General features: G+C 44.5%; 1 protein-coding gene across 5 annotated transcripts; it reads right to left on the bottom strand.

The window, feature by feature from the left end:
- Nucleotides 1-58,271: 58,271 nt before the first annotated feature.
- On the bottom strand, nucleotides 58,272-237,953 carry LOC119974035 (filamin-B). Of its 5 annotated transcripts, XM_038812855.1 has the most exons (48): nucleotides 237,788-237,943; nucleotides 185,406-185,843; nucleotides 146,486-146,734; nucleotides 140,530-140,627; nucleotides 138,858-139,005; nucleotides 138,558-138,676; nucleotides 138,083-138,160; nucleotides 137,501-137,663; nucleotides 136,604-136,801; nucleotides 134,899-135,036; nucleotides 131,091-131,223; nucleotides 130,195-130,331; nucleotides 128,817-129,010; nucleotides 125,979-126,092; nucleotides 125,452-125,595; nucleotides 124,799-124,922; nucleotides 123,693-123,853; nucleotides 123,499-123,589; nucleotides 121,555-121,724; nucleotides 119,577-119,694; nucleotides 118,071-118,333; nucleotides 116,965-117,562; nucleotides 114,326-114,499; nucleotides 113,293-113,455; nucleotides 112,541-112,701; nucleotides 111,704-111,871; nucleotides 111,299-111,391; nucleotides 109,837-109,960; nucleotides 108,785-108,941; nucleotides 105,943-106,132; nucleotides 105,082-105,329; nucleotides 97,729-97,818; nucleotides 95,717-95,819; nucleotides 91,837-91,977; nucleotides 90,593-90,721; nucleotides 90,028-90,201; nucleotides 89,189-89,347; nucleotides 88,464-88,667; nucleotides 87,688-87,840; nucleotides 84,797-84,919; nucleotides 81,611-81,877; nucleotides 80,262-80,399; nucleotides 77,566-77,681; nucleotides 74,473-74,605; nucleotides 73,802-73,978; nucleotides 66,471-66,689; nucleotides 64,662-64,865; nucleotides 58,272-59,798 (listed from the first exon to the last, which is right to left on the bottom strand). In XM_038812855.1, the coding sequence occupies exons 2-48, from the start codon at nucleotides 185,770-185,772 to the stop codon at nucleotides 59,611-59,613; spliced, it is 8,001 nt and encodes a 2,666-aa protein (XP_038668783.1). In that variant the 5' UTR covers nucleotides 185,773-185,843; nucleotides 237,788-237,943; the 3' UTR covers nucleotides 58,272-59,610. The 5 variants fall into 5 exon arrangements, with proteins under 5 accessions (XP_038668783.1, XP_038668784.1, XP_038668785.1 ...); XM_038812856.1 differs by lacking the exon at nucleotides 97,729-97,818; XM_038812857.1 differs by lacking the exon at nucleotides 111,299-111,391 and having other exon boundaries at nucleotides 237,788-237,942.
- Nucleotides 237,954-251,036: the final 13,083 nt, after the last annotated feature.

Below are 251,036 nucleotides of genomic sequence, written 5' to 3'. Positions count from 1 at the left end.
GATAAAGAACCTACCTCTGGCATCCCCCCCCCCCCCCCCTATATCTTCCACCATTCACCTTAAATTTATGTCCCTTGTAATGGTTTGTTCAACCCGGGGAAAAAGTCTCTGACTGTCTACTCTATCTATTCCCCAGATCATCTTATAAACCTCTATCAAGTCTCCCCTCATCCTTTTCCGTTCTAATGAGAAAAGGCCTAGCACCCTCAACCTTTCCTCATAAGACCTACTCTCCATTCCAGGCAACATCCTGGTAAATCTCCTTTGCACCTTTTCCAAAGCTTCCACATCCTTCCTAAAATGAGACGACCAGAACGGCACACAGTACTCCAAATGTAGCCTTACCAAGGTTTTGTACAGCTGCCTCATCACCTCACGGCTCTTAAATTCAATCCCTCTGCTAATGAACGCTAGCACACCATAGGCCTTCTTCACAGCTCTATCCACTTGAGTGGCAACTTTCAAAGATCTATGAACATAGACCCTAAGATCTCTCTGCTCCTCCATATTACCAAGAACCCTACCGTTAACCCTGTATTCCGCTTCATATTTGTCCTTCTAAAATGGACAACCTCACACTTTTCAAGGTTTTTAAAAAAATAAAATTTAGAGTACCCAATTATTTTTTCCAATTAAGGGGCAATTTAGCGTAGCCAATCCACCTATCCTGCACATCTTTGGGTTGTGGGGGTGAAACCCACGCAGTCACGGGGAGAATGTGCAAACTCCTCACGGACAGTGACCCAGGGCCGGGATACGAACCCGGGTTCTCAGCGCCGTAGGCAACAATGCTAACTACTGTGCCACCGTGCTGCCCCCACTTTCCAAGGTTAAACTCCTTCTGCCACTTCTCAGCCCAGCTCTGCATCCTATCTGTGTCTCTTTGAGCCATCAATAGCCCTCCTCACTACCCACAACTCCACAATCTTCGTATCGTCTGCAAATTTACTGACCCACACTTCAACTCCCTCATCCAAGTCATTAATGAAAATCACAAACAGCAGAGGACCCAGAACTGATCCCTGCGGTATGCCACTGGTAACTGGGATCCAGGTTGAATATTTGCCATCCACCACCACTCTCTGACTTCTATTGGTTAGCCAGTTCGTTATCCAACTGGCCAAATTTCCCACTATCCCATGCCTCCTTACGTTCTGTATGAGCCTACCATGGGGAACCTTATCAAATGCCTTACTATAATCCATGGACACTACATCCACTGCTTTACCTTCATCCACGTGTTTGGCCACCTCCTCAAAGAATTCAATAAGACTTGTGAGGCAAGACCTACCCCTCACAAATCCATGCTGACTATCCCTAATCAAGCAGTGTCTTTCCAGATGCTCAGAAATCCTATCCTTCAGTACCCTTTCCATTACTTTGCCTACCACCGAAGTAAGACTAACTGGCCTGTAATTCCCAGGGTTATCACTATTCCCTTTTTCAAAACAGGGGCAAGACATTCGCCACTCTCCAATCCCCTGGTACCATCCCTGTTGACAGTGAGGACGAAAAGATCATTGCCAACGGCTGTGCAATTTCATCTCTTGCTTCCAATAGAATCCTTGGATATATCCTGTCAGCCCCGGGGGACTTGTCTACCCTCAAGTTTTTCAACAAGTATCTCCTTGAGCTTACTAGTCTGTTTCACACTGTCCTCTACAACAATATGGCCCCTCTCATTCGTAAATACTGAAGCAAAGTACTCGTTCAAGACCACTCCTATGTCTTCAGACGTAATACACAATCTCCCGCTACTGTCCTTGATCGGACCTACCCTCGCTCTAGTCATTCTTATATTTCTCACATATGTGTAAAAGGCCTTGGGGTTTTCCTTAATCCAACCCGCCAAAGATTTTTCATGCCCTCTCTTAATCCCTTTCTTCAGTTTCCTCCTGGCTATCTTGTATCCCCCAGCATCCTGTCTGAACCTTGTTTCCTCAACCTGACATCATAAGTCTACTTCTTCCTCTTATCAGGATATTCAACCACTCTTGTCAACCATGGTTCCCTCACTCGACCATCTCTTCCCTGCCTGACAGGGATATACATATCAAGGACACGTAGTATCTGTTCCTTGAACAAGTTCCACATTTCAATTGTGTCCTTCCCTGACAGTCTATGTTCCCAATTTATGCACCAGTTCTTGTCTGACAGCATCGTATTTACCCTTCCCCCAATTGTAAATCTTGTCCTGTTGCACGCACCTATCCCTCTCCATTACTAAAGTGAAAGTCACAGAATTGTGGTCACTATCTCCAAAATGCTCCCCCACTAACAAATCTATCACTTGTCCTGGTTCATTACCAAGTACAAAATCCAATGTGGCCTCCCCTCTGGTCAGACAATCTACATACTGTGTTAGGAAAGTTTCCTGGACACACTGCACAAACACCACTCCATCCAAACTATTTGATCTAAAGAGTTTCCACTTAATATTTGGGAAGTTGAAGTCACCCATGACTCTACCCTGTGACTTCTCCACCTTTCCAAAATCTGTTTCCCAATTTGTTTCTCCACATCTCTGCTGCTATTGGGGGGCCTATAGAAAACTCCCAACAAGGTGACTGTTCCTTTCGTATTTCTGACTTCAGCCCATACTACCTCAGTAGGCAGATCCTCCTCGAACTGCCTTTCTGCAGCTATTATACTATCACTAATTAACAATGCCACCCTCCACCTCTTTTACCACCCTACCTAATCTTATTGAAACATCTATAACCAGGAACCTCCAACAACCATTTCTGCCCCTCTTCTATCCAAGTTTCTGTGATGGCCACAACATCGTCGTCCCAAGTACCAATCCATGCCTTAAGTTCAACCACCTTATTTACAAAATTACTTGTTCTGTAATCTCAAGTACAGTTTACCATGGTGAAGTGGTGACCCTACAGCACTGCACCTTTACAATATCATTTCAAAATTATTCATTTTTAACCAGCGGATTGGCAGTGGCATTGTTACTTAATTGACCAATCATGTTCTCAAGTTTTGTCATTTGCAAATCAAGACAATTTACCATTTGAGAATGCCCTTTTGGTACCAAACCTTGAGAACCTGCAGTCATTGAAGGATCAAACCATGTTTTATATAGGTTCCACAAGTAACTAATTTCACCATCATCTTCCCCATGAGAAATGTTTAAATTGATAATCTTACTGCTCAGGTTCAAGCACTGTAACCCATTAATGTTAAAATGGATTTAAACGTCATATTAATTACATTTTTTCCACAACAATAGCACAAGCCATCATTTCCATTCAGAGTGAAGGTTGCAATAGTGGTAAACTCAAGAGCATTAGGTAATATGGACAGAAATAATGCTTTTTAACCATTACTACATTTTTTTTAATGTCTGGGAAGGTCTTGTTGTTTAACACTAATTTGGACCAGTCCTCCAAAAACCAGTTCTTGAAGTGGCATGATTTAAGTAGAGGCACAAAGATAAAGCATAAAATGTTACCTTTTACTGATTAAAAATCCATCTCAACCTTGGACATACTTAACGACCCAGCCTCTATTGCCCTCTGTGGTAAAGAATTCCACAGATTCACTAATAATAATCTTTATTAGTGTCGTATGTAGGCTTACATTAACATTGCAATGAAGTTACTGTGAAAATCCCCTTGTCCTTTCAGAGAAGAAATTCCTCTTCATCTCTATCTTAAATGAACAAAGAAAAGTGCAGCACAGGAACAGGCCCTTCGGCCCTCCAAGCTTGCGCCGACCATGCTGCCCATCGAAACTAAAATCTTCTGCAATTCTGGGGTCCGTATCCCTCTATTCCCATCCTATTCATTTCATTTTTCATTTCATTCATGTATTTGTCAAGATGCCCCTTAAACGTCACTATCGTCCCTGCTTCTACCGCCTCCTCCAGCAGCGACTTCCAGGTACCCATTACCTTCTGCGTGAAAAAACGTGCCTCGTACATCTCCTCTAAGCCTTGCTCCTCGCGCCTTAAACCTATGTCCCCTAGTAATTGACCCCTCTACCCTGGGAAAAGTCTCTGACTATCCACCCTGTCTATGCCCTTCATAATTTTGTAGACCTCTATCAGGTCGCTCCTCAACCTCTGCTGTTCCAGTGAGAACAAACCGAGTTATTCAACCTCGCCTCATAGCTAATGCCCTCCTTACCAGGCAACATCTGGATAAATCTCTTCTGCACCTTTGCTAAAGCCGCCACAGCCTTCTGGGAGTATGGCGACCAGAATTGAACACTATACTCCAAGTGTAGCCTAACTAAGGTTCTATACAGCTGCAACATGACTTGCCAATTTTTATATTCAATGCCCCGGCCAATGAAGGCAAGCATGCCTTCTTGACTACCTTCTCCACCTGTGTTGCCCCTTTCAGTGACCTGTGGGCCTGTACACCTGGACCTCTCGGACTGTCAATACTCTTGAGGGTTCTACCATTCACTGTATATTCCCTACCTGTATTAGACCTTCCAAAATGCATTACCTCACATTTGTCCAGATTAAACTCCATCTGCAATCTATCCACCCAATCTCCTAACAATCTAAATCCTGCTGTATCCTCTGACAGTCCTCATCGCTATCCGCAATTCCACCAACCTTTGTGTCGTCCACAAACTTACTAATCAGACCAGTTATATTTTCCTCCAAATCATTTGTATATACTACAAACAGCAAAGGTCCCAGCACTGATCCCTGTGCAACACCACTAGTCACGGCCCTCCAATTAGAAAAGCACCCTTCCATTGCTACTCTCTGCCTTCTAAGACCTAGCCAGTTCTGTATCCATCTTGCCAACTCACCTCCGTTCCCGTGTGACTTCACCTTTTGTACCAGTCGGCCATGAGGGACCTTGTAAAAGGCCTTACTGAAGTCCATATAGACAACATCCACTGCCCTACCTGCATCAATACTTTTTGTGACCTCCTCGACAAACTCTATCAACTTAGTGAGACATGATCTCCCCTTCTCAAAACCATGCTGCCTCCCGCTAATGCGTCCACTTGCTTCCACATGAGAGTAGATCCTGTCTCAAAGAATTCTCTCCAGTAATTTCCTTACCATTGACATAAGGCTCACCAGCCTGTAGTTCCCTGGATTATCCTTGCTACCTTTCTTAAACAAAGGAACAACATTGGCTATTCTCCAGTCCTCCGGGACATCACCTGAAGACAGTGAGGATCCAAAGATTTCTGTCCAGGCCTCAGCAATTTCCTCTCTTGCCTTCTCCAGTATTCTGGGGTAGATCCCATCATGCCCTGGGGACTTACCTATCTTAATATTTTTCAAGACGCCCAACACCTCATCTTTTTGGATCTCAATGTGACCCAGGCTATATACACACCCTTCTCCAGACTCAACATCCACCAATTCCTTCTGTTTGGTGAGTACTGATGTAAAGTATTCATTTAGTACCTCACCCATTTCCTCTGGCTCCACGCATAGATTCCCTCCCCTGTCCTTCAGTGGGCCAATCCTTTCCCTGGCTACCCTCTTGCTTTTTATGCACGTGTAAAAAGCCAATCAGTGACCCCTTACTCTGAGATTATGTCCCCTGGTCCTAGACTCTCACACAAGAAGAAACAATCTTTCCGCATCTAACCTGTCAAGCCCCCTGAGAATTTTATACGTTTCAGTAAGGTTACATCTCATTCTTCTAAACTCCAATAGGACAGGCCCAACCTACGCAACCTCTCCTCAGAAGAAAATCTCTCCATACCTGGGCTCAATACAGTGAACCTTCTCTAGACTGCCTCCAATGCCAATATATCTTTCCTTAGATAAGGGTACCGAAACTGGTCACAGTATTCCAGATGTGGTCCAACAAGTGTCTTGCATAGTTTTAGCAAGACTTCCCTATTTTTGCACTGACTTTCCCTTTACCTGCTGAACTTGCATGCAATTTTGTGATTCATGCAAGAGGACCCCAAATCCCTCTGTGCTGCAACTTTCTGCAGATTTCTCCACTTGGGTCAGTGGTGGGCAACCTAGGCTGGTGAGTGGGCCACATGAGTGGTCCTCCTTCATCTCAGTGGGCTGCAAGATTGAAATTGGCCATTTTCACTAACCATGACCCCACTGAATAAAATTGAATACCTTTAAAACACGCTGAAGATTTCACAAGTTATAGAAATGCTTAATTATTCATATATTTATAGAACTATCAGCTTCAAATGGTAAAAACAAAGCAAATATTTCTGCTTTCATTGGGTGCAGAGGCGAACACAATTCTCACAGTGAATGGTGTGTACATTCACTTCCCTTTTTCTAGTCATTAATATATATTGTAAATTATTGTGGCACCAACACTGATCCCTGTGCCACTCACTCGTTACAGGTTTCCATCCTGAAAATGCCCCTCTTCTCCCAACTCTCTGTCTTCTATCAGTTCACCAATCCTCTAAATATGCTAATACACTACCTCCATCATGATGAGCTCTTATTGAACGCTTTTTGGAAATCCAAGTATATTACATCTACTGGTTCCCCTTTATTTATCCTGCTTATTACCACATGAAAGAATTCTAATAAATTTGTCAGGCATAATTTCCCATTCATGAATCCATGACCCTACTTGATTATATTCTGTATTTCTCAAACTGTGCTATTATGAACGTGATACTCCTGTTTGCAAACTAAGTGCTCCCACCCGCGGGAAAACTGGAGTGATTCCCACTGGCGCTAGGAGCGATGCTGACCTGCCATTCTAGCTTTATCCCCTCTGTTTACCCCACCTATTTTCCGCCCATCTAGAGTTGTCTCTCCTCCTGTCGGCAGGCATCCTCTCCCCATTGGGAGCAGTTTTGTGGTCCTCCCCTTGGCCATATTTCCTTGTGCTAGCTCACCCACTAGTGTAGAGCAACCTCCCCCCCCCACCCTGGGGCTGATCTATACCTCCCCCCGACCGATGGGTGTCTCTTCTCTCCTTTCCTGCATCCTACTACTCTCACCCCCTCCTTTCTGAGACTCAACGTCAGATTTGAAGACGAGGTGGTTCAGTCAAGTGCAAATGGTTTCTACATTTTTTTTGACCAATACAATTAAATGTCTGGTTCACTGCTGGTTTTGTTGCCATCCCAGCCCATGTTTGTGCATTAATTCATCTGCTTCCGCTGGTGCGGAGAAATAGTACAAAGCTTGGCAGGGTACAACATCCCAAACTGCTCATTGTTCTTATAAAGGGCCATCTTGGCTTTGTTAAGTTCCGCCCCACACTTGGCCAGGTCTGCCACAATGTCCTGGTACATCCTGATTGAGTGTGCCTCCCAATTGCAGGACCTTGTATGTCTTTCCCAGTTCAGGATCTTTTCCCAGTCTTGGTACCGGTGCACTTTCACGATGTTGGCCCACGGCTGCTCCCTGGCCTTGGGCTTTGGCCGGAGTAGCCTGTGGGCTCTGACCGCTTCTGGGGGTTTGGGGAAACTTTCCCCTCCAACCAGTTATTCCTACCCTCGGTGCCCTCCAGTAGGCCTACAATGCAGAGGTTTTGGCAGCACGATTGACTTTCTTGGTCCTTGACCTTCCCCCTTAGCGTACCTTGCTTCGCCACCAACCGTGTCATCTCTATCTCCAGTGAGGCGATCCGATCACTCTGGTCAGTAGTGGCCTTCTCCAGCTCTCTGATCAGCACCCCCTGCATCTCCAGATGCCACTCTGTATTTTCCAGCACTACTTACAGGGTGACCCGTGCCTTCACTATCACCACTTTTATCGTTGCCATTGTTTTAAGTTTGAGAGAGAGCTGACTGGTCCATGAGCACTTGGAGTTCCTGCATGTAGCACAGTATTTAGCACTGTTGCTTCACAGCGCCAGGGTCCTGGGTTCGATTCCCGGCTTGCGTCACTCTCTGTGCCGAGTCTGCACATTCTCCCCATGTCTGTGTGGGTTTCCTCCCACATGTCCTGAAAGGGCTGTTCGGTAATTTGGACATTCTGAATTCTCCCTCAGTGTACCCGAACAGGCGCCGGAATGTGACGACTCAGAGCTTTTCACAGTGACTGTATTGCAGTGTTAATGTAAGCCTACTTGTGACAATAAAGATTATTATTATTATGAGGAATTTCCTCCTTTCATTCATCGGAAGGTAGCCCGACACATGTTCTTGCACTCCATCCAGTTCAGGTGTGACCGGGCATTCGTCGCTCCGTGTGTTCGCCACCACCTCAGTCTTTCTCTTACGGCTTTTACTAATTTGCCACCTCTTCAGCTCCTCAGGTTGTTGTTGCCTGGCATGTTTTGTTCATTGTGGTGGTGTTAGAGGAGAGTTTTTAAAAAAAATCAGGTTTAGGAGGCTGTTTTGTGTTAAAAATAGGAGGAGAGCCACCTTGTGACCACTCAGCACATCCCCATCACCGGAGGTCCTCATTGCCCATGATTGACCTTACACCATGAGACCTAATGGGATCTGAAGTTGATGTTGAGGACTCCCAGGGCAACTCTCTTCTGACTGTATGGGCAGGATTCTCCGAACCCCCCCCCCCCCCTCCCCCTGCCGGGTCGGAGAATCGCGGGGGGGGGGGGGGGGGGGGGGGGAGGGGGGGGGGCGCCGTGAATCCCGCCCCTGCTGGCTGCCGAATTCTCCGGCGCCGGAGTTTTGGTGGGGGCGGAAATCGCAGCGTGCCGGTCGCCGGCGTCTCGCATCGGCCCTCCCAGTGATCCTCCGGCCTGCAATGGGCCGAGTGGCTGCTCGTATTCGGTGGGTCCCGCCGGTGTAAATCACAACAGAGACCTGGCTCCACGGGTGGCCTGCTGAGTCCTCGAGGGGGTGCAAGGAAATCTGGCCCCGGGGGTGCATCCACGGTGGCCTGGCCCGCGATCGGGGTCCACCGATCCCCGGGCGGGCATGTGCCGTGGGGGCACTCTTTCCCTCCGCACCGGCTGCTGTCAACCTCCGCCATGGCCGGTGCGGAGGAGAACCCGCCTGCGCATGCGCTGGGATGACGCCAGCACACGCTGACGCTCCCGCGCAGGCGCCAACTCGCGCTGGCTGGCGGAGACCCTTCGGCATTGGTTGGCGTGGCGCCAAACACTCTGGTGCCGGCCTAGCCCCTGAAGGTGTGGAAGATTCCGCACCTTTGGGGCGGCCTGAAGCCGGAATGGTTCACGCCACTCCTAGGCGCCGGAGTGGCACGCCCCGCCGGTTTGCGGAGAATCCCGCCCTCTATCTCTGTGCCACTACCTACGCTGACTCTGTACTGCCGGTGGGACATGACAATGTTTGCGGCATTGTCTGTAATGTATGATTCCGGGACTATGATTATTTCAGGCTGTTGCTTGCCTACTGTGAGACAGCTCTCCCAATATTGGCACAAACCCCCAGGAGGACTTTTCAGGGTTGACAGGGCTGGGTTTGCCGTTGCTTCTGGTGCCGAGATTGATGCCAAATGGTCCATTCAGTTTAATTTCTTCTTGACTTTTGTGGTTTGATAGAACGGAGTAGCTTGCTGGGCCATTTCTGAGGGCAATAAAGAGCCAGCCACATTTCTGTGGACCTGGAGTCACATGCAAGCCAAACCTGGTGAGGACTCCATATTTCCTTCTCTGAAGGACATTAGTGAACCAGGTGTTTTTCTTAACAACAACTGACAACGGAGTCATGGCTTTTAATTCCAGATATTCTCTGCATTCAGATTCCGCCTAAGTTGGCTAGCTCAGTTGGCTGGACAGCTGGTTCATGATGCGGACCAACAGAAGGAGTTCAATTCCTGTACAGGCTGAGGGTATTCGTGAAGGACCCACATTCTTAACCTTGCCCCTGGCCTGAGATGTGGTGATTCTCGGGTTAAATCACCACCAGTCAGCCCTCTCTCAACTGGGAAAGTATCTGGGACTGTGGTGACATTTCATTTCATATGCAGGACAGTCTTCTGCAAGCAGAAAGCGCATTGTCACAAAAATGTCCCCTGATTTTTGAAAAAACATTTTTTTAAACTTTGGGACTTTAAAACGGAGACAGCACCCTGCTTTAAAATGTGAGACCACCTTTCAAGGTGAAGGTGGGCAAAGCAGCAGGAAACCCCTCTGAAAGCAAGTGTGAAGAGGGAGACATTTCATGGGAAACCCGCAGACATAAAATCCCAGCACTATGACTAAGGAAGAGATTTCTGGGGTAGCACAGTAGCACAGTGGTTAGCACTGTGGCTTTACTGCACCACGGTCCCAGGTTTGATTCCCAGCTGGGTCACTGTCTGTGCGGAGTCTGCACGTTCTCCCCGTGTCGGAGTGGGTAATTTGGACATTCTGAATTCTCCCTTTGTGTACCTTTGCAGGCGCCAGAGTGTCTAGGGGCTTTTCACAGTAACTTAATTGCAATGTAAGCCTACTTGTGACAATAAGGATTATAAAATATAAAATTGCAAAGTGCTGAATTTCAAACACCAGTAAAGACAATGGGAACTGCTAATGAGACAGATACACCCAAGAGACACTCAAATCTTCCTGTGGAAGATTAAATGACCCCCATCTGCTGGTAATTTCTATTATCTTGAAATGTGCCAAAGGTTTCTGAGATAATGTGATCTGCAACAATGGCTTAATACCTTAATCAAATTTCTTTTTGGGAATATACTGACAGGATAAGTTTTGTTCTCAATTAAGGGGCAATTTAGCATGGCTAATCCACGTACCTGGCACACCTTTGGGTTGTGGGGGGTGAGACAGACACAGGGAGAATGTGCAAACTCCACAGAGAAGTAACCCGGGGCCGGGATCGAATCTGGATCCTCTGTGCCGTGAGGCAGCAGTGCTAAACATTGTGCCACCCTTCAACAGGAGGTTTGCCTGGCTGGTTTAGCACAGGGCTAAATCGCTGGCTTTTAAAGCAGACCAGGGCAGGCCAGCAGCACGGTTCGATTCCCGTACCAGCCTCCTCGAACAGGCGCCGGAATGTGACGACTAGGGGCTTTTCACAGTAACTTCATTTGAAGCCTACTTCTGACAATAAGCGATTTTCATTTCATTTCATTTTCAAGAACTGATTTTACCAAGCCAGACACAAGGGAAGTCATCAAAGTCTTTTGGAAAAACTACTGAAGGAATTTCTCTCACACAAGTTAAGACACACTTTACCTCTATAAAAATCCAAACCAAGAGATAGTGACTGCAATGTTCAACACTCTATGCCTCAAGGACAAGCAAAGGACTTAATTTTATATTCTTTAACTTTTATTTGGACTCCATCTTTTCTTACTTCTGATGTATATATGTGTGTGTGTGTCTTGCATCTTTTATTATTTTTCCTCGGGTTTAATGGCTAATAAACTTTCTCTTGACTCATGGTAACCTGGTTGGATTAGCTCCTTGTTTAAAAAGTCAATATATTCGTCCTTCCTCACCTGGTTGTAACAACATGTCCAGACATTGCGCCTGTTTTAATTAAACAAAAGCATAGCGAACAATAGCTCCATGGTGAATTCTCCATGGCAATGCCTGAACCAATCAGCTGACTGGCTAACCATCCAGTATCCTTTTCTCTTGCAGTATCAATTGTTGCTCCCTTTGAAATTGGACATTCTGGCCTGATGAGATCAAGACGAAAATCTTTGCTATGTCTCTATTTTCAGTAAAATGTTATTGTAGTTTGACAGCATTAAAGGTGCATGGAAATTAAGGAAAATACAGTAACTATTAACAATTCAAGCTGTAGTCTAAAGGTTGATAATCTGGGATCTAGAGAGCAGGGATTGGGAGAATCACATCATCAGTGACAGCTTCATTAGCGACCTCAGATGTGTAGACCATAAACAGTGCAGGTGCAGTGCATGAATCCTCCATTGCTGCTACAGGCTCCAAACTCCAACACAGTCATGGCTGGCTTCACCTTACGTAAGACAAGAGTAAAACCACTTCTCGGCCTCTTGGCTAAGATGAACGTGAGGCCAGGTGTAATGCCTGAATCTGGAATGTCTCTCTTGTGGGGACCATGATTTGGATTCAATTTGAATTAGTTTTTGGAGCAGGCAAGGAGCTGGATTAGGGGTTTTCCCCTGTCCACACTCTGAGCTCTGGCTTTGTAACTCTGATAAAGTAATTTTAAAAAGACAAGAGTAAAGAACATGACAGAGATCTAATATTCCAGTCACATAGACTTCATGGGGAGATGCCCTTAACCAATGGCGTTTATGGAATTGTAACCAGCTAACATTCATATCAACCTCGGTTCTCAGTCATCATGCCCAATGATAGGGATCACCCCTTAAAGCAATGAGCTCACAGTGAATATCATGACAAAGGTCCTTGGACTTGATGAAGAACTATCAAGGGGAATTAGAGTAAATTCTGTATCCTTTGTAACTCGCCAGTTGGCTAGATAGACATGCACTAGGACTATCCTTAATAATGTATATTCACAACTAAGACAGATTTCAAAAGTCAGATATGACTGCCAAATACATTAAATGCATAGGCAACTGCTGAGCGAAAACAAAGTTAAAACAAGTATATGTAAATAAGTTAGGCACTGTTACACCAAACAGTTTTTAAACAATACACCAATTAATATAGGGTTTCAAATATTACTTATTAAATAATTTAATAATTAGATTAACAGTTTAAGCAAATGAAGTGATTTGGATTCCTTCCAGAATTAGCATTGGAAATGCAACCAATTCTGATAGAGATTATTATTTCAGACAGTACAAGTGGCTTCACAGCGGCAGGGTCCCAGGTTCAATTCCCCGCTGGGTCACTGTATGTGTGGAGTCTGCATGTTCTCCCCGTGTCTGCGTGGGTTTCCTCCCGGTGCTCCGGTTTCCTCCCACAGTCTAAAAACGTGCAGGTTAGGTGGATTGGCCATGCTAAATTGCCCTTAGTGTGCAAAAAAAAAAGGTTGGATGGGGTTATTGCGTTAGGGGGATAGAGTGGAAGTGAGGGCTTAAGTGGGTCGGTGCAAACTCGATGGGCCGAATGGCCTCCTTCTGCACTATATGTTCTATGATCTCAGTTGAACCAACAACTGCAGTGCTTTATATAAAGTGAGATTTTAGTTGGCCAGCAGGTGGAGCTCTTACTACACAAAAGATGGCAGCTGTTAAGTGGTCATAAATGGCTGCAATGCCTTTATAGTTACTCTAATAACCATGAATCCAGGGTTGTTTGTTAGCCCTACCATTTTCATACTTTTCTCTCTATTAAACATTATCACTAAACTAGTTTGTTCATGAGTTCTTTAGAATTCCTTGCTGTGACTCGTGTTGATTGTGTCACAGAACAAATGCCATAACATAGGAAAGGTACAGTGCATAATGTGGCCGCTTTAATACAGGATCTGAACCTCCCTATTGTATTTGGTGCCTTATTCTAGCACTTACGTCACTGATAGCTGGGATTTGACATTGATACTACACCAATGTAAAATACCTGAGGTAATCATTTTGGTGAAAATGTAAATTTTTGTTGCTGCCTGATGTGTTGGGTATAGAACATAGAACAGTACAGCACAGAACAGGCCCTTCGGCCCTCAATGTTGTGCCGAGCCATGATCACCCTACTCAAACCCACGTATCCACCCTATACCCGTAACCCAACAACCCCCCCCTTAACCTTACTTTTATTAGGACACTACGGGCAATTTAGCATAGCCAATCCACCTAACCCGCACATCTTTGGACTGTGGGAGGAAACCGGAGCACCCGGAGGAAACCCACGCACACAGGGGGAGGACGTGCAGACTCCACACAGACAGTGACCCAGCCGGGAATCGAACCTGGGACCCTGGAGCTGTGAAGCATTTATGCTAACCACCATGCTACCCTGCTGGGTCTGCGAGGACTGCGTTTACTGCAGCAGTGAGAGAGACAGGCTTCCAACACTTGAAGAAAGCAACTCTATTTTATTGAACTCTTAACTATCATACATACTTTAACTGTGGGTTGACACTATGCTGAGTTGACTGGAGACCTGAGGCTAACCTGACCAGACTAGCTTACTACCATGTGGTGGATGTTTTAGTTGTTGCTCATGGGCTCTGAATGTCTCAGAGGCTGCATCCCAAGGGAGCGGGAAAACTAGTGCCCTTTGGCTTTATAGTGGCCGTGTCCTGTCTGGTGATTGGCTGCTGTGTTCTGTGTGTTCATTGGTCATCCTGTGTGTCAATCAATGCCTGTCTGTGCACCATCATATACTTGTGTGTATATTATGACACTTCCCAGCGGGGAATTGAACCCCCGTCTCTCGTGTGACAGGTGGGGATACTGACCACCATACTACCGAGGAACCGATCCCCTGAGGTAATCATAATGACCTGGATTGTCAGGGGCCGGATGGAAGATGTGCATCAAGACCAAACCATTCTGATGTGCAGATGTAGGTGAGAATTGCCTGGGAAGTTTAAACTTTCAAATGGCAATTCACGGTTGCTTTGAGCCAGACCCTTGGTGTGTGCGTGCCAAGGATCTACGCACAGGTTAATGAAGCCACACAAAAGGTGGCCATCAAAATTAGGGCCATGTTGAGCAGCACTTTTCCTCCCTTATCTTGAGGGAACTTCAAAGGAAGTTCATTTTTGACCCCGAGGTGAAGCCGAAAATGCCTTCGAGTAATCGCCACAGCACAGGAATGGGCCAGACCTGCACCACGTACAGCAACACAGAGTGCCTTGCACCTGATGACTAGATTCGTATTTGCAATGGAGAGGGACTGCCGCTCCCACATATGTGGGGCAGCAGGGTGGCACAGTGGTTAGCACTGCTGCCTCACAGCATCAAGGACCCAGGTTCAATTCCGGCCTTGGGTGACTGTAGAGTTTGCACCTTCTCCCTGTGTCTGCGTGGGTTTCCTCCGGGTGCTCCAGTTTCCTGCCACAGTGTGCAGATTAGGCAGATTGGCCATGATAAAATTGCTCCTTAAAATGTCCAAAGATGTGCAGGTTATGTGGGGTAACGGGGATAGGGCGTGGGGTAGGATGCTCTTTCAGAGGGTCGATGTGGACTCGATGGGCCGAATGGCCTCCTTCTGCACTGTAAGGATTCAATGATACAAATAAAAAGCAAGCATCATAGCTTAGGCTAAAGATACTGAGAACCCTTCTGGCTGACATTGGATAAGGCAATCGTTTGTGAGTTGAACCTATGAGCTCACTGGCTTATGACTCAGTTCCGCAGCATCATGTAAACTACATGTTAAAGTGGTTACACCTTTTGCTGACAGAAACATTATGATGTAAACAGATGGTTGGTTTGTATGGTTCTACATACCAATGGCAGATCCCCACCCCTACTCTCTTACAGATCCAGAGATAGCGGTAACCCCAGGTTAAAGAGGTGTGAATTGTCTCAAGCCAGGACAGTTGGTAGGATTTTGCAAGCCCAGGCCAGATGGTGGGGAATGAATGTAATGTGACATGAATCCCAGGTCCCGGTTGAGGCTGCATCATGTGTGCGGAACTTGGCTATAAGTTTCAGTTCGGCGATTCTGCGTTGTCGCGCGTCCTGAAGGCCGCCTTGGAGAATGCTTAGCCGGAGATCAGAGGCTGAATGCCCTTGACTGCTGAAGTGTTCCCCGACTGGAAGGGAACATTCCTGTTTGGTGATTGTCGCGCGATGTCCGTTCATTCGTTGTCACAGCGTCTGCATGGTCTCGCCAATGTACCACACTTCGGGACATCCTTTCCTTCAGCGTATGAGGTAGACTACGTTGGCCGAGTCACACGAGTATGTACCGCGTACCTGGTGGGTGGTGTTCTCATGTGTAATGGTGGTATCCATGTCGATGGTCTGGCACGTCTTGCAGAGATTACCCTGGCAGGGTTGTGTGGTGTCGTGGTCGCTGTGCTGAAGGCTGGGTAATTTGCTGCAAACAGTGGTTTGTTTGAAGTTGCCTGGTTGTTTGAAGGCAAGTCATGGGGGTATGGGGATGACCTTGCAAGATGTTCATCTTCATCGATGATGTGTTGAAGGCTGCGAAGAAGATGTCGTAGATTCTCCGCTCCAGGGAAAGTACTGGACGTCGAAGGGTACTCTGTCAGTTGTGTCCCGTGTTTGTCTCCTGAGGAGGTCGATGCGGTTTTTTGCCGTGGCGCGTTGGAACTGTCGATCGATGAGTCGAGCGCCATATCCTGTTCGTACGAGGGCATCGTTCAGCGTCTGTAGATGTCTGCTACACTCCTCCTTGTCTGAGCAGAGACTGTGTATACGGAGGGCTTGTCAGATCATCGACACGGATACCACCATGTCCAGAAGCATGGTACATTGGTGAAACCATGCAGATGCTGCGAGAATGAATGAACGGACATCGCGCGACAATCACCAAACAGGAATGTTCCCTTCCAGTCGGGGAACACTTCAGCAGTCAAGGGCATTCTGCCTCTGATCTCCGGGTAAGCGTTCTCCAAGGCAGCCTTCAGGACGCGCGACAACGCAGAATCGCCTAGCAGAAACGTATAGCCAAGTTCCGTACACGAGTGTGGTCTCAACTGGGACCTGGGATTCATGTCACATTACATTCATTCCCCACCATCTGGCCTGGGTCTGCGAAATCCTACCAACTGTCCTGGCTTGAGACAATTCACACCTCTTTAACCTGGGGTTACCCCTAGCTTTGGATCTGTAAAGATTTAATTACCTGCAAATGCTTGTATTCTAAGTATTGTCTGGCATCTTTGAATTTGTCTATATATATGTTTCTGGAACATACCTCTTTATTCACCTGAGGAAGGAGCAGTGCTCCGAAAGCTAGAGTTTGAAACAAATATGTTGGACTTTAAATTCAGTAAGAAGTCTTACAACACCAGGTTAAAGGTACAGAGTGCGCAGATTGTGTGAACATCTTGCTTATTTTCCTCTCATTCTCTTGCCTCAAACCTGAAGATAACAGAAGTACCTCTACAAAGACAAAATGATCAGCCCCCTCCAGTCATTACCTAATATAAGTGAAAGCAAAAAGGTTCAATTGAGGTTTAGAGGGACTAAGGGCTAATGTTACTCATTGACGGAGTGGCAGTAGAGTGCAGAGTTCTGGATAAACTGAGATTTAAAGGGAGCACATGGCAGGACGCTGCCCAGCAGATCAGAAAAAGATGATATCCCAGCAACAGATAGGTCAAATATTGTTACATGTTATGGGAGGGGTGTTTTCAGAACCCCAAAATGTATCGTGGAGTTCAACCAACCCCCACCTTTAATGGATTTTGCTTTTGAAGCACGCGGCTTGTTCCCCAGGTGTAGTATTACAATTATGGACACGTGGTTTTTAAAACAAAACAATGTTTATTCCATGAACTCAAATTAACCTTTTAATAAACATTGGATCTTTTAACACCCCTTACTTCAAAGATAACCCCGAAAATAAAACAACACTACCCAATCCTGCAAACTGTTCCTTTACACATCCAAAAGACTTAACAAATCCTTCAAACAGAAGCACATTAGATTTATATTCAATACTGAGACCTTTTTACAATTCCGATTTCACCAAAGGATTAAGAGATAGTCCTTCATGGCAGAGATCACCAGCAATGCAGCTCACAGCCACACCCAAGCTTTCTTCAAACTGAAAACTAAAACTCCCAAAAAGCAGAAGTGCAACCCCCCCCCCCCCCCCCCCCCCCCCCCCCCCCGTGACATCACTTCAGTAATATGATCAGCTTAATTTCTTAAAGGTACATTTCTTAAACATCCAATTCTTAAAGGCACTCTCACATGACATACAGTTGTGGAAGCAGGCAGCAGGTGTTGGAAAGGATATGTGGTTGGAAGGTCAAATAGGATAGCAAGGTTGCAAACTGCCCAATTCAGCCTGAGAGAGTGGCAGAGTTGGTGGTGAGAGGACTGAGGACCTTCCCAATGTTCAGGACTGAATTTCAGACATGACCTGGCCACTCAGGGACAATGAAGAGCGGTTTCATGTGGAAACTGTTTCCTTTTTCTTCATGACATTAAAATGGGGCAGCATGCAATGAAGAGCCATCCAGGATAGATACCTGGGGATCTCCAAGAAATTATGTAGAAAGGGAATGAATCAGTGCTTCTCCACTATGAACACCACTTGAAGGAAACACCGAGGGTGGCAAGGGCAGAGAATACACTCTGGGTGGGGGACTTTCCAAGAGTGGCTCAGTCATACCACCACAGACCGAGCTGGCCAGGCCCTAAAGGACATAACTGCAGTAACTGCAGGTGGCGAGGGAACCAAGAGGGAAAAACATACTTGACCTCATCCTCACCAACCAATTGGAGGTTCCCCTCCAAGTCACTCACAACCCTGAATTGGAAATATATCGCCGTTTCTTCACGGTCGCAGGAGCTGAATCCTGGAACTTCCTCCCTCACAGCACAGTGGGTGTACCTACACCTCAGGGACTGAAGCTGTTCAAGAAAGCAACTCATCACCACCTTCTGAAGAGCAACTAGAGATGGGCAATAAATGCATCACATCCTGTTAGTAAATGTTTTAAAAAGCTATCACACATGATTTGGCTACAAGTGGAAGACAAGAATGGCACTAAGTAAGGAAAGTCCCATCAAGCTAGGAGAATGAAGTAATCAAACATATTAGAGACTGCAGATAACTAAAGGAGCTACAGTCAAGCAGGCAGTCAGAAATTGGTGTTTACCATTTTTACATAGAATTTACAGTGCAGAAGGAGGCCATTTGGCCCATCGAGTCTGCACCAGCTCTTGGAAAGAGCACCCTACCCCCTATCCAAGGTCAACACCTCCACCCTATCCCCATAACTCAGTAACCCCACCCAACACTAAGGGCAATTTTGGACACTAAGGGCAATTTATCATGGCCAATCCACCTAACCCGCACATCTTTGGACTGTGGGAAGAAACCGGAGCACCCGGAGGAAACCCACGCACACACGGGGAGGATGTGCAGACTCCGCACAGACAGTGACCCAAGCCGGAATCGAACCTGGGACCCTGGAGCTGTGAACCGATTGTGCTATCCTCAATGCTACCGTGCTGCCCTTTGGATTAGGACTCAATTTGTTCCTGCATGAGCATCAGAAACATACTAGGATGGCAGCAAAGGCTGAGAGAAAGTTGATCACTGATCTGAGACACCACAATATATTGACACATTTTGGTAAGGAAAGGCAGGTTGGCGTAGAGAGCAGTAGTTTGCAATGATGAAGCAGGGGTTTGGAAGAGACATGTGATAATAGCAGCATTGAAAAAGAAAGAACAGTGCCAAAAGAGAGGGAAGTATTCACAATGACACCACAGGTACAGCAAAAGGAGACATCCAATATAGGATGGAGCAGAACTAAGAAGGAGATGTGATTTTACACCAGCAGTGAAAATATCTATATTAATATTCTTAAATTTGCATGTGTTTCCTACTAACAAAACACATTTTGTCAAACTTGTACATTAACGTTTTCTTCTCTAAATGGGTGCACCTACATTTGTAATGGAAACTGCATGTGTAAATATTACAGCTTCCCACTACCATGGTGCTACCTCAATCCAGTTTTATACCTTCCAGCTCGACAGCTAGGACTGCAGGGGAAACCTTATGCAGTCACCCAATCTGCTTCTCAAAACTGTCCCAAGTTTTGCTGTTTGACTATAAAATGGTAAAATCAGTTGATGTAAATATGACAGAATACATATGACTGTAGCATGCCCCTGTTCCAGAATTGGTTCCAAAAGCAAACTATCTTACATTTATCATTCATCATTGACCAGCTGTTGTTTTGTTCGGTTTTCCTTTTGTTCCTACTTGAGAGATGACCTCTCATCACATCACAATAAATAGACGACACAAGGGAAGCAGCTGTCGATGGTGTGTGATCTCCCAGGTGCTGCAACACAATAGGTGTCATATTACAGAGAATTCACTGTTAATCTTGAGGGAATGCGGCTGTCATTCGTTGGCGGGGGGGGGGGGGGGGGGGGAGAGTACCTTAACTTATAGTGCAGTAGGCTGCGTCATTGTATTTGCAATAGTACAATGCATCCAAAGTATTCTGAAATACAATGCAGTCGATTCTCTTTAGGTGTCTAAATAACTCACAGCAAGATACAAGCAGGTTCATGCAGATGGCGAACAGAATAAGTGCAAATGGAAGCTCCTGGCACTGACATTGGACCTGATTAAATATCAACCAATATATTATTCCACACCAGTGTTGTGGTAATTTGTGAAATCTTACAGACGCCCTCTGGGTTTGGGTGGAGGCGAATTGCATCACCATGGTGGGGAGCCATGGGAAGATGCAAAGATAGCCAACGAGCTTGCGGCTTGAGCAGAACTTGCCTTTGTTTGGTTCAGTGGTTGATGTCAGGAGACTGGAATGCTGCTGATGAAAGGTGGTTCACTGAATCAGACTCTTGTGTTCCCGAATGTGTGGCAGGCATGCTGTAGGTTGCTGTGCATTGACCCACACACTAGCACACATTCCTGCTGCTGGAAAAGTGCCACTTCCAAAAAAATAATTAGCACCAAGGAAGTTGCAATTGAAGACGCTTTCCTCGATAATACTGATCAGAATTCAGTTTCCTCTTTAACAAAGACCCCCATTTTCTCGTAAAAATGCCTTCATGAAACATGTAACATTGCTTGCAAAACAAACATAAGCATTTCCACCAGCAGAGTGCAGCACTGTTACACTCAGCTCAACTGTTTTTTCATAGAATCACAACAGTGCAGGTCATTCAGCCCGTCAAGTCTGCAGCGACCCTCTGAAAGGATAGGGTAAGGGCCTAATCCCCTTAACCCAGTCACCCACCTAACCTTTTGGTTAACACTAAGGAGGACACGGTAGCACAGTGGTTAGCACAGTTGCTTCACAGCTCCAGGGTCCCAGGTTCGATTCCCAGCTTGGATCACTGTCTGTGGGGAGTCTGCACGTTCTCCCTGTGTCTGCTTGGGTTTCCTCCGGGTGCTCCGGTTTCCTCCCACAGTCCAAAGATGTGCAGTTAGGCGGATTGTCCATGCTAAATTGCCCTTAGTGTTCAAAAAGGTTGGGTGGGGTTTCAGAAATAGAGTGGAGGTGTGGGCTTTGGTAGGGTGCTCTTTGCAAGGGCCGGTGCAGACTTGATGGGCCGAATGGCCTCTTTCTGCACTGTAAATGTTATGATTCTATGAACTAAGGGGCAATTGGTCGTGGCCAATCTACCTAACTTGCATATCTTTGGACTGTGGGAGGAAACCAGAGCACGCGGACGAAACCCACGCTTTGTGTGACCTTAAGCAGCAAGAGTACCTGCTGAGACATTTTGATGTCATTGTGAAGAACTTTCCCTGTACCTATCTGTGTGAATTATGTACATTCATTTTTGAAACACAAAATGAAAAATGTATTTGCCCCCATGACTTGAGATAAGCAATTAGAACTTTCACTCAATATGGACTCTGCTTTTAACTATTTCTAAAGACAAAAGCAACAGTTTATATTGATTTACTAAGAACAATCAAACTGTACCAGGCTGTCAACTGTTAAGATACTTAATGATAGAGATTTACCATTTTGTACTGTTAAAAATTAATTGTTACTGATAAGGAATTTCATTCCAAGCCATTGTTCTGAAATCAACTACGCAGCTCATTATCTCCAAATTGACACGTTAAAAACATTGAATATAAACAAGGTTTTGCCCCCTAAACATGCACCAATCTATTTACTTGTTATTGAGAAGAACATACACCATTTGTTTTTCTTTAAAATGTGTTTGGTTTGGAGTCTTTTTGTTGAAATTTCACTGAACATTTTCCCACTGTACATGAAACATTGAAAGCCCTTCTATTACTAGCCTCCCCAAATGATGAAATAATTAATATTGTATAGTGCCGTTAATTTTGTTTTGCAGCTCCAGTCATTTTTGTCCAGTATCTTGTGTTAATGATTCCAGCGCTTCGTTTTAAGTCATCAGAATGGGTTACGTAATTGGGAAAGGAATCAGTTTTATTCAAGAAACATATTAATCTTTCATTGCTAAAAGTCGAAGCTTTCCTCTTTCATGCTGAACACTTTCCGTCGATAGTTCTCAACTCATTTTTAATTTTTTTTTAGAATACCCAATTATTTTTTCCAATTAAGGGGAAATTTAGCATGGCCTAATCCACTTAACCTGCACATCTTTTGGGTTATGGGGGCGAAACTTATGCAAACACGGGGAGAATGTGCAAACTCCACACGGACAGTGACCGAGAAGCTGGATCAAACTTGGGATTTGGCGCCTGAGGCAGCAGTGCTAACCACTGTGCCACCGTGCTGCCCTCTCAACTCATTTTAATGGATGTCCCATCAAAACGACCTACATTTGTGAGAACACAACATCCAGTTTGAGGGCTTGGAGCCATTAGAAGTAAAGGCAAAATTTAATTTCAATACAGCTGTCCTGTATAAGTCAAATATTCCCACATTTTTGGAATAAAGCTGACCAGAAAGTTTAAAAGATTAATTAATTCCCAGTATACACCAGATGGTACGGTGCGGTATGGGATGGGATCTACCTCTGGAACACAACACATCTTGGAATCAGTGAAAATTTTGACAGGACTCCTGAAGATCTGGAATTAATTATTAATAATACAGCAGCACGGTAGCATTGTGGATAGCACAATTGCTTCACAGCTCCAGGGTCCCAGGTTCGATTCCTACTTGGGTCACTGTCTGTGCGGAGTCTGCACATCCTCCCCGTGTGTGCGTGGGTTTCCTCCGGGTGCTCCGGTTTCCTCCCACAGTCCAAAGATGTGCAGGTTAGGTGGATTGGCCATGATAAATTGCCCTTAGTGTCCAAAATTGCCCTTAGTGTTGGGTGGGGTTACTGGGTTATGGGATAGGGTGGAGGTGTTGACCTTGGGTAGGGTGCTCTTTCCAAGAGCTGGTGCAGACTCGATGGACCGAATGGCCTCCTTCTGCACTGTAAATTCTATGATAATCTATGATACTCATTTTTTTTTAAAAGGACATCTGGCAATTTTCTAATTTGCCTGGTCTTCTCTTAACTTACCTTATTGACATCTTTAACTAAGGAGCCTTGGCACTTCATTCTCTCAAAAACATTTGTTATTTTTATGTTTTTCCAATAGTAGCTCAACAACTTAGTAGTAGTTCTTGAAACAAATGAAGTTAGTGGACAACTTAATCAGTCACAAAATAGTCCTGTTCAGCATAACCCTCTATTCCGCTAGAGATGGAAACCACGGTTGTAATTGGAATCATTATGTGACAGTGACACAAACCTCTGAAGGTTGTGGCCACATATCCAAAGTACTCGGGTTTGCCATTGCACGTTGATACATTGCTTTCTGAAGGGTTCTTGCTGGCCAGGTACTCAAATTGTTTAGCTGCTTTTGGCAGCAGGTAAAAGCAAAAAGACTTTCTACTAAAATATGCCAATTCCATTCCTTCAACTTAAGGGTTTTTAAAACTAGAAGTCGGGTGAAAAATGAATAACTTTCTTTTAGTTCTGAAAGGAGAGACTGGCATCAACAAGGGGAGAAGTGCATTGGGCTCGAAAACAAAAACAGAAAATGCTGGACAATCCTAGCAGGTCTGACAGCATCCATGGAGAGAAGAGGGAGCAAACGTTTCGAGTCTGGATGACTCTTTGGCAAAGCATTGCTCATTGGGCAAATGCTCAAGTACAGCTTTCCCTGATGCTCCGGAGTCCTGTCAAAATGTTTTACAGATTCCAAGATGTGTGGTGTTCCAGAGGGAAATTCCACACGACACCACAAACACACACTCCACTCCCAACTGACGTATACAGTAGGGAATAAATTCAGCTACTCCCACAGCATTAATTATAAAAATGTGCAAACATTTGAATGATATAATCGCAGCCCTGTTAAAATCAAATTTTATCTTTACCTCTAATGATTCCAGTGCCTCAACTGCAGGCTATCCCAAGCACCTCCTTCACGGTAGCATAGTGGTTAGCACAATTGCTTTACAGCTCCAGGGTCTGAGGTTCGATTCCCGGCTTGGGTCACTGTCTGTGTGGAGTCTGCACGTTCTCCCGTGTGTGCGTGAGTTTCCTCCGGGTGCTCCAGTTTACTCCCACAGTCCAAAGATGTACAGATTAGGCGGATTGGCCATGATAAATTGCCCTTAGTGTCCAAAATTGCCCTTAGTGTTGGGTGGGGTTGCTGGGTAATGGGGATAGGGTGGGAGTGTGGGCTTGGGTAGGGTGCTCTTTTGAAGAGCCGGTGCAGACTCGATGGGTCGAATGGCCTCCTTCTGCACTGTAAATTCTATGATTCTATGATTCACCTCTTACCGTACCAGTCTACTATTTGTCCTGTTCTCTTCAACCCAGGCTGACCTCAAACATTGCTCCCAAAAGCCATCTCGCCTCCTGCTTTCCCTTTCAAAAACATTCTGAACATTTTCCCACTCGCCCTCACTGACCTGATCTTCGCTACCTCCTCGCTCACCCTTTCCAATGGCAAAGGGAGTTACTTAAAATATATATTGAGGGAACTGTTACAAACCAAGCTGGTAGGCATCAAAAGTATTACCCCAAATTCCTCCATTTGGAAATAAATGTTTGGAGCTTGTTCCCCCACAATTCTTTCCTGACTATAAAAATCTCATTCTGACACACCCACTCTCCCTGTGGTATCTTCACTCCGGCTCCACCTAATCCACTTATACAATAACTCCCAAATGTCAGCATCAACTGATCTCTCACCCACAATAAAGTTCAGTTGATATTATACATCAGCCCTGACGTTATATTCTATTAAGCAGGTTTGATTAATGTTTCCATCCTCGGTAGAAAATGAAAATATTTTACTGCTTTCCAATTCCATGCACTGCAGTTAACAATGTCCAAACTTGCAAGTTTGTGCCCTTTGCATTAAGCGCCATCCCTGATGGCAACCCCAACTTCAGCAATCTGGCAATGTATTAAAAGGCAGAACTACTACATCTGGAACAGAGATGTTTTCCCAGAATCTGCAGGGATAGACTGCACTGTAACAAGTAGTGATCACATGTGGGAGTGTGCTGCTCATCCACTGATCCATCTTTATCTATCCTACCTGTCACATCCTTAAAAAACGAATAAATGTGTCAAACACCTTTTACCATTTCTTTGTCTGATCACGCTATGATTTACCCAGTACATTATTAAGACTTCCTTATTCATGGATTTAACATTTTCCCAATCATTATAATAAGCCATTTGAGCACCAAAAGGTTATTGTCTAATTCAGACAGTACATTTCCCCTGTGTTTTCAGATGTGAGCAGATCTGTTTACTTTGAGTACTTTGAGTATATGGCGTTTTAACCCAAATACATGGTCTGTTTAAAGTAGCCAATTGAATTTATTTTTTAGAAAACATTTTATTGAGGCATTTATAATTTTTACATTTTTACATATTAACATTCTGAATAACAGAGCGGACTGACACACGCACAAAGCCCACAGTAACATACCAAACTTCACCCCGCCCTAACTCCTAGCTGCCCATATATTAGGTTCCCTGCCCTTATTTTCCACTTCCATGCGTCCTCCCCCCTCCCATCCCCCCCGACATTACCCTCCTCTTTTTCTGCTGACGGTCACTTTTCCTTAAAGAAGTCGCTGAACGGCTGCCACCTCCGAGCGAACCCCTGTATTGAACAGGGGTTCGTAAGGTGAACTTAATCTTCTCTAGCCTGAGAAACCTTGCCATGTCACTGACCCACACCCCCGACTTTGGAGGCTCCGAGTCCCTCCATCTCAGCAAAATCCATCTCCAGGCCAGGAGGGAGGCAAAGGCAAAAATGTCGGCCTTTCTCCCCCCCCCCCGGGCTCCCGGATCTTCCGACACTCCAAATATTGCCACTTCTGGACTCGGAGTCATCCTCCCTTCCAGGTCCTCTCACATGACATCTGAGAATCCATGCCAAAATCCCCTCAGCTTCGGACATGCCCAAAACATACGTACAGATTCGCCAGACTTCCCCCACACCTCCCACATCTGTCCTCCGCCTCCTCAAAAAAACTACTCATCCGGACTTAGCCAATTGAAATTAACCAGCCTGTTAGGTCAGACGATTTATCATAGACTGTTTCAATCCATATTGTACTTTGGATCACTGGGTCAGAACCAGAAACTAACTGGAATTAGTTACTCCGCCTCAGATTCAGTACAGCTTCTACAACTTCAAACTAAAAATGGTGAAAAACTGAGAAAAGAAATTGGTACAAAAATAGCTTGAAATTGTAACAAAATGTGTGGCTGATAACGTAAATGAAATATTTAATATTTACACAGTCACAAACACCACATTTGGTTTTCATGTTATAAATAAATAAATGCAGTTAATGCCTGGAAAAGTGGGAATTTTCCAGTGTTGCATTGCTCAGGTTCCAAATGAAACAGATAAAAACAGGTGTGCAACCTTTCTTTCCATGTGACCAGTGATCTCCATCTAGTAACCAAGACAAATACAGTGTTAAGTAACACTTTGGAAAGTACCTGGCAAGTGATTGTCAGATTAGAAACAGAAAATGCTGGGAATATTCAGCAGGTCTGACAGTACCCACAGAGTGAGAAAGAGTTGTTTCAGATCATTGAGCCAACGTCTAAAGTATTAGGTCCTGGTAATCGACTGATGCCCAATCAGAATTCCTCATGCAACACCAACAAAAGAAAAAGTTGACTTTACAAGTTGGAGCGCAGTTGAATATCATTAGTTCTCTCATGATACCAAGGAAGAAGAATGATGTAAAAACGTGCTAGGACATGTTTATAGTGCTTATTATATATTGTGCAATAGATTTGGCACATTTCAAGATTTCAAGATCTTCACTAGAATACCTTTCATTATCTTACACAGAGCTACATGAATCAAGCAACTGAAGAAATTCAAGAAAATGCTGCAAAAATAACGTGGAGAGTAAGTTGTCGCAAGTTACAGATGAGAGCAGCAATCAGGCTAGCGTGGAACCAACAAGTCAGCCCCACCATTGTTGCTAAGATGACAGGTGGGAATTGAGCCGTGGTAATTGCAGCTTGATGTACAACACTCTCAATGTTTGTTTTTCTCCAATACTTATATATTTACAATATCTCCTACTTTGGAGAGATGCGGGCAGGAGCTTCAATTCCAACAACCTGGGTTTATCAGCAAATTCCAACATGAACAAAACGCCTACACGGCGTATACCGCGGTATACCAGGAAAAGACTCCAAACCTCTCCAGTATTCCCATGATCCAACGCACGGCAGCACAGTCTGTGCGGAGTCTGCACGTCCTCCCCATGTCTGCGTGGGTTTCCTCCGGGTGCTCCGGTTTCCTCCCACAAGTCCCAAAAGACGTGCTGTTAGGTAATTTGGCCATTCTGAATTTTCCCTCTGTGTACCCGAACAGGTGCCAGAATGTGGCGACTAGGGGATTTTCGCAGTAACTTCATTGCAGTGTTAATGTAAGCCTACTTGTGACAATAATAAACATTATTATAAATTATTCAGACTTTTGGAATGCGAGTAACCTCACAAAGCATGTCAAATTAGAATCAGTTTTCTAAAATAAGATGGAAGTTTTGTTCAATTTCAAAAAGTGGCTGCTTGAGTCTGAAAAGTATCAGCTGCAAAACTATTTGACTAGGGAAATGGGTTGGTGGAGGAAGGAGGGAAATCTCAATCATGCTAAAAACTCACGTGCCAGAAGGTGGCCACTGTAGAGCAATCAGAAGCCGAAACCACCACCACCACCCCCCCCCCCCCCCCCTCTCCTTAGCCAGAGACTCAGCAATTTGTGATGTCCCAGCATTAGTTAACACAGCACAGGACTGGATTTCATAAATTGTGACCCGCCAACATTATACAGTGAACTTACTGAGCCTCCAGCATGTAACAACTTGTGCTTTTCTTTTGTAGGAGGGGACAATGAATGCACAGTGTCTCAAGTATTCTCTAACTCTCAATGTTGAAACACAGACAGTTTTGCTACAGAAATGTTGTTGCAGTACTCAACATGTTGTTAGATCAGAACATTGTGGTAAGACCAATTATTTGCATTTGCCAAGCATTTCTGACGTGAAATTGCATGGACCATTGCCAGTTAAACTTTCCATGCCGGTATTCATAGTCTGCCAAATACAAAATATATTTTATTGTAATGCCATTATTTACATTACATCACTTATCTGGCATTTCGGGCAATTTTTTTGAAAGTTGCGTGCTTTGAAAGAGATAATTTAATTTGTGTAATGTGGAATACTGTGTGTGGTCTAAACTCATTGCAGCTGTTGCACATTATTTCCTGTGCAACACTGCTTCAGTATTTTCAGTGATAGCAGTGCAGAAATGAATCCTAACGTGATTACTTTTGATACTTTTAATGGACAAGTATAACAGCTGTAGCAAAGCAGACTACCTCAATACTTTTATTCATGCTTGCTGCAAAAGTTAGCTTCCATGGGCAAGCACTTAACATGAACCAAACTTTGACCTTGTATGTCAGATATCTGGGATAGCATTGCCACAATATGAGCCTTTCCTCTGTTGAAATGTACTCATGTGGTCAAGAATATTTCCAAAGTCAACAGCACTAAGTGGACAAAGACTAGAGGTTAGGCTTAAAAGCTAATAACTATTCAAAGCAAAATATCATATAGTAGCGAGAATAGTCAGATTAAATCAAACACTTTCACCGTTTAAAACTTTTTCACAAACTGCGAACCAAATATCTTAGCTACACACCACTGCACTTATATCTTACTGCAAATGGACTTTTGCATGTACTGAATTGGGGGGGGGGGGGGAGAAGAAAACTAATACTCAAGTTGCCTGAATCACACAATGGTCAGTCAACAATCAGACTAAAATGCCTGATCAATGAGAGTGTAAAGTGGGACAAGGACAAAGAGGAGAAGGGGAGGGAAAATCTGCGGTGTTCTCTACTTAGAGCAGTTATCACTTTGAAATCACCCAAATGATCTGGAGACAGTCTTTAGATTTCAGAGAGATCCTTATACAGCTGCTTGCTTTTCCTTCAGCTATCCAGCTCTCAAAATGAAACTAAAACACACCCTGTAGCAGACAGCCCAAAGCGAAAGTAAAAGAGACAGACAGCCCAGCTCCACCCAAACTCTGACATCACTGATAAACACCCATTTCTTAAAGGTACACCCACTACAGCTATTTTATAAACATCCATTTCATAATGCTACTCTCACATGACACCTCCCCCAAGAAAAAAAAATGAACCATCAACTTCAAGATGGTTTCATTTTTCACCTTTTCACTTTCCTTTAAGAAATATTGACAGTGAATATACGTTTTTTTTTAACAAAACAAAACACGCAAACATTTATAATAACATAGTCCATTTCAGTTCTTCTTCCTCCAACTGAACGCCTCCTTGATTGACAGTCTCTTTGAACAAGAAGGTCTCTGCACGATCCATCCATTTCTCCACACCTCGGCATTTCTCTTTAAAGTCAATACTTTAAAGTTCAATCTGATCACATCACAGAGCCTCTTGGAATTCTCCAACACTGGAGCATTGGTTAACACAGCCTTCAGGCAGTCAAACACTCCACTATCCACTGGTATTTTCGACGTTTCTTCAGCAAGACCGTCAGTGGAGCAACCACACAGCTAAAATTTGGCACAAATATTCGATCAAATCCACTCATGCCAAGAAATCGCATTATTTCCCTTCGCGTCGAGGGTTTTGGAATCTCTCCAATAACTTTTGTTTTCACATCCCGTGGGACCATTCGACACTATCCGATTGTATGGCCCAAGAAAGTGACTTGGGCTTTTCCAAATTCACTTTTGGCTAGGTTTACCACCAAAGCCGCCTCCTGAAGTCGATCGAATAACTCCATCAGATGCTTTTAATGTTCTTTCTGTATCTGGCTGAAAATTACCAGATCGGCGATGTATACCACAAAATTGGGTAATCCTGAAACGAATTTGTTAGTTAACCGTTGAAATGTGGCTGGGGCGTTTTTCATGCCAAATGGTATAACTTTGAATTGGTATATACCATCTGGAGTCACAAAAGCTGAAATCTCCTTCACCCTTTCGGATAAAGGTACCTGCCAGTAACCTTGAAGTAAATCCAATTTGGAAATAAAAGCTGATTGTCCCACCTTCTCAATGCAATCCTCCAAGCGTGGGATAGGATAAGAGTCAATTCTTGAAACTGCATTAACCTTTCCATCACTATTGGCTGCAACCCACTTCAATTATGCCATTTTAAAGCATACTTTCAATTTCCTTTTTAACCTGTGCTAATTTTAAAGGGTTAACTCTATATGGATGTTGTTAATTGGGACAGCATTTCCCACATCCACATCATGTATAGCCATTTTAGTGCTTCCCAACTTATCTCCACAAACTTGCCCATGTGATATCAATAACTCTTTCAGGTGAGTTTATTTTTCCTCTGGAAGGTAACTCAACAATTTATCCCAATTTTTAAAAACGTCCTCATTTTTCAATTTAATTTGAGGTATGTCAAATTCAAAGTCATCTGGATTTGGTTTGTCACTTTGAGTTAGAATCATTAAAACCTCCTCCTTTTGCTCTCCGTACCTTTTAAGCATATTCAAATGACACACTCGGTGAGTTTTCCTTCTATCTGGTGTTTGTATCACATAATCCACCTCACTTAATTTCCTTTCAATCTGATAAAGTCCACAAAACCTATCTTTTAAAGGTTCACCTACCACTGGTAACAATACTAAAACTTTATCTCCACTGGCAAAACTACAAACTTTAGCTTTTTTGTCCGCTACCCGTTTTATCACATTTTGTGCAACTTTTAAATGTTGTCCAACCAATTCCCCTGTTCTATTTAATCATTCCCTAAAATTTTACACGTAATCCAATAATGTAAGTTCTGATTTCTCACTCACCAATTTTTCCTGAATCAATTTAAGTTTTTACCTCATGACCAAAAATCAGTTCAAAAGGACTGAATTTGGTTGACTGATTCGGTGCATCCTTAATTGCAAACAGTATGAATGGAATTCCTTTATCCCAATCCTCTGGATAATCATGACAATAAGCCCTCAACATTGTCTTTAGTGTCTGATGCCACCTTTCTAACACTCCTTGCGATTCTGGATGGTGCGCATTTGATTTAAATTGTTTTCTTCCTAAACTATCCATAACTTCTTTGAATAACTTTGAGGTAAAATTTGATCCTTGATCAGATTATATTTCTGTGGGTAGTCCATATCTGGTAAAGAATTTAAGTAACATCTCCACAATCTTTTTAGCTGTAATATTACGTACTGGAATGGCCTCTGGAAACCTAGTAGACACATCCATTATAGTCAAAAGATATTGATTCCCACTTTTTGTTTTAGGAAGCGGTCCAACGCAATCAATTTAGACACTTGTAAAAGGTTCCTCAAATGCTGGAATGGGTATTAAGGGCACTGATTTTATCATTGCTTGAGGTTTCCCTGTCACTTGACGTGTGACATGATCGATAAAATTTAACTAAATCTTTAAGTAGTCCAGGCCAATAAAAATGTTTTTGTATTTTAGGTTGAGTTTTACTTACACCCAAATGACCTCCCACTGGTACCTCATGTGCTACTCGCAACACCTCCTTTCTATACCCTACCGGCAATATCACTTGATGAACTTCTGCCCACTTTTTTTCTGCCTGCATATGTAAAGGTCTCCATTTTCTCATCAAGATATAATTTTCACGGTAATAACACTCTGATATACACGCAGATTCCTCTTCCGTGTATGCTTTCTGTTACATCCGTTTTATTTCTATATCTTTCTGTTGTAACTCAGTCAATTTTCCTGAACTAAAAATATCCGCCTCATCCTGTTGAACCTAAAATCCTGTCCTTGTTCTTTTTCAACCATCTGATCAAAAATCGTTTCTGATAATTGAACTTCAACTTTATCTTCACTCTTTGATTTCTCCTCTTGTCTTAACCCGTGACTTTGCGACCTTGCTACTACATAATCTGGAAACATCCAGGATATTAGTCCTTCAACACTTCAGTTGTCTGATTTTCCACTGGTAGGCATCACTCCCACCTGCGATCCAGCTATATCATTACCCAAGATAAACTGTATTCCTGGACAAGATAGTTTCTCTATTACTCCTTGTTGCCTTTTCTAAACCACAGTGTATTTTAAGTTGTATACGGCGGACAAATGACTATGAGACTCAGTTTATAAAACAGAACAATATTTATTCACACGCACACAATGGTTATGGTTATTCAATCACACACCCCCAATGGTTCCAAGATCTTAACTTAACTTGGCAGTGACTGACAAGTACAGAGCAGATGCAGGCCTGTTATCAGTAGTTCCAGTCTTCTGGTTCTTTGTTAGTTGGTTATCAATCTGGTTCTCTTCTGGCACTGGTCTTCCTTCTGTTGGTAGTGTGGATGATCTCCTTCATCAGTCGGTGGAAGTCACCATTGTTAGTTACTGCTGCTCAAGAGAAAGAATGAATCTGTGCAGTAACTTATGTTGTTTGAATTTCATGACTCTTTCGGTGGCCGGTCTCTGGGTCATTTGTCAATTGATCAGGGCTCAATAAGCCTGATCGATGAAATCCAATCAGGGGCTGCCACATCACTTGTGGGGTGGGTACTCAGTGGCCATACTTGAAAGTGTTGGAAACATGTAGACCCTTCCAAATGAGGAAGTTATGTGCCGCTGTGTCTGGTAAACAATTGTGATTAACAAGACAATTCTATTGATCCTGTTCGTGGCCTGGAGATAGCCCTTTACTTATGTTATTTGCACCAAACTGTGAATTTGTTTGAAGTCTGCAAAGCCTTTTCCTGTAGTTTTATTTGATCTGCCTGTAGCTTGCTTGTCCATACCCTTGACCACTTTTCCCAGCATCCCTTGCTGGACACCATTTTAGGTGAATTCTACTCCCACTTCACCAGACTTTCCAACCTTACCTTATATAATGGAACACTACTCTTCTCACTCTGAATTCCACATACCACCACCTTTTCTGGCAATATTCTTCCTAAACTACATAAATCCTCATCTCTTACCATTAAAGATTGACTAGTTCCTGTATCTCTTAAAATTGTGACTTCTTTACCTGCTCCTTCTGGTACACGAGTAAATTTTACCCATGCAAGTAAATTCTTTAAAGAGATCTGGCACCTTCTTATCAATCACCTCTTGATCAGGCTGTATAATCTTTGGCACCTCCTTCGCTTCACTTGGGCTTTCCTTTACCACTTTAACAAACCCCACTGTCTTATCCTGTTTTACCACATCAGCTTTCCCAGTGCTTTTCTTCAACCACCAGCAGTGTGACTTTACATGGCCTAGTTTATTTCAGTGAAAATATTTGAAACTTTTCATTTCTCTTCCACCCTTCTGGATTTCTTTTTTAATCTGAGGTACACTGTCCTTATTATGTCCCATCACATCTCCTTTATCTTTACCACTTGAGTATTTCTCTTTTCCCCAGTTTCTATCCCTCACAGGCTGAAACGGATGCCGGAAACCAAGCTTTGATTTATGAACTAATTCATAATCATCTGCCATTCCCGCTGCTAACCTCACAGTTTTAACCCTCTGCTCTTCTCACTACATAGGAATTGAATTTTTAAACTCCTCCAAAAGTATTTTTTCTCTGAGAACTTCATACGTTTGCTTTATTTTCAAAGCCCTTATCCACCTATCAAAATTACTCTGTTTGAGCCTTTCAAATTCCATGTATGTTTGACCATGTTCTTTCCTTAAATTTCTCAACCTTTGTCTGTAAGCTTCAGGCACAAGTTCATATGCACCTCAGCTGGATTTTTTCACCTCCTCATAAGTCCTAGATACCTCCACTGATAGTGATGCAAACACTTCACTAGCCCTACCTACCAGCTTTGTTTGAATCAGTAATACCCACATGTCCAGTGGCCATTTCATTTGATTAGCCACCTTCTCAAATGAAATGAAAAAGGCTTCTACCTCCTTCTCATCAAATCTGGGCAATGCTTGGACATATTTAAATAGATCCCCACCAAGCCTTTGACTATGGCGCTCTTTCTCTTTATCCTCATCACTATCCTCCAACTGTACGTTTCCCTTTACATCTGCCAATTTTAGCTGACTGTCATGTTTCATGGCCATTTTCTGAAGTTCAAACTCTCTCTCTTTTTCCCTTTATCATTCTTTTTATTCTGCTAGGGCTATTCTTTCTTTGTTTCTTTGTTCTCTCTCCTTTTCTTTTTCCCTGATCTGTATCTCCCTTTCTCTTTCCTCTCTCTCTTTTTCTTTGTCCCGCATTGCATATTCAAGCTGCTTTAATTCTTTCTCATGTTCCAGTTGTTTAATCTGTAACTGAATTTTTGCCAGTTCTAATGAATCAGATTGCATCCACTACAGCTATTTTATAAACACCCATTTCTTAAAGGTACTGTCACATGACAGTAGGTGCAAATTAAAAATATAGATATTCAAAAGGTAATAGTCTCTGGATTGTTAAATCAGCTACAACACCACTTAGCATATGGTACAGAGATTAGAAAATTAAGGAATGTGGAAAGTTTTAATACAGGCACCAGAACTGCACAAAGAGGGAACTTTTAATTAGAATCTTAATTTAACAATCTTTATTACATTAACACTGCAATGAAGTTACTATGAAAAGCCCCTAGTCACCACATTCTGCCTGTTCGGGTACACTGAGGGAGAATTCAGAATGTCCAATTCACCTAACAGCACGTCTTTCAGGACTTGTGGGAGGAAACCGGAGCACCGGGAGGAAACCCACGCAGACACGGGGAGAACGTGCAGACTGTGCACAGTGACTCAAGCTGGGAATCGAACCTGGGACCCTGGTGCTGTGAAGCAACAAGTGCTAACCATTGAGTATATATTGTGCTACTGTGTATATAACGGCTCCACTTAAACCAGGTTGAGGTAATTGTCCTGGTGAATTGCATAAGTAGAGCAATGGGGGTGGGGTTGGGGCAAGGGTGGGTGAAGGAGAGCAAGAACAGAAGGAATCAAATGAAGGGAGGTTTAGAAATCCAAGACTGAGGCAGTACAGCAGTGTAGTGACAAGCAGAGTGGGACAGGGCGAGATAGAGTTTAAACAGTAAAAATGCATCACTGAATCAAAAGTCCATGCAATGAATAGTTGCAAAAAAATTGAGTAAGTGAAGCATTCACAGTAAGATAGATGAACTAATCAGGTGGCACAGTGGTGCAGTGGTTAGCACTGCTGCCTATTGGCACTGTGTTCCCAGGTTCGATCCCGGCCCCGGGTCACTGTCCGCGTGGAGTTTCATCCCCATAACCCAAAGATCTGCTGGTAGGTGGATAGGCCACAGTAAATTTCCCCTTAATTGGGGAAAAAAAGAATTGGGCACTTTAAATTTAAAGAAAAGATAGATGAACTGGTGGCACAAAGAAATAAATGGTTTCTTTCTGTGGCAACCACAGAGTGAGTGATCACACTCCGCACAGGGCAGCTCCAGCTCGATGGCTTTAGCTTGGGAACTTTATACCCATTGGTCATGTAGCTCCGGCAGGAAGGTGGTGCTGACGGTGTAGTGGGAGAGGTTCTCCCAAGATTGATCTACTGGCTACCAGACCCGGCAAAAGACAGTCAAAGACCTGGCTAAGGAACTGGAGGGGACCTGTGGCGCTGTATAATTGTGAAAATGGAGGAGGGGGAAGGCCCAGATGGAACAGTTGATGGCCTTCATCAAAGATGAATTTCGACAGCAAAGGAAGAAGATGCACGGTGACTGGTCGAAGGCCATGGAGGGAGCAGTAGACCAGATGGGAGGGGTGGATCCATGGAGGTTTGCGAAGCCGAGGGCCAGGGAATTTTCATACTTCTCCCATGTGCATAAGGCCTATTCCTGGATCGACTTCTTTGTTTTGAGTAGGGCGTTGATTGCGAGGGTGGAGGATGCTGAGTTTTCGGCGATAGCCATTTCCGACCATGCCCCGCACTGGGTGGACCTCGAGCTGGGGGAGGAGAGAGACCAGCGCCCGCTTTGGCGCTTGGAGGTGGGGCTGCTGGTGGACGAGGAGGTGGGGGGAAGGGTTCAAGGATGTATTGAGAAGTACCTGAGGCCAATGACAATGGGGAGGTCCGAGTGGAGACGGTCTGGGAGGCGCTGAAGGCGGTGGTTAGGGGGGAGTTGATCTCCATTTGAGCCCACAGGGAGAGAAGGCAGCAGAGAGAGAGGGAGAGATTGGTAGGGGAGATGGTGAGGGTGGACAGGAGATACGCGGAGGCCCCGGAGGAGGTATTGCTGAGGGAGTGGCGCAGCCTCCAGGCTGAGTTCGACTTGTTGACCATCAGAAAGGCGGAAGCTCAGTGGAGGAAGGCACAGGGTGCGGTGTACGAATATGGGGAGAAGGTGAGCAGGATGCTGGCACACCAGCTCCGTACGCGGGATGCGGCTAGGGAGATCGGTGGAGTTAAGGATCGGGGAGGAAATGTGGTGCAAAGAGGGGTAGACATTAATGGGGTCTTCAGGGACTTTTATGAGAAACTGTATCGGTCCGAACCCCCGGCGGAGGAGGGGGGGATGGGGCGCGTTTTGGACCGGCTGAGCTTCCCGAGGGTGGAGGAGGGGCAGGTAGAGGAACTGGGGGCACCGGTTGAGCCGGAGGAGCTGGTCAAAGGGATAGGCAGCATGCAGTCGGGGAAGGAGCCGGGACCGGATGGGTTCCCGGCTGAATTTTACAAGAAGTATGCAGACCTATTGGGTTCCCTGTTGGTTAGGACCTTTAACGAGGCAAGGGAAGGGGGGCTTTACCCCCGACGATGTCTCGGGCGCTGATCTCCCTGATTCTTAAGCGAGACAAGGATCCCCTGCAGTGTGGGTCATACAGGCCGATCTCACTTTTGAATGTGGACGCCAAGCTGTTGGCAAAGATCTTAGCCGTGAGGATAGAGGACTGTGTGCCACAGGTGATCCACGAGGATCAAACGGGGTTTGTGAAGGGGAGGCAGCTGAACACCAACATAAGTAAGCTCTTGAACGTTATAATGATGCCGGCGGTAGAAGGGGAGGCGGAGATTGTGGTGGCGCTGGACGCGGAGAAGGCCTTTGATAGGGTTGAGTGGGGGTACTTGTGGGAGGTGTTGGAAAGGTTCGGGTTTGGGGAGGGGTTTGTTAGTTGGATGAGGCTGTTGTATGAGGCCCCGATGGCAAGCGTGGCCACGAATAGGAGGAGGTCGGAGTATTTTCGGCTATTCCGGGGGATGAGGCAGGGGTGTCCCTTGTCCCCCCTGCTCTTTGCGCTGGCAATTGAACCCCTGGCTATGGCGCTGAGGGAGTCAGGGAATTGGAGGGGGCTGGTCCGGGGTGGGGAGGAGCACCGAGTGTCGCTCTATGCGGATGACCTATTGTTGTATGTGGCGGACCCGGTGGGGGGAATGCCGGAGGTGATGGGGATTCTCCGGGAATTTCTCAGGATACAAGCTCAACTTGGGGAAGAGCGAGCTGTTTGTGGTACACCCAGGGGATCAGGAGGGGGGATTGGCAGGCTCCCACTGAAAAGGGCGGTGAGGAGCTTCAGGTACTTGGGGGTCCAGGTGGCCAGCAGCTGGGGGGCCTTGCATAAGCTTAACCTCACAAGGTTGGTGGAGCAAATGGGGGAGGAGTTTATGAGGTGGGACATGCTGCCGCTGTCTCTGGCAGGTAGGGTACAGTCAGTCAAGATGACGGTGCTCCCGAGGTTTCTGTTCCTGTTCCAGTGCCGCCCCATCCTTATCCCGAAAGCCTTTTTCAGGTGGGTTAACAAGAGCATTACAGGGTTTGTGTGGGCACACGGGACCCCAAGGGTGAGAAGGGTGTTCTTGGTGCGGGGCAGAGATGGGGGGGCTGGCGCTGCCCAACCTCTGTGGGTACTATTGGGCTGCCAATGCAGCAATGGTGCGTAAATGGGTGATGGAGGTGGAGGGGGCAGCATGGAAGAGGATGGAGATGGCGTCCTGTGTGGGCACGAGCCTAGAGGCGCTGGTAACGGCGCCGCTGCCGCTCCCTCCAACAAGGTATACCACAAGTCCGGTGGTGGCAGCTACCCTCAAACTTTGGGGGCAATGGAGACGGCACAGGGGGGAGGTGGGGGCCTCGATGGGGGCCCCGATAGGGGGGAACCATCGGTTTGTCCCGGGGAGAATTGATGGCGGATTCCTGAGTTGGCACAGGGCAGGTATCAGGAGGTTGAGGGACCTGTTTGAAGACGGGCAGTTTGCGAGCCTGGGTGCGCTGGAGGGGAAGTTCAGGCTCCCCCCGGGGAGCGCCTTTAGGTACATGCAGGTAAGGGCGTTTGTCAGGCAGCAGGTGGCGGAATTTCCTCTGCTGCCGCCGCGTAGGCTCCAGGACAGGGTGCTCTCGGGGGTGTGGGTTGGTGAGGGGAGGATCCCGGCAGCGTACCAGGTGATGCAGGAGATGGATGAGGCCTCGGTCGAGGAGCTGAAGGGTAAATGGGAGGAGGAGCTGGGTGAGGAGATAGAGGAGGCGACGTGGGCGGTTGCCCTGGGGAGGCTGAACTCCTCCTCTTCTTGTGCGAGGCTTGGCCTCATACAGTTTAAGGTGCTGCATAGGGCTCACATGACTGGGACAAGGATGAGTCGGTTCTTCGGGAGTGAGGACAGGTGTATCAGGTGCTCAGGGAGCCCAGCAAATCATGCCCATATGTTCTGGGCATACCCAGCGCTGGGGGAATTTTGGAAAGGCGTAGCAAGGACGGTGTCGAGGGTGATAGGATCCAGGGTCAATCCGGGCTGGGGGCTCACAATATTTGGGGTTGCAGTAGAGCCGGGAGTGCAGGAGGCGAAAGAGGCCGGTGTTCTGGCCTTTGCGTCCCTAGTAGCCCAGTGGAGGATTCTTCTTCAGTGGAAGGATGCGAGGCCCCCAAGCGTGGAGGCCTGGATCAACGATATGGCGGGGTTTATTAAATTGGAGAGGGTGAAATTTGCCCTAAGGGGATCAGTGCAGGGGTTTTTCAGGAGGTGGCAGCCATTTCTGGATTTCCTGGCAGAACGATAGGAAAAGGCCAGTAGCAGCAGCAGCCCGGGGGGGTGGGGGGGTTGTTTTGTTGTTTTGGACCGAAAGGACGGGCATAGTCCTTCTATGCTAATGGCGGGCGTTGATTTATTTCTTTCCCTATGTATACACGGGGGGGGTTTGTCGAAGGGGCGGGCGCGTGTTTTGTGCGAATGGCGGGTGTTAATTTACCTCTTCCTTTGTGTATGCGCGGGTGGCAGTACTGTTTTTTTTTCTGTTCTTTGTAAAAAATTGTTACTTTTTGTTGTTGATATTTTATGAAAATTTTGAATAAAATTATTTTTTTTAAAATGGAGGGAGCAGTAGTACCTGGAGGCACAAGGGGCGAAGATCTGAGAGGTGGAGACGGTGGTGTCTGACTAGGGCGACCAGACTGTGTCCCTGAAAGCAGAGCCAAGACATTGTTGTACTGAAGGAAGATTCAGTTTAGCGTGTTGTACCTGGCAAAATGGTGGGTCACATTCAAAAGCCGGTTGTACTATTCTGAAACGCCAGAAGAGGTTAATGACTTTATAAGGGACCATAAACTGGGGGCGAACCGTGTTGGTGTGGGATGGAGGAGCTGAATCTGTAAAGGTTGGAGGATATGGGTCTTGTATGTTGCCAGAGGGTGGGGTGTTTTTTTCCTTTTGTTTGTTGATGCTATTGTATATTGGATTTTGGGGAGTTTTACTTTGTATGGGGGTAGCCATTCCCCTCACCGCCCCGTCATGTGTTGTATTGTTTTTTGGAGGGAGTGGAATGTGACTTTGGTTGTTTTTTGTCTTTTGGGGGGGGGGGGGGGGGGGGGAAGCTACCATGCTGGCAGGTAATGCTGGTGAACGGAGGTGAGTGAGGAGGGTGGCAGAGGTAGCCAGGTGCGGGGAGGGAGAGAAGATTACGATGTGGCAGGGGGAGATTGAGCATGGTCATGTACAAAGACGGGGGCCATCTTGGAAGGGCCCGATTTAGGGTGGTATTAGAGGAGGCAGAGCCAGAGAGGGATGATGGCAGACGATAGAGGGGTGTGGAGGCGTAAGCCTCCGGTAAGAATTGGAATGTGGAATGTGCGGAGGTTATATTGGTTGTTTAAGAGGTCCCGGGTTTTTGTGCATCTGAAGAGTTTGAAGGCAGTGGTGATCCTCATACAGGAGACGACCTCCGACTGAAGGACCAGGTTAGGTTGAGGAAGGGATGGGTGGGCAGGTATTCCGCTTGGGGTTTGAAACAAAGTCACGGGGTGTGGCCATTTTATTGAACAAAAGAAAGGGGTTTGTGGGGGCAAAGGTACGGGATGGAGGGGGGGGGGGGCGGGGGGATATATGTGATAGTAGGGGGCAGGGGGGGATATACGTGATAGTAAGTGGGGTGCTGGAGGGGATGCCAGTGGTGCTAGTTAATGTGTATGCGCCAAATTGGGATGATGTGAGGTTTGTGAAGGGTTTGTAGGGAGCGTTCCTGGATCGGGATACGCACCAATTGATTATGGATGGAGAGCCCCAAGTCAATGGGAAGGTTGAGGATGGTGAAGGAGTTGGAAGGGTTTATGAAGCAGATGGGAATGGTTGATCCATGGAGGTTTAAGAACTCAGGGTAGTGGGAGTACTCCTCCTTCTCACAGGTGTACAAGGTGTACTCGAGAATTGAGTTCTTTGTGGTGAGTGGGGTGGTGGTGACGGAGTATGGGGGAATTAGAATATCCGATCACGCGCCACATTGGCTGGAAGTGTGGCTCAGCGAGGGGCAGTGCAGAGGCCGGGAAGAAGGTTGGATTTGGGTTGTTGGCGGACAAGGGGGTCTGTGAAAATATGAGGTCAGCGATCGGGGAGTATGTGGAAGTCAGAATGGGGAGGTGTTCGTGGCAATATTCTGGGAGGCGTTAAAGCAGTGGTCCGAGAGGAGATTATCTCATTCAATGTACACAGGGACAGGATGGAGGAGCATGGATGGCTGTTCATTGAGATAGTCGAGGTGGACAGGAGATTATCAGAGGCCCACCACTAAGAGTTGCTGGCGGAGAGGAAGAGGTTGCAGGGGCAGTTTGATAGCTTGAGGACGGCGAGGGCAGTGGGGCTGTTAATTTGAATATGGGGAGAAGGTGAGCAGCGTTCTGGCCCATCAGCTCAGGAGGCGGGCTGCGTCCAGGGAAATTTTAAAGCCGAGAAAGGAGTTTTTGGGGTGGGGGGGGTGGAAGTGGTGTCAGAGGCGGTGGAGTTAAATGAAGAGTTCTGGGGGTACAATGAAAAGTTACACAGGGCAGAGCCGGGTGGAGGAAGGGGATATGGGACGGTTCCTGAATAGATTGGAGTTTCCAAGGTTGGAGGAAGAGAGGAGGCAGGTACTGGAGGAACCACTGGGGCTGAAGGCAGTGATTGACAGCATTAAGGGGGTGAAGTCAGGGGAAGGCTCCTGGGCCAGGTGGCTTTCCGGCAGAGTTCCATAAAGCTTTTGCAACTGCAACTGTTGGGGACGGTTAGTGAGACATTGGAGAAGGGGGAGCTACCAGAGACACTATCGTAGGCAATCATGCAAATCCTGAAAAACGGGAAGGATCCATTAGCATGTGGGTCATTCAAACCCATTTAATTGTTTTTTAAAATTACTTTATCTTAGTTACAAAGCCAGGGCTCAGAGTATGGATCAGAGGCGAACCCCCAATCCAGCTCCTTGCCTGCTCCAAAAACCAATTCAAATTGAATCCAATTCATGGTCCCCACAAGAGAGACATACCAGATCTGAGCCAAAAGGCTCAATCTACGCTCGATCTTAGCCAAAAGGCCGAGAAGCGATCCCATTTCATTGTTTAACACTGACATGAAGGTGTTGCTCAAGTTGGTGGTGGGAAGGATGTGTGCCGGGGTAGTGGCGGAGAACCAAACAAGTTTCATGGAAGTCAGGCAGCTCTCCAGTAATATCTGGAGGCAGTTAAATGTGGTTATAACGCTGTCGGTGGGGAGGTGCCGAAGATATTGTCTTCATGAATGCAGAGAAGCCTTTTGATCAGGTGGAATGGAGGTATTTATTTGAGACCTTGGGGGGGCTTGGGTTTGCCCTAAGTTCCTGGCGTGGGTGTGTATGTTATATGTAGCGCTGGTACATATACCAGGGGTATATGGGTAAAACCCCTGGGGCATAAACCCTGGGAGGGGTTATTGGGTTGCGGGGATGGGATGGAAGTGAGGGCTGAAGTGGGTCGGTGCAGACTCAATGGGCCGAATGGCCTCCTTCTGCATTGTATGTTCTGTTCTATGTTCTACAGTGGCAAGCGTAGTTAAGAATGGGATGAGTTTAGGGAGTTTTGGGCTGCATGAGGTACGAGACAGGGGGGTCTGTTGTTGCCATTGTTGTTTGTGCTGGCGTTTGAGCCCTTGGTGATGGCAACTGTAAGGGGGAGCAGGGAGCATCAGGTGTCGCTGTACACGGACGATCTGTTGTTTGTGTCGGACCCGCTGGATAGTATGCGTAGGATCATGTGAATACCGGAGAGGTTTCTTTCTGGTGAATGTGGTGGGGTGAGGGGGCCAATTTGGAGATGTTGCCATTTAAGGTAGCTAGGGAAAGGTTCAGGTACTTGGGGATCCAGATGAGGGAGTGGGCTATGATAAACAAGTGGAATTTGACAACGTTGGTGGAGGAGATGGGGGTGGGGGGGGGAGATTGTAAGAGATGGGATACAATAAACCTGACACTGGCAGGGAGGGTGCAGGTTCCGAAAATGAATGTGCTGCCAAGGTTCCTGTTCATTTTCCAGACCCTCCCAATCTTTCTCCCGAAAGCCTTCTTTTGGAAATCGAAGACGGTGATCTCAAAGTTTGTATGGGCGGGAAGGTGCCAAGGGTAAAGAGGGCCCTGTTACAGAGGCACAGGCTGAAAGGGGGTCGGCACTTCCAAACCTGCTACCCTATCATTGGGCAATGAGCATGCGGCGATGGTGTTGGGGCAGAGTAGGTTAGGATGGAGGAGGACTCCTGTGGGGGATCCAGCTTGAGGGCCATGGTGATGGCTCCATTGTCGGGAGCTCCGGAAAAGTATACAGGGAACCCGATGGTACGGTAGACGGTCAGGAGGTACTTGAACTGGAGGGGATGGCGCTATTGATGCCACTGTGTGGGAACCATAGATTTAAGCTGGGGGGTGATGGATGGTCTGCAAGTGGTGACCCAGTGCAAATGGAAGGAAGCGTTTTTGGGGGGTGGGGGTGGAGCAAATAGACTGGGGTCTGTGTGACGTGCTGCGGAGGGTGAACTCTACCTCATCTTGGGCGCGGAAGAGCTTGATTCAGTTCAAGGTAGTGCATAAGGTGCATGTATTTGGGCAAAGATGAGTGGATTCTTGGACTCTTTCAAGGTGTGGTCGACGAGTGTGAGAAGTATGGGCGGGGGCTGGCGAATCATACGCACATGTTCTCGGGTTGTGAGAAGCTGGAGGGTTACGAGAAAGTGGTGTTTGGAACGTTGTCCAAAATTGTGGGGGTGGACATTAGGCTTCTGTGGGAGGGGATCATTGAGGCCAGTAACAGCTCCTGGAGAGCTCAAGTGGTGGTAGTGAAGATTGGGGAGAAGCACAGGATGGTCATCGACTACAGTCAGACTATCAACCGGTACACGCAGCTCGAAGCGTACCCCCTCCCATGCATATCTAACATGGTTAATCAGATTGCGCAGTATCGAGTCTTCTCCACAGTAGACTTGAAGTCCGCCTACCACTAGCTCCCCATCCGCCAGAGGACCAACTGCCTTCAAAGCAGATGGTTGCCTCTATCACTTCCTTCGAGTTCCCTTCGGTGTCACCAATGGAGTCTCGGTCTTCCAGCGAGAGATGGACCAAATGGTTGACCAGTACAGGCTGCGGGCCACTTTCCCGTATCTAGATAATGTCACCATCTGCAGCAATGATCAGCAGGACCACGACGCAAACCTCCAAAAATTCCTCCATTCCACCAAACTCCTTAACCTCAATAAGGAGAAATACATTTTCCACACCAACTGCTTAGCTTGGCTACATAGTGGAAAATGGAGTCCTAGGGCCCGACCCCGAGCGCCCCCTCCTGGAACTCTCTCTCCCCCACTGCCCCAAGGCCCTGAAACGATGCCTGGGGTTTTTCGCGTATTAGGCCCAGTGGGTCCCTAATTATGCGGACAAGGCCGCCCACTCATCAAGTCCACAGTTTTTTCCCTGATGGCTGAGGCCCGCCAAGCCTTTAACCACATCAAGACAGACATCGCCAAGGCCACAATGCACGCAGTCGACGAGTCCCTCCCCTTTCAGGTGGAGAGCGATGCTTCGGACGTAGCTCTGGCCTCCACCCTCAACCAGGCAGGCAGGCCTGTGGCTTTCTTTTCCTGCATCCTCCATGCCCCTGAAATTCGGCACTCCTCTGTCGAAAAGGAGGCCCAAGCCATTGTGGAAGCTGTGTGACATTGGCCGGCAGGAGATCCACTCTCCACACTGACCAACGGTCGGTTGCCTTGATGTTTAACAATACGCAGCAGGGCAAGATCAAAAATGACAAGAGTCCCCTGATGCCCTATCGCGCGGTACATGTGCCAGCGCACAAGTGGACCGACTCCGGGCTCTCCACTATGACCTCTGCCACCCGGGGGTCACCCGGTTCTTTCATTTTGTCAAGGCCCGCAACTTGCCCTATTGCATTGAGGAGATCAGGAGCGTAACCAGAGACTGCCAAGTCTGCGTAGAGTGCAAGCCGCACTTCTACCGGCTAGATAGAGCACAGCTGGTGAAGGCCTCCCGCCCCTTTGAGCGCCTCAGCATTGACTTCAAAGGGCCCCTCCCCTCCACCGACCGGTTCCCTTTTGCCATCCCATGCCCTGACATGACTTCTGCCACAGTCATCAAAGCCCTGCACAGCATTTTCATCCTGTTCGGTTTCCCCACCTACATCCACAGCGATCGGGGATCCTCCTTCATGAGTGATGAGCTGCATCAGCTCCTGCGCAGCAAGGGCATCACCTTAAGCAGGATGACCAACTACAACCCCCGGCGAAACGGGCAGGTGGAGAGGGAGAACAGGATGGTCTAGCCTTCCCTAGGAGGTCCACCTGCAGGGTCTCGCTCCCAACATGGCTGACAGTTCCTGGACCTGTCCTCCTCCGGAAGCATGTGCGGGGCCATAAATCGGATCCCTCGGTTGAGAAAGCCCCCCTCCTCCATGCAAACCCACAGTACGCCTACGTGGCACACCCCGACGGGCAACAGGACACAGTCTCCCTCTGGGACAATGGCACCTGCTGGGTACCCAACCACAACCCCTGACCTGACACCGCTCCTCCCCCCCCCCCCCCCCCCCCCAGGTTTCCTCATTCACCCCCATGCCACCCCCCTCCCACCAGCGAACCTCATCACAGCCCCCATCCCAGCAGGATACGTCCCTCACTGGATCCACTAAGGGGTGACGAAGTAGAGGACAAAACGCTCCTGGAGTCGCAGGTGACCACGGCGGCGCCCACATCACCACCAGGACTGAGGCGATCGCAGCAGAGGGTCAGAACTCCTGACAGACTCAATCTGTAATGTTTTTCTTCACCCCCGCCAGACCTTTTTTTTTTTAAAACAGGGGGTGAATGTGGTAAACACCACTAGTAATACATTGCATGTATTACGGTATTGCCACTGTATTACAGGTATCACAGTAAATCCCAGCCTGCTGGCTCCTCCCAGCAGGCAGCGTATAAAAGTGTATGCTCTCCTGTGCTGCTCCCATTCTGGTTCCAGCTGCAGGAGGCACAGCATCTTGTGCAATAAAACCTCAATAGTTTCACCATTCTCATCTCGTGGTCATTGACGGTACATCAGATATGCCACTGGGGTGGCGGCCTGGCTGGGGGATGGGCATGACTTTCTCCGGTTATAAAAATCAAATTCTAGTTGATGGTGGATGTTGTTCATGACAATGTTTAAGGAACTGTTCGGCTTGGGGGATGGAGACGGGGAGGGAGGATGGGGGTAAAAAGGGGGGGGAAGCTATACAAAGTATGGATTGCGAGGTTGCTGTTATGCATGTTATTTTTATACATTTGTAATAAAATACATTTTTAAAAATGACTAGTTTAGACCTAATCTATGGTAGCAAAGTGACCAAGGGTAAGAAATAAATATTCCAGGGTACTAATTTTGAAAACACGGGCAGGGGAGGATTAGTTCCGATAGTAAAAGGAGGACGACATCAAGCCAAGTCATGAAAAACCAATCAGAAGGCAGAGTATAGTTGAAGATTTTTTATTTTTAAAAACGGGTCAGAAAATGTAGGCCCCCAGCAATAATTTTGCAAGAGATCATTGGAGCATGTAGCAAAGACATGGTGGCAGTGGTTAGCACTGCTACCTCACAGCGCCAGGGACCCGTGTTCAATTCCGGCCTTGGGTGACTGAAGTTTGCACGTCCTCCCAGTGTCTGCGTGGGTTTCCTCTAGTTTCCTCTCTGTAAAATCTCTTATTCTAATAGAAGATATTCTAATAAGAGACGATTGTCCAGTTGATTGGAGGTGTCCAAAATGCAACTTTAACACACTTGCATAAGAACGGAATCAAAACTTACACAAAATCCTTAAATACATGGCAGAGTTCATTAATCATAAAACAAAGAGACTTCCGGTGGCGGCCATGGAGGAGTAGGTCGCACATTTGATGGCTCCCACGTGTGACGGAACTTTGGACAATTTTCTCCTGTTTTTTCCCCCCAGATTTTATGGGATAAATCGGTGAAGAGTGAGGCAGTGAGGACAAGCCCCCCCCCCCGGTGTATGGAGAATTGGACCAGAGGTGGCCGTGTGAGAAGACAAAGTCCTACAAGGAAGACGCGAGCAGAGACGGTAACACGGAAAAGCATGGAGGAGTGTAAGGGCTGCGGGGAGACGGCACAGTGGTCGACGGAGCAGCTGGTGAAGTTTTTCGAAGATTGCTTCGCCAAGCTGAAGAAGGACACGCTGGACCTGGTTAAGGCTTCAATTGATCAAGTTGTGCAGAATCAAGAGACCTACAGAAGAGTGATCCAGGAGGTGGAGAAAAAGGTGTCCGAGCGCAAGGCATATGTAACCGTGCTGGAGACCAAGGTGGAGAAGATGAACAACCGCCAGAAAAGAATGGAGGAGAAGCTAGAGGACCTGGAGAACAGGTCCAGGAGGCAAAAATCTTAGAATTGTCAGCCTCCCTGGAGGTAATGAGGGATCAGATGCGAGGGCTTATGTGACGGACATGATGGAGAAGTTGATGGGGGCGGTGGCGTTACCTCAGCCCCTGGAAGTGGATAGAGCGCAGAGCCCTCACGAAGAAGCCCCGAGCGAATGAGCCGCCAAGGGTGATGGTGGTATGCTTTCCCTGATTCCTGGACAAGGAACAAGTTCTGCAGTGGGCCAAGAAGGAAGGGAGCTGCGCCTTGATCAGGACCTGGGCACGGATTTGGCCAAGAGGCTAGCTGGGTTTAATCGGGCAAAAACGGTCCTTTTAAGAAGGGGGTGAAGTTCAGGATGTTGTACCCAACCTGATCTGTAGGTCACACGAGGTACAGGACTTCTACTTTTAACCATCAGACAAAGTATGGACTTTTATTAAAGAAAAAAGGCTGGAGACGAACTAAAAGACACTGAAGCCTTGGAGAATACAGTGGTGGCGATTTGTTGTGCTGGGTTATATAAGTAGTGTTATGTGTAATAAGGGGCTGTATTGATGGCTCAAGTTAACTTTGTCTTGCAGGGAGTTGGTTAGAGAGCGGGTGGTCTTAGGGGCTGGTTCGGTTTTTGGGTGTTATTTTTCCTAAAGTGGTTGTTTCTTCACTGTTTTTTTCCTGATGTTTGTACTGGGGAATATGATGCTTTTAATATGTTTGTCCAAGTGGGGGGAGAGGGGAAGAGAACAATGAGGAGTCAGGCTGCTTGGTGCCATGAGCAGGCGCTATCACGTCAGCATGGGTCAGCTGATTCACAGAAGCACATTAGGGGGCGAGTAGGTATTAAGCTGGTGAGGAACTGTTACTGGGAGGCTCAACAAGGCGGAGGGCGCAAGCTGGAGGCTGATGTCTAGTCAGAAGGTTGGGGGGGGGGGGGGGGGGGGGGGGGGGGGGTGGGAGGGGGCGGCGTGCAGGAAGCCACCTGACCAGGCTGATTACATGGAACGTCAGAGGGTTGAATGGGTTGATCAAGAGGGCTCGCGTGTTGACCCTCGCGTGAGGGGGCTGAAGGCGGACACGGCAATGCTACAAGAGACACACCTAAAGGTTATAAACAAGACGAGATTGAGAAAGGGGTGGGTTGGCCAAGTATTCAACTGCGGGCTGGACTCAGACCAGGGGAACAGCGAACTTGATCAATAAACGAGTGGCATTCGAGGCAGGGAGAATCGTGTCAGACAAGGGGGGGGGGGGAAAAAGAGTGGGAAGCTGGAGGATGTGTGGGTGGTATTCGTGAACATATATGCTCCAAATTGGGATGGTGTGGAATTTATGAGGTGGGTGTTAGAAAGATCCCAGACTTATAATCTCCTCCCATAAACAGGTTACAACAAGTCATTGATCCAGAATTGGACTGGTCAAAACCTAGGACAGGGAGGAGGCCGGCCGCGGCAAAGGAATTGAAGGGGTTTATGGAACAAATGGGTGGAGTAGACCCATGGAGGTTTGCACGGCCAAAGGCGAAGGAGTTTTCCTTTTTCTCATATGTCCACAAGGTATACTTTCACATCGACTTTTTGGTTCCGAGCAGGGCGCTAATACCGGGTGTGGTGGATATGGAGTACTCAGCCATCGCAGTGTCGGATCATGCCCCGCACTGGGTGGATCTACGGGTTAGTGTGGAGAGAGGGCAACGCCCACTGTGAAGACTGGATGTGGGGTTGCTAGCAGATGAAGCGATCTGTGGGCAGGTTCACAAGTCCATCCAGAACTACCTAGAAGCAAATGATACGGGGGAGGTCTCTGCAGCAAAGGTTTGGGAAGCTTTGAAGGCAGTGGTCAGACGGGAATTAATCTGGATACAGGCAGAGAGAAAAGACGGAATGGGCTGAGGGGGATAGTTTAAGGAGATACTCCAGGTGGACAGGAGGTACTCTGAGGCCCTGGACGCAGGGGTACTGAGGGAGCGGCGGAGGTTACAGCTGGAGTTTGAGCTGTTGACCACAGGGAAAGCGGTGGAACAGTTGAGGAAGGCATGGGGGTGGGGGGGGGGGGGGGGGGGGGTGGGTGTGTGTGTGATTTAGGAGTGCAGGGATAAGGCAAGCAGAATGTTAGCGCACCAGCTCAGGAAAAGGAAGGTGGCCAAGGAGATAGGGAAAGTAAAGAGTAAAGAGTAGAGGCGGGAATACTATCCTAGACCCAGTGGGGGTGAATGAGGTGTTTAAGGACTTTTATAGTAAATCGTATGAGTCAAAACCCTCGGCTGGGGTGAAGGGGATGGGGAGTTTTTTGATCAGTTGAGATTTCCGAGGGTAGATGAGGATCTGGTGGAAGGGCTGGGAGCCCTAATTGAGGTTGAGGAAATAATCAAGGGGCTGGAGAGCATGCAGTCGGGTTAGGCTTTGGGCCTGACGGCTACCCGGTGGAATTCTAAGAAGTTTTCAGAGATATTGAGCACACTGCTAGTGAGGACATTTAAACATTTAATGAAGAAAGAGAGAAGGGAGTCCTCCCCCCAATGTTGCAGGCCTCGATTTCATTGATCCTGAAACGGGAGAAGGATCCGGAACATTGCGGGTCATACAGGCCAATTTCTCTACTCAATGTGGACACCAAACTGCTGGCTAAGATACTGGCCACAAGGATAATGGACTGTGTCCCGGGGGTGATAGGGGAAGAACAGACGGGATTTGTAAATGGCAGGCAATTCAAGGCCAATGTTCGAAGGCTTTTAAATGTTATTATGATGCCCTCAGAAGGAGAGGTGGAGGTGGTGGTAGCGATGGATGCGGAGAAGGCTTTTGATCGGGTGGAGTGAATTACCTGTGGGAGGCGCTGGGAAGGTTTGGGTTTGGTGATGGCTTTATTGACTGGGTGCGGTTGCTCTGTCAGGCAACAGTAGCGAGTGTACATCTGAACTGGCTGAGGTTGGGGTATTTTAAACTAGACTGAGGGATGAGGCAAGGGTTCCCCCTCTTCCAATTACGGTTTGCTCTGGCCATTGAGCCATTGGCCATGGCATTAAGAGCATCTAGGAACTGGAAATGGCTGGAGCACTGGGTCTCGCTTTACGCAGATGACCTGCTCTTGTATATTTCAGACCCGTTGGAGGGGATGGGGGAAATAATGCGAATCCCGAGGGAATTTGGCAATTTTTCGGGGTATAAATTGAACATGGGGAAAAGTGAGATGTTTGCAATCCAGGCAAGAGGACAGGAGAGGAGACTGGGAGAGCTGCCACTTAGAAGTGTAAGAAAGAGCTTTCGGTATCTGGGAATCCAGTTGGCCCGGGAATGGGAGGCACTGCACAAGTTAAACCTATCCCGGCTGGTAGAACAAATGAAAGAGGATTTTAAGAAATGAGATATGCTCCCGCTTTCACTGGCAGGGAGGGTACAGGCTGTGAAAATGACAGCCCTCCCCAGATTTCTGTTAGTCTTTCAGTACCTCCCCATCTTCATCCCAAACGCCTTTTTCAAGCAGGTGAATAAGGTTATTTTGGGCTTTGTGTGGGCAGGTAAAACCCCACGAGTGAATAAAGTGTTGCTGGAGCGCAATTGGGGCCAGGGGGGAAAAGAGAGAGAAAGGTGTGTTGGCGCTTCCGAACTTCTGCAATTACTAATGGGCAGCTAATCTAGCTATGATTAGGAAGTGGGTAGTGGGGGGGGGGGGGGGGGGGTGGGGGTGTGTGTGTGTGTGTGTGTGTGTTTGGCGTGGGAGCAGATGGAAGCAGCGTCATGCAAAGACAAGTTTGGGAGCACTGGAATGGTACCTCTTCCATTCTTGCCAGCCCGATATGCCACAGGTCCAGCGGTGGTGGCGGCTCAGAATCTGGGGGCAATGGAAGAGATACGAGAGTGGAGGGAGCATTGGTTTGGACCCAAATTTATAATTTTGTTCCGGGTAGGCTGGATGGTGGGTTCCAGAGATGGCAAAGGGCAGGAATTCGAAGGATGGGGGGTCTATTTATATATGGGAGCTTTCCCAGCTTGAAAGCCTTGGAGGATAAATTTGAATTGCCATCAGGAAATGGGTTTAGATATTTGCAGGTGCGAGACTTCCTGAGAAAACAGGCTCCGGCCTTCCCGCTGCTGCCGCCATGGGAGATAGAGAGAGTAGTCTCCAGTACCTGGGTGGGAGAGAGGAAGATGTCAGATATTTACCAGGAGCTTTCGGAGGCGGAAGAAACTCCAGTGGAGGAGCTTAAGTGCAAGTGGGAGGAGGAGAGATAGAGGCGGGTCTGTGGGCAGATGCCCCAAGCAGGGTTAATGTGCCAAGCTTGGCCTGATGCAATTTAAGGGAGTCCACCAGGCCCACATGACAGTGGCCCGGATGAGCAAGTTTTTCAGGGTAGAGGACAGGTGTGCGAGGGAGGTCCAGCAAATCATGTCCACATGTTTTGGGCATGCCCGAAGCTTAAGAGGATTTTGGCAGCGTTTTACTAAAGCAATGTCCACATTAGTAAAAAAAAAAATGGTGGTGCCAAGTCTGGAGGTAGCGATCTTTGGAGTGTCGGAAGAGCTGGGAGTTCATGGAGCGAAAGAGGCTGAAGTCTTGGCCTTTGCCTCCCTGGTAGCCCGGAGACAGATCTGATTAATGTGGAGGGACTCGAAGCCCCCGAGTGTAGAGACCTGGGTTAGTGACATGGCTGGGTTTCTCAGTCTCGTGAAGATAAAGTTTACCGTAAGAGGGTCAATAGTTGGGTTCACCCGGGGGTGGCAGCCGTTTGTCGACTTTCCGGGGAAAATTAAAATGTCAGCAGACATTCCGGTATTCCGGAGGGGGGGGGGGGGGGGGGAGGATTGTTGTTTTACGGTTGGGGTGTGTGAAGATTGGGATGGGATGGAAATGTTTATTATACCATCTTTATGTCATTGTTATTATTATAATAAAAACTTTCAAATACCTTAATAAAATATATTTTAAAAATCATAAAACAAAGAAATCACAAATGAATGGAATGATTCAAGAGTTCAGGAAGGTAGGAACTCAGGAACAAGTCCTTGACCACGAGGTCTTATTTTTAAGGGAATCCTTATCTATGGTCTAACCCCTCATTTACTCTCATTGATTTCTAATTCTCAGCTGAGACCTCCTGATTTGTTCAAATAGGTGTCTGAAAACAATTTTTAAATCAGACATTAGCCATTACTAAGATTGACTGGTATTCGTCACATGCGGCAACTTGAGGGGATTCTCACGCCATGGCGAGCCATCAACCTTGCTGTAACTACTTATTTGACACATTCTTATTACTATATGCATTGGAATACAATGGCTTATTCATTATACGCAACACTCGTTGAAACAAATGTCTGAATTTCTGCAGACATGACCTGAAAGTTCATTGTTTCTGATAATAAATAAACTATGTCCATCTTTTCAGAGTCATGGCTTTTTGAATAATTCCATTCTCTTGCTATGCACTAAAATCAGTACCTAAAGACACCAATGAATCAACAAATTAATAAATTATCACTCCCACAGCCCAAAGATGTGCAGGTTAGGTGGATTGGCCATGCTAAATTACCCCTTAGTGTCTGAAGGTTAGGTGGGTTATGGGGATAGAGTGGCAGAGTGGACCTAGATAGGGCACTCTGAGGGTTGGTGAAGGCTTGATGGGCTGAATGGCCTCCTTCTGCACTGTAGGGATTTTGCGTAAAAGGCAATTGTTGCTTGGGGGGGGGGGGGGGGGCATTAATTCTTCAGACTGGACAAATTACGTTGGCAAAGGTAGCCTGGAGAATGAATCTGTAGAATGCTTTGCAGTTTCCTGGAACAAAATATTATGAAATGAAATGAAAAGAAAATCATATTGTCACAAGTAGGCTTCAAATTAAGTTACTGTGAAAGGCCCCTAGTCACCACATTCCAGCTACTATGCTAACCAGATTATAGAAATCATTAGAGATAAAGCCATTTAAAATATTTAACATAGTGTAATGAGGTATGCGTAAGAAAGATTTAATTAGCAAATCTTTTGTCCAAAAACATTACTGAAAAATGCATTAAGTTTGAAAGTATGCCAATCCCAAACAAGAATCTTGAACTCAGGAAAGACCTGTTGCACAGGTATCAGAGGAGGAGAGTACAGAGCCCCAGGACCCGAGATGCACCATGTGCTCCATCAGAAGGTGTTTGTCAGGAGTCGATAGCAGTCAGTGTAAAGTAGCTCTGTTGTATTTTAGTCCAAGTTGGTGATAGACGTTTCCCAACTGTATTCATCCAAGGACATTAGTTATTTGGTAATGAAGTGATATTAATAAATAGCTTTGTTCACATCAGCCCAAAGAACATTACAGGGTTAAGAAACATTGTTTGACAAAAATACATTCCATTAAAAAAAAACTCAGCAAGATCGATCCGCACCAGAGAATTTAAGGATTGTATTAAAAGAGGCTGATAGTAGTACAGGTAGGGAATGTTTTAGAAACCAAAGGACACTAAAAAGCTGAGACAGGAAAGTAATATGGGAGCAAACTAGCCAGGAATACAGAAAGATTGAAAGATCTTTAACAAGCATATTAAAACAAGCCGAGTAACTAGTGTTTGTCCCCAATAAATCAAAGGGAACAAGAAAATGACATTAAAAATATTTTGTGCATTTTACAGTGGAGGACAAATTATACAGCAGAAATGAGGGTCAACAAGTGTATAAATTCCCCCCCCCCCTATATTTTTTGAAATTATAAACACAAAGTAATAAAACAGATCAGTGCAAAACAGGGACAGAAGAGTTATAGCAAACATAGGAACAAGCAAGACAGGCCAAATTCAGAAGCGTATGCTTAAAGAACCAACAAATTAATTCAACAGATTAATGAATGACAAGAATGTGTCAGAACAGATCAAAGATTAGAAATTCCATAGGGATGCATTCCATAATTAACCCATGTCAGTTTTAAATTGGGATATTGGTCACTAATCCAGGAGCATAGGGTATTCTTAGGAGCTAAAGGGCAGGATCATTTATCAGTAATTTTCCCATCTAGATCACCCAGAATCAAGAACACAGGATTATACTCAGCTTTATCAAAAATCCTCTCTAGCTCCCCAACACCAGACCATTAGGACTGAATCTTAACACAGGTCCATAAGCAATGTATATAATTACCCTTGACTACCAGGCACAATGGGGATATAGCAGGATCAAACTTATGCCTAAGTCTGTTATATACAGACTGTATAGTATCTTTTTTTGCAAAGCAAAATTTTACTGGCATAGTTCCCTCGTCAATATTGATTGCCAAATCCTTTGCCCAAGACTGCAAAACACCCAACATGCTAATCCTGGATCTGGAATTTAAAGTATCATAGAACTTACTAATTAATTGTTCAGGCTCCACAGAACTTATGATTCTTGTCACTGGGGAAATTATGGATCAAGACACAGGGCTGTCTTATTAAGAATAAAGCCCAAGTACTTAAGTGCCCTAGGGTGTCAATTTATGCTGCTCAAAAGATGACAAGGAAGCATCTCTGAACAAATGCCTCTAACTCCAAGTGTTGAATCCATGGTCAATTAGACCAAAGTTTGGTCTGCCTTGGGTGGGAGAGGATGTGGAAGTTAGTTTAGATCTCCCTTCTAATCGAAGAACCAATCTTCACATTTTAGGGTTATCTCACTTAACAGAACTTACCTTAAAGTTACCATTGTACAATACCTGTGGAGGGAAACTCACTGGTCTGCTGCAATATCGAGCCAAATAAGTGAAGGGTCCTTTAGACTTTAAAATGAGGCTAATTGATTATAGCCTCATATTGAGGACACATCAAACACCCCTGGGAGCTGGAGCTTAAAACTTAAAGGCAAGACTTCTTATTACAGATAAATGAACTAATCATTCTGTTGATTTCCTCAACAACTCTAGCCAATAGTATAAGCAACAGCTGCATGGGATGCAACAATCTAGGCACTGAGGCAGCAGTGCTAACCACTGTGCCATCCAAAATTCTTCTACCTGAAAACCATTCGTGATCACTGCCACCACAGGCCTATATGACACTTGAATCCACATCCTCTCTCAAGCTGAATATTTACATATACACCAGTCTTTTCCACATCCAAATCACCCGATCACCAGCCCATCCAGTGTCCATTTCTGAAAAGCCCACAATATTCAGCATTGTTACAGAAAATCTGCCCTCAATAACATCTTCCAACCTTCGCCAGAACTATAGACAATTTCAGATCAACATTCAGGAGAAATTGGCCTGTCCAAGACATTTCCCCAGATCTTTACCCGCTTTCAAAATCAAAATAAATTAGCCTCAAAGTGTCAGCAGCAACAAGCATTCTGCAAAATAATAATACATGCCAGTTCCAAGAACAAATTTTTTAACTCCCTCCAGAAATCACACCCAAAACCAATCTGTCCTGTGGCCTTACCCAGCCAAAGCTTTTTAAATGGCTGCAGCCGACTCATCTTTGGTGATCGGAGCATTAGGAACCAGGCGCTGGCTCTCCGAAGACTGCGGAAGCCCAAGAGAAAAGAAAACAACAAAAAAATCCATACCGGTCATCACATCCCCAGACAGATCTGAAATCTATATTCCACATAAAAATCAAAAAGCCTCATTAATCTCCTCTGTCCTCATCATCCTCATACCCCCCACCCCTTCCCCTGATGACGTATAATGTCAAATATTTACTCTGCTTATTCCCAAACTTATACAACTTCTGTCTTGCAAACTTGGCGTCTAGCCTGCTGAGCAAATAAGGAATCGAGAGCCACTCTTGCAGTATTAACCTTCAATATTTGCCTTTTAGGAGTCTGCCTATTAGCATCCCTCACTTCTCTTGCTTCTGCTAAACAGGCTTCCAGCGGCACTGGTACTCCTACACCTGGTCTTTTCATGGCCAGATAATCAGCCCCCTAGTATAGGCCTTACACATTTCCCATAAAATGGAAGGGGAGACACAGGCATAGAGTTAAATGAGGAAAAAAAAAACTCTTCCTTGAAATTAGTAATTTAAATATCTCTCAGCAGAGAGGCATCAATCCACCATGACATCGGCCTGGAAGGTACCCAGGTGTAGGATCACCTCTGGCACAAAACAATTAATTCTGGTGTAGCACTGATGAAAGGCTGAGAAAAACATTAAAACGTTTTGATCCCTAGGCTAAGGGCCCTCCAAGCATCCCCATATCCCACCTCCTCACATGCAGAGGCCAATGCCTTAGCTCGCGGTGTGGGAGGAGTCCTGGTAACCAGATGCTAGTCTACCAAGGGTTCAGGTGGCAGTTAGCTGAAGCCAACTCTGCAGTGTCCAAAAAAAAGCCTCCATGATAAACTCTAAACTCCAGAGAGCAATTTGGCAGTCTGTACACATTCATTACCAGGACAGTGTCTCCATGCACTGAACCGCTCATGGTTACATATCTACCACTTTTGTCCTTTGCCCAAGTCTCAACTGTCAAGGGATGTTCTTGTTGATCAGGATTGCCATCCGTTCTGCTACTCGGTGAAAAGGTGGGTGTGAAAGCCTGCCTCATCCTGTCCAGTTGCCTTCGAACTTCATCAAAGCTTCAATGTTTTATCGCTGCCGAAAAGTCTTGACAGGAGGAAATCTTCACGGAGATGAAGCTAGGTCCCACCACCCCATGCCACCTCTAGGACCTTCTGGCAATCTTTAAAATTGTGGAGGTGAATGATTATAGGCCTGGGACGAAGATTGTCCCTGGGCCTTAACAACAGGATATGGTGTGCCCTTTCCAATTTGAAACACCCAGCCTGAACCAGTATTTTTAGTATACTTGGTTTTCCAAATGGCATTTGATAAAAGATAGGCTGCTTGGAGTTTTTTTTTGGAGGGGGGGGAGCAATATATTAGCATGGCTTTGGAGCGCATTATATTAGCTTAGAAAGATGATTGGTTAGACAGGAAACAAAAAAGGTCTAGAGATAAAAAGGATCACTTTCATATTGGCAGGCTGTAACTAGTGGAATGACAGGGATTAGTGCTGGGATGTCAGTATTCAGAACTCATACCAATGACTTGGACAAAGAAAAGCGATGTACCAATGATTGCTGACAACAGAATGTATGTAGGAATTAAGTCGTGAGGAGGATACAGAGGCTGCAAAGAGAAATAGCCAGGATAGGGCAGTAGGCAACAAGGTGGCAGATAGAACATAAATGTGGGAAGTGTAAGGTTATTTAATTCGGTAGTAAGAGAAAATCAACAATTTTTTCATGTTCATAAATTCTTGGTTATACTTCGAGAAGGAACACGTTTGGAATACAGGTACAGCAAATATTGCATGCTGATATTTTTTTTCAGGACTATAGATTTTACAAGTGTTAAGCAGTTGCTAGGATACCCTCAGCAAAATGTTATTGAATCAGGGACAGACTATGGTCATTTGCTGGAACAAAAGACTTGTTACTTGTTGGAATTTAAAAAAAAAATCATTTTACAGGATGTGGGCATTGTTGGCTAGGCCAGCATTTATTGCCCATCCATAGTTGCCCTTCAGAAGGTGGTGGTGACTGCCTTCTTGAACCACTGCAGTACTTGAGGTGTAGGTGCACTCACTATGCTCCGAGGGGACTTCCAGGATGTTGCCCCAGCAACAGTGAAGGAACGGCAATATATTTCCAAGTCAGGGTGGTGACTGACTTGGAGGGGAACCTTCAGGTGGTGGGGTTCCAGGTATCTGCTGCTCTTGTCCTTCTAGATGGTAGTGGTCGTGGGTTTGTAAAGTGTTGTCTGAGGAACCTTAATAAGTTACTGCAGCGCATCTTGTAGATGGTGCACATGGCTGCCACTGTTTTTGTCAGTGGTGAAGAGTTTGAATTTTTGTGCGAGGGGGAGCACTGCTTTGCCCTGGATGGTGTCGAGCTTGTGTTGTTAGAGCTGCACTCATCCAGGCAAGTGCAGTATATTCCATTACACTCCTGACTTTTGCCTTGCAGATGGTGGACTTGCTTTGGGGAGGGTCAGGAGCAGAGTTACTCATTTTGGCCTGCCCTGGTAACCACAGTATTAATATGGCTATTCCCATTCAGTTTCTTATTAATGGTAACCTCCAGTTTGATTTGGGGGGGGGGGGGGGCGCGAAATTCAGCAATGGTAATGCCATTGAATGTCAAGGGCCGATGGTTAGATTATTTCGTGTAGGAGATGATCATTGCTTGGCCCTTGTGCCACAAAAGTAACTCATCACTTGTCAGCCCAATCCTGGATATTGTCCAGGTCTTGCTGCATTTGGACATGGTTCATTATCTGTGGACTCACGATTGGTGCTAAACGTTAACATCGTATAGAAAGTATTTCAAACACCTGAAAATTGTACATTTATTGAAGTTTATTGAGTCAGTTCCCAGGTACATTAAGCTTTTCACAGTAAGGCACAAAGCATTGTAAAAATGACAATCCATCCTTCCCCATGTTTTAAACTCAACTACAATGTCCAATAACAAAAATCAGCTCCAAGAAAAATATTTTTGTCAGATTTAAGGCCAGAGTATAAATAGATTTTAAAGTTCAGTTTTTAAAAAAGTTGTGCAATTTAGTAGCTTTTAATTTCAGTTTAAAACAAAAATATTCAGCTGTATAACAAACTGACCTATTAATATTTTACCCAAATATTATGCACTAGTCAGGTGAGCAACCCACATTGCTTTTTGGGGCCAGTTCATTTTGGCTGAAGTACCAAGACCAAATATCCACATACATCTAAAATTGTAGCACTACTGATTGGTAAAGGAGAAAGGAAAAATATCCTCAAGAGGCCGAATATGTCCAACAAGGACGCTAGTCTGGTTTGCTGATTATCCCAGATTTACCCTATTTGAACATCTGAAGCAACCCTGGCTTCAGGGGGAGGTAGGACCAGTTGGCATTTACCAGTTGGATTCTCACAAAAAGCTTTCCTTGCCTACCATTCTTATTCCAATCAGTCCTCTCCTTAGATGATACTCATATTACAGAGCTTACAATAGACAATGAAACTTTTGATAAAGACAACCACAGCAGCATGGTTTTCCCCCCCAGCAGCAAATAATTTAAGATCAGTGTTTATGCGATGGACAATTTCTGCAGAAATGGAGGCCAGAGTTCTTGAGTCGCCACCGATTAGCCAATAATATTGCAAAACCTTTTGAGCTGCTCCACATTCTTGTGGAAAATCTTCCAAGATAGTGCTCAAGTTCCCCCTAATCAAATGGCACCAAGAAGCTCGGCTGGCTCCCGTTTCATTGTTATACTAAAGCATGGCATCGAAGAAATAAACCATTTCAGAATGGGATTCCCTCTTTCCACATTTGAGCTCGAGTCCATCGGAAGCCCAGGCAGCTATATGGCTTTGACCAAAACTCCAGGGCTGGCAAAAAGAAATCCCAATACATTAATCCAGTTTTATAATTGACCCAGTTTAGTTCATATTTATATATAATCCATACAATCTTCAGTTTCTACATACAATAGCTGTGGCATTTCTACTCAATTACCCAATCCATTCTTTGCAGCTGATTCAGCAGCATTTTTGAAAAATGGCATCTATTTAGTAACATTTAAGCTGTCATGCAATTGCAGTGTCCTTTGAAAACTCGAGATACTGAAGTGGAGCATTGAATTTGAAGTAGCCAGATTGAGAGAGATGGAGGGAGGGAGAGAGACAGCCTGTTTTAAGGAACTGTAATATGGAATGGACTTCCAGGAATATGCTCGTCACCCCATTTTACAACCAGAATATACTTTCCGCTCTCCTTCACTACATAGGCTACATTATATTGCTCATTTCCAACATGTTTCACGGATACCTCCTCACATGGAATGGTGGGTCCGTGAACACCAACCAGTAGTACATTTGAACCTAAAGAAAAGAGAAAGTTGGGACAGTTAGTTTCATAAACAGTGAAATTAAGTTCAACTAAAACACGTATAGATCCAACTGCACAATGATTCAAACAGCATCCTACTCAGCACATTTAGCAAGGGAGAAAATTCAAACAGTTACACAATTGAATAAAAAAAACTCTCCCAATTCCAGAGTACTCTGTTCGAAAAAGCAACTTTTTGGACCCTAGTTAGAGCATTCTGAAATGTGCATAAAGCACTTTTAAGAGACTGCATTGCACATTGTTCCCCATCTTATTACTTCTGACCCATTCTGCAAAAAAAGAGAAAAAAAAACAGTACAATGGATACAAGTAAATGGTATGCAAAAAAATACAGCAAGGGAACCAGCCTGAAAAACTGTGAAAGCATTTTTATTTCACCCATTGGCAGGTCACTTCAGAGCCAAATTTCCCCATTTGAAATTTAAGATATCTTCCTTATATTTTGATTGTTTTCTCTACCACCTCTTCAAATTAAACAAATTGAATTAGCAGATGACAAGGAGGGCAAGGGACCCAGAAAAATAGGTCATGGACAGCCCGAAAACTGATTCCAACAAAATCTACATCATAATTAAATATTCAATGCAATAAAAAGACATCAAGCATTTCATCTGCTCCAAACATCACGAGCATAAATTCAACACCAAGGTGACACAATGGTTAGCACTTCTGCCTCACAAGACCCAGGTTTAATTCCTGTTGTGGTGACTGTCCGTGGGGAGTTTACACTTGCTCCCAGTGTTCGTGGGTTTCCTCCAGGTGCTCCAGTTTCGTCCCACGATCCAAAGTAGTGCAGGTTAGATGGGGTTTTGGAGATAGGACAGGGTAGGGGAGGGGGAAAGAAGAAACATGGGCCTAAGTAGGGTCGGTGCAGACACGAGGCCCGAATGGCCTCCTTCTGCACTCAATTCTATGGTTCTAAGACCACAAAGGTGTGCCACACCACTCGTTTACTTAAATCCCCATGTCGCTGGCTTGAATGAGTCACCAAGGCACAAAACCAGACAGACATTCTGAAAATGGCTTATATTTCAAATCATAAAGCTACCAAGGGCATTATATAATCAACAAATACAAGAGAATACCCATAGAGAACGGATATTGTGGCTATGAAAATCAGATGTGCTGGTATTACATGCTATTTAATAGATGATCTACCCAATTTGCAACTCTTCACCAGTCTCTGCCCCGCCTCATATCAAGGTTTCAGCAGCAGATAAGCTCAGACTTTGACCTCATCATGTACCTTTATCCAAAGTTCTGCTAGCCACATCCTAATTCACTGTTTGCTGACCAGAATTAGTTTGTAGCCCGAATGCCTCAATTTTAAAACGCCCATCTTAGTTCTCTTGCCCTTCCCCATCTCTCCAAAACTGCCCCAGCCTGACGGTACCAATTTATCACTAATCATTGCTACGTCTTCAGTTGCTTCAGCCCCGAGCTCCAGAATACCAGGCTTAAATCATGCTGCTTCCAAGATGCTCCTTCAAACCTACATTTTCTTTGACTAAACTCGTCAATAGCTCATGTAACTGTCAAATTCTGTTCAACAATGCTAATGTAAATGAAGCTCACTAAAGTGCTTCATATGTTAAATATATTTCTAATCAGTGTGGTCTTCCTCAAACTGGGACATGCTTACAAACCAAAAAATTTTAATAATCACTGTCTGGTGTTATGTGCTTCGATGACTCCAAGCCAACGATGCGGGAATTTAAGTAAAGGGAGTGGCATTGTTCACCTGTGCAATCGAATTGGTTTATTTTTGAACATTCATTCATTGGATGTGAGCCTTGCTGGTTAGGCCAGCATTTGTTGTCCATCCTTAATTACCTTCAAGGTGGTGGTGGTAGGGCAGCACGGTGGTTAGCATTGCTGCCTACAGCGCCGAGGTCCCGGGTTCGAATCCTGATCCTGGGTCACTGTCCGTGTGGAGTTTGCACATTCTCCGTGTCTGCATGGGTTTCGCCCCCACAACCCAAAGATGTGCAGGGTAGGTGGATTGGCCACACTAAATTGCCCCTTAATTGGAAAAGTGAATTGGGTACACTACATTTATTTTTAAAAATTTATTTATTTATTTTTTTTTTTTAAAGGTGGCGGTGAGCTGCCTTCATGAACCACTGCAGTCCCATGTGGCGTAGGCACACCTACAGTGCTGTTAGGGTGGGAGCTTGATCCAGTGACAGTGAAGGAATGGTGATATGGTTTCAAGTCAGGATGGTGAATGACTTGAGGGAAGCTGCAGATCAGTGTTCCTATCGTCATGATAGGGACATGATTTGGGTCCAGAAATCAAACATGTAGAAGGCAAATTAAGGGTTAAATAAGACTGTAAAGGAAAACACTTAACCTAATAGGCAGGCACTTGGCCGAGTCACAGAATCCCAAGAATGCATGCACAAGGTGATCTACTCAAGATCCATCGCCATTTGGGACAACCTTGTGTAGCCACCTGGGGTGGCCACATCCCGATTACAAAATGGACACTTTGAAGTATGAAGGGAAAAATAGACAATGCTGAGAAAGCAAGAAGTGCAAGGTTTATCTGTTGATTGGAGTTGCAGCTCCCAGTCGAGACCAATACTGCAAAGCCATTAACATACTAATGAGCCATCTCCGGGGACAAAAAGAGAAACATTTAGGTAAACGATACTAAAGCAGACACCCCGGCACCAGAGGAGACTAGAACAAAGCAGGACAACGGCCACCTAGGGGCCGCCCAGCAATCAGGGCAGCCACCCCTTTAAATGGAGGAAATCGATACCAATGATCAGGATATGGTCCAATTAATTGGGACCAAGTTCAAGGACCATCCAAAAGTGCACGAAGCCCCCTTTGGGTATAAGAAGCCCCCCCAAGAGAGAATCGTTCTTCTTGGCTTTGGCTCTCAGCGACAAGAGGCCTGCCTAGCGGCTGCACCAGAACAAGTCCAAAGTCAACGCACGCTACGAGATAGACGCTCCTAGCTACTATTCCGTATCAGCTCGACCCCAGCAGCCTCAGAACCGGACAACGGCCATTGTTCCTCTGACTGAGTGGGCGCCCGAAGCTAAGTATAGGCTTTAGTATTAGTGATAGTTTAGTTGGTAGAGTTTGTGCACGAGTATAATTGACTGTGTAAATAAACGAGCATTGATTTCGAACTTACTAACTGGTGTATCGAGTCTTTGATCAGTATTCGGTTTTGAACCTTGTGGCGGTATCGAAAGATACCTGGTGACTCTTGAGCAAACGTAATTAGAATTAAGGAAGGAGACGATATTAACCGCCATAAACAGAGCCAATTAAAAAGAGAGAACACAACGAGCAACACTTGTGTGACCAGCTATCAGCCCATCAGAGTCTGATAATCTATTTGTCAGTCAATGGAAGGATAGATGCATACGAATGGCATAGCTCAGTCTGTTTTTTTGTATAAATAAGAGTGGGCAATCAGTCAAGCTCATTGCTGTTATTGCCATGCATGTTATATAGATAGTACAGACTGCTGTCATTGTCTACCAGTGGCAGAGGGAAATGAATGGGATGCCAAGTCCTGGATAATATTGTTGGTGTTGCACTCATCCAGGCAAGCTGGAGTGTATTCCATCACATGCCTGATTTGAGCCTGTAGATGGTGGACAAGCAACGAGGAGCAAGGACTGGAGTTACCTTGCTGTAGGAATTCCAGCCTTTATATGCAAGTCACATTTATATGGCTTGTCTAGTTAAATTCTCATCAAAAGATGATCCCAAGACTATTAATGAGGGCTCAGGTGATGGTAAAATTCAGTCTTGTTCGAAATGATCATTGCCGGCCACATTTACTACTTATTAACCCTAGCCCAAGTCTGAATATCATCCAGGTGCTGCTGCATCCACTGGATGCTGCAGGAACCGACAAGTTATGGAGGTACTAAATGCTGATCATCCCCATTTCTGACCTTATGACTGGAGTGAAAACAATCGAAACAGTTGAAAGGTGGTTTTGCTGAGGAAAGTACCTAGAGGATACCCTGGGGTGAGATATTCAGCCTCCCAACAACAGTCACAAACATCTTCCTTTGTGCGAAGAATGATTCCAACCCGAAGTTGATCTCCCCTGGACTCCCGATTCTCATGGACTGATGTTTGCTCAGGCTTCTTGATGCCACAATGTAAAGGGCAGTCACTCTCACCTCACCGCTGGAATGCAACTCTTCTGCCCAAGTCTGGACCAAGATTAGGATTAGGCCGGGGATTATTTTGGGGGTCTTGGAGATTCATTTAAAAATGGTACCCTGATTTCACTACAATTGGAGAGTTCTGGCAGGCAGAGCTCTGGGGCTCTGTGCAGCCTCGGTCATGCGCTCCCCGATCAGGCCCCTTATTAAACACAAAGTTGAATAGCCACGTGTTTCTCGGCCCTAGGAGTGCTGGGAAACACGCTTGCTAGGGGACTGTCCTCCTTTTGGGAGAATTGTGCCCATTAAGCTTGCACTCTTCAAAACTAAAAAAAAAGCTTATTGTAATGAGCAAGTATAAAAGAAAATCACATTTCAATCAGACTTCAATAGAACTTTAAACTGCCTTAATTTGTAATCTTTAACACAGAACTTTGGAAAACCTGTCCAAATATCCATAACAGCCCCAGGCAGAATAAAAGCTAGTCAATGGGCAAAGCAAATAACTGAACTGCTTATTAAATTTCTTTTAGCAAGATATTCAAACCGCCTACATCTGAAGCCAAAGTATGCTCTCCACACACCAAGTAGATGATAGGATCAATTACAAAAGACAAACTAATATACAGCAGTCTTGGGCCTCAATATTAGGCTACAATGGTACGATTCAGGTTTTAGAGCTAGTATTACCTGCTCTGCTACAATCCACTGAGAAGCAGTTCTTCTGGTCAAGATTTGCAATAGAAAGACCTGCACCACTGGACACCACTTTGCTGCTATCAGATGAAAATTGTGGAACAGCACTATAAGAGCTGACTGTTGTAGCTTTGGTCACAGATTCTACCATAATAGAGGAGCTTTCATGTGTATTGCTGCCACCAATCAGTCGAGCACCTGGGGGAAGGGGGGTGGAGATTTGAAGAGGAAAATAAAAAAGGTTAAATTAATAATTTACCTCAAGATCTCAAAACACCATCATTCAATAAAACAGATGCCACATCTTCTGTCTGGTAGGAGCTCAACAAGGCATCTTTGCTACTGGTTACATGCATCAATGGATCAATTAGGTATAGATGAAGGCATTATTAATGTAAAAGAATTGGCAATTTTAACAAGTCAATTCCACAAGAAATTAAGTGCTTCATTGTGTTAGCAAATTGTAAGACAGAATAATTTATTTATTTAATTTATTTATTTAAAATGTAAAGCCATAATTCCACCCTTCATTCTGCACAGAGACCATTACTTTTCCCTCAAATCATACTTTTAACACTTTAAGCGACCAATTATATTTTTTGAAAATTAATTCAGCACACTTGCCAACAGTTTCTGCTGCTGTGTTGCCAAATAGATACCAGGATATGCCTGCACTGAGCTGCATTTACTATACAGCCTGACCAGATCATTTCAGGAACAAAACGAAAATTCAACTGGTTGATCATTTGAAGTCATACTGTATAGTTATTTTAAAATGCCAAGCTTTTCTTCAATTCCTGGAAGGAATACATTCAATTCCTCCCACAATTAACAGCCGAATATTCTTAACAGCTTCCCACATTCATGTTTCGATTATATCTGCCAAGTGATTTCCTGTGATTAGCAGCAATCTTAAACCAATTTGATGTTAGTTTCAGTATCAAAACTCTTGTAGAATGCACATGCTCTTAATGCATGGGTTGTAAATGACAAATGAGCCAAGTTCTCACTTCGATAACCCAATGCGGAAAATCTGATCTGCCCACCTTTGATTGTCAATTGTGCTTGAAATGGCAGTATATTTTCTACAATGATAAATCTTCTTGCAAGTACGTCAGTCAAACATCTTGCAAGTACGTCAGTCAAACATATATCTTGTTTCATCAAGATTTCTGCAGCAATAGCCTATAATATTTGTGGGCATCACTTGGTTACGCAAGATGTTTGAGTTATACACTAACAAAATTGTATTCAGGATATTTTTTAAGATATGCAGTTCTCTCTAATGCTTAATGTAATGTTTTGGGCAACACTTTTGCTGTGGCAATACACATCAGATCAAAAAAATATTCTATAACACTGCTTCCAGCCATCACACCTACACCAAGAGTATGAAGCATATTAAATGCAAAGCACCGCTCCCTCTAGGCCTTCACCCGCAACTTAGAGAAAACCACATTACAATATAATAATTTTCCAAAATTAGATTATCTGTAATGGTCTGCATTGCTATACAAATGAAAGTCCTTGAATTATACCCACAGGAGTATAACATCCACTGCCCTTTCAAACAAAGATTTAGTTCTCCTAAACCTTAAATGCCAAGCATTAATGTTGGCAAGCAATGATGTCCATAATGCAATAAGCTATATCAGCAGGACATATTTATATAATTTGACCCATTTCAACCTAGATGGATCGAGAGATTTTGGTATTAGATTTTATTCTTAGGCTATCTAATGTAGACGACTTTTCCAGCTGAGTTACCAAGTACTCATTGTACGGAAATCCAGATTATATTACCTGTAACATTTGCCTTGAAAGGACTTCCCTGAATGTGATAGGGTCCTCCATATTTAATTCCAATTTGGTAGTCTCCTGGTGCCATAGGAGTGTACAAAACCTTGTATCCTTCAGGGCAGTCACGACAGTCCATTTTTACTTTAGATGGCCCATCAATTGCAACACTAAGTGAGCCTGGGCTGGCATTAACTGTTTTGACAATAAATTCAGATTGGACACCTGCAATCACAAAAAATGATCATTTATTTTATCTTGTGTATTGCATCACATGTGGCTCAGTGACAGCACTCTGGCTTCGGAGTCAGAAGATTCTGGGTTTAAATCCCTCTCCAGGACTGGAAGACAAACGCTGCGCTAGCGGAGATATCGTCTTGCACAGATGTTAAACTGAGACACTATCTGCCTGCCCTGATGGATGTAAAGATAGGACCATTTCTAGAAGAGAGAGTTATCCCCAGTGCCCTGACCAATATTTACCCCTCAAATGAACATCAAATAGATTATCTGGTCATTAGCACATCACTGTAAGCAATATTGGTTGCTAGGTTTCACAACAGGGACAATGCTTACTTCATTAACTGTACAGCACTAGATATATCCAGAGATGTGCAAAAAGCACTAAACAATTTGGTTTTTTTTTAAAGTGGAAACCAAGGATCATACTCTGCAACATTAGTCAAAATATCACTGTCCCCAAGTGAGATACCCAAATGCACCACAGGATAGTAAAGATGTCCAATCACAGCATTACAGCTGCATTTAGGGAATCGTGTGTGTGTGTCGAAGAATTACTGGCAAGAATCTTTTGCTCAGAATATATGCGTTACACAAAACTCAAGTCACCTTTAGCCTTTCAGTCCCTTGTCAGCCTCGAGTGCATGCTGGTTTGGTAATCTGTTCAAACTGATTAATGATGTAGTAACAGGAGACACTGATTGCAACAGGAAAAAACAGCCATCATCTGGGATTTTCCCTGAGGGAGGAATACATGAGCACAAACTTCCTATCTGAAAACCCAAGCTAACCACAGATTCAAACCAGTCACCAGGCAAATAATTCACATTTTAAAAAAAAAATCTTTATTCTGAACTAAAGGCCACTCTGAGTGTCGTCTCCAAAAGAGTTATCGTCATAAACTGCAGTCTTCCAACAATCTCAACTCACTTGCCCATTAAATAAATTCACAAGCAGAAAGCAGCCCTTTACAAAATAAACAACCATTTGAATGATAGCGGCGTTGTTTGTTTTACCATGCTGTTCTGTCGCACTAGATTTATAACCAGTGCTTCAACAATCAAGATCAGTTTTCAATAAGCTATTCAAAAATGGTAATGCACGTCAATGCCACAAGAAACGCAGCCTTTAAAATTTACAAAGTGGTATTGTATTGCTGTGAAGCTCTATTGTTCACTCCCATATCCAACCTGTAACTTTTTGTAAACAGCTCTACAATGCCTGCTGATTGAGCTGAACCACAAGTCATGAGATAGGAAGTTTAACTGTCAGCTTAGTCATAGGAGCTGCAGCCTGTTTAGAAGAGATAAGTCACAATGGGGCAGAGGCAAAGACATGTCCTAAATGCATTTGTTTTCAAGGCAACTGTAATGTTTTATAAAATAAATCAAGTCCAACAAACACACTAACCAGTATTCAGGTTTGCACAACCTCCAATTAACATGCACTTGCAGGATAGAAAGTAACATTCTAATAGACTGTACGGTGTTGCAATTTGTAGGAACTCCTCCAATCAGGATTATAGCTAATACATATGGAAGACTCTGCTGAAGCACAGGGAGAGAAACATGTAGGAGAGTGTGAGTGATGATTTCCCCAATCTTAGATGATACACAACATGTGTAAAGGCCGGTCCTGTTGCTTCCCCATTACTTTATTTTGCAGTCATTTTGATCTATGGATGCTTAATCGACCTTTAAGCTGAGCAGGGGAAGGTGAGGAATTCAAAAGTTACAACAAAAAAAACACTTGGCAGTTGGCTGGTGGCCAATAAGTTGGCCAAAAGACTGTATTCTGCCCAGTAACAGGCAGTGATCCCCCTGTCCCCCAGAGAACCAAAGATGGACAGTCAGGACTCTGGGGGCTCATCTCTTTCTCTCCCCCCACCCACAAAGATAACAATGGAAGGGTTCGTGGAAGAAAGTTCCCCACACTCGTTCTGGTTTTCTCCAGAAAAGCTGCTATATTTCTGAAACTGCAGAGACCTGAATTAATCCACAATGAAAATCATTACAGATGGAAAGGAGAAACCTTGAACTGAAAGCCTAAATTGGAGGGCGTGCTGGAAGACCAACCCTCTGTTTGTATGGAGGGTGGGGAGTGCCAAGAATTAGATAGACAATAGTTAACATAATTTCAGTGCAGGAGATCAGAATTCAGTGCAGTAGGCCATTCAGCCAATCGAATCTGCAACAGCCCACATCTCCATTCTTTCCCTACTACCCAGTAACCCCATCTAACCTTTTTGGACACTTGAAGGGCAATTTAGCATGGCCAATCCACCTAGCCTGCACATCTTTAGACTGCAAGAGGAAACTGGAGCACCCGGAGGAAACCCCGGGGAGAACATGCAGACTCCACACAGACTGACCGAAGCGGGGAATTGAACCTGGGACCCTGGAGCTGTGAAGAAATAGTGATAACCACTGTGCTACACTGTAACCTGCTGTTTTTTCTACATATTTAATTATAGTTATTATTAATAAAATGGCGTTTAAATTTACAAACCTGGGGCTGGATTCTCCGACCCCCTACTGGGTCGGAGAATCGCCGGGGGGGGGGGGGGGGGGGGGGGGGCGACGTGAATTGCACCGCGCCTGTCCCCCTGGCGATTCTCCAGCACACGATGGGCCGATGTCCCGCTGCTGTCATGACGGTCCAGCCAGCGGGATTCAAAACACCTCCCTTACCGGCAGGACTGGCGGCGCGGGCGGGCTCCAGGGTCCTTGGGAGGGGAGGGGGGTGATCTGGCCCCAGGGGGTGCCCTCACGGTGGCCTGGCCCACGATCGGGGCTCACCGATCGGCAGGCGGGCCTGTGCTGTGGGGGCACTCTTTTCCTTCCACATTCGCCATAGCCTTCACGATGGCGGAAATGGAAGTAACCCCCTCCCCTGCGCATGCACGGGGATGACGTCAGCAGCCGCTGACGCATGTGCGGACTTCTGCCAGCCGAAGTCTCTTCGGCCCCAGCTGGCGTGGCTCCAAAGGTCTTTTCCGCCGGCGTGCCAACCACTCCGGCACGGGCCTAGCCCCCAAAAGGTTAGGGCTTGGCCCCTAAAAGTGCAGAGAAATCCGCACCTTTGGAGCTGCCCGACGCTAGAGTGGTTTACGCCACTCCATCCCGCCAGGACCCCATGCCCCGCTGGGTAGGGGTGAATCCCAGCCCTGGTGACTATTTATTGGGTAGCCAAGACTTTGGGTGTGTGTTTAAGAATTTATTCATTTCAATTGTGTTGTAACTCTGGGTCAAGTGGGACTGGAATTGCCCATGGTGATCGTAATCCTCTATACCAAGATAATATTTAACTCAATACCAACATCAGAAGCAGATCATAACCATGGGTTGCTACTTTTTTTGATTCCGCTGCATAATATACACTACACCTCAAAAGTAAAAGTGATTTTGAAGTCATGAAAAGTACACGTCGTTATTCTGAACCCTATTTGCCAAAGTGTGACGTGGCTCTTTTGATTGGAGAAATAAGGAACCTTCATTCCTTGGAGGGCAAGAAATCAAATGGGGTAGGAGAGCAAATAGATCTGAGAGTACAAATGCATGAATCACTAAAGTAGTTGGGCCATGGTGCAAACCAAATAGAGGTTGAGAGAAACTGAACATCCGTACTGTCCTGCAATACATACTCAAAATATAGAAAAGACAAAGTGCTTAAGAGATTGACAAACATGTTACATCAATGATATGTTATTATGGGCCAGGGTTTAGAGAACACCAAAGTATATCATGGAGTTCACTGGACCCACAACTTTGAATAGATTTTGGTTATGGGGAGTACAAGGGCCCACTTTACAGGTGTGATGCAACCGAGACCTAAAGTATTTTATTTTAAAAACAAAAAGCAATGTTTATTCTATGAATCCAGTTAACATTTTATAAGCACACAGTAAACATCTTATCAACGACAAACACTGATAATCCCCACAGATACAATACTCTATAGATAACCCTTAATAACTTTAACATTCATAAGTCAAAGAGCCTTTTGAACAAAGACGGTAGGTTTGCAGAGAAAGCAGGTATCACTTCTAAATTATCAAGTGGTCAGGAGACATTCTTTAGCCTGCAGAGACAAATCAAAATAAACCTTCTCACTCAAATGCAGCTCCCCAACTGAAAAGGAAACTAAAACTCAGTCAAAAACAGCTTCCAGCTCAAAATGAAAGTAAAACCAGAGCCCCAGCTCCACCCCCACACTGACATCATTGGAGCCACTCGAGAAGACAAACATTTCTTAAAGTGACATTCCCGCAACAATGTAGCCATCAGGAAAGATGGGGTAAGTTGGGACTCTGACCCCAATAGAAATCTTTAAAATTATGAAGGGAATTGATAATTTCCCCATTTCTACCCTGTTTCTACTAGCAAAAAGCCCAGAACAAAAAAAGTACATAAATACAAGACAGAAACCAAAAGAAATAATTCTAGCATTTGTTAATATGGAGAGAGCTGCAAGAATGTGGAACTCATTGCCAGAGTGATTAAACAAGACACCATTAATTTAAGATTTGAGGCAATTGAAATGGAGTAGGAAAGAGTGATACAGGAGCAGGGTTGGAAGAGAGGATTGAATTTGGGCAGAGGGGACTTGGATGGAGCATAAACATTGGCATAGACCACTTGGGTCTGCTTTGTAATGTATATTTTATATTTGAAGGCTTCAAGAAAAATGCAACCAAGTGATATTTTTCTTAACCCAAAAGAGAGTGCCTTTAATGTTTCTGTGTCTGTCATTCCATACACAAGGAAATCTTGTAATGTGCAGGAAAAAAAAATGATACACATCCAAAAAACCTGTGAAACAAAGGGAGATGGAAGGGTACATCTGGAAGATGAACACCACAAAAACATGGCTGGTAATCAATCTTACAAGGGGCCTCACGGTAGCATGGTGGTTAGCATCAATGCTTCACAGCTCCAGGGTCCCAGGTTCGATTCCCGGCTGGGTCACTGTCTGTGTGGAGTCTGCACGTCCTCCCCGTGTGTGCGTGGGTTTCCTCCGGGTGCTCCGGTTTCCTCCCACAGTCCAAAGATGTGCGGGTTAGGTGGATTGGCCGCGCTAAATTGCCCGTAGTGTAAGGTTAATGGGGGGATTGTTGGGTTACGGGTATACGGGTTACGTGGGTTAAGTAGGGTGATCATTGCTCGGCACAACATCGAGGGCCGAAGGGCCTGTTCTGTGCTGTACTGTTCTATGTTCTATGTTCTATGTTCTGCTTTCACCCATACATACAGAGGAACTCCTTAGGTGGAGCTCAGAGCCATGTTCTGTGAATAGACTAATTATGGAAATAATGCAATTTACTGTTGCGAACATAACAGGTTAGACCACCAGGTTAGATTTACTTGCAAAGAGCCAACAGTGATCTGGCTGAATTCTAACTTGTTCCGAACTAGCAGGAACAGTTAAGTAGGTACTGTGGAAGGGAGAATGTTCAACTTTAAAACTCACTGGAGACAGGCAGTACACAAACAGTTACTGATCAGACTAAAACTGTGGAAAATATTATGAAGCAGTCACCAAAAAATGTAAAGAAAAATGTGCAGAATGCTACAGCATTTATAAAGACTTTACACAAGTGTTTTTGTTTCTAAAACAATGAAAGGGCACCCTGTGATGTGATGAATCATCAGGAAAGAACCAACGTTCAGGAGCTTTTCAGCTTCGGAAGAATGGAGCTACTTTTGTGATACTTGAGGCATGAATTGGGAACATTATCATGAAAGTTGTGGGTGCCTGTCAGAGGCAAGGATAATTAATGTTTACACTACTACATAGGTCAACATCTTGTAATTTAACCCCCAGTGAGTCAGCCTTTTGTAGGAGGAATTCATACTCTTCATATTCTTTGAGAGTCAGTGCAGATTCAATGTGCCGAAAGGCGTCCTTCAGCACTGTTGGAATTCTGAAAACTCAGTTGGTTTAAGTATCCCCTCCAGATTAGAAGAATATTGGTAAAGCCTGGTTAAAAAGAATTAATGAAAGGCCTTCACCCTTTATAGTCCGAAATAAAATTAATAGATCAAACAAAATAAAAATGGTCCATAAACTAGAACTGAATTTGCAGCATCTGAAGCGACATACATTGGATTTGGGTGCGAGAGAAGAGAGTCATATGTTTTTATATTATTTAAAGATAGGGTAGATGTTTTTTTTTGAAAACAAAGGAATTACGGGATATGGCGAGAATGCAGGTAAGTGGTTCTGAGACCACGAAAAGATCAGCCATGATCTTATAGAATGGTGGAGCAGGCTCGAAGGGCCGCATGGTCTACTTCTGCTCCTAGTTCTTATGTTCTTACATGGATTCAGTAGGGAATCAAGTTGATGGATTTACAATTACTCTGATTTATTTAAAAAGCATCACTGGACCAAAATGAAGGGAACTCAATTAATTAATTAACTTGCACACAAACAGGATGTCGACACAGGGAGCATTGGCAATACAACATCTTGAGCACCCATTTTCTTTGCATCAAAATTCCATCGTGGAGCAAATTGGCAAAATATTCTGAAACTGGTTACTTCTGAAACTCCCACTGCAGGGAACATATTGGTGAGTTATCAGGTACAAGCTACCACAAATATGAAGAGTAGCACTTTAATTATCAGATTAATTTCTGAACTGAAGAGTTTGAGGGATATATTGAGAGATTAGATTATGGTTTGGGTGGACACGTTCATTGAGCACACTAGTATATTTCCCCCAAAAAAGCACCAAATGTCTGCTCAGAATTTAATTGTGGCGGGAACTGTTGTTTTCTAGATTTTGCTAAAAGCAACCTTGTAGAGAAACAGCAAGTACATTCAATATTTATTTGCAACATGTACTGGGACATTACATTTCTGATGCAAGAAATTTTAACAATTGATTTCTTGAAATAGGGCTAGTAAATAATGCTGCCAGAATTCCCCTGTGTCTGAAGGGAAGAGAAATTGAAATGACTTTCATTAAAATGGACAGTTCGGGGGCTGCAATCAAAAATTTGATGAATACCCAAGAACATCTTTCAATATAAGAAACACACATGAAACTGACAACACTTTAGGGATACAAGTAGAATATAGCAGCACCTTACCTGTAGTTCCTTTTTCAAGGCCTAATCCATAAGCAGAAACAAGATTTGTGTCGCCTGTCTGTCCAGGTTCCCCAACTCGAACCTTGAATGGACTGCCAGTGATGTGATTGTCATTGAATTTGACATCAATAGAGTGGACACCATTCTCATGAGGAATGAAACGAATGGCATACTTGCCTGCAACAAACATCATTAAAAGCTCCACTATTAGTGTATATTTAGCAATGTGCAAGCAACACTTCTACTCATTGGTGTTATTCCTCGAAAGGATATACAAAATGGGCATGTGCACACATACCCATAAAACCTGAAGCTTTGCCATACCAAACATCTAGGCAAGTATAACCCAGGAAGTCCTGCTCACACAGTAACACTGTTAGAAGTACACAAAGGAGTCATTCAAGCCTTGGCAATAATTTAGAGGAGATGTGTATGAACCTCATTCAATCTTACTTTTTCCTTCCTTTCTTCCCCACCCACAGCTGCAGGACAACAGTCACCAGGGGTGATCAGGATGGGGGGGGGGGGGAAATGAGTAGAAGGGGGGAGGAGTAGAAGGGAAGGGGAGAAGAGAATTTATACAGGAGTGCAGACACAAAAAAAAAAAAAAAAGGAGTAGACTCATGCAGAAAGTTTATAAATATCATCCAGATGTGTTCCTGAATCCTTACCTGGCTCGATTTCAGATACATGGGTATCCTCCACTGCCCCTGATGGGCTGTGAACCTTGGAGTCAATCAAACCTTTAGCACCATTCAGTCTCACAGCGAAAGATACAGGCTGATTTACTTTTAATCCTGACTCCTGGAGATTGAATAGCAAACACTTTATTGCACACTTAGAACAACCTCTGTTCCACTGAAGCTCGAGAACAGGAAAATGCAAGTTAGGCCAGAAGGCATCATACTTGCTTCACTTCCCCCAACTTCTGATAGTTTTATCAAATACTTCGTAGCAGTGGTTAACAGAAGGACTAATATGGAAGGCATTCACCTAATACCACAGGAGTGAGTTAAAGTCAATGAGCTTTGAAAAATGAATGGAGCAGAATTCTATCTGCTTAGTGGAGTTACTCCGTTTTTACTATGATGAGTAAATCGTTTAGTGGAATATCAAGTGTCAAGATTTAAAGAAATACAACATATGGCTCTCTTATTAAAAAAACCAGAATGAAAGCCCTGGGGACAAAGTAATCAAGCACACATTACAGATTAACTTCAGGAATAAAAGTTCTCCATACTATGGAGCTATGCAATGGACTCATTTTGAAATTTGTGGCAGAATGTAAGTTTTCCATTAATGGTTAATATAAATTGGAATGAAGTTGAACCACAATAACTGAATGTCTTGAGAGTCAGATGTAATGTAATGGAATTTGTTGCTTGTTGGTATATTACTACAGCAAAGAGAAGCATGTTAAACCAGGGAAACTGCGAAAAAATGACCAACTTATATAAAATAACTTGAACCAAAAAATGTTTCAAAACCCTTTTGTATAACCAAACAGAAAATCCTCAAGTGCCTGGCCCGATAAGGCCATTTCCTCCAGGACCAAAGTTCAGTAATTTCAATGTGGCCAATATAAATGAAATCCCAATCCAAAATAAAAATTCAGCTTCAGTTTCCAAGCATGCTTAGACTTTGCATGTTTAGTGAGGATGTCAATTTGGTTGACAAGACACACCTGGATGGGATTTAATCGGTTTGAGGGGTCCCATGCATTGATCAGAGAATCAGTCAGTTGCATGGGGGTGGGAGGAAAGAGGCTCAACTGTGTTGAATGCACTTCGCAGGGGAAGAAAGGGACCCTGGTGGCAGAGGTTTTGCCTGCTGAGATGGCCAGCAACTCCCCACTGCAAACAGCACCAACAGGGGCAGCAGCAGCTGGTAATGCACCCACCAGTGGCCTCAGATTGCCAAGGGATCCCCAAGCCAAAAAGGAGTGAGAGATATAGAGTTGGAGATTGTGGAGTGCAAGTCATGGGGCGGGGCAAAATATTTGCAAAATCTCAATACAGACTAAAAATTCACTTAAATCCAGTAACCCGTGTTCATCTGAATTCATATCAAACCTGGTTGGTGGTTAAATCACAATTAATACAAAATAAAAAGATTGAATGTAATTTCCACAATACCTGTTACCATTAATTACTGCTAAAGACCTGAAGAGGGAGTGCCACCTTGTTTTCATTAAGTACCAAACCAAAGAACTGACTTAAGCAGTTTCGACACAATTCACCCAAAAAACACTAACAACAGAAATAGCATGTTCACTTTTAGCTACCAACAACTAAAAGAACATCAGCATAAAAAAAAGGTTGGACTCTTGAACCTCTTCAACCTTTAACTTGTGGGTAACATGCATCTTGCAGGTATGCTGTCACAAACCTTTAAATGAGACACAAGAAAAACATCCTAAATTAAAGTGGCAGATGGTGAACCCCTTCTTACACATGCAAAGGCCACACCGATATATTCATCCCCTTTTTTCATACACCTGATGCAGAGTTGCAACCAGTGTTCTCAATAGGTTGGATCCAAAAATTAGAGTTGGATCATGTTGCCCATTGAGAGAAAGAATTAACTCCAGTCTCCTGAGAGACAAATTGGAAATAGCGGTTCCACACGATTTTCAGTCCCCCCGGGAAAAATTAAGTAATCTACAAGAGGGCCATTCTACAATTGCAAGGACAGCCCAAGATACGGATCAAACAAATTAAGTTGATTAAATGCGAAATTCCAACATAGAGGCACAATGACACAAATGTTTTAATGCAAATTGAACTATTTTCTTGACTCAAAAATCCATTTTGTTCACTAATCCTGTTGTAGAACGATTTCATTCATGTATTTCATTCTCAAAACACCACTTCCAGAACATGTATTGTCCATTGTAATAATTACAAATTAAACTACTTTATATCTTGCAAATAATTCTTAACCTGTGGCATGTGAAATTTCTTAAAGTGCTAAATTAAGATAGCCTGGGCAGACTATCACATTAGCCTAATGGTCTTTTTGCTGGTTCAAAATGGGAGACATTTATCCTTGAAATCTATTGCAGTGAAGTTTTTAAAGCCATCTTTATTTATTTTCATCAACTTAATTCCTTTTCTGCGTGACCCAGGGAGCAGCTGAATTTCATAAAGAATCAGTATCAGTAGTCACCATCACCATTAAAAAAGGGTATTTTTAATGGTTAGCACTGCTGCCTATGGCACTGAGGACTCGGGTTCGATCCCAGCCCACTATCTGTGCGGAGTTGGTACATTCTCCCCGTGTCAGTGTGGGTTTCACCCCCACAACCAAAAAAGATGCTCAGATTAGGTGCATTGGCCACACTAAATTGCCCCTTAATTGGAAAAAACTAATTGGGTACTCTAAATTAAAAACAAAAATGAAAGGGTATTTTTTAAAGAGGGTGTGTACTTTAAATGTAAGAGACCTCTGCAACTACAACCATAACCATGGACTGTGATTCTGGATATTAGAGGGGGCTAGTTTTATTCTGCTATGGAATTAAAGGCCAAAATACACAACAATTGTATTAACTCGAGCAGTTGCTGTGAATGCAAGTGGTAATCAATTTCTTACATTCACTTGCTTCTGCATTTTCCTCCTTCCAACATTTTCACATTCATATACCACAAAACGGATGACTGCTTTCTAGGCAAAATACACCATTTTAATGGAGACACTATGTGTGACCTCTGAGTGTGCAGCAGGAGACCCAACCAGTAAGCCGATATTTTCTTATGTCTCACCTGAAGACTAGCAACAGTAAGTCTGCTTGCATCCTCTGATGAAGCCATGATGGGAACAACAAAGGGACTGCCGGGGATGTACTCATCGTTGAACTTGATTGACACCTCGTAATCTCCTGCAACACAAAACATATATAGATCAGTGCTCAATTATACGACATACAGAATCTACTAAAAAAAAATCAAAATGAGATATATTTACTGCTCCAGAACATTAAAAATGTTGCCACTTGCCAGGTGAGGAATGCATCCTGATTACATTTTTAAATAATCAACAAAAATTATTTTCACATTAAAATATTTTAGAAATAAAGTGTGGTGCAATTCTTTTATTAGACGGTCTGAACAGTGGATCACTAGATAAGCGCATTGGATGCTATTCATAGTGTGATCCTCATCAAATCCAACTGCAGGATGCATGAAGTGATAAAAATGTTCCGCATATGTAAAACTATTTGCATTGGGTCACACCCACCGTGTAGTCACTCAGGGCTGTAGAATATGGTCACAGACGAAGGCAGAAATGCCCATAACCATCTACTATGCAATCAGAAAACATCTACACAAAGCTAGCAGGATCACAACCAAGTGGGCCCCCCATGTTAAATGCAAGCAAAATACGTGCTTTTAAAAACGGAGATTTGGAAAATAGGAGGCGGTTCACTGGGACTTCGCAACAGAATTTCAAAACAGGGCAAAAAAGGTACAACAAAACAAAAGTAGTGTCAGAGAAAGAGGTGGGGCAGGACATGTGGTTCCCTTGCAGGCTTCAGATGTTGATGGTCCACAACCACCACAAATAACACTCACATTCACTTTCTGCATGGATCAATGTTTAAATGCAGCACCCTCACCAGCTGCAAGGAGATGGCTGGATTGAGGAGAGAATTACTTTTGTTCACATGAGCTCAAATCATTAAGTCACTAGCGTTGGCACCATACTGAAAAAGCACAAGTTTTAGCAAGTTTAAAAAAAAAACTGCTGGGACTTTAACGTGGCATATGACAGTCTACAAGAATGAAAAGGTCGGCACAGTGGCTAGCACTGCTGCCTCACAGCGTCAGGGACCTGGGTTCGATTCCCACCTCACATGACGGTTGGTATGGAGTTTGCACTCTCCCAGCATCTGCGTGGGTTTCCTCCGTGTACTCCGGTTTCCCCTCCGTCCAAAGATGCGGAAGTTAGGTGGATTGGCTATGCTAAATTGGCCCTAGGTGGAGTATTGGGGATAGGGAGGGGTTTGGGCCTAGGTAGGGTGCATTTTCAGGGGTCGGTGTAGACCAATGGGTCGAATACCCTCCTTCTGCACTGTAGGGATTCTATGAAAATAGATCTGGATTTACTGGAGGCTGCTTTCTAATGTTACGGTCATGTGAGAGTACCTTTAAGAAATGGGTGTTTATTACTGCACTGATGTCAGAGAGTGGGTGGAGCTGGACTGTCAGCTCTTTACTTTTGTTTTAGGCTGCAGGGTGTGTTTTAGTTTAGTTTTCAGAGCTGGATAGCTGCAGTCACAGCCAGAAGGTGTATTAGAGTTCTTTTGTGACTGCGCAGGTTTCCTCCGGGTGCACTGGTCTCCTCCCCCAGTCCAAAGATGTGCAGGTTAGGTAGATCGGCCATGCTAAATTGCCGCTTAGTATCCAAAAGAGTATGTAGGGTTATAACAGAACAGTGGGTCTAGGTATGGTGCCCTTTCAGAGGGTCTGTGCAGATTTGATGGGCTGAATGGCCTCCACTATAAAGGAAGGATGGACCAAGGCTGGATCATAGACCGCATCGAGACATTTGTGAAAACCTTGGGCTAAATTTCACACTCCCCTGGTGATTTTATTTGTGGGTTTTAGGGGTGTAGCATGAAATTGAAGGAATAGGACTCCTTCCAGATTCCCACCCGCAACAATTTTATCCTGGGGTGCCCGCCCTTCCCCCAGTTGAGCCAAGTGGCCAATTCCATTTCCCCACCCAACCACAATTTCTAGGTTGGTGAGAGGATTGCAAACGGATTTTGATGGTGGCATTCCCCCTCCTGCTGGCAATCAAGGCCCCTTCTAACTGCAGGCACTCCTACCCCCTTCAGGGTTAGTGGCCACTGGACCTCCCTCCCCTCCTGGCCTTGCCACCGACACCCCGATCGTCCTAACTTTACCTTCTCAACCCTTCCCGGGACCCCTTTAACTTGCCTCGTCGTCCAGTCTCAGGATCTTCTTGAACCAGAGTTCAGTGCAGCTCCTTCAGGGACAAATTGACACTCATTGAAGTGCAAAATGCAGGGCTCGGAGTCAGTAGGGATGATGGTTGGTTAGGGAGATCCCACCATCTGAAAAATTCAGGCCAGTGTCTTAGTTTTAATGTCCTTCAGAGACATGGAGAGATACGAGATAGTGATTTAAAACCAGTGGAAATGGAGTTGGTACAATGGCCTCTAATTTGATGTTGAATGTGCTGAATTTCAGTGTTGACACTAGTAACAGCAGCATTATTTTTTTTTTTAAAAAAGTTATGGGATGTGGGCAGCACTTACTGGCTATCCCTCTTGAAAGACTGCATAATGCTGTTCTCACTAACTCGGGGGGGGGGGGGGGGGGGGGGGGGGGGGTGGGAGAGAAAGAGAGAGCGAGAGCAAGAGGAGAAAAGAGAAGGAAGGAAAGAGACTGCCCACGACCAGCAAGCAACACATCAGGATTTCAACACTCACCAGGTTCTTGTGCAATGTACGACACACCACAGGATCCATCCTTACGATCTTCAAATGAAATTTCTGCCCTGCTGGGTCCTTCCACAGCAATGGATAGGCCGCCGGCACCAGCTTCCCGTGTCCAGATACTGAATTCAGCTACAAGTGCAAGCAAAAATCCTCGATAAAAAGGTACCATTAACAGTTACTCTCTATTTTGGAAAACTTTACATTTGGAAAGTTTAGTCAGAACTGAAGGAGGCCTGCATTCAATTTGTGAAATAGTTTGCAACAAGTTTAGATAATCTCACTTCCTAATGCATCCTGAAGGTTTAGTTCAAAGCAAATAATTTATTTCTTTACAACTCCCATGAACCTTGTACTCTGTGCAAAAGATTTCAACAAGGAAGTTTTTTAATGAATTTAGAGTACCCATTTTTTTTTTTTCCCCAATTAAGGGGCAATATAGCGTGGCCAATCCACCCAACCTGCACATCTTTGGGTTGTGGGGGTGAAACCCACACAGACATGGGAAGAATGTGTAAACTCCACACGGACAGTGACCCAGGGCTGGGATTTGAACCCGGGTCCTCAGCGCCGCAGTCCCAGTGCTATCCACTGCACCACATGCCGCCCTAACAAGGAAGTTTTTAATGGTCTAAACAGACAGGTGTTAATTACAAAGGCCCAATTAACTCGGGTAGCAAGTAAACTATTATCGAGAAATTAGACCATACGATTTTAAAGTCACAAATGTCATTGAAATCTTTCACCAACTTTCCACTGGAGGGCAGGCTTACACTTTGTGGAGCTTGGAGCACTAGTCCCATCCCTGGCTTCACAGGCTGACCCTTGATTTCAGCTGCTCTTCCCAATCCCATCACTTGGTAGGATAATCACGGTCCTCCCTACTCAAGCCACCAGTAAAAACGATATCAAAGGTCACAATAAGGTCATTGGGACTTAATGTATGTGTGGGAAGAAGGGCTCCCGTACACAGACTTTGAACAGGTATCCTAGCAGTGCGCTCAGGTTACCAATTTGGAACCATGGGTACATGGCAGTTGTCCACCTTGGTTTCTGATAAGGGACAGGGTAGGTTAAAATCACTCTCCCTAAAAATTTAGTTCAACATCTATACTGATGTAATAATAAATCTAGAACTGTTGTTGGTCAAGGATCAAACGTCTTAACTGGAGAAGCAAATTGGTAGGCTGACCACAAAATTCACTGTTCCTCATTCAAAAGGTATTCCACATGTAGCATTGACACCATCCACACACATATTGCAAAGTTACATCTACCATAATCCCTCCCACAGAAATCAGGGAAACCCATAGTTGAAGAGAAATACATTTTCAATAAATTACCTGGGACTCCTACTTCTCCTTGCTCAAGACCAGGGCCGCCAGCTCGCACTTTCAGAGCTCCTCCTTCACCAAGTGGCCCCACGGTGAATTGGAATGGACTGCCTGGGACATGCCGGTTCCGATACAATACGCTAACTGTATGTACACCCATTTCATGCGGCACAAATCTGACACAGTACGTGTGGTTGTCACTTTCTGTGATCTCAGCATCTTCCAATTTTCCAGAGGGACTGGTCACTTGAGCAGACATGTCATGGACATCAATTTCTATAGAGGGACAGCCAGTGTTAGCGGTACTAAAATAGCAGAAACCCAATAAAAAAAAGTTTAGCCAAGTAGCCATATTTGCCTTGAACCCAATAAAAACCAAAAAAGAGTTGGTTGTGCAGGAGTTCAGGTTTACTGGCATTTAGTTGTACATTATGCAGCTTAGTGCTTTTGATATCCATCAGTTAAAAGTGTTTTTCTGCTATTCTTTTTAGCAGGTCAGAAAGCAGAGCTTGAATTTCCAATTGCAGTGCTTAATCCAGATAACTGAAAACAGCTACATTTATAACTAAACCATGAGCCATTGGCAAAGGTGAAACAAACTTTGATCAAAACTAAGTTGGTTGCTTGCTACCACAACAATGATTTTATTGAACAGGCCAGATCATGGAACATATTAACTAACAAAAAAAACTTATCAAGTTAAAACTGGACACCAAATTGTTGGTAAATTAGGTAATCTATAATAAGAGTAAAGTCAGATTAGTAGATGGAAATTGTACACTTTGACCACATATACATATACACACATTTATTGGGACTCACGTAATTGATGAATACACTCATTTCTAATTTTATTACTCAGCTACATTCCACCTCCTTTTGGCTACCATCTAAGTTACTACATATTTACCTGCGAATGGTGGGATTTTGAGCAGAGAAGATTGCTTTTCCTCCTCTCACAAGATGTCAAGTCTCTATATAGCATTATTTCCCCTCTAGTTAATCATTTCTATCACTTGCCCCATCAACATGGTAATTCCACCTAAACGTGGCCAGTATATCTGTCGGGAAAAAGGATCAGTGGGACCCAGTGCCATTTCATCACTCTGATTGGTAGTTGCCTTGAAGGTGACATGTACTATCTGCAGTATTTACCTTAAAAATACTTTGCAAATTATTTGACATCTCAATTTTTCTCCCAAGTCTAAAAATGAAGTTTCTCTTGGGAATACTAAACTCCTACCACAGCTAATGAAATAACATATGGTATAATGCAAAGCCAGGAGATGGCAGAATACTTTCTTACAGTACTATATCCAGTTTGCATTTCATGCTTAAGCTACAGTAAGCAAATATGCAACATCATACAACAATACAGTTGACTATTTTTGTTGCAAGTAGGACAGTTCTAAGCAATTTTAAAAACAGAGAAGTGAAGGCAATTCTTACTCATGCAACTACCATCGACAAAAGCATGCTGGCTAATTTAAAATAAGCACATTTCTGCCGACCTCAGAGTCCACATGCCCAGTGCTGAAACGCACCATCCGGCCTTAATGGCCTTGCACTGAACAATTTGTATTCCTCCTGGCCGAAGAGGCCAAACAGGGGCGGTATAGGTCGCTTTTGAACACTAGCAAGGTCCTTGGATTTTTCAAACCGATTCTGCCGAATCTCCATTCGTTCTGCACGCAAGAAAGTGCAACTTGTCTGAAAATCTGAATGTGTGCAACAGAGGTGCTCCCGAGCCACCGTTAGTTGGAACCAAGTCACTGAGTGGAATAGGAAAAGAAACAAAAAAGGAAAGAGACAGGAAACAGTTGTATTCCAAAAGAAAAATTTAGATATAGATATCCGCATTTCAGTTTTCTACATTTTCATGCTTTTAAATAAATGCACTAGTTACACAAAACATTACACCCCCTTTATCCCCCACCAAGAACTTATTTGATTTTAATTTAAATCATTTGACTTTAGCCTAGAACAGTCCAAATTGCATGGTGCTGAAGAAATTGAATTTACCCTGCCCACATGCAATGCTATGAATGAGGGGGTGAAGTTGGGCATCATTTTGCACGCGAGTCCCATAAAACACAAAGGCAGTACCACACGAGTGCCAATAATGATCAACAATTACATTGTTCATTGTGAATAAATTGCCAAATAGCTGACAAAACTAGTGGTCAGCAGCAACTTGCATGTTTCCACGACAGCTATTTGTTCTCCATTGCTCTCACCACCCCTCTGCCATTCCCCACCAAATTCTGGCAGGGCTTTAGTGTGTGTGAAAGACCCAATTTTGGCAGGGCTTTAGTGTGTGTGAAAGATCCAATTTTGGCAGGGCTTTAGTGTGTGTGAAAGACCCAATTTTTAAAAATTGAAATAGTCGAACATAGAAACCACTGAATGTGATTTATGGTATTATCATTTGAGATTTTTACAGCTCACGAGCTATAGATTTGACACTGTTTTCAATGTTGACCAACTAATTTAGTGATAAGGGACAATTAATCTCCCCATCTATTTTTACTACAATGGCTGAAATGGTTCAAGTTACATAAATCTTTGCAATCGTGCCAAGTCTTTTATACTAAAAAACTGAAATGACAAATTGTTTTCCCAAGATCAGTGGAAAGGAAAAAATAGCCTGGACAGTATTCAGAATTGCAGGAAAGACTAATGCTACCACAGCACATTCCTCAAAGCTGTAAACATGAGCTAATTCCTCACATCATTTGTGCTCTTTAGAGAGATTTCAATGAGCTGCATTCAGAAATAAATACAACAATTAATTCATTTAACCTATTAACCATAGGCTGGATTGAGTTATTACTACTAGCGTTGGAGGATTAGAATACCATAGCACTGCACTTCTAAAGTTTCTCTTTGTGAAAAGATTCAACTGCACAAAGAGAGAGAGAGAGAGAGAGAGAGAGAGAGAGAGAGAGAGAGAGAGAGAGAGAGAGAGAGAGAGAGAGAGAGAGAGAGAGAGAGAGAGAGAGAGAGAGAGAGAGAGAAAAAAAAAGAGAGAGAGGATTCTGCATCCGCCATCATTTAAAACAAGCAATGACCAACAGCCAACTCAATAAAACACTTTTTAAATGCTGAGCTGACTCGATTATATAATTTTCAAAGCAATCCAAATACTGGAGAACAAATTCCAATAAACATTTTGAATTTCTTTTTCAATCTTACCAGGAATCTTCAAGTTCAGATCACAGATGCTTCCAACGGTGGCTTCAGATGCAGCCTGCCTTCTGCGAGTGATGCTCTCTCTCATTCGTCCTTCGCCAGTTATCTTCACTGTGAATGGACTCCCTGAAAACATTTATACAGATATTTAAAAATCTATATTTTTAAAGATCAGTTTCTTCACTAAAAGGTACTTCACCAATTCTCAATCAAATAAGAGATCATAAGAATGTAGTGCTAGGGATAAGGCTTGCAAATAGAATATTTAACAAAAACAGTGGCTTTTCTTCTTTAAAAAAAAAGAGAAATAAAGAGCAATTAGCTAACAAAATAAAAGCAATTAGCTGCACCTTGTTGCTCACCATTATAGCAGTCTTACTTGACTTTTCAAACAAAGTCATCAAGACCATAAGGCTGTAGATATAGGATCAGAAATAGGTATTTCACCCCATCGATTCTGCTCCGCCATTCACTTATGGCTGATGTTTCTCATCCCCATTCTCCTGCCTTCTCCCCATAACCACTGATGTCCTTAATCAAGAACCTATCGATGTCGTCAGGATAGTGATTTGGCCCCCACAGCCTTCTGTGACAGAGTCCAGATGGTTCTAGTATTTCCTGCTAGTGGAAACATCCTCTCCACCTTCACTCTATCTAGGCCTCAGTATCCCATAGGTTTCAATAAGATCCCCCTCATCCTTCTAAACGCCTACACCAATGAGTATAGACTCAGAGTCCTCAAGCTCTTCATTCCAGGAATCATTCTTGTGAACCTCGTCTGGACCCAACAAAGGCTTGCACATCCTTCCTTACATACAGGGCCCAAAATTGCTCACTATATCCCAAATGGGGTCTGATCAGAGCCTTAAACGAGACTAATAACCAAACTCTGCAATCTTGGACTTCACCCATCCCTGCACACCTGGATACTTGGCTTCCTCACCAACAGACTGTTGTTGGTGTTGCCTGTCAGGATAGGCAACAGCACCTATTCTACAATAGTCCTCAACACTGGGGCCCCGCAAGGATGTGTGCTCAGTCCTCTACTGTACTCCCTATACACATGACAAAGAGTCATCGGACTTGAAACGTTCGCTTTTTTTTCCTCTCCTACAAATGCTGACAGACTTGAGATTTTCCAGCATTTTCCCTTTCGCTCCCTATACACATGACTGTGTGGCAAGATTTAACTCCAACTCAATTTCTAAGTTTGCGGGTGATGCGACTATGGTGGGCCGTATCTCAAACAATGATGAATCCGACTACAGAAGGGAGATAAATCACTTGGTTGCATGGTGTACCGAAAACAATCTCTCGCAATGTCAGAAAGACCAAGGAACTGATCATCAACTTCAGGAAGCATAGCACGACTCACACTCCCATCTGCATCAATGGCTCCGAAGTGGAGATGGTCAATAGCTTTAAGTTCCTGGGGGTCACCATCATCAACAGTCAGTCCTGATCCACACATGTTGATGCAACAGTCAAGAAAGCCCAACAATGTCACTAAGAAATTTGGCTGCATGCATCGACACTCAAACTCCTACAGATGTGCCATAGAGGGCATCCTATCCAGCCACATCACAACTTGATATGGCAACTGCTCGGTCCAAGATAGCAAGAAACTGCAGAGTGTGGTGAACTCAGCCCACCACATCACACAAGCTTCCCACCCTCACATTGAATCTGTATACACCTCCTGCTGCCTCAGGAACGCAGACAGCATTATCAGAGACCCTTCCCACCCAGGCATTGCCCTCTTCCAGACCCTTCCAGAAGGGCAGAAGGTACAGAAGTCTGAGGAACCGCACATCCAGACATAGGAACAGCTTCTTCTCCACAGCTACAAGACTTCTCAACTATTCTCCCTTGGACTGATCGGTTACCTGTAAGAACACTATTCACAATGCCCTATGCTGCTCTTGCTCATGTATTTGCTTTGTTTGGACCCTTGTTCCACACTGTAACCAATCACTTTGTTGATGTACCATTTGTCAATGTCCTCTCGTGATTTTGTTTTTAGTCTATTATGTACGTACTGTGTACGTTCCCTTGGACACAGAAAAATACTTTTCAATTTTACATGTGACAATAAAATCAAAATCTCAGAAATACATCCCTGTATATATTGAAATAAAACTCTTGCTATTTTATATTACTAGCTAATTAACAGCTCTATGTCATCTTCTCCACCCACCATACACCCCCCCAACCCCCCGCTATTGCTCTGCTCTCTTTTAAAGGCTTCTCAATCCTCGCCACCTTGTATGCTTTTTCCTTTTACTTTTATGCTGTCCTCTTACTGCCTTCATCAGCCACGGATGCCTCATCCTCCCCATAGCACGTTTCCTCCTCCTTGGGCGAATTTCTGTTGTGCCTCCTGCATAGACCCCAAAAGTCCTGCCATTACTGTTCCACTGTCTGCTAGGCTCCCCTTCCAATCAACTCTGGCCTGCTCCTCCCTCATATCTTTGTAATTACCTTTATTCAATTGTATTACTGCTGCATCCAATTCCAGCTTCTCCCTCTCAAACTGCAGGGTGACTTCTATCATATTGTGGCCACAGCCCCCCAAGTGTTCCTTCACCTCATGTTCCCTAATCAAGGCTGCCTCATTACACATCACCAAAACCAGAATTTCCTGTTCCTTAGTAGGCTCTACCACAAGCTGATCGAGAAAAAAAAAAGAGAAATCTTAGACATTCCACAAATTCCTTTTCTTGGGATCCACTACCAACCCTGATTTTCCCAGTCCACCTACAAAGTCCCTCATGTTACTGTAATATTGCTTTTATTAAATAAGAAACTGTTTCCAAGAGTAAGGCTACACATCCATTATGCCTGAAAGTGGTGACAGAAAATAAAAATGCATTTTTACTTCACTTTTGTCATACCTGGTACATGTTCATCAGCAAATTTGATGTAAATAATGTAAGTCCCTGGCTCAGTTGGACAGTAGAAAACTTTGCAAGCACCTTCCTCAGTCTCTTCTGTATTAATGTCCACCTTACTTGGGCCTTCAATTGATAATGCAAGACCACCATAACCTGAAACATTGAAGGGCAATTTATAACTCGTACCAATTTGGATTTAAAAAAATATTCAAAATGTACATTTTATCAACATTTTGCAGGCAATGGAACAATTTAACGTAGGGCTGTTCCGGTAGGTTGATTGATGCCCCATTAAGCTTAGCTACAAGTTTAAGGCTACATTTATTGTACCAGTCATAGAATTTACAGTGCAGAAGGAGGTCATTCGGCCCATCGAGTCTGCACCAGCTCTTGGAAAGAGCACCCTACTCAAGCCCACACCTCCACCCTATCCCCGCAACCCAGTTACCCCACTTACTTTTTTGGACACAAAGGGAATTTAGCAAGGCCAATCCACCTAACCCGCACATCTTTGGACTGTGGGAGGAAGCCGGAGCACCGGAGGAAACCCACGCAGACACTTACTAAATGGGTGTATACACAGCACGTGCCAACTCAAGGTGGCTAGTTCTCTCCATGGAACAGAAACATTTAATGACTGGTTTGTAAAGGGAGCTCGTGAAAGAAGAATGAGTCCAGCAGTCAAGACATTAACAGCCTGCATCTTTACTGCAAGATTCTATGACTGTCACAGAGAACTGTCCTCAGAAGCGCAAGTTTGCAACGGCCCATCTTACCTGCATCTCTTGTGTCCACAATGAAGTCAGACATTTCAAATGTATGTCCTTCCATCAAACCTTGTCCAAAGACCTTAACTCTGTTGGCATCTCCAATTTCAGACTGGCCAACCATAATGGCAATTGGGCTATTTGCCACGTGCCTACCATTTTTCTTAATGCTGACAAGATGTTCGCCTACTTCCCGTGGGATAAAGGAGATACCTATTGGCCAAAAGATATTGCATTTGAGTTGACCATAATCCAGAAAAATCCCTCTCCATCTCTCATGCACTATAAATCCTCCAATCCAAAAAAACTTGTGCATGCATCTCCCTCGCCTACTCCCATTGACCCCACTAGTACCAGATATACCCTTGCATCCAGTGCCCTCTATAATTTAAATTTCCTTCATAAACCTCCACACCTCCTATTTTCTTCTTTACCTCACCTATTAGTTCCTTATTTGGCTCAAAGCCCATTTTCTCCCTCATACATTTGGAGAATAAAACCTCCCTAGAATAAAAGGTATTCCACATAAGCATGTTGTAAATACACAGCTCAAGTTGTGCTATCATATTCCATGCTCCGTGAAGAATCAAGGTACTTTTTTGGAGAACTTGGCACAAAATCCTGCACAGTCAGTCAATGTGCACTTCAAATTACTATTCAATTTTTAAAAATTGCACAGGCATTCTTAAATGTTTGATTATCTTGAGGAACAGAATACAAATTTTTTCACTTGCCAATGTGGTTGTTTGGCAGTCTCTTCAGTAGGCATGGCTCATCTTGGCCAGAAGGAGATTTAATGCTGGCAGATAGCAAAGTAAGGTCACTTTCATTGATGTCCAGGGAGATGTCAGCAGATGAACCAACCTTAACTTGTGATCTTCGTCTGCTATCACCTGAAACAGCGAAGTTAATTTACTTTAGATATTGTTCCGATGACACTGAGCTGATCTTTTCCATAGGTTAAGAATCTTCAGCAGTGTTAAAGTGCATCATAATGAAGTTTGATATTCCGTAAAAAATAAAATTCACTTATACCCAATGAGGGTTTAGAAGCAGTAATAAAAGTAGTATATCACCAACAACCCAGTCCAGCAGTCCAGTTAAGGTTTTGCATTGGGTGGCGGTGGTGGGGGTAAATTTTCTATGACCCAGTTAACCCCATAATAATTCCTACTCAATCCATGAACAAACAAGATGCACACAGTAACTATGACAGTCAATTCAGGAATGTCCAATTGTAATTGAATTAATTAGCTACAAATGTTGGAATTTGAATAGGGTCCAAAACAAAATAATTAAGCACAAGCAAAATTTGTTAGCCCGGTTAAGCCATTACTGCAATTAAATGCACTCAATGATAATACAGTTCAGAATTCTCAATCTACAATAATCTTCTGGATCTCAGATCTATGTACAACTGTAAATTTTCTCAAAGCATTTACGTTAATATGGCACATAATAAGTAGTAGACTTGGTTGTGTTGTAGTCCATTTCATTAGCATTAGAAACAGTATATAGGTTTACTCTATCTGAAATTCTGTTTCTACTCGCAACTTCATGGCAGATAAATTACCTGTAACTTTGGCAGTGAAAGGGCTTCCAGGAATATGTTTTTCATTGTACTTGACAAGGATATTGTAATCACCGGGCAGGGTCGGAAGGTAAGAGACTGTACAGGTACCATCCTTGTTATCTACACAATTGATATCCGCCTTAGAAGGCCCCTCAATCGCCAAGTCCAGACCGCCTATGTGGTGGGAAAGGAATATACCACTTTAGAACACTCCGACTGACTTATTTGGTAAACTTGCTGAAGTCTGCTTTAGCACCTACACTGCATGTTCTTATGGGGCAACATCAATATGGATTATACTAAACAGAATTTGAGAATACAGAAGAAAATTCAGGTGGTAGTTCATATTACTTCCACAAAATTGATGCCAGAATGCAATTATTGGAGAAAACAAAACAGCAACCCAATCAGTTTTATTGATTGGTTTGTTTTTTTTTTTAAATGACCTGCGTTGTAATGCAGTTGAACACCAATTAACCATCAGTGGTTTCATAGCAAACTACTACATGTATTCTACAACATTCTGTAAAACAAAACTACACAGTGTTAAGAATTTGATGCTCACCTTCTCCAGCATCTTCAGTTACAATTGTAAAAGTAGCTGGTTTGTTGACAACACCATAGACAAGCCCTGGGCCATATGCCGCCACATGTCCACTACCTCCATAGTTTACAAAGAACTGTAGTGGACTCTCTGAAAGTAATCAAATATATTGCCAACTGAGTAAAGTAGATAATTAGTATTTATTTAGCTCCACTAAAGGCAATGCCATAAGATGTTAAAGAATAACAATTCTATAAGCAAGATATAGGCCAGAATTCTCAGGCTGTTTGGATTCTCCGATGCTGTCAGCAGTCTACCCCCCGCCGTCAGGTTTCCTGGTGGCCTTAGTGGCTTCAAATCCCATTGATAAGTGGCAGGAGTAGAGAACCCTGCTGCCAGCAAACACACTGACGGGGTTGCTTAATTTTAAATGCAGTATTTTTACTCAAACACATTGGGACATTGATACAAAAGAGAAAATGCTGGAAAATCTCAGCAGGTCTGGCTACATCTGTAAGGAGAGAAAAGAGCCAACATTTTGACTCTTTGTCAAAGCTAACAGAGAAAGGTTGGAAATATTTATACTGTGGAATGAGAATGAAAGATGAGCTATAGCCACAGAAACCCAGGGAAATGGGCTGCTAATAGCCACAGAAACCAAGGGAAAAGAGTGCCCAGAGAGAATAAAAAGGTGAGAAAGGCCAAACAGCAGAGAAACTCAGAGGGTAAACTGATGTAGATGTAGATGAGAAAAGGGTAAGGAAAGGTGGATAGATTGGAGGGGAGGAGGGGGTTAAATATATATTAAGACACGAAAGAAAGAAATGGTAAAAGACAGTTAAAATGAAATGGGATGAAAACAAATGTGAGGTGGGGTAGAGCTATTCATCTGAAGTTGTTGAATTCGATGTTAACCGGAAGATAAGATGTTGTTCCTCCAGTTTACAATGAACTTCAGGCCAAGGACAGACTTGCAGCAGGCCAAGGACAGACCTGTGGTCATGGGAGCAGGGTCCTATGTTAAAATGGCAAGCAATGAGACATTGATAAATGCCTTTCTTTATTCAATAAGCTACATTGCAGAGTTCTCTGTACAATCTCAGTCCTTATTTCAGGGTGGATTAGACAAGCTCAAAGTCCATGACATCCAAACAACAACACCAGTGCCATCTGAATTTATAACTTGGAACTTTTATTAATATATCAGCACAACATATTGTCACAAATTTTTTTCTATGCAATTGAGATTTGAATTATATGTATACCTGGAATATGACTGCCATTGTATTTTATGTGCATCTCATGTAGTCCAGCCTCAGTTGGCGCATATTTGACAGTCACGGTACCATCCTTATTATCAATAATTTCTGGCGTAGCAGTTTTTTTTGAAGGCATGTGAACTTCACCTATATAATAATAATAACCAGTCAAATAAAAGATAACTTCAAAATGCATGTTAAACCAATCCAAATATTTAAAAAATGCATCAAACTTAATTGAAAAATGCAACATGAAAATCATTCACAATTCCCAAAACACCACTTGTAAAAACAAACTAAGTATAAATGGCAGATATTAAAAGATGAATTTATAACCACTTTATACCTTTACAAGATTAAAATACCATTTTCTTACCATTCTGGAGGGTTGGAAATTTATTTTAAATGGGGAAGGACAAAAGAAAACCTGAAGCTAGTGAGCTTTTCCACCCTGTAGCGTCATTAAACAATATACATACTGTAACGATAGCTCCTACTTCCATTACTATCAAAATACTGGGTACAGTGGTTATTTAGCTCAGTACTACCTCTACAATCTGAAATATCACTAATAACAATAATAATATAATAATAATTATTATTATTAGATAGTGACTATCAGCTATCTGCCAAGCATTTTGAAATTTAAACCAGGCAGCTCGACTCTGGTCAAGGCATTGCCCAGTGGAATATGTTGTGTAATGCTTCCTTCATGTAGCATAAGCTGCTTCCTTGATGTATGCTCGGACAAAGGAAGGTTCAGACTTGGAGATAGGTTTGACACACATTTATTGAACAGTTAACAATTCTCCTACTCGAGTTCGACTCTCCTGCTAATCTTGCTATAGTAACTCAGTCTAACTAACCAGTCTGCTCTAAGCCATGCAGTGGGTGTGATACTTCCGATCTGCCTCTGTCCTACCGAGTGTCGCCTGTGGAAAGAGAAAGAGCATATGTGCCCTGTCCTTTTATATGGGTTGCCCCCTTGTGGTAGTGTCACCTCTGGGTGTCTTGACTGCCCATTGGTCGTGTCCTATTCTATGCATTCATTAGCTGTATGTCTGCATGTCATGATGTCTCTGGTGCTCCCTCTAATGTTTACTTAATCTTAGTGTATTTACATTACCCCCTTGTGTATTTACAGTGATGCACATCACCACAGAAAGTACCTGCAAATGGCCATCACTCGAACAGGCACAATGGATTTACATGTTTTGGTGGCAAAGAACAGCGCTCTGTGTATAATATGTAGCTTCCAGTACACGCAAATGCATCACACTTGCAACCTGGCTGACGATCCTAAATTAGTCATCGGTGTAATTTTTAAACAAAGGATTATTTGGCAAATGCTGTCTAACTGCACACTCACATCTAATGTTAAGACACTGTTTTGCATGGGTACAATATGTACTTCATCAGTTGGGATGAAGGGACATGCCATTTGATATGATCCACCAGTCTTTGGGATGTTCAGCGTACATACCTAGCATTATATATAGCACTGAAATTCACTAACATTACATGGCACCGAAATTAGGCAAAATGTCCTTTTGCCTTGACAAACAGCATCTCTCTTTTTTGTTTTCAATGGGCAAAGTACAGGCTGTTCCCAACCCCAACCAGCCCTTGCTAGCAAAAAAAAAAGTGTCAAACATTAGATGAAATTCTGCAATTGGACACAGTGGGAAAATGGTAGAACAGAGTACTTTCTAACTGGAGTTAGAAAACAGTGCAAGTCTAGGTACATAGATTAAAGGTCAAAAAGTCCTAAATAGGCACAGAAAACAAAGGCAAATAGAACATACAGTGCAGAAGGAGGCCATTCGGCCCATTGAGCCTGCACCAACCCATTAAGCCCTCACTTCCACCCTATCCCTGTAACCCAATAACCCCTCCTAACCTTTTTGGTCACCAAAGGCAATTTAGCATGGCCAATCCATCTAACCTGCAAGTCTTTGGACTGTGGGAGGAAACCGGAGCACCCGGAGGAAACCCACGCACACACAAGGAGAACGTGCAGACTCCACACAGACAGTGACCCAGTGGGGAAATTGAACCTGGGACCCTGGCGCTGTGAAGGCACAGTGCTATCCACTTGTGCTACCCCAAATGGAAGGCTGGCTTTTACCTCTAAAGGGCCAAGGGGTAGCAGGTACAGCTATACAAATTACAGAGGAAGACTGCACCTGGAATACTCTATGCAGTTTGGCACGATACATCAAACTTGGGCGGGAGGGCAGCATAAAGTTTACCAGAAGTGTTGAATTAAAAGAAGAACAAAGTAGGACTGTATTTTCTGGAATTTCAAAAAGATAATGGGGAAACTTGTATCAATATTAAGAAACAAGGGAAAGGCAAGGAAGATAGAGGAAAAATTGCTTGGAGTCTAGGTCTCGAGAACAGAGTCTAAAAAAAGTTGAACATTTCAGAGTGACACTGGGAAATACTCCCTTCCGGGTAGTAGAAGTTCTGAACTGAAGCCAGGTCAATTGGCAAGTTTAATCTGCAGTCAACTGATTGTTAACCCAAGGTATGAAATATGGGGCAGGATTCTCCAACCAGTGTTTCATAGAGGCAGGTGGTCACATGCTGTTCGCTGCCGGCAGGATTCTCTGCTCCCACCACTGTCAATTTCCATTGATGCCACCCCACACCACGCTACTGGAGATTTGAGGGGGGAGGGGGGGGGATGTGCTGCTGGCAGGGCCAGAGAATCCCAGTGGTGTGAATGGCTAGAGCATTCTTGCTATGATCACTGACGAGACGTTTCAAGGACTGAATAGCTCGTTGTTCAGAGGGTATTGTACATCCAACAAATTGCCGACTGGGAGCTATGCAATTTCATTATCTGTCACAGAATCATACTAAGTGCAGAAGGCGGCCATTTGGGCAACAAGTCTGCACCGACCCTCTGAAAGAGCACTCCACCCAAGTCCACTGCCCACCCTATCCCAATAACCCGTTAACCTAACCTACATATTCCTGGACACTAAGGGGCAATTGAGTATTTTCAATCCAGCGCTAACCACTCTGCCACTATGACATCCCCTATTCATTTACAGCTGGTCTGAGTTGAAAGTGTGTTTGAAAGACACAATACAGGGCGCGATTTAACAGAAATTAAACATATTCCCCTGTTGAGCACGTTTAGCCAGGTGTTTCTGACCCCACTATCAAACAGGATTTTGGGGCCTCGGCAAGGAAAAGCGCTGCAGAGGTCGCACTCAGTCCCATTTCCTACACGATGAACTCCACTTGTCCCAGTCTTTAGATCCCCAACCCCCCCCCCCCCCCCCCAAAACACCTATAAGTGGGTCATCAAGTCCCCATCTAAGGGCAGGACACTCCCAGGCCCAACCCCCAGCATGGGCAAAGTGCCACCCAGGCATGTGTGCCAGGTAGCATCGGGGTGCCAGGGTACTGCCATGCCCACAGCCCAACCACCCAGGGTCTCCACCTTATTGGTGAAGCTAAATTACAGGAGCTACACAACTAAAATGGTTTTCTGAATTACTTACAAACTCAGCAAGCCTAAAAAAAAAAGCTGTGACTAGCAGATGGAAGAACAAGAAAGAATGGTAAACCAAGTCACTCAAGACAGTGCCTGGAGGATGCCTGACAGGCTCGGTAGCAAGGGTCAGACTAATTCTGCGCCGATGTTCAAATATTGCTCAGTTCTTTATTATCCAGAACAAAACAACGGTTGCCCCAAGCAGTAAATACATTCAAAACTCACTGTAATGCAGGGGAACAAAATCTCAGCCATAAAACAGCAATGTGCAGTTGCAACAAGTAAAAAAACATCTTGAACACAATCTTGTACTAAACATTTCCACACGAGATCCCCAACAGACGCTATTTTACCATTATATGTGACAGATCTTACCCGTGATTTCCCCTGTCCTGAGAGCGAAAGGAATGACAATATCAAACGGTTTCAAGCCCAAGCCATCTATTCCATCAACTGGTGTGTAGGCTCCGTCAAGAACCTTGGGAGCAGAATGAAAAATCATTTCAAACCTACATTGCCAAATCAAAGTCTCACGGGCAACTTTAAAAAAAATGCTGCCCTTGCCAGCAATACCCACAACAGGAATGTATTTTTAAGAGGTTCACAAAAATTATGCAGACTGAGAGAAAGAAAATCCCATTTTATTTCAGTTTCTGAAACAAGGTAAATTAACAGAATGGATTTATTCCCAGGAATCAGCGCAAGGCATCCTCAATGTCAGAACTCTCCCAGCAGCTGTTTGAATTGCAATTAAATGTCAAGCACCAAGAGCTAGAAAATAGCCTCCAAATGTTAGTACATGAGCAGGACTGCCTTCACTGCTCAAATGGCTCAGCTCCAACTGGATTATGTTAGCTGTAACCAAGAGGTTTTAAATAGTTAATTATCAGCTATTTACACAAACATTTAAATCTCTCAATTGCAGTATGCAACAGAAATAGAGAAAAATCAACATGAGATAAAGATGTCAATCCATTTAGAGAAGGTTCTTCTTGGCTTGTGCCTGCAAAGAACAGTAAAGCAGCAAAGTAGAGAGAGAGAGAAAGGATCAGTGCCATCCCAATTAACAAGCAGTGCTGTGCCCATTTGTTCAGTAAATGGAGTTTGCAGGATTTTATTCAATGGCATTTAATTATTTATCCAACATCAAAAGCAATCCAGTTTTGCATTCCCAGAGTAAATAAAATTCAGATAATGAAAATTGCATACCTTAAGAAGGTGCCATGGGAGAGTTAGGCTTTTCATAATATTGGGGTGGAGAACATACTTAATAATAACATTAATTTGAAATGTTTTCGCTCAGGACCAAAAATGATCAGATTCTGCAACGTCAAGTGTAACTTGCAGGTTTAATTTTACACAACTTGAAAAATAGTTTCATTGATAAACTGTTCAATCCATTTTCAGGCATGTTTCAGTAATGACTGATCAACTGTTTATATTTAATAGCGTTATCTTTCAGTTGTTCTTCATTCAGAAGTGGCAATAACTCAGTAAAGTAAAGAAAACTGAAAAATGTTGGAAACATCTGTACCAACTTAATGCAATCCCCAAAGCAAATCAAAAGTCTTACGCTCGAGGTATTTCAGATGATTACAGCCTGAAGAATTTTTAGTTTCAAGTGTCTGATCACTGCTACTTTATTTACATTTTGCAGTCTGAGGATACCAGCATTAAAATTACTGTGCTGGGGCAAGAATCCCAACAGCAAAAGCTAAACTTTCAAGCAGTCCAGTGGTCAACCCTCTTAGCTGCTAAACTGAATGGCCATACTGACCGACATTGCTACCTCACTCTTGGGAAATATAAATTTTCCATCAAGTCATAGTTAGGCTGAATGTTAGATTTTATACTTGACAAAAGTTTTGATTTATTCAATCATCCATAATTCAGCTGATAAATGTCAGTAAGCTGCAAAGAGAGGAAAGCCAAAACAGTTAGTCTCCACTATAACCATATGGCTGATTTTGTTTTTAATATAAAGTGCCAGTAGTCTTACATAAAGTGGCTGTTCCTTAATGATGTTCAACTGGTGTTGCTACAGCTTTAAATTTCCCCAATACAAACGGGCAAATCAAGAACAACCAGCCTGTTAAAGTAACAGGAACCAAGTACCTTGGGCACCCAAGTTTAAAAAAGTTGCCGATAAATAGGAAATAAACCACAAACACTGCTTTCACCTGTTTTAAAATAGAGAATTAACATCCATCAGGTAATAAAAAGTAAAATTCACAACAGCTTAAATAAAAAAAGTTGGAGAGAAATTGGATAGACAAATAAATAAACAAATAGATAAAAGTAGTCCAAATGGCAGATCCCAGCAAGTTGTGAACACTAGCTTGGAAGAAAACAGGAGAATAGAAAGTTTAATGCATTAAAATCTGTACCCAGGGTTGGAAGCCAGGGGGATGTGCATTTAGAGATTGTTGCTGTTGTTGTACCATCTGCTGTGGCACTATTGGAACTTCATCTGTGGCCTAGCGAATGGTAAACAGCAAGTTAGTTGTCACAAACGTACATTGAACAATGTTAATATTCAATCCAGCAGTTTAAAACTGTACATTACATCAAGCCAAACTCAATGCAGCATAAATGTGTAATTTGGCAACTGAATATTTCAGCCAGTTTTTAAAAACGCACCAGTGCAAAAATTTGAAGGTTTACTTTCACAATCACACAAGTAACAGCATTCTTATTCAAAATGATATATTCCATGGGAGATGTGTTAAAAATCTTGCGTACAAACTAGTACTTGCAAGATCATAAAAGTGTCATTGTTAGCTCAACTGTTATCATTTGGTTACAAGCTCTGGTCATGGAAGAAATTTCTGAAACCTCACTCCCGACCAAGTCATCATCTTACTTATTTTAACACCTTGCATTCATTGCTTATTTTTAGCACCTTGTATTCATAGGAGTACAGCACAGAAGGAGGCCACCATTCAGCCCATCATGCCTGTGACAGCCAAAAAAGGAGCATTAGGCATAATTGCACTTTCCAGCTCGTGGTCTGTAGCCCATGACACTATAAATGTATATCGTTTAAATGTTTTCTGCCTCTACCACCCTTTCAGGCAGTGAGTTCCAGACCCCCATCACCCTCTGCGTGAAATCTCAACCTGCTCTAATCATTCCACCAATTGAGAAAGAATGCAGCCAAATTTACTAGTCACATTTAACCCTACAGGATAAGTTGTTAAAAATATAGATTGGACACCACATTTAAAATAGAGTACTTTCCATTTAGACTGAAGAACTGTTCTTCATACTTACAAATGAAGATGAGAATAAATTTAGGATTAACATAGCAATAAGTGGGCGAGGTGATGAAGTAAAGAAACACACCCAGATCACTGGTGAATAAATGGTCTGCAGGAGTGACTAGAAACACTGAACTTAAAAGTTGCAAATTGGGCAAGAGAAAGGAAACCAAACAGCAGGGCAAATGCCAAATATTTAAATACAAGCTCAAAAAAGCAAATACATCCCAACCTGGAGAACACAAAAGGCTGGGATTTTGGTTGGAACAAAGAGGATAAATTAGATCAATGATAATACAGAAGAAACCAGAACAAAATAAGATATGCAGAGGCCAGTAAACAGTGAAGGCAACTTCCGGTGGCGTCTGCAAGCGGAGTGCCCGCGCTCAGAAGTAGCCCCCGCCGGTCCGCGATATCGCGGTCTTTTTCAGGGGTTCCCCGCGAATTTTTCAGTAAAAACTAAACCTCTCCGGGGTCGGCCCGGCCGCCCTCACCCGGTGATAGGATCAAAGCTCCGTTTCACGGAGCGGGTGAGTTGAAAGGGAAGAGACAGGTCCCAGTGGATCCGGCGGGGCAGCTGCTCGTGAAGGAGGAGCGGTGATCATGACTTAGTCCCCAAGGAACAGCCTGAAAGTTGAAGGCCTCAAAAGACCACGAGTAGAAAAGAGAAAGATTTTTTTCTGTTCTTGCTCTCCTCTGAAAACTGGAAGGTAGCGGCGGGGGTGGAGACAAGTGGGGGCTGAGGCAGCAGGACACAAGCCAGGGCACGATGTAGTGAGATGTCCCACATCGGATGGCTCCCACCTAGAATGTGGTAAGACCGAAGCCCAGTCCCAGGGAAATTCTGGAGGTATACAACAAAAAAGAGAGAAAGAAGTTTTAAAGAAATTTGAGATTGAAGAAGGAAGAGTGAGAAAAAGGAAAAATAATAAGCCGTTAAAGGATGCGAAAAGCAGCGTCGAGGAAGGGAGGAAATGCGGGCTTGCCTTTGAATGAGAAGACGAGCGAAAGCGCTGACAAGATGGCGGAGGCCGGACCGCATGGCGGTGCCGCACTACTTACAGTGGAGAAGATGACAGAGGTGATGGTGGTGGATCTAGAAAAGCAGTTTGCAAGGCACATGGAGGCTTTGAGGAAGGAGACGGTGGCCACACTGAAGTCATCGGTGGAGGAGGCAATCGCCCCGGTGAGAGTAGCTGTGGCAAAGACATCGGCCGAGGTGAGAGCTGGGGCAAGAAGATGAAGGAAGTGGAGGTGGCTGCGTCGCAGCCCAGCAACCAGCTCAACTCGATGGGGGACAAGCTGCGGAGGGCAGTGGAGGCCAACAGAGGGCTCCGAGCAAAGCTTGAGGACTTGGAGAACCACTCAAAGTGGCACAATCTAAGAATTGTGGGCTTGCCCGAAGAGATAGAGGGTCCAAGGCCAACAGAGTACTTCGGTAAGAAGTTGGCAGAGCTGATGGGGGAGGGCGAGAACCCCTCTCAGTATGAACTGGACCGAGCTCATCAGTCGTTAAGGCCGAAGCCCAAAGTGAATGAGCCGCCAAGAGCAGTAATTATCCGTTTCCATAAGTACTGCATGAAGGAGAAGGTGTTAAGCTGGGCAAAGCAGAAACGCGAGTAGCAGTATCCCACTGCATCCCGGTGCTGGAGGTCGGATCTGACGGTAGAGTTGGCAAAAAGACGAGCAGCATTTGGGCGAGTGAAGGTGGCACTGTTCAAAAAGGGAGTGAGATTTGGTATGGTATACCCGGCGAAGCGGAGGGTAACGTATGAGGCCAAAGACTTTTATTTTGAGACAGCGCAGGCGTCCGAGGTGTTCGTGAGGGCAGAAGGCTTGGGACAGACGTGAGGAGTGGAGCTGGAAGAGAGACTGTGGTTGGGGAGCTGGAAAACGCATAAATGTTATAACTTTCTTTCTACTGACGTGGATTTTCACATTTTTAGAGGTCAAGTTATTAGTTGGGTTGATTGGCATTCTGTGTTGCGACGGTTATATTTTAATTTAGTGAATTGTATGGGTTGGATCGTTGTTTTTGTTTTTCCTTTCTCTGGGACTGGGTGGGAGGGGACGTTATATCTTGGCGGGGTGAGCCACCCGCGCTAGCTAACCAAAGCCGGCTAGTGAACGGAGGTGAGGTGAGAGCAGGGCTGCAGACATTGGAGCCTGGTTAGCAGGTTTTGATGGGCCTACAAGGCGAGCAATGCTGCAGGAGACTGGCGGGTGAAGGACCAGGTGAGACTTAAAAAAAGGGTTGGGTCAATCAAGTGTTTCACTCTGGATTTGACGGAAGGGCTCGAGGGGTAGCGGTAATGGTCAGCAGAGTACGCTTTCAGATGGAGAAGGTGGTGGCAGATCGGGGGGGGGGGTAGATTGTGACAGGGTCACTGGAGGGGATGCTAGTGGCGCTGTTAAGTGTATATGGCCCCAATTGGGACGATGTAGGATTCGCAAAGAAGGTGTTTGGGGCCATCCCCAACTTGGACACACACAAACTGATAGTGGGGTGACTGGAACTTGGTGTAGGAGCCAAGATTGGACAGGTCACGGCCCATCAGGGGGCGGCGATGGCGTTCAGTGGGTTAATGGTGGAAATTTGGGGGGGGGGGGGGGGGGGGGGTGTAGGACCCATGGGAGATTTCTGCGCCCAAGGGAGCGGGAGTACTTGTTTTTCTCAACAGTCAATAAGGTATATTCGCAGATCAACTTTTTCGTGGTGGGGAAGGCTGTGTTGGCTGGGGTTAAGGGGTCGGAATACTCGGCAATTGCAGTGTCAGATCATGCTCCCCATTGGGTGGATATGGCGCTGGAGAAGGGGGTAGTGCAGAGGCCGGGGTGGAAGTTGGATGTGGGACTTTTGGGGGACCAATTGTTCTGTGACAAAATTGAAAAAGGTAATTAAGGAATATATAGGTTTCAACTGTACAGGTGAGGTGTTGAAGGCAGTTGTCTGGGAGGGTCTAAAGGCGGTGGGGGTGGGGGGGGGGGGGGGGGGGGAAGAGAAGAGTGATCTCGTTCAAGGCCAAGGTGGACAAAGGAGTAGAGTTTGGAGCAGCAGAGGGTAATAGATGAGATGTTGGAGGTAGATAGGAGTTATGCAGAGGATGGGGATCCAGCACAGTTGGAAAAGAGGAAGGAACTACAGGCAATCTTTGACCGACTATCTATCAGGAAGGCGGTGCGCCAACTGAGACGAGCAAGGGGGGGCAGTTTATGAACATGGAGATAAGGCTGTTAGCAGGTCAGCTCTGGAGGAAAGCAGCAGCAAGGGAAATTGTGCAGGTGAGGGTTAGGGCAGGGAAGTTGGTGGTGGCCCCGGAGTTGATTAACAATGTTTTTGAGGAATTTTATGAGAGGTTGTACAGGTCAGAGCCACTGGGGGAAGATAGTGAGATGCAGGAATTTCTAGATGGGTTGGAGTACCCGAGGTTAGGGGAGGGGGACAGGGCTACAATCGAAGGAGCAATAGTGGAGCAGGAGATAAAAGGATGTGATTGGGAGGATGCAGTCGGGGAAGGTGGCTGGGCCAGATGGGTGCATAGAGCATAGGGTGTCCTTATATGCCGATGACTTGCTGTTGTACATGTCAGAACCGAGTGTGTTGATAGGGGGAATACTGGAGCTGCTGCGAGTGTTTGGGTCTCTCGGGGTACAAGCTGAATCTAGACAAGAGAGAGCGAGTATTTTGTGGTATCTCGGCCGGGTGTGGGGGAAGGGGCTGCCATTCCGTAGGGCAGTGACTCACTTTAGGTACCTGGGGGTGCAGGTTGCCCGAGAGTGAGGGGGCCTTCGCAGGTACAACATTTCTAGTTTGGTGGGGAGAGTGAAGGCCGATCTGGCAAGGTGGGATGGTCTCCCTCTGTCACTGGTGGGTCAGGTATAGGCGATTAAAATGAACAGGTTGCCACAATTTCTGTTTATTTTTCAATGCCTGCCGATTTTCCTGCCAAAGGTTTTTTTCCCAGAGAGATTGAGGGAAGGATTACGTCGTTCATATGGGGAAGGAAGGTGGCCAGAGTTAGAAAGGTGCTACTACAGAGGGGAAGGCAGGCAGGGGGTTTGGGTCTTCCGAACCTGATGTATTACTACTGGGCGGCGAATGTGGAGATGGTGCGGAGCTGGGTCAGAATGGAGGAGAGTTTGTGCAGGGGTTCGGGATTGAAAACACTAGCAACAGCACTGCTACCAATAGCCCCAGGGAAGTACTCGGAGTCCCGTAATAATAGCTTCATTGAGAATTTGGAGGCAGTTTCACCAGCACTTTGGGTTGGGGGCAGGGTCAAGGGAAATGCCGAGTAGGAGGAACCATAGATTTGAAGGATATGTTTCTTAGGGGTCAGTTTGCACGATTGAAGGAGCTGGAAGCAAAGTATGGGCTGGAGCAGGGAGAAATGTTTAGATACACGCAGGTTCAAGATTTTGCTAGAAAGGAGATACAGAACTTCCCGAAGGAGACGGCCTCCACATTGCTGGAGGAGGTGCTGACGACAGGGAGACTGGAGAAGGGGGTAGTGTCAGTGGTTTACAGAGCTATTTTGGAGGAGAAAAAGGCACCACTGGAAGGGATCAAAGCAAAGTGGGAGGAAGAATTGGGAGAGAATATGGAGGGGGGGTTCTGGTGTCAAGTACTGCGGAGAATGAATGCGTCCACTAGTGGTGCGCGAGGTTGGGGCTGATACAGCCGAAGGTGGTATACAGAGCATACTGCGAGGATGAGCCGATTCTTTGAAGGAGTAGAAGATGTGTATGAACGTTGCGTCGGGGGTGGGGGGCTAATCACATTCATATGTTTTGGCCTGTCCAAAGCGAGAGAATTACTGGAAGGAGGTTTTTAGGATAATTTCTACAGTGGTGCACGTGAAACTGGACCCGGGCGGCCATATTCGGGGTGTCGGACCAGCCAGGGTTGGAAACGGGTGCGGAGGCAGATGTTGTAGCCTTCGCCTCGTTGATGGCCCAAAGGCAGATCCTGATGGGTTGGAGAGCAACCTCTCCACCCTGTGCCCTGGCATGGTGGTGGGAGAAATCTGTTGGAATTCTTGACTCTTGGGAAGGTCAAGTTTGGACTGAGGGGAAGGATAGATGGGTTCTACAATTCATGGGGGGGGGGGGGGGGGTTCCTGCTTCCTTTTTGGCATTTTTGGCAGTTGTCTATGTGACCATGTGGGCGAATGTTTTGGGTTTGGTGAGAGGATGGGACTGTTAGCGATATGGGGATTGACATATTTGTTACTGATTGTTTATTACTGATTGTCGTTGGGTGTAAATTTGGGAGAAAATGCAAAAACGGGAGAATAAAGAAATATTTTTTAAAAAAAGTAAACAGTGAAGGATTTGATAGTAGCAGAAAACTAAAACAACTCCGAGATAACCATGTAGTTCAGTGTCAAAGAACAGTACAGATTATTTGGCTGCAGTCTACGAGAGATGAAAGAGACTGCCAAAGTATTTCAGGTGGATATGGAAGAAGCACTGCTGGAGATAAATATCACTTCAATTTCAATGCACTAGTTAAATGAAGGCAAGAGGTGGGGGAGAAATGTCAAAGCTCAGCCGATATTCATCCCAGAATGTTGAGCAGTTGGAACAGAGATGAGTGCGGGCATTGACGATGGGTGTGATAGAGAGAGATATAGGATAAGGATAAGTGGGAACAAAGATAGAACTTCTAAAACTTTTCTGCAATTACCTCATGGTCAGGAAGGTGTACATTTGTGTTATAGAACATGGAAATTCAGTGTTAACAGACAAGATCACAAATCAAAATAAATTGTTAAATTCAAAACAGCTCAGTACACAAATATGCATTGTAAATAATCTCAGTTAATGTAGTATTCAGATTAGGCCGAAATGACAAGTTTGGGATGGCACACTTCAAAAAAGCTTTTGAATCTGCCCTGCAAATTCAAAAACCAGGAATTGGTGTACATCTCTCCAACACGAAGTTTCCCATGTTCAATGTTTATACTGAGCAAGAGCATACGCCATATTTCAAGGACAGGTTAATGATTGCATGGTTTTACAGAACAAAAGCATTCTACTACCTCAAGCGACATGCATTTATTTGGTTTAGGATTCTATAATATTAACCACACTTGGGGTTAGTTTTGGATCCATTAGATTATTGGACAGGCTAGTTATTGGGTTGGATTAACCTTTGAGAGAAGAAGCTGAAATGCACGTTAAGTAGGCTTCCATTAGTAAGAGTTGAGGGGTCAAAAGTATACTAGATCTCAGGAATGACTTACACTTGGCTGGTAGCTGTACAATAGATTTAAGTTAATTTTAAATACTTGGTCTGCTGCAGCTAAGATTCAATTAGGGGCTAGAATAAATCTACAGATAACAAAATGTGTTACTAGGAATAAATTTAGTGGTGAGGGTGGATTCCTTTGGACAAGTCGGTAATTGTAATTTCGGACAAACTCTCCAAACAATACAGATTTTTCATCTCCCATAATAAAAATAATCATGGCTCACCACTACACTGAATGGACTGTTGGCAACATCTACTCCTCCAAAGCGGACATAAACAATGTAGGTTCCTTTTTCAGGTGCTGTGTAGTAGATGTTATAAGTTCCATCATCATTTTCGATAACATCTGCCTCCACTTCGGTCCCGTCAGGGGTGCAGATCGTACAGGTGACTTTACCCTTGCCTGCAGCTTTCGCATCTACTTTCATTCCCAGTTCTTCTCCCAACTGAACAGTGGGTCCAAGACCAGAACCTTAAGAAAGTTAAACATTTCTATAAAATGAACAATTTTAAATAAAAATTTAAATGAAGCTGAATCAAATTATGTACTAAATTCTCCAATTTGCCTCATTTGCACTGTTTAATTCAAATGGATCATTTGGAACATCATTCCCATTCACAGGATGTGAACGTCACTGTAAAGGCCAGCATTTGTTGCCAATCCCAATTTGCCATTGAGCTGCAGGTGAATTTTGACCACCTGGAGTCCACCTCAATATCCATAGCGTTATTAATGGGAAAGGGGGTGTCCAGGTTTCTGACCCAGTGAGTGATGGAAATGGGAATGTGACAGTGCTCCATCAGGATAGAGAGTAGCTTGGGAGGTCAACTTGCAGGTGGTGGTCATGTTCACAATCCAGTCTTTTTTCATTATAGCATGATAGTCAAATAATCTAGGATAAAGCATTAGAAATACCAATGCTGCTGGCTTCTCCACTGAAGTAAATTGCTATTATTTATACACGTGTATGCAAAGGCTCAAACCAAACTACCATTAGGCACTTTCCTAGAAACACAAAAATAGGCAAGGAGCCCACTTTTTAAACAGTCTCATTCCACAAAGTAGACAAGTCTGTCACAGTTACCTGACATTGTACATTTGCTGGCATCACCAGTAGCTGCTGCACGGATTCGGTAAGGAGATGCTGGGATCTCATCACCTCCATATTTGATTACAATGGTGTAACGTCCAGTCTTATCTGGTATGTAGGAAACCTTGTAGGTGCCATCATTATTATTGTAGATGTTAGCTTTCTTTGGCTTCCCTTCATGATCCTGCAGACAAAGAAAAACATTACTATATCAAGCCAAAATGAACAAATGTTGAAACATTTTGAACTTTATGAAAAACAAAAGCAGCCATCAAAGCAGCTAATAAGCCACTCCTGATGACCATGGCTAAAAAGCGTGAAGCAGTTTCATATTGAATTTTACAGTTCAGTTGTAGAAAGGGCATGCAAAACTAAATCACTCAATTCCAGGAAAGATGGTTTTGATCTACTCAAACAAGTAGGACATTCTGGGGAGATTGTTGGTGTTAACCATAGCAGAAAGTCCCTCCACCCTAGATGTGTTCAGTTAGCCGCAGTGAACAACCTAAACCAAGGTTACAATGGCAACTACAGTCTTCGCCCCACTCTTGTAACGAAAACAAAAATGGATAGAAAGTAAGGAACGGTGAAGGGAGCAATATTAAAATGGTCATTCAGCAATGTAGGATAACAAATTTTGCAGGGAGTTTTATGCATGCATAAAAGAAATGGGAGCAGCATCAGATATAGTACCACTTCACACTCAATAAATGAATCAGTATTCAGTGGTGTTATGCGAGAGTTCCTTTTTAAAAAAATGTGAGTTTATCAAATAGCTGCAGTGATGTCAGTGTGTGGGTGGAGCTGGGCTCTGCTTTTACTTTTGTTTTGAGCTGAAAAGCTGCTATGTGGCTCTGTTTAGTTTCGCTTCGAGTTGGAGCTGCAGTCAAAGCAAGCAGACGTATACTGGTATCTCTCTACAAGCTAAAGAATGTCTTCAGCTCATTTGATGATTTCAAAGAAATACCCGTTTCTGTACAGAATTCAAATCTACTGTCTTTGTTAAAAAATGTGTTTTGGCTTATGGATGTTGTTAGGAAAGTATCTGTGTTTGTAGTTGAGAGGATGTTTACTGTGTGTTTATAAAGTGTTAACTGAATTCATAGAATAAACATGGTTTTGTTTTAAAAATACTTTAGATCTCTGTTGCATCACACCTGCAAAGTGGGCCCTTGTGCTCCACATAACCAACATCTATTAGAAGTTGTGGTTCAGGTGAACCCCTTTGGAGTTTTCCAAACCCTGGCCCATAATAAAGGGCACATTGCTACATCAGACTTTCAATCCTTATGCTTCATTTGTCAATGGTCAGAACAATGAATGTGCTGCACCCACATTACAGAAAAAGGAGAATGACTAAACTGGGGAACAATCAGGTTTATGCAACGGAAGCTTTTAAACTGGATAAAGGCTTATTTTGAGAGTACTTAAACACTAATATACAGAGTTAAGGAGCAATGCTGCATGAACAGCTGCTAGCTTATTTGATCCAGTGTGCAACTGTTTCTCAGGAAAACTATTCAGCTTTCAATTTGTTTACCTTGAAGTTGCTCATCTTTTTGGCAATTCATTACACCTGCTACATCATTCTATCTTCTAAACAGCAAGTTTAGAAACGACTCGTGTACAGATCAGGTGCGGGATTCTCCGACCCCCCCCCCCACCGGGTCGGAGATTCGCCCGGGGTCAGTGTCCAACCCGCCCTGCCGTGTCCCGAATTTTCCGCCACCCGAGATTCGGCGGGGGTGGGAATCGCGCCACGCCGGTCCCCCCGCGGCGGTTCTCCGGCCCAAAATCCCGCCGCTGACGAGCCTCTCCCGCCGGCGGGAATCAAAACACCTACCTGACCGGCAGGATTGGCGGCATGGGCGGGTGCGGGGGGGCAGGGTGATCTGACCCCAGGGTTGCCCCCACAGTGACTTGGCCTGCGATCGGAGCCCACTGATCGGCAGGCAGGCCTGTGCCGTGGGGGCACCCTTTTTCTTCCACCTTCGCCATGGTCTTCACCATAGCGGAGGCGGAAGAAACCCCCTCCCCTGCGCCGGAATGACGTCAGCAGCCGCTGACGCTCCGGCGCATGTGTAGACTTACGCCGGCCGGCAAAGTCCTTTCGGCCCCAGCTGGCATGGCGCCAAAGGCCGTTCACGCCAGCCGGCAGAGCGGGAACCACTCCGGCACGGGCCTAGCCCCTCAATGTGAGGGCTTGGCCCCTAAAGGGGCCCAACACAGGAGTGGTTCACGCCACTCCAACACACTGGGTAGGGGAGAATCCCGGCCCAGATTTTTCAGCATTAGCAAAATCTCCACTGAGTATCTGCTTTAATTTCTTTTTTTTTCTTAAACTGATGCAAGCCATGAAACATTTGCACAAACCTAGCAACGTTTAAATTAATACTTGAATTATACATCAAAGCCGATTCAATCACTGCATATCGCAAAAAAAGAAAGAAGCGGTTTTATCCACGTTTTTCACTTTACCAAGAAAAGCATAGCCAGGACAATATCTTTCATACATACTCAGATGGCAGGATTAAGAGACCACCGTCTGTCCAAACAAATTTTACAGTAATTTAAATAAAATCCAGCTGAATGAAGCAGGCAATCATTTCAGCCATAATTGGCTAAATTAGCAACATTGCACGTAAAGCATTTTGTTCAACTAACTGCAGGCCCTCCGTATCAAAATGTAATAAAGATATAGAGTATATTGTCCTTCTAATATGCCAGAACAGACCGTTGCTGCATACACAACTAGGGCAACAGGCTTACTTGCCCCTTTCCATTTGCAGGTAAACTAATGCATATTCATCTACTATTTGATATAAAGGGAACCTACCGTTACATGTACAGAAAGGAGTCCTTCGCCAGCATCTTTGGCATCAATGGTAAATTCCACAGGTAGACTAGCTTGTACGCCAGATGAATTGAGGCCTGGCCCACTGGCTTTCACTTTGCTGGCATCATGAGTTGGCAGAACCTTAACCCTGAAAGGACTAAAGAAATACATGCAATAATTAATCTAACATGCATTTGAAGGATTGGAATCAATTATGAATAGCACTATCAAATTGTACATACGCACAAGAACTAGGAGCAGGAGTAGATAATTCAGCCCCTCGAGCATACAATCATGGCAGATCAGATCTCCTCTCGGCCTCAACTCCCACTTTCCTACCCTGTTCTCCATAACCCTTCAACCCATTACTAAATTAAAAATCTGCCCATTTCCTCAAATTTCCTGGCCTCCATTGCACACTGGCATAGTGAATTTCACAGGTTCATGAGCCTTTGAAAGAAGTAATTTTCTCCTCACCTGTTGCTATCCCTCATCATAAAACAATGGCTTCCCATTTCAAATTGCTGCACAAAAGAGGAAGCATCGAATATGTCTATTTTGCCAAATCCACACATCAGATTAATTGAAAAATGAAACAATCCTCAAGTTGGACCATGCACATAAATACAATGGATTTACAAAAATGGATGCATAAATGAAAAAACCCATCGTGTAATGATGAATATGATGGGATTAAAGTTAGGCTAGTAGGCACATCAACTTGAAAATGTAAACAATCTTACTGTTGGCACAAATGAAGGACCTTATGGATGGTAAATAGAAGGGCAAGTATAAATGAAATTATTCAATCAAAAGTGGAGAGATGAGGAGGTTGGTTCCTGCCAAGTCATGCGAACCAAAGGAATATTGGTAGAATGCAAACTTCAATCAGGACAGTTATTTCTCCTTAGAACTCTGGTCTGACATCAACCTGTTGTACACTCAGGAATTGGTGTTAAGTTTATACAACTGTTACATTATCTGTATAGAGCTACGGTTTGGCAGCAAGCTAAGCCAAGGCTGAACTGTGTGGTGCAAGTTTCTGATGTTACCTGCGAGGAATGTCTTCATCTCCGTACTGGACTGAAACAGAATATGGTCCTTCAACTGAAGGTGTGTAACTGACGGTATGAGTGCCATCACCATTGTCAATAACGTCAGCAGGCTCATGTATGGCTGCAAGAAAAATAAAGAGATGAGATGAAAATACCAAAACTTGCATGGCATCAGTCAAAACAAAAAAAAAAAAGGGCCTAATAAAATAACCCATGTATTTTGATTAATCCAGGTAGTCAGCTGTGCATAAAAAGCTGGTTAGTCTTTTAACTCAATGCACTGCCTTCTAACAGTACTGAATGCTGCAAAACCTGTAAAGCAGAGTCAATAAAGACATTTTACTAGCTTTAGTAAATTTAATAATATTAAGCCATTCAGAAAAGTGCAGAGGAAAGAGATGTCCACTGGAACCTTTTACTTATGGTATTCACAGTTAAGCAAATATTTCACTACTGTAGTTTGTATTAAATGTGTAATTTACTCATTCAAGGTTTCATGCACATTAAGGTTTGCTTTAAGCCAGAGCAGAGCGCACTGCAAGTAGATTTGGACTGGCAATATTGTGCACCTACTCTGCCTGGCCATGAATCAAGCTGCACTAAAAAGATCAATTCCCACTAAGTAAAATTCCTTCTACGACAAGATTCTATTTACATCTTCATAAATGTCAACATTGCTACCTGGAGACTGCAACTACATACTTCCCAGTTCCTCAGGAGTTTCTGTAGTTAAATGCAAATACTGTACCAGCAAGAACAGTCTTATTTGACTGACATTTTTGCTGCATGCTTTGAAGTATTAGAACAGGGCCATTAATGCGGCATAATTCTGGTGGGATAGCCATAAATTTAAATCAAATACAGAATAGGTTCACTTAAAGCCAACCTGTGTTGATAAATCCAACCCAACACTTCTTCAAATCATAAGGCAGTAAAGCAAACCCAAAAAGACGAACTTTCAATGAGCAAATGGTTTGAAATAATTTTCTACCAGGTCAGGTATGCAGTGTAAAAACAAATCATACCCAATCAAAGCAGTGAAGCAACCTACTCAAGTCATTCAGGATTCTTCAAAATTTACAGATAATTTACATGTCCAGGATTTTAAAATAAATTTTCAACTGGGTCATGCAGAAATTTGTCAAGAGGTGTAACAGAAACATGCAATTATAAAATACTGATCACAAATTCTTTTCATTTTAGAATTAAGGCAGCCAGATCTCTCTAATCAGAAGGAGTTATAAAAGAAATGGAACTTGATTTTAAAAACCCTTCATACAAAAATTAATGTAACAAGACCATGTTAGAGGGACAACGTGGAAACTAAAAATTCTACTTGAAGCATTAGGCCTAGCTCTTTGGCTCTTAACTCTAAAGCAGACAGGACCAACGCAATTGCTCCCGGCCATATACGCCCGCCACCTTTCTTGCCTTTAGATTAAGCAGCTCAAATCCAAACCTGTCTCACTGTCATCGTTCTTGGTCTCTCCTTTAAAGAAGTCTGTTATCGTTTTCAAAGGACTGCGCCATGGTTGGAGCTGAACCTCACCAACTAGAACAGAAAACCTTTAACTTGCAGCAAATCTGAACAGTCACTGAAAGGTGACAAGTGATACCCTTACCATAAAAGAGCAGGTTTCCTAGCCGTGCAATGGGTCAAGGAATATGCAAATAAAAATTCCACTCCAAACACAATTATACAAGGCATGGACCTGGCACACAAACATAGTATCTCACAACTGAATTATCAATCTTGTACTGGAACTCTTCCCACCCCCTGTAAAGTTACATACAGACCTCTAGATTATTTTGGTTTTTGATCATCAACAGTTAAAATGAAGACTGTTCAATGTTATGATCTTACCTTTTGGTCCCAAGACAGTTACTTGAAGGGGAGCTTTCCCAGCCTTGCTACAGTCCACAGTGAAATGTTGTGGAACTTTGGCTCGTACTCCCAAACTCAGCCCAGGTCCACTACACTTCACTTTGTTTGGGTCCACAACATCCTTGACTGGTACCTTAAATGGACTGCCTTAAAAAAAAAAAAACAAGGATACTTTGATGTTTTGCTCTTGGTTAATTTTCAATTTCCGATGGCAATTTAGAGATGGGCACATCGAAGGAGAACGTGACGATGGATAATTAGACAAGTGCGTACCTGACCCAAGAAAATGCACAAATCTAAATATTGCTGCTGAATCACTGTACAAATGCATTCCAATCAACCTTTCACAAAGAGAGCAGCAGTGGTTGCCACTGCTGCCTCATGGCACCGAGGACCCAGGTTTGATCCAGGCCCCGGTTCACCTGTCAGTGTGGAGGTTGCACATTCTCCTAGTGTCTGCGTGGGTGTCACCCCCCACAATCCAAAAATATGTGCAGGTGGATTGGTCACACTAAATTGCCTCTTACTTGGGGGAAAAAAAAATAGGGTTTATTAAAAAAACCTTCACATAATCCACTCCAATTTAAAACATTTCATAGGAAATGAGTCTCGACAGGAAAATGGAGAATGATTGTAGATTGAAAACAGAGTTAATATTTTTTTTTTTATAAAAGAGAACAGGAGAGGAGTAACCCAACTAAACATGTTGATCAATGGATTCATTCCATGATCAGGGCACTGAAATCATCTGGGATTGGTTTGGAGTTCATTTAAAAAACAGTAGTTTAACAGATACAGTAAATTTAAAGGCTTTACCAGTTATGTGCTGTCCTCCATAGGTGACATTCAAATCATAATCTCCAGGTATGTAAGGGGTGTATTCAACACTGCAGCTGCCATCTTTGTTATCCTTGCAAGCGATCTTTGCCTCTGAAGGTCCTTCGACAGTAATTCCAAGGCCACCAGTACCTGCCCTTCTGTATCACAACATTTTTAGTCAGTCATTATCTTTGTTAGGATTAACTCAAGTTATTTTGTCAAACTACAAACAAGTTATTTTCAGTACTTTATTGGTATGAAAAATACTATAGTTCACACACTAGTTTAATATTGTGCCACTATTCAATCCAAAATACATTGTTCTATGGCAGTGAACAGCAGTGGTGCATTTTATTACGTTCATTGCGGTGATATAATTAGTGACCAGTGGTCGAACCAATACCTAGACCAAAAGGAAATAAGACTAAAATGTCTCGTTTGAAGGTTCAATAAACAAATATCTGCAGTTATCCAGGTATTTGTGGGTCACAAACATTGGCCATTATTTTGGTAAATATTATAAGCCTGGAAAGAATAACTATCCCCTACATATGCATGCTGTTTTATCTCATGCGAGTCTACTATGGATTCACTCATTTTTGATCAAGAATGAGGGGAACTTGGATTGGTGTGCCGTATGGGAATGTAGCTGTGGCGAACTGGATCCAATTCCCAAATGGATTTTTTTAATTTTTTTTTTAATAAATGAACTCTGCAATCCAAAAGGCAATTAAGAAGTTTAAGATTACCTTGTTACCACAGAGAATTTATTCACTTTGTTTGTCAAGCCCTCCTGAAGTCCAGGTCCACTTGCTGAAACACGAGATGGGTCACACCCTTCGGTGACTTCTACCTTGAATGGGCTCTTCAGAACTGGTGCATCATCATAGGTTACATCAACAGAGTGCATACCTGCACCCAAAGAAAAAAATCACCTCTGGTTAAAACTCATCATCGACTCAACAAGAAATCAGTTTAACTTTTTTTTTTAAAAAAGAAAAAAAAAAGCAGCATTTGTAAGAGGTGTTTTTGCTACAGGGAATTAGAAATAAATCAAGTGCAACAAAGCAAGAAGAAATAGGAGGAGGAGTAAACTATTTAGCCATTCAATACAATGTTGGCTGGCTTTTGGAATCAACTCCACTTTTCCACTTGCTCCCCATATCCCTGACACCAAAAATCAGTCTCCTGCTCAAATATATTTCAGTGATGGAGATCCGCAACCCTCCAGGCAGAGAATTCCAAAGATTCCCAATCGTTTGATTGAAGTAATTTCCTAAATAATCACCCCTCACCTAGAGATGGTGTCCTCATATCTGAGATTCCCCAGTGCTTAGAGTCTAGCTGCCAAACCCAATCAAAAACTGGTCTCTCAAATGAGAACACTTGTGCTGCAGCTATTGCCAGAGAAGTTATGCTTTGATCTTTAAAAATGTACTTGTGGACTGAGCTGAAGATAAACCCATGGTTAATGGTAGTCAGTGATTAATTTATAATCTGAACGTAGGGTTCCTAGTCAAAGTAGCAGCTATTACTATAATGTTCGTGTGGAGTGTTGGCCTAGTTCACCTAAAGTTAAAATAATTGTGTCAATTCTGTGTTTAATCTTAGTTCTTTTACTGATAAAGTAGAAAAAAAGCAGGAAAAAAAGTCAAAGAAAAAAAGCAGAAAAAAAAGTTAAGTGCATCTATGGAATCAGGTCCTTTGAGAGGAATGAAGATTCCATCATTACTAGGATTAATTATGCCTTCCGCACACCAACTCAGTGACCTTCCATCATACCCTTTTCATATGGAGTGTATTCCACTGCATATGTCCCATTTCCATTATCTTTAATCAGACAATCGGTGTGAGATCCTGAAGGATTTACGATGCCTGCTTTGAGGTGGTTCCCTCCCACCTTGGTCAATGAACTTGCATCCACTGTAAAGTCCGTTGTGGCATCACAGAAAACTCCTAGAAAAAGCAAATGCAGCTTGAAATAAAATCCAACCAAACAAAAATTTGACCATTACTGTCCCGGTTGCACTTTATAACCACGTGATTGTGCAATGCTACAGACCAGAAACAACACACATTTCAGTGTATTTAAGATCAGTTACTGAAATATTAAAGCTACCTATATAGCTTCCCTGGGCTTGGAAAGATATCTGGAGTGGGGCTCTTGATGGTGCAGTAACATTTTTCAAAATCAACAGAAAGACCCCAGAGTCCACTAAGATCAGCTGTAATGCCGTTTGTGATCTACCAAATGTTTAGCATCACATTGCCATGGCAGTCAAAGTATGAAGACTGCCAGCAATCTTGAAGCCATGCTGTGCTTGCCAATATGAAAAACTGGAAAGAGAAGGTTTACAAATAATAATGGCATTCCACATTTTAAAAGACTGATCTAGCATGAGAGAGAATTCATAAAATTCCCAGATATCTACATATGGATTCTTAACAATTACTGAAAAAGTGATTTCTAACCGACAAAATGAAATTTTTGCAAAGCTATAATACACAAATCAACTTTTTGCTCATACATGAAGTTCCAAAATATCACAATTAAGGCACTGAAATGCTGCACTAGTAACACTTGCTAGGGAACAAAGTGTCTCATACTAGAACCTCAAGTTATTTGTCACTTTGACTTTGGTTGACATGCTTCACTTGGGCAAACTGCCCATTCATCAATCTGCATGGAAAATATTTAGTCAGCTTCCTTGCCCCTTTTCAGAGCTGCAGGGCTATGTCAATTTAAAGATCTTGGGCGGGTTTCTTCCGGGGGGGGGGGGGGGGGGGGGGCGGCCTGTGCCATGGGAGGCTCTTATTCCCTCCGCGCCGGCCTCTGTAGGGCTCCGCCATGGCCAGCGCGGAGAAGCCCCCTGCGCATGCACAGGAAATACGCCGGCCCATCAGCACCAGTTGGCGCAGCGCCATCCCCTCCGGCATCGCCCTAGCCCCTGAAGTGCAGAAAATTCCGCAACGTCCGGGTCGCCTGATGCCGGAGTGCTTCACGCTGTTCTTGCCGCTGGTGTCGGGCCTTCGTGCCAAGTGTGGGAGAATCCCACCCCTTACTCATCTATATTCCTAGGGTAAAATGGCCAATAATGCCTTAAAATCACTCCGGATGTCTTAATCCACCGTTGTCCAGATCCTTGAACCCAGATTATGTTTAGCAGTCTCCAAAGCTAGTTTCATTACTTTTTAGATAAAACTATGCAGAGTGCTTTTGCTGTCATCAAACTAGTCCACGCTACAAGGTGAATGACTATCCTAGTCAGAACAACCTTTTATACACCAGTTGCTCCACCAATTAGTGTGAATGACATTACTATTGTATTCTATTATCCTTATCCATTTCTCTCCTGTCTTTCTCTCTTTCTCTCTCTCTCTCCTCCTCCTCTTGCCCTCCCTCTCTTCTTTCTTCCTTCCCCCCCCCCCGGCAAAATGCTGATCAAAGAACCTGCAGTCTATTTTAATTAGTTCATCTCCATAATAGCCAGTGTTTGCTTCAAATTTAAGTGGTTGTTCATTGCTGTTCCAAAAATAACAACAAGATCAGTTTGCAAAGCTGTAAACCCATCACAAAATGAAAGGTTGAAACACTTGTTATACATCGCAAATGGTGCACATAAAAATGGGAAGAGATTTCCTGCCTCAGTTAACTATAGTTCAGATGGAATGCCTAATGCAGTCAGCTCCACACAATAATACTGGCTGTAAAACGATCACGTTACCTATAACGGAGCAGTTATTCAAAAGGTAAAATTTAGTTTTATACTAACGCGGCTTTTAAAATGGTTAAATTTCAGAATTAGAATAAGGTTACACAAATGAACATTGTGAAGAACAGCAGGTAGAGTTATGGGCTTGTCAATTTAATTCATGTGCTAACCACTCAAACCTTTAATGGGGTCACGATAGTGAAGCCTTACAAGGCATTGGTCAAGGCTCAAAGGTAGCACTCTTAGCTCTGGCTCAATGGCTTGATGACAATCCAAGATATACCACACCGTTAGTGGAGCGTCATTCAAAACCAGACCTCCCAATTCTCCATTTGCACTCGAGGCAGATGCAAAAGGTCCCATGGCACTGAAAAGAGCAGCAGTGAACCTGCTCTGACTGGATCTCAAATGAACAGTTACAGAAAACAAGTCACTTGGTTATTTGTGTCATTGGCATTGCTTGTGGGCCCTTGGAGGTGCACAGATTTGTTGCTATGTTAATTAAAAACAATGGCAAGAGCTTAAAAAAAACAAAGGGCCTATAATTTGGTTTGGGATATCCCAGGACAAAAATATTTGAGGGGGGGGGGGGGGGGGGGGAGAAAGAGAGAGAAAGAGGAAAGAGAAAGATAGAGGGATGGTGGGGAGGCACTTACTAATCAGAGTGTAAAAATAGCCAAATGGAGGAGAACTACAAAAACCACTCACCACGCCCTTCGATTCCAGGTCCATATACTTTAACACCACTAGTATCAACTGCTGGGTCCACCTGCAACCGTACTGGAAATTTGGGCACCGACTGCCCGCCATACATAAGTGCAATTGTGTGCGGACCATGCTGCTGTGGAATACAGCTGACTGTGTGAGTGCCATCACCATTATCCTGAATGTGGGCTTCAGCCCGAACACCGTTATCTGATACTGGTTGTATTGTCAATTCACCAGGACCAGCTTTAGAACAGTCAACAGTGAACAGTCCAGCCTCTCCAACTTTTCCACCTTCCAAACCAGGACCAGAGGCAATAACTTTGGAGGGATCAAAGGGAAATGTCACGTCTGCCTTGAATGGAGATCCTGGAATGTGAACTTCTTCAAACAGGATATTAATAAGATATTCACCAGCTTCATTTGGCAAATAAGAGACTGAACAGGTTCCATCCCCATTATCTGAGCACTCAATCTTGGCTTCACATGGACCTTCCACAGTGAGGCCCAACCCACCAGTGCCAGCTCCTTTGGTATTTATGGTGAATTCAGCAGATTTGCCAACAACACCACTTAAGAGGCCTGGCCCATAGGCTGTCACCTGCAAAATAAAGGTTCAAGTTATCACATTGAATTATGGTAAATAGGTCACCCTCTTAATAATGCCGCAGAAGTACTGCCATATAACAATCCTAAAGCTTTCAGGGAAACAAAGGCAAGTCAAAGAAAGCTAGATGCAGCCACTACAAGTGGGGAGCTAAAGCCATCACCTCCTCTAACTCAGATTCAATAGCAGCAAAGTAGAGTGTTCAACGGCTAAACTTAAATGTTCATCTAAACCAGGATAGATCGATCATACAGTGATGATCTTCCATATTCCAGAAATTGGAGGGTTCACTGATTTCACGTTTGATTGGAAACTCAACTGTACCATCAACTGCATTGTTGCTCCAATTGATTTTACTTCCAGTGCAGAAAGATTGAGAATTTTTACTCACTCGAGTTTTCCTCAGTTCCTAAACTTGGTTTCAAAATCAAAGAATCTGGAAGCTTGAAAAAAAAAAAGTACAAAACACCACAGCAAAAAATCTAAATAATTGCCCACTTACCTTGGAAGGATCTGGAGGGAGTGCCGCTTCCAGCGTGAATGGGCTGCCTACAATTGGATTCCGGTCATACATTACATCTACCGTGTATAGTCCTTCTTCTTTGGGGATGTACTTAGCAACACAAGCATCCTTACTGGCAACTGGCTCCACTACACAGGGCACAAGATTCTGTGAAGGGCTGGAGATAGTCACATCCACTTTACCTTGCCCCCCTGCTCCTTTTGTGTTTATGGTGAACTGCTGATCTTTCCCAACCTCTACTCCTAATAATGGAAACAAGATTTATTTTTAGTAATGCAAACAGAAAATCATGAACACATATTACCTAATTTTTAAAAAGATTTTTCATCTAATGCAATTCGTTCTTCAGACAAGAACGTTCAGGAACAGGAATATTCATCTTTCAACCATGCACCCATAGGAACATTCCTCTTTCAACCATGCACCCACAGGTCAGAAATTTTCTAGCCGTTTGCTGACAGGATCTTCCAGTCCCACCAACATCAAACCCCACTGCAGATTTCCTGGCAGCAAGGGGATGTAGAACTGGAAACCTGGTGGACAGTGGCAGGATCGTGCTGGCCTTATGCTTAGTTTGGACCGATCACAAGGACCATGCACAGTTCACACATTAAATAGCAGAAACACCATCATTAAAACAGGTGGCCCAAAACAGAAAGATATCATGCAAACTTTAAAAACCTGATTAGGAAAAGGCTTGCATTTTGCCTGGGAGTTACATATTTGTGGGAGTTGCAGTTTTATTCAACGGCATACTAAAAAAAGACAGACAAAATAATAAAGGATCTGAAGATCTGGAACAATAGAAAAGTATTGGAGAACAGAAATGAAGCAGAGAAAGCAATGCAATAGCTGTTCAAGTAAAAGGCTGAAAAGAATATTGAAGACCTAAAGTTAAAATCACACTAATTATACATAATATATGTTGAAATAACTAGTGTTATTCTATTCCAAACAGAACATCCTAATCTGCAAATGCAGAATCATGCAGAGTGGTATCTTAGGCAACTAAGCAGGAAATATACTCTTATGCTTAACCCGATGCCTGTGTCTATGCATTTACATTGTGTATTTATGTTTGCCCTACATATTTTCTTTTCTGCGAGCTGTATACAGAACAGCACTTTTCACTGTACCTCTGCACACATGACAATAAACAAATCCAGATCCAAAATGGAGAGGTTAGCATATGTAAAGCCTGAAGCAAAGATTAATTCAGAGATGGAATATATATTCCAGGTCTTGAAATTTTTGTATAATTAATTTTAAAAGTTTAATGCAAGATTTATACACCTGGTATCAAAATTCTTCTATTAGGCACTAGTTTAAAAGTGCAATTTTAGTGCAGGTTATACATGTGAAACCTTTTAGTACCAAAGCCAACCCTGCAACATGGTAATGTTAAAAATCAAAACCAACTGAACTGCAGTGCAAATCCATTTCTTCAGAAGCAATTCAAATCAATAATAAAAAAGAGATACATACTGTTTTCAAGACCATTAACCATGACCTTGTTAATGTCAAGTGGGTATGCTACTTCGATGCCAAAGGGACTCTTGGGAATTGGATCTCCACCATAGGTCACAGCAATTCCCACCTTGCCCTGAAAATATACACACTTACTTTACAAAACAAGGTCAGCGCAGTTGGTCCAAATAAATAGACTTCACATAAATATACATTTTCCTGCTGACCCCCAATAACCTTTCACCCAGAGAATCTATCTAGCTCTGAATATTCAAAGGCCTGACTTGCCTTTTGAGGAAGTCACAAAAAAAAAACTCATGACAGTCAAAAGATTTCTCCACATTGGCCTCTAAATCCCTAATTTTTAAACAGGGACTCCTAGTTCTTGATTTCATAGAATTTACAGTGCAGAAGGAGGCCATTCGGCCCATCGAGTCTGCACTGGCTCTTGGAAAGAGCACCCTACCCAAGGTCAACACTCCACCCTATCCCCATAACCCAGTAACCCCACCCAACACTAAGGGCAATTTTGGACACTAAGGGCAATTTATCATGGCCAATCCACCTAACCTGCACATCTTTGGACTGTGGGAGGAAACCGGTGCACCCAGAGGAAACCCACGCACACACGGGGAGGATGTGCAGACTCCGCACAGATAGTGACCCAAGCCGGAATCGAACCTGGGACCCTGGAGCTATGAAGCAATTGTGCTATCCACAATGCTACCGTGCTGCCCTTTCATTCTAGATTTCTTCCACAAAAGGAAGCATTTGCTCCACATTAACAGTCAAGCTCCCTCTGAAATCAACTCACCACTTATTCCAAACTCCAGCTGATACAAACCAAACGTGTCCAACTTTTACATGCTGCTCATTTGAGTACTAGTACTAAGCCTTCTCTGAACTGCTTTGAACAGACTTACATCTTTCCTTGCATAAAGAGATCAATATGCTACACAGTACTTCAGATGTGGTCTCACCAGTGTCCTGTACAATGGTAGATTAACCTCACTATTTTTGTAATCAATTCTTCTTGTTGGACACAGATACTTCGAAAAATTGGAGCTCTGCAATTTCTCAGTGTTCAGATATACCTTTATATTTCCTGCCAAAATAGATAAATTCACACTTGCCCACATTATAGCCCTTTTGCGAGATTTGTTCACTCACTTTGTAGTCTCCTGGTGTCCTCAAGAACTTACAAATTAGTGTGTGGTCAACAACTTTAGCAACCATACAATCTTGTCTCTTCATCCAAGTCATTTATAAATCGTCGAGGCCCCAGCACTGACCCCAGTGGCATACCACCTTATTCTGCCAACCAGAAAAGACCCATTTGTAGCTACCCTCTTCCCATTAGCAAATCTTCTATCCATGCCAGTGTGACCTTCCTACACCATGAGCTTTTATTTCCCGCAATACCATTTGCACCTTATTAAATGCCTTCTGGAAATCCAAGCACAGTGCATCCACTTGTTCCCCTTTATCCACAGCACATGCAACTCCTTCAAAGAACTCAGTAAATTGATTAAACAAGATTTCCCTTTCATCCAATCATATTGATTCTACCAGATTGTCTTAACATTTCTGAGTGCCTCTTTTATAATAGCTTCTAACATTCCCCATGACAAGTCTGTAGTTTCCTATTTTGTCTCGTTCCCCTCTTGAATAAAAAAGGGGTTACATTTGCTATTTTTCAATCTAATGGAACCAGAAGGCAAGACCACAAGACAGAGCAGGCATCCGACCCATTAAGTCTGCTCAAACCATTCTCAAATCTAGGGAATTTGGAAAATTAAATCCAAATGCATCAACTATATCACTAGCCCCTACTTTCAAGTCCCTAAGAGGAGGTGCATCATGACCTGGGGGTTTTGACAGCCTGCCTCCAACATTTTGCTCAATACCCACTACCTTGGTGATTCCCTTCCTTCCATTTCCTGATTTACAGCAATGTAAGAAATAATGAAGTACAAAGATAAATACCAGCACCCACCTGCTGTAGTGGTGTATACTTGACTGTCTGAGAGTAGTCATAATTGTCAATTATTTCAAAATCACCAACAGCATCTCCTTTTGCAGGTCCACTGAAGTGTGCATGAAGTGGGGCCTTCCCAGCACCCTTTGTAAACACTGTGAAATGGGTTGGTTTCCCAAGTTCTACACCTGTCCATTGAAAGAACATAAACAGTGCTTAAATTATGCAACAACTGCCAGACAACAGCAGAAAAATAGGAAGAGGCAGGGCAGTATGTTCCACAAGTGTGTTCTGCTGTTTCTCCATCCTCCAAAAAAAAAAACAGCCCCAAATAAAATTTCTAAATATTCCACTGAATAAGCAAATGAACCATCAATTCCTACTTTTTCAACAATGAGATTACTCAGTTTATATATATATATTTTTAAAAGAGGTTGGTACTTTCACACTGGCCTGAGACTGCTGATAAAACATGGGAATGAATGAGCATCCCGTACCAGCCTCCCCCGAATGTGGCGACTAGGGGCTTTTCACAGTAACTACATTGAAGCCTACTCAGTGACAATAAGCGATTTTCTTTTCATTTTATTTCATTAGCAGCACTTCATCCCAGACCAAAATCATAAATCAGTATCAAGCCATTGGAGAATTTAGCAAAATAGCCAATTGAACACGAGCATTAAATTGAGCATAATTGTCAGCTTGGTATCGTCATCTCAATAACCACACACCCAAAATCTCAAGCTAGTACATTAATACGACAGTGTGGCAGGAGGAATACAATATTTGCAGACATTTATTCACCATGGGCAATTATGTGCATTGATCATTATCCTTCCCAAGGATTGGGAAAGTGCTCTCCATTTTCTGGAATCACGAGCTTTATACACCACAGAATTTGAATACCAATTTAACATCTGCTTAGAACTACCTTGATTATTCACAATTGCTTCCTGCAAAGACCTTGGAATGAATTGTGAGGCTTGCTCAAGTAGTAGGCATTACATAAAATTGCTGCACAAGAAACATACCAGGCAAACCAGAAACAGGCAGTCATTTGGCCCAGGTTAGTTTTCTTTGACAAAAGCTACATAGTGGTTGAAAAAGGAAAATTTGCCATGGGGGTTGGGGGGGGGTACAGAACAGCACTATTCTAAGCCATAAAGGAAACCACATGGCTTCCAGAGTCTTTTCAGATTATCATGTTACATTACTCAATGACACAAAGATATATGGAGCTGCCTATTTCGAACAATCAATTCACCCGCTGACATTAATAGTCTTTTAACCATAATTACTTCAACTGCATTTTTGTGAGAGTCTTAAATGCTCAATATTTATTCACATGGCAGAACCACCCTTAGCCTCAAGTACTTAAGCCTGGTTGCTTAGTTACTGCAACTAGTGGCAAACACTGAATTTGTGATCAATATTCATTAAATGGAAAAGTTGGCCAAACATTGCTGTGGAACCAATAGCTCCACAGTGGTACTCTACTCTTAGCTGTGGACATGCACTAGGAAAATTGTGGATTGGAATTATTTTCCAGGATTACAACAAGGAGGACCTTGTAATTGACGAGGAAAGAAGTCAAAAAATTACAATTTGGGGATTGATTATTATAGCTTGCATAGGCAATGAGTATTTACAGGCGAAGTCATTTCAATTTGATCTACTGAATTGGAGCAATGGTTCAAAGATGAAAAACAAACAAGAACGAAAGCATAAAACATCCTCTGGTACACTGCCTCATTCAGAGTCCCAAAATATTACACCCGCTTTCCTCAAATGCTTTGGAATTTGATGCAACTTGTATGTTGGGTATTGCAGCATGTTAATAGTGGCAACAAAAAAAAACCCAACTTGCATTATAACAATTTAATTAATAGCAAAACAGGCATGCAGATCTGATAGCTGAACTGACCTACAAATACTCATTATTCAATAAATGTTGACTCTTACCAGTTTTACTTAACCCTGGCCCATCAGCCTTAACTTTGCTGGCATCATGTGATGGGTCCACTTTAACTCTGAAAGAACCGATTGGAATTTCCTATTCAAAAAGGATGGTAGATTTAATTCAATAAAAATATTGATAAAAAAAGACAAACTGCAAGAACCAAGCTGTAAAATTGGGTAGCTTATAGGATACAAACCTGACCAGCAAAAAGCACTTTAATGGTGTACCGTCCAGCAGCTGGTGGTGTATATTTGACGGTGAAAGTATCGTTAGGATTTGTAATGATGTCAAATTCGATGTCCTCCTCAGATTCACCAATTACATGAACATCACATTTTATCCCAACACTGACATCACCTGAAAACAAAATGTAAAGAGAAAAAAAAAATGTATGATTGGCCTTCCTCACTGGAAACAATCTGCAAATCTGTTTAGCTAGTAACAACATTTCCAGATAACCCTGCCAAAAAAACCAAACAAATTCTTAGATTTCCTGTACACATGTTTGACCTTCAGCATTCTGAGTAGTAATGATGATGCATCTGTATCTTGGCTCATAATAGTCAACAGGCTTTGACCAGCGAGACAGCAATCAGAGCTCAACTTGTCCTTAAAATCAGAGAAACCGCTCAACAGCAGTGAGATTCAGGAGTGCTGCTCAATTTTCCTCTTCAATGTTGGAAAGTTAAAACTAATTTTAATGCTTCCTACGGTTATCTGAACAAAGATCAACATGGACTGGATGAAATGAGATCACCCTAGTCTCAATGGTCACAAGTCAGAAATGTGATGGAGCAGTGGAGCACATAGAAGTTCGACACCATCCAGAACAGAGCAGCCCACTTGATTGGCACCCCTTCCACAAACATTTAATCCCTCCACCACCACACAGTGGTAGCACTTATTTGTAAGATGCACAGCAGCATCTTACAAATACAACCTATATCACCCAGAAGGACAAAGGCAGCAGGTGCACAGGGACACCACCACCACCTGCAAGTTCTCCAAGGCACACACACCATATCCAGACTTGAACTATAATCAGTTTCTGCACCAGTGCTGGTTAGTCCCAAGACTCCCTCCGTAACAGCATTGTGGGTTTACCAACAACACCCAACTGCAGCAGTTGGGAGTTAGCTCACCATAAATGCTGGCCTAGTCAGCCCATATCCAGTGAACGAATAAATAGAAAAAAAAATTAGTCAGTCCTGTGGTATGACCATGACTAGAAAAGCAACTGTGCAGAAATGGTCAATGGAAACAAACAATGAATTGCATATATTTTCCAGGCCTTTTCCTTACCTTCCCCAGCTTCTGTGCAATCCACAGTAAAATGAGTCGGTTCATTAGCTTTCAAACCAGTTCTTTCAATGCCAGGACCAAAAACCTTCACCTTTTGTGGATGACTCCCCTGACCGATATTAATCTAAAGACACAAGTCAATTTAGAAAAATGAAACAGCCAAACAGTCATTTTCAACATGCCTGTACTTCACATAGCTAGATAAATATACACGTGTGTGGTACTGAACTGTACAAGAGTTGCAAATGGTCCCACAGAGGCCATAATCCATTTCCTAGAAGTTTCTTGGCATAAAGAATCGGCTTCAAACTCATTTCAAATTTAAATGTGCTACTTGGGAAATTCCCAAATAGCAGCGAGTTCAGTACAACACTGGTCCCAGCTAAGAATTTTAGTTAAGAGTCAGTCAGTACAAAGCATAAAAAAGGGCATCAACATCCTGAACCCATATTTCTCCCCCCCCCAGAAGTTACCCATAGCAAGTTTCAACACATCACCATCCTCATCAGGAAGGGCAAAATAATCACGTTCATGGAGCTATTTAAAGCAAAATTAAAGTTGTAACTATGTTTTGCAAAGTAATACCCAACATTAGGGCACTGCATGCAAGAATAACAGAATGAGGCATGCAGTGAATGTCAACTATCACTTACTCGGAATGGGCTGTTGGAGACATTGACTCCTCCCCAAGCAACTGCAACAGTATGTTTGATTGACTTGGTAGGTGTGTAGGAGCAGGCTGTTATTCCATCACCTTTATTCTTTATCTGAACATTGACAGGAATGCCCTCTGAATCCTATGAAGTGCAGATGCAAATAGTCACGAATGGAAAAGCTTGTTACAATAAAAAAAATCTCCTTCAAAATCCAGGAGCAACTGCATCTTTAAGTCTAGCTTGCTGTTAAATGCAGGATTGGTTATTTCTAATGGTTATGATTTCAATAATTCCACCTTCAAGGTGATGAGCCTTCTGATGCAGGAAAAGCTTGCCAAGTCCATGACCACAACAAAACGTCATAAACCTCAAATACACAAATATCATTGTCCAATCTAAAAAAAAAGGGATCCCAAGAGACAACATTCAAGACAATTAGAATATTTCTGTCCCCCAACTGCACATACAGAATTACAATGCATTAGTCACAGGAAGGTGGAATGTAGAATTGGTTCTGCTCTTACTTGCGCATAAATTTTCAGTGGCGCCTTCTCAGCATCTTTAGCATCCACTGTGAATTCAGCTGGTTTATGAACAACGCAGCCAGTTTTCTCCAAGCCTGGACCATACGCTTTAACCTGAGAGGAGGAAACAAAATGCCATTGTTCAATAGATTCCTCCATTATTCAGGATGTGGAGATGCCGGCGTTGGACTGGGGTGAGCACAGCAAGAAGTCTCTTAACACCAGGTTAAAGTCCAACAGGTTTGTTTCAAACACGAGCTTTCGGAGCACTGCTCCTTCCTCAGGTGACCTGAGGAAGGAGCTGTGCTCCGAAAGCTCGTGTTTGAAACAAACCTGTTGGACTTTAACCTGGTGTTAAGAGACTTCTTGCTGTGCATTATTCAGACCATGTAATATCAAGCAGCTGCCATTCAAAATATCAAATATAAAGACATCTCTTTCAGGATTACTACATTAGCTTAAACCAGAAACATCAACTCTAGGGCAGCAGGATCTTTTAAGCTTGCACTGCAGTGACTTGGCATTTTATTAGTTGATCTGGCAATGTATAGCACCAATCATCTTCAATATTGTAGAATGCAGTTTAGAAAACCCATACATGTTTATTTAGCCACTGTCCACTTTTGATCATCCATAATAGCTAGATGAGCAGGTTGTAACTAGATGAGGACAGCAGGGGGTTAGATATAGGTCAAGTGCAAGTGCTCACAGAAGTAGACAAAAATTAATATGAACAAGATATGAAATGGGTGCAACGTGGAAAGACAGTAGAATATATGTGTGTCAACAAACCTTCCAGCAGATCTGGTAATAGGTCAGTTGTATGAAAAGCACTGGAACATACTGGATTCTTGCTTTGCTGGGGAATCAACTTTTAACTGCTTTTGCCATGTATTTAAAAAATTCAATAAATGCATTTATATACCATATTGATTCAGTCTCTTTTGGAACTGACAAAGGTAATTAGCCATAGTCTACAAGAGTAAACTCTCAGGAGCACGCAAAGAGATGCAGAGCGCACCAGAGATGCAGAGCCAGACAGAGAGAGACAGACACTGCTCGAGGGGTACCTCACCGCACCAAGCATGATATGGAGATGTCAGCGTTGGACTGGTTGGGCACAGTAAGAAGTCTTACAACGCCAGGTATTTGGAATCACTAGCTTTTGGAGCGCAGTTCTTTCATCAGGCGAGTGAAGAGGTAGGTTACACAACACAGCTTGACAAAGCCAATGATGCAAGATGAGTCTTTGCAGGTAATTAAGTCTTTACCAGGTCCAGACGGTGAGATTGGAGAGAGGGATAATCACAGGTTAATGGAGGCGTGAATGGTCTCAAGCCAGGACAGTTGGTGGGATTTTGCAAGCCCAGGCCCGATGGTGAGATAAGGTGTTAAATGTAGAGGTGTTAAATGTAGTGAGACACGAATCCAAGGTCCCAGTTGAGGCTGTACTTATACGTGCGGAGATTAGCTATCAGTTTCTGCTTGGCAATTCTGCATTGTCGTGCTTCCTGAAAGCCGCCTTGAAGAACGTCTACCCGAAGATCAGAGGCCGAATACTCTCAACGGCTGAAGTTACCCGACTGAATGGGAGCAGTTCTGCCTGATGATTGTAGCACGATGTCTGTTCATCCGTTGTCGCAGCGTCTGCATGGTCTCACCAATATACCATGCCTCGGGACATAGTTTCCTGCAGCGAATGAGGTAGACAACGTTGGCTGGGTCGCACGAGAATGTACCCCATGTTCTGGCTTGAGACAATTCACACTTCTTTAACCTGTGATTGTCCCACCCTCCAGCCGCTCCGTCTGGACCTGTAAAGACTTAAATTACCTGCAAAGACTAGCATTCAAAGCATCATCTTGCATCACTGGCTTAGTCTTTATCTGCTGTGTTTTGTGTAACCTACCTCTTCACTCACCTGATGAAGGAGCTGTGCTCCGAAGGCTCGTGACTCTAAATAAACCTGTTGGACTTTAACCTGGTGCCATAAGACTTCTTACTGTGCATTACTGTGCACACCAAGCATGGGACAAGGCATGAACTACCTTATAAGATATGCCATGATCATCAAATTAAAGCCAAATTCATTTTTATAATTTAAGATATTTTAGAGGACCTTGATTTTCTGGGTGTTTATTGTACTGTTCATTTTCTCATACGCTTCAAGGAAGTGGTGCTGACAAATGGCCTGGAGCTCAGTTTGAGTGAGCACATACACGTCACCTGCATAGACCGAAGCATATAGGAGCAAACCCAAATCACTCCCAATTTCAGAGATTTGTGGCAACTTACAGTAGGCACTTAAAGTACTGGAGAAATGGCACCAGCAGTGCTACAGCAAGATCCTTCAAATCTGGTGGCAAGATGGGTGTTCCAACAGCAGCTCCTCTTCCAAGCCAACATGTCCAGCATCAAATCATGTCAAGTCACTCAAAAAACAGCTGGACATGAGACACATGGCCACGGCCACACTCCTGAAGCAACTGCTATACTCATAATTGCAGCAAAAGGCTTCCCAAAGCATTTCCACTGTCTACTGGAATGCCTCAGAGGAGGTCAAACATTCCTATTGACTCATGGGAGCCTCTGGCCTGTGACAAACTAAAATGGAGAAGATTCATTTGGGACGTTAACAAATGAGACTTTCAGGAATATGCAGAAATGAAGTGTGGTTTCAGCAGAAGCATACAAATCTCCCAACAACTCATCTATTCAATTATCCAAGTACCACCTGCCCCACACGACTACAGATGTTTACTGGACTTTCAGCCATCCTATCAAACTGGAGTGGAAAGTCATCCTTGATCCCAAGGGACTGCCCAAGAAGATTCTTGCCTTTTCAGGGTGGAAGGCACTTGATGCAGGTTGGATGCTGGCCATAAAAGGACTATCCATGATGTCTTCATCATCGCACAAAACATGCACTGCATATTCGCCAGGTTCAGTTGGCCAGTAGCGCACATTACAGGAGCCATCACTCTGATCATCACATTCAATCTTTGCTTGAGAGGGACCCTCCACTGCAAAACCTAAGAAACACAGATTAATCTTGCAATGTTTGTAGCTTGGAAATTCAGCAAAACAATATAGCAATTCGGATCTCAAAAAGAAATGTTGGAAGGAAGTTTCTTGCATGTTGAGAAACAAAATATTTGGTCTACCTACAACTGGTGGAGCTTGTAATTTTAAAATCACAGGCTCGCCTTTTCATTCAACTCTGATATTCCATTTTTTTTTTTTTTTAAACTGAAGTTGCACACTACCACTGCTGAATGTCGTTTAAAGCAAATTTAACGCAAAATCTATTTTGAAGCCTGCAAGTTTGGTTAATGACATAGTGTAAGGCAACATGATTATTCTGTAAACAGAGTTTGTTTTAAGTTGGTTAACCCTGCAACTTCCCAGGATGGAAACACCACTCCTGGTCTGAAAATCTCAATAGATATTCTAGAACAGGGGTGGGCAAACTTTTCCGTGCAAGGGCCACATTCAGAAATTCACAATTTTAAAGGGCCGCATAGTATATTAAGTAAAATAATTAATATTTGAAATAGCCAAAATAAAAAGGTCTTTAAAGAAAAAAAAAGCACATTTATTTGAAAAACAAAGTAACTCAGTAAGTAACAGAACAATGTCAATGAGAATGATGCATCTGACTGCAGTCATTTACCAGTTTGTTGAAATCAGGTGTCAAGTTGCTTGTGCTGATCCTTAACACTGACAGAAGCACAGCCTGGCCGAGTCAACGATAAAAACGCGCGTAGTGGGGTGGATAAGTGGGGCTGCCTTATTGGCCGGTTTAGTTGGGTGTGCGACCAATAGGAGTCCAGGTTACAAACAATAATAAGGCTTATTGTTTGTAACCTGGACTCCTATTGGTCGCACACCCAACTAAACTGACCAATGAGACAGCCCCATTCATCCACCCCACTACGCGCGTTTTTATGCGGCCCGCCAATGAGGTGCCCGGAATCATAACCGGCATTTTTGAAAAGCCGCCGGGGAAAAGCCGCTGAAGTAAATGCGCTTATTGAATGAGCGCATTTACTTCAGCGGCTTTTCCCCGGCGGCTTTTCAAAAATGCCGGTTATGATTCCGGGCACCTCATTGGCGGGCCGCATAAAAACCTTTGTCGGGCCGCATGCGGCCCGTAGTTTGCCCACCCCTGTTCTAGAGCTTTTGTCAAAACGCTTTGTAAAACAGCCAGCCTTACCTAGCACACCAACATCTGTCCCAATAGTTTCAACTACAAAGTCTGCTGACTTGCCAACAACTCCTCCATCAAGGCCTGGTCCCCAAGCTCGTATCTTTTGAGGACCAGCTTCAGGTCCAATCTGAATTTCAAAAGGACTAATGGGAGGGAAAATATGTCAGTGATTCAAGCGGAAACAATTACAAAATTCTAGTTATTTGCACTACATGACTACAAGCCAAAGGGTTTAAGCATTGAATTTTCTTAGCGCATTGCAGTCAAGAATGACCGTGCCAACATTTAAAATGTAAATCACGTAAAAACAGGAAATTGAAAAAATACAATGTTTCAAACAAATTGTTTTACATTTGATTAAATAATTTGTGTCCAAAAGCAGCTGAAGTTTTAACATCCTGCAGCTGGTCACATTTTGCTTCAGTTGGTGTAACTATCAGCTCTTCAAAGTCACATATAATCATTTAAGGATGAATCAGGAACAGCAGTTTTTTTTTTGCTAACAGTACATCTGTTACTTACTAAGGGAGAACTTCATTTCAAAAATATCCTACAGCTTCAGTTTAGGGTTGAGGAAGGTGAATATTCCAATAATATCAGTCAGATGGAATGCACAATAGTTCAAACCATAAGGGTATGTACATAAAGAGGCTAGGTGGAGTGTGTGAAGTGAGGAAATTTGCTTTGTTTAGGAGGAGTTTTAGTTTTTCTTTAAAATGTTTGGTGGGGAGGAAAGAGATCCAGGAGCAGACTCACCAGTGCCACTAGATAGAGAGCAGTATTTCAAACTAATGTGGGGATTTGTATATTTTTGAACTAGAAATAGAACTTAAATTTCTCATCCTTAATGTATCAGTCTCATCAACTTAGCTTTAAAAGATGAAGAAACTTTCTCTACTCACCTCCTGGGAATGTTATGGCCACCCCATGTGATGGTGACAATATGTTTCCCAGGTGTGACAGGATAGTATTCATAGGAAAAGCCATCTCCTCCATCCAAAAGATCTCTTTGCTTCACAGGCTGCTCCATGCCTTCTGTCAAGGAGATATAACAGACTTTGAAACTATGAAAACATTAGTTTGGAATAACTAACATTTTTTTTTTTTTTTTTAATATTTTTATTCTCCTCCTTTTTCACATTTTCTCCCAGATTTACACCCCCAACAATAAACAATAATCAACAACAAATATGTCAATCCCCATAACAATAACAATTATCCCATCCTCCCACCAACCCCCAAACATTAGCCCGCATGTTCACAAACAAATGACAAAGGAATCAGGGATCACCCATAGTCACCCTTAACACACACCGCCCCCTCCCCACAACCCTCCCACCCATCCACCCCCTCAATTAATGTTCGATGTCATCCAGTTCTTGAAAGTGCATAATGAATAATGCCCATGAATTGTAGAACCCCTCCGTCCTTCCCCTCAGTTCAACCTTCTCAAGAGTCAGGAATTCCAACAGGTCCCCTCGCCATGCCACAGCACAGGGTGGAGAGGCCGCTCTCCATCCCAACAGATCCGCCTTCGGGTGATCAACGAGGCGAAGGCTACAACATCTGCCTCTGCACCCGTTTCCAACCCTGGCTGGTCCGACACCCCGAATATGGCCTCCCGGGTACCCGGGTCCAGTTTCACGTGCACCACCTTGGAAATTACCCTAAAAGCCTCCTTCCAGTTATCCCCTAGCTTTGGACAGGACCAAAACATACGAATGTGATTAGTTCTCCCCCCCCCACCCGGCAACACTCACATCGTCAAAGAATCGGTTCATCCTCACCCTCGTGAGGTGTGCGCTCTTTATACCACCTTCAGCTGTATCATCCCCAACCTCGCACACGAGGTGGAGGCATTTACTCTGGAGCACCTCACACCAGAACCCCTCCTCCATATCCTCTCCCAATTCTTCCTCCCACTTTGCTTTGATCCCTTCCAGTGGTGCCTTCTCTTCCAAAATAGCTCCGTAAACCACTGACACTACCCCTTTCTCCAGTCCCCCTGTTGTCAGCACCTCCTCCAGCAATGTGGAGGCCGGTTCCTCCGGGAAGCTCTTATCTCCTTTCTGGCAAAATCTCAAACCTGCATGTATCTAAACACTTCCCTCCCATATGTGGCTTCCAGCTCCTTCAGTCCTGCAAACTGACCCCCAAGAAACAAACCTTTTAATCCCCTTCTCCTCCTACTCTCCACTTTCTCTCTCCCCCCCTCTTTCTCTCTCTCTCCCCCCCCCCCCCTTCCAAAAATTTCCATTCCACCTCCCTGGCTCAAGTCTGTGGTTCCCCCGAATCGGCATTTCCCTTGACCCTGCCCCCAACCCAAAGTGTTGGTGAAACTGCCTCCAAATTCTCAATAAAGCTATTATTACTGAACTCCCCGAGCATTTCCCCAGATCTATAGGGAGCGGCGCTGTTGCTACTACTTTCAGTCCCAACCCCCTGCACAAACTCTCCTCCATTCTGACCCACTGGGAATCAACCCCTCTGACCCAGCTCTGCACCTTCTCTACATTTGCCGCCCAGTAATAGTACGTCATATTCAGAAGACCCAAACCCCCTGCCTGCCTTCTCCTCTGTAGCAGCACCTTCCTCACTCTGGCCACCTTCCCTCCCCATATGAACGAGGTAATCCTTCCCTCAATCTCTCAGAAAAAAACCTTTGGCAGGAAAATCGCAGTCATTGAAAACTAAACAGAAATCACAGCAACACATTCATTTTAACAGCCTGTACCCGGCCCGCCAGTGACAGAGGGAGACCATCCCACCTTGCCAGATCAGCTTTCACTATCACCAAACTAGAGATTTGTACCTGCGAAGCCTCCTCCACCCCCGGACAATCTGCACCACCAGATACCTAAAGTGAGTCACTGCCCTACGGAATGGCAACCTTCCCACTCCTGGCCGAGACACCACAAAATACTCACTTTTGTCTAGATTCAGCTTGTACCCAGAGAAAGACCCAAATACTCGAAGTAGCTCCAAATTCCCCCTCGGTTCCGACATGTGTATCAGCAAGTCGTCGGCATACAAGGACACCCTTTGCTCTATTTCCCACCCCATTCCTTTCCATGCTCCCGAACTTCTAATGCAATGGCCAACGGCTCAATTGCAAGTGCAAACAGCAAGGGGAGACATGGAACATCCCTGCCTCATCCCACGGTGGACAGAAAAGTATCGCGAGCTGATATTGTTTGTGCAGACACTCACCTTCAGCTCCTTATATAATAGCTTTACCCAGTTCACAAATCTTGGTCCAATCCCAAACCACTCCAGAACTGCCATCAAGTACCCCCATTCTACCCGGTCAAATGCCTGCTCAGTGTCCAAAGCCACAACCACCTGTTTCCTTCCCCTCCGCCAGTGCCAGAACGATGTTCAAAACCCTCCTAATGTTCGAAAAGAGCTGCCTCCCTCTCACAATTCCCATCTGATCCTCACCTATCACCTTCGGGAGGCACTCCTCCAGCCTACCCGCCAGTACCTTCGCCAATACTTTTGCGTCGGAATAACTACCATTAAGTTTTTTCATTGTTTCAATGGGGTCTCCACTACATTAGGGCGACCAACACGTGGACTGGGTGACTGCTTTGTGGTACACCTTCACTCAGTACACAAGTAGGGCCACAACCTTCTGATGCTTGCCATTTTAAACTCGGCACCTTGCTCTCATGCCCACATGTCAGTCCTTAGCCTATGGCAATGATCCAGGTGAAGCCCAGAGAAAGCTGGAGGAACAGCATCTCCTCTTCCAGCTGGGCTCATTTGCAGCCCTTTGAATTAAAATGAAAACGTTAAAGTTGCCAAACTCCATGCCGAATCCCAAGATCCTGTATGGCCTCTCCATGCCGAATCCCAAGATCCTGTATGGCCTCTCAATGGAAACCATCTCCCTCCCACAGAAGGCCATCTGTCATTTGTTCTTAAAGTCGCTACTTTTTGTTACAATCTCCGTCATCTTTTAACACATTCTCCCTCCCTTTAGTCCTTTGAATCTTCATCATATCTGATGTTAACTCTTTCCGAATAGATGCTGCCAGGCATGCTGAGTTTTTCTGGCATCCTCCGTTCTTGTTAATTGTTTCAAGACCTTCTTACCAGATGACCATGAAAACCAAATGAAACAAAGAGTTGTTTATTGCTCTTTAGTTCATGTGCGCAGAAGTTCAAAACATCATGTATATTATTAATCTAACTTTGATAAAGCAAGATCACATTTAACAGATATTCAATGCTATTGTCAAATCAAGCATATTTACAGAATATCTACACAAACGCTCAATGGTGGAAAACCACATGCTACAAGTTTGGGATTTAGCAAAATAATTAAGTAGGGCGTATTCGTTAATGTCCCATTAATGACAGTCAATGGTCATGATCAAGGACTTGCATCCAACAAGATTATCAATCTTGACTGCACAGAGCCTCAGCCATTATGGGCAAGATAGTGCACAGGCTGCAAAATCTTGCAACAGTGGCAAAATCATAGGCGTGACCATCCAAACATCAAGTGCTATTCCAAAGTTATATTGAGAAAATGGCAAGCAGCAAACCTGGATCATCAACCTAATTAATGGAAGGTTATTCAAATTCCCCCTCACACTTCGTACTTTAAAAATCTTGAGATAAGAGGAAAGTTAACTGCGTGACTGATTCTAGCAAAACCCAAAACTAAAAGTCTTTTGGCAGAAAAAAACCCAAAAAACTTACTTGGTCCTTTTACCATCACTTTCAGGTCACCACTTCCGGCCCCTTTGGTATGAACTTTAAAGTCAGCAACTTGGCGAATTCTCAGTCCTTTAGGTTGTAGGCCACGCCCAGTAGCACGACAAGCATTGGGGTTACAAGCTGGAACAAAATCAGGAGAAAATAAATTGACACTTCTACCTAGTCTAGGAATCAATGTTTTTTGGAACAAGACGACAGAATAAAAAGTGAAGAATAAAAAGTGAAGACTCCCAATGGAGATAAGTGGCACTTATTTGTTTATTGAAACTGAATGATAATGTTAATCGTCAGCTTTAAAGGAGGGTTATTAAAAAAATCCAAAGACCCACAGTTGCAAGTCACTGGAAATATAAAAGATGCCTAGGAACCAAAATAAAGTAAAATCTTTGTAGTCCCAGATGACCATCAGCTGTTTTCCCCTTTGACGGGAAGAGGGGTGACTGGTGATTTAGTGTCACCACACTGCTGGCAAAGGACAAGGTTGAGAAGGTGGAGCCTTCAAGAATAACCTCAGCCAGAATGGGAATTGAACCTGCTCTGTTCGCCTCACTATATCATGAGCCATCCAGCCAACTGAGATAGACTTTTGATAAAGTTAGCATTCCAGAGAACAAGACAGTGAAGTTTCAATTCTTGCCAAAATGTTTTAGAATGGATTGGGGGAAGTGGAACATGGACCTATTACAAACATGGAATTGGTTGATACCATTGGCACTGGAAGGAGGGAAACCTGGAAACCAAGGCAAACCTCAAATTAAAAAGTTGAAAATGGTTTTTACTATGCACGATGCTTGAAATGTAACAACTGACCTTTTCTGACCACTTGGTCAGCAATTGTTTACATACACTCCAGATTAACCAACACCAAAAAGGGACTACCTTTTGCAACAATAAAACTCAGTAAAAATGAAACAAACGCTTCCTTTAGTTTTTTGCTATCCTCCTCAATGTCAATTCAAGGAATTTCAATATTGACCATGTTCAGAAATAGAACTTGGTCCCAAAAAGATACTTTGTAGACAATGGTAACTGCGTCAAGTAGATAGGAGCCGAGTGAACAGCAACAAAATTTAATTTTGGATAAGCAGATCACAAACTGCTAGAAATGGACAAATTTTATATTGCTGACAAATATCAGAGACAATCTATCTCAAAACTACAATAAAAGTGTTTTTCCATTTATTGAGAGGTGGACTTCACTGGCATGTCTATCCTAGAGTAGGGATGGCTTGCTAGGCCATTTCAGAGCACATTTAGAAAGTCAACCACTTTGCTGAAAGTCTGGAATTGAGCAAGTAAGGATGGCAAATTTCCCCTCTCCCTTTCCTCCCCCCACCCAAGACAATAATGGACCAGGTGGGTTTTTGAAAAAAAATGCGATAGTTTTTTGTCGCCGCCATAATTGATGCTATCTTTACAATTCCAAAATTGGCCACAAATTTCTTGCTGTTCTGATGGGATTTAATTGCCTCCTCCCTTACCCTCATTTTTCATACTTAGTGAATCTATGATATAAAAACATTTGTATGTGAAAGAAAGACATCTTAAATAAAATTCTTGATCTGAACAGGTTTCAAAACCATTTATGAATGAAATCAGTGTGTACACCCGTCAGCTTGCCTGGTCAAGATACTCAGGTTGGGGGAGGGGGAGGAGGAAAGAGTGAAAGAAAGAGCACGTCACCCACCTTCACCTACAGTGACAGAATATGGACTCTTGTGTATTGATGATTCAGCAAATGTAATTTGGATTGTGTGGTGCCCTGCTTGCACAGGTCTGTAATTGCATCGATAATTATTGTTCCCCTGGTCTTCAATCGTTAATTCAGTATCAGTATTACCCAGAGGGTCCACTATCACCACTTCAATATTGCCAACTCCAGCACCTAAGAGAAAGGTAGAAGCCTGTTATTTATACCATTAGAGCTCATTTTCTAATCTTGATGCAATTTCTTTCAGCTGTTATTTTGTAAACCTAGAGCAGTCATGCAGATTAAACTGCTAGAACTGTATTTTAAGCTTGCAGCCTTTGGCTACAAAATGTTCAATGCAAGAAAACTTTTTAACATGCCGAATATTGACAAAATGGAGATATTAGAAATACCAGATTGTCCCCAAATGTGTAGTTCTAACCAGCTTTTGTGGAATGCACTTCAAGTTACCTTAAATTCTGATCATAGGTAGCTAGAATACCACCTTAAAGAATTTTCCATACTCCTGTGATTACTTCAAATTCCCAAATATGGGGGCAGCACTGTGGCTAGCACCTCTACCTCATGGCACAGAGGTCCCAGGTTCGATCCCGGCTCTGGGTCACTGTCCATATGGAGTTTGCAAATTTGTCCCGTGTTTGTGGGTTTCACCCCCCACAACCCAACGATGTGCAGGATTGGTCACGATAAATTGCCCCTTAATTGGAAAAATGATTCGAGTACTCTAAATTTATAATTTAAAAAAGTGACAAAGAATTCCCAAATGTGAAGTACAATTTTACACCAATACAAAACCAAAGTATTTTGAAAAGCAATTCATTTCTTTTTTAAAAAGTGCACTTTCCTTCCTCTTTACCCAGACTGCAAGTATACCTGCTGTATAAATATCAAAGTAGGTTGGCTTATTGGCAATGTTTCCTGCAGATTCCAAGCCGGGTCCTCGCGCTGTCACTTTACTGGCATCACCTTGCGCCTTGTCAATGTTGACTTCAAAAGGACTCTTGGATATGTGCTGTCCAGCAAACAGAACTGTTACCTGGAGAGAGACCGTGACAGATCAATAATACTGTCGTCCAGGTGCCATGTCAGCCATTCTAGAAACCAATTTCCAAGGGCAATACAAGGACTTGGAACTAGGAAGTATACCATTTCAGTGGTGTCCTGCACGCCATTCGCCCCTTAGAATTACAGTACCAGCATAGATTTGAGCACATTTATAAGATATTATGGGTGCTGTGCTGGACAGCAATGGAGTTTCAGCTCCCTGGGCCATAATCACAGGGCAAAAAACAAACAAAGGAAGTACCCCAGCAAGAGACTGAGAGTGATTACACAGGGCAAAATCAATCAACCTGGTTATTAGAATTTCAAGATGGAATTGTTAGAAAAGGTCTATTGTTAGGAATAGATAGAACAAAAGTTGTAGTGACATGAAAGTAACATCAACGTACTCACCTTATGACATCCTGTAACCTTTGGCACATAAACCACGGAATAAGTCTTGTTCTTGTCATGGTTATTGGTCACCTTTGCCTAGCAGGAATAGACCATTAGAACCATTGCAATGTCTGCACTAACACCACAACTGATTTTTTATTTCACAGGAATGGACTTCAGACTGAGATAGGAAGAAGGCGACAACCAACACTGCAGCACCCCCCCCAAAAAAAGTACTTCCTTATTATTGCGCTGAATATGCCATTTCTGGTACTGCTTTCACTTAAACCCAAGCACCCATAGATAACAATAATGTTGGATATTGTCAGGCTGTTGGTGGCGATATGCCCATATAATGGAACAACCATTTTTGGTTGAAGAAACAAATTCAGTTTTCACGAATTAACTCAATAATTGGAGCCTTTGTGCAATAATTTTGCTTTCTACTGAAGTATCATTTGGAATGCAAATATAGGTCATGTTCAGAAATTACCTCCTCTCGCTGATTTTCTGGATCTTCCACAAAGACCATCACCTCGCCTTGCCCAGCACTGATTGTTTCAACAGTGAATGCAGCAGGATGCATCACAACATTACCTAAAGGCTCAATTCCTAGAAAATAATCAAATGTTTGTTTTTTTTTTTTTTAAAAAGTGTAAAATGTCCAGATGAAATATTTCAGTAATCAACTGCAAGCCAGGAACTGGCCCAGGTAACTTCCTATAAATTATCCAAAAAAAGGATTTGGACTTTACAACTGGAGAAATAGGTACAGATGGAAAGATACTCTTACCTGGGCCATAAGCCCTTGCTTTCTTGGGATTCAACTTAGGTTTTAAGGGGGCTCCAGGTTTAAGTTTGGCCTTGGGGAACTGTGACAAATAAGTCATTACTGATTGTTCATCAACATTGAGATGTACGATTTCCTCTGGGGCAATCACCTGGAAGAAAAAGACATTAAAACAATGAACATTTTGAAATCAACAAGTAGAATTTTCAATCCATCTAAAACTGTGAGGTGGTTCTAAACCACTATTGTCAACTGTAATCAAGTACAGTACTAGTACAACCCTAACATTCACGGCTTCTTCCCAACAAAAGCTATTTTCTGAAATAACCAGTACTACCTCGGTGCTGTTCCTCAATTTGCTCAATCAGCCACTTAACCTCCTATAGAAAAAAAAAAAGTTAATTTTGGACAGACTTGGAAGGAGATTCTTAGGCAAATTGCGGAACACAACACCAGCTTTATACACAACAACATGCTGTGGTTGTAGCTGTAGGAGGGGTTCACTCAGGTTCAAAAAGGGTTAAGTTGCAAAGAGTCTGCTTCAATGGAAGGGTACAAGGAATGGATCAATAGTGAGGGTACAGTGCGAGACTCGGGCCAGAGAGGATTACAGATTTGGCTATCCACACCTTTATTTCTATTGCCCCAGTGCTAAAGAGGGTCTTCTGATATCAAAGCAGCCGAATATCATGCAGAACTATATCTGGAGAGCAATCCCATACTCTCTACATGCCTGTCTTTTAGCAGAAGCAGCCATAGGGGGATAACAAGAATCCCCAGAATCTTAATTGGGCCTCCCAAAGTTTCCCCTCTGCAATAATTGAAGTGTTGTGCATCGATTACTGTGGTTTTAGTAATTCAAGCTACAGCGACACACACACACACCCCCCCCCCCCCCCTCCATTTCTTGGAAGCAGCATTTCCATATAGCCATCATGCTCAAGGTGGTTAGTTAAAATATCTGTTTTACCACTTCCTCCCTCCACCCACCCAATCAAGCAAGAAATGGAGTGAGATTTACATGTCGAAGCAACTGAAGCAAAACCATCACAGAAACAGATCGCATTAATCAAAATATTTCACCTGTGACACAGTATTGAGAAAGTTTTTAAAATGGATTTCAGAAAAGGTTAATGGATTGTGGCTGAAAGATTAGCACTTCTTGATCAATGCCTAAAGTAAATCAATGCCCACATTAGAGTTTTACCAAATGAAACCTGAAAGTGGTTAGTCCACATTCAGGATACCTGTATAAATAGTTAATATACAAGCAGTGTCTTACAATGAAGCAACCGGAACTGCTTACAATGCAAAACCAAGTTCCAACTTCATCAAGAACCAAAAACAGCGGGCTCTGGTTCAGCCAGAGCAGTAACAAAGTTTCAATCATAAATTGTATGAATTGCCTCAAACAAAACACTGCCAATGTCTGATGAGGGGCAAATAAGTTGATGCTGAGTTTGCAAATTTAAGCAAAGTATCCCACCTTATTTTAATGTTAAACAACATTGTGAAGGACAGAGATACAAAAAGGCCCATGCCTGCCTGCATTCACCCACGTTCTGGAAGAAAGCTATCCTGCCACTCCACCCCTCCCAACCTCTGGTTTAGCTATTAGGAAACTAACCCACAAATCATTGCATTGTTGTATATACACATAGGACTCAAGATTTACCTGTGGAACGCCAAGCCAGTCATCTGCTTGTTGCATTGCTTCACGTGCATTATCCACTGGTTTGGCCGCATCCCAAATCTCCCAGTCAGGACACAAACCTGAACAGAGAAGGCTTTTATTGTAAAATGTAACTGGTGAGTAGTGATATTCTCTTTTCCTTCCCCCCCCCCCCCCCCCCCACCCTCCTGCATTCCAGCCATTATGAAAGCCAGACATATCTCGGAGATCAAGGGGACAGAATAGAATCCTCAGATTTCACAAATGCATCAATTGGCAATAGGTTACACATGCACATTCTTTGGGCCACACGAAGAAAACAGTTTTTTTTTAAAATGGGTTGTATGCTCCAGAATCAGGGCACCATAATCAAAGACTTCCAGGCAGGGGTTAGGGAGAGATCCCAGTTACGAGAAAGAAATCCAAGCAGAAATTAGATTGCAGTTAAAAGGTTTTAGTAAAGGGGGCTTCAAGACAATCACTGAAGATCTAAGGCAGCAGCAGAACATTGATGACCTCATGCTACCAGCCTTTGGGAGCGAAGGTATTCCTTTGCAACAGTGGTATTCTGCTCAGCACGACCACAGAGCTGACATTTTATTTGGGAATAGGGTCTCAGGTGAAGGGATAAAAAACCCCAAGTGGTAGGCTGCTGATGCTATCCAAGTTGGAGCGACTTAGTTTCAAGGAGAGATCTAAAGGTGAAGATGGGAATCCCTTTCAAGAGAGACATACGAGTTTCAATAAGACTAGTTAAGTTTATTGACATTTGGAAGGATTGAAAAATCTGTAGAATCAGTTTTGGGTCACATCTGCCATTTATTATGAATGTGCTAAGTTTGCCTCTTAATTCAGAACATTCAGAGCTAACTATGGAGGTATAAGATGGATATAGTAAATTGTTTTATCTTTGACTTTCTACAGTAAAATTTATTTTTGTTTGTTCTAAACCAGTGGCTTTATCGGAGTGTTCTGAATCTCAAATTTTGCCCCACTTTAAAAACATTGGTTGCTAAACCAGATCTTAGCAAAGAAATGTGGGTATCTTTGGCCTGGGATCATAAATTTAAAGTAGTATGTAGAAGATGGCATCAGTGAACATCAATATAAAATTTGGCAACTATCCTATTGAGGGGGAGAATGCATTTCGAGCATAACCCTGTGAATGAACAGTACGATATAGTTGGCAGATCAAGAATCTAGACAGCACATCCCTTGGACTAACCACTCCCCTTATGGACCCACTCGTGCACTCAGGATTCTGATACATCAGGTAACAGATTAATCCAGGAACCCAACGTGAGGGACCATGGCAATTCTTCAGCATCAGTTTAAAAGAATTGATGAATGCGCTGATACAGACCCATCAGTTCATTCTGTCCACGATTGGTGAATGGCAAGGAGAAAAATAAAAGTGGTAAAAAGCAAGTTGCACGGACTTCCGGTTGCGGCTATGCCCGGGTAGGTCGCACATTCGGCAGCTCCCACCGAAAACTGACTTTTCGGCCTTTTAAGGAGCCCCAGCGACACCTGGTTAACAATTCCCAGTGGGAAGACGGCAGTAGGGTCCCCCCCCCAGCACTGTATGGAGTGGACCTGGAGTGGCGTGGTCACAAAAGGGGCTAAAAGAGAGAACGGGCGCGAAAAAGCAAGATGGTGGCGGGCCGAGACCAGGCAGCGTGGGCTCAACGGTAGCAGGAGCAGCGAGAGTTTCTACAAAGCTGCTTTGTGGAACTGAAGGCAGAGATGTTGGCCCCTATGAAGGCGTTGATAGAAAGGCTGGTAGAGATCCACAGGATGCAGGGGACAGCGATTAAAGAGGTGCAGCAGAAGGCCTCTGATAATGAGGACGAGATGCTGGGCCTGGCGGTGAAGGTGGAGGTGCACGAGGCACTCCATAAAAAAAAAGAGGCAGGAAAAATTAGAGGATCTGGAGAACAGGTCGAGAAGGAAGAATTTACGGATTCTGGGTCTCCCTGAAGGTGCGGAGGGGTCGGACGCTGGGGAGTATGTAGCCACGATGCTGAGCACGCCGATGGGCGCGGGAACCTTCCCGAGGCCCTTGGAGCTGGATGGGACACAGAGTCCTGGCGAGGAGACCGAGGGTGAATGAGCTGCCGAGAGCTGTGGTGGTGAGGTTTCACCGGTACACCGACAGGGAGTGAGTCTCGAGATCGGCGAAGAAGGAGCAGAGCAGCAGGTGGGAGAATGCTGAAATTCGCATTTACCAGGACTGGAGCGCAGAGCTGGCCAAGAAGAGGGCAGGATTCAATCAGGCCAAGGCGGTTCTCCACGGAAAGGGGGTGAAGTTTGGGCTGTTGCAGCCAGCGCGACTGTGGGTCACATATCAGGACCGTCACCACTATTTTGATACGCCAGACGAGGCGTGGACCTTTATCAAAAATAGAAGCTGGATTCAAATTAGTGGTCTGTAGCGTGTTTTGGAGTAGGAGAGGGTGATATTTGTGTTTCTTTTTTCTGTGCGGGCACTGGTTTGGGAGGGGTTGTTCCCTGCATTCAGTGGGGGGGGGGGGGGGGGGTAAGCAAGGTTGCAGGAGAATGGAGCTGCGCCATAGAGGGCAGGGTCAGCCTGGAATGGGAGCGCAGGTTTTAGGGGCGGGGCCGAACGGTATTGGATTGGAGTCCACATTGGGTTGCAGGGGGTGGGGGGAATTCTGCGGGGATCAGTGGCAGAGGTGGGAGCAGCCGGGGGTCAGCAGAGTCGGCTGATTTACGGGAGTGCAGGAGTGCAATTTTGGTGAACAAATGGGTGACTCGAGGCGGTGGGCATCGTGGCGGATAAAGGGGGTCGGTATGCGAGGGCGAGTGGTCGGCTGCAGGGGGCCTGGGTGGTCCCGGTGAATGCATATGCCCCAAATTGGGACGATGCAGGGTTCGTGAAGCGGATGGCAAGCCGGATCCCGGATTTGGAGGTGGGGAACCTAATTATGGGGGGGGCGGGATTTCAACACGGTACTGGATCGGTCTAGGTCTAGGTCGGGTAAGAGGCCAGCTGCGGCCAAGGTTTATGGATAAGTGGAGGTTTTCCAAGCCAAGGGCGAGGAAGTTCTCCTTTTCCCACGTGCACATGGCCTATTCACGGATAGACTTTTTCGTGGTGAGCAGGGCACTGATCCAGAGAGTAGAGGGGATGGAGTACTCGGCCATCGAGATTTCGATCTCGCCCCGCACTGGGTGGAGCTGGAGTTGGGAGAAGAGAGGGGCCAGTAGCCGTTGTGGCGCTTGGATGTGGGATCGTTGGCGAATGAGGTGGTCTGTGGGCGGATCCGGGGGTCTATGGAGGCCAATGACAATGGGGAGGTCTCGGTGAGTGTGGTCTGGGAGGCGCTGAAGGCGGTGGTTAGAGGGGAGCTGATCTCCATCAGGGCTCAGAGAGAAGAGGGAGAGGAGGGAGAGGGATAAGTTGGTAGGAGATACACTTGGGGTGGATAGGAGATATATAGAATCCCCCAAGGAGGGGCTGTTGAAGGAGCACCGGAGCCTCGAAACGGAGTTTGACTTGCTGACGACGGGGAAAGCGGAGGCCCAGTGGAGGAAGGTACAAGGAGCAGCGTATAAATGTGGGGAGAAGGCGAGTCGGATGCTGGCACATCAGCTGCAGAGGAAGGAGGCGGCTAGGGAAATTGGGGGAATCAGGGACAAGGGAGGGAATAACTTGCGGAGTCCAGCCAGAATAAATGAGGTCTTTAGGGACTTAAGAACTTGTACAAATCAGGGGGGGGGGGGGGGGGGGCGGGCGGCAGTTCCTGGACCAATTGAGGTTTCCGAGGGTGGAGGAGCAGGTAGAGAGCTTGGGGGCACCGATTGGGATGGAGGAGCTGGTTAAAGGGTTGGGGAGTATGCAGGCGGGCAAGGCCCCAGGACCGGATAGGTTCCCGATTGAATTTTATAGGACGTTTTTGGAACTGTTGGCTGCGTTGCTGTTGAGAACTTTTAACGAGGCGAGAGAAAAAGGAAGTCTTCCCCGACAATGTCGACGAGCTCTGATCTCACTTATTCTTAAGCGGGACAAAGACCCGCTGCAGTGCGGCTCATGTAGGCTGATTTCACTCCTTAATGTGGATGCCAAGTTGTTGGCGAAGGTCCTGGCCACTAGAATTGAGGATTATGTCCCAGGAGTGATACATGAGGATCAGACGGGATTTGTGAAGGGCAGGCAGCTGAATGCAAATGTGCGGAGGCTTCCGAATGTGATTATGGTGCCCTTGGGGGGGGGGGGGGGGGGGGGGGAAATGCAGAGGTGGCGGCGGCTATGGAAGCAGAGAAGGCCTTTGACCGGGTGGATTGGGAGTACCTGTGGGGAGGTGCTGGGCAGGGGTTCATAGGGTGGGTTAAATTGTTATACCAGGCCCCGGTGGCGAGTGTATCGACAAACCGGTTGAGGTCAGAGTACTTCAGACTATATCGCGGAACGAGCCAGGGGTGCCCCCTGCTGTTTGCTTTGGCGATTGAGCCATTGGCAATGGCGCTGAGGGAATCTAGAAGCTGGAGGGGTTTGGTTCAGGGGGGGGGGGGGGGGGGGGAGAGGGGGGGGGAAGGAAAGAACCACATCTCATTATATGTGGATGATCTGCTTTTATATATTAAAAATCCGGTGGAGGAGGTTATGCAGACCCTCAAGAGTTTGGAGACTTCTCAGAGTACAAGCTTAATGTTGGGAAGAGCGAGCTCTTTGTGGTGCATGCGCAGGGCCAGGGAGAAAAAAAAAAAAAAAAAGAGGTTGGAGGAGCTGCCGCTCAAGATGGTGGAGAGGTGTTTTTCGGTATTCAGGTGGCCAAGAGTTGGGGAGTCTTACATAAGCTCAATCTGGTGCGGCTGGTGGACCAGATGATGGAGGAGGACTTTAGGAGGTGGGACATGCCATCGCTCTCCCTGGGAAGGGTGCAGTCTGTCAAGATGACAGTCCTCCTAGGTTCTTGTTAGTGTTTCAGTGCCTGCCCATCCTCATCCCCAAGGCCTTTTTCAAGCGAGTGAGCAAGAGTATCATGGGACTTGTGTGGGCCAATAAGACCCCGAATCTGTGTAGCTACTACTGGGCAGCAAATGTGTCGATGATTTGGAAGTAGAGGGAGAGGGGATGGCATGGAAAAGATTAGAGGCGACGTCTTGTGTAGGTACTAGCCATGGGGGCACTGGTGACGGCACCGTCGCCGCGGTATACCATGAGCCCGGTGGTGACAGCAACGCTGAAGATTTGGGGGCAATGGAGGCGGCACAGGGTGATTGAGTGTGTGGGTTGGAGAGGGTAAGATCTCGGAGATATACCAGGAGCTGCAGGAGGCCTCGGTGGAGGAGTTGAAGGGCAAATGGGAGGAGGAGCTGGGTGAGGGCCTGTGGGCTGATGCCCTGTGCAGGGTCAATTCCTCCTCATCTTGCACCAGGCTCAGCCTGATCCAGTTTAAAGTGGTACACAGACACATATACAGGAGCGAGGATGAGCAAGTTTTTGGGGTGGACGACATGTGTGCAGTGTTCGGTGAGCCCAACAAACCACGCCCATATGTTCTGGGCATGCCCGGCGCTTACGGAATTTTGGAAGGGCTTGGCAAAGGTCACGTCCAAGGTCTTGGACACTCGGGTAAAACCGAGTTGGGGGATAGGAGGATCCGGGAGTGCAGGAGTCGAAAGAGGCCGGAGTTCTGGCCTTTGCCTCCTTGGTAGCCCGGAGAAGACTCGTTGTTGTGGAGGGACGCAAATCCCCAGAGTGTGGAGGCTTGGGTCAATGACATGGCAGGGTTTCTTAGGTTGGAGGGGGAGAGGGGGAGGGGGTTAAGTTGTTCTGTTCGGTTGGCATGTTGCCCTTTTTTTGGTATTATTTTCCTTTTTGGAGTGTTTTGTAAACTTATTGAAACACTTTGAATAAATACATTTTTTTTAAAAAAAGCAAGTTGCACTATTCCAGTCTGCACAAACAGTTTGTGCTCAATAGGATTCTTACCTGGAGCACAGCTATCAACCAGAGCACCCAAGGCTTTTCCATCTTTCCAGTCTTTGCTGAAGTTAGTGATTGGTAAATCAGGCAACTTATTCTGAATCCATCCCAACAGCCTCTGTTTGGGAGTTTGGCTTTTAGCGTCATCAGCTTCTTCGTCATCCCAAACTGGCATGGAAATAGAGTAGTGTAGAATCAAAGTCCATATGAGTCCGAGAATGAGTTTGAGATTCCCATCCACAATGGCTTTGCTGTCTGAAAAATAAAACATGAATAAAAATTTACATGCAGACTCCACACAGTCAGTGACCCCAAGGTGGGAATTGAACTTTGGACTCTGGAGCTGTGAAGCAACTATGTTGCCCACATTAATAATCTTGCAGGAGAACTACATTTTCATTTAAAAACAGTGACTTCAATCATCGAGATTATTTTGATCCAATCCTTCCTAGTGCCTTGTTTCCTTAATGTATTTTAAATATTTGTATGGAATGTGGGAGGCACTGGAATAACTAGCATTTGATTGCCTATCCCTATTACCCAGAGACTGCAATGGTTTAAACAAAATAGCTTGGCAGGGCATCAGACATCAACCATGACTGGTGTGAATTCTGGGGTGGTCCCGGCGGATTGGAAATTAGCAAACGTGACACCATGGTTTAAAAAAAGGAGGTAGGCAGAAAGCGGGTAATTATAAATCCTAAAAGTACATGGTGTGAATTGTCAACATTTGCCGTCATGAGCCCTCAAACTAACCACAATTTCAGGATTTAGCAGATGGACAGATTAATGCAATGTCACAGGCCAACTCAGACAACTCCACGCACTTCAGTTGAGGCTTGGAGAGAATATCCATTTTATTGCTCTCAGGATTAGAAACTACATTCATTCAATCAGGTGTAACTTTTTTTTTAAATGCTGAACAGATTAAAAATGACCTGGCCTATGTGATGTGTTGTACTTTAAAATAAATTTAGTGTACCCAATTCATTTTTTTCCCAATTAAGGGGCAATTTAGCGTGTTCAATCTATCTACCTTGCACATCTTTGGGTTGTGGGGCGAAACCCACGCAAACACAGGGAGAATGTGCAAACTCCACACGGACAGTGACCCAGAGCCAGGATCGAACCTGGTACCTCGGCGCCGTGAGGAAGCAGGGCTAACCCACTGTGCTACCTTGCTGCCCTTCTAATGTGTTGTATTTAATCATAATCAAGTCTTTTGATAAGATTTACAAAATAATTTAATTGTTCGACATTGGAATTCCTACTTTCATGCAAAAGTCTCTATTGCTATTTTTCTTTATATGCAAAAATTTTTTAGACATTTACTTTCCAAGAATTTTTATGTGGTTGACTGGACAGCTCGACAACATATTCTGCAGCACCATGCTGTGAATTCTTAATGAATACTACAAATCAGTTTTGCCAGAGATCAGGGGCAAAATTCTCCGACCCAATCGCCATGGGCCGCCGAAAATCTCACCCCATCCAGAATTCTCCCACCCGCAAAAAGTCAGCATGCCACCAATCCCGCCTCGGAGAATGGCGGGGCCACTGGGAGGCTACGGGTTTCTGTGCTGCCGTTATTCTCTGGCCCGCGATGGGCCGAAGTCCCGCCTCTGAGAGGCCTCTCCCACCGCTGTGGTTTGAACCACCTGTGCCGGCAGGATCAGCAGCACAAGCAGGGCCCCGGGGGGGGCGCAGGGCGATCGGACCCCAGGGGTGCCCCCAGTGGTCAGGCCTGCAATCGGGGCCCACCGATCGGCCGGCGGGCCAGTGTCGTGGGGGCACTCTTTCTTCCGCCGCCGCCACGGCCTCCACTATGGCGGAGGCGGAAGAGAATCCCCCAGCGCGCATGCGCCGGTGGTGACGTCAGCGGCAGCTGACGCACCGGCACATGCGCAAACCAGCGAAGGCCTATCGGCCAGCCCCGGTGCCGGGCTTTAAAGGCCGGTGTTGCCTGTTTTGGCGCCAGTCGGAGTGGTGTCAACCGCTCCGGCGCAGGCCTAACCCCTCAATGTGAGGGCTTGGCCCCTAAAGGTGCGGAGAATTCAACACCTTTGGGGAGGACCGATGCCGGAGTGGTTGACGCCCCTCCGCTACGCCGGGACCCCCCGCCCCGCAGGGGAGAATTTCCCCCATGATCAGTGAAAGGAGGTGAACAACCTGCTTTGTTACAGGCAGTGAATGCCAAGCTATGCAAAATCAAATGTAGACCATCAGAACATGCCAGTTTTCCCAGCTTTGTTGATCCTTCACTCCAGCTTGGCTTAGCAGTCACAAGTATCCACATCAGAACAGGGTCTTTTGGAAGGGCAGCACAGTGGTAAGCACAGTCCCAGGTTAGATTCCTGGCTTGGGTCACTGTCTGCACGTGTGCTCCGGTTTCCTCCCACAGTCCAAAGGTGTGCACGTTAGGTGGATTGGCCATGCTAAATTGCCCTCAGTGTCCAAAAAGGTGGGGTGGGGTTACTGTGTTACAGAGATAGGGTGGAGCTGTGGACTTGGGTAGGGTGCTCTTTCAAAGGGCCGGTGCGTACTCTATGGTCTCCTTCTGTATGGTAAATTGTATGATTAAATATAAATCTAGGTGGACACCAGTGCTGACAATGTTGTATTGATGGAGGTATATTCTGACCAGGTTAAATGATTAAATCAAGATCAACTGCCTGCAAATGGATTGAAGTCTCTGCTATTCTCCAATTCTAGTCTCCTGTGCACAGATTTCATTGCTTGGCTCTTGATGGAAATGCCTTCAGCTGCCTAGATCCCAAGATTTGGAATTCCTCCTCTAATGTCTCTACCTACCTCAGTGTTACTCCATACACGAGATTGTGGCAAATTTTGTTTGACAATTCTGAAGCATTTGAGGACTTTCTACTGAGTAAAAGGCACTACATAAACTTTGCAGTAGTTTAAGAATCACATCACCATTTAACAAACAAAAAAAAAAAGACTATATAGAAGTAGCTTTTTAAGATGAAACCACTGTGTATTAAAATACTTCAGTCCGTTTCCTACCAAAGGCAACAAGACATAAATTACAAGTCAACTTGCAGGTAGCTTTCCTGAAGAAAATAAAATGGAAGGTTAATCACAAATTGTGACAGATTAAACTGCACATCCAAGTAAATAACTTATGTTTGGAATAAGCTAGTTATGCTTCAGGCACAACTGAACATCCTTTAATTTGCATTAATAGGAGCACAACTCTGTACATACATCCAAATTTGATCAATTGTGGCACACCAGTTTCTAGTATCTCCTAGGAGCACACGAGTTTCTAGGAGATACTGAACTTCCTATTTTAAAATCAGTGCACACCCCTTCTTTCTATGCCATCATCAAACCTTCAAACACCCATAAATTTGTCATGTGTGACTGAGGTTTGAAAAGCCATGTAATTATTACCCTGGTTCGCTGGAAGTAGATCTTGGCCCAAAATTACTGCACTTGGGCAAATAGAGTATTGAAAGATTTTAACATGTTAATGATATTAACGTTCTTATCCTTTGTGATCAGATACAGGGATGGGAGATGCAAGTTTCCATTGGAACCAGTGTCTGTTACTTTCAGTCCTATTAACCAGGTCTCCAGGTGCAAATACTGGGCAACAGCAGTGACTTCAAGGTCATCAAGGAAGGTTGCTGGGTTAAGGGATGGTACTTCACTGGAGCCGTCAGATCAAGTCCCTCCAGATTCTGCTGTAGGCTGCTGTCATTGGAGGAAGATTATGGAGAGCTGAAGTAAACAGTCTCACTCCTAACAATACAAAAGGAAGCTATTCATTAAGCAACTGAAGGTATTTCCTGGACTTCTTGTGGCAATATCCTGCAAATCAGGACTTACAATCATGAACAAAATGCCAAATGGCCCCTTTCTACACAGCATGTTTTCTATGTCAGGGAAAGCAGCCACGCTTTTTTTAAAGAGGGGTCTATTTGCCTTGATGCAAAAGGAATCCAACCCCTAGCTCCAGCATTTATGTTTAGATCAAGGCTCATCAATGGGCTACCCTCATTTACCATGAGCAACACAAGATTTACCAGATCACAATTGTCCTGCAAGAATTATAATTCTACAAAATGCAATATTTGCTGCAACACCTCCCACTGCTCTTCCTACATTGAAATTAACTTCGGCATAATTTAAAAAGCAACATTAAATTTATTATATTTGGATACAATCACATTTTTAAAAAATATTAGACAGTTCTCTGGCCTCATCCAGTGGTGGTCAGCAAACCTTCCTGATGCTAATCAGGGCAAATTGTAGCAGAGCTCGAGACATATTCCAGTTTTATAACAAACTGAGGAGGTATCCAGTCAGTTGTTTGGCATTTATTCAATTAGTATTTCAGTATACAGAACACTAATCTGGCCAAGACCTTGATGGTGAACATTAGATCGGATCCAGAGAGTACTGCAATGTCAGAATAAAAATACTTATTTTGGCAGATGAACTGGTATGGTCATTTGATGGTTTGGCATTCAGTCACTCCCATTCATGCAGACTACTTTGTCTGACATGCTACTACACAGAGCAAATTTCAAATTGCATTTGATCACACTTTTAACAGAATGGGTGTGGCTGTATTTTTAAACAAATAGTAACTAAAGTAGGGCGTGTACCCAGTCCAGTAATGTTAAAACAAAGAGTTGGCATTCCTTTCAGTTACCCATTGCTTCACATGAGGTTTGGGATTATATTACAAAATAGTTTGTGAATTCACCTATGCACCAACTAACTTTAGTGTAAAATATTCACTTGCTTCTTCCACTGTAGAAAAAAACCTCAATGTTTTGTAGAGAATTGAAACACAATCACAGCAAGAAAAGATCCAGAATCACTTTGAGCGAGTATGTTATGCTAGTATGCATGTTATTTAACATTTTACAACAAATACAATGAAGTTCAATGAAGTGAAAGTGAAGGCCATTTGTCCCAGAGATTAAGACACTTTTTCCAGACATTCCCAAATTCGGACCCAAAGCCATTAATTTTGGCTGGACTTTCAAGACGTACTAATGTTTTACGGCAAGCCTTTCAACAAGGCCTTTCAAAGAGGAGGTCACTGCTTCAAGGTCAGTATTGCCCAAAATCTCCATCTATAAAAAGGTTTCACAAACCTGGTAGAGAAAGCCTCTGAAGGAATAAGACCGAATCTACTATTTGGCAATTCACCTCCTGACAAAACTTCCCACCCCACACCACCACCGGTGATTGGGAACACAACTTTCTTAGAGTCATTTTTTGCAAGATGGTTTCCTCCAACATCCTGCCCAACCAAAATGTTGGATACAATCTTTACTGATATTGAGAATTGAATGTTTCTGGTAACCAACTGGTTTTGCAAAAAACAAAAAATACAAATCTTGGTTACTTTCAGTGCTAAAGGGTTGATTGGGGAAAAGCTCCAATAGGGTCACAGATTTTTTTTAAAACCAAATCAGAGGAAGCATCAAGGAAATCCATTTTAAAAATTCAACAACATGTACGTATGGTGCATCATCCCTACAGTCGACTTAGAACTCCCGTATTCTGTTTTTGAAACAGCTTCCACAATGGAGTTTTTAGTGATTAACACAAGTCCAAGTCAGGTGAGGAGACTTTGTCAGCAATGGCAATGCACCTACTGCCTTTGACTTCGCGTTTGAGTGGCACCAGAAGAAGCAGTGACCATGGGTGGGATTCTCCCCTACCCGGCGGGATGGAGTGGCCTGAACCACTCTGGCGTCAGGCAGGCCCAAAGGTGCGGAAGTCTCCCCACCTTTTAGGGGCCAAGCCCTAACATTGAGGGGCTAGGCCCGTGGCGGAGTGGTTGGTGCCACACCAGCCAGGGCCGAAGGGACTTCGCCAGCCTGCAGAAGTCCGCACATGCGCCAGAGCATCATCAGCTGCTGACGTCATCCCTGCACATGCGCAGGGGAGGGGGTCACTTCTGCCTCCACAATCATGAAGACTATGGCAAAGGTGGAAGGAAAAGAGTGCCCCCACAGCATGTGTGTGTGTGTGTGTGTGTGTGTGTCGGAGAATCCCGCCCCATGTATTGATTACAGGGTGGATGTTACAATAAATTGAGATTTGATAAATCTATAGAATTTAAACCTCATTCCATTCCACCCTCCAATAGTTGCATACTAATGCAATTAGCGGTGAGTCAAATGTTGCCATCATTACAATAAAATTTCTCAACTTGGATACTTCCGGTGGCTGCTATGAAGGAGTAAGTCGCACATTTGGTGGCTCCCGCTCGGGTCGGACTTTTGACCTTTTTCCACCCAATTTTCTACCAGACTTGTTCTGTTCTATTCATTTGAAGGGTCATTGGATAAACATATGGATAATGAGGGAATAGCGTAGATGGGCTTTCGATTGGTTTCACAGGTCAGCGCAACATCGAGGGCCGAAGGGCCTGTACTGTAATGTTCTATTCTTGAACTTTAAAACTGAACAGAGGCAATTGTGGACTGAATTCCTACATCGGTGCATGGAGAGAAGGAATAGAAGTGCTCATAAAGGCAGAAACAAAGACAGAAGGCTTGGGCTGAAGGTACAGCAGGAGACAGCATGGCTGGTTTGTTGACCCAGCGGTCAATGGAGCAGCTGATGCAAATTATTGAGGAAGGCTAAGCCAAGGAGAAACAGAACTGCTTGGACCCGATAAAAGAGTCAATTGAGCGGCTAGAGCCTAGATTCGATGCCCAAGATCGGGTAATCCAGAAGGTAGAGAAGGCGCTGGCTGAGTAGGAGGAACATCATACTGCGGTGGAGTTGGAGGTGAGGATGCTGAGAGACCAGCAGAAGAAGCTCCTGGAGAACCTAGAGAATAGGTCCCACCAGAAGAACTCGAGAATCATTGGGCTCCCGGAGGGGTCTGAAGGAGTGGACGCTGGGACGTGCATCGCAGATATGTTTAAGCTGCTGTGGGATGGAGCATTCTCTTGACCGTTGGAGGTGGACAAAGCTCCCAGAGCACTCGCGAGGAAACTGCAAATAGGAGAACTACCCCCCCCCCCCCCCTACAGTGGGCCAAGCACACACGGAGCTGTAAGTGGGACAATAGTATCTTGCGGGTCTACCAATACCAGAGTGTGAAGGTGGCCAGGAGAAGAGCAGGCTTCAACCAAATTAAGTCGATCCTTTAAGAAAAAAGTGAAGTTCAGACTGCTGTATCTGGCCCATCTCTGGGTCACGTACGAGGAACAGCACTTTTATTTCGAGTTGCCCGAGGATGCGCTGGACTTCACGAAAAGGAATGGACTGGTGGTGGACTGAGAACGTTTGAACTTTGCTGCAACGTTCATGGGTTTTTTTTTTTCCTTTTTGTTTCTCTGTTCTTTTTTTAAAAAAAGTTTTGTTTTTTGTTTTGTGGAAGCTGTTTGTAATGCCTTCTGTATTGATTTAGGACCAGTGGCAGAGCCAAGTGAGTTGAGGCTCATTTGCACTGTTGGGGGATGGAGGTGTGCTTGTTTAGATTTATGTTTTTCTGTCAGGCGATTGTGTGGGAATGGTTTGATGTTGGAGTATGTTTGTATGAAGGGGGGGGGGGGGAAACAATAGGTGGGAGACTATCCAGCACCAGGGATGGGGGCCACCAAGCAGGCTGGGTGTGCTAGCTCAGACGTGCAGTGGGGGGGGGGGGGGGGGGGTTTGCATATGTTTGGTTTATCAAAGGGGTTGGGTTACAGAGCATTGTTACAGGAGGAAGGGGGGGGGTGGAAGGAATGTTCTGCTGAGGGAGGGACTTGGGCTAAGGGAAAGAGAGGAGGCTGCCTGGGGGGTGGGCCGGTGGAGGCGGAGCATGGGCTGGAGGCAGGCCCAAAAAAGGGGATGGTTGATCAGTGAAGGGGGTGGGGGGTGATGCGAGGCGGCAATGAGCCCCCCAACTAGGCTGGTCACCTGGAATGATCAAGGGTGAAATGTGTTTTTGCACATCTTAGGGGACTGAAGGCGGACGTGGTAATGTTGCAGGAGACGCATCTTAGAGTAACTGACTAGATTAGATTGATGAAAGGCTGGATCAGTCAGGTCTTTCACTCTGGACTGGATTCAAAGACCAGAGGGGTCGCGATCCTGATCAATAAGCGGGTGGTGTTTGAGGCAGGTACAATACTTTTGGATGTGGGGAGGTCAGTGAGAAACTGGAGAGGGTACAGGTGGTATTAGTAAATGTGTATGCACCAGATTGGGATGATGTGGAGTTTATAAAGAGGATGCTGGGGAAGATACTGGACCTGGACTCACAAACTGGTCAAGGGAGGGACTTCAATACAGTTATTGACCCTGGTTTGGACCTGTCAAGCTTGAAAACTGGCAGGATGCCAGCAATGGTAAAGGAACTAAAAGGGTTCAAGGAGCAGATGGGGGGAAAAAAAAGAGAGATCCATGGAGATTTGGGCAACCGAGGGTGAAGGAGTTCTCCTTCTACACACACACACACGTGCATAAAGTGTACTCCTGGATCGGTTTCTTCATTTTGAGCAGGGCCTTACTGGCAGGGGTGGTGTACACGGGGTACTCTGTGATCACAATCTCAGACCATGCTCCGCACAGGGTTGACCTTCAGGTTAGTAAAGACAGTGACCAGCGCCCGCACTGGAGGTTAGATGTGGGACTTTTGGCCGACGAAGGGGTGTGCGAACGGCTAAGGAAATGTATTCAGAACTACATGCAGGTCAACAACAGAGGAAATTTCAGCAGTGGAGGTCTGGTAAGCACTGAAGGCAGTGGTCAGAGGGGAGCTTATCTCGATACAGGCCCATAGGGAGAAGGTGGACAGGGTAGAGACAGGCTGACTCGTTAAAGGAGATACTACAGAGCGATAGGAGGTATGCGGAGACCCCAGTGGCAGGACTTAAGGGAAGGCGGAGATTGGCTTGTTAACCACAGGGAGGGCAATGGAGCAGCTGAGAAAGGAGAGGGGGAGAGAAGGCCAGCAGAATGCTTGCACAGCAGCTTAGAAAGAGGGAGGCAGCCAGGGAGATTGGGAAAGTAAATGACGGACATAGGAACCTGGTTGGAGATTCAACAGGGGTGAATAAGGTGTTTTGTGATTTCTACAGTAGGCTGTACAGGTCGGAACCCCCAAGGTGGTCGGGGGGGCCCCGCAGAGTCTCACTATATGCAGACGACCTGCTTCTGTATGTATTGGACCCATTAGAGGGGATGGAAGGAATCATGAGGATTCAAGGGGAATTGGCGTGGTTTTCGGGGTATAAGCTAATTATGGGGAAAAGTTAGATGTTTGCGGTCCAGGAGAGATGAATGGAGAGATGCCGTTTAGATTAGGGGAGGGGGGGGGGGGGAAGAAGAGAGAGCTTTAGGTACCTAGGTATTCAAGTGGCGCGAGAATGGGACCGGCTGCATAAATTAAATCTGGCCCAGCTAGTAATGAAATGAAATGAAAATCGCTTATTCTCACAAGTAGGCTTCAAATGAAGTTAGTGAAAAGCCCCTAGTTGCCACATTCCGCCACCTGTTGGGGACGCTGGTACAGGAATTGAACAGTGCTGCTGGCCTGCCTTGGTCTGCTTTCAAAGCCAGCGATTTAGCCCCGTGTTAAACCAGCCCAGAGACCAAATTAAGGGCGATTTTTGGAGATGGGACGCGCTCCCGTTGTCATTAGCTGGGAGGGTGCAAATGGTGTAGATGATAGTCCTCCTGAGATGTCTCCCCATCTATATTCCGCAGTCAATTTTTAAAAACAGGTCAACAAGGTGATCTCTGGCTTTGTTTGGATGAGCAAGACCCCGCGGGTAAGGAAGGTAATGCTCGAGCAGAATCGGGGAGGGCCGGCTGGCACTGCCAAATTTTAGTACCTGTTACTGGGCAGCAAATATAGCTCATGATCAGGGAGTGGGTGGTGGGGAAGGGGTCGGCATGGGAGCGTATGGAGGCTCTGGGAAGTTTGCCCCAGGAAGTATAGATGGGGGGGGGGGGGGGGGTTCTGAATATGGCGGAGAGCAGGAATTGAGAGGATGGGGGAAATATGTTTATAGGCAGGAGTTTTCAGAGTATGTGGGCGCTGGAGAAGCTTGGGTTGGCAAGGGGAAACAAATTCTAGTATCTGCAGGTGTGGGACTTCCTCTGTAAACAGGTGTCAACCCTCCCGCTCCTATCGCTTAGGGGGATTCAAGACAGGGCAGTTTCCAGAGGGTGGGTAGGAGAAGGGAGCATCTCGGACATTTACAAGGAACTTATGGGGTCAGGAGACGCAGACCAAGGAGCTGAAACGCAAGTGGGAGGAGAGCAAGATAGAGAATGGTCTATGGGTGGACGCAATGAGTAGAGTCAACACATCTGCAACATGTGCCAGGCTCAGTCTGATACAATTAAGGTTGTTACCGGGCTCACATGACAGTGGCCCGGATGAGCAGATTCTTTGGGATGGAAGACAGGTGTGCAAAATGTGTGGAAGGACCAGTGAACTATGTCCACATGTTCTGGGCATGCCTTAGCTTAGGGGATTCTGGCAGGGGTTTGCAGATATCATGTCCATGGTGCTAAAACAAGGGTGGCACCGAGTCCAGAGGTAGCGATTTTTGGGGTGTCAGAAGACCCAGGAATCCAGGAGGAGAGAGGCAGACGTTCTAGCCTTTGCTTCCCTGGTAGCCCGGAGATGGATACTATTAGCTTGGAGGGACCCAAAGCCCCCGGAGTGGGAGACCTGGCTATCGGACATGACTAGCTTTCTCTGTTTGGAGAAAATCAAGTTCGCCTTGAGAGGGTCATTGTTAGGGTTCACCCAGAGGTGGCAGCCGTTCGTCGACTTTTTTGCAGAAAATTAATCGTCAGCAGAAGGTGGGAGAGGGGGTAGTTTAGCTTAGAGTAGGGGGGTTAATAAAGGTGGGACCTGTAAAGGAGGAAGATGGCTTTTGCACTATGTTTATAGTTTCATGTACATTGTTTATTGTGGTGTTGTTGCTGCTACAATACCAAAAAATACCTCAATAAAATGGTTTATTAAAAAAAATCTCAACTTGAAATCTGGTCATGGGATCCCTGGAAAAATCAAGTCTTGTAATATTTCTTTATGCAGAATAAAAGACGTTAGCAAATGTTACCAACCTGTTCGTAGGATTATCCAGCTAAATTCAGCTTATAAACTTTAATTATCCCACTGTTACAAGGGGGAGATATTAGGAAATTGGATTGAAGATGTAGTAGGCAATTTAAGAGTTCAGAGACTGGAGGGAAAACAGAGTCACAGGGATACAACTACACTTGACCAGAGTTACATTAATGGGAATACACAGGGCGTGTTCAGCCAGGTTGATTCACACCAAGATCCATTATCCTTCAGGACACTTGTTTGACCAACCCGTAGCCCATTGCAGAGTCTAATGGCCCCTTTTGTCCGTATACGAGAGGTTAGTTGCATATCAATAGCATGGCTCGGTTCTTTCGTATACGAAAAGTGGGAAATCAAACAGCCAGGATAATGATAATGGGTTCCCAAGAGAGAACCTTTGTTTGAGGGGTTGGGTGGAGTTAAGTGGAATGAGAGCTGTCTGTTCATCTGAAGTGCTGTTTAATGGGAACTCGTGTTAGGCCAAGAAACACCAACAACAACAACAACATGTAATCCATTAGGGTTGAAGTTTAAATATTGTTTTAATAAAGTTGGTTTATAAAATAACCAAACCCTATTTCTTGTGGTTATCAGTCACTCCTAGAACAAAATCAATCGTTCTGCACCGCAAACATTTGGGCTCTGGTCCAGTACCTTAGCCTAGGAGTGTTCATAACACCATTTAATGCAACTCTTCATTGCTCCACATAAAATCAGAATATTTAAACAAGTAGTAAATTAGGTGCTAGGTTTCAACTTTACATTAAATACTTGTACACAAAATATACAAATTGGAGTAGGCCACAAATGTCCATCTAGCCTGCTCTGCCATTCAAAAAGATGAGGATCTGGTTTTAAACCACAACTCATCATTAAAAAAAATATATGAATAATAATGATAACCCCACACGTAGGCTGGAGTCAAAAGTAGGCTTACATTAACATTGCAGTGAAGTTACTGTGAAAAACCCCTAGTGGCCACACTATGGCACCTGTTCAGGTACACAGAGGAATAAATCAGAATGCCCAATTCTCAAAAGTACGTCTTTCAGGGTTTGTGGGAGGAAACCGAGCTCCTGGAAAAAACCATGCAGACACTGAGAACTTGCAGCTTCTGCACAGACAGTGACCCAAGCTGGGAATCAAACCCAGGACCCTGGCACCGTGAAGTAACAGTGCTACTATGCCACCACTCCTGCCGACCCCAATAACCTTTTACTACCTTGTTCAGTCTAAAGCAATGCACCAATTTTTTGGATAATCCTATGGTTACAGATTTAGAAAAGAAAAAAGCAAAAGGCATTTTCCACATGCGAACGGCAAGAATTTCAGAAATGCAGAATTGGATTGAGACACATGGTAAATTGTTGCTCATCTGCTCAATGTCTTTGGGGACACGCAAAAGCAACATTCCTTTCCAAACTAATTCAGTCAGCAGTTGAGGTCTCTAGTAGTGACACAGACATGAAATGTACACCAGCAAGTGTTAAATTATGTTTATCGTTTACTTTACATTGAATTTGCAAGTCGATAATGCAAATGCATAAATATCAGATCGCAAGTCATTGGACAGGATGCATCACAATGACCCTAACTCTGCCAAAAGAGCTCAGACTATTCTTTTTGGCGTTACAGCAAAGTAGTTTTTCTTAATTTAAACTGCTGACCATAAAGTTGAAGTTGAAAGCAGGACAAGTGTTTCTCTAATTAGACTCATCATATCCTGTGGATCTTAGCAGCATACTGGTGTTCACCTTAACTAGAAGCCAAACTGGATCATCCACAAATACCATAGCCGTTAGAAGAGCAAGTTGGAAATTCTGCAGCAAGTAACTTCAAAAGCTAGTCCAAATTCTACCACGTCAGGATTGTCACAGAATACACTCCCACTTACCTGGATGAGTGCAGCTCCAACACCACTCCGGAAGCTCAACATCATCTCCGACAAAGCAGCCAGCTTGGTTGACACACCCATTAACATCCACTCCCTCTACACCAGTGGCTGCAGGGTGTACCATGTAAAAGATGCATTGCAGCAACTTACCAAGGCTCTTGACAGTACCTGTCAGACGCACAACCTTCTAGAAGAACAGGGACAGCGGACACATGGGAACATCACTTGCAAGCTTCCCTCGAAACCACACATCCAACTTGGAATTATATTGCAATCCTCTGCATTTGGATTTGTGGAATTCCCCTTCAATGCCATGGGTGCACCTACACCATAATACAGCAGTTGAAGGTGGCAGCTCACTATCAAGTGTAATTAAGCAAGAAACTGTTAACATCCCATAAATCAATGGGGTCATACATACTATTCTTTTTTTTTTTTTTTAAAAGGCATTCAACTGCTCAGGTTTTTATGAAATTGTGCAAATTGAATAGCTAGCTGAAACACAATGGAATTTAATTAATCTATAGGTGCATTGCAAAAAGGCAACAGTATATTCAAAATTAGGCAGGTACAGTCGTCCCTCAACAGGTTTGAGTCAGCATCTGTATACTTAATGCCAAACAATACAGCCAGGTTTTAATCAAATAGGGGCAGCATGTGGGTGGAGCGGAGCCGTGACCCATGATGTCAGTTTGTGGGTGGAGTTGAGCCTCTGCTTTTACTTTGAACAAAAAAGCTGGTGTCTGTGTTTTAGTTTTGTTTTCAGAGTTGAAGAAGCTGCAGTCACAGCAAGAAGGTGCATTGATCTCTCTCTGCAATCTAAAGACTGTCTCCAGATCATTTGAGGATTTCAAATTAATACCCGTTTCTGTAGAAAATTTAAACCTGCTGTCTTTCTGTAAAAAAGGGTCTTTTGGATGTTGTTAGGAAAGTTATGAAGGGTTACTTATTGAATATTGTTTATAAAGTGTTAACTGGATTCATAAATAAACATGGTTTTGTTTTGAAAGTACTTTAGATCCATCACACCTGTAAAATAGGCCCTTGTGCTCCCCATAACCACAAATCTATTAAAAGTAGTGGGTCAGGTGCACTCTCTGGCCCACAACACAAGTGAAAAATAAAATGGGTCAGGAGCACAGACTGGCGGCATCAGGATAAATTTGGACATATTAGTGTCAAAGTGACTTTGAAAACCCATTGGATCAGATTGCTGTAATTAGACTGGAACAGAGATGCATTTTCAGCATTTTTGGTAACATCGGCACCTTTTTTGATTAGTACTGAAGTCACAAACCAAGCCTCTATTAAATTGCAACAACCTACTGCCACATGGGGGAAAAAAGGAGTCTGGACAATAAAGTTAATTTTACACCCCCCCTTCACCCACAAAACTGAATTACGCTGACCCAGCCAACGTCGAATGGAGGGGAAGAAAATTTCAATAGCATTGGAAAGATTTCCATTCATTCATAGTGTAAACAGGTTACCAATACAGGTCTTCAAGCATTCAGGTCTGTGGCATGCCAGAGCACCTGTGATGCACTACCACCCCATATTGTTCTCTTCACTCAAATACTCATCCAATTTGTCTTGAAAAATCAGTCTGCCTCAATTATCCCAGACGGAGTGAAGCAATTTCTACCAACCTCTGACTTAAAAGTTTTAATTTCAAAATAGTAACAAGACAAAAACAGCAATAAGTTCTACTTTATGCTGATACTTCAGGTTGTCCATTTGATTACTTCTTCAAATTCCTCCTTCTTCCAGCTTGGGTCACTGTCTGTGCGGAGTCTGTACATCCTCCCAGTGTGTGCGTGGGTTTCCTCCCACAGTCCAAAGATGTGCAAGTTAGGTGGATTGGACATGATAAATTGCCCTCAGTGTCCACAATTGCCCTTAGTGTTGGGTGGGGTTACTGGGTTATGGGGATAGGGTGGAGGCGTTAACCTTGGGTAGGGTGCTCTTTCCAGGAGCCGGTGCAGACTCGATGGGCCGAATGGCTTCCTTCTGCACTGTAAATTCTATGAAAAGGAATCACTCGTTTCCACTTGCACATCCCAGGTGGTATGGGGAAAAAAAATGCTACTGGACAGGAATATTGAAGGACTCCTCAAGTGCACAAACGATCAAGGGAAGAGTTTTAACTGCAGCTATTTTAAACTATAAATCATCCAGATCAACACAAATCAGACAAGAATGGAGTTTTAATACTCAAATACACTACCTCATTTCCTTTAGGCTATTCATCTGCTCAGTTAATATTTAAACAGTAATTGGAGTCACCTTAGAGTTCAACTGCATGGTTTTATATTTCCATTGGAAACTAGACTTTGCCCAACTAGAGAAAAAAAAAAGAGGTTTATTACAACTACAAGCTGAAGCCTCAAGGTGTTCGGGGCACTGCGTTTAAATGCGCGACTACTTGCACTATTGATCATGTGACATCTGGAGCAGCAAAGGTCTTCAGAGTCACTGGTTTCCAGTGTACATTCGCCACCGTAAAAATAAAAAATGCATTCAATAGCTGTTGAAAAACCTCATCACTGGTCAATGTACCTATTCCAGTTATATTTTGCTCCATTCTCTAGTGGAACAAAACCTAGAGAGAAGGATAGGTAGAATACAAAAGGGGCTCAGGTTTTCACATTAGAATTCTGCTCCCGAAGACTTTTGGATGAAAATGCCACAGTATTAAAGTATCCTTAATGCTGATTACTGAGTTTCAATACATGTCTTATAAATAAGATTGTGTTAGATCACAAAGTTATGCTAGAACCAGATCAGGGAACTAAAACGGCAGGGGGTGCAAGAGATAATATAGCAAAATGGAAAAATTCAGTCGCATTTAATGAAGTGTTTCAATGGTGGAAACAAATACTGCAATTTAAAATTGTACCCATTCCAAAAAAAACCCCCATCTTCAACTAATTTTACCCCATTCTATGATTGAACACTTTTCAACCACAAGGGGCACAAAATAATAGCAGTTCTTTGTGTTTTTTTTTAAAACTTCAAATCCAGATGTTAGGCAACGTGTTTGCATTCAAAGCATAAGCAAAATGAGTCTGAATGGATGAGCTAATGATTGATGGCATAGCCCCGACATTTCCAAAAACCTAGTTTAAAGTTTAGTAGCTGCATGGTTAAGAGTTACCAGAAGTTGCAGTCATTTATACAAAATTTGCTTTGGGGGTACACAACTCCTGCTCATATATACCTCAAAACAATGCCATCTGCTGACTGGAGTCATGGGCAGACAGGAAAATAAGCATTATAAATTATCTATTCGCAACAGCACAAATCCATACTAGAGACCTGGTTATTTATTAGCAGGACAATAGAATAAGACACCAACTGTCATGATCTGAACCATTTAACAGCCAAAGGGAAATAACGCAGCAAGGAAGAAACCAAAACCACATGCAATTCTTTTCTTTTTATAAAGTTAGTGGATTTAACTATCCATTTCAAAATGAATGTTTCTAGTCTTTGACAAAAATGCTTCGTTCAATGCTATCTGTCAAATAGCTGAAGCATGTACTGCAAGATACGGAACAAATGCAACCTAAAGGGTGATAAGATACCTTCTTTCCCACTTGCCTTCACCTATGTTTTGAGAATGCAGTGTCCTCCAGAGCATATTTTACAAACACACCAGTTCAAGGAAGCTGGAGGTTCCAGGTTTGTTAATGGCATCTTCTAAAACAAAACATGAAGGATCTCTTCAACACAAATATTGAATGCATCCCACAAATCCTAATACAGAAACATCTTTACAGTTAAAAAGGCAATGAAAGGGTGGCACAGTCATTAGCACTGCTGCCTCATGGCACTGAGGACCCGAGTTTGATACCAGCCACTGTCAGTGCAGAGTTTGCACACCCCCCCCCCACCAAACCTACAGGTGTGCAGGGTAGGTGGATTGAGGTGGGGGTAAAATTACCTCAAAAAAGGCGATGAGAACAAAATGAGAATCTAGCCAATATCTCAATGATTCAAGAAATAGCTCACAATTAAAAATTATAAGCTGTGGGTCATACAGCTTCATACCATCTGGTTATGTGCAAGCCTACCCTGGGAAGAGTGTAGAAATGTCGATCTAAAGTTTTTTTTAAAATCTGCATTCTTTTAGCAATGATCAAATCAAGCCCGCCAAATGAGGTACATGCTGGTCAAACAGGAATGGTTCCTCCTAGGCATGTGAAACACCCAAGTCTTTCAGTACATTTATCCTTCCAATGCTCAAAGAACGAGGGCTAAAAAAAAAAACAGCTACGCTTTTATACTGGTTGCAGAAATTGAGACAAGACAGGGGTAGAAGCTGCAAGATTATTTAGCTAGAAATAATGGTGAGCGTCAGTTATTCCACTAAAGTCTAGCTCAAAACTGCTTGATTTGACAATCCAAGGTGTTGCCCTCAAGTCGGTGGTGTTGTGCAATACTCAAACTTTAAAAGCAAAACACATTAAATGTTGTCGCAAGTACCAAAACTTAAAAATGGTCTCAACTGGGCATAACATGTGGTCTTTATTAGGTCAGGTGCATGTAGTTGCAGGTTGTAAAAACACATCACAATAATATAAGCTATATTGCCAAGATGGCAAATGTCAGCACAGGACAAATTCCCAATTCACAGATGCGAGACAATAAACTATCGATGCAGGTGCCAATTGCTATGCAGAGAACCATGGAAGCAAATAGTACCAAAGTGTCAATACATTAAAAGAGAATGTGAAGGAATACCCACACAGCTGAAAGTGACCGAAGTCAAGTTCTCAGAAAAATGGAACAAGAAATCAGTTGGTCTGTAGCATTTGTATAACTCCACAATTACCTGGATTAGGAGGGGCGGTTATTTTCCTCCCCAAAATCCTGAAGACAGTTAAGATAGAGAGAGTGTAATATCAAGCTGGCTCCTGACATGCAAGCAGTGACAGCAATTGTTTCCGGACTCACTTTAAACACAAAACAGGTCATTAGTTACCAACCAGGAAAGGCTGGTGGGTAAATACTGCAGCATGGAAGCTCAAGAGCAGCTAAAGTATCCATTTGTCTCCAACTCCGTGCCAAGTCAAAGTAAAACTTCATGTAGCAGAAAACAGGACACAGAAAACAGGACAAAAAAAACAAAACAATTTGATTTTGCTCTAAAGTCATCAAGTCTGAAATAATATCAATGTTTTACTCAGTTAGCATATACGTCATTGTGGATCCCTGGGCTACTTGGTAGGAAAAAAAAGTTGTTTCAGAGTAGGGAGCAGAGTGTGTCTAAATTAAGCCAACTACAGTAATCCTCTTTATACAAACTTTCTTTAAGCAAGACAGGTAGCTCCGTTTCCCAAAATAAACTCGCCCAGTAAATCATTCATTTAAAGGGAGCTTTGTTCTATCAAGGGAGAGAGAGAAAAGATTATTGTACGTAGGTTATTTATTATACTCAACAGAAAATTCTCAACAGCATCAACTGGTGTAAGCTTTCCCTCCTTATCAGAGCATTCAGCGTTTGTGGAGCTGAAGGACAAGTTACTTCCTGAAATGGGAAATACTGGCAAAAAACCTTGCCAGCCACACCTCTACAAGCGTAAAGATTTTCAGCAGCAGATTGTGTTTTTTTTTGGACAGCAATGATGCAACAAGGTCATCTGCACACCAGGTCTTGCAGTATTTATTTTGTCTCAAGCGGAACTTGGAATGAGCATCTTTAATGTTTAAGAGAGCCTTTACGAGTAAGTGGAACAGTTCAGCAGCTCAACAAGTGAAGAGGTTAATTGCCTACCGAATACACTATGGTGTCACATCAGAATATTGACAGTAACAATAAAACCCACATTTTGCCACCAAGGAATGAGCGGTACATCCAGGCAAGTGTTTTACAAACAAGTTTCATTTTGGAATACAGCAAACGCACCCAAAATGGTATAAACACACACAAACAGGGTTGCTGCATGGGATTGGGGGGGGGCACTTAAAATGGTGGAAGTTGCTATGCAGGTTGCCAGGGCTGGATCTTGGTGTGTCACACTACTGCCAACCATTCAACAAAAGCAGCTGTGAGTGAAGCTCTTTGTACCTAGCTAAATGCATTCCATGCTAGTGAAATCACTTTTCCTGCTAGTGGGAAATAAAGTTCAGGTCAGCAAGAACAGACACGCAACCCAACTGCTTGCAATTTGTCCTCCATCCATGCTTGCTGCAAGAAGAGCTGAACCCTTCCATAGGTACAACTCCTTTAAACATTGATAAACATCCAAAAATGCTGCTTCACAGTTTGAATCAGAAAAAAAGAAATGGATATGCAGCCACAGGAAGCCTGAATTTGGATAAGCAGTTTGTCAAAGTGGTGAAACTTGGTCTTGCTTTGAAGGATGTGCAAAGATGTTCAAATCAATCACACCCTCACTGGGCAGATCCAGCTGATATTGAAAATGATCCAATAGGGCAGCACGGTGGTGCAGTGGGTTAGCACTGCGGCCTCACGGCACCGATGTCCCAGGTTCAATCCCGGCTCTGGGTCACTGTCAAGTGTGGAGTTTGCACATTCTCCCAGTGTTTGCGTGGGTTTTGCTCCCACAACCCAAAAATTTGCAAGCTAGGTGGATTGGCCACACTAAATTGCCCCTTAATTGGAAAAATGATTGGGTACACTAAATTTAAAAAATAATGTAAAATGATCCAATAGGCCAATTTATTTATGCATGGCCCATTTGGAGGCCACATTCAGCCGGTGCCTGGGAGTCACTGGCGAGGCCTCATTGGTGCCAATTAATACTACTCTCCACAGGTAAAAACCAGATGGGCTGGCCACTCCAGGGGTCTGAGGCCATTTGAGCCCCAGATTGGCGACAGATCAGGGCAGCACCCTGGCATTGCCAGCCTGGCACCGTGAGCCTCATTGGAAGTGCCACACTTCTGTGCATGAAGGGGGAGGAACAACTCAGTGTCGTTGTCACGTTTTGCTCCACACTGCTGGAAAGAAAATTAGCAGTGGGGGCTAGACCTGGGAGAAACACCCAAGGCCCAAAGAATAGAGGTTGCATCCAAAAAGCTGGCAGGAACACCAAACTCACCCATAGGACATTTTTGGTTGAATTGCACCCCATATCTCAGCCTTTCAGTATATCCTCTATCCCCTTTTCGTTCCAGTCTTCAATTTCCTTTTGAAAGCATCCAAGCTATAGACCTCAATCATCGAATCACTACAGTGCAGAAGGAAGCCAGTCGGCCCATAAAGAGTCTGAAATAATTTCCTAATGGTAAAGTATTCTACATTCTATCCACTTCAGAAAGGACATTTAATTTCTTGATTAAGGAAATAATTTAAAAATCCCAAACTGTTCAATTGATCTCAGTTCATAGTCATTCCATCCATTTCCTTTTTGCCACTGTTTAGTTATGGTCTTCACAATGCAAAAGACATCTGGTCAGGCTACACAATTAATAGTGCTTTAGAATTCTATAAACAAATAAATTGAATTCTATTGGTTAGTCAGCATTATTAATAGCTTTACCAATTTGCAATGCAGCTTTTAATGATTTCTTCATCTGTATCCAGATCAATTTGCTCCATCCCAGTCTCACCTCAATTAAATATTAAAGTTCACTGACACTTTTACTGCCCAGTCTGAGAGTTTATAATGTCTTCTTGCATTATGTTGCATTTTCCCCATGCCATCCAAACCCTAGCTCCACCCCACAGATCAGAGTTTTAATGGCAGATGGGTTGAGGCAGGTGCCAAGAAGAGGTGGAAGATGGCAATCTACAATGGTGAAAATGACACACAAGGCTCAATTAAGGTTCTAATTAACATGCTACGGTTACAAATAGTCTGTTTCAACAGGAGGGAGACAGTATATATAATGACAGTATATTAAACAAACTGAGAAACAGTACGAGTTGAGTGCAGAATCTGGGAATCAAGTGGAAGATGATCCCATGCCTGGATGATGTTACCGAGGGGCATCATGTAGTTTGAGGAAAAGGAGGGGGCTATTAACTAAAGTACTTCCAAACAAATCAGGCTCACCATTTATTAAACCCAATATTAAACCACCTGTATTCCTTTCAGGTTCAGGGCATTTTAATGCCCAAGTGACTTTTGAAATCACTATTTCCACCAACAAAAAAAAAGTTGTAAACAGCTATCCAGAAAGTACAGTATTAATTTATACCAAGAAGATGGAACTGGTTGGCTAATTAAAACAAACAACTGATGTCATAGCTTAATGTTGGTGCCAGTCTGGTTAGAGAAGTAATCCTTCACTATATACCATTTGATTGATCAACAACATAATGCAAGATCTTGAAGGGTTGGTGAGAGCTAGGTTTCTACTCAGGTAAAATGTAACCCATATTCTACTAATCTTAGTTTGAAAGTATTCAGGGTCTGGTATAAGGATTAATCTGAAAAAGACAGAAGCTAGAATTACATGGTTGAGGCAAGGCTTTACAACCATTCATTGCCAAGTGAGAATTCAGAAGAAATAATTGTACTTGTAGTTGCCATTGGGTGGGTGGAGAACACACAAGATATTAAATCAAGTCATTAGGGTAATTACTCGGTGCCACTTTGACTCAAACTACATTTTTGTGCTCAAATATCCCACCCAAACGACCGTGTTAATTTAAAACTATTCCAAATCTGTCAAGTTAGGTGGGGCATGTGTTAACATTCCAAAGAATTACCTATCTCTGCAGATTGATGGCCAATTCTCTTTTAGTTACATGTTTTAAAATGTAACCCATGCTGGTGTTTTCCAGTTGTAATGTGGCCCAGAAAAGATAATGTGATAACTGACTATTTTAATTTATTAATTTTCAGGATATAGGCGTTGCTCATTGGGCCAGTGTTTTCTTGGACCATCCCCAGTTGCCCTTGAAAAGATGGCGGTGAGCTGCCTCCTTGAACCCCTGAAGTCCATGTGATGTTGTTTGGGAGGGAAATCCAGGATTTTAGACCTAGGAGCAGAATTAGGCTATTCAATCATGGCTGATATTTTTCTCATCCCATAACCCCCGATTCCCCTTAGCAAGAACCTCTCGATCTTAAAGACACTCAGTGACTTGGCCTCCATAGCCTTTTGTGGCAATGAATTCCAGATTCACCACCCTCTGGTTGAAGAAATTCTTCCTCATCTCGGTTTAGGGACCGTCCTTTCAGTCGGAGGCTGTGCCTTTGGGTTCTAGTTTCTCCTACTGGTGAAAACATCTCTTCACTTCTCACTCAAATCTGGGCCTCAGTATTCTTGAGATCCCCCTCATCCTTCTAAACTCCACCCCAGAGTCCTCAATCAATCCATATAATAAGTCCTTCATTCTCAGGACCATTCTGGTGAGCCTCCTCTGGACCCTCTTCCTTAGACATGGGGACCAAAATGCTCAATATTCCATGGGGTCTGACCAGAGCCTTACATAGCCTCAACACTACATCCGTGCTCTTGTATTCTAACCCTTCTTCTAGTCAGCCAATCCTCTACGCATTCCAGTATCTTGCCCCCAACATCATGAACTCTTGTATGGCACCTTGTCAAAGGCCTTCTGGAAATCCAAATAGATCATGTCCACTGGTTCTCCATTACCTCCTCAAAAGAATCAAGTATGACCACCCCTTGACAAATCAGTGTTGACAATCAGTACTCCGCAATCTCATCCTTAATAATAGGCCCAATAACCAAAGTCAGGCTAACCGGCCTATAATTTCCTGTCTTCTGCTTCCCTCCCTTCTTAAACAAGAGAGAGTGTTACATTAGCCACTTTCCAGTCCTCTGGAACCCAGTGACCATGAAGCGATATTAGCTCCAAGTCCAAGACGTGGCAGTGTTCCCATGCATCTGCTGCATTTGTCCTTCTAGGTATTGGAGGTTCAGCCAACCAGGCAGGTTTGAATATTAAATCTCAACATACATGCAAGTGCATCAAGGCAGTAACACCAGGCTGGTTGGTATTCAAGGAGCTTTTATGAAAACTAAATGGAGCAAACTATTCCAAAGCAATTCCAACATGTTATGCAGTAATTTACAAAATTCAAATTTATACCGATAGAAGGTAGTTAGACAACTAACTGCTTCCATCGCCCCATCGCCCCCCCCCCCCCCCCCCCCCCCCACCCCCCCCACCCCCCCCACCCCCAAGCAATGACTGAAATAATCCTTTCCCTCTGAAAATTCTTCCCTAATCCTGTGAAGCGTGATGGGCTGAAACAATCTCAGATGCATTTAGATTGTGTTTATTTTAACATAAAAATTCAAGCCTGCTTTTATTGCATGAAGTATTGCAGGTCATTGATCCACACCTATTATTCAACCCATCAAGCTTCACTGCACCACTCATCATTCACCAGTCCATCTCAAAACAGTACAAAACAAAAGTGTTCAGTAATAAGAAAAAAAAATGTATTTTTTTTTTTGCCTAGTTGCAATGTCTGTGCACCCAAGAGAAGTGGCTGGTTTTACAGACACTCTTCCTTACGCATACACAATATGCAAAGCAAGCATCAACATGAGAAAAGAAAACAAGATAGAGGTAGGAGTTGGTAGCCTACCAAATTCAGGGGAAAATGCCAGGGAAGAGGAGATTTATCATGGATGGTGGAAGTTCAGAGGCTCTCCTCTTGCCCTGCCCTGCCCTGCCCCCCCCCCCCCCCTCCAAGATATGGCATATGCCCATTCATACTGTAAAAAAGTTTCCGCTTTCAAAACCATTATAGGCCAATAAAAGTGTCAATCGTTCAGACCCTCTTGTCGGAGTCCAGCCCCGGGTGTTTGATTGACAGATGTTTCACTGTAAATAAACGTGAAATTGACATAAGATTAAGTGCTTGCAATTTCAGCTGTTGATAAATGGAATGTGGAAAACGTATGGGAAATATTTTAAATTTTTCAACATCTTGCTGTTACTATCGGGTTCAAATGCAAAGTATAGTGGATGAATTGGCATCAAGCACCAAATGACCTTTGAACTTGCCTTTCAGAACAAGTTCATTCATGCAGACTATGGTTCATGGCACCTTGAACCACAACTTGGAGGACAAGGATATGTTTAATGCGGCAATGGAGTCAGCCTGGTCAGGTGTGCAGGCTCACAGATCTCACCATTAAAAGGCACACTTAAAAATTGGGAACTCTGGGAGGGGGTGTTCACGCAAAATAAAAACTACAGGATAGGGGTCTGGCTTCAATTTTCACTCCTCCATCGGAGTTTCTGCCTGATAATCCAACCCAGCCCACAAGGATAAAAAATCTTGATTACTCTGCTCCAGAGCTTTAAAAAAAAACACATCCATAGAGTTGCAATACGATTCAGATTATGATCAAGAGGGGAAAATAAAACTAAAAATTAATGTTGCATCAGGACTAATTTGAGATGTAAATTAGCTGACAGCAGCCAGAACCAGAACCACTTCGATGTTGCGGACATTGTAATATTTCTGCCTAGGCAATGAGTATCAGAGAATTATGCAATGCTCTCTGGATAGTTTAATGGACCCAGTGGAGAGGGCGTGCTGAACAGTCAAAAAAGGTGCTTCTCCTCCAGGAAAGCAGGCACTTTTAGCCCCCCAAAACAGAGTCTGAAAGTTAACCAAACCCCACCCCCACATTCTCCAAAACCCTCATGGCCCTCAAATCCACAAAAGGGGCTAAAGATGTTTGATTGGTACAAAACATACTTTTTAATTATTGGTCCCGGGGGGGGGGGGCGTGAAATTTGTGAGGACGTATTCCTGAAGTCAGATGTTTTAGAAGGATTGTTAGCTAATCGTTTAGATAAAGCTAGCTTTGATTCACCTTTCATTTCAAAATATTGAAAGTGATTGGTCTACACTTCTCATTCAGCCCCTTTTCTAATGTAGCCATTCACCAAATTATTCTTAAATATAATGCAATTGGTTACAATCTGGAGGCCCAGGTGGAAATGCAGACAGAATCTTATTGGTTAATTGCCCTTCCAATTCAAGGTGCACGTCTTGTGCAATATTTATGATCATTGTTCAAAGATGAAGGGATGGGCCAGTGGTCAGCATTCGGATCTGAGGCAGAAGGTCTTGGGTTTCAAGCCCTGCTCCAACCACTGAAGCATTGTGTCGATAAGGTCAATGGCTGCATCAGAAGGATGGGTAGTCAAAAAAGAAGAAAAGATTAGACAATGCTTAAAAAGAGATGCAAGGGTGCAGATGTTGGGAGAATCTCAACCCCAATGAAGTCTGAGACAGAGCTTAAAATAGTTATTTGCAAAAATTTGGAAGCTTTTGCAGCAAGTTCTTTTTAATTCTCACTTATGGGCTTTGCGCTGGAAGATCATCCGGTCCCACCGATGGTGCACGTCTGCCAGTGGGGGGGGGGGGGGGGGGGGGGGGGGGGGCATTGTCAGCAGCAGGACCAGAAGATCCTGCCAGCACCGAATGGCAGGCCACTTCCCACCTAGAAATACATGGTGGTGAGGCCAGAGAATCTGCCCCCCCCCCCCCCCCAAAGCTTCACAAAACCATGGGTGTCTACCTGTAATGCTGTAAACCTTTGTTTCTAGAAAGCTCATGTCACATTTCAGACAAATTCTAGTTGCTGTCCACAGTTCATTTCAAATATTAACAGAACTTTAAAACGTTAACACAAATTGACTTGAACCATTTCATGTACCCTTGGGTACAATGAATGCTGCTGGTCTATCTAAATGGAAATGAAACTGCAGCAGTGCTCAGTAAAACAGTTACTCTATATGGAGATGGCACTTTGTTTACTGTGGCCAATCCACCAAACCTGCACATCTTTGGGGTTGTGGGGTGAAACCCATGCAGACACAGGAAGAATGTGCAAACTCTAAACAGGCCATGACCCGGGACCTCAGTGCGGAACTCAACAATTAAATTTCATACAAATTGGAGATCCACAAATTACAAATAGAAATGGTTGTTTGTTCCATTTATCCATCTGCGGCATCAAGACAAGTTTTCAGCAACAAATTACAGTCTCTAGTTATCATTCTCTTGAGACATCAAGACACTGCAACAGTGAAGTGGATCTGGATCATAGTTATAAAAATCAGTGAGATGCAAGAAATAGGTATACATATTGTATTTATATCTGTTGCGGCAAGGTTTTAGAAGCCTGGGTTAAGGAATATATTTATTGCAGTAATATTAAAGAACTTGGGTTAAGGTATCCAGATGGTGTGCTTGCTAAAGCTGTATCGAAGGAGTTGTAAAAAGGAGAGATCAAAAAGGTTAATGGGATATTATGATTGCTGGAAATCTCCTGCAGATAATTTATATTAAGGGTTGTATTAAGCAGGTCAGGTGTCATCTTTGTGGGATACAGGTGCAATTAATGGAGGAGCCAGGTCTGTCTGCAGTTTGCCTTGGATTGGAGTCGGACAAGACACAAGGATTTTTAAGTTGAACAGCAGTTGCGCCACATGCTGCTAGGTTGAATGGAAGTGTACTGAATCTGCTCCTGAAATGGGTTTCTTCACAACTAAGTAATCTGTTTGTTAACTTAGGTAGCATTTGAAGCGTATCGGGGTTGCCAAGTTAACAGCAGGTAAATTTTAGTGTTTAATAGATAATTGTAAAGCTATTTCTTTGATGTTAATCTTCAGTGTTTAAATTAAAGTTTGTTTTAACAAATAAACTTATTGGTCAGACTCCCTGGGGTGAAGTATCATTGTCAGGTTTAACAAATTTTTAAAAAGGTTGTTTGGGGTTCTTGCCCCATGTCCCAACACCAGCCAAAATGTTATTTGCTGTGAGATACAACTACCCGTTTGTTATGGTTGAGTAAGGACACGCCAGTGATTGGAATAACTCTGGGCTATTTTGAATAGCATCATCTGATCTGGTGCAGCTAGACTGGATATTGACTCAACATGTACAGTATTACTGCATTGAACAAATCTAAGTCATCAAGATTAGTCCCTTCAAAAAAAAGTGAAAACTACCAATCACTACAAATTAATGTTCAAGTTCTTAATGTTCTGAAGTTTAGAAAAGTGAAAAATTATCTTCAATTCTAAATCAGAAGCGACCTTCACTAAAAGCGGAAGAATGTCAAAACAAGTCTTCGTGGTACATCAACTGGACCCACAAGCTTTGCAGATATGAAGTTCTATTGCAAGCACCACCCACATGGTGTTCAGCTCAATCAAGTCTCAAAGGTCACCATTTTGTAACTAGGAGAGATAAGAGTACTGTGTGATTTGTCTAATGTCCTCCCCAAGTTTCATGATTGTCCTTTTGTATCAATTTTAAGCCGTCCACCCATTGGCTTCATTTATCAGCATTATTGCCACAATATCCTTTCTATAGAAAGTGACAGTAGCCACAAAGAACAAAAAAGTAAGATGGATGAGGAAGGCGCCAATCTCAAAAAAGGAGGAAATAATAAAATCAGCAAAGTGTAGTGATATAAAAGTGAAACCGAACTAGGAAATTCATGTTGACATCATAGACCATTGTTCTAAAATTCAGTGACCTTGAATGTGGTCTTCAGTGGAATATCAGTAACAAAATTATTCGAGGACTTGCTTCACCATTTATTTGCTAACCAAAAAAAACAACAAGCTTTTAACAGAAGTGGTTGTTTATTTCATCATGAAAGATTAATAGTTCTGACAGGTCCAGATCACAAATCACAACCAGCAGAAAGATGGGAATGAGCCAGTGAGCTGCAGACAACAGCTCTATTCTGTTTTACTCCCAAGACCAACCAATTTCAAGGGAAGTTATTTGAGGTGCTGTTATGCAATACATACATAGTTTTTCATTAAAACTTTTCAAATGATTTTAACTGAATAAATTGAATATCACATTATTTAATGTAAATAATCTAGAAACCATCAGGTGGCAAGTTCAAATTCTGACAAGTGCAACCACGGATCATAGTTTGAGGCTTGTTGGGCATGCATCTGTTCATTTATTCTGAAGGCTAGTCTGATGGAATGTGAAAAAGGATTTACTGAAGCTATGACCAATTCTGGTGAGTAACTTCAGTAAGAAATAGTTTTGCCTTAGTATAATACTTTTTAGAAGTACCATCCTTATAGGAGGCCATGAATGTGTAACTGGTACAAACGTATTCAGGATTTTTGAACTGCAAGAAACCATTACCTTCCAATTCCAGAGGCAATTTTAAATTGGTACACACTACCAACATTAACCATCACTGATGTAGTATTCAGTGAAATATAGCTCATCAAAATCTTAGCGAAAGATAATTATACTCCTTATGCATCCAATTTATAATTTAATCTTCTTTTAGGGTCCTAATTTGTCGATCACAATAAACTACACAAATTCAAAGCAATGATACAAATGAGCCTCAAAAAGTGAATATTGGAAGTAGTAACAGGAGGCAAGTATCACCATTAACCCATGCCCAAGTAGTTTCAGTACCATTCACTTCTGCAACCATTAAAAATATATACACAAATTGCTGAAGGGAACAAAACTACTACTGTATTGCAGTTTCAACATTTGCCAAAGTAGGTGCATAATTCAAGGCAACAGGTCTAGTGATATGGCAAGAGAGAGCATGTACAATATAGTGCAACTGTGGTGTAGGCAATGGAATATATTGTATTTATTCCATGCCCATGAGAAAGTGTTTCATGCAATTTGACCAAAGCTCGACAAGCAAGTCGAAAAACTGGCTTACCCAATTTAATTAATTTTAAGGCACTATTAAAGCCAAAGTTCAAAGACTGCAGTTGAAAAAAAAGGCAAACAAACTACCCCCATTTTTAGTAGAATCGATACACTAGGGAGTTGAGAAACATGATAACGGAGATGCACTCCACAGACATGTCAATATATAAACAGGTGATCAACAAAAAAGTAAAATATTTACTATTTTCTCATATGCGATTTTACATTAGAAACCACAGAACTTAACCCAAACTGTGAGAACTGCCACCTGCTGCCCCCCCCCCCTTTTGTTTATTTAACATGTTTAAAATGCTTTTGGTTGTTGTTTTTTCACTATTTGCATCAGAAAAGCCATAGAGAAAATGGATTAGCCTGCTCAGAAGCAGAAAATACTGTAGGAACATAAAATCAAGTAGTTTGAGGTTTGTAGTATATGCCTTCAGAATGTATTAACAATGGATGTGAAACAGGAGTGGACATCTTGCCAGTCATTCCCTTATACTACTGTAACCTATAGTAATTTAAATGCTTATTAGAAAGATTTGACAATTTTCAAGATGAATTTACTTAGAAAAGCTGGTATGATCACATGCACTGCACCAAATTGTTATTTCCAATGACTAGGATACTCTGACATAGCTATGTTTAATATTGTATTTGTTGCGTGCTTTGTTTAATCCTCACAATCTATTGCAGGGCTTTTCAAAGTATGGGTCGGGGCAGGCGGTGGAGCAATCAGCCAGTGTTCCTGATAATGGGAGAAGCGCCCAACGGCTGCTACCGGCATTTTTATTGTGAATGTCCTTTTTGAAATGAGAAGAAAATTAGACTGTGCAGTTTTCTAGGCCATATGCAGCTGCAGTGAGCAGGTCATGTGCCCTGCACATTTGATGCCAAGCACCCTCTCACGTACGTGCTTTTGCCACCAAATCAGAGGAGAGCTTCTACCATTTTCTAAGCGAGATGACTGAAAATGAGATGGCCAGTGACAAATAGGCAGCATACCAGCTGGCCAGGATCTTAAACAGTGCACTTCAGAGCAGTGCTACCTCTGTAGAGCTCAGGACCTTTGATAAACAGCCTACAATAGGGATCAAAGGAGTACAAAGATTATTTCTTGAGGTAGTTTTGTCAATTATGGCTGCAAATCCATGTGTGTTACGTGAAGTGTTGGCAATGAGATTTTAAAAGTAGTGGGTGAAAAATTCCTTTTGAGGTTAGAGTCAGTTATTAACTTACAGCTGACTTGTACGCTGCTGTACATGACCTGTGACAGCACAATACAGCACATCAAAAACCTATGAGACTGTCAGCATGCTGGAGCAGCATCTCCTGGGAGTATCTAATGCTCAGTAAAACAAGTATTTTGTTGCTGTTGCACTTCACAACAGCCTACATGATAGGTTGGATTTTCCATTCTCAAAATAAACTGGCTGAGGTCTGCACCCGATATGCATATTGCTCCCTCCTTCTGTGTGCCTAATTGGAATGAAATTGTGAGGAACCAACGGGCTCCCCTTTTGCATTAAAGGCAAGAAAACGGGGCTTGGGTCCAGAAGGTCAGCCAGTTGGCAAAAGTGGGTCCCAGAAGTTTGAAAAACACTAGCCCATTGGACATGACTTAAAGCTTATTAAGCATGAATATAATTATTTTGGTATCTGTAATTTATAATAATTAGATTATGAAGCTAGGTTTACTAGTGGCAGCAGGAGCCAATTTGCCTTCTAAAAAAAAGTCAATAGATGGTATGAACTTGGAGATGCACATTATTAAGCTATGCAAACCAGCAAGGTTCAAGGCTTGTCCCAAGATACCAATCCATCCAAGGATAATAATGATCTTAATGTCTTACCAAAGCGTCATCGTCACCAATGTCCCACCAGCCATGGTCCCAGATTCAGTTTTTTTTTTAAAAACTGCCTGCTCAAAATTGATAATACAAACAAAGGGGTACAAACTTAACAGGAAACTAGGACAATGCTCTGTTCTCTGATATGGATTTGTGTCCTAGCACCTCCCAAAAGGATGCACTTACCAAAATATCCATTAGCTGCCAGATAGGGCAGAGCCAACCCACAGGCAGGTAGCTTGGGAAATCCTTGAGCGCAAGTGTCTCCACCAAGAATGAGTCACACAAAGAGGGTGCTAATTAACGCGAATTATAATTCGAAACAGATACATAAATAAGGAAATGTACTCCACCTTTATTGATTATGTTTAAACTGAAAGTTGCTGCAATAGCCATCATCTACTTTCACTTAAGAGCTCCTGTCATCACAGGATAAGACTTTTCAACACGAAAAGCATACAATATTTACATTAATCAGGTTGTTTTCCATGGTTTTATTATTCCATTAAAAGTCACCCAAGCAGCAGTTTAGATGCTTTGCAAATATTTAACCCCCCTGCTTAAAAGTAAAAATGTTTTCCAGGAAGGTCCAACTTCAATTAGGAGAACCCTTCAACATTTCCCCCAATCAATCAATCACAAACTGGAGCAAGCAGAAGCAAACATTTCTGTAGAATGTTAAGTGGCAGATATATTGAAACTGTTATGTATTCGGCAACTAAATTAGCTGGAGGCAAATGGCTGCTTACAGCAACTAGTACATTTACAGACTGGGCTCCCTTTCCCCCTCAAAAGCTGAAAAGAAGCCAAGAAATAATTTACAGATATTCACCACAAGTCACACCTCAGAGATTTCAGTGCCACCACTAAGGAATCTTAATATTTGGATCACTCAGTATGGTCAACAGCTTTAATTTCTGCTGCTTTTTTTGCACCAAGAATGAAAATTCTCTTCCTCATCCCATGGCCACAAATAAAGAAAAGACTAAAACATAAGTAAACTGGAAACTTGTCGAACTATCTAGGTTATTCCTAAAGGAGATAACTAAAGGAACATCAGTTCACACTTCAGTGAAGTGATCTCAAAGTCTTTTGTCACTATTAAAATAACATCAGGTCACAAAGTGTGGTTAAATGTAGGTGTCTGCAGGAGAGAGATTTTGAGGAGAGGGATGCTGTCCTTACCAGGGCTGCTACCTACAGTGTTGCAGGAAAATTTGTCAGAAGGCAATATCAGGAAGGGGAAGGTGTTGTTTATTTACAAGGAATTGATGGAGAGGGAGGGCGCTCCAGTAGAGGAGATCAAGTGCAAAAAAGGGGGGGAAACTGGGAAGAGAGGTGCAGGCCAGGACATGGATAGAGGGTGAATATGTTCTCAGTGGGCAAGATTGGGGGGGGGGGGGGGGGGGGGGGAAAGAGAGGAAAGAGAGAGGCGGATGTATTGGCCTTTGCCTCACTGATTGCCTGGAGGCAGATTTTGTTGTGTTGGTGGAAATGGGCGTGTGACCTGGCAGAGTTTCTGCGGTTGGAGAAGGTCAAATTTGCTTTGTGGGGTTGGTAGAGGGGTTCACCCAGAGGTGAAAACTGTTCATTGATTTCTTCAAGGAGGCTTGAGGGGTTAGGGGGGGTGGTGGTAGAAATTGGGAAGGCAGGATCTAGGTATCAGAGGAGGTTGGGGGATTTCTGGTGGTTTGCTCAGCTTGATGTGATTTGTGGTTATGTAAAAAGCCTTGAATAAATTAAAGTTACAACAATTTGGTTTCTATTGTATGTAGAGGGGGCTAGGGTGTGAAAAATAAATAAAAAGGCACAAGCATGCAGCTGTTGCTTTGAAACTGGAAATTCTTGTAACGTAAAAAGCTTAGGTAATTTGAGAGGATTTCAGAGGGTGAACATCTCAATCTGCCAGAAGACAGACTTTCCCCCCCTCCCCATTTGAGGGGCAATTTAGCATGGCAAATCCACCTACACTGCGCATCTTTGGGTTGGAGGAGACACCCAGAATGTGTAAATGCTACATGGACAGTGGCCCAGAGCCCCCAGGCGAGGCAGCAGTGCTAGCCACTGTCACCGCTGCCAGAAGACAGATTGGACAGGGTCAGCAGAGGTGCAGGCTTCCTAAATCACATGTTACAGTCCAGATAACCAGGAACTGGAACAGAAGAACACTCAATACACATGAAGTTAAGAAAGAGACCAAGAGAAGAGTAACAAGGTGTTCAGAGTTAGAGACAATTGCAGTTACTGGATTCAACAGAAGTAGATGAAACATATGTAATTTTAATACCACAATATGTAATTGCTTGAACAGTTCAAGCAATTATGAGAAGTCTGCACAGCAGTCAAGTCAAAGAAATCGTAAAGGGGTTGGTGTGAAATCCTGGACAGGATTTGCTATTATAAGTAGAGCAGAAGCTTTGTGTCATTTGCAAAACCTGGGCTGGATTTTGGAATGCAGACCACCAATGGAAAAAAAATTATAGAATCATAGAAAAGGTTATGCCCAGGAAGTGGTAATTCAGCTCAATTTGTCCATGCCAGCCCATCTAATCCCATCTTCCTGCAACTGATTCATAACCCTGTAGTGGAGAGCATTCAAGATAAATGGCAGACTGCGTCCCCCGGTTGTAGAATTCTCCAACAGGGGAAACAATTTTATCCTGTATACCCTCTCTTCCCCTCAAAATTTTGTACACCTCAATTAAGTCATCCCTCATCAGATGTGGTACAGTCATTAGCACTGCTGCCTCACAGCACCAAGGACCTGGACTCGATCCCAGCCCTGGGACAGTGACTGTCCATGTGGAGTTTTCACATTCTCCAGTGTCTGTGTGGGTCTCCCCTCCCCCCACAACCCAAAGATGTGCAGGTGGATTGGCCACAATAAATTGGGAAAAAGGAATTGGAGACTTTTAAATTTATATATTTTAAAAATTATCTCAGCCTTCTTTGTTCCAAGGCAAATAATCCCACCTATTCAATCTCTCATAACTACACTTTTGTAGTCTTGGCAACATTCTTGTAAACCTCCTCTGCACTCTCTCCAGAGCAATAACATCCTCCCTGTAATGTGACAAACAGAACTGCATATGATATTCCAGTTGTGGCCTCACTAGTGTTCGATACAATTCAAACATTATATCCTTATTTTTATATTCTATACCTCTGCCAATGAAGGAGAGCATTCCATATGCTTTCTTAACCTTGTCTACTTGAATTGTTGCCTTTAGGGACATGTGTACATGTATACCGAGATCTCTCACTTCATCTACCCCTCCAAGCATATTCCCATTTATTGTATACGCCCGATAACTGCGATCTCCCTAAATGCATGGCCTCCCAGTGGTAGAGTTAAAATCCATCTGACAATCCATCTATATAATTGAAATTATAGCTATCCTCTAAACTATCCACCTGTGGATCACCACTTTCCAATTGCAAGGGCAGCAATTGACCATTACCCTTTGTTTCCTGCTCGGTGTATCCCATAATTCCACAAATTTTCAACATTTTTACAATTTGCAAAAATCCCTCAAACTCCCTAACCCACCAAGGCCCCCTGCCAACTCCAGCCCCCCAAAAAGCAAAATAAACAAGCCCCAACAATTGTAGAACCCATCACTTGTGTTCTCCCTCCCCCCACCACCAGAGAGAATTTCACTCTTTCCAGGGTCAAAAACTCCAAGAGGCCCTCCTGCCACTCCATGGCACAGGGTGGAGAAGCTGACCTCCACCCCAACAAGACCTATCTGTGAGCAACCAGCGAGGCAAGGCCAACACACCTGCCCTGCACCCACCTGCAGCTCCGGCCTGTCTGTCACCCCGAATATGACTTCCAGGCTCGACACCCATATGTAGAAACTCCGAAATGGCACCATCCTCAAAAACCTTTCCAGCTTCGGGCAGGACAAAAAAACATACCACATGGTCGCAGGGCACCTCCCACATCTCTCAGACACCCTCCCCCACCCCTTACAGCTGGCTCATCCTAGAATTTGTATGATACACCACGTATACTACCTTCAACTGTATCAGCCCAGCCTCGCACACTAAGCCGAGACATTTACCTTCACAGCACCTAACACCACAATCCCTCCTCCAGTGCTGCCCCCAACTATTCTTTGCCTGAACCCACCCCATCCTCCTCAAAATTCCTCCCATAAATCACTGAGACAACACCCCTCTCCCAACACTTCCGCTGACCACACCGCCTCCAGCAACAAGGAGGCCGGTGTAATCAGAAAGGTTTTCCTCACAAGGTCCTGCACATATCTGGAATTTGACCCTGCGCTGGTCCAAACTTCTCACCCAGCTCCTCCAGATTGCCCTCCCAGAACCTGATCCTTAATTTTCTTGATACCCCTTTCTTCCCACCCTGGAACCTCACATCCATCCACCCTGGTTCAAACCCATGATTTCCCCTAATCAGCATCACCTCCTGATCCAGCTCTCCTAAAAATGCTGCCGAAAGTGCCTTCAGATCTTCAGCACAGCCACCACCAGTGGACTCACCGAGTACATCCGAGGTCCTACCCGCCAACAACCTGCCCCCCCCCAGTCACACACACAATTTGGCAATACCCACAAACATGTACATAACAGAGAACTTGTCTCATATCCATAAAGTTAATTCATTGGTTAAATTGAGTCCATTATAATTTCAGTCCCAAAACACCCAAGCTGGAGCACTTTTAGTAAAGACAGGTTTTAATTGTAAAATCTCATCTGTCATAACTTTTGATCAAATCATTACTGAATTCTGCAACTAGGCCATTGAATAGTGACTGAAAAAGAAATGATCCAAACTAGTTGCCAATTAGTCTCCAGTAACCATAACAAGGAATAATCCAGACAGGACACAAAGACAATTTTATTGCAGGTAATGAAGGCATCTTTGCAAGGAGGGGGCACATTAAAATACAACTGTTTATATAATTCTACAGGAATAAGATTCCTGGGGAATTTAACAGCAGAGCTTTATTCTTTAATTTCAGATAGCTTTTTTTAAAATGCAGGTTCCTGAATGTCAAGTACCCTCAAGACTACAAACATCAAAGGAAGCTCATATTATAATAGACATCTGGCAGGGCAGTACAGTGGCACAGTGGCTAGAACTGCTGCATCATGACACTGAGGATATGGGTTCAATCCTGGCCATGTGGAGTTTGTACATTCTTCCCATGTCTGCATGGGTTGCACCCGCACAACCCAAAGATGTGCAGGGCAGGTGGATTGGCCATGCTAAATTGCCCTTTAATTTGGAAAGAATTAGGAATTGGGCAAGGGAAATCCTGGAGCCCAAAAGCTGCAGTATCTACCAATCAGTGGCTGTAATGGCGGTTCTCTGAGCTAATGTTATTTGAGGCCCATGGAGTAATGCAGAGCTGCTCATGGTTCAGGAGAAAACCTCTGCATGGTTTTCGAATAGGTTAGTCCCCCATAGCAAAATGGAAGCTGCAGATGCCATCTAGGATATTTATTCCAGCTGCAAAGTCATATGCATAGTATTGGTCTCCATCCTCCACAAGTGCCATTCAGCACATCATTTGAGCAGGATGCAGGTATTTCTGAAAGCACCAAAAGTTCACCTTGGCAGACTCAATATCTTGACTCGGACTTGTATCCCCTTTCCACCGTGATGAATGCAAGAAATTGATAAATATATTGTATTTTACATCTGTTGAAGCAAGGTTTTTAAAAGCCTGGGTTACAGTATATATTTGTAGTATTATTAAACAACCAAAGTTAAGGTAGCCAGACTGTATATCTGCTAACACTATAATCAAGGAGTTGTAAGCAGTGAGGTCATAATTAATTTGGAGCATTTACTGGATTACATATAGAGGGCTAATGGGATGTTATGATTGCTGGAGTTTTTCTGAAGAGTAGATATTTATATGGGTTTGTATTAGTCCTAGCTAAGCAGGGCATGAGGCATCTCAGGAAGGAGCCAGGTCTGCCTGTAGTTTGATATAGGATTTTAAGTTGAACAGCAGTTTTGCTGCATGCTGCTAGGTTGAGCAGAAGAAGTGTACTGGTGCTGCTCCTGAAAGGGATCACTCACACTCCAAATGTATCTACCCACCTAAGTACATCAGATTGTTAACTTTATTTATAAGTGGCATTTCAACTGCATTGGATTGCTTTGAACTGGAGTTAGCAGGTATGGATAGTGATTTTTAAAGTGTTTATTCGATGTATAAATTAAAGTTTGTTTTAACATAAAAGATACCTATTGGGCAAGAGTCAGTCACCACTCCTGGGATGAAGTATCCTTTCCTCAGTTTTACAAATTTTTAAAAAAAGTCTGGGGTTCTCATCTAACAAATGTTGGGTCTGATCCAGTATCCAAACACGATCAAGGTTCAGTTATTGTAGCTTTCAACTGCAAGACGATAAGGGACATTAAATGCTGGATTTACCAGGGGCTGGTAATCTTATTGGCAACTTCAGAAACAGTGATTAAAAAACAAAGTCATGTGTCCCTTTCCTAAAAGCAAAATCCCAATATAAACCTATTCTCACAAGTGGACTTCAATGAAGTTACTGTGAAAAGCCCCTAGATATAGATCATGGAAAGCAGAGGCCTCCCATAACCTATGAAAATCACCACATCCAAATAGCAAGATGGATGGGTGGTAAAACACATCAGCCACTAATGCCTTGGACACGGGGGATCCTATTTTAAGCAATTGTCTGGGCTTGCTCAACATAAAATTTGGAAGATTCAAAGTAAGGTAACTGGCACAATACAAAAGTGGCTTTTGCAGGTGCCTCACTCAGACAGCTACACCTGGGACATCAGGCATGATTGCCACCTGGGACATCAGGTGTGAATCCACAAGAGAACTGCAACTATTAATGAAGTCTCAGATCGGGTGGAATCATGTTTCAAATTAGTCTTTATGTGATGTAGTCCAGGGAATGGTGACAGTGTTGCCATTTCTACAACACATTGCGTTACTCATCATGACACTTACAAACTGTACTTCACTTAAGAACTGAAACACACATTAAATCAGTTACTTATAACCAAGTTAATCCTTCGATGGAGTTGAAAGTGGTCAGTTGATCAAGGTAACATGTCTAAATTAAATTCCAAACCAAGTCTATTTTCTGTAATGGGAAATCAAGCTTGGTAACTCGGCAGCAATTCATTACATGGTTGAACTTGGTCACATAGTTGGATTTGAGCAAGTGGACCAGTTGTTCCTACATCCAATTTGATGAAACACCCTTTGTCTAACCAATTTGCAATTATATTTTAAACAAACTGCAACTCATTGGAGTGTATGTATACTCTTGCAATCAAAATTCTACATAAAGATTTCTCAGCACCCACCAAAATGTCATACATACGTCCTTGTCTAATGCCATGGGTCAATCATTGCCAATTAATTCAAAAGCAAACAACTTGAGTTACTCAGGTTTTCAGTTTCACTGCCAGAAGGCTAGTTTTCCAGATCACACCCTCCAGCTAATATTTAACCAGAAGCTTGGCTCGTGTTGTTTAACAGCAGATAAAAGCAAGTTCCAAAAGGAATGGCAGCAAATGGTGAAATTACTAAAGTTCAACAGCATATCTATTGAACTAAAAGTTGCTCAGTATCACAGGCTTATCCCACCAAAGTTTAACATGCCTCACAAATATCTGCACCGTGATATCACGGTTATGGGTGGGGTTAAATGTTATACTTATTCCCCCAGTTCTTTCACATCATCACAACTGAAAGCAGATTCAGAGATTGGAAGAGAGGTGGGACCAGACAGGAAGGGGAACGACTCAGCCACCTACAGGAGTGGGAGAGAGAGAGAGAATCCCAAGTCTGCACCTGAAGGTACCACACCCTATTCTAATAGTTACAGACCAGACAAAATGTCAGTGAACCAGACTATTCCGGATTTAGAGATTTTTTTTAAAAGTGTCTCTTTAATGGAGAACCCAGTTGTTCAAACATCCTGCTGCCTGTTCACATGCCCGAGTTCAAAGTGGACCTTCCCTTTGAAACAATTCAACTGGGTCAATGGCTCGAATTTCCCCACTCCCATAAAAAAAAGTTAATATTTACACGATCAGGGTGGAATATGGCGAACAACTGAAACTTGGCGGCGGCCGAGCATTTCAAACATTTATAAATAATGCGACGGTAAGCAATGCCCCCACAGTAAACCCATAAAGCACAAGCGGGAGGGGAAGAAAGTGACCCAATTTAAAATTCTCATTTAGAAATTTGACTTGGGGAGATTTTTTTATTTTAAAATCCACAGTTGCCATGGCGATTATACGAGTACCAGGCTCGCCGAAGGTTACAGCTGCCCGAGAATCAAACAAATGGATTGTGAAGAATGTAATCCAAGGTGTATCTGGTGGAACGGGGAGGGTCTGAGGGAAACTTTTGGTCCAAGTTCACACAGAGAAAAACTCTCAAACGCCCTGCTGATAGGGGGATATGAAAGAGAAGGGACTCACCGATAGACACCAGCCGGATTTTCTCCTTGTCGAGGAACTCGAGCGCCACGGACACGTTCTCCAGCTGCATCTGCCTGAAGGTGGGTCTCTGGTGGTACTTGCGGCACATTTTCTTCTGGCTCAGTACCTCGAGCAGGGCAATGAGCCGCAGGCCGTCGGCCAGATCGCTCTGCAGGTTGTGGATGCGCTTGTTGACGCATTTCAGGTGCTCGTTGCACCAGCGGGTGAACGTATTCTGCTGGATCCGCTTCCAGGGAGCGTCGTCGGCCAAGTCCTTCTCGGTGACCGGCATCTCGGCGTCTTTGTCCCCCTTGTGCTGCTGCTGGAAATGCTGCTCCGGCTCCCTCCTCTGCACATGCGTGCTCATGCTGGCCAGCTCCTCCTTTATAAACCCTCTGCCTGCACTTCCGGGAGTGTCACTGCCCACAGCCTCACCGCCTGGGTGGGAAAGGGAGAGAAAGTGTTAAACCAGCTATTCAGTCAGTCAGGGCAAAGAGCGCCCAGCCCAGCCCGCCTGCACCGCGGGCTCAGTCCCCGGGGACAAACAACCCATCTGTTGCCAGCATCATTTTCGGGTCAACCTGAGCTGCCGCCACCGCTAAGAATTCGCCAAGCTTTTATCCCACGGATATTTTTAACAACTTGGAAAATAAATACGTATAAACTATCAAACGGACAAAAAGCAAAGTGTCCCAGGAGTGGGAATCACATCATAATCCGCACCTCCAAGCTTTATATGCCTTTTCCCTTTTTAATCCTCCTCGCGTCAACATTTTTTGAAATGCACGCTGGCATTAAATGAAGTTTTTAAACGGGGGCGTTGTGGGGGGGGGGGGGGGGGGTGGAGTCCTAACGTGCCAAACCCAGGGCTGTGTTACACCATTGAGGGTTACTTCACAATTCAAGAGGAAATGTCTTTCCTGTCCTGTGAGGGACGGCATTCCAGAGATGGATGTCATCTATTTTCTTCCGATCGCAGATACAATTCACTCGACTGCAGTTGGCAGACTCCGCCAGATGGTAGTCCGCAGTGCTGTTCGGCTACAAGGGTCGTCACGACCAATTCTGGCCCAGTCCTGCCCTCCTAACAACAGCTGTCCCTGGGTGGTGAACTGGAGTGAGAAGGGCTGCTCTTTCCACACTCCCCACCATCAATCTACTGGCAATATACCCACCGCAGTGTCCTTACCCCATCCTGAGCTGAGGATGTTAACTCAGAATCAAATCTGAGAGGTATGAATCAACACTGCAAACCTCCGATACTTATCCACAACCCAGCTTTTCATTTTTCATCCTAAAATTCAAGTTAATTCACGAAACCTGCTCCTAGATTTGTACAGGGAAATGTGATGCCGGCTCTTTGGGATGAAGGGTGGAATGGTCTTTCAGAAAGCTGATGTGTTGGGCCTCCTTGTGCACTGCGACATACCCAATTTCTTTGTCTAGTGGACCTTTTAGTGTTTCTGGAAACCGAGACCAGTGGAGGTCCAATAACTACTTGGTGCTGTCAACATAAGAACATAATAAATAGGAGCAAGAGTAGGACACAAAACCCCACGAGCCTGCTCTGCTATTTAATAATGATGGGCGTTGGACTGGGGTGAGCACAGTAAGAAGTCTTACAACACCAGGTTAAAGTCCAACAGGTTTGTTTCACATCACTAGCTTTCGGAGCACTGCTCCTTCCTCAGGTGAATGAAGAGGTATGTTCCAGAAACATATATATAGACAAAGTCAAAAATGCAAGACAATACTTTGAATGCAAGCATTTGCAGGTAATTAAGTCTTTACAGATCCAGAGGGGTAATCCCAGGTTAAAGAGGTGCAAATTGTCTCAAACCAGTACAGTTGGTAGGATTTTGCATGCCCAGGCCAGATGTGGGGGAGTGAATGTAATGTGACATGAATCCAAGGTCCCGGTTGAGGCCGTACTCATGTGTGCGGAACTTAGCTATAAATTTCTGCTCAGCGATTCTGCATTGCCGCGCTTCCTGAAGGCTGTCTTGGAGAACACTTACCCAAAGACCAGGGGCTGAATGCCCTTGACTGCTGAAGTGTTCCCCGACTGGAAGGGAACATTCCTGCCTGGCGGCTGTCGCGCGATGTCCGTTGATCCATTGTCGCAGCGTCTGCATGGTCTCTCCAATGTACCACGCTTCGGGACATCCTTTCCTGCAGCGCATGAGGTAGACAACATTGGCTGAGTCGCACGTGTACCTGGTTACCTCTTCGAGTAAGTGTTCTCCAAGGCAGCCTTCACAACGCGCAGCAACGCAGAATCGCTGAGCAGAAATTTATAGCCAAGTTCCGCACACATGAGTACGGCCTCAACCGGGACCTTGGATTCATGTCACATTAAATTCACTCCCCCACATCTGGCCTGGGCATGCAAAATCCTACCAACTGTACTGGTTTGAGACAATTTGCACCTCTTTAACCTGGGATTACCCCTCTCTCTGGATCTGTAAAGACTTAATTACCTGCAAATGCTTGCATTCAAAGTATTGTCTTGCATTTTTGACTTTGTCTATATATATGTTTCTGGAACATACCTCTTCATTCACCTGAGGAAGGAGCAGTGCTCCGAAAGCTAGTGATTTGAAACAAACCTGTTGGAGTTTAACTTGGTGTTGTGAGACATCTTATTCTGCTATTGAATAAGGTCGAGGTTACTCTGCTCCAACATCACTCTGCTGCTGGCCTCAACTCCACTTTCCTGCCTGTTCCCCATAAGCCTCGAGTCCCTATAGTTGAAGAATCTGTCTGTCTCAGTCTTGAATGTATTCAATGAGTCAGCCTCCACAGCTGTCCAGAGTAGAGAATTCCAAAGATTCACGACCCCCTGAGAGAAGAAATGTAGCAAAGTTGTGTGAAACCAGTGAAGTGAAATCATGGCACTTGCTCGGTCTGAAGGTTAGTGATCTATCTTTAATCGGGAAATAATTGTCTGATCATTCTTTCAAAAAGTTTAATTTGGCTTAGAACTGACATATCAAGCAAATACTTCCAGAGCTTTTGTTTCTGTGGAAATGTGAATACTGTTTTAAAATAGCTTAGACTTTTATCAAAAATTAAATAATTAAGAACTGTGACGATACTAAATTCAATGTCAAATTGTTATTATCAGTGGTATGGAATGCCTCCAAAATATTTGTGCTCGGAGAGTTCTGTAAAATAATTATCCTTTGGTTTCATGCTCTTCCCCTCCCATTCCCCCTTCCCTCTCCCCAAGTACAAATCTATCCATATGAGTAAAGGATTTGCATGGTACCTCCATAGCTCTCAATTATCTAATCTTAGATAAATGTTTTATTTGAGAATTCAAAGGCTTGAAATGAAATGAAAGTCACCATAGTCCCAGAGGACAATAGGCTGCTCTCCCCTTTGAGAGGTGATTTAACCTGAGGGTCATCTCACATAGGTGAGGGACAAGATTGAGAAGGTGGGGCCTTCACAGTAACTTCAGCCAGTTCGAGAGTTGAGCCGTGCTACTGGATTCGCTCCTCATCACCAAATTATTATAGAATGACATTTTTTACTTTCCAGAATCTCAGAATTGTTACTGTGCAGAGAAGGAGGCCATCAGTCTGTTGTGTCTACCAGCTCTCCGAATTCAGCTAACTATCTTCTTCCCGTAACACTGCACATTCTTCTCTTTACAGCGTTTCCTCTGGGTGCTCCGATTTCCTCCCACAAGTCCCGAAAGACATGCTGTGAGGTGAATTGGACATTCTGAATTCTCTCTCTGTGTACCCGAACAGACGCTGGTGTGGTGATCGTAGATCTGAGTAGATGCAATACAACTGAGCAAGCACTAGAGGGAGCACGGGAGAGTTATATATACACAGGGACAGGAAGTGACGACACACTTCACGGAAGGCAGATCTCGTAGCAGGACACAGACACACAAGCAGGCAGCATTTGAGGTAGCCGTAGGTTAAGCTCTGAAGAGCGAACAAATTCACAATAAAGCATCTTCTCCACCTTTGAGACTACGAGCTTTATTAAGACACGAGGAACAACACACGGTACCAGGAGTGGGCCACGCAAAAGAAACCATGCAGATTTTGACTCCAGAAGAGGAGCACCAAGAGTCCAGTGAGACCACGCCAAAAGAAACCATGCAGAATTTGACTCCAGAAGAGGAGCACCAAGAGTCCAGAGAGACCACGTCAAGTGAAATCATGCAGATTTTGACTCCGGAAGAGGAGCGCCAAGAGTCCAGAGAGACCACGTCAATTGAAATCATGCAGATTTTGACTCCGGAAGAGGAGCACCAAGAATCCAGAGAGACCGCGTCAAATGAAATCGTGAAGAATTTGACTCCAGAAGAGGAGCACCAAGAAAGCAAAGATGACAAATCAAATCCACAACAAATGACTGATGTCACCAGCATCAATGCAACATCAGATCATTCTCACCATTCTCGATACGAAACGTTCAACAACTCAAATTATCCACACGGGACTCATTGAGCATAACAAGAAAAACAAAAGCCACAAGAGGCACAGCAGAAACGAGAACAACAACAGCAAGAACAAAAGCAACATGAAGCACGACAAGAACAACAAAAATCGCAAGAAGCACTGCAGAAACAAGAACAACAACAGCACCAACAAAAACTACAAGCACAACGACAAAAACTACAAGAACAACAAAACCAACAAGAAGCATAACAAAGATAGCGACAACAACAAAGACAGGAACGACAGAAACAACAGCAATGAAACAACGACTTGTACACAATGGTACAACTCTGCACATGAAGGACAATGCCACAGCACACTGCAAAACAATGACAAGACTACAGACATGCCATGGGATGACAACGAATCACACAAACTCACATCTGCTCCAGAACAAGCAAGCACACCAGCTTTCAAGGCGGATGAGATAATAAATCGATACCACAAGCACAGAAAAAAGTCCATGTCAGTCAACATCAGTGGTTCGATCTTGCAAACACCTCGGGATGACGCATTGGTTACTTAAAATGACAAGAACACCGACAACATTCACCACGTCAACAACAACAAAAGAAAAAACTCTGAACAAATTCATCAAGTTTGGACTCATAAATGTTTTTATTAAGATTGGACTTATAAATATAAATTGGCTTTGTAAAATATGCAATAGCACCATCACTTGTATAGATACACATATCATAAGTAACTGTTTTGTACTATTTTCTTTAATGATGTACAGAAAATATGTAAAGAAAAAAGGGGGGATGTGGTGATCGTAGATCTGAGTAGATGCAATACAACTGAGCAAGCACTAGAGGGAGCACGGGAGAGCTATATATACACAAGGACAGGAAGTGATGACACACTTCACGGAAGGCAGAACTCGTAGCAGGACACAGACACACAAGCAGGCAGCATTTGAGGTAGCCGTAAGTTAAGCTCTGAAGAGCGAACAAATTCACAATAAAGCATCTTCTCCACCTTTGAGACTACGAGCGTTATTAAGACACGAGGAACAACACAGCTGGAATGAGGCGACTAGGTGATTCTCACAGTAACTTCATTGCAGTGTTAATGTAAGCCTACTTGTGACAATAATACAGATTATTATTATTAATGCTCTAATTCCCTTTGATTGCCTCAAGAGAGCCGGCTTCCACTACACTCTCAGACAGCACATTCCACATCTTAGGCACTGGCTGCGTGAAAAAGTTTTTCCTCATGTTGCCATTGTTTATTTTACCAATTGCCTTCAGTCTGTGCCCATTTGTTCTCGATCCTTCCACAAGTGGGAACAGTTTCCCCCGAGCCACTCATGTCCAGACCGTCATGATATTGAATACCTCTAGGAAACCTCCTTTCAGCCTTCTCTTCTCCAAGGAAAACAGGACCAACTTCTCCAATCCATCTCTGTAACTACGTAAGCATTGTGACTGCTGAGTTGAAATACATTAAATAAGAAGCACAGGTCCAAAATTTAACCCAACTGGCCCAGTAGGCAAATGTGGCAAATGAGCAATTAGAATAAGCAAAACTAACTTAGTCTTGTGTTCCTGCTGGAAACCGACACTGGTGATATACAAACCTGATGGAAACTGACAGGTCCCCTATTACTAACTGAAAATGAGAATCTTAGGATGCCCTCATGAAGGGTCACTGACCTGCTGCCAGAGCAGCTGAGCATTTCCAGCATTTGCTGCTTTTATTTCAGATTTTTAGCATCTGCGGTACTTTACTCTTCGGTTTGGGTGTAATGAAACCCCTGCGGCAATTTTGATAGGTCAGCAGTCTAGTGACAAACCCATCAAAATCCCACCCAGAACACAGCAGAGGTTGGTTGGCAGGATTTCAATTAAGGTTGAAAGTTAAGCTTCAATTCTGGGCCAGCAAATGAGGTTCTTATTATCCTCACCTGTCCAGAATTAACCAGAAGTTAAAATCGCGACCCTGATGACAGCTCTCTAAAGACCTTTTATCATCCTTCTCACCTTATTGCTTTGAACTCCTCCTTCAAAATCCTGCATGAAACACCAGTCGCTGAATATGCTTTTAGTCCCCCACCCCACCCTGAATCTCCCATGCTCCTCACATGATGAACACTATTTCTGTTGTAAAGCACTTGATGCTTTTATTGACATTAAAAGTGCAATGTGAACATTGTTCTCTACTGTAGTTCAATTCTCACAAAATCAAAATATAGTTCTGCATCCTTTTAAGGATTTTAACCCATGAGGTTAGGGTTAATTTACTAGCGTGGATAGAAGACTGGCTGGCGGACAGAAGGCAGAGAGTTCGGATAAATGGGTCTTTTTGTGGTGGGCAAGATGTAACTAGTGGCTTGCCACATGGTTCAGTCCTTGGGCCCCAGCTATTTATAATCTACATTAATTACTTGGATACAGGAATAGAAGGTTCTATAGCCAAATTTGCAGATCACACTAACACGTGGGAATGGAAGTTTATTTTGTTGAAAATATGTTTATTCAAATTTTTATATTTTAACAATCATAACACAACATTTACAACTGAAATAACTGGAAGGCAATCCCACAAACCTCAACCCCTCACCCCCTCCCCCTACCCCTTAGCAACAACGAGCTCTCCAAAATGTAATATAAACAGACCCCATCTTTTGTGGAACTCCTCACTCAGCCGCCTCATGGCGCATATCACCTTTTCCAAACACAGAAACTCCATTAAATCCCCCAGCCACACCGAGGCAGAGGGTAGAGAAGCTGACCTCCAGCCCAGTAGGACACGCCTGTGAGCGATCAGTGAGGTCAAGGCTAACATATCTGCCCTCTCCCGTCTGCAACTCCAGCAAGTCCGACACCCTGAATATGGCCCCCAGGGATTGGGCTCCAAGTACACATACAAAATTGCCAACATGGTGCTGAAGAACGACCCCCAAAACTTCTCCAACTTCGTGCAGGACATATGCACTTGATTGGCTGGGCCCCTCCCACACCGCTCACACATGTCCTCCACCCCTTCAAACAATTGGCTCATCCGTGACTTCGTCAGGTGCGCCCTATGCACCACTTTTAACTGAACCAGCCCCAGCCTCACACACGAGGTTGAGGCATTCACCCCCCACAGCACTTAATGCCACAGTCCCTCCTCCAGCTCCATCCCCAACTGCTCCATCATTTGGCTTTGACCCCCTCCAAAGACGCCCTGTTCCCCTCCAATATCCTCCCATAGATCGCCGAGACCCCCCCCCCCCCCCCCCACCCCCACCCCCGCAACTGGCTCACACTGACAACACCCCCTCCAACAACGAGGAGGGCGGTGCCACCGGGAAGGTCGAGCAGACCTTCTTTATCAAAACCCGGACCTGCATATACCTGAACTCCTCCCCCCGGTGGACCCCATACCTCGTCTCCAGCTCCTCCAAGGTCGCAAATCGACTGACTATAAACAAATCCTTTACTTCTACCAACCCTCGTTCCTCCCAACCCCGAAACCTTGCATCCATCTTCCCAGGCTTGAACCAATGGTTCCTTTGGAATGGCAACAACTTCAACCCCACCCCCAATATAAAGTGCTGCCAAAACTGCCTCCAAATCTTCAACGTGGCCACCACCACTGGGCTACCTGTATCCTTCCTGGGGTAAACGGGAGCAGCACCATTGACAATGATCGCAACCCCTTATAGAAGCCAGCCTACAACTTCACCCACAATGTCTCCAACTCCCTACTCCAACCCCGCACCTTCTCCGCGTTCGCCACCCAATAATAATATAGCAAGTTCAGAAGGGCCAAAGATCCCGACTGTCGCCCTCTGTGGAGCATCTTCCTCCTAATCCTTACCACTTTACCCGTCATATAAATGATGAAATCAACCTCTCCACCCCCATAAAAAATGACTTCAGTAGAAAGTCCAGTAGGCACTGGAACAAGAATAAGAACCGTGGCAAAATGTTCATCTTGACCGCCTGTGCCCCGCCAGCCAATGATAGGGGGAGACTGGGACAGTAAGTTGTGATGAGGAAATAAGAAGCGTACTAATGGATATAGATAGGTTAGGTGAGTGGGCCAAAATGTGACAAATGGAGTTTAATGTGGATTAGTCTGAGATCATCCATTTTGGTTGGAAAAATGGAAAGGCAACTTATGATCTAAATGGGGAGAGACTTTGGGGTGCTCCGATGCAGAGGGATCTAACAATTACTGAAAAATAACAATTACTGAAAAACTAACAATCAGACAAGAATTTGAAATAAGTAATTTGGGTTTTTTTTTGATGGTCGGCGTGAACACATTTGAAGGGACTGAATTATCCAATCGCATTTCTGTGGGTAAGGAGAAACAGAATTTTTACATGTATATTGTGATTAAATTATTGAAGCGCGGAAGGAGGCCATTTGGCCCATCATATCTGTCCCAGGTCTTTGAAAGACCGATTCAATTAGCCCCACTTCCCAATATCTTGCAACAATTTTCTTTTCCAGCATATATTCAATTTCCCTTCACAAGTTACTTTTAAAAGTGACAATTGGAACTGCTTCCACTATCCTGGCCACACCTTTCAGATGATAACAACTCACTGCATTAAACAAAACATTCTCAACATTCTCATCATCTTCCCTCTGGTTCTTTTTGCAATTATGTGCCCTCTGGTTACTGACCCACCCACCAGTAGGAAGAGTAATATTCTTTAAAAAATCCCTTTTTTTAAAGTTCTTTTTTCACGTTAGTTTTTTTATTGTTCGTATGGCTGGATTAAAGAGTGAGTTGGAGAGCTCTGCATGTGGAAAAGCATCCAAAACCTGGGAGAAGCAATAGGAACCAGTGGCAAGGACAAATAAGGTGATAATCAAAAGGCATGGTCCTCTCGCAGCTCTGCTAAGGAGAACGTAGATGAGAAAGAACTTTGGGATGCCGGTAATGAGAAGAAAATGGGGTGTTTCATATGAACAGATATTGGATAGACACCTGAGGAGTTTCAACAATGTGGCTGGAAGTCGGGAGTTGCCTCAGTTTAAAAATTCTCATTCTTATTTTCCATAGTCCCTCTATGGAATCTCCCCTCCCGATCTCTGTACACTTTCCCAATCCTAAAACCCTCTGAGATCTTTGCACTCCTCCATTTCTGCCTTCTTGTGCATCCCATATTTAAATCGCTTCACCATTGGCTGCCAGGTTTTCAGCCGGCTATGCCTAAACTCTGGAATTCCCTCCCTAATCCTCTCCACCTCTTTTTCCTCTTTCCAGATGCTCCTTAAACCCACTACTTCTTTGATCAAGCTTTTGATTCTCTGTCCTAATATCTCCAAGGCTCAGCGTCAACGTTTGTTCGATAAACACTCCTTTGAACTGCTTTGGGAAGTTTTACTAGGTGAAAGGTGCCATGTAAATGTTGTCCACTTCCAGTCAGTGTGGTATCAGCCTGCATGGCATCAACACTCCTCAATTTGAAGTCAGACCCCCCCTCAGAGGCTCAAGCAACCGGGAGTCATCAGCATTTCACGGTCACCGCATAAGTAACAGCAGCTTTGGTGAAACCACTGGCCGAGCATTTCATCAATGTCTGCGTTTGTCGGTAAACCTGAAAAGCACTATGAGTTGAGCAGTTGACTCTAATAGTGCCATTTTCTACTTGAATGCTTCAGCTAATACCCTCTTGTAACCTTGTACAGCCTCCCATGTTCAGCAGCAGCAAAAACCTGTTTAAAGGGATCATCTTTCAGGTTAGTTGCTGATTGATTTCTACTGGAAATTGCTGAGTTAGTGGAACATTTTAATGGCTTGTGCTGCCATTTTGTGTTGGTGAAGTCTGCAGGAGGGGATTGGTGTGGGATCTGGTCAAAGCATTTGTTCTCACTTTGTGGATTCTGCTCAAATCATTTGCTCCTAGCCCTGGATGCTTTTCATTTTTAACTTTTAATACCCTTGCTCTGCAGCATAACAGGCAGATTGAGCATAGTTGACAGAGGAAGATAGGCTGGTCACAGAGGAAGGAGGAGGGGGTGGAAAGCTCTGAGCAGGGGGCCATATCAAGCCAGGGTCTTCAGGGAGCAGGTCTCCTATCTCAAGCTCAGTGAGCAACATGTGTGATGTCTCATGTTTCACTAAGAAGGTGCTCACTGAAATCTACCACCTGTTGCAGGCAGACCCGCAGCCTCAGAGCAGGGTGAGGGTGGCACTAAGGATGGCTGTAGGTGTGCCAAGGGCTCCTGAGCATTGGAGCAGGCTTGGCCACGATTGCTGGCTTTGTCATTGCAGAGTGCCATGTCACTTTGTAAGTGCCACATGTAAATTCAGAGATGAACATCAATGTCTGTCCATATTCAGCTGGTCTTTGGCTGTACTCAGTACATCATGCAGAGCAATCCTGGTATCCTGGGAACAGTCATAGGCGGCACAGTCGCATAGTGGTTAGCACTGTTGATTCACAGCGCCAGGGTCCCGGGTTCGTTTCCCGGATTGGGTCACTGTCTGTACGGAGTCTACACGTTCTCCCCCGTGTCTGCGTGAGTTTCCTCCGGGGGCTCCGGTTTCCTCCCACAAGTCCTGAAAGACTTGCTTGTTAGGTGAATTGGACATTCTGAATTCTCCCTCTGTGTACCTGAACAGGTGCCAAAATGTGGCGACTAAGGGATTTTCACAGTAACTTCATTGCAGTGTTAATGAAAGCCTACTTGTGACGCTAATAAAGATTATTATTATTATTATATTTTATTCTGTGCTAGTTCACTGCACCATAAGCATTTAAGAGAACATGAAAAACCAGAGGGTGGCTATATTGAAGGTCAAAGGATATCCTTAGACCATCTTGACTCCGGTGCACAATCCACATATATCCAGCATATAAAAAGAGAGATGCTGTCACATGAAAGCAAATTTTTTGTTGCCTGAACTGCTCTGAATCAGCCCTGCAGAACCCTCCAGAATGCATGTTATGATTTGTTGTGGCCTAATGCATCCTTCACAACCTTAGCATCAAGGTAGCAGAGCCCTTATCACCAAGAATATAACAAGCTGAGAAAGCGGAACAAGAGGAGAAAGAGAGGATGCCAAAGAACACATCCCTTTCTGTCAGGTTGTCCTTAATTGAAGGCTCTGTCTGCTACTGTAAACACAGCCACAATTACCATTCAGCAACAATCCCACACTTTACCTTCCCCTATTACTGTCCATCACAGCAGCCTCTTGTTCACAATGCTCAAATAAAAGCCACCACAAAACAGACATTCCAAACTAATTTTGTCAATCAACCTTTCCAATAATCCAAAAGTTAACAAACCCTCAGTGCCTGTCTTCTATGTATGTTTTGCCTGTCGTAGTGCTCCCAGTGGCTGGTGAAGGATCCTGACTTTCAACAGAGAAGACTGCAGGCGGCCTTTCAGAACATCGTTCAGCCTGGCTTTGGAGGGCCTGACTTCGGGCCGCAACAACTCAGCATGGGTGCCAGCTGTCTGGGTTGGCTGGCTGACATGGGAGGACAAATGCTGTCTCTTGCTGTGTGGTGCTATTGCCACTCCTCAGGGGGAACCTCAGCAATCCTAGCAATTTGATGGAGGGGGACGTTTTGCTGGACTGCTGTGAGATCCTGCAATCCTTTTAGGAAAGTGGCATATGCAGCAATGATGACAGTTAGTTGAGCTTGCATTACTTTATTCTAAGCTGCCACTGCAGAACTCAGACATTGGGTGGCTTTGGTTTATGTTGTTATGGAAGCTGAGAGATCGACTATCAGAAATTCTTCATAATTGGGCCCATGTGTGGAAATGGAGTTGGTCACCATTTCCATACTAGAAAGGATGCACTCTAAGCTCTGCACAAAACTATGTGCCAAGTTCATAGGTTCATGCCGGATCTCTCCATGATCCCGGCATTACATGCAGGCTTGCCAATGCATCAAGCATTTCATTGTCCACATCAGTCTTATTCTGTGCATCACCCCATCAAAACCATCAAGTGTCCTCTGCAGCAAATCTCTTGTCAGATCTTGTCCTCTGGTGAGCTGGTACCCCTTCCCCTCTGCATTGCTTGCACAGTACTTCATCATATGAAGTTCCTAGTCTCTCAATGCAATGGCGGAGTGGTATTGTCACTGGACAAGTAATCCAGAGATCCAGGGAATGCTCTGGGGTTCCAGTTTCGAATCCCACCATGGCAGATTGGCAACGCCCACACCCCAAGAACGAATTTAAAAAACCTCCCTCTGAAGTACACGCAGCATTAATATCTGAACTGATGGTTATGAATGTGAGAGCGGGGGCAGCACGGTGGCGCAGTGGGTTAGCCCTGCTGCCTCATGGCGCCGAGGTCCCAGGTTCAATCCCGGCTCTGGGTCACTGTCCATGTGGAGTTTGCACATTCTCCCCGTGTCTGCGTGGGTTTTGCCCCCACAACCCAAAGATGTGCAGGATAGGTGGATTGGCCTCGCTAAATTGCCCCTTAATTGGAAAATATTAATTGGGTATTCTAAATTTTTAAAAAATGAATGTGAGAGCAAATGATGATGTTTCTTCATCTTCCACTTCTTGCTTCTGTAACATTACCTGATCAGGTGGCATTTCCTGGATATCTGAAAGGGGAAAGGCACAAGGGGACAGTTGTGGTGAGGGGAATACATGGGGTGCATGTTTATTACCACCTACAGCTTGTAAATCAGAAGAGATTATGGGATGAGAGGCAAGTAGGATATGAGAAAGAGGATTAGGTATGAGGATGCCACCACCTTCCTTCCTTTCAGCCCCGCCACTGGCTACAGCCTCAGTTGTAGTTGCTCCAATGATGGGGGTGAGGGCATGCAGCTGTGACTGGTCCCCACCGGTGCACTACTGCCTCCAGTTGTGTTCCACATTGTCCTGTATGAGAGGAAAGTGTATCAGTGAATATGCATCAGTGAATGTGATGCAATGTGTTTAGGTGATGTCTCTGTCATGATTGAATAGCTGGCGTCAGCCATAATGACGGTGCTCCTGAGGTTTTTGTTCTTGTTCCAATGCCTCCCTATCCTGATCCCTAAGGCCTTTTTCAGGCGGGTTAACAGGAGCGTTATGGGGTTCGTGTGGGTGCAGAAGACCCCGAGGGTGAGAAGGGTGTTCCTGGGGCGGAGCGGGGATAGGGGGATGTTGGCGCTGCCTAACCTCTGTGGGTATTATTGGGCCGCCAACGTGGCGATGATACGCAAGTGGGTGATGGAGGGGGAGGGGGCTGCATGGAAGAGGTTGGAGATGGTGTCCTGTGTGGGCATGAGCCTGGAGGCGCTGGCGACGGCACCGCTGCCGCTTCCTCCAACGAGGTATACCACGAGCCCGGTGGTGGCGGCTACCCTCAAAATTTGGGGGCAATGGAGACGGCACATGGGGGAGGTGGGGGCCTCAGTGTGGTCCCCGACACGGGGGAACCACCGGTTTATCCCGGGGAGAATGGATGGAGGGTTCCTGAGTTGGCACAGGGTAGGCATTAGAAGGATGGGGGACCTGTTTGTGGACGGGAAATTCGCGAGTCTGGGTGAGCTGGAGGGGAGGTTCGGCCTCCCCCCCGGGGAACACCTTCAGATCTATGCAGGTAAGGGCGTTTGTTAGGCGGCAGGTGGTGGAGTTCCCACTGTTGCCGCCACGAGGGGTCCAGGACAAGGTGCTTTCGGGGATATGGGTTGGAGAGGGGAGGATATCGGCAACGTATCAGGTGATGCAGGAGGAGGATGAGGCCTCGGTGGAGGAGCTGAAAGGTAAGTGGGAGGAGGAGTTGGGTGAGGAGATCGACGAGGGGACGTGGGCGGATGCCCTGGGGAGCGTAAATTCCTCCTCTTCTTGCGCGAGGCTCAGCTTAATACAATTCAAGGTGCTGCATAGGGTGTACATGACCGGGGCAAGGTGAGCCGGTTCTTTGGGAGAGAGGACAGATGTGTTCGTGCTCAGGGAGCCCAGCAAACCATACCAAGGTGTTCTGGGTGTGCCCAGCGCTGGAGGTCTTCTGGGGGGCGTAGCAGAGACAATGTCAAGGGTGGTTGGATCCAGGGTTGAGCCGAGCTGGGGGCTCGCAATATTTGGGATGGCAGAGGAGCCGGGAGTGCAAGAGGCGAAAGAGGCCGGTACTCTGGCCTTTGCGTCCCTGGTAGCCCGGCGAAGGATTCTTCTTCAGTGGAAGGATGTGAGACCCCCAAGCGTTGAGTCCTCGATTAACGACATGGCAGGATTTATTAAATTGGAGAGGGTCAAGTTTGCCTTAAGGGGATCGGTACAAGGGTTCTTCAGGCGGTGGGAACCGTTCCTAGACTTTCTGGCGGAGCGGTAGGCGATGGTCAGCAACAGCAGCAACCCGGGGGGGGGGGGGGGGGGGGGGGGGGGGGAGAGTTTGGGTTGGGTGGGGGGTTCATGAGGGTTTCTTTGTTTTTCTTGATTGGGTGTGTATATTTGCGTTTATATCGTTTATCTTTGTTAATTTATTCTTTGTTTATATTGGGGGGGTTTGTTCTTATTTCTTTGTGTTATTTTTACTGTTGACAATTTGTGAAAACGTGAATAAAAATTATTTTTTTTAAAAAATGATTGAATAGCTGGCAGTGTGTGAAAACTGTAAGATGTGAGTGTGAGACTAAATGTGTGAGCATGAGAAAAAGCAATGAATGTGAGGTATTTGCTGTGGTTATTGATTGTGATTGTCGCTGGCTAGCTCCATCAATGACTTTCCTTCCCTCCGTCATAAGCTAGAAATGTTGGGATGTTCACTGACGACTGCACTGTGTTCAGTTCCATTCATAACTTCTCGGATACTGAAGCAGTTTGTCCACATGCAGCAAAACCTGGATATCATTGTGGCCAGGACTGAAAGTGGCAAGTAACGTTTGTGTCACACAAGTGCCAGACAATGATAATCTCCAACAAGAGATAAACCAACCATTGCCACTAGATATTGAACAGAATTACTTTCACCACATCCTCTAGCATCAGCATCCTTGGGGTTACCATTGACCAGAAGCTGGATTAGAATTGCTACACAAATACTATGGTTGCAAGAGCAGATCAGAGGCTGGGAATTCTGCAGAGTAACCATCTCCTGACTTTCCAAAGCCATTTCACCATCTACAAGGTACAAATCAAGAGAATGATGGAATACTGTCCATTTTCCTGGATGAGTGCAGCTTCAACAACACTCAAGAAGCTCAAGCTATTCAGAACAGAGAAATCCATTTTATTGACACCCCATCCATCCATCTTTGATTTCTTTAACAGTGCCTTTCAAACCCACAACCTCTATCTGCTAGACGCACAAAGACAAAGTGCATGGGAAGACCACCACCTGCAAATTCCCCTCCAGCCACACACTTTCCTAACTTAGAAATAGATCACAGTTCTTTCACTGTCAATGAGTGAAAATCTTGGAACCCACTCCCTCGTAGCACTGTGGGATATCTACGCCACATGGCTTGCAGATGATGAAAGAAGTGTCTTACCACCATCTTCTCAAGGGTAATTAGGAATTGGCAATAAATGCTGATCATCAAAGAAAAATAATGTGAATGAAGGGATGAGGGTGGCAAATTGAACTCTGTGTGACACTTGTATGGATATGACATCTAATGATGCATTCACTGACCGTAACCATTTGTGTAATGACAGCACTGCATTCAGGTCCTGAGCTACAGTACACTGCTCTCATTGACCAGCACAGTTATCCCACTACTTTCAGTGTCTTTCTGGAGGTCTTCCTGGTCTACTGTGCATAGAAACCTCCCTCCTCCTGTCATCTCATCACGTCCATTGTCAGCGCTGAGGCCCACAATGGAGTCCACTCCCGCCTGCGTTCTTTCTTCTTGGACACGCTTTCCCAGCCACTTCCAGCACTTGCTCCTGTTAAAATGTACCTCCCTTCAAGAGCTTCAGACTGGTTTTAAACAGGGCAGGCTAGCATTAATGGTGCTGGCATCTCACTTTGCATCCCCTCTCAAGTGTGAAGCCACCTAACAGTGTGCTTAGCCCTGACTGCACAATATTGTCATGATAATGAGCAGGCAGCACAAAGTTTGGGTCTTATCGAATTTCACAGCCTTTGTTTTTAAAGTATTGAGAAAGTGCAAATTCCACAGATAAAGCTACCTGGATTGCAATTTTATCTTTGTTGGGTTGTGCCCAAGTACAATAAATGAAAACAATTGGTGGAGCACTGACTTACTCTGATATAAACTGAAAGGGGTATGCATTACAAAGTCACAACCGCAGAAACATATGCTTAAATCTATGTGTGGGCCTCAGCGCTGACAATGGACATGAGGAGATGACAGGAGGAGGGAGGTTCTCTATGCACAGCAGACCAGGAAGACCTCCTGGGTAAAATTACAAATATTCGATTCCTAATTATTTTCTATCTCTCTCCCTGCATTGACTGGCTTGAAAAATAAGCAATTCAGTGCATACAAACCAGGTTACTGCAGTGTAAACATATCTAACATGGCAAAGGTTAGTCTGAGTCTGGGAAACAGTACCACCCGCAATCTGCCGTAAAGGGACACATGACCTGACACTAGGGTCAGTTGCAGACCGAATAGAGACCTGGGTAGAAGCAAGCATGGAGTTAGCTTGTAGCTTGGGCTATACCCTATCTATATGTGCATAGTTATTTTTCATCATTAAACATGTGAGGCGGAATTTTCCCCCTCCAGCCCATGGTGGGTTTCGAGGTGGGAGTGTCTGGGAAACTTGATGAGCGGCAAAAAAAATTGGAAACCTGCTGGCAGGAAACAGTTTGGAATTTTCCCCTCAGCATTTTCATGGTGGGTCGAGTTTCCGACTGATCCATGGCGGCATTCCCATTTACATGCATTACCATCTTATGAATATTAATTTTAAAAAACACTCGCCAGAATCACATAGTCCATCCCAATCAAGCATCACTTCAGCGCAAAACTGGATGGGTCTGAAACATGTTTGGATATCAGAGTGGTGGTCTGAGTGGTGGCACTCCTCACTTCTTTGGTGATTTTGAGGTGAATGAAACACTGAAAGCCTATCTCCAGCAGAGCAGCTCCAGGTTCTCAACAAAGCCATGGTGACACTGCACTGCTGGGGGTGCAGGGCTGCCTTCCTCCGTTGTCACGGAAGGGTGTCATTTGGGGGCTCAGTCAGGACAGAAACCCAGACAGAGAGCAGCATTGCGACCGTGTGGGGGCGATTGTAGGAATTGGGGCAAGGGGACAAGGAGGACAATGGGCAATGGGAGTTGGGGGAGTGGAGCGGGGGGGAGGACTCTGGCAAGCAGAGGGAAGACCAAGGTTGTGGGGGGGGGGGGGAATCTGGAGCACAAAGTGAAAGATAGAAACGCAAACACAGCTGAGGGTAGCATGGGAAGAAAACTACACAAAATAGAAGGAAAGCACAAAGACTCAAGAATACAGGGCAGTGGGTATTAGCTTGGCACAAGAGGGTACAGTTTGCACAAAGACTCGTAGAGATGGGAGAGGGGAAAGGATTTAACATGAGAGAGGTTGCAAGAGACTTATGGAAGATAGAGGGGGAGGTGGAAAAGGAGGGACAATGTGTTGTCAGCAATCTGGAAGGAATGGTAAAGCAAACACAGTCATAGTCCCTGGCCTGGGGCCAAGTAGTCATGTCCCATCCAGGGAGGGACAATGACTGCTCAATTGGAAAAAGGCACAGCTTGGTGCAGGGCATGGTCATTGTTTTAATGTTGCTAGCCATGATCAAGTCTGTCTGAGTGGGCGGTTAGGTCAGTTTATTAGACAGATGGTTTGTGATGCAGAACAAAATCAGCAGCGTCGATTCAATTCCAGTACTGGCTGAGGTAATCCATGATGCATTCACTGACCTTGACCATTTGTGTAACTTCAATTAACTTCTTGCGGCACTGCATCCAGGTCCTGAGCTACAGTACACTGCTCCCATTGACCAGGATAGTTATCTGCTTCTCAACCTTGCCACTCGGCTGAGGCGTGGTGACCCTCAGGTTAAATCACCATCAGTCAGCTATCCCCCAAAAAAGGGGAGAAAGGGCAGCCAATGGTAACTTTCATTTTTCATTCACTGGGTGGCATTTGGGATGGCGAAGGTTAGGGGAGGCATCTGCACCCTGCAGGAAAACATAATATAGAAAGGGGTAAGTGAAAGCTTGCTAGGAGGGGTCTCCTCTGTACATGACCATGTACACAGCTCCGAGATGGGGAAGGATGAGGTCCGCGATGGCTGTTGGGACATCCAGAGCCATGGGTTCAGGTGGGGAGGGTTTGGAATATTGGCCACAATGCCAATGGGATCCAGGATTACTGGGAGAGGTTGGAGAACAATGGGTGGGAGCTCTACGTGCACACTATGGGGGTTCCAGAAAGACTGGAGGGGCAGTGACAGTCACATAGGGTCAACGCTGATCTCAAAGTAGTCAAGTTGAATTACTTGTGCAGTCAGAAATCAAAACTAGAAAATAAACTGGACAAAAGAGGTCAGCGTGGAAGGAGCGCAGGGCTGCACTAGGGGCCCCAACCCAAAGGGCAGCCTCAACTTGCCTGCACTCAAAACATTGAAATGAAGTCGGAGCTGAAATAAAAGTAGAAGATCTCACTGAGAAGACTCCATCGAAGCCATTGCAAGTTTTAGCGCTTTAAAGGTAGACTCCAGGAGTCTTATGGTTATTGGCCTCAAAACATTTGTTCCATTTCAGAATTAACACACAGGAATATGAAATGTGGGAATGCAGGCCACCATTGGGAGGCACAGCTGCAGTATAGATGCCAGATCATCAGTGAATGCCTCTAATTTGCTTCCCCCAATTGACATGCACAACAGGCCAACTCATGTGCAAGTAACCTTTAATCAGTACACCACATCTGAGATTGGAGGAGTGAGTTTGGTACGGTGGCATTTGTCAAGGCATCCAATTTATTTTTCCAAACTGTGGATTGGGATGTTAAGTGTCAGGTTGGCATCTTGGTCACCTCGCTCCGTGTGTTTGTGTGTCAGCTACAAGGCTGTATCAGAGACAGGGCTAATAGCGCAGATGCAGCTCGAAGTCAGGACAGTAGCAGGACAGTTTGCAACTGGCAGCTTTACTATCTTTCCCCATGATTCATTAATCTGTTGTATTTATCACTCCACAGAGAGAAGGAGGAAACAATTATGGATCCTCGGCTGAATGCTGCCTTCTTGATGTTGCTCACAGATTGGAGGAGGAGAAGGGCCTGGTGCCACTGAGTGCAGCTTCGGGAGGATTCTCCACCAGAAGTTCAGAGTCCATGGGAGCCCCAGAAAGAAACAGGGAATCAAGAGGATACACCTGTACCTTGAAGGTGACTCGCTCGAACAATGGTCTACCAAAGAACTCTCGGCAGATGAATAAGAGACAATGCTGTGCGTGTCCAGAGATCTGCTGGATCACGCCTCCCACAGTCTGCGGGAGGATCAAATGCCCCATGGAGTATTCAGACATCCTCTGCCTGTGGCCTTGAAGGTTCAATTTCTTTGCCTGAAGATTGCTGCAGAAATCCACAGGGGACCTATGTGGCATCCTGCAGACTGCCACACATAAATGCATCAAGGAGGTGGCAGAGCCCTTTACAGTACGGCTCATCAGTATGCGAGGTTTACTGTTGATGAAGATAGTCATCTGCTACATTTAATGGGTTTGCAGCAGACGCTATCTCACTGGTTCTGCAATCAACACTTGAACACCTCGACAACAAGGACACCTATGTAAGACTGCTGTTCATAGACTACAGCTCCGTCTTCAACACCATTATCCCAACAAGACTAGTAACCAAACTCCGCAAACTTGGACTTGACCCCTCCCCGTGCAGCTGGATCCTAGACTTCCTCACCAACAGACTGCAATCTGTCAGGATAGGTAGCAGCACCTCCTCCACAATAGTCCTCAACACTGGGACCCGCAAGGATGTGTGCTCAGTCCTCTACTGTACTCCCTACACACCCATGACTGTGTGGCAAGATTTAACTCCAACTCAATCTATAAGTTTGCGGATGATACGACTGTGTTGGGCCACATCTCAAACAACGACAAATCAGACTACAGGAGGGAGATAAATCACTTGGTTGCATGGTGTACCGAAAACAACCTCTCTCTAAATGTTGGAAAGACTAAGGAACTGATCATCGACTTCAGGAAGTGCAGCACGTCACACACTCCCTTCTGCATCAATGGCTCTGAAGTGGAGATGATCGATAGCTTTAAGTTCCTGGGGGTCACCATTCCTGATCCACTCACGTTGATGCAACAGTCAGGAAAGCCCCAAAACGTCTCTACTTCCTGCGGAAGCTAAAGAAATTTGGCATATCTGCATCGACTCTCACAAACTTCTACAGGTGTGCGATAGAGAGCATTCTATCCGGCTACATCACAGCCTGGTCCAAGCAACTGCTTGGTCCAAGATCGCAAGAAACTGCAGAGTGTGGTGAACTCAGCCCAATGCATCACACAAACTTGCCACCCTCACATTGATTCTGTGTACACCTCCCGCTGCCTCAGGAAGGCAGACAGCATTATCAGAGACCCCTCCCACCCAGGCATTGCCTTCTTCCAGACCCTTCCATCAGACAGAAGGTACAGGAGTCTGAAGACTCGCACATCCAGACATAGGAACAGCTTCTTCCCCACAGCTACAAGACTCAACGACTCCCCCTCGGACTGATCTGTTCCCTGTAAGAACACTATTTACGACGCCCTATGCTGCTCATGCTCATGTATTTGCTTTGTTTGGACCTTTGTTCCGCACTGTAACCAATCACTGTTTTGCGATGTACCATTTGTCAATGTTCCCTGTTGATTATTCTTGTGTCTGCTATGTACTTACTGTGTATGTCCCTCGGCCACAGAAAAATACTTTTCACTGTATTTCAGTACATGTGACAATAAATCAAATCAAATCAAATCAAAATCAAATCAAATGGATGGTAATGCGGGGGCAGCTGACCTGACTTGCTACAGCCTCCCAGGCTGGAGAAGTGAGGCTGGTGGGTTTTCTTGAGGCATCCCTTGGGTACAGCACATCCCAATATTGGCATACTCCTCTTATCAATATCTTGAGGGAGCTGGGCAAAACCTCAGTGTAGCACTGCTACCCTGCAAGACAACTAGAGGGAGCGAAATGTGTGTGCGCAGGTGGCTTTTAAATATGGCACCTGGACGTTCGACCCCACTGGGTAACAACAGGGTGGACGAATCGGTTCACGATCTGTTATGTGATTCGGAGAGATACTTGCCTTTACATAATTAATTAGCTTCCGAGCGCAAAATCGAGCATGAGTTCCCGCCACTCTGACCAGAGAGAAAGGCACCGTGGAACCCACCCCTCACAGCTCTCAGTTTCCAAAAAGTAAAATTCTGTCCTTAATGATCAACCATTCAACACTCCGAATCTCTTTGTAACACCTACTGAACATAAAACATATAACAGTTCCAGCAGTAATGTTCACATAGGCTCAGAATCTGGACAAGTTACAGTGGCGGCTTTATCAGGTTTGAAGTTATGATATATGAGCTGTATTTCTTTTCACTGTGCAGTACCTGCAGTACCTGATGTCAACTATTCCCTTAAGGCTTATTTGAAGCATAGAGATCATACTATAAGAGTAAGGACCACACCCTGTTTTGTTGACTGAAACCTGATTGGAGTCTGGAAACTTTCACCAGTGATAAGAGTATTCAGCAATGTTTGGCTCAGTGAAGTAATTCATGTTACACACCCTTTACGAGAAAACACTCACCATCCAGGCTGAGAGCCTTTGATGCTGCTTTTAAACTTTCTGTCTGGAGGATTACTTACAAACAGCAGGGAGGAATTTACAAATGTGCGCCCCGGCTGCAAAGCTTCACGTACCAGTCGTCTAGCAGGTCTCGTTGGATTTTCCGGCCAATAAAATTAACATGACTGAATTTCACTTCACATGTGTTCCTTACTGCGCCTTGACACCTCACCTTTGCTCCAGCCAGTTCTTTGCCCCAGGCATGACACCCTCTTTCCCCCACTCCCAAGCCAGATAGCACATCTGAAGTGTGGTCATGGAGTCCGTTCCCGAGACCTGATAAACCCATGCTTTCAGTTGAAGGTCCCCTAGCATCGGAAAGCCCAAGTGGCTTGCAAGAACTGTAAAAGCTTCCAGCCACGGGGCCTTCTGGCAGCTCTCCAAAAGCAGCAGCCAGAAGACCTGCAGCTCAGTATGTAATGTGTTGACCATGTGAAATAAAAGGCATCTAGTGTTTCAGTGTGCCAAGGAGTTTGCTTCTCAGATCCTCCATTAAAGTCCAAGGGCAGTGGTTACCATCCTGTTTCTATCTCCGTCAAGTGGAGACACAACAAAATGAAACAAGGTGAGTGGTCCTGTCATTCAATCTGGTTACCATTTCATTTACTTGTTATGCTTTGTCATGCTTTGGATGTCCAGCCCCTCCACCAGAGAACTCTCCTGATGTGTGTGTGGAATACAATGGGAAGAAACACCCAGCATAATGGGTCTCCATACCTTCCTCCTCTTTTTCCCAGGAGCTCGGTACATTCTGGGAGCAAAGCAAAGGAAAATTGACCAGAATGGGTAGGAAGGAGCACGCGTGAAGTGAAATTTAGTCCTTACTCTGCAGTGGTATGCCAGTAAAATACCGGTTCTCTGAAGGTAGCTGTATTTCCCTTTTGGATTTTGCTGCGTGTGAAGAAAGGCTGGAAATTTGAACATAAAGGTCAAATATCAGTACGTCCTATTAATTTTATTGGATGACGAATCCAGCGAGGTCTACGAGATGTCTGGTATGTGAAACTGTGCAGCAGGGCGGGCAGGAAATGGCCCTCCCAGCCATTACCTCATGGGGCAAAGGTCCTGACACCATATTTGAACACCACCCAGTCAGTCTTTCACCCTTCCCTGGATAGTCTTTTAAACATGCCCCCCGACTGCCTTTCACCTTTCCCCTTTTGTCCTTCCCCCTGTCCCCCCAGTCCTGCCTCTGTCTGTGTGGTGAATGTATTCACCTAATGCATGAGCTGTCTGTATGATACTGCAACCTATGACCTGGAAGTGGTGATACGAGCTACTTTCAGGTCCTGTGCTGTAACCCCGGTGGGCTCCGCCTCTGGCTCCGCCCTCACCGGGGCCATATATAGACCGGCTACCTGTGGGTGGCACTCATCTGTACAACCGACTCTGGCTAGGCAGGTTCATCATTAATAAAGCCTAATGTTCACTCGCTCTCTCAGTCTCTCGGTGAATTGACGGTACATCAATTTATTAATCACCGACAGCACCATGGAAGCCTCTCAAATGCCAGACAAGCTCGAACTCGACGCGCGCGCGTCAGAAGCCAAAGAGATATTCGAACATTGGCTTCAATGCTTCGAGGCCTACCTCGACTCCTCCACAACGCCTCTCACGGGGACCCTCAAGCTGCGACTCCTCCACACTCGGGGGAGCCATTGAATCTCAGTAATGATCGAGAAAGCGGACACGTACGAGGCGGCGGTCGCAACTCTCGAGGCTCATTTTGTAAAGCCCGTAAACGAGGTGTTCGCCCGACACCTCCTCACTACTCGCCGCCAACGCACCGGAGAATCGCTGGACGAGTATCTGGAAACCCTGACTCTATTCACGAGGAACTGCAGCTATCGAGATGTGATGGCGGAGGAACACATGAACTTACAGATCCGGGACTCCTACGTGGCTGGGGTCGCTCGAACTACATCAGGCAGCGCCTGCTGGAAAACGGGACCACTGACCTGCGGAACACAGTAAAGCTAGCTACCTCATCAGAGGTGGCCTACCAGAGCCTCAGTGTGTTCTCCGCAGGCCCAGCGAACCCCTCGTGGACACCATCGGCGTGACCCCCATCGGACCCGACGACGTCACAGGCCTGCGCAGCGCGCCTGCCAGCCCAGCCCGGGCAACCGCAGTGCTACTTCTGTGGCCAGGGCCAACACCCCTGGCTGCGCTGCCCAGCCCGCACAGCGACGTGTAGCGACTGTGGGAAAAAGGGGCACTTCGCTAGAGTCTGTCTGGGCTGACAGAAATCGAAAACTCACCAGGCCCGACCCATGGACTCGTAGGCCCGCAGACCCCTCAATGTGGCTGCGTGCCTGCCCTCTTCAGACGCATCATGAGCCTCGTGCGACTCGTGGGGGCCTCCATCTTGGCCGCTGACTCCGGCACCGACCGATACGTGCGACCGATGGGGGTGGCAACCTTGGTCACCTTCTCCGCCCCAGCCTGACACGTGCGACTCATGGGGGCCGCCATCTTGTGACTCCACTGACCACACAAGTTACCCGCAGCTGGGCGCAGTCACCCTCGACCAGTCGTAGCCAAAATAGCTGAAGAGCTCCATGGTGGTCTTCCGGGTCAACGGGCACGAGACCCCCTGCCTTTTCGACTCCGGGAGCACGGAGAGCTTTGTCCACCCCAACACGGAAGGCGCTGCTCCCTTCACACCTACCCAGCCTCCCAAACAATCTCCCTTACCTCCGGTTCCCATTTGGTTCAGATCCAGGGGTACTGTATCGCCAATTGCGCGATAAAGGGTGCAGAGTACGCTCGTTTTAAGCTCTACGTCCTCCCCCACCTCTGCGCCCCGATTGGACTTCCAATGTAATCACCGAAGCCTGACCCTACAGTTTGGCGGACCCTTGCCCTCCCTCACGGTACGCAGACTCACGACCCTCAAGGTCTCCCCCCCTTTGCTCTTTGCGAACCTCACTTCCGACTGTAAGCCCATTGCCACCAGGAGCAGGCGGTACAGTTCGCTAGACATGACCTTTATCTAGTCGGAGGTCCAGCGACTGTTGAGTGAAGGGATCATCAAGGCCAGCAACAGCCCCTGGAGAGCGCAAGTGGTGGTCGTCCGGACCAGGGAAAAGAATCGGATGGTTGTAGACTACAGCCAGACAATTAACCGGTTCACGCAACTGGATGCATAACCCCTCCCCCGCATAGCGGAGATGGTCAACCAGATCGCGCAGTACCGTGTGTTCTCGACGGTCGATCTGAAGTCGGCCTACCACCAGCTCCCGATCCGCCCGGAAGAGCGCAAGTCCACTGCCTTTGAAGCAGCCGGCCGACTCTTCCACTTCCTCAGAGTCCCCTTCAGCGTCACTAACAGGGTCTCGGTCTTTCAGGGAGCGATGGACCGAATGGTGGACCAGTACGGTTTGCGGGCTACATACCCATACTTGGACAATGTGACCATCTGCGACCATGATCAGCAGGACCATGACGCCAACCTTCAGAGGTTCCTCCGGGGCACATCGTTCATGAGCGATGAGCTGCGTCAGTACCTGCTCAACAAAGGCATCGCCTCGAGCAGGACTACGAGCTATAACCCGCAGGGAAACGGGCAGGTGGAGAGGGAGAACGTGACGGTATGGAAGGCCGTCCTTCTGGCCCTCCGGTCAAGAAGTCCCCAACCCCCCGCTGGCAGGTGGTCCACCTCGACGCCCTCCACTCCATTAGATCACACCTCTGCACAGCGACGAACGAGACCCCTCACGATCGTTTGTTTGTCTTCCCAGGAAGTCCATCTCCGGGGTCTCGCTTCCATCTTGGCTGACGACTCCGGGGCCTGTCCTTCTCCAGAGGCACATGAGGAGCCATAAGACCGACCCCTTGGTCGAGAGGGTCCAGCTGCTGCATGCCAACCCCCAGTATGCCTACATCACGCACCAGGATGGACGGCAAGACAGCAAGGTCTCCCTACGAGACCTGGCGCCAGCTGGTTCCCCTGCCAACGCGCCCCCCTCTCCACTGCCCACCGTCACCCCCAGCATCCCGTATGTCCTCCTGGGTCTCCTGTATTGCCCCGCGCCGGCACTGCCGCCACCCACCACCCCCTTGCCTATTCCCACCCCCCAACCGTCTCCGACACGCCGGACGGAGGCTCAAGCTCCAGACACAACGCCCCTGGAGTCACCACCTACAGCAACCATGCCTGCAGCACCGCCAGAGTTGAGGATGTCTAAGAGAACGATCTGGCCTCCAGATAGACTGAATATGTAATGACCCCACGTCACCCCCGCTGGACTTGATTTTTTTAACAGGGGGTGAATGTGGTGAATGTATTCACCTAATGCATGAGCTGTCTGTATGATACTGGAACCTATGACCTGGAAGTGGTGATTCGAGCTACTTCCAGGTCCTGTACTGTAACCCCGGTGGGCTCCACCTCTGGCTCCGCCCTCACCGGGGCCATATATAGACCGGCCACCTGTGGGTGGCACTCATCTGTACAACCAACTCTGGCTCGCCAAGTTCATGATTAATAAAGTCTAATATTCACTCGCTCTCTCAGTTTCTCGGTGAATTGACGGTACATCAGTCTAACCCCTCCCTCCTGGTCATACCTCCTCCGCCCACCCTTGTCACAGCAAGTGCTACCGGCACCCAACATCTAGCAGTGACGGTTTAATAGGATGACCAAAGCAGCATCTACTGACCATGGATGAAGTGACACTGGCCAGCTGTGCATTACTTATCTACAATTGTAAAACAGAACATTCTAATTACCCACTGGCGGGAAACATAATTTGGAGGGGGAAATTGATTCCAGCGAATTGACCGTTTAATGAACATTTACAGGGTGCTAAAGAAAGCAAACGGGGTTCCCGAAAGTGCTCCTTGGGAAATTCAACCCACCTTTAACCTGCCCTGAAAGTCAGGAGAAAAAAAATCCAAATATTTTCCCAATGTCGGAGAACTGAATTTGTGACTTACACCAAATTAACTGCCGCCACCACCATGATTCCTGCTGCGGACAGGAACAGAAGATTCCACCCAAAATAGTCCAGCATTTAAAGACTGGCCTGCATTGTGACAACACTTAGGAAACATCTGTCTTGTGGAATTGTTTGGCAGCTAAACGAAAGGTAATGACTCATGGTGCGTAATGATAATGTGTTAAAGAAACACTAGTTATCTGTCGAATGAATGGTCTGGGAACCTGCTACAAAGAGAATTGTCTTTGAATCATTTCTACAGATTGTTGTGAGAAATGTAGCAGTGTTTCTACAAATTATGCTGATTAGAAAGTTAGTGTGGTATTAAGTCAAGGTCGACCTTATGACCAACTTAAAGCAAGGTTCTTACTCCGATACTTCTCTATTGTCAGGTGGCGCATGTATTTTAGGGTCGCTGAAAATTCACATATTCATCACCAAATAGAAGTCCAACACTGTCAGCAATTCAACAAGTAATGCCTCCTCTTAAACGAGGACCATGAGGACAGATAGGAACCAACCATAAAACCATACAACGTAAAAGCAGTAGTAGGCCATTTGGCCCATCGAGGCTGCTCCACCATTAGATGAGATCAAAACTGATCTAATATAATATTCCTCAACTCTACTTTCCCACCTTATTCCCATAACTCTTCAATTCTTTACTGATTACAAATCTCAGCCTTAATGACCCAGCCTCTGCAGCCCTCATCGGTAGAGTTCCACACATTCACTATGCTCTGAGAAAAGAAATTCCTCCTCATCTCCGTCTTAAGTGGGTGACCCTTTACACTGAGATTATGCCCTTTGGTCATAGACTCTCCCAGAAAGAGAAACACCCTCTCAGTATCTACACTGTTAAGCCCCCTGAGAATCTTATATGTCTCAGTAAGGTCGCTTCTTATTCTTGAAAACTCCAGAGTGCAGGCCAACGTACTCAAACTCTCCTCAGAAGAAAATCCTTCCATAACTAAGATCAACCTAGTGAACTTTCTCTGGACTGCCTCCAATGCCAGTATATCTCTCCTTGTATAAGGTGATTAAAACAGTTCACAGTATTCCAGGTGTGGTCTAAATGGTGCCTTGCATAGTTTTAGCAAGACTTCCTATTTTTGTACTCCATTCCCTTTGAAATAAATGCCAACATTCCATTTGCCTTCCCTATAACCTGCTGACGATGCATAGTGGTTTATTGTTATTTATGCACGAGCACCCCCAAATCTCTCTGAGCTCGAGCTCTCTGCAATCTTTCTCAATTTAAATAATACTCAATTCCTTTATGTTTCCAACCAATATGCAGAACTTAATAATAATAATCTTTATTAGCGTCACAAGTAGGCTTACATTAACACTGCAATTAAGTTACTGTAAAAAGCCCCTAGTCGCCACACTCCGGCACCTGTTCGGATACACTGAGGGAGAATTCAGAATGTCCAATCCACCTAACAAGCACGTCTTTCGGGACTTGTGGGAGGAAACCAGAGCACCCGGAGAAATCCCACGCAGAACGGGGGAGAACGTGCAGACTCCGCACAGACAATGACCCAAGCTGGGAATTGAACCCGTGTCCCTGGCCCTGTAAAGCAACAGTGCTAACCACTGTATTAACGTCACATTTTCCTAATTATATTCCACCTGCCAAGTTCTTCCCCATTCACTTAACCTGCCTACATCCTTCTATAAATTCTTTGTGTCATCCTCACCACTTGCTTTGCCACATATTTTTGTTTCATCCGAAAAGTTGGCAATCGTACATTCACTTCACTCATCCAAGTCATTAATATATATATTGAAAATAATTGTGACCCTAGTACTGATTCCTGTGGCCCTCCACTAGTTACAATTTGCCATCCTCAAAATGACCCTCTTATCCCAACTCCATGTCTTCCATTATGAAATGAAATGAAATGAAAATCGCTTATTATCACGAGTAGGCTTCAATGAAGTTACTGTGAAAAGCCCCTAGTCGCCACATTCCGGCGCCTGTCCGGGGAGGCTGGTACGGGAAGTTAGCCAATCCTCAATCCATGCTAATATACTACTCCCAACACCACTGTCAGCAGCCTTTTGTGCAGTACCTTATTGAACACTATTTGGAAATCCAAGTATATTACATCTACTGTTTTCCCATCATCTATCCTGCTCATTACCACCTCAAAGTATTCCGCTACATTTGACAGGCATGTTTTTCCATTCATGAAACCATTCTGACTCTGCTTGATTATATTATGTATTTCAAATGCTCACATCCTTTATAATGGACTCTTAACATTTTCCCAATGGCAGATGTTAGGCTAATTGCCCAATGGGAACCTGTTTTTGTCTCCCTCCCTTTTTGAATTTGGATGTTATATTGGCAATTTTCCAATCTTCTGGGACTTTTCCAGAATTTAAAGATGCTTGGAAGATTACTACCTGTGCATGCATTATCTCTGTAGCTATTTCCTTTAATATCCTACGATGCAACCCATTGGGTCCAAGGGACTTATTAGCCTTTAAACCCATTAGTTTTCTCTTGCATTTGTTCTCTACTGATAGTTATTGTATTTATTTCCGCCCCACCTCCTTTGCTCCTTGATTATTTAGTATTTGTGGAATGCAATTCATGTCTTCTACTGTGAAGGCTGACACAGTATTTATTTTACTCCACTGCCCTTTCCTGGTTCTCCATTATTATTTTTCCAGTCTCATTCTCTGAGGGGCCTATGTTCACTTTGGCCTCTCTCTTCTTTTTTATATATTTAAAGATGCTTTTATTATCCGTTTTTATATTACTTACTAGTTTAGCCTCATATTTAACTTCTCTCTCTTTATTTTTTTTGGTCATCTTTTGTTGGTGTTTAAAACTTTCCCAATGCTCTGGTTTACCACTAATCTTTGCCACATTATATGTTTTTTATTTCAGTTTAATACTATCCTTGACTTTCCTTGTTAACCACGGCTGATTTATCCCCTTCCTAGAATCCTTACTCCTCACTGGAATATATCTTTGCTGTGAGTCATGAACTATTTTCATAAATGTGTGCCATTGCTGGTCACCTGTCTTTTCTGATAAACTCCTTTTCCAGTCCACCCCAGTCAACTCTGCCCTCACGCCTTTGTAATTACTCTTATTTAAGTTCAGCGTAGTTGTTTCTGACCCAAGTCTCTCACTCTCAAACTGGAAGCTGAATTCTACCATGCTATGGTCACTCTTTCCAAGGGGATCTTTCACTCTGAGATTGTTTATTAAACCTACCTCATTACCCATTACCAGATCCAAAATAGCCTGGTCCCTGTTTGCTTCCATAACATATTGTTCGAGGAAACAGTCCCAAATACACTCAATGAATTCTTCCTCATGGCTACCTCTGCCAATTTGAATTTCCCAATCCACATGAAGATTAAAGTCACCCATGATTAACATACTGCCTTTTTTACATGCCATGGTTATCTCCTGATTTATGCTTGTACAATAAAGCTATTCTTAGGAGGCCTATAGACTATTCCCACCAGCGTATTTTCCCCTTCTTATTTCTTAGCTCTCCCATCTAGATTCTACATCTTCCGATCCAAGATCTATTCTTGCTATTATATTTATTTCATCGCGTGCTAACAAAGCTACCCCACCACCCATTTCTTCCTGCCTGCCCTGATGAAAAGGCCCATACCCCTGAATATTTAGGCCCTAGCTTTGATCTCATTGCAGCCACATCTCTGTAATGGCTATAAGATCATACCCATTAACTTCAATTTGTGCCATTTATTCATTTATTTTCTGCCAAGTACTATGTGCATTTAAGTAAAGAACTATTAATTTTGCACTTTTTGCCATTTTGATTTTACCCCTTTGACCCCATTTACTGTTTTTTTTTAATGTTTGTACACTCTGTCCCTTCCTTTCACACTCTGGGTATCATTACTTAAATAGCTGCCTTGCAATGCTGTCATATACTATTGCTTTGTAAGCCCATGTATAATAATAATAATCTTTATTGTCACAAATAGGCTTATATTAACACTGCAATGAAGTTACTGTGAAAGCCCCTTGTCGCCACATTCCATCCCCTGTTTGCATACACAGAGGGAGAATTCAGAATGTCCAATTCACCTAATAGAATGTCTTTTGGGACTTGTGGGAGGAAACCGGAGCACCCGGAGGAAACCCATGCAGACACTGGGAGAACGTGCAGACTCTGCACAGAAGTGACCCAAGCCGGGAATCAAACCTGGGACCCTGGCGCTGTGAAGCAACAGTGCTAACCAGTATCCTCTCTAAAGAATCTTCTCTCCCTCTATCTAGTTTAAAGACCGCTCTGGGAGGCCAGTCTAAAAACAAATATAATTGTAACAAAATTATCTGCAGAAAAAGATCGTGCATAGCTTGTTGATCTATGTCTAACACATACATCCAACACATACCTATTACTCCTATCTTCCTGTACCTTAATTATAAGATAAACTGATGTGTGCGAATTAAGAGTTAAACCTGAGGCACTATTCCAAGTGTTTCTTCAAAGGAAAGTTTTGCCACTTAAGTTAAATCCACACAATTACAAATAGGAAAACAAAGCCTCAAATATACATGTATAAATATAATATCAAATGGCTGTATCCGGCCTTGGAGGTCAAATGATACGTGCAAACTAATGTTCTAATGTTGATAATATTATCTTAAACTTTCAGCCAGATCACATACAAATCTAGATTACGTTGTCTGATTACATTGCTGTGAAATGACAAGGATATTTTCCTTTATTAAAGGCACTTATAAATACAAGATGTTACAGAAAGATTGCATCAAGTTTCTTCTGAATCAAAATCAAATGTCGAACTTGCCTCATCAGTTCACATTTTCCCACTTTCTCCCTAGTGATCGCTGTCAGAATTATCATAAATGGGCCGGGATTCTCCGCTGGGGTGATTCTCCGTTATGCTGGCCCCTGGGGGTTTCCCGACGGCATGGGTCTGCCCCACAATGGGAAACACCATTAACCGGCTGGCGTAACGGAGAATCCTGCCGGCCGGTCGGGGCAGAAATGTGGGGCGGCGGGGCAGAGAATCCTGCCCAATACTTCTGGCCAATAATACATGAAAAATGAAAATGAAAATCGCTTATTGTCACGAGTAGACTTCAATGAAGTTACTGTGAAAAGCCCCTAGTCACCACATTCCGGCGCCTGTTCGGGTAGGCTGTTACGGGAATCAAACCGCGCTACTGGCCTGCTTGGTCTGCTTTCAAAGCCAGCGATTTAGCCCATTGTGCTAAACAGCCCCTATCTGAGCCATATACCAATGAGACTGCTACAATTATGAGTTAAAGCTTTAAGGACTACACAAACACGACAAAGCGCCTAAAAATTAAGGGATTTCTAAAGAATGCAAGTACTGGAAGGTGGGTTGGTTACCAGAGGACCCAAATTTAGGAGGGGCAAAGAGTAGAATTTTTCGTTTGTGCAAAGAGTTATGATCGGGAATGCACTGCAAAGTTGGTAGAAGCAAATTCAATAGTAATTTTCAAAATCAAATTAGATATGTACTTGAAAAGGAAACGTTTGCAGTGCTGTGGAGAACGTGCAAGGGAGTGGGATTAATTGGATAGTTTTTCATAAATCTAGTATGGACACAATGGGCCGAATGGGCTCCGCCTGTGCCATACGATTCCATGGTGATCCAATAAAGATTAGCATTGCTGTGCAAGTGACTTCACCCCCAATATTTCATTCCTAGCCACATTTGCCGCTTGGTTGCAGTACGGAGTCTGGTGTCTGCTCACTTGTCATATTTGGTGGAGGCAAAAAATGTCAGATGATTCTTTTGTGCATCTGTGTCGGTGGAAATGGAACTTAAAACAATCCATCCTATACTTTCAATCTTTCAACAATGTTTGCAGTGGGGAATGGATGGTATAGTAGGTCAGAACAATGTTGAATACATTAGAGTAACGTAATTATACTTTAGGGACCAGTGTTTGAACTCAGTCCAGACAGATGGTAAGATGATTGTTGAAAAGCAAAAATGAAACAAGTCGGGGCACGTTCCTGTCACAAGCCTGACCTAGTACACTGATTCACTAATTGGGCAACTTAACTCATAAGGCCTATAAAAATGACTGATGTAGGATCTTACGTTAATGCAGGTAAGACCGAAAAACAGAGTAACAAGAGCGGCAACTGGACGTAAACAACTTAACAAATATTCTGAGAGCTTGGATGAGGAAGATGTCTCAACACCTCCCAAAGCATAATTTACCTCAATAAGCATAAATGTATTTATGATGGAACAAAAGTTGTAACACTGGAAAGGGACGGTCAATACAACATTGCTGCAGTGTTTATGGAATTACAGATTTATGTCTGGAATCTAACTCTCAGATTTGCTATCCATATAAGTAGTGGGTAAGCCTCTTGTGTTGCACATGGCAATAAGAATAGGTCACTCAGCCCCTTGAGCCAGCCTATTCCCCCATTCAATGAGAGAAAGACTGATCTGTAATGTATTCATTTCCTTTGGCTCTATTTTCTTTTATACTGTGTCTAACAAAAAGCTATCTATCTCGATTTAAAATAATGTATTAAGTTAGAATCCACTGCTTTTTGTTCAAAAGTTCCAAGCTTGCAGCATCTTTTATGTCAAGAAATATTTTCCAACTTCATTCTTGACTGGGCCGCCTCTAATTTTAAGGTTAGGTCCCATGTTCTATCTAAGGGAGGTTCCTGTATGTCTCCTGGTGCTTGACCGAAGAGGAACATTTAATAGAAACTTGTGAAGATTGTCCAGATGATGTTAGATCTATTGGTGTCCTAAAGGAGAAAAGCACTTTTGCAAGTGGAAAAGTTCACGTCTGTTGGCAGATACATTGATACCTTTGATATCTAGTCAGGGCTGAGTGTGCACTCACAACTGCTCCTGATGCCTATCTAGTCAGGGCTGAGTGTGCACTCACAACTGCTCCTGATGCCTATCTAGTCAGCGCTGAGTGTGCACTCACAACTGCTCCTGATGCCTATCTAGTCAGGGTAACACTGCATGTCTGTCACGGTGGAATTAAACTTCAACGTGACTGGATCTTTCCAGGCAGGAATCTGTCCAGCTCAGGCAGGACATATTCCAGGAAATGTTGGGGGAAATGACATCACAGCACACACTAGTCAAGCCGAATGGCCTCTTTCTTTGCTGAACGTTTTGTAAAGTTGAATGCAATACGTGTGAGATTGGCAGCTACAAGGTTCCAGTGGGTAGCAGCTACAGGACCCTAACCCATCAATATTTTCCATCAAGCTGGTCACCTGGCCTCAAGTCAAGTCGGCTGAGTGAGCGGGAATAAGCCTGTCTGCATTAAATTCCGCTACTGAGTCTGAACAATTCCTTCTCCTGCCAGTTGCTCTCGGGGGATGGAAATCAGCAGCATACCAAAGTCTGCCCAGTCAATCTGTCATTAATTAATAACATTAATAAAACAAATTATTTACTACACCAGCATCCAGCCAGTCTCTGACAAGCCTAACCTCATAATCAACATTCTCTCCTCCAACTCTGCAGCCCGAGTGGACATCACCTCAACTGGTAGGAGCACATGTCACATGGTCTGCAGGCAGTGCAGATATTTCCATCAAGTGGCCTCCACCAACGTTGAGCTGGACTTTTCCATGGGTGGGGAGTAGATTCCTGACTTAGAGAAGATCAGGTGGTGCTCAGGCCAAGGCTGTGATTGGCTGGTAGCCAGTCCCTGACATAGGGATGGTCAGGTGGTAGCCAAGCTCAGTCTGTGATTGGCTGGTGGTTGTTCCCTGACACAGAGAATGTCTGCAGCCTCCCCATTGTCAGTAGCGTGGGAATTACAAGTGTGTACTATGTGTGTGGCCATGCACGATACATCAGTGAATTCCCACTATCTTGGCCCCAGTTACAATGCCTTCATTCTGAGGCAGTCGATAATTCTCGCTGTTTTCATACCTCCAGGAACAAAAAGGGGGTTGCTTCTTGGGAACAAAGTCCCTGTACAGGCTGCTAATGAACCCCCTCCACCACTAAACCAAGGACAGCGAGCATAATAGAGCCATGGAACCAACAGGTAGTCCATTGTTGTGCTAAAGAAACACTTCCAATTTCTGGACTGTTTGGGGAAGGAGCAGCCTCTTGTACAGGCATCCTCCATTATATTGCCATCATGAGGGCACATCCATTTCCAGTAGGAATCTGGAGGAAGAGGTGGGGGAGGAGAAATATGAGACACCTTTGCTCAAGACAGGTTGTCCATGAGCACCTCCTCAGATTCCACCTCTTTACTGGCATGAATCCTCTATTTCCCACCTCACCACCCATCTGGGACATCCTGTCGCAGTGAAAATCCTGTAATAAAAGCGACCAAAAATAAGCTTTCCATAACACACCTAATCATACAAACTGAAATGAACTATTCATTATCACGCATTCCCTCAGTGCCTGTCTTGCAATGCTTCCCCAGTGGCTGCAGCATGGCTGGCAGGAGGCTGCTGGTTTTCACTGGAAGTGATTACAGATGTCCTTGTAGAGCAACCTTCAGCAGCTCTGGACTTAGGGGCCCAGTTTCAGACCTATGTCACCTTGGCATAGGTGGCAGCAGTGTTGGCTGACTGACAGTGGCAATGGCAAGGGCACTGATAGGATGACAGTGCTGGGATGATGACCATTGTCAATCTGAGAGAGAACAGAAGGTTTGTGCTCCATGGAGCTCTTGCCATTCCTATGGGGCAGCTGCTCAGCAAGCCTAGTAACATGATGGTGAACAGGTAGCTAGACTGCTGCCAGAAACTATGTGTCTCTTTGAGATCTGGGGTCATGTTGACAGTAGCCTGAGCCTGGATGACAGCAAGCATGGATCTCATGATTTACATCTAAGCTTCCACTGCAACACTCAGGTGTCAGGTAGTTTCCATCTGTGCTGCCGTGGAAGCTGCCGCAGCAGCCACTAGATGCTGCACCCAGGTTAGTTCTGCAAGTGCTATCATGGAGCTGGGCTGCCTATCACTTTCAACTTGGAAAGGATCGTCTTCCAGCTCTGTGCGATGCCCTTAGCCAAGTTGGAACCCGACCCCTTCACGCTCACTGACTGCAGGCTGGCCAATGCACCAAGCATCGCAGTATGCATGTTCCTCAGCGTTTCCCAGTACGCTACCTCATCGGATTTCTCCTGAGTCTGTTTTACACAAATTCACCTGTTGCCTCTCGCTCTAGTGATCTGGAAAACAAACTTAGCCTGACTTCAGCGCACTCGTACCCAGTATCTCACTACATGCAGATCCTGACTCGATACTGGCCTCTACAATGCCAATATCTGAGCTGGTGGCCGTATTCGTCCGCTCAAGTGATGGGGCTTCTTCATCAGTTGTGTGATGTTGCCCTCTCTCTTCCTGGCTTTGCTGTGGCTGGGCAGGCAGCAGGTCTTGGGTATCAGAAAGCAGGAAATCAGAAGGGGAGACTTGGGGTGAGGGAGGGGGATGAAAGGCAAGCTGCTGTTGAAGAGGTCTTGGTGAATTGCTGCTGTACAAATAACTCGTAGATTTTTCACTCTGCTTTCGCTGTGCATTGATCTGGAGGAAGTGAACATTGGATGGGTTGCAAATCAAGCAGGCTGCTTTGTGCTGGATGATGTCAAGCTTTTTTTTATAAATGTTTTTATTCTCCATTTTCACATTTTCCGTCAAAATTTACACCCCACCCACAGACAGTAAACGGTAACAAATACAAAATCAATCCCCTTAACAATAACAACGATCCCATCCTCCCACCACCCCAAACGACCCACCTGTCAATATATGCATCCAATAAAACAAACCCTCCCACGATGGAAACAAAAAACAAAGGAGAAAAAGAAAAAGGAGTCCGGGACCGCCCATGGTCACCATAGAGTCCACTGCCACACACTCAACGCCATCCAACCTCTGAAAGAGTCCCGTACATGATAGCCAAGAATTGTAAACACCGCCCCCCCCCCCCCCCCCTCTCCAACTCCTCCCGCCCACTGCCTCTTGTAAAACTCCTTCCCCCAACCTCGGTTCCTTCCCCCCAACTTTCCACCCCGGCTAGACCACTCGGACCCTGTTCTGCCAGGCTTCGATGGCTGCAGCCCCTCCCCCCGCCTCACTCCCGTTCACTGGCCGGCTTAAACCGGCCAGCGTGGAGGCCCCCGCCCGGGTCTCTTTCCCCCTTGCCCGGCCCTAGGAAAGCCCAGAAATCCCCTTTTAGCACACAAACCCGCATATCCACCTACACCCCAAAGAGCCCTCACTTCGAGTGAAAGTCCCTTCACTTCCCTTGTCCAAATATATACAACACCGGCTCCTTTAGCCCGTACACCTGCATGCAGTGAAACAAAAAAAAGAAGAAAATACAATCATGAGGTTACATCGGCACATGGCCATTTCTCAGTTCTGCCACAGTCCTTCTGCCTTCGCAAACTCCTCCGCTGCTTCCGCCGTTCCAAAATAAAAGTCCTTGAGCTTGTAAGTCACCCTCAGCTTCGCTGGATATACAATGCCGCACTGCACTTTGCTAATGTACAGTGCCCTCTTCACCCACCTCCTCGCCAGCTCCACCGTAAAGTCCTGGTATACACGTATACCAGCTCCAGCCCACTGCACCACCCGCTTCTGCTTGGCCAGGACAGGACCTTCTCCTTCACACTGTACCTACGGAAGCACAGAGTCACTACCTTTGGCAGCTCACTCGCCTTTGGTACAGGCCTCCATGACCGATGAGCCCGATCCAGGGACCCTCCCCCTCCCCCAATAGTTCGCCAGCATCGCGGCAAATTACTCAGTCGGCCTTGGCCCTTCAACTCCTTCGGGCAGCCCCACAATCCTCAAATTCTGTTGCCTGGATCTGTTTTCCAGGTCTTCCATTTTTCCTCACAGATCCTTGTTAATCTCCATCACCATCCGCATCTCTTTCCCCATCGAGGTAAGTTGATCACCGTGCTGCAATAATGTCTCCTCCACTTCCTTCAGCGCCTCCCCTTGCTCCTGCACCTAGGCCACTGTGCTTGCCACCGCCGTCGTCACCAGGGAAATCGCCTCCTCCACCAGCACACTCAAAACCTCCCTCATATCCTTCCTCATTGTCTCCATGTAATTTGTAAACTGCCTTTCGAATTCTGCAGCCATCACCTTAGTTATTTCTTCAGCTGTAAGCAATGCGGCCTCCCCTGGTGTTCCAGCCTCCATTTTCCTTAGTGACCCCGCGGTGACCTTCCACTCCCCGACGGACCGTCAGCTGTTTTTTTTACTCCCGTTTATTTGCTCACCCTCCACATTTTCCTTTACTGTGCCTCCTCTGTGCCTTCTCCCTGCTTTTGCCGCCTCCATGGACCCTGGGACCGGGCTTAAAGCCCCGAAAATGCCGTTCCCGAACGGGAGCCCTCCATTGCGCGGCTACCTCCCGCCCGCTATCACCGGAAGTCCGATGTCGAGCTTTTTAAAAATAAATTTAGAGTACCTAATTATTTTTTTTCCAATTAAGGGCCAATTTAGCGTGGCCAATCCACCTACCCTGCACATCTTTGAGTTGTGGGGGCCGGGACCCATGCACACTCAGGGAGAATGTACAAACTTCACATGGACAGTGAGTGACCTGAGATCGAAGCCGGGTCCTCGGCGCCACGAGGCAGCAGTGATAACCACTGCACTACCGTGCTGCCTGGTGTTGAGCTTCTTGAGTGTTGTTGAGCTGCACTCATCCAGGTAATACTCCTTCGTAACACATGAGCTCTACCACCCAGAAGGACAAGGGCAGCAGATGCATGGGAACCTGCAAGTTCCACTCCAAACCACTCACCATCCTGACTTGGAATGATATTACTTTGCTTTCACTGTCACTGGGTCAAAGTACTGGAACTCCCTTCCGAACAACACTGTGGATGTATCTATTACACATGGATTTCAGAGGTTCAAGAAGGCAGTTCACCATCGCCTTTTCAAGTGAAATTAGGGACGAGCAATAAATGCTGGTCTAGCCAGTGAATCCCACATTCCATAAAATAATTTTAAAAACATTGCAACCCCTACATCTGAAAATGTGTGCCTGCAGAGTTTTAGCGTCTCATTTTTAATTAAACCACATGTGGTGCAGAAGGTGCAAAGTTGTAGAAAAATAGTACCTGTCCTGGTGTATTGTTATACCCAGTTGGACTTCAACTATTTGTATGGGTGTGATTAAACATAGATCAAATAGTTAGGAAATTATTATAGGCATGTTTGTACAGTGATAGATGAAGTAAGGTGCAGCCCAATTGAACAGTCACTTCCACTGTGTCAACAGAACTGCGTTTGGTAATGCTGGACACATTATTTTGTAACGTTGACATAGAAAATTATGAGATTGTAGAGGCAGCAGAAACTGGGTGGGGAAAAGTCATTTCTTGGAGTTTATGCCAATGCTACCCCCTACTGGCATTGAAGTGTAATCGATCACACAGGACAGCTGTTTGCATCAGGAATTTCACAATGATACGAGAATTATAATTTTGGAGAGGTTGTAGGCATTGATTTTCCTTTATACGAAGCTGTCAGTAAATATTTTTCAAATTACTTTGTTTAAACAATCCCCCCAAAAAAGGTTTTCAACAAATGCAATTGTACTTAGCACCCCAGCACAGCCTTTAGAGTAGTGATACTTTTTGTCCATATAGTTCCGGTGTAGGGGCCAGTATAACTGTGATCTGCCCTCTTAAAGCTATGTGGCATGTACAATTTATGATAATTAACAAAGAAATGTTTTAAAATCATCTGCGAAGGGCATTGCTGTATTCTAGAGCAGGTGTTTTGTGATGTAATAATAATAATCATTATTAGTGTCACAAGTAGGCTTACATTAACACTGCAATGAAGTTGCTGTGAAAATCCCCTAGTCGCCACATTCCGGTAGGTCCACAGAGGGAGAATTCAGAATGTCCAATTCACCTAACAGCACGTCTTTCGGGATATGTGGGAAGAAACCGGAGCAGCTGGAGGAACTCCAAGCAGCAACAGGGAGAACATGCAGACTCCACACAGACAGTGACCCAAGCCAGGAATTGAACCTGGGTCCCTGATGCTGTGAAGCAACAGTGTTTACCACTGTGCTACCATGAGGCTTTACCTTGCATTACAGTGAAAGATTTTGTGAGATAATGAAGGTTAATTTTAAAATCTATCACCATTTGTAAAGTGTACCAGAACCTGTTTTTATTTCAAATCAATGAACACTTTAACAATTTATCATCCATAGACTGTCTGGTACTAAATACAGATATACTTAGCTTTACTTTAGTCATAAAGATAACGGGCACGATTCTCTGCCTTGTTTGGTTCAAGCGAGAGCGGAATGAGGCTGGTGAATAGCGGGAGGGGCCAAAAACAAGAACTGCACCAGGCGTCAAACCGTTTGCGATGCTCCCTTGGCAAAATCGGGATCCCGCCATAGCGTGGTGAGAAACCAATTATCACCACCTAAGCCCTATTTCCATACGATTAACGAGAGCCACCCCATGTGGTCTCTGCAATCCAGCGGCCTCCCCAGCAGGTGGTCATGCTGGAACCGATGAGTACTCCTTTTGAAAAGCGTGAACCTGGCAGATGGGCCGCTACGGGAAACAAGGACATGAGCAGGGGGACAACTGGGGGGTGCAGCCCCAGTTGGGGTGGGCTGCCATAGGGTGGTTCTGCTGGCGGGGAGGGGGGCTGAAGGGGGTGGGGGGTCGGCTGTGCATGAGTCCTCCATGCCAATCCCTGGATTGTGTGTTCCCTTTCCGGGGCCAACCCTAGTCCCTGCCTGTTTGCCCAATGATCACCCAGAGCTCCCACGGACCAGGGAAGCTTCTGGCCATGCAGCTGAAGGCTATTACTAATGGGAATTGGCAATTGTGGTTACGTGAGCACATCACACATCTCAAGTGTATCCCTGTGGTTGGCACGTGGGGCTGATAGCCTAGCATCCCAATCACGCCATGATGCCTGGACACTGTGCTTGAACACTGCAGGCGGCAGCACCACAGACGCAGCAGCCAACATCCGAACACCCAGGGGATGGGCCCCAGCCCCAGGCACACGTCCGCGGCTGGGTGTTCATGGGCAGTGCGTGTCGGGTGGGGGACATGAGGGGGCGGAGGGGCCATGTCTCAGGGGATGGGACATGGGATTGGTTGTCGGACCCGCATCTCGGAACAAAGAGCCAGAGGCATCATACCAGTTGTGGTGAGGGTATTTTAAAGTTTCTTGTACATGAGTACACCACTGCCCTACTCTCCTGATGATGCTGCCCCACTATCCCCCCCTCCCCCCTTCAACACACACTCCACTACTTACCTCTCACCTGCACCCGCCCCCCCCCCCCCCCCCCCCGGTGCCCTCAGTGATCCTCAATGTGTTTGACCCTCCTAGCTCTACCACTACATCTTGGTGTTTCCCCGGGATGCACGTCAGAGGTGGACGCAGCCGGTTGCTTACCTTGTCCCGTGGCCTTCGATGCCTGTGGCGGGCATCCTCTGGGGGCTCCAGGGCCAGAGGGCCCCCGCTCACGTTTTTTTTGTTTTTTCCTCTTTTTTAAAATAAATTTAGAGTACCCAATTCATTTTTTTTCCAATTAAGGGGCAATTTACCGTGGCAAATCCACCTACCCTGCACATCTTAGGTTGTGGGGGTGAAACCCAGGCAAACACGGAGAGAATGTCAAACTGGTATGATGCCTCTGGCTCTTTGTTCTGCGATGCAGACCCGGCAAACTCCACATGGACAGTGACCCAGGGCCGGGATCGAACCTGGGACCTCGGCGCCATGAGGCAGCAGTGCTAACCGCTGCGCCATCATGCTGCCCTCCCCCACGCACTTGACGGCGGCACATCTACATCCATGCCGCCCTATTCTGATACTGGCTGCGAGATGCAGCCTTAACAGAAGGGTGGCCTTCGGAGGAACTGGTGGCCACCATTGCCAGTCCATAGGATGTGTCCGAGTTGCCAACCTATACCCCCTCCTCCCGCTCAGTGGCCATAGGGCCCTGAGGTTCACCTCGGGACGGAGGGGACGCTGGATTGAGCCCCAACATCATCTGGCCCTGCATCATCTGGCCCTGCATCATCTGGCCCTGTTAGCCTTGGTGGCTCTCCATTGTCTGCACCATTGTGTCGATGCCCTCGATGATACTCCTTAGTGATTGGGTCATGCTCTGCAGCACCTCGACAACGCCCACCTGCGACTGGGACAAGCTCTGCAGTGTCCCAGCCATTCCCATCTGAGACCAGGACATATCCCGCAGCGCCTCATCATGGTCAGCCTAGTACAGGGTCACGTCCTCCAGGTGAGTCGGACAGTCTACCGAGGCCCTCACCCATGGTCGTCACCAACTGAGCCACGCCTTGGACTCCACTAATACTGCTGACATTGTGCACCAGGCTCTTCACTGCGGTCACCACCTTAGCAGTGTTGGCCTTTGTGCTGCATTGCCGGCGACATCTCCTGTGCCCATCGCCTCTGGGATTCCTTCAATCAGCTATGAACCTGCTGGAGTGTCGCTGACATCGCCTTCTGAATGGCCTGGCTGCACCCTATTGTCTGCATCAGCTCTGGGATAGCATGTTCCACAGGCTCAGCATCTGGCTGGGACCCAGCTGCGTCCTGGGATCCAGCAGACCTCCAACTGCTGTCTCCCCTGGACGTTCCTGCATCCACGACTGTGTGGTGCTCACCAGATTGTGCCCCAGAAGCCTGTCCACTAACATTGCCCACCGAGGTGAGTGTCTGTGCGCTGGTGGAGGATGGTGATGGCAGCTGTGATACATCGATTGTGGCATCCTCAGATCTCTATCCGAGGTGGTCCCATGAGAGGCAGCGGAGGGGCCCATCCCGGATGGGCTGGTGCCATCGGCTGGAGGACCTGCGGAAGAATGAACACGTGGTCAGTGGGAGGGATGGGTCAATCTGTATGGCAATAACAACTCACATTTGACAGGTCCTCTGGGTGGGGCCTGGTGGATCTTTACCTTTGTGGCATGCGGCAACCTCTGCATTGGTGACCGCTTTGTCCTCAGCCACCCCATAACCTTCAGAGCCAGTTCCTCGAATGTCGTGAGGATTGTTATAACCGGCACCCCTCCACCAGTCTGGGCCCTCTCCCGACGATTGTGGTGCAGCTTCTCCTGCAGAGACAGAAAGAGGGCATCGCTCATCACACGTGTGGTTCACCTTGGTGGGGGGGGAGATGGCGTGAAGGAAGGTTTGGGAGGTGGTGAAGAGGGGGGTGAAGGGAGGGTTGGGGTGAAGGGAGGGTTGGGGTGAAGGGAGGGGGTGAAGTGTGGGTTGGGGGGCAAATAGAGGGTGAGGGGGCTGGTCACGTGGGGGTGGTAAGGTTTCAGGAGGGGGTATCGATTCACGTATGCTGCCCGGTGCTTCTTGCGGCACTGGAGGCCTGTCCTCCTGGTTATCCTTCCAAAGCTGACGGCCGCTGTCACTTCATCCCAGGCGGCATTGGCTGCCCTGTGGCTCACCCTCCGGGACCCTCAGTGGAATAGGAGATCCCTCCTGGCCTTGACCATCTAGGAGCCTCCCCAGGTCCGCGTCTCCAAACCTTGGGGCCAGTCGTCTTGGTGCCATGGCTGCGAGCTGAGTGGGGCTGGCTGTGCAAGTGCTGTTTAATTGCTTCTCAACCATGTTGGCGGGGGGGGGGGGCCTGGCGAGCGTGGTCCCGGTGCATCGGCTGACGAGCCTTCATTTGTGGCGAGAAGCCTGTGAGGCCTCGTTAACTGGACCAATTAACGTTGTATTCTGTTGCCGGCCTCGCTGGGTTGAGCGCCGGGAAGCTAAATGCAGTTCTCGCTCACTATCACACTTAGAAATCTTTCCGCAGAATCGCGGCCATTATTTTTCTCAGGGTGTCAGTAATAATTTTTTTTTTGACAAACATCTTTTTAAATGTAAAGTAATGTTTCTCGTTTTTCCTTGTTCTTATCTGTCTTAACAGATGTAATTTTTATAAGGCACTAAATGCTCTTCACAATATTCAATTAGAATTTGATTTGCTACAGCTCTAAACTTCAATCTGAAGTAGCATTGACAGTTTGCACAGGTATTATCATAAATTGGTTATCATAGTGGACTGCCAACCCATTGTGTCAAGTTAAGGTCTATCATTGGCAAGTTGTGAAATTTAATTCAATAAATCTGGTGATCCGTGAGCTGGCAGTAGAAAATATGTATCACCAATATTTAGGAATGTTATTTGGGACAGAAAGCTGTCTGTCTAAATTCATTTATTTTTTATTTTCCAATTAAGGGGCAATTTGGCATGGCCAATCCACCTTACCCTGCACAGCTTTAGGTTGTGAGGGTGAGACCCATGCAGACACAGGGAGAACGTGCAAACTTCACGCGGTCAGTGACCCTGAGCCGGGATCAAACCCGGATCCTCGGCACCATAACCACTGCTCCACCGTGCCGCCCCAGAAAGCTGCTAGTCTGACCTACCTGTGACTCTTATGATGCATTATATAGTTGACTCATAAGGAGCCTAGGAACGCCACTCAATTGTAAAATCAGGGTAACCTGGATGAGCTTAAATACTTCTGGAGCACTATAGTGAGAATTCAAATTCAGACAAGAAATCCCAAGATCATCATTTCCCAATGTTTACAGTGCCCAGAGAGAAAGGTAATCTTTCATATTTCTTTGTCAACACCTCTTGTGGAGCTCGGTATATATGAGTGATGCTTATCTTGTACTCTGAGACCGCTGAAATTTGGGCATGTAAGAAAGAGTTAAAAGGAATTCAGGAGATGTGAAAATGTCTTGAAGAAGCGTAGGTGGGGAGGGGGGCAGGCGGAAGCAGCAGGAATGGAAATAAAGGAGATGAAAGAAATTAAGACAATATGATAAATAACCAGAAAAGTCAAGCAGGACAAATATACAAGAAGATTGCGAAGAAGTACGATGAGGGTAAAAAAATAATGATGAGAAATTACGAACAAAGTTCTGAATGCACGCAAGTGAAATACAGTGGGGCGGGGGGATGGAGGAATGGAGACGGTTCTATCTTATCCTAGTTTTGCTCGCACTTGTGTACATCAAGATTAGTCTCCAGGAAGTAAGAGGACAAAATCTTAAGAGGACTAATTGATTTTCACAAGAAGATTGATGACAATGGGGATTTTGATTTGTGAGAAAAACAGATGCTGCATTCTGAAAAGTTCAGGTGTGTGTTCACTTCTGAACTTATTCACAATAAATAACAGGTTTTAATAAAGAGGGAGTGTGGTGGTATTTGCGAAGGAGGTGGTTGGAAAGGAGGTGACTTATAACTTTACCTTGAGCCAGCAGGGAGGAGAATTCATTATAAACTGGAAAATTATTGTGTAAAAGGTAAGGGAGTGGGTCCAGAACAAGAAGCTCTCATAAAGCAGCAGCTGTCCTTGTTTTTCCAAGCAAATCATACATATTCCACTGAACAATCAGACTACCTACTGAGCTTCTCTTGATCTGCAGACAGGCCGACAAGGAACATAAAGTATTGAGGTGATTGAATTGATGTCCTTTGACAAATCATTGATTTTACTGAACAAAATCTAATTCAAAGAAACAACATTCTTAAGCATACCTTTGGATTAGTTCAATAAAATCAATGTTTATTAACCTGCTGATGTAGAAACTATTTTGATTGTGTACCGTGGAATATAATCTTATAGCTCAGAAGAAGGCCATTCATGCCTGCGCTAACATTTTGAATAAAACTATCCAATTAATTGCACTCCCTGTTCTTTCCGTCCAGTTCTGTATTTTGTTCATTTTTGAGTACGTAACTAATTCTCTCTTGAAGGTCACTATTAATTCTGCTTCTGCAATCCTTCCAGGCAGTGCATGCCACACCATTTGAAACTTGCTGTGTAAAAAACAAATGATCATTTTGACATTTTTGACAGACTGTCACTCTGTTTTGCAGCAATCAAAAAGCAAAAACGCTTTAGAAAAAAACAGAAGGTGGGGTGTGTTAATGTCCCAGTAATGTGAGGGTGACGCTGACTGGAGCCCCTAAATTACATAGTGCCATTTTGAGCCCTTCACAAGGAAGATGCAAAAGGTATGACAAGTAGTTTACTCTGGGCTGCTTTCTGCTGGTCAGGTGCAAGGTGTTATGACTCAGCTACTGAATCTGATACATGTAATAGGGAGGGGAGTGGTGGTAGAAATGTGAACAAAGGATTCTTTTAAAATTACAATGAGTACTGTACTCTATTAAACAACAATCATTTATTTGACACCAAACAATAACACCAAACAATAACTTAACTTTTATTTTTATTATTGAATTTAATTTAAATAAGCTAGTCCGTCCTGTCAGTGAAAATTATCCCCAAGATAAGCATGGCTAGAAGCTGGACTTTGAAACTAAATCCAGCACATAGACAGAGAGGAGGAGCTGGTTAATAGCAATCTGGACTTTCCCCTCTCTTCCACACAGTGATGTAACTACAATAGAGTAAATACAGCAATCACATCAGCTTGACAGTTATGGGGCCCAACCCATTGGCAGCGGAATGCCAGGACTGTGCTTTGGACTCAGGTTTTGTGTAATGGTGACAGCTCTGTGAAAGCCTCAGTCAGAGCCAACCTCAACCCTTACTCAAGGTGACGCAACTTGTGGATTTCACATGCCAAAATCAGCCAGTTCAATCAGGCCTAAACCAAACGGAGAAATCAGACAAAGGGCAGTGGGTTAAATTTTTTGGGTCACTTCCCATAGAGCACATTGTCCTAAAAACAGTTCAGTGCACACAGGTTTTGCTGGAAATCACAGCACAGCAGGAGGTCATTCATGTTGCTGGGAGTGTATTATAGGCCCCCAAACAGTCAGGGAGGGATAGAAAAGCAGATACATAGACAAATATCAGGGAGTGTAAAAAATAATAGATCAATAATAGTAGCGAATTTCAACTTCCCCAATATTAATGTTGATACGCAAAGTGTGAAAGGCTTATTGGGGTTGGAATTCTTAAAGCGCACCCAGAAGAGATTCGGCACGTAGAAAGTCCTACAAGAGACGGGGTAGTGCATGTCCAAATTTTAGGGAATTACGCCGGACAGGTGGTCGAAGTGTCGGTGAGGGTGCCTTTCGATAATAGTGACCATAACTCTGTAAGATTTAAGGTCGTTATGGAAAAGGACATGGATGGATTGGAAATAAAGTTTCTGAGTTGGGGAAGGCCGATTTTAATAGGATAAGACAGGATCTAGCCAAAATGGACTACTTGTAGGAAGATCCACATCAGAGCAGTGGGAGTCATTCAACAAGGAAATAGGCAGCGTACAATGTCAACATGTTCCCAGAAAGGTAAAGGGCGGGACCAAAAGGTCCAGAGAACCCTGGTTGTCAAGGGTTATACAGCATTCAATATGGAAAAAAGAGAGGCTTATGGCAGATTCAGGGGGCTCAAAACAGTATAAGTCCAAGAGGAGTATAGAAAGTGCAGGGGGGTGCTTAAAAAATAAATTAGAGAGCAAAGAGGGGGCATGAAAAATCACTGCCAGGCAAAATAAAGGTAGTCCCAAGGTATTTTATAAGTATATTAAGGGCAAGAGGGTAACCAGAGAAAAAATGTGGTCCATTAGGGACCAAATTGGTGGCCTCTACGTGGAGCTGAAAGATGTAAGTGAGGCATCAATGAACATTTTGCATCTGTTTTCCCTGTGGAGAAGGACGATGTTGGTATCTAAAGAAAATTGAACAAATTAGCATTGAGAGGGAGGAGATATTAGTGGTTTTATCGGGCTTAAAAGTGGATAAGTCACCTGGCCCAGATGAGATGTATCCCAGGCTACTGCCTGAGGCAAGGGAGGAGATTGCAGGGGCTCTGATGCTAATTTTCAAATCCTCATTGGCCACAGGAGAAGTGCCAAAGGACTGGAGGACAGCTAATGTGGCACCATTATTTAAGGAGGGAAGTCAAGAAAAAACAAGTAATTACAGGTCAGTGAATTTAACATCAGGAGTAGGGAAATTATTGAAAAAAAGTTCTGAGAGACAGAATTAATTTCCACTTGGAGAGGCAAGGATTAATCAAGACAGCATGGCTTTGTCAGGGGGAGATCATGTCTAACAAATTTAATTGAATGTTTCGAGGAGGTGGTCAGGTGCAGATGAGGTTGATGTAGACTACATGGACATATGTAAGGCTTTTGACAAGGTCCCACATGGGAGACTGATCATGAAGGTCAGAGCCCATAGGATCCAGGGCAATTTGGCAACCAAAAAGAAAATGCTGGAAAATCCCAGCAGGTCTGGCAGCATCTATAGGGAGAGAAAAGAGCAAAGTTTCGAGTCCAAATGACCCTTTGTCAAAGCAATTTGGAAAGTTGGATCCAAAATTGGCTTGGTGACAGGAAGCAGGGGTAATGGTCAAAAGTTGATTTTGTGACTGGAAGCCTTTGTCCAGTGGTGTACCGCAGGGATTGATGCTGGGTCCATTGCTGTTTGTCATGTACATTAATGTGAATGTGGGGTAAGATCAGTAAGTTTGCAGATGACACGAAAACTGGTTGTGTGGTGGATAGTGAGGAAGAAAGATAGATTACAGGATGAAATAGGTGGGCTGGTCAGATGGGCAGAATGATGGCAAATGAGATTTAACTCTGAAAAGTGTGCGAGAAGCATTTTGAGAGGGCTAACCAGGCAAGAGTATACAATGGATATAGGGCACTAAGGAAGTATAGAGGGGCCTTGGGGTACATGTCCAAAGATTCCTGAAGGCAGCAGGACAGTTAAATAAGGTGGATAATAAATGGGATACTTGTATTTATTAGCCAAGGCAAAGCCTATGAGGGCTGGGAGGTTATGATGGAGCTGTATAAAACATGTTTAATGGCCTTATCATCCTGCATCACTACTTTTAGTTATTTGTTGGTCTGTAGCCAACCTTCCCTTTGCTCCTCTGCCCTATTGAGTCACATACTTTCCAAGCATTAAATGGCTTCCTTATTCTTCCTACCTGCGCATCACTTATCCATATTAGAAACATGGATACATAGAAAATAGAAGCAGGATGAGGCCATTCAGCCCTTCAAGCTTGCTCCATCATTCATTATGATCATGACTGATCATCAAATTCAATACCCTGATCCTGCCTTCTCCCCACATCCCTTGATCCCTTTAGCCCCAAAAGCTATATCTAATTCCTTCTTGAAATTATTGAAGTTCATCTGCCAATTATATGCTCATTCTGCAGGTTTATTAATGTCTTCCTGTGTATGTTCTACATCCTCAGCCCCACCCACATTTACTGTGGTTGGCAGATTTTGAAATTGTACTTCCCATTCCACATCTTGTACGATGTTCCGTGTAGATAATCTGAAAAAAAATGTAGCGACAGAGCCTGCGCCTTGCATGTGTGGATAATATTGCGATTTCCCAAGGGGGCACAGAGATGCAACACTTTGGATTTTATGATCTGAGGAGGGTCCCAACCTGCACTTGCTCTCTGGGGCTTTGTTCAGCCAATGCCTGTTCCTCTAACTGAGAGCAGGCCAGCCCTGAGAACAGAATATGGGCCGAAATCAGACCTATTCCCCTCCCATCCCCCTCTCCGAACAGTCCAACCTGGGCGGTGGCGCCGAAATATGTTGCAGTTCGTATGTACAACTTCCTGATTAAAGTGAACAATGGGTTGACCGCGGCGCTGGGGCAGGACTGCTGTCCACAGCCCCAGAGGAAGAGGCTGGCTTGAAACATCAGACAAAGGGAGGTCGAAAGACACGGCAGATAACCAGTTACTGAGACCGACACGCCCGTTGTTAGAGAGGGAGAGAGTCAAGGCAGAGGAACAGACAGGGAGGAGACAGACACCAGAGAAGCAGATAAGATAGCTAGAGAGAAAGAATTTGCGACAGCAGCGAAATAGATAAATGGACACCTCATGGAGAGAGGATGGAAACAAATGGTTAGGGGCAGCATTGCTGAATTCTATTATTCAATCTGAACAGCGAATTCTAATGCAAAACTCAAGCAAGTTTTTTTTAAACTGGAGAAATTACTCTGTCATCTATTCAATCTAAGAATTGGCACTGCTGGCATTCAACATGCTCACCCAATAAGGGGGCGTGTTAATAATGACTGTGCTGATAAATTAATGATTTATTAAGTCTGTTCAACTCTAATCAAACTTGATTGACTAGAAGAGTAAACAGACATCACCTGGAGACCTCATAATACCCCCATCCCCTCGGTGATCACTAGTATATTTGGTCACATTTTTTCCCCCATGAGAATGTGTTTGTTCGCAGTATTAAATTCCAATCCATGATGTTTGGAGAAAGAGCGATTAAAATGAGTCCCGTTTGTTTCGCGGGAAACCATTGAGACAATCAGCAGAGGGAGCTTCATACAAGATCGGATGAACATATTTCCATGTCTTAGACTTTCACTTTAACACAGCAAACAGGCGCCGGAATGTGGCGACTAGGGGCTTTTCACAGTACCTTCATTGAAGCCTATTCGTGACAATAAGCGATATTCATTCAAACAACAACCCCTTCCATGAAAATAAACAAGACGGCAAACTTTATAACGTGACGTTAATGTTTAAAAAAAAAATAGGCTTATTTTTTGTTTCATTCATCAGTTCCACTTCTGCACCAACTGAGGTGGATTTTAGTGCTGAGGGAAAGGTATCCACGTTTTCCAGGACGTCGCATCGGGTATTGTCAGAAAAGCAGCGAGGTTAAAAACGAAGTAAAGCCCCGTCTCCTGGATTGGGTTAGTGCTGCTTCCACGGCACCCCAGGCCCTCCGTCACCCCTCCAGCATGAGGTCAGAAGAGCATACACACCTCACAATATCGACCCACTCTCGCTCGCTCCTGGCAAGATGAGGCGGGAAGAATGTGTGCCTCAGTGAGAAGTGCTGATTGGGTTTAATGCTATTATTTTTTTCAAATCTTTTAATTGGCCCTCTTGACTGTTATCAGAACGTCTGCGAAAATCATATCTGAGAGGAGATTTCCTCACATTGGAATGTAAAGGTTTTCTGATTGAAGGCTGGCCTGTAAACAGTGTGGCTGGAGCATGGCGAAAGTTATCTTAGACTCGGTGATGCCTCAGCCCCCCCACCCACACCGAGCACTAGCTGCCTGTAGCTGGCGTTAAGGAGGAAGATTGCCCGGTGACAACTTAACACCATCAACATTGATGTTCCCAACATTCCCCATCACTGTCAGGAGGAAGCCCATTCCCAATGTACATTCCTTCCAAAGGCGGGAGAGCCCATCTTGACAGAATAATGAATTTAGCGGGATTCATGATTTTTTGTCTCCTGGTTTCCCATATCTTCTGAGCTGGGTTGAAAATGCCCATCTTACTTCACTCGGGTCTCTGAGCCTTCTGCTGAAGAAAGGGACCTTTACCCAAGTAGAGTGAGCAGCATTGAATTTCAGGAGTGACCCGGGACACGACATGACTTAGTTCCACCCCCACCGTCATTGTTCAACGTGTAAAGTATACAATTTCTTTAAAGCATTAACCTGTCCGTTTTTCTAATAAACAGGCTACAGTACTTCCTTTTCGCGCGCGTGTCAGATTACATGATAGCGATGGTCTTCTGGCCATTTTCTTTTCTGAAGGTAACGAAATCGTGGTCCTAACTCTGCTGATCAAATAATTACGAATCGCCCAAATTAACCTTCTCTTTCGGAGGTCTAATTTATGTAACAACATTCTATAAATTAAAAAAAAGACGCGGCTTGCTTGCCTTGATTAACAAAAGCAGTGACAGACTCTACCAACCTCTTCCCAAACTCAAGGTTAAACGTTGCAATGTGGACCAAGTGGGTGAATGAGCCTTCCTGACCCAAACATATTCACCTAACAATCTCAACAACACGTGTCCCAGTTCCTGCTCAGGCCACACGGGGCTATTTACAAATCTCATTTGAGCCAATCCACATTCTTCCGACTTCTTATCTATTGGGGGTAACGTTTATTTACTCTTGCAAAAACATGGCAATAAATTCCATTCTCCTCTCACACGCTGCTAATGAAGGCTCGCATCTCGCTTATTCCCCTGGTCGACTGTTCCCCACGCTCACCCCAGCTTCCTCATTAAATAGTTCCCTTTCTAGAAAATGAGAACTTTTCCCATAACTTGTTGCCATCTTGTTATATAAATCACTGTGTCACCATCTGAAATGAACCAGAAATCCGCGAATTCTCTGGCGATTCAAACCACAGATTTTGTTCTCCGAAAATAAAAGGACTGGAACATAACTCAAGAGGTAAAACTTACCCCGGCGCTGGGGGCAACTGGATTTCACAAACTGTTTCCCCTTTTTTTCTGGGGCGGCACGGGTCCACTGGTAGATTGGGATCTTCCCTGCGCTGAAGGCTACTTTGAGTTTCCTTGAGAGCGCTTGCCTGTTTTTAAACAGGGTGCTGGAAAGCAGCGAGAAACTGGAGCTGATTTCAACTCTGATCCCGCACACAACGCTAGCTCGTCTTTCTCACATATTACGTAATCCCATCGCTATGTTCATTCATTTAACAGAAGCCCCCCCAAAAAATTAACCCCTTCCTTCCACTGACCTTGCACACCGATGGAAGCAAATATCTATGTTTTGCAGTTTTGCACAAATACAGATAAACTTGTGGAACTGCAATTGTCCAAATCCCATTCTCAGTGTGATAAAAGCAGATCACTGCGGATGCTGGAATCTGAAACACAGACACAATATGCTGGACAATCTCAGCAGGTCTGACAGCATCTGTGGAGAGAGATGGGAGCAAAAAGGTCTGGGCTGAATATCAGTGCGTCTTCTAATTCTAAATTGTTCAAAACTTTAAGCACCCTATTTAAACAATGTGATCTAAACATGATCCGTGCTGCAGATCTCTAGGACTCGATAGCCCTCGGTCCGGTTACATGTGTTGAGAATGAGAACCTCATTGGCCGAATTTCAGTGGCCAATTTGGGTGTGTTGGGTGTTTTTTTGTTTGCAGCAACTGAGCCGGTTTGCAGCCTGACTCTGACGGATTGTCTGTGTCCCCCTCCCACGCCCATCTCAAGGTCTTGTTTTGTTCAAAAACCGCAATGCATGGCGAGAAGCTTTTATTCATTTAACTGTTGTTAATCATATGGTGAATAAAACACAAATCCGGAGAAGCAAGTCAGTGCTGATGTTGTGACTGGAGCACAGAATACAGTGTTGGGGATGGTGTGGGGGGAGCAGTTCTGTGTTTTTTGTTTGAAGTCGGTGGCTCATGTATTGATTGCCTGTAATGTTGGAAGCCCCAGGGCTGAGGGCCCCATTCACAGCGTGTGCTCCAGTAGATTTGGCAGCTCCTGGATCAGCGCTTGTACCGCGGGATACAAGTGAGAGGCACTTCACATATAACAGGGGAGAAGGCAGCATGAAGTCATGGCACTTATTACATTGCAATAAGGTGGAGTTGCTGGCATATTGGAGTGTTACACGCGAGTCGGTTTGCATGGTTACAGTTACAAAGTTCAGCTGTGCCCGGAGGGTGAGAAGCTATCTTCAATATTTAATTACATCAATCGCCAGGGATATTAAAAAAAAACATGGTCTTGTTTTAAAGTTAGCATTATGTATGATCTTTACAGATCAGAATGCAGAAATGCTCTCAATGCCCGGGTTTGAACAGACCGTAACTTGCAGTCTCCTGCATAGGAAATGGGAGCTGGGGGAGGCCATTCGGCCCCTCGAAGCTGCTCAGCAATTCACCAGATCGCGGTTCATCTCCTGCCCCGATGCAGTTTCCCGCACTCCCACTGTGTACCTCGATATCTTTCATATCTAAAAAATTATCGCCCTCTGTCTTGAATAGACGATAGTTAGAAATGACCCTTATTTAAAGAGTCTTGCAGAAACATGCTTACAACACGTTTTAAACAACGTGTCCAATTATTTAATACGGCATGTTAATAAACTGTAAAAGTCAAAATCAGGACCTTGGGGAGGTTATTGTTGTGATGTTTATATATATGATTTTTAGGTCAGTTTTTAAGGTATAGAAGCTCGTACTCTCGTTAAATAGTAAGTGCAATAACTGCGGACGTCAACTTTTGTAATGGTCTTTAATTACTTGTTTGTCTGCTAAGAGGCAGAGCCCCTCTTACTGTAGAGATATAGGTCACACAGAGAACTGTCATGTTTGAATGTCCTGGGAACATTATGTCATTGCAATGTCTGCTTTTACTTAAGAGAGTTTCCTTTCTGACGCCGGTAAGTTAACTACCCTGCAATAGAGGCTGTTACATTTATCATTATTTTAAATTTCATGTTTTTTTATAGCAAAGCAATCATAAAGAATGTTAACTTTAATCAGATGGAAATATTTGAGAAAAAATACCTTGGTATTTCAGTTTGGATTGAATTTGGTTTACCTCCATGTGACATTAATAAACTAATTAATTTCCTACTTGTGTTCACTCTGATTATTTTAACATCGAACTATACCATAAAAATAATTTAAACCATGATATATAATCTAACAACGAACGTTCGTATTTCTATCTCAACTCTCCATTATATCCTGCTAAAGATGTTGAGAAGCTGATTTAAAGAATTTCAGATGCCCAATCCTGGATGCATTGTGCATTCGCTGCGTCATGACCCCAAGTTAACTGACACTGTCTACATCAAGCACTACAGCCCTTAGTGCAAACAGAATGGAACACATGTCGAAAAGAGTGAAGGTAGAGATTGAATAATGGGGAGACCTCGGGGATGTTCGGCTTTGTGAAGCAAACGTACTGCAAGACTATGCCATCATACAAATACATCAATGGAAATCAGCATTTGGAGAGTTTACAGCGACTTGAATACAGCTTTCAAAATTCAAGCAGAGTTTGAGCAGCCCAGAACTTGCCAAGGAACAGTATGCCCCTGCCAATGTTTATATTTCAAAAGTAAGTTATGTAAATATTACCTGTGCTACCATCCCAGTTGGTGTTATAACTGGACGGGAATGGAATTCTGGTTCAAAAGCCAGTAGCTTTTACTTTTTTCAAATAAAACATGGAGAGACGGAGCGGAGTCACAGGACAACCAATTAGTTTAAACAACAAGAAAAAAACATAAAAAGTTGGATTATCATAAAATTCTCCTTTACTTCCCCTTAACTTGACAAATTGATGCATATTTTAAGATTAACATGGATTACAAAGGACATCTTTAAACGACTATGGTACCATTAACACTTAAAGACCATTTTAAACACACAAGATGACTGTGGTCAAATATACACTCCACTCTGAACCCATGTTAGTGTCTGTGGATTTCTCCTCAGAATTCCCCAAGAAGATTGTCACATGAGAGTTTCCAAGGACAAGCTTTAAAATCTTCTCATAATAATGCTTTCCCTTAGTGGTTTGCATTCCGAAGTGACGTCCAGGTTTCCCAGTTTCCGCTCCACTTTTAAAAGTGAGCCCAGTCCAGTTTTTACACCAACCCCATAAAATATATTTGTCTTGACTGCAGTACAAGCTGTTCATAATTGCTTTAACTCGATTTTCAGACTCATGTAAAACGGCATCAAACATTTTATTTACCTCTGACGTTTGCTGCCCCACTTTAAATCTAGTTACTGCAAATGTCTCTTTAACGGAGAGCATCTTGATTACTCTTCCTTGAATTCTTATGAACAGTACCTTGGTCTCTGCTCTCTTAACTTCAGTCATCTTAAGACATTCTTTCTGTCCCAATTCGCTGGTTATCCGTATTGTATCTTGTTCCTTCGGAAGCCTGCATCTTTGCAACTCCCTTGTCCTGTCCAGGTTCTCCTGGCAGAGTTAAGTTCACTCCTTGGTATCCTGACTTTAACTGCAATATATCCAGCTAAAACTAAAACTTAAAAGCTTTTCTGCCCTTTAAAGTTCCTTCAGTTGCTAAACAATGCATACATACCTCTGCTGGTCCATTTATTCTTCACGCTGTAGCCCTCTCGAAGTAAAATAGAATCACAGTTGGAATTGAACCCTAACACATACAAACAGCTTTGTCCAGCACTAATTGTAGATTTTACCTTTCCAGACACAGAAGCGCTAAATTAAATTAATTTAAAAATATACCTTATTTCTTATGTTTACCAATACAAATGTAAATCTCTTAAAACTACCTTTGTTTTCCAAACATCAAACATTCTATTTGCCTATCATTGCATAGATTATTTAATTATTTATCAATTCGGCTGAGATGCTAGAATTCATTTTAACAAAATTGCGAACAAAATATTCTCAAAGAAATTTAACATGGATTAACTATATTATTGAGCATCACAAGCTGAAACAGGTCCAGACAGCTGTATGCTCAAGTAAGCATGTACCATGTTTGAGACAACAGGGAGAGGTTTGAGTATTAGATTTCTTCAGATTGGGAGAGAATGCGAATTGTGTTCGTAGATTGAAGTTCTGTGCAATGAGAATAGGTGAGGATTTATTTGATTCCATGCAACTTTTTCCATTATCCTTTATTTCCATATGAAAGAATTTTAAATAAAAAATACTCAATTTTTTTTTCCAATTAAGGGGCAATTTAGTGTGGCCAATCCACCTAACCTACACACCTTTGGGTTGTGGGGGTGAAATCCACATAACCATGGGTGGAATGTGCAAACTCCACACGGACAGTGACGCAGAGCCGGGATCAAATCTGGGACTTTGGCGCTGTGAGGCAGCAGTGCTAACCACTGCTCCACCTCGCTCCCCCCCCCCCCGTGGAGGAAATTTTGATTTGTAAATGTAGCAGTTCGTTCCTGTTGAGCTATTGCAACCTTTCCATCAGTTCCCTAACATCGTTAGTCTGTGCAGAAGTCCCTAACTGCCAGTGTCCCTCCGTCCTGTCTCCACCTTTTAAAGTTGGTGTCCATCGTGGCTGCCGCGACCCTGTGGTTGCTGCAGATGGGGGCCATATTGGACATTTCAGTCAGACTAAAGTGCTCTCTCAGTTGGTTCCAGGTGCAGGGTGTGGCTACTACCACTAGGCTTCCTGAATGTTTGGCTGGCAGGGATGGGAATGCCATAGTGGTGAGGGCTTGTATGGGCGTCCCTTTGCAGGAACTCACCTCACCTCCATCCTCACCCATTCTGTTTGTGGTTCCTTCACCCATCTTCTCACTCTCTCTGCCGTGGCCACCCAGTGGTAGTATTGTAGATTTGGGAGGGCCAGGCCTCCCATACTTCTGTTTCTTTGTTGGACCCTATTGGGGATCTTTGGATTCACCTTCCCCCCCCCCCCCCCCCCCCCAAACACGAACGCCATGATCAACTCATCGACTGTGATAAAGAAGGTCTTGGGGATGAAGATCGGTTTGGATCTGAACAGGACGATGAACCTGGGCAGCACGTTCACCTAGATCGTCTGTAGCAGAGTGGTTAGCACAGTTGCTTCACAGCTCCAGGGTCCCAGGTTCAATTCCCAGCTTGGGTCACTCTGTGCGGAGTCTGCACGTTTTCCCCGTGTGTGCATGGGTTTCCTCCGGGTGCTCCGGTTTCCTCCCACAGTCCAAAGGTGTGCAGGTTAGGTGGATTGGCCACATTAAATTGCCCTTAGATTAGGTGGGGTTACTGGTTTACGGGACAGGGTGAAGGTGAGGGCTTAAGGAGGGTGATCTTTCCAAGAGCTGGTGCATACTCAATGGGCCAAATGGCCTCCTTCTACATTGTAAATTCTATGATTGGGGGATTTTCACAGTAACTTCATTGCAGTGTTAATGTAAGCCTACTTGTGACAATAATAAAGATTATTATTATTAGGGAGAGTGGCCGTGTGTCCCACCTCTGCTGGTCCTTTTTAACTTCCTCCACCAGACAAGTTAGGTTCCATTTGTGGACCCGTGTCCAGTTGTGGGTTGGATCCCCAGGTAACGGAATTTACTTTGGGCTTGCTTGAACGGCAGTCCCCCCAGCTCTGTCTCTCTCCCTTTTGGGTTCACCGGGAAAATTACACTCTTGCTGAGGTTGAGTTTGTAGCATGAGAATGCCCCAAACTCTTTCAGGATCCCTTCCATGCTGCCTCGTGTATCCGAAATGTGGAGGAGCAGGTCATCCGCATAGAGTGAGCGTCTGTGCTCGCTTTCCCCCCTCTGGATCCCCTTCCAATATGTCACCAATCTGAGCGCGATCCCCAGCGGTACAACTGCCAGGGCAAATAGAAGCGGGGACAGCGGGCATCCTTGCCTTGTGCCCCTGTGCAGTTGGAAGTATTTAGAGCTTGTCATACGCTCTCTATTCGGGCGTTGTACAGGAGCTTCAATCAGGAGGTGAACCCTGTTTCCAGACCAAATCACTCCAGTAACTCTATGAGGTACTTCCACTTGACTCTGTCAAAGGCCTTTTCTGTGTCCAGGGAGATGATCACCTCTGGTGTTCTCTCCCCGGATGGGGTCATTATCACATTCAGCAGGTGCCTGCTATTTGCTGCCTACTCTTGACAAAGCCTGTCTGGACTTCTGCGCTCATGTGTGGAGCGTGGTTAGAGATTATAATTGCTGAGTATTCTACTCGTACTATCCCTGGAAGCACTGATTTCCCCACCACAAGGAGGTCGGTATGGAGGGCGGCATATGGTGCAGTGGTTAGCACTGGGACTGCAGCAATGAGGACCCGGGTACGAATCCCCGAGTCCCGGCCCTGGGTCACTGTCCATGTGGTGTTTGCACATTCTCCCCATGTCTGCATTGGTTTCACCCTCACAACCCAAAGATGTGCTGGTTAGGTGGATTGGCCACATAAAATTGCCCCTTAATTTGGAAAAAAGATAATAATTGAGTGCTCTAAATTTAAAAGAAAAATAAGTCAATATGGGTGTAAAGACGTTGTACCTATGAGAAGAATGAGAACTCCTTTGTCCCCTGGATGCGTGAACCTCCACACATCCACTGCCCCCGCATGCTCCAATAACGCACCTAGCTCTTTTGCCATGTTTGATGTCTTCCCCTTTTAGGGGTTTGATCTGTCCTTCAGCGGGTTCTGTGCCCCCCCCCCCCCCCCCCCCCCCCCCACCGGTCTTTCCCCCCCCCCCCCCCCCCCCCCATGATTAGTCAGTGGAATTATGTTGCAGAGTTCTGTCATGGTCTTTTTAATGAACACCGTGTCATCCCAGTTTGGAACGTTTAGTTCACAAGGACCATTGATGCCCCTTCCGGACGCCGCTGACTGTGACATATCGTCCCCCTGGGTCCGTAACCATCCTCATCGTGCTAAATGCCGTCCTCTTACTAATCAGTATGGCCACCCCACTAGCTCTCGTCCTGTAACATGAATGGTAGGTCTGTCCCACCCATCCCTTTCTTACCCGCAGTCGGTCCTTCTCCCTCAGGTGTGTCTCTTGGAAGAAGACTCTGTCGGCTTACGTACTTTTCGAGTGGCCGAAGGTTCTAGATCTTTTCATTGGGTCATTAAGTCCCCTGACGTTCCAGGTGACTATTCTGATTGGGGATGTTTGTCCCCTCTTCCTGCGGGATCAACCATACTTACCTTGTGTTTACGCTAATACACAACCACAAACTGTTACAAGCCACTGTAATTTGATTTATGTCTGAGTTGCAAAACTATAAAAATAATCGCTCGAATATTCTTATTTTGAAAATATTCTAGAAATATTATGAATAAATTAGAATTGGGGAACAGGATGGGACTGTGGGCAAGATTACAGTCCTTTCAACTGTGGGATGATGGTTCAGTTTGAACCAGGCCACTGGTATGCAATGCCCCTGTTTCTTGCAGGCGTAATTGCCAACAAGGACATGTTCATGGTAGAAAATGTCCATAATCTGGCACAAGTGAATCAAATTGACAGTTTTGTTCAAGATTAGTAAGGACAGTTGAAATGAGGCATGAAGAAATTCAGAGTGGTGTAGGAAGTTGACGCAGTTGCCAAGAAGATAGTCAGCAGGGCAAATTAACAACTTAACATTAAGTGTTTTTTGTTGTGAATAAAAAAGATGCACTCTTATATAAGGATTGGAACCTTACACCAAATGTATCAGTTTGCTTCTAAAGTGAAATTGTGTGTAACTTGCAAGGTCCCTACAAAGTCACCAAATGCAATTGCTCTGCCAGTTTTGGTTGATCTGATGCTGATTGCTCTCACCACATCCTTGGAATAATTTAATGACAGTCCGGCGTTCTTTTTATAATTTGATTTGTGAATTCAATTAGAATTCATCTCTGTTGCTGGTGATATTTCTCGATACATTGATTTTGCTTTTTCTTATACTTTTGTTCAAATGTGACAGAAAATTGCATTTATGACAACTGAAATATGATATAGATATATGAAAATTATATATAATATTTGTAATTAATTATTAACAATCTTTATTGATCTCTGTTTTATGTCAAAAATGGACTTTAGTTGCACTCAACCTTTTAGGTTGCATACAACATATCACTATTTTGAAGGCTATAATATATAGTATAATATTTGGTATATTAGATAAATAATAATAATCTTTATTATCACTGGTAGGCTTACATTAACATGGCAATGAAGTTACTGTGAAAAGTTCCTAGTCGTCACACTCCGGCGCCTGCTCGGGTACACTGAGGGAGAATTCAGAATGTCCAAATTACCTAACAAGCACATCTTTCGGGACTTGTGGGAGGAAACCGGAGCACCTGGAGGAAACCCACGCAGACACAGGGAGAACATGCAGACTTTACACAGACAATGACCCAAGCCAAGAATCAAACCTGGGATCCTGGCACTATGAAGCAACAGTGCTAACCACTGTGCTGCTGTGCCGCCCATAATGGCACAGGTGAAGCATTAAATTAACTCAACCTATGTATTCTGGGCTGGATTCTCCAAACCCCGATACTGCTAGATCCACACCGGGTCCCTGCTAGCCCCCTGCCGGGCTGGGAATATGTGGCCCTTTCACGCCAGTTTTTCTGGCATTAAAGTCCACAGTTTTTACGACGGTGTAGGGACATAGTCCCAAAAACGGAGAATCCAGCCCAATATATTTATTGCTCATCAAAGTGCAGGAGAATAGAATTTTTCCCCGTTTCGATATCCAGCATTAGAATCCAGCAGTTCTAGGCCTAGTATAGCACAGTCAGATGTGTAAGGAAGTTTCTTACACTTTGCCCGAGCAATATATTCAAGCCCCAAATTCCAAATAACATAATTTTCTTCATTTCTGACTCGAGCCATCCTGTGGTCGGTGAAACTGGCAGTGGTATTCTGTGTAACACAGGCCCAAAATGAACTGAATTGACCTGTCCAAGTTCTCCTCGGTAAACCACACGCTATTTAAAATCAATTTAGCCTTTCTTCAGCACATTACAGGGAAGAGGTTTAATCTTTCATGTTACACGATGTTTGTGCTCAGCTTTTCAAATAATCTGGAGTGGATTCACATTAAATAAATACAAATGTAACAAACAAATGGATTTTTTTAGTTTACTGTTTCACTGGGAATGATTCCCTCTTGAATCAACACACACTTTTCTTAACACAGCTGCAACATCTGCTGTCCAGGAGCCTTCAGTCAGTGGGTGGGAGCAGAGCAGCAGCTGAAAGTGATTACTGAGGGCACATCGTCCTGAGAGGGTGACATCACTCAGCAATTGCCTTCAAGGACTTCTTCCCTGGCATTCTTCATTGATTTGCTGGTTGTTAAGAGGTTATATCACGATGGCCAACACCTTAAACTTTTTAAATGCTGCTGTGCTTAAGATACGCTACAACTAGACACACTATAGTTATTTAGTTATTCAATATTCCATTTCATTTTGTGTAGACAATGTCCTTTGATATTTTAGATAACATACATGTACATTTTTGTCTAAAATTAAATCTGTTATTACACTCCGCTGGTTACATGACAAGATCTCAGTGTAGCATCTCCTCCACTTATTAGCACATACACTGATGGTTCCATACTAAAACACACCCCACACCTCCCTGCTTATGTGAGCAGTTATATGTCTCCAAATCACCACATCTATTGACAGGTTGCAGAGGAATGGGGAATCTGAACAAATTTAAGTCCCATTCACTTTGGACTGTGTTTGAATCCATTCTAATGTGTGAATTTACTGCGTTGGATGCTGACTCAACTGGCATATGTGGTACTCTGTTGTAACACACTGACGCACAGTAGTTTGGTACAGTGAGCAGCACAGTCCTTTTGCTGTGGCTGCAAAAAGTAATGGGTGTACATGTTAGCAGGTACTGGGAGATCAACATCATTGGCCACTATTTTCTGGGCCTGTCACAAATCCCGTTAGAGCCACGAGCTCTCATGAGAGGGCCATAATGGGATTTGCAGATGTCAGATCTCACTTTGAGATCTACCACCCCACCTTCCCCCCACATTGACAAGGGTGTGAACCTGATTACCATGAATTTGAATTCATTTTAATATTCATACATGACTCAACGTCATTGCATTCGAGGTCTGTCAGATATTCCCACCCCCACTCAGACCAGGAGGATGCTGTTCAGCAGAGAGATGCCTAAGATCACCACGGCAAGGGTGATCTTCAGGTAGCCCAGGGCTAGAAGCGAAGACCCAACATGGGACCCCTATCCGTGGGGCATCCAGGGGTCAACCCCTCACGCACAGCCCAAGCCCACCCAACCCTCAGGGTCCTAGGGGTACCCTCCTGCAGCCTGGCAGTGGCAGAGGGCCACATTATCAGTGCCCTGACCCCCTTGACTGTGCTCAGGCATCTTCTCGCCAGGGCTGTGCTTGATTAATGTCGCCCCAAAACCCGCCCAGTGGATTTCCCACTGTATGAGCCAGAACGTCAAGGTCCTTCCCAACAGATTCACTTGTTACTTAACTTATACTCGTTCTGCGTAAATGGGTGATGGAGGGGGGAGGGGCGGCGTGGAAAAGAATGGAGATGGCGTCATGTAGAGGTACGAGCCTGGGTGCCATGGTAACGGCGCCGTTGCCGCTCTCCCCTAAGAGGTTTACCACGAGCCCGGTGGTGGCGGTGACCCTAAGAATCTGGGGACAGTGGAGGCGGCATAGGGGGGAAACAGGGGGCTCGATGGAGGCTCCACTGGGTGGCAACCATCGGTTCATCCCGGGGAACAAGGATGGGGGATTTAGGGGGTGGCAAAGGGCGGGCATCAGCAAATTGAGGGACCTGTTTATTGGCGGGAGGTTTGCGGGCCTGGGGGAACTGGAAGATAAATTTGGCCTTCCCCAAGGGAACATGTTCAGATACTTGCAGGTAAAGGCGTTTGCTAGGCGACAGGTAGAGGGATTCCCTTTGCTGCCCTCGCAGGGGACGATGGACAGAGTGCTTTCGGGGGTGTGGGTCGGAGAGGGGAAGGTGTCTGACATCTATAAGGTAATGCAGGAGGTGGAGGAGTCGTCAGTGGAGGAGCTGAAGGCTAAATGGGAGAAGGAACTCGGGGAGCAGATAGAGGACGGGACTTGGGCGGATGCCTTGGAGAGAGTCAACTCTTCCTCCTCATGTGCGAGGCTTAGTCTCATCCAATTTAAGGTGCTGCACCGGGCCCACATGTCCTGGACTAGGATGAGTAGGTTCTTTGGGGGTGAGGATAGGTGCACCAGATGTTCGGGGAGTCCAGCGAACCACGCCCATATGTTCTGGGCATGCCCAGCACTGGAAGAATTCTGGAAGGGGGTGGCGGGGATGGTGTCGAGGGTGGTTGGATCCAGGGTCAAACCAGGGTGGGGACTCGCGATTTTTGGAGTTGCGGTAGAGCCGGGAGTGCAGGAGGCGAAAGAGGCCGGTGTCCTGGGCTTTGCGTCCCTAGTAGCCCGTCGAAGGATTCTGCTACAGTGGAAGGATGCAAGGCCCCCAAGTGTGGAGACCTGGATCAGTGACATGGCGGGATTTATAAAACTGGAAAGGGTCAAATTTGCCCTGAGAGGATCAATACAAGGGTTCTATAAACGATGGCAGCCTTTTCTGGACTTCCTGGCTCAAAGATAGGTGTCTTGGTCAATAGCAGCAGCAACCCGGGGGTGTTCCTTTTTGTAGTGTCTATTCTGTAACTTTATATTGTGTTAATTTGCGTTGTTAAAATGCTGTGTTGCTTGTGGAGGTGGGGCGAATGTTTATGATTGTTAATATTATTGTTATTTTTGGTATTTTACTAAGGTGCGTTATTGTTGTATAAATTCAAAATTTTTCAATAAAAATTATTTCAAAAAAAAACTTATACTCGTTCTAATCTTTTCTATTATGTATTTTCTTTTATTTCCTTTTCTTCTCATGTACTTAATGATCTGTTGAGCTGCTCACAGAAAAATACTTTTCACTGTACCTCTGATTGGCAGTAGCGGAGTGGAGAATGACAATGCGCTTGGCGCCAAACCCGTTTCTCGGCCGGCTCCATTCTCCGCCCGATTGGGATTCCCGATCACAGTGGTGGGGAATGGAGAATCCCGGTCATAGTGTCCAATTTCACATATATGCTGATAACACCGAGTTCTACCTCAGCACCATCTCTGAATACCCCGCCATGTTCTCTTAATGACCAAACTGGCTGTCCGACATCCAATATTGGATGAGGAGAAATTTCCTCCAATTAGTATGGGGAAGAATTAAGCCACTGGGCTGGATTCTCCACCCCGCCCCACCAGATTTCTGGTTCACCCGGCCGGCGGGATGTTCCGTTTCACCGGCGGGTCAATCGGGTTTCCCATTGTGGGGCAGCTCCACGCCGTCGGGAAACCCCCAGGCTGCTGGCAAAACAGAGCATCCCGCCGTCGGAAAACCCCCGGGCCATCGGAAAATCCCCGGGCTGCCGGCAAAATGGAGCATCCCGCCGGCAGAAAATCCAGCTCCACTGTCTTTGGTCCTCACCACAAATTCAACTCGCAAGCCACTGGTTTCATTCCTCACCCTGGCAACTCTGAAGCTGAAACTGACATTTCACCCGGAGGTGAGCTTTCAAACACATATTTGTGCCATGACTAAGATCCCCTATTTCCACCCCTGTAACATAGCCTGACTACATCTCTGCCTCAGCTCAGTTGCTGCTGAAAATCTCATCCATTTCATTGTTACCTTTCAACTTGACTATTCCAACACTCTTCTGGCCAGCCTTCATCATTGTACCCTGATCTGAGCTCATCCAATTCTCCGCTGCCCATCTCCTGACTTGCACCAGGTCCTGTTCTCTCTGATCTACATTGGCTCCCATTTTAGAAACATCTCCATTTTAAAACTCTCACCTTTGTTTTCAAATCTGTCTGTGGCCTCGCCCTTTCCATGCTCTGTAATCATTTCTGGTCCCACCCCCTCTGAGGTATCTGCGCTCCTCTAATTCTGGTCCCTTGAGTCACCGCGATTTTAATTGCTCCACTATCGGTGTTAAAACAATTCCTTACAGTGTCTCATTGCCACTGAGCTTACGTCGGTGCTGGGAACAGAACTGCTGGATACCAAAAGTTTCTTCTGTTTTGCAAATACTTTGATGGTGAAACTATAGTGATTTTTTGACAGACACTTAAACCTTAAACAGTATTACTCGGGATTATGAGTGAGGATATTTATGCATGCAGTTCTTCCACAT

This window comes from Scyliorhinus canicula, chromosome 11 (assembly GCF_902713615.1).
Source record: "Scyliorhinus canicula chromosome 11, sScyCan1.1, whole genome shotgun sequence".
In the NCBI taxonomy this organism is placed as follows: domain Eukaryota; kingdom Metazoa; phylum Chordata; class Chondrichthyes; order Carcharhiniformes; family Scyliorhinidae; genus Scyliorhinus; species Scyliorhinus canicula.
Note: the sequence above shows the minus strand (reverse complement) of the source record. Positions and strands in the feature narration are given on the sequence as shown.

Bases quoted from the DNA above. Each gene is read 5' to 3' on its own strand.
- LOC119974035 (XM_038812855.1), bottom strand. From the start codon at position 185,772: ATGAGCACGCATGTGCAGAGGAGGGAGCCGGAGCAGCATTTCCAGCAG. The intron at 135,037-136,603 runs GTGGGTGACGTG...ATTTTGTTCCAG, and splicing joins TTCTGTCACTGTAGGTGAAG to CTTGTAACCCCAATGCTTGT. The intron at 97,819-105,081 runs GTGAGCCATGAT...ACCATTCGCTAG, and splicing joins ACAGTCCATTCAGTGTAGTG to GCCACAGATGAAGTTCCAAT.